The sequence below is a fragment of the Salvia hispanica genome, chromosome 2 (genome assembly GCF_029641045.1).
Source record: "Salvia hispanica isolate PSC_SH4W2 chromosome 2, Shi_PSC_v1, whole genome shotgun sequence".
NCBI lineage: Eukaryota > Viridiplantae > Streptophyta > Magnoliopsida > Lamiales > Lamiaceae > Salvia > Salvia hispanica.
In genome coordinates this window covers 34,478,777-34,762,300 of record NC_142693.1, presented here as the reverse complement: position 1 = coordinate 34,762,300, position 283,524 = coordinate 34,478,777, and the positions used below count along the sequence as shown (strand labels likewise).

Below are 283,524 nucleotides of genomic sequence, written 5' to 3'. Positions count from 1 at the left end.
TAATTTATTTTGATAGGATACTAAAAATAATATAGTGTTAATTAGTAAGGATATTGTTAATACATTCAAAGTAGCAACATAAAAGGACTAAAATTATGATGAATATTTATGTTACTTTATGAGATTGCCTCCATTCGAAGTGATCGACTGGGCATTTGTATAATCATTTAATATGTTTTAACATATTACCATTCATTTCTCTGATCGAATGTCTACGTGTCCTTTTCAAATGTTTTCTTTCCATTTTAATAATTTTCTTTGTTGTAAGTTGTAAAATTATTTTAATATTCTGTTGTACCATACGAAGTTGGGAGGAAGCAAATTCCGATTATTTAATACTATGTCGCATGTGCTTTCGGTATGGGGTTTAATGAATTAGTAATTAAGTGTGTTATGAATAAAATAAATAATGTAATGTGAGACTCAGTTTAGGTCAATTAAAATTTAAAATAGTTAATTGACCTAAATATTTTAATGAGTCGCTGATTAGTAATTTAAGTTTTAGTAAGTGTATTTTTAGTAAATAAAATTAGATTTGGACATGGCACTCATGTCATTTTTTGTTTTGTTTCTCTTTCTCAATTGTTGTGTGATTGATAAGATTCTAAACGCTATTAAGATTCAATTTTACTAATATCTAAAAATCATAATTAGATCTATTTAGATAGCATAATTTTATTTCATGATTAATTTAAAACTTTCAAGACAAACTAAATTGATGGTGGGGTTTGGTCAAATCAAATCAAAACTTGTGAACAATCTTTCCTGCAATGGACCACTTTTTAAAGAGTTTGAACTTACAAATCAAGCTTTATATGCTGCCCAAACAATTATGGCATGTTTGGTTGCACCTTACCTTGGGTTTAGGTAAATGGGGTATTATTATAAATTAAAGGTTGCTTCTTTTACCACATTTTTCGCTTTTTCTTCGCCTATTAAAGTAGACAATATTCATTAGACTCGGGGATTCTACAAATAAAAGTAACAAATATTGATTTTCTTTGTGACAATATTAGATTTTCAAGATCTATAATGTGAACAGCCGCACCAAGCCGGAAAACCAATCATAAATAGAATGTAATTTGATAAACTAATTGTAAATTGATAAGTGCTAATTAAAAGTTAACTATACATTAGTTGAATTGATCATTAAGTGCAAATTGCCGGAAAAAAAAAACCTTGAAATTGGTCAAAATCTAGTCCATCCTGCAGCTTTAAAAATCGGTCGAAAAAATTAAATATGAATATGTTATCAAGTATCCCACAATAAAAAAAAATCATAATTTATTCATCGGTTTTCCCTAATTGTAATTAGTGATTAATTAATCACTAGATTTTTTTTGGAGTTTAGACTGGCGAGTGTCTGGGCTCATATAGAAAGACCCACTTCAGCATATTGGACCAATCCATTGGGCTTTTCTCCATTTACAAGCCCATCTGTTTCTATCTCCATTTCTCCAATGTAACATTACTACATTAGCATCCTTACTCGAAATATTAACAATAATATACTAAGAATAATAATATTGTAATGAATTAGTAGTATGTTTTACCATAGCAATCAGCAACAGAAAAGGTTGGCCTAACAAAGCAAAGCTTAACCTAAAATCACAACTGCCATGATCTAAAGCAATCACTACAAGCCTACTCATGGCAATTCCAATAACTTAGCCAAATCACTATAACTGCACAAGAAATGCCAAAAACCACATAAAATCTAGCCAAGAATTCAATGATATGCACAGATGAGGGGTTCACAGAGGTTTGGAAGATGCTTCCTTTATGTAGGCGGAGGCTTCCTCTTCCGATAGCTGCTCCCCTTCAACGAGCCCTGTGATCAAGGTATTAGCGTACTCCTTGCATGGTGGATTGATCGGGAACTTGCCAGATATGAAATTGTCCACGTCAGAGAGACCGCAGCTGCACTCAGGCGAACAAGGCAAGATCAGAGTGCGCTATTATGAGCTCGTGATATAATACACGGATATGGGGATGTAAACTTACGTCATTGTGAGAACGGGAATATCTCCCTCGTTTCCTAAGTAAACAACGTTATGGTACCAACCCTTCTGCATTGAGCCAAAATGTAATCACTAATAAAAAATATATCACTCCAATTTTTTCATGCGCGGACAAAAAAATAGCATAGGTTAATGATGTTTAAGACATTGGTTTTGGTGTAGCTTACAATGTGACCAAAAAGTACCTGCACAAGCTCCACCGAGATGGATTTTTCAGTTTGAATAGTCTGTAAAGCGGCTGAATCAAACAAAGGATGACTCGTTTCCGGGTTTAAACCGTTCTCCTGAAACAGCACGTCATTGAATTGCTCCAGCCTAATGCAAAGGAATAGCATCAGGGAAACAACTTCGATAGAGATAGATGATGATTGGAAGATCTTAAAATCATGTGCCAATAGGAAAAGGCATACGTAATTTTGTAGAGGCACAAGTGAGTTTTCTCCTGCGCATTACTATTGGGGTGGAGGAAAGCAACACCTCCTGGACCCCAGGTGGCTGTACGCTCTCGTGCAAAGAACAAGCGATGAGGGAAAGTTTTCCAAATGATCCCTTTGGGCTTGCTTTTGTCCATTGAACCCACACATGCCCTTATCATTCCTTCTATCTGGAACACATGGATTACAAAAACGAGCATGTGAGTACATGAAACTACTAAGCTATACTCCCTCGATCATAAAGATTATATACCGTTTGACCGGCACACGTTTTAGGAAAATAGTTCGTGGATAAAGGGTATAACAAGGGTCCCAAAATCAAGAAACGATGTGGTTTTTGGTAAATAAGGAGCGTTCGTAAGGTTGGGATATAAAGTAGAGTAATAATTTGTTTCCTACAATTTCAATTTTTTGAACACAGGTGCAGACAATGTTGAAGTCAAGTCTTTACCTGTCCACCTTCAATATAGCAGCGAAACCTCGACATTTTCATGTTTGATCCATAGGTTGCATACCATACGTCAACTTTTGAAAGCTCTGATCTCCATGAAGGTTTCATATTCGCTTCCTGATCTACTGATAGGAGTAAAGGCAGTTCAACGCAAGATAAAGAGAACAAAGGGAAAACAAAAGACAAGAACTTAAATTTAAAACTTAAAAGAAGAACAATCCTCCAGAGAGGGTCAAGAAAGTCCTTCGAAGATGCCTAATAATCCTAAAAGAGGCCTACGGTTGATACCTTCCTAAAACACTTTCTTTTCAGAGATATCTAGCTCATATAAAGATGAGATATTTATAGGACTTCTACGAACTCTATTCTAGGAATGTAAATCAACATGCAAGTAAACAAGGAAACAAATCCTCAACATTTAAAGTAATTTTCAACAATCTCCATAATAATGAAAATAATCTCAAATTTATCTCAAGAGATAATGGAGATCACTAGCTTGATCTATATCATTTACATTTAGTCAACACTTCATTCAGCCCAACTACATCATGATCTATGAAACGCCACACAACTTTTTTTATTTGTAAGAATATAATGTTCTTGTTACCTTGACTATCTAAGTCGATTTTCAGGTTAGATAAAGGTTGTATGACATCCTCAATAGTCGGGACTTTTTCTGGTACGGCGAGAACAATGTCTTCAGTCTCGTCTTCAGAATCAGAGCTCAAGATCTGGAATTTGAGAGTTTATCAGGACAGTGTACTGTCTATGCATCATGTCACCACCAAAAGAAGTAGACGATTTAGAAATACATGAGGATAATAAATTCTTACCGCAATTTGAGTTGTTTTACTTATCTTCTTTTCAGGTAATTCTCCACCAAGTACTGACCAATATGTGCTTAATTCTCGGCGTACCTAACCAGAGAGAAACCGAGTTACTGACAAATCATATCATGAAGTCACATTAAGTACGTTAATTCAACTAGTTGAAAGCTTTGGTATGTAAGTGTTACCTCTTGTATCACACGCCATGTAGAAGCAAAAGGGTAAGCCTCTGACACAACATTAGGTGCCTTGCCGTGAAGCAATACATCAACACATGCCCGGGCCGAAGTTGCTATTGAGTTCAGATTATATCCTCCTTCGAGTGCCATAACAATCTTTCCCCCAGCAAACTCCATCAACTACATCAAGCATCATATGCAATAAAGTATTTAGATAAAAATGATACTAATATCTGAATAGATGGCTAGGCACGATGAAGAGATAAGAGATACTGAGCACACCTATGTAATAACAGAAAAGAAATGAGACAGCAGAAAATTATTAACTGTTTCAAGTACTAACCTTGTCTAGCATAATTGAGTATCCATGTGGAGTAATACGACAGCCCCCCAGTGGATCCCCTATGGCTGTTCAAATTCACCACAAAAACTAATTCATAAATAAGCCTTTATTTAATAAATGGGGTAAACATGAAAATTCACAAAACTACACAACATCGATGCATAAACAAAGAATTGAAGTACAGATACTCAAAACGATGAATTATAAAAGACAAGAAGCATATTAAGATATGCATAAGGATCAGCTACTATGTTCACTAGATAATCAGCTAACCTGCATCAAACCCGGCAGAGACAATTATCATGTCAGGATTGAATTCCTTGGCAACAGGAATCAATATGTTGTCCCAGACAGCAAGGTAGTCCGCATCTCCACACCGGCCATGCTCCCAGGGAACATTAATGTTGTGACCTGCGCCTGAATCTTCCCCAGTCATGATATATGAGCCATCATGACCAGATGGATAGAATGTCCCAGAATCGTATCTAATAGAGGCAATAAAAAATCAATAAAATCCTCCATCATGGGAAGAAACAATATCACAAATAGTATTAAAAGCCAATATCACACTTATTGATTTGGAAATTGGAAGACTTTCTTTAATCAGGTTCCTGTTATAGAGAAATAAATACTATAAGAGGCAAACTCCATAACTTGGTTAGATTGGGGCAATATATAACCCAAAAAGGCAAAAAGTCCACATTCTAAGAGTATATTTTGATTATTATCATTTATAAATGACGACTTAATCAAGGTAAGAAGATATAAGAAACAAGCACTTATACAAATCTATTTTTAAGTGCAGTCAACAGAACAATACAGGTAGAACAACACCAGATTATGGCTGGGGAATCTTTACTGAATGGAATGTTTTGAAAAGCTCAACAGCGCTTGAACCATTGCAACATTATATGTTTATTGTTTTTCAAACTTCTGATTTATGTTCCCATCAAGAATATATTTTTAAACATATAAAGACTTCCAGACACAATGATATTCTAGAAACATCAATAATATACAAACCACTCCTACTTTATGAGAAAACGCCTTGCTTGTTTGTCTTACAATCGCTGCACACATTCTTCTCTAGAAAAAAAATATTAAAACTTGAGCTGAAAACTTTCATGTACCTATGCACTGAGAAGAAAAGTACTCGAGGGTCTTTGTAGAACATCTTTTGAGTACCATTTCCATGATGGACATCCCAGTCAACTATAAGGATTTTGTTGATCCCCAAATCTCTCTACAGTACGAAAATAGTCAAAGTTCAATAACAAGCATGGCAAACGTACAATGCTATGAACAAGCTTAATTAAGACTTGAAACTGATACTTACTCTTTCGTTCAATAGATAACTTGTGGCAATAGCAACATTGTTATATAGGCAAAAGCCCATTGGTTCACCTTCCTCTGCATGATGACCAGGAGGCCTCACAATAGCGAAGGCTGAATCAAGTTCCCCTTTAGCAACCTTTTCTGCAGCCTACAGTAGAAAATGAGAGAGTATTGGAATGAAAATTTTCAAAAGTTATGATAAAATTATGCTTCATAAGTATAGATTACACTGCTAATAAGTCATAACTATTAACTCATAAGTAACAACATATTTCCTTCATAGGAGAATCTCAAGGGTAATGTCAACTTGTCAAGTTTTCTTGCAAAGAAGTAAATGTGAGGCAGAGGGAGTATTATCAGCGAGAGAGACTTATGGAGATTTCCAGGGAAATCAAGCTTTTATAAAACTTCAAAACCACCTGATTATAACATCTGTCTTGTTACTTCCAGAATCATCCTGTTTAAATAACCTAGAACTGTCAATGCTGAATGTTTATTCAGAAAATACCCTTTTTCCAAAACCAACTGATTGTTACATTTTCAACATGTGTTTCACAGAAAATTACATAGAGCATTAGCGTGTGTCGGCCTCAAAAATCTCAAGGGCCATACCTCTATGACAGAGCCAGCAGCAAGAGAGGCAGCCTCAGTTGAGCCTTCACTGAAATATATGGAATTAAACCTAGCAGCAAGTCTTGACCTCTTTGACTCGGGGTTTACAGAACTAATACTCTTGATCAAACTGATATGTTTTTTCGTGTGAACCAACGCTAAATGATTATCCTCCACATCCTTGGCCTTCAAAATAATGCATCTGCAAAAGGTACAATTAATACAATTCTGATCATTTCTTCAAGTTAAAACAACCATCTTTCTAGAGACCATAATCAGAAACTCCAAGAACAACAAAACAACAAAGTTTAAGTAGCAAAAAACAATCTGACAAACTACTATGTTAGTAACGAACGAGCATCAAAGTCAAACAAGAAAATTTTGATACATAATTACATGATTAGTACGAATTCCACAACAAGTAAACACAAATTAGAAAAAGACAGCAACCAACTGAAAATAGAGACCAAGCACAAGTAAAAAAGTAGAGTATTGATTTTGGGGTAAAAAGAAGGGACCTTTTGGCGAGGCCAGAGGAATTGAGGAGGCTCCAGATGGCAAGAATCCGATCAGGGCATTCAGGGTGATCCTCTTCAGCAGGAGCGTAGTGTTTGCACATTCGCTCATCAAAAATCAAACCCACCCGCCGATCTTCACCGCCGCTGCTGCTTCTGCTCAATGAGCTCTCAATTTCACCATTTGACTCCATCTCTCCACCTCAACCTTTATTTTCTTTCTTTGTTTCTCAGTTGTGATGAGAAATATAGCTCTGCCAAGTTTGAATTTTGAGCGAGTGAGAGAGAAGAGAGAAGAGAGAAGAAGAATCCTCTTTCCCCAGAAAAAAGTGAATGATTCTTGTAACTGAAACGATTTGTAATCTTTCCCCCTATTCAATTCCAATTAAATCAACCAATCCAATCAACCAATCCAATCGTTCCCCTATTTCTTTGTTGGCGTAATTTTATTAGATTTTTATTTTATTGAATTAAAAAGCCTAAAATTTTATTCAAATCACAGTTTTAAATCAATATCGTGAAATCAACTAGTAATTTATTTTGTTACTGTAACTAAACAAATCAATTTGCAAGAAAGTTGCAAGATTCCATCTTAACCTACATTTTTTGTAATGATCATCTTAACCATTGTAAAATTAGTCTGTCTATGAATTCACTGCTAAGCCTAAGGCCATTTGCATCTCTATCTTTTATTCATTTCTTAACCATCTCATTCCTTAACTATTTATAGGCTCATTGTACTTTTCAGCCCATCTCTTAACTAAGACACAACACATGCATCCTTTCATCTCTTAACCATCTTATCTCTTAACTATTCATTCAATTTTATTTTTTATATTTAATTCCAACAAATTCAATTAATAAAAACACACTTCATTAAATAAAATAAAAATTACAATTTAAAGGCATAAAAAAATTAAAAAAAAATAGTACATAATTAAAATCCTAAAAATATTATAAATACATAATTTAAATACTCTAAATTAAATTATAAAAGCTACTCCGCCGACGAATCATCCCCCGAAGTCGACGGTGCACCCAAGTTAGATCGAGACCAAATACCAAGTTGAGCTTTCATATGCTCAATTCCGTCCATATGGGCTTCAAATTGGGGATGACTCATTTTTGAAGCGGCAGTCATCGTGGCGACCAGGTACATGGACATTAGGGTGTTCGAGCCCGAGCCCGCCTGGCTTGATTCGCCGCGGCCCCTCCCCCTCCCTCTCCCCCTCGCTCTAGCCGCCTTCGCCGCCTTGATCCCTTGCGGCCGACGTCGTGAACCGGAAGAAGACCCCCATGCATCATCAGTTGGCGTGCCCTCACGTGAGGTGTTGCCTTCGCCGCCATCACTAGACGAGTAGTGGCCACGCGTCATGTGCTTCGTGCGTTTCGGGCCCGCGCCCGATTGGACACCGCAAGCCCACCTTTCAAGGTGTTGGACTTGCGACCAAACATTGACATGCTTGAAATCTTTACCGACGTCGTCTTTAAAGACCCGCAACGCCGCTCTCAGAATGTCGGCTCCACTGGCTCCGGTTTGGTAATTCGCCTCTTCTGCCCTGTATATCGCGCAAAATTTTTTGACATCTTTGTCGCATCGATCCCAATGACCGCGGAGCATCTTCACGTTGTGGGCAAAGGTCTTCTTCGGCCTTCGTGCGTTGTAAACTTCGGTGACTTTTTTCCAGAAACACAAGTGGGTTTGTTGATTCCCGACGACAGGATCGTACGAGACGGTGATCCAAGCGTCGTACAGAGCCAACGTCTCCTTTTGGCTGTATGGATGACGGTCGCCGTCCCCCACAACCTCGTGGTCGTCCTCTTCCTCCTCTTCCTCCTCGGCATTGTCGTCGATCCTGGCGGAGCCTCCACCTATCGGCTGGTATTCCAAAGTGCGTTCATCCGGAAAATTCTCCGGAATTTGGGACAATCCCGGCGATTGCCCGTACCTCTGGGGGGAGGGACGATAGTATGCATCCACATCAAATGTGGGGTTTGGTATACCGGCGGAGTCGTCGAGCCTTGGGTGCCCAGAGACGAACCGGGAGTACCCAAAACGTTGTACATCTTCGCCCAATAACCAAACGAGTTCAAGTCGAACCCGGAGCCGCGGCCGCCGCCGCCAGAGTTTCCATCGCTGGGCATTTTTTCAAAAATTGGAGAGAAAAGAGATAAGATATTTGAGAGAAGAATAGATGAGTGTAGTGTTTGTGTGTAGAATGGAGAATGGAAGAGGAAGGGAGTATTTATAGAATATTAAAAAAGAAAATTGAAAATTCGACGGTTTGAAAAAAAAAATTCGAAATTTCGAATTTTTAAAAAAATATGACGTCATAATTACGACGCCCACTTGCGGGCCGGCGAGTGGGCGTCACGCATAGCGCCAGCGCGGCGAGACAGCTCGAGGTCGGCCCCTTCCGCGCGCGGCGGGTTGTCCCGTCTCGTCGGGACGAGATGCTCTTCGCAACGCGGTCTCGCCGCCGTCCCGTCTCGCCGGGATGAGACCGAGCCGGTGGCGAGCCGCGCTGCGGATGCTCTAAGGTTTGATTGTTGCAATTGCATTTTAAGGATCTTTACAAGGTAGGTCAGGGTCTGGCTGGCCGAAAGGTACCCGAAGTATTTGTGCTGGTGAATATTCACTTTTTAGTTCAACTTTTTGGTCAACTTGATTGAGACGAAACATCAGAATTCAGTGAAATGAAAATCAAACTAAATTATTCGAAAATCGGACTATCAAACGATGTCTGAACCGAAGAAATTGCATTCACTACAACAAATCATTAATGACATTTTTTAATGCAATTAAGAACACTAATTTATATTTCTAAGTATACAACCAATGCATCAAAAAGCTTCCTTGTTTGTTAGTGTCATAACTAAAACTAGAGGGCGTAAATGGAAGCGTCCCAAAATATAAAAGTTTAATTTAATTTGTCCTTAATTATGGAACGCTTTCTTTTGTGTCATGAGTTATTGTTAATTTTTAAAATTTTCCAACACAAGTGATTGCGTCTCGATTTTTGCATCCTTAAATATACTGTTAGTGATAAATATATCCAAAAAATCAAACTCGAAAACCGAAATTGCAGTATGTCAAAAAACAAAAAATCCAAAAATTATTTTATATAATACTCCCTCCATCTCCCAAATATTGTCCCAGTTTGATCCGACACGGGTTTTAAGAAATGTAATAAAAAGTGAGTTGAATATGGGTCCTACTTTTATATACTCCCCCCGTCAAATAAACATGAAATGTTTGCTTTTCGACACGGGATTTTATGTAGTGTTGTTTTGTGAGTTAAAGAAGATAGAGTAAAGTAAGAGAGAGGGAAAAGTAGAGATAAAGTTATTTCTATTTTAAGAAACGTTTCATTTTTAGTGGGACGGCCCAAAAAGGAAAACGTTTCATTTCTAGTGGGACAGAGGGAGTATTAGTTTTATAATTAAATGTGAGTAGGAACGAGTTAGAGGAATATGAGTTACACTACTAAAAATAGTAAAAAGTGAAATGAGACAAATTTTATGAGACGGACAGAAATGGAAAAAAGAAACAAACTTTCAGCGACGGAGGGAGTAAGTAACATATTCAAACAATTCCATGAAATCTAAATATTATTACATTTATTAATATAAATCAACACAAATAGTGTTTTTTAGGCATAGTAGATAAAATATTAAAAATAAATATGGCTTTTCGGTTTTCATACATCCACACTAAACCGCACCGATAAACCAAATTTTGCCACAAAAATTTAACCGAACTGAAAATCAAAAAAACCAACCCAAATTTAAATTTCGGTTTGATTATAATCAGATTTATGATATTTGGATATAATATGAGAAATCTAGCAGATTTGTTTAATGGCTGATTGCTTATTTACCCTTCCCCTTTTATGCCCAGAGGTTTTTAAGAGCGCGATAACTTCTTCGGCACTTATGCATTTAGTCTTCCTTGATTCATTTGATGACTTTCTACTCTGTGCGCCTAGCTTACCACTTTTGCGAACTTGCGATGAGGATGCCTCCGAGCATTCTATACATATCCAGTTGCCGACATGCTCCTCAAGAACAACTTTCATGCAATACCTGATATCAGGATAAAACAGTCCACTTAAGCGAAAACTACTTATAGAACTCGAATTCTCACAAAACAAAAATTCATAAACCGAGAACTTGTTAGATTTGAGTTTTTCCTTCCATTTCACTTTCAGAAAAATAGGACACAACATGAGAATGTTTATAAACAAGAGGAGTCACAAATTTAGTGAGCAACCGAGAGAGAGGTCGTACATATGCTCGGTATTTCTTTTACATGAACCGCAAGTTATTAATGTAGCGGCAACACCAATATCACCACAGATATCACAACACACCTGAAATTCCAACAGACACATTATATGCCTTGTAAGTTATAAATATGTCTTTCTTCATCATTCTATCAAAACATATTTGTAATCATCTATAGAAAATGGAGTTTCATCATTGTTTTTGCCAAACATGTGAAAATCAAAGCTATTAATATAATCAAATTTAGATTCTCCTACATATGTAGATAGTTTATTAAAACAAAAAAGAGATAATGAAATGTCTATGCCATCAAACAAGGGCATTTAAACTTTTCTGGAATCTTGATGTGATTATTATAATTCAATAAGGTATGTTCGGTTTGCAAGATTATATCTCATGATTAAATATGAATTGGTTCATGATATTAAATTTCACAATTTAATTCTAGATGGATAATCATATGAAAATTAGTCATAGTCATCCTCTTCCAAACTTAAATAATCTCATAACTTAATCATGAATAGATAATCATATGATAATTACTCATAGTAACCAAACGACACGTAAAGGAGTTTTAGCCATTGCTGAATAGTTGAATTCAGATGCAACAACATTAGGATTTGAAGCTATGTGTGTGTACAGTGTAGCTTGTGAAGTACAAGCAAATGTTATTAAAATTTAATCCATTTAGAAAAAAATATAGAAAAAATAAAGCCTAAGATGGTCTGTTTACATGGCCCCATATTCAAGCACCAAAGACACCACTAACAAAGATCATTACGAAATCAGGCAATTCTTTTTGACAAAAAATAACTTATAAAATCTCCATTAAACCATATTACTTATAGCTTAATTTGCAGCTAAAGCATACACCCACACGTTTATAGACATAAGCATTATCCTTACTCCTACAGTATAGGCAAATTTCACATTTAATTCAAGAAAATAGTAGCAACTGCAATGTTAAAAATTCAAGAAAAGTAGCAGCAAATACAACTGTAAAATAGTACTCCCCCCATTCAATAGTAATAGAGGCGTTTCTTTTCGGCACACGGAGATTAAGAAAAATTGTGTTAGGTGGAGTTAAGTAAAGGGAGAATAAAGTGGAAAATGAAAAAGGTAGAGAGATGAAGAGAGAAAAAAGTAAGAGAGAGTAAAGTAGGTATAGAAAAATGTGTTGACTTTTACTAAAAAAGGGAAATGACTCTATTACTATGGAACGTACCAAAATGACAAAATGACTCTATTACTATAAAACGGAGGGAGTACTCCAATGCATAAAGTAGGACTCAAGTAAAATTATATAGACAGTAAAAATTGAAGAAAGTACGATAAAGGTGGAGTTTTCTCACCATGTTGGAAAGCAAGTTAAAAATAAGTTGTGAGAGTGACTAACTCTTATTTAATGTATTCCTTAGCAAAATTTTCCAGATGAAATGTAGTACAATACTCTACATGTGTAGTGGGTGTTTAAATATAGGGAGAGAGAGAATTAGCTACCAATATGACGCTGCCAATCCAACTTATAGAAATTACTATAAAATTCACATTCAATTGAAAGATACTATACATTTAAATCCAACTTATAGAAATTACTAGAAAATTCACATTCAATTGAAAGATACTATACATTTAAATTGTTGTGTGGCACCAACTTTTACTCTTTTTGGATGAAAACCGTGTAATGGAATAAAAAAAATAGTGTAACATTATTTTTAAAAAAAATTGTAAAGTACACTTCGCTAATATTTATCAAATTACATTTTCTATTAATCTGACGCTACCAAATCAACTTATGTAAATTATTAGAAAATTGACATATTACAAGAACTTATACAATTAAATGGTTGTATGTGGGAGACTTTCGCGAGATGAAATCATTAAATGAACTAAAAATTAGTGTAATGAAAGTAAAAAAAGCACTTTCAATTTGCTTAATTGTTCTATGAATATGACGCTACCAAATCAACTTGCATATATTATTAGAAAATTCACATCTAATTTATTATCCGTATAGAGAATGCGACTTCGAAGATATTACATAAACTAGGCTTTTCGAAAATGAGTCGCTATAATATGACATAAATTTGAGAACCCGATAAAGACATTTAAAATGACATTTTAATATGACATAAATTTGAGAACCCGATAAAGACATTTAAAATGACATTTTAAGAAAAGCAAGTTTTATCATGACAGGAGGTTGTCAAAACTTATGGTAATTATATGGAATATTTATTTTCCAGATTTGTTGATTTTAATTTTTTTTATTAATAGAATAAGCTTCATTATAAAATTAAGACCAGACAAAAATGCTCAACCCTCGGTAAAAAAAGTAATATCCCAGATTCTTTTGAAAGAATTTGTTAAATTTTCAAGTGATCATTGAGGCCAATTTTCCATGAATTATGTTCATCGTCTTTGAAGCCAATTATTATATCAGTGATCAATATATTGTTTGATAAGACAATTTAAAATTTGTTAGAAAAACTTCTAAAAGATTCTGTGCAGAATCAATATATAAACTGAGAAGACAATTCGAAAAGAGAAAAGATCACTACCCATTTGAAAATTTGTTAGAGAACATTGTAAAACATTCTTTCGTATAAAAAAACACGGTTCGTTTTTATAAACCGTAATGAATGAATGAGAATTACTAAAAAAAATTAATATCATTTGATTCGGTTTGAATATTCAATTTTCGAGTATTTTTCTCGCCCTTAATCTTAATGAGCCGCATTCTCGAATGATTAATTACTTGTTTCTTATATGTAATACTAAAGCAGTCTCAATTAGAGAGGTGCACTACATTAATACATGAAAAACTACACATCATAACACCATAGATACTTTAATACCACAAAAGAGAACCAATCCTTTTATTTTCGACCTACATAGTCGAAAATAGATAGGAATTTGTACATAGGTCCCATATAAATACATACTATGCACTACAAAAAAAAGTTAGGACAAAGACGCTTTTTCATTCATTTAAGGACGCTATATTTTGTTGCTAAATATATCACCTATGCTTTAAAAAACGTCTTTATCTGTTGTGTGCGGTGTCGGTGAATTAATTTTAAGATGCTTTTTAAAAAGCGTCCCTATTAATCTTGAGATGTTTTTAAAAATGCGTCCCCATTAATCTTGAGAGACACTATTGAAAAGCGTGTCGAAGTGCAATTTAGAGACACGGTTAAAATGTCACAAAGTATATTTTGAGACACAATTAAAAAAACCGTCTCTATGTTGCATTTAGAGACATAATTAAAAAGTTTCCTAAAGTACAACTTTGTGACACAATTAAAAAATGTCTATATGTTGCACTTAGAGACGCTATTATAAACTGTCTTAATTTTCAAACATTGCATATCATATTAAAGCACATGTAAATTCCGAGGTTATTAAAACACAATTTGACTAAAATTGAGTCTTGAACTTCTTGGTTTATTGTTCTTACAATAGTGTTGCTGTAAGAAATATTTACAGTTCAACTCATTTTCAAGTTACTTGAAACTATTGCAGGGGATGGGGTTCATGTTGGGAAACTTTCTCTATACACGACCTTTGTGGAGTTCGTCCCTCAGCTGTAAGGATATCAATTCTATCCCATTTTTCTTTCTCATAACAATGTCATTTTATTCTTCTAATGTCTCCATACTTCCTATCATCCTTCCCGTCATCAAAATCTTCTACTCCCTCTTCCGACTAAGATGACACATTTCTTAGCCGACACGGGATTTTAAGAGTTACTCCCTCCGTCCCGCTTTAGCAGTCCCATTGACTTTTCTACACTCGCCCCACTCTTACTATTTATTATCATTTTTACAAAACGAGTGCAGAAAAGTCAATGGGACTGCTAAAGCGGGACGGAGGGAGTATTACTTAATGTATTTAATTAGAGAGAGAAAATGTGGTCGTAATTAAAATAGAAAGAGAAAGAAAGATACATATTTAAATAGGAGTGAAAAAAAGTGGGTTGATGTATTAATTGGAGAGAGAAAGTTACCGAAAAAGAAAATGTGTCATCTTACTTTGGACAAACATAAAAAGGAAAATGTGTCGTGAGATATTTACAACCTCTGTTCAACAAAAACAAAATGTCAAAAATATATTATAATGTACAATTATTCCTTATGTATAACATATTGCTTATCCATGAACATGTTCCTCCATTAATGCCTGCTAATAGTGAAGTGATGTTATTCACTTGGGCTTGCATGGAGACAATGGAGACATTTGAACTTGATGATTAAGTTCCATTGCCTTCATTTGAATCACCTTTCATGTTTGAATTTTTCTTGAAAATGTGACTCCATTTTTTCCCTCTCACTATTTATGATTTCCTCCACGCGAGCCTGCACAAGTTGTTCCATATTTGCATCTTTAGTCATCCCTGCATAATTTTTGGCTCCATGTACCATCCTTGCACTAACTCAAGTTCATTGCCAACTACACGACCATATCGATCTGGAGGAACGAGTTCATTTATACTTCTCTACTTCACTTTCATCAAGAGTCACAATCATTGGCAGTTAGCATTTTTCTACCTGAACAAAAACAATAAAACATGACATTGATTAATAACTAAAACATTCCTCATCTAAAACTCTCTCATTCCTCTTGCAAATCCCAATAGCTTTACCATTTGAGATTTATCTATAGTATAACATAAGCAACATTTATGCGAATTATATGGAATATTTAGTTTTCCAAATTTGTTGATTTTAATTCTTTTATTAATAGAATGAGATAAAAGTAAGACTGGACTAAAAATGCTCGACCCTCAATTAAAAAATAATATCCCATATTTTTCTTTTCAAAGAATTTATTAAATTTTCAAATGATTGTCGAGGCCAATTCTCCATGAATTACGTTCATTGTCTTTGAAGTCAATTATCATATCAGTGGTGGAATCAATATATTGTTTGATAAGACAATTTATAATTTGTTAGAGAAACTTCTAAAAGATTCCAGGTAGAATCAATATAAAAATTGAGAAGACAGTTTGAAAATTTGATAGAGAACATTATAAAGCATTATTTCGTATAAAAAAACATGGTTCGTTTTTATAAACCGTAATGAATGAATGAGAATTACTGAAAAACAAAAAAAAAAAATTAATATAATTTGATTCGGTTTTAATATTTGATTTTTGAGTATTTTTCTCACTCTTAATATTAATGAGTCACATTCTCGAATGATTAATTACTTGTTTCTTATATCTAAATACTAAAGCAATCTCAATTAGAAAGGTACGCTACATTAATACATGAAAAATTACAACATCATAACACCAAAGATACTTTAATACCACAAAAGAGAACCAATCTTTTATTTTCGACATACATAGTCGAAAATAGGCAGGAATTTGTACATAGGTCCCATATAATATATACTATTGCATTACCCTAGCAAAATAAAAATAAATAGTCAGGGTAGTTTAAAAGTCATCCTCGGAAAGCTTATCAATCCCATTAAAATCAGAAGATAATTAAAATCAAGAGCAAGTACAAGAGGATGCATTTAGGAACTAAAATTGTTCCACCGTTTAAGTTATTGTTGAAACCTGGTGTTCCTAGACCATTATTACCCCCTCCCGTTGTAGGGGTTGTTACGAGAGGCGAACCGCCGTTTGCCGTTGTGACTGTGGGTATGGCGGTACCTGGTGTTTTAGGAGTTGTAGTCGGAATGACGCTGCTACTGAAAAAAATAGAGAAATTATGTATAATCTTCTTCTGGTTTTATTAAAAATACAATATCTAGCGTATTGTACTTTAATAGAGACGGGCAAATTAAATTCTTTAGTAAAATGTGAAAAAATAGTCAACTATGTACTCATAAATAATTTCTTTTGGTTTTATGAATTTTAGTTATTGAAATTTACACACATACGACTAAGCAAGCATAAAATTGAAGCAAGCCTTTAATCACAGTGGATACCAATGTTGGAATTTTTACCGTCAGTTTTTACCTCATGATCAACTAATTTTAAATATACTTATTAATAAATTACATAAAAACGTCAATAATACAAACAAAGCCGCAAATTTCTGACCACCTTTTAATGATGAAGATGGCTTGAACAGGGAAAAAAACTAAAGTTAAAGTTCATAAAAGTGGTACTGATGTGCCCTTCCAAAGATGGTATTCATCGATCAGTCAATCCAAATGGCAATTAATGTACATAAATAAATACTAATAAGATTAATTCCTTTATTTAGATGATTAATGTCTCATTTTACCACTTATCCTAAATAAATACGAACAGATACATATGTACTTTAATAGTATAAAAAATATAGGGAATAAAAGTTAATTTATATTCATAAAACCAAAGAAATAGTAAAGCATGTTGAAAATGTGTATTACCTTGAAGTGGAAGGAAAAGCACAACCACCCGTACCTGAAAAATCAATTGAATCTCACTTTTATATATTAATTTTAAAATAAAATATAAGTGAAACGAGTTAATTGAGAGTGAAACCTACTTTTATAGTAAAAATAAAATGAGTCAAGTAATAGCAAATGAAACAGATGGCAAAATGAAACGTGCTCGATCGCGCAGATCTTTAATTACATGCACAACTATGTTATATGCTTAGTCAGAAGTGGTCCAGCGTCGGGTTGTACACTGAGCATGATTTTTATGCGAATAAAAATAAAAAAAGGAGTGAGAAAACTGACTAGGGTCAGAATTGACGACGACAGCAGTGCCAGAGAAATCACAAGAGAGCGGCGCCTGACGGTTCCTCTGGAAGTAGCTGTTGACGGCGTAGTTGCAATGTGCCCTAACAGTGTTTGGGCTAAAACATGGGCCGCTTTGGCGGGTCGGGTTGCAGTCCGCCCCGGATCCACACGCGTAATCCAGTGTTTTCTGCAACACCGCGTCACTCACGCCCTGTTTGCACACGCACCACGTTGCACCTGCCAAAGTATTAAAACTTGTTAGTGCTTTTTTTTTAGGTATAATCTCAATGGCTGAATGTGAGCTTACTGGAGCGTGCAGCAATCGCGAGAAGCACTAGCATAAGCAGAAGCAGAGAAGAAGCAGCCATGAGAGAGAAGGAATTTTGGTAGAGTGTGGAATGGAGTGGAGTGTTTGTTGCTTTTTTTTATTTGGGGAGAAGAAAAAGTAGGGGAAACTAGTGCCAATTCAAATAAAAGTTGGGATTCTTAAATTTGATTTATTGATTGTTTGCAAAAAGAATAATGCAAAAGTTAAAGTAGAAAATCATTGCAAGTAGAATGATGATATGCATACATTTGAATTTGTTTGCAAGAATGTTGTTGACAGCCATGCTTTTGAATACTGATTTTTAAGGTACATGTCTCGATGCCTTGTTATTTATTGACTTGTAAACTTGCAAATGAGCAGATCATTTTTGAAATTGCACGTATAAAATTGGTCTGATAATATATGAAAGTTTAACCTAATTAGGAACAATAACTTCATTTGAGACGATGGCACATTATTACAGGGATGTAAATAGACAAGTGTGAGATAATTTATTCATTCCAACATATGTGTTTTGAGGGACTGAGCCAGAATTTAGAGTATAAGAGAAAAAATATACATGAAGAAATGTTAAAAATTGATAAATGGGCAATTAATTGAAGATTAATCAAAACTACAGTGAGTTACATGTATATGTGTAGTGAAATATGAGCAGGGGGCATTTTCCCTTCTAGCTTAATGCTAGATCTGTCCATGTGTGTTTCATGAGACTCATTCAACACATAAGCATTAAGTGATGTGGGTAACTTGAACTTCAAACTTGTTTGCGGAGAAGAAATATCTTACCGACGGGCTTGTATTAATTTCATTCTCATAGTTATGTATTTCAAAAATTACAATGCAATGGTATCTATATCTATCTATACATATATAAAAGAATATTTATAAGTTTTGTCCACGTTCTAGAATATTTATAAATTTTTCTTATATTTAGCCATGAATTGTAACAGCCACATAAGTTTTAATTCATTATCATGTATATTTATTTCCATTACAATATTAATTACCATTACCGTTATCATTATTATTATGAATAATGAAATCAAATAAACGCTAATTCTGTTATCACATTAATTTTCTCCTTACTCTAAAATCAATGTTCATTACTCAGTTAAATCTCTATAAATACTCTTCACAAAATAATTCTTCAATCAAAATTCCTCTGACCAACGCATGCGGTGGTGCGGCTGGTGCCATTTCAATGGGAGGAAAAGTCGGGTACGCCTAAATCAGTGATGAATGCCAGAGATGATGCTCTCGATTTTGCATTTGATGTCAGTCGTGATAGTTAGGAAACGCGTCTCCCTCTGCGGAGGTGCTCTTCAAAGGCGGTGTGATCACTGCGGATCCTTAACGCGGTGAGGAGGCAGCTGAGGATGATAATCCAAGCTAGGCTGAGGAAAGAGAAAGAGAAAGAGGTGCAACACTGTGATTCTGTGAAGGCCGCTGAGCCTCCGATGAGAGATGGTCTCTATGGGAAGAAGAGATTGACGTCTGTTACTGGCTAACTAATTGATAGATGAAATCGGGGGTAGGGCTGGGGAAAAATACCGAAATACCGAAATATCGGCCTTATCGTATCGAAAAAATACCGAAAATACCGAAAATTCGGTATACCGTGACTTTCGGTACGGTATGATACCTTACTGAAAGATTCTGGTAAGGTAACAGTATGAATTTTCAAATACCGCGGTATACCGTTGCATACCGAAATTCAATATATACCGTAAATTAAGGTATATACCGTAAACTAAGGTATATACCACAAAAATATAAACACAATTATATATAAAATATATCTTATACATATTTAAATTATAAAATCTATTATAAAATATAAATATAAATATGAATAATTTATATTAAATTCATTTTCAAAATTATAAAATATAAACAATATTCTAAATGCTCTAAATTTCTATTTTAGTTGATGTTGAAAGTCAGGTATACCGCAAAAGTAAGGTATACCGAACTTCGGTACGGTATACCGAAAGTGAGGTATGGTATCGGTATGGAAATTCGTCATACCGAAAATAAGGTATACCAAAGTTCGGTATACCGAAAACTTTGATAAGGTAAAGGTATGACTTGTTCGCATACCGTATTTACGGTAAGGTATACGATATGGTGGTTTTGGTAAGGTATACCTTACCTACCCACCCCTAATCGGGGGTTGGGCGAGAGATAAAATGAGGCGGACTATTATTATGTTGGCCAATTGTTTTTAACCTAATGAATTTTAAATTCTTGGTCTACATTTTGTTGGTTTAATTATTTTAGTGAATAGTTTAGACTATTAAATGCTATTAATTCACCAATCCCATAAATTAAGAATGACTTGCCAATTTGATATACCCATTAGTCTCGTCAATTGTCAATCAATTAATAATTTAACCATTAATTGGTCTCATTTTTCTAAATGACCATTAATCTCATCAGCCTCATAAAATAAAAAATGAATTTGGCAATTTGAGTCCATTGATCTCATTAATTGCCGATCAATCAATAATTCACTAATTAAAATCATGTTACATTTTTATTTTAAGTTTTCATTCGTCAATAATTTAGAAACTTTGTATTCCAATTTCAACAATCTTGACAAAGCCTTTCAAGTCACATTTTAGTACTCTACATACGAAGTTAGATTTAAATGAAACAAGGTAGGCAAAAAAGTGAGGTTAGAGGATGGGGTTGGAATTTTATAATTTCAATTTTATTAATTTAGTAAATAGGGTTTTAATCAATTGGTAGCGATAAATGTACACAAATTTGTATAGGGTAGTGATAAAATGCAAATTCATATATTGTACAAACTCCAAACTATGATCTGGACCGTTAAAAAATATCAACAGATGACAAAATAGTAGCAATAGAAAATGTCAATACAATATCAACACAACATCAACCGTTGATATTGTGTTGACATTTTCTGTTGCTACTATTTTATCATCTGTTGATATTTTCTAACGGTCCTGATCATAGTTTGGAGTTTATACAATATTTAGAATTTGCATTTGATCACATTCCAATTTGTATATACTAAAGTTGCTTTATTTATATTTTTGGGATTGTACATTTGAATTATTTTAAATATTTAGTAATTTTTATTCTTAAATAATGTAATTGTATCTGATTTCAAGTAATTGATTCAAAATGTAAATTTATTGTGATGAAATTAAATCAAGTCGTGCATTGCACGGGTGTGGATACTAGTTATAGTTACTACTATAATATCTATCTTATACAACAAATTTTATTAAATAATTTATAAATTATCATTGCAATGCAAGAATTCAAATCACAAATTATTACCTGCGTATCACACGGCCATAATACGGAACATAGGTAAACTTAAATAAAAGCACAATTTAGGCTTTGTAGACATGGTGGGCCAATCTGGGCTTGGGATGCACTATCAAGGGCTCGGCCCGTTGCAAAGTCAGCCCATAAGCTTCCTCCATATTCAGTTTATGGGGCAAAAGCCCATTAGCCAAGTCAAAATCAAACGCATGGATCATAGTTGCAGTAAGTAGTTGGACCATCCTTATTCCCAAGCTCATACCCGCGCAAATTCTACGGCCCGCCCCAAACGGTATCAGCTCGAAATCATTGCCCTTAACATCGACATTAGGCTTTTCGCCACCCGGCAGGAACCGGTCAGGCCGAAACTCGAGTGGATCGGCCCATTGCTCCGGATCGCGAGAGATGGCCCAAACATTGACCAAAAGTGTAGACCCCTTAGGTATGTGGTATCCATTTATCTCGCAACTATTCTCCGCGATTCTCGGAAGAGAGAGAGGCGTGGACGGGTGGAGCCGAAAGTTCTCCTTGATCACAGCTTGAAGATAGACGAGTTGAGGCAGGTCTGACTCGGTCACAAACCGGTTCTTACCCACAACTGAGTCAAGCTCGTGCTGAGCTCGGCTCAGAATATCAGGATGACGTATGAGTTCAGCAATAGCCCACTCAACCGTGCTCGATGTTGTGTCTGTCCCAGCAGTAAAGAAATTCTACAAGAAAATTACTATAATCAATATTAATGCAATAAACTCAAAATTAATGGGGTAAGAAAATGGAATGGTATGATTGAATAAAGTTGAATATTAAAATGCCACTAGAGCACGTGTAAAAAAACATTAGTAGTAAAGAATACTATTAAAAGGAAAAAAACAAATCAAACTAGTATCTTGGATCAATTAAAAAATATACGATTCAACTATAGTGAAACAGATAGAACAACATTAGTGACATACCAAAAGTAATGCTTTAATCTCCGTGTGGGTGAGACTATCCTCGCCATCCTTGAGCGATATCAACGTGCTCAACAAGTCCACGTGTCCTTTATTCTGGTCGTCGATCTTGTGGTCGTCAACGATCGCGGTAAGGAAGTTGTCGAAGCGCGTGTGCAGCTTCTTCATCTTCGCCACGACGCCTTGAAGATCGAATCTCTCCAGCGCCGGGATAAAGTCGCCGATGTTGAAGACGCCGCCGAGCACCATGAGCTCCACCACCATGGCCTTGAACTCCTCCGCCTTCTCGTCTCCGCCGCCGACGTGGTGACCGACCACCCGCTTCCCCATCATCACGCGTGATATCGCGTTCGTGGCGCACACGTTCAGCATCTGCCCCAGGCGCACCGGCGTTTGCCCTGCACCCGCTAGGGCGCGGCAGAGAATCCTCACTTCCTCCTGAAAAAATGACAATAGAGCACATTATTGTCGGTAGAGCTTATTTTTATTCCTTCATTATTCAAAATAATTGTGAAGTAGTAGTATTTAATAATGTGATCACAAAATTAGCAGAAAAAGTTAGTATTGGAAAGGAGTGCGCGAACAAAAATGAGTGTCCCCATTAGCAGTCACATTTTTCCATTTCAGTCTGTCCCCAATTAAGAATCACACTTCATTTTTACCATAAATGGTAGTAGGTCCCACATTCCACTAACTCACTTCACTCACATTTTATTATAAAACCAATATAAAAAAATGGATCCCACATTCCAATAACTTTTTCAACCAACTTTTCTTTATATTTCTTAAAACCCGTGCCCGGTCAAACTGTGACTGCTAATGGGGGACGGAGGGAGTACTTGATATACTTAATTTAGTTAATCATTTTTAAATCTAATTAATACTCCATTACTTTCAAACTAAGATTACTAAATATTACTACTTCCCGCTCGACTTGGATGTGAGAGACATAATACGAGTAGTTTATATGGAGTATACCACAATCTCATTTTATTTAATAATCGAAATTAAATGATACAGTTGGATGAGACGATTGTTGTAAATGTGTAATCAATTATCAAACCTTTGTAGCTACCCAAAATATACTATTATCATCATTCTATTTAGAGAGGACAAGAGTTCATACCAATTAAAAGCGTGAATCTTATTCAAAAAAGAAAAAAAGAAAAAAAATGAGAAAATTTTAGATTCTCAGTTTTAGATTTATTTCAATTGGATTTTAGAGCTACTGTGTAAATACATATACAGTATTTAGTTAAGACACCAACTCCAATCTAATAATATAGAGAATAAATTATCAAATAAGTAAATTATAAAAAATGATTACATTATAGTTAGTCTCTCGAGCAATGAAACGTGCACTCCGATTTAAATACGTCACCCACCACTAAAAAAATTGCCATTTCACCTAACTTTTTAAATCATATACCAAGAATTTGACCATTCATCGTGATTTATTCAGCAATTTACCCCACTAAAAATAAATGACCATTTTTATCTAACTTTTTTTAAAGCCTACACCAATTTCCTAATGGATTAATCTATGAAAACAATTAGTATATCATCACCTAACAAATTGTTAGTACTCATATTTTCCACCTCTATTAATTCACAACACTAAATGCTGCCTAATTTTTTTTAAAAAAAGTCAATATAATTGATTCTCTCTAACATTCACCTGTCTAACATGGCGGAAGTCGTCGAGGGCCTTGGCGGAGAAGAGGTGGAGCGCCGAGATCTTCCTAAACAGCCTCCACCGCGGCCCATACGGCGCGAACACCATGTCCTGGTAATTGTAAGCAACGTGCTTGGCGCCGGCGTTGGGCGGGCGGCTCGCGAAGTTGGCGTCGTGCGCCTTGAGGAACTGCTGCGCCACGGCGGCGGAGGCCGCCACCACCACGTGGGCGAACCCCATCTTCAGGTGCAGGAGGGGGCCGTGGACCCGCGCCAGCTCCGCCATCAACTGGTGCGGCTTCGGCCCCAGCTGCGGGAGGTTACCCACGACCGGCCACGGCCTCGGCCCGGGCGGCAGCGGCCGAGAATTCGCCCCCCGCCGCCGTGAGAGGATGGTGTGGATGAGAAATCCTAGCGCCGCAGTGCATAGTATAAGGGATAGGGAGCTCATGAATTGCATGTCCACGTGTGCTTTTGTTTTGTGGAGAGAGAATCAATTGGCTAAGTGTGTTTATATTAGTGTGTTTGTATTCATTAGGGGAGAGTGAGTTTAACATAAAATTGGAAGTAGTTGGCTCACATGAAATCTATTAGATATTTCGTTTCCAAATTTGTGAGATGACATATATAGACTGGTCTCCTAGATTTTTAGCCCGAACATGAAAGTTAGGCTAAATTTAAGTGCTCTAAGTTCCATATGTATGTATACATTTGAATCCTAGTATTGTTAGATTCCGATCTCGAAGTAGCATTGAATTGTGCAATTTATAACGATTACAAAATTTTGATAATCAGAAAAATTCCAGTCTTTAGTTTTTATCTCGTTCATTGTATCTTACTCCTAGAAAAGTTATTTCATTTATATTTACTAAATAAAATAAAATTTATATACTACTATCATGCATCATAAAGAATACGATCTGTATGTTCTATTTTTGAATTCATCATCTCCAATAACTAACTTTTATTTAATAAGAAGATAATACGGTCTAAAAGTTAATTCTACTAGTTTGGTGCAATAAACTTTTGTTAACAAGTAGTTCAAAATTTAATTAAAACATACGAATAAAAAACACACAGAGAACCATAACGGTGGTATGCATGTCCTCTTTACATTTCAATGTTAATTCTCTAATAATTAGAAAGATCGGTGTGTATTTGAAACAAAATCTGAATGGTAGTATCATTAATTATTGGGGTATACATGGTATTTTTAGATGATAATAAAAGAATTAGGTGTGAGCTATCAATCAACTGCAATAAGCATAGGAATAGGATTCACATTTTAGTACTCCAATTTCATATATATATATAGTAGAATCGATTTAGTACTAAACTAGATAAGATGTTTCTCCACTTGCAATTTAATAATGAATTAATGTCTCCAATTTCAAACTCTAGTAGTGTAGGTAGGATAAACGGGTCATATGTCATAGCGTGGCAAGTTTGTTACCAGTTACGGTATTTTGGTAAGATCACTTGTTTTTATGTACAGTATTTGGGAAAATTAATCTTTTCTTTTAAATTTAGTTACAACATATGTTGACATGCCCATTAACATACATTATCACGTGTCAATAATATAATTAATTGATGGATCTTAAATTCTTAATCAAGTACTTCCTTTAATTAATTATCAAAAAGACCAGCTTAATTAAGAGTTAAGTAAGATCCAACTGTATCGTAATCCTGTGAGATAAACTTCACTTGCCGATTACCGTAATTATAACTTTATTACTCCCTCCGTCTCATTGAAGATGACTCACTTTCCTTTTAGGTTTGTCTCAACTAAGATGGTCCATTACTTAAAATGGAAACACATTTATTTTTATTTTATTCCCTCTCTCTTACTTTACTCTCTCCTCTCAACACACAAAATAAATTTACATAAAATCTCGTGCAACCCAAGAAATGAGTCATCTTCCTTGAAATGAAGGGAGTATTTTATTAGATAATTACAGAAGAATGTTCCTCCAATTACCTACAATTTTCGTTTTCAAGAAGTGTCAATCAATTTGGCAGAAAATGGTATGAGTTGTTTCTAGATTGGTCCGAACATCTATCTACCTAAGTAGGAGTAGTACCTACTTACACATCTCCAATAATTTATATTAGACTCAAACTCATTTTAATATAATTATCACGTCAAATATAATTGTTTATTAACCATTTATACTAAATTCAAAATTAAAAGTATTCTCTATATTATGTCTTTTTAACTCACAAAATTTTAAAAAAATTTAAGTTTGAGTTTAGTGTAAATCTAAAAATAGATATTTTTATTATAAAAAGATCAAAAATGAGATTGGTTTTGGAGTACTATTGGAACTAATATTTATCTCATTTTAGATTTTAGTGTACCATTGAAGATGGTCTTACTTCGCAAAAGTAGCAAGCTTATTGTGGGACTAAATCCAAGAACTATATTTTCTATCACAATTTTGAATTCTTGGTGTAGAATCTATAGATTTGATCCATGGGGTAGTAAACTTTCGAATTAAAACATATTTTTTTAATTTTATATTTTGGATAAATAATATTACTACTTCATTTCTTTATTCAGAGTTTAAACTTTTGTATAAAAAAAGACTAAATCTAAGCGTAATACTCCCTCTATCCCACTAGAAATGAAACGTTTTCCTTTTTGAGTTGTCCCATGAAAAATGAAACGTTTCTTAAAATAAAAATAACTTTATCTCTATTTTTCTCTCTCTCTTTCTTACTTTACTCTCTCTTCTTTAACTCACAGAATAACACTACACAAAATCTTGTGCCGAAAAGCAAACGTTTCATATTTATTGGGACGGAGGGAGTATTTATCATTCATTATAAATAGATATGGAATCTAGAGAGTCGTAAAAGGAAAAATATTCTTTTCACATTATAAACTTACAACAATAAAGAATGCAAAAGCTCAAAGTCAATCCAAACCTTCTAATTATGGACTGCTTACACAATCAAATTTTGTTGCCTTTGCTTAACGATTAAAAACTCTCATAGAATTGACACTTAGGCCTTGCTGAGATGGAATGGAATGAAGAACATAACGAAATGTCAATTTCTTTGCATTTCTTGTGAATTTTCATCTATTTCCTCACTCATTCAATTATACTCCCTTCGTCTATAAAAAGTATATTTACCATATTTGATCGTCCACAAAAAATAGATCACAATCATTTATGGAAAGATTCTCTCTTACTTTTTCCCCTTCTCTCTTACTTTTTTCTCTTTCTCTCTTAGAGCATTAGCAATGGAAGGACCCTCCCATAGGGCCTTCCCATTTCCAATTCATTTCCACATCATCATTTATTTTGTTTTAATTTTATAGCACTTGCATCTTTATTATGTTGTCAAATTAAATAATTTTAAATGCAAAAAAATATTAATACGCAAATCGTCGTTGTATTGCAAGATTGGAAAATAGAATACAACGAGATTAAAATAGAATACGCAAATCGTCGTTGTATTGAAAGTGATGGAAAGTGGCCAAAGTGTTGGAAAGTGGAGGAATGGTGTGAAAGTGATGGGAAATGGAGATATATATAGAAAAAAAAATCGAAAAAAAAAATAGGTGAGAGGACCGATCGGATCCTCAACGGCTAGGGCCGATACATCGGCCATATGGGGGAGAGAGGGAGGGGGCGCTCGGTGGCCCATTTTCCACTATGGGGGGCCGATGGAGGCCGATGGGGAAGGCCCTCCCATCGGCCCTCCATTGCTAATGCTTTTACCCACTTCCACTAATACTATTTCTCTCTTACTTTTTCTCTTACTTTTTTCCCCTTCTCTCTTACTTTACCAATTCTACATTAAAACCCGTGCTATACACAAAGTGATCTATTATTTGTGGACGGAGGGAGTAATAATTAAACAAATTAATAGAATGGAAAATGGAATCACTATTTCATCATACCAAGCATTGACCTTAATGGTTTGTATGATGATATGAACAAGATATGCTCGGATAGGATAACGATCTAAATAAACGTCACATAACAAGAGAATAAAGAGAGCAACCAGCTCCTACATTCTTCCATAAAACCTGCGCTAGTTGGCAGGCAACAGAAATCAAATTTGTCATCTAGCAGATGTTTCAAGAAAGTCGACATGCATCTCCCCTCCAAATATCTCCTCAATCTTGTATACCAACTATAACCCCGTGAAATGAGAGGAATCAATCACAGAACAGTTGTTGCTTCCATCTATGGCGAACTCACTGACATTTTTATTCTTGATAATACAGATATCACCAAATTTATTGAAAAAAACTAGTAAATTAAAACATCATGGATAGAGGATGTGTTAACAATGTAATCACAAACTTAAATAACAAGAATATAATTGTAACTATTCATTTTAGCATCATGGAGATTGGAGACAACTAATAACATATGTAGAGATCATGATAAGAGAACTAATGTTCCAGAAACTGGAAATCAAGCAATTAGAAGAGTACGAGACGGTTGTAATTTTGATTTAACCTGCATTTGTCTATGTTCGCCTCTGCGAGCCAGGTCGTTATGTAAATCTGTATAGCATAGACACATAACTAGATAAGAATAAGGTGCCGCACGTTTGGATCAGCGTGGATATATCCAAGACCTATACACGCTTACATGTACACTTCGATATTCACATTGCCGTATTGAAGTGAACCCAATACCAACTGTAAGTGTAAACCATAGCTATATTGCTGCTGTTTTGTTCGCATGCTTGAAGTAGATGAGTTGCAATTTCTAAGTGATGGAGGATTTGGTTGATGAGTTTCTGCAGAGTCAAAGTTCAATGTAGCCAAATCATCAAATTCTCCCTCATGGAGTTCATCAGACCATTGCAATCCCGTGGCTTCTGCAACTTTTTCATCGTGGATGGACATGAATTCTACTACAAGCAACCGCTGCAGCAGGGAGTTTCAGATGATAATGAAGAAAGAGGTAAGTAAGACCAAAGAAATTCAATCTTACGAAGTGATATACCAGAATTCAGTTTACCTTCAAATTCAACTCAGATATTAACATTCGGCAAACTCCAATGCTAACTCTTCTGTGACCATTTCAGATAATTTGGTTTACGACATTAATAAGAAATATAATCAGACCAAGAGCATAAATAAGAGTTCAACGTTTCGAGATGATTTTTTTTTTCAGTGTGGAACTAGAATGCAAGAAAGAGCTAAACAAAAGAATGCAGTAAGACAGATTCAGGATATAGACAGAACAATAGTTGGAAAGGAAACTATGGCTGGATAGAATATTTTTGTATGCCCCAAATAACTCAATCTATTTAAATAAAAAAAAGTTGCTGCATGATTTTATTAATCAACAACAGACAAGAACAATGATTTCTTGACGAAATTTCTAGCAGAAATAGTTGACAAGAGTGCAAATACCAAAAGAAGCAACTGAACAAAATGTAAAAACAGGGATTCCACCGCAGTCGCCGCTGTCACTGCCATCTTCAGAAGAGAAAGAAAACTGAGCCAATGGACTATTGCTTGCCCCTCTAAAATAACACCTCATAGCTTTACATGTCCTAATCATATTTAGTCAAAATTCCAACCTGGAGATCAGTTTTCAGATATTAATTTTATTCTATGCATTCTACAAGAATAAGGTAAGTTATCATACATTCCAGAAACATATGAACTAGCAACTTTTTGCAATATTATGGATGAGTGACTCCTTTTGGTACCATCTGCCTCAAAACTCACAAGACTCTAAATAGATAATACAGTGATACAAGGGCTTCCTATACAGGTCATATGTGTTTTTCCAGGAAAAAGGATGTGTACCATGTTTTCAATAGTTTTCCCCTGTCAGGCTCCTAAAGCAAAAAAAAAAAAAGCATCTCATAAATTACACATAGACATTGTGGAGAAAGGCGCAGAGGAAATATATCATTTGGTTGTATACTAAAATCACTCCCTTGTGAACACTGTTAAATTACTGCAAGAGGAGGCAAAATTTACTGTTTAAGGTGTATTAACCAAGTAAAGCACTTTTCTGATATTCAAATTGGCATGTTAAATACAACTATTTCTTTATTATAAAGAACCTTAAAGCCAGGGAAATTCAATTCATATGAATGCATTAAAATGGCATGGTGTCAAAAATCTCAAAATGACTCTTAAGTCGAAATTGAATCTTGGATTAAGCACAGCAGACCAAAGAAATGGGAATACAACCTGCTTCCGGAACAACTTATAAGAAGCTTTCTTTCAAATATTAGGCATGTCACTCAACACACCAAACTCCCCGTCGTCCATATACCTGCGAATACTTGAAAAATCAATCTCTTCGACTAAAGAGGAAATCATGCATACCGCAAATGGTCGAAAGGACTTCTATCATTAACAACTTAGATGGTGAATAAAATTTCTAGAAATGGAATTCAGGCCCCAAGGATGAGTATCAATTAATCAAGTCGTATGATATTACCAGAACAAATGAATTGTAATGATGAGTAAGCATAGACATTAGACAATCATTGAATAAATATGCACACAACTCATACAAATGCAATCTTCAACGTCCATTGCAAAAATATAAACACCAAAAATGAGTATATAAATATTAGTACTATAATAAACACAGAGCGCCAATCATGGCGGAGAGAATTAAGCTTCGCGCCGCCAATGAGGTTTTGATTGGGAGGAGTCTGAGCCTCCATTCATGTACTGATTGCAGCGAAATGCCATCACTTTATATTCACCCTCAAATTCCTAATTAATTCAAATTATATTCTGAAAAAACCCTAATTACTTATAAACCCCAAATCCCCACCTTTTATGCTTTTCCACTCTCTCTCCCTGCAACTTTACTCCTCGCTCGAACCACATAACGCATCTGAATCACAAGGTAAATATTTCTGATCATAATTATTCATGTTTATGCATATATCTGACGTATTGATTAGTGGGCCGTGGACCCGCGCCAGCTCCGCCATCAACTGGTGCGGCTTCGGCCCCAGCTGCGGGAGGTTACCCACGACCGGCCACGGCCTCGGCCCGGGCGGCAGCGGCCGAGAATTCGCCCCCCGCCGCCGTGAGAGGATGGTGTGGATGAGAAACCCTAGAGCCGCAGTGCATAGTATTAGGGATAGGGAGCTCATGAGTTGCATGTACACATCTGCTTTTGTTTTGTGTTTATATAAGCGTGTTTTGTACTCCCTCTTTCCTTCAATAATTGTTACTCTTATTATAGGCACGAGTTTTAAAAAAGATAAATAAAAGTTGGTTGGAAAAGTTAGTGGAATGTGATACCCATTTTTTTTATATTGGTTTTATAATAAAATGTGAGTGAAGTGAGTTAGCGGAATGCGAGACCTATTTGCTATTTTGGTAAAAATGAAGTATGACAATTATTGTGGGACGGACTAAAATGAAAAAAAGTGACAATTATTTGGGATGGAGGAAGTATTTGGTACGTTTGGAAGCGTGAGTTAGACATAAAATTGGTAGTAGTTAGCTCACATGAAATTTATTGGATACTTCATTTCCTAATTTGGGAGATGACATAGGCTTGATCTCCTAGAATTTTAGCCCGAATGGCTTAGTCGGCCAGACGCGAAGGGCTCATTTGGTGAACTTTAACCCTCCATTGGGTGGGCTTTTTAGGCCCAGCTGCGCCCAGTCTTGAGCATGAAAGTTAGGCTGAATTTAAGAGCACTAAGATGTATAGGTATGTATATATATGAATCCTAATATTACCCTTGCAGTACTATTCTTAGATTCCATTCTAATCTCGAGCTAGCATTGAATTGTGCAAACTCTAAAAAAGTTGATAATCTGAAAATTTTCAGTCTTTGGTTTTGTATCTTATCTTATTCGAGTTGTTATCATGCATCAAAAATAATAACTCTAATTTTGAATTTATCATCTCCAATAACTAGCTTTCATCTAATAAAATGACAATACGCGCGGTCTAAAAAATAATTATATTCTCTAGTTTGGCGCAAATAAACTTTGTTAACAAGTTCAAAATTTAATTAAAACATACAAATAAAAAGAACACAATAACCAAGAATCATATCGGGTGGAATCTATCTTAAAATGGTGTGTATTTGAAACAAAATCTGAATGGTAGTATCATTAATTATTGGGGTATTGGTAATTATTGAGCTACGTACCAAATCAACTGCAAGGATTCACATTTTAGTAACTGTCTATTTCATAGAATCGATTTACTAGATACCCTCTACTTGCAATTTAATTAATAATGAATGTCTCAAATTTCAAACTCTACTAGAGGTAGGTAGGATAAACGGATCATATGTCGTGGCTTGGCAATTTTAATTTAGTAGGATTACTTGTTTTATGTTTTTGGGAAATTAAATCTTTTCTTTCAAATATCACTGTCTGATATATATTGACATGGCCATTGACATACATTGTCACGTGTCAATAAATAGAATAGAATACTTATAACTGAGGGATCTTAGTCAAGTAACTACTTTCTTTAAGACCAGCTTAAGAGTTAGTAATAAGATCCAACTTTATGTTAATGCTGTGAGATAAACTTCACTTGCCAATTACCGTAACTATAAGTGTTCCTCCAATTAAAAAAGAATGTTCCTCCAATTACCTACAATTTTCTTTTTAAGAAGTGTCAATCAATTTGGCAAAAAATGGAACAAGTTCTTTCTAGATTGGTCGGAACATCTAACCACTAATCTACCTAAGTAGGGAGTACTATCTAGAGATTTGGTCCATGGGTTAGTACATTTTCGAATTAAACAGATTATTTTATGTTTTGGATAAATAACCCTCCATTAAAAAATAGTCTCAATTCTAAAAATGAAAAAGATATTGAAAAATAGTTTCATTTTGTCATTTTGGAATATCCATAAAAATTAGTCTGAATTCTAAAAATGAAAATTTTCTTTCATATTTTTATTTTACTTTATCAATTTCTCATTAAAATGTGCTCCGTCCAGAAATAAGACTAGTATTCCCTCCGTCCCACTAGAAATGAAACGTTTTCATTTTTGGGTTGTCCCACTAAAAATGAAACGTTTCTTAAAATAGAAAAAGCATCATCTCTACTTTTTCCCTCTCTTACTTTATTCTCTCCATACTCAACTCACAAACCAACACTACATAAAATCTCGTGCCGAAAAACAAACGTTTCATATTTATTGGGACGGAGGGAGTATTTTTTATGATGGAAGGAGTAGTAGCACTTCATTTCTTTATTATTCTGAGTTTAAAGTTTAAACTTTTTATAAATATAAATATATATATATATATATATATATATATATATATATATATATAGAGGGTTGTGTTAAAATGACAACACCATTTAATATAACACCATACCACCATTAGGAGCCCTAGGATCTGAAAATCGGACGATTGCAAAGCTGCCATGTGGCGGCTCATTTTATTTTTCTTTAATCAAATTAAAGGCTGAAGGGCATAATAGGAATTCTCTCTTCTAATTCTTCTTCACACAATTCACGCTAATTTCCTTATCATTCTCAACCCAAACTCACGCTAGATGCTGCAAATCACCCTACCAATCTCGATTTTGATTATGGATTCTGCAATATCTAGATCCAAATTACACGGCGACATATTCAATCCAGTTTGAATTCATCTCAATTCGAGCTATCAATCAAACAATCGATTCAATTTGATTCTTCCATAATTGCAAGCGATTTCTCTGCAATCACACCACCTGTGCAATCGCTTTTTGTGCTCTCTGCAATTCACTCCACAAATTCGTTCGAATATGGGTGAATCGATTATCAACTTTGATTTGGATGATTTTCCAGAATGTGAGCTTTGTCAGATTATCAATTCTCCATCAATATTTTCTGTGTTGTTGCGATATGGATTATTTAGATTCAATGATGGATTGTTTGCCGATTTTGTCAGATTGAAGAGTAGGTTGTGATTTTGATTTTGATTGACGAGAAGTTTTTGATTGAGTATTGTTCTGTTTTTTATTCCGTTTAGTAGTTTGTACGAATTGCTGTTTTAAGTATTACATCTTGCTGTTTATGTAATTATATATTGCAGTCAGTACTATCTGAACTAATTCGGCTTATGTTTTGTCATATGGTTGCGTAGTGTTCTATTTCATAAGGCTTAATGCAGAATATTGACCTATGATTTTATGGCAGTGCTTTGTTTCTGTATTTCATATTTTGTATGCAATAATTGCTGATTTATGTATTACATGTTGTTGTTCTACTTATTATTGTATATTGCAGGTAATTGTATCTGAACTAATTCAGCTCATGTTTTCTCAGTGATTCAGTTGTATTTGTATGTGTTTCAGCATGCCCCAGTGAACTCTGGCCATATGTTGGTAAGAAAGTCCTTACATTAGATGAGGGCTTTGGCTTTTATAAAGGTTAGCCGATGTTGTTCGTGGACCAGCTTGAAGTTTGAGAGAAACTGAAATTCCATTAGATCCAAAGCAGGACTCAAAGAATAAAGCTGCTGACATTTTTTTTCAGTTACATGAAAAAATTTGATGGTGATAGTGCGATCATTGATTTTTTTTTCAGCTGGAATTGATGAGCTTGGGAAGAGTCTTTTGACAAGAATCCCTGAACTATCTTCAGCAGATAAGGGTAACACAGTTGAAGATTTCTATTTTATTGAAAAGCTAGCTGTGGTTGATGTACAACCACCATCAGTTGTGTCGACCAAAGGTTCGGCAAGAGATTCTAAAAGCCGTTTGGTGTCCACGAAGGAGAAGGTTATAAAGTTGAACAACAAACCACTGCGTCGGTATAAAAAATGTGGACAATTAGGTCACCATGACTCAAGGAACTGAGGCTGACAAAAGAGAAAATAAAATTGTTAGTTCATTTTTTCATTACCAGATTGCAGTCTTATACATTGTATATTGCAATATTAGTATCACCATATTGCAGTCTTATACATTGTACATTGCAGTATTAGTATCGTCATATTGCAGTCAAAATTACGATTGCAGACCACCCTATTTGCTTCAATCTATTATTTCTAGAAGGATTAATTATTAATTTTATACTATTGTTTCCAGGTTGTCTTCCATTTCAGCAATAAGTGTAACTTCAATCCTTTTAAATTACAAATTTTTACATTATTATATTGTTGTGTTGTCCAATGAATGTTGCAGTTTTGTTTAATGAATGTTGCAGTATATGACTATATGAGTTGGAGTGCACCTAATAAAAATATTCTGTATAATGTAGAGACACATTATTAACCTATATTTAATCTCAAGCATGCAAGCATTTTATAATTAACTGAAATCAAAACGACTGTTGAAAAAAATTCAATCAAATTAAGTCACCCACATTGTCTACACCAAAACAAAACTACAAAACTACATGTTTCAGTACAGTTCATTCACACAACCAAGATTTCATTCATGTTCAAAAAAGCCAAGAGTTCATTCATTGTTTATGGTTTCATGTACTCCACAACCATCTTCTCCACATCTATCGGTCCTCTCTTTTTTGCCTCCTCGAACTGATGTGAGACAGTACTTAACACACAATCAAAGGCCATGTTTTCGTTGTTATACATCATTGCTTTACAATATTTGGCACGAGAAGCTGCAAAGACTTTCGTTCCCATATGACGCATTGTATAAAAGCCACAATCTGTTGTGTCATCTTTTGTACTCCATTTCAGCTCTAGAACATTCACTTTTGCTTTTCGGGCGATTTGTCTGTAGCTAGAACATTTACCAAAACTACAAAAAAAGAGAGTATTTCCATCATGATAACCAACGCTGCAATATTGCAAATGATGCACTGCAATCTATAATCAACAATACTGCAATATTGTAAATGATGCACTGCAATATTTGGTGATAAACAATACTGCAATATTGTGAATGATGCACTGCAATATATAATCAGCAGTATTGCAATATCTAACAATCAATAATTCAATATATAATATGGAAATCTGCAAGATGTATCGCAATACCTAAACCTCATTGTACAGATTGTGTTTCAACTTCATTCATGTTATTGCTGCTTTCTTCAATCTCTTATTCATTCATATTCCGTTCACTATTACTTGTTTCAACCTCATCCTCATCTGATTCAGTTCTTGTTCTCATTCTTGTCATTATAATTCTTCTATCACAACATTAAACCAAGAACATCAATCAAATATCATCCATCATACAAATAATATCCAAAAACATTCAGTGTCTACATTTTAACAACTAATCAACAACCAAATCATCCACAAATCGAGATTAATTGAGTAAAAATCGATGGCACATCAACCAAAATCGATGGTTACAGTTGCTCACTATCTAGGGTTTCCTAACCGAGCAACACCTCACAAATCGTGATTAATTATGTAAAAATCTATGGCACATCAACCAAAATTGATGGTTACAGTACATCAACCAAAATTTCAAAACATCAAATTAAAATTTCGCTGATCTAAGGTTTCCAAAACATCAACCTGAATTTTGCAAAAACCTCAGATCCAAACATTAAACAAGGCATAAATTGAATGAATAATACTTAAATCTCACAGCAACATCAAGGAAACATGAACAAAAATCAATAAACACATACATAAATTTGCATACACAAACGGAGTAACATTCTCGAAACCTATTCCGATCAACACCAAACGGAATCAATTTAACATACCTTGTGAACTGATTTCACCATTTAGCTGTTGTAGGCGTTCGAAATTCCAGAAGTTAGTCGTAAATCACGCGATTCACGGTGTAGTTGTGGCTGAAAATCGAAGTTTCACGGTGTAGAGGCGGAGGCGGCGGGATTTAGTGGATCAGGGTTTCGATTTGTGAATATGGATGCGGCGGAATGGGAGCAATCGCTGTATGGTAGAGAGAGAGTCGGATTTGGAGAGTGACGCTGTTTTTGGGGGATATCCCCAATTTGATTCTGTTTGGAATGACTAAAATGCCCCTGACAGCAATTTCGTATACACTAGACAGCGATCTCAATTCTGTTCGCTAAATTCAATCTTGAGCGTTGGATTTCCAGATCTAAGGGTGTATATTGGTGGTATGGTGTCACTATAACTATGGTGGCACCCTAGTGTATATATCTATATATATAAACTAAATCTAAGAGCTATACTTGTCTACCACAACTCACAATATTTTATTCCTACTATATAAGAGTGAAAAGGAGGATTAAGATATGGAGTTCTTTCTACATAGATATGGAAAATAGAGAGACGTAAAAGAAAAATTTTCTTTTCAGGATTTACAACGATAAAGAATGCAACCGCAGAGTTCAAATCATGCAAAAGACACAAATATGACCCGAGCTCAACAATAATGCAGAATGAAGAGAGAGAAAAAGAAGCAAGATGATATGGAGTAGTATTAAAAAAACAGGGCATATATGAAAACTAAGTCGATTGTTACAGAGCACGGTATTTTATTCATCAAGATGATATATTCAAAATAGTAGCACTAAATCTTATTCAATTTTAAAGTCACACATATTATTCTAAAATGGCCAGGTTACGAAACATAAAATTATATTGTTTTTGTTAGCAGTGGTGCGTCTCATAACATCAAATAGAGTAACAATTATATTGGTCACTCAAGTGAGGTGTAGGTGAGCCGGATCACAGGGGATTAAAACCATCTATTGGGTGTGAGTATATAAACTCACACACTTGTGTGTGCAGAATAGAATTTTACGCAAAATACATTTGAGAGTTCACTGTGGAAGGAGCTAAGAGTGTGTCTCAGTCAAGAAGAAGATTGGGAAGGGGATCTTGGTGATCGGTTGATAGCTCGATCAGTGAATTGTTTCTCGCATTGGTTAGTAAACTCATCTACTGCGTTTTAGTTGAGTTTAGCTTAGATTCTTGTGGGAATTGTATGTGTAGATTCTGCTCTTGTGCGCCTCTGTAAATCTCGTCTCATCATCAATAAATTTGCTTGAGTTTTCCCGTGGATGTAGGCCACATTGGCCGAACCACGTAATTGGTGTGTTGTTGATTCTTGATTTCAATTCTTGCTTAGTATAATTGTCGATTGCGGTATTTGTTGTTCACAAATTGGCGCCGTCTGTGGGAAGCGAAGTGTGCAATTGATGATGGCAGCTGGTCGATTTGATTTCGAGAAATTCACGGGTAAAAATGATTTTGGTTTATGGAAAGTGAAGATGAAAGCCATGCTTGTGCAGCAAGGGTTATGGGAGGCGATGAAATATGAGGAGCCGGATAAATCTGCGAATCTTGAGGATAAAACAGTGATCAAGAAAATCGATATGATGGACAGAGCGCACAGTGCGATAATGCTCAGCCTTGGTGATCGAGTATTGAGGGAAGTGTGCAAGGAGAAAACACCATCTGCGGTTTGGAAGAAACTTGAATCGATATATATGACGAAGTCTCTTGCGAATAGATTGTTCTTGAAGCAAAGGCTATACTCGATCAAGTTTCTTGAGGGAAAAGGAATCATGGAACAATTGGATGATTTTGTGAAAGCAGTGGATGATCTGGAATGTGTAGATGGAGAAATAAAAGATGAAGATAAGGCAATCATGCTACTAAATGCACTCCCAAAGAGTTTTGATCAACTCAAGGATGCTATCTTGTATGGAAGGGATAGCTCACTCACATATGAAGAGGTTGTTACTGCTCTAAAAGCAAAGGATTTCCAGAAAGGTTCTGTGACCAAACCTATTGATCAAGCAAGTGAGGCTCTCAATGTTAAGAGCACAGATAAAAAGGGCACTAAGAAAAAATGGCAGAAGCAGAAGGGCAAGGCTGAGAAAAAGGATGAAAAAGAAACAAGGTCTTGCCATTATTGTAAGAAGCCTGGACATCTAAAAAAGAATTGCTACTCATGGAAAAGAAAGAAGGAAGAAGAGTCAGAAGGGCAGAATACAGCTGATATCACTCAGGTTTTGGAAACAGCTCATGCTCTGAATGTGGGAGAATTTGATATCAGTGAGCAATGGATTATGGATAGTGCCTGCAGCTTTCATATGTGCCCCAAATTAGAATGGTTTCACAATATGCAACACTCCACAGGTTCTGTGCTACTTGGCAACAATCAGATATGTAGTGTCAAGGGAATGGGAAATATAAGGCTCAGAATGAAAGATGGATCAGCAAAGATCCTCACTGAAGTGAGATATATTCCTGAAATAAAGAGGAATTTAATCTCTTTAGGGGCTCTTGACAGCAAGGGTTATTCTTTTCTTTCCTCAGATGGTTTGATGAAGGTTATGAAAGGATCTGAGGTTGTCATGATAGCCAAAAGATGGAATAGCTTGTATTATTTGGAAGCTGAGGTTATTTCTGATGAGCTAAATATGATAAAGAAAGTAGATGGAGACATATGGCATCTCAGACTTGGGCATGTTTCAATGGATGGAGTCAATCAGCTCATTAAAGGTGGAATTATAGAAGCAGACAGTAAAATGGTCTCCAGAGAATGTGAAGTGTGTGTGCTGGGGAAAAGTAAGAAGCAAGTCTACCCTGCTGGAAAACACACTTCACAATCAGTGCTTGATTATGCACATAGTGACATTTGGGGGCCGGCTCAAACCAACTCAGTGGGTGGATGTAGATATTTCCTTTCAATAGTGGATGACTACTCTAGAAAAATATGGTTGTACATTATGAAGGAAAAATCTGATGCATTCAGCAAATTTAGAGAATGGTGCACAGAAGTTGAAGTTGAGAAGGGATCTAGTCTGAAATGCCTCAGGACAGATAACGGGCTGGAGTTTCTTTCCCATCAGTTTGATGATTTCTGTAAATTGAAAGGGATAAAGAGACATAGAACAGTCCCCAACAACCCTCAACAAAATGGAGTAGCCGAAAGAGCAAATAGAACTATTCTAGAGAGGGTTAGGTGCATGCTAATATCTTCAGGAATGTCTCACAAGTTCTGGGGAGAAGCAGCATCTACTGCAGCTACTTTGATGAACAAATGTCCTGTTGCATCTATAAACAATGAGACTCCAGATTTTAGATGGTATGAGCACCATGGGAACTATACAATGTTGAGGCCTTTTGGATGTAGAGCATACTCACATATCAGGCAAGGGAAGCTTCAACCAAGAGCTCTCAAGTGTGTATTGTTGGGATACCAGAAAGGAGTGAAAGGTTATAGGCTGTGGTCAATGGAGCCAGGTAACCAGAGAGTGGTGATTAGTCGAGATGTTGTTTTCAGAGAAAAAGAAATGCCCTATAAGGAAGTTGAAGGAAGCAAGAGCTCAATAAACTCAGATGCTCAAGTTGAGGTGGAGCTTCTGGAAGGTCATGGCCATCAGGAATTGGCTGATGAGGAAGAAATCTCAGAAGCTGAAGAGCAGGTTTATGAAGTAAGTGATGATGAAGGTGGAGCTGCAGGGGAAACTAATCTTCAAAGTTATAAGCTAGCCAGGGACAGAGAAAGAAGAAAAAATGTCAAAAGGCCAGCTAGGTACAGCAATGCAAGCTTGGTGTACTATGCGTTTTGTGCAGCTGAAGAGGTGGAGTCTACTGAACCAAGCACTTACAAGGAGGCAGTAGGTTCAAGAGACAAAGATAAATGGGTCAAGGCTATGCAAGATGAAATAGACTCATTGTTGAAGAATAAAACCTGGATTCTAGTTACCAAAAAATTGATGTAGAAGATAATTGGCTGTAAATGGATATTTAAGAAAAAGGTGGAGGCATTAGATGGTGATAGAATCAGGTATAAAGCCAGATTAGTGGCAAAAGGATACAATCAGAGAGAGGGGATTGACTACAACGAGATATTTTCCCCAGTGGTTAAGCACAGTTCCATCAGACTTCTTATGGCATTGGTTGCAAGGAATGATTGGGAATTACACCAGTTAGATGTGAAAACAGCATTTTTACATGGTGAGCTCGAGGAAAGCATATTCATGGAGCAGCCAGAGGGATTTATCAAGCCAGGAGATGAGGGAAAAGTTTGCTTATTGAAGAGAAGTATCTATGGCCTTAAACAATCTAGCAGGCAGTGGAATCTGCAATTTGATCACCATATGAGGAATATTGGCTTTGAAAGTTCCAAGTATGACAGCTGTGTGTATATGAAGAAGAAAGATGGGAAATCAGTAGCTTTCTTGCTTTTATACGTGGATGGTATGTTAGTTACTGGATCAGATATCAATGAGATTGAGAGAGTGAAGTATGATCTCAAATGCAGGTTTGAAATGAAGGATTTGGGAGAAACAAAGAGGATTCTGGGTATTGACATCATTAGAGACAGAAAAAGAAGGACTCTATGGCTAAATCAGCAACATTACATTGAAAAGCTGCTGAGAAAGTTCCAAATGAATGAGTCCAGGACTGTTTCCACACCATTAGGGCAGCAGTTTCAGCTGTCTGCAAGTCAGAGTCCCAAATCTGCAGAGGAACATGAACTGATGAAAAAGATACCTTATGCTAATATCATTGGAAGTGTAATGTATGTGATGATTTGCACAAGGCCGGACCTTGCTCAAGCAGTTAGTCTCACCAGCAGGTACATGAGCAATCCAGGAAAGGTCCATTGGCAAGCTCTAAAGTGGTTGTTGAGGTATCTCAGAGGAAGCTCAGAATATGGAATCATGTACAAAGGAAGTGAAGATCAGACCAGAGATTGCCTTGAAGGATTCTGTGACTCAGACTATGCTTCAAACAAGGATAACAGGAAGTCTCAGACTGGGTATATTTTCACTATGTATGGGTCAGCAGTCACTTGGAAATCAAACCTACAATCTGTGGTGGCATTGTCTACGACCGAGGCAGAATATATAGCCTTAACTGATGCTGTAAAAGAAAGTTTTTGGCTGAAGGGGATCATGGAAGATCTTGGGGTAATGCAGAAAAAGGTGGTGGTGAATTGTGATAGTAACAGTGCCATCTGCTTGTCTAAACACCAGACATTTCATGATAGAAGCAAGCACATCGATGTGCATCTGCATTTCATTAGAGATGAGATTGGAAAAGGAACGATAGAGGTGAGAAAGATAGCTACTGAGCACAATCCGGCAGATGCTCTTACCAAAGTGATACCAGCTTCAAAGTTTGTCTATTGTATGGAGCTGGTGAATGTTCTCAGGAAGTGATGGAACAGGGACTTGGAAAATCAGGACAACAAGACATTGATGTTTGATACGAGGTGGAGATTTGTTAGCAGTGGTGCGTCTCATAACATCAAATAGAGTAACAATTATATTGGTCACTCAAGTGAGGTGTAGGTGAGCCGGATCACAGGGGATTAAAACCATCTATTGGGTGTGAGTATATAAACTCACACACTTGTGTGTGCAGAATAGAATTTTACGCAAAATACATTTGAGAGTTCACTGTGGAAGGAGCTAAGAGTGTGTCTCAGTCAAGAAGAAGATTGGGAAGGGGATCTTGGTGATCGGTTGATAGCTCGATCAGTGAATTGTTTCTCGCATTGGTTAGTAAACTCATCTACTGCGTTTTAGTTGAGTTTAGCTTAGATTCTTGTGGGAATTGTATGTGTAGATTCTGCTCTTGTGCGCCTCTGTAAATCTCGTCTCATCATCAATAAATTTGCTCGAGTTTTCCCGTGGATGTAGGCCACATTGGCCGAACCACGTAATTGGTGTGTTGTTGATTCTTGATTTCAATTCTTGCTTAGTATAATTGTCGATTGCGGTATTTGTTGTTCACAGTTTTTTTTAAAAATAAAATAAAATTAGAGGATCAAAATCATATTATCATGTTAATTGATTAGAATAATGTCCTTTCAAATTTCAACTATATACCTTCTAGTTTGGAGAATTAGAAGATCCAAAATAATAAACCCCATCCGTTCTGCGGCGGTTGAGTCATTTCATTTTCTGCACTCGTTTTAAAAAAGTAATAGTCACTTTGTCCCTGAAAAGTACAGTATTAACCATTTCATTTTTAGTCCGTTCCTAAAAGTATGAACTTTCTATTTTTGGAAACTTATTTCTCTCTACTAAGGTAGGACGTATTCTCCCCTAACAATACTTTAAATACTTTTTCTTTCTATCTCTCTTACTTTTCCATTTATGCATTAAAACACATGTCAAATCAAATGTTCATACTCTTTGGTGACAGAGGGCGTAAAAGTACTAAATACTTAAAGTGGAGAGAAAGTAAAATAAGAGAAAAAATAATATAGAGAATGTCTAATCTACATTATTTTCTCTTTTATTTTACTCTTTCTCCATTTTAATTATTTATTCATTTTTCCAAAATGAGTGCATGAAATAAAATACTCCCTCCGTCCCAGTTTAGGAGTGAGAATTAGTTATGGCACGGATTTTAAGAAATTGGTGGAGTGTGTAATAAATGAAGTGAGTTGGTCAAAAGAGATAGTTTGACTTTTTGGATAATGATATTTTTTTGGTTTATTTTTACGTAGATAATGATATTTGGGTGTAATTTTGATGAATAATGAGGTAAAATTTTATGTCCAAATATGGAAGATTCTAAATATGACTCTTAAACTGGAACAGACTTAAATGCAATATGTTACTCTTAAACTGGGATGAAGGGAGTAACTCAATTACGGTGAAACATAGGGATACATAGTGTTAATTTTTATTTTTTTTTGTATTTTATCGTATGATCTTTATTTTATTACTATGATATCAAAATATAAATAGCACTTTAAGTAGCTCAAACTCAATCCATACCTTCTAATTATGAACTGTTTACACAATCAATTTTGTTGCCCGTTGCTTAACGATTAACAACTCTCGTTAATTTGACACTTAAGTTATAGTTGGTATGATGGAATGAAATTAGGAGAAACGGAGGAATGGAATGAAAATAGGATAACGATCTAGATAAACGTCACATAACAAGAGAATAAAGAGAGCAACCAGCTCCTACATTCTTCCATAAAACCTGCGCTAGTTGGCAGGCAACAGAAATCAAATTTGTCATCTAGCAGATGTTTCAAGAAAGTCGACATGCATCTCCCCTCCAAATATCTCCTCAATCTTGTATACCAACTATAACCCCGTGAAATGAGAGGAATCAATCACAGAACAGTTGTTGCTTCCATCTATGGCGAACTCACTGACATTTTTATTCTTGATAACAGAGATATCACCAAATTCATTGAAAAAGCACTAAATTAAAACATCATGGATAGAGGATGTGTAACTATATATGTATCATAAACTTAAATAACAAGAATATAATTGTAACTATTCATTCTAGCATCATGGAGATTGGAGACAATTAATAACATATGTAGAGATCATGATGCGGGAACTAATGTTCCAGAAACTGGAAATCAAGCATTTAAATGAGTACGAGACGGTTGTAAGGTTGATTTTACCTGTATTTTTCTATGTTCACCTCTGCAAGATAGGTCGTTATGTAAATCTGTATAGCATAGACACATGCACGTTTGGATCAGCGTGGATATATCCGACACCTATACACGCAGTACACTTCGATATTTGTAGGAATCTATGCCGGTCAATGGACTTTGACCAATTATAATTTCAACAATACATTTAATATTGTGAAATTAAATGATATAGCGTCGATCTACGTTCGGAATAGATGACCGTGGTATATTCATTTTCTCAAATCCGATTCCCGGTGAGTGAGAAATAATAGTTTAAAGATGTGCAAAATTGCAAACTAAATGAGCTATGAGAGAAGCTTAGGGAATAATTAAGAGAGTTAATTATCCCATATTGAAAGTTACAACCTTATTAATCAAGTATTTAATAAGAAGGATTATTACATGTAATAATTATAGTGGACTAAGATAGGCTGTAGAGCCCACACGCGCGCACTCGCGCGCCCTGCCGCGAGCCTCAGCCTCAGCCCGTGCCCATGCCCATGCCCTTGGCAATTGGTCTTTGGGCTGTTCTTTGGGCCTGGTCCTAGGTTCGACCCATTAGTGGGTCTAGTTCTTTTTAGACCATCATCGTTTCCACGTCAGCGCGCCAAGCGGGATGACACCTCGTCAGTATGACGTGGTAAAGCCAACGTGGCTGACACGTGATAGTCCACGTCGTGAATGAACCTAGACGCATCTAGATTCATCCTCTCAGCTCCAGCTCTCGTAACGCCTTGTAACGGTCGGCGATTACGATCTTGCAATGATGACAACCATCATGGCTGTTGACTAAGCATTCTAGCATTCTACACACCAGAAATTAGAATTCACTAAGCATTTGCATCATACGCACTCTCCTCTCTCTGCATTGCCTTTCTGTCGAAGCTCTGCTCTCTCCTCCATCCAGTTCACCGGAGCTCTGTTGATAGCGGTGCTGCTTCACCAGAGACGTAGCCGTTTTATCTTTGGGGACGAAACGTCAATCTGAAGTGCACTACCGAGGCATATCTCGTCTTGCGGAAAAAGGATTCCTCGACTCGGCTTACAACTTTTTACGGTTTATTGTTTTGATTTTACATTGTAATTTGTTTCAATTATCACTTCTGTATTCCTTCTTTTGGGTTGTATTACGTCCGGTTTTATATCTTGTAAATCCAGAATCCAACAATCGCAAGACGAGATAAAACTTGTCTTTGAAGGGATTTGGACCTTAAACTGAAACTAAAACTTTCGAAACCCTAATACCTTTGCTGGAAATGTCAACTGAATCCAACACTGCTGCTGCCACCACTCCGGCCACCACCGCCGCCGCCATCTCCTCCACCATGGTGAACACTGGACTGATCTCGACGACGATCCCAACCCCTGGGTTCACCTTTTCATCAACTCTCTCATGGGGGTTTTCGAACCCCTTTGGGCTCACTGTTGGATCCTCTTCTAGTGGGTCGGTTGGTTCTACTTTTAGTGGTTCCTTCGGATCCTTTAATGGATCGAGTGTTGGGGCCTTCGGGTCCAACACGGGTGCCGGTTCCTTCGGGTCCGGTACGACCATGGCGAGCTCTATGCCCAACATGAATGGTGGGGGCTCTATGACCAACCATGTTGTTGGCTCCTTCGGGGGCAACGTGAATGGTTCCTTCCAAGGACCAAGTGCGACACATTTGGCACCAAGATTAATGCCACCCGCCGAGAAGTCACCAAAATTTGGAGGATCTGACTTCAAAAGGTGGTACCAAAAGATGTTGTTCTACTTGACAACATTGGGCGTCGCTAACTTCCTCACGGAGAACGAGCCGCCCGCGCCAAGTGATCAAGAGACGAGGCTCGAGATCTTGGCGGACTATGATGCATGGCGCAAAGGAGATTATCTTTGTAAAAATTTCATTCTAAGTGCTTTAGATGATAGTTTGTACAATGTATACTCCATTTTAACCACATCCAAAGAGGTGTGGGAAAGCCTAAAGAAAAAGTACAGTATCGATAATGCTGCAGGTACTGAACATGTAGTATCCAAATTTACGGACTACAAAATGGTCGACTCTAAACCAGTCATGGAACAAGTTCAAGAGTTCCAGATGATCATCCACGGACTCATGGCTGAAGGGATGATTTTGCCCGACAACTTTATACGGTGCATACTCGTCGAGAAGCTTCCTTCTAGTTGGAAGGACTTCATGTTAGGTTTGGTATACTGAAAAGCATGTTTCGAGCAAGTTTCGCGCGAATAGAATCTTGCTTGTATACGTAAAACTCTACAATCCACTTTTAACCCGAATCAGTATCACTATTATTATTACATTGTGTTTGCTTGTGTATTTATAAGATGTTTTACAAACATTTAAATGCATAAGAAGTAAACAAAGTCTAAGTCTTTTGCTTAGTAGACCGGTTGTGGGGTCGTCCACTTTAAGGTAACACGGTCAGATCTATGCAATGTTTTGCAAAAGAAAAAGAAGAATTTCACAACCTAGATAGGCTTAGACTACATATCGTGAAAGGTTGCAATGTCAGCCCGCATATTTCTAAGCCTTACTAAAATAAGATGACATAGGTGTGGTATAGCACTGAACGGATCTAATTGCAAGACGTGTCTTTATGCTATCTACTGAAAGACTAGGTCTTGATAAATTACTACTCCCTCTGTCCCATTAGAAATGCAATGTTTTCCTTTTTGGTCTGTCCCATTAAAAATGAAACGTTTCTAAAAATGGAAATAATACTCTCTCTACTTTTTCTTCTCTCTTACTTTACTCTCTCTTCATCAACTCACAAAACAACACTGCATAAAATCTCGTGCCAAAAAGCAAATGTTGCACATTTAATGGGACGGAGGGAGTATTTCTTAATCTACATATGTTAGCATTGAGCATACGGTATTGATTATGCACTACTTTGACTTATCAAATGGTGCGGGTTTTTCGCAACCCAATAATCCTGATATATTGGGTAGTGGTGATTAGTATCTAGCGGTGCTAGGATTGCTATTATGTTGAATCGTGCGCGAGGTGAGTCTCGTTTGATAATGTCCTCAAGAGGAGCTCGAACAAGGTTTTATTATTCGGAAAACTGGCCAGTTGGAGTTTTATTACTCTATGAATAATAAATAAATGTTTCATGCTAAGTCCACTCTTGGAATTAATAAGATATTAATTAATTAAGTCCATAGCAGACATTAATTAATTAATGGACATTTATATCTTAAGCGAGGGAAATAAATAATAAACAAAGTGGAAACCCGGATTACTTGTAATTTCGGATTTGGATGGGGAGAGTTCAATATTACTTCTGTAGTGGCTGCTCGTAATATTCCAATATAAGCTTGTATTAAATTGTGGGTTCAATTTAATTAGTAAAAAGCTAATTGGGGGAGCCCATGTCCAAAACCTTCCATAGATCCCTGTCTGGGCCCAAAAGGAACTTAATATAAATAGGAGAATAAAAGAGACAGAATTATCACAATTTTTATTCTCAATTTTTTTCGAAAATTTCGAACTCTCCAGCTGTGGAGGATTTCGAATTCTTCACCTATTCTCAAAAGGATTTCTTCGGTCTTCTTTATTGGAGTCCTAGTATTTTGATAAGATCAGCCCACCCTGATATTGAGATACAGTTCGGGAACCAGAGAGAAGATCTGTGGTCTAGTATTGAAGATCATCGTGGAGAAGGTGCGAGCAATCGACGATTCTTTGGAGAATCAAATCGGTAACTCTAAAAGAAATCATGTTTAAGATTTACTTTCTATGAGCATGAATTATTTGCGTTCTAGCATGCAATTATCTATTTAACATGTGAATTGATTAATCGCATAATCGGTCAAATAGATCCGTGTCTGATTTATTTGTTTTGTACAAGTCTTTCGCTGTGCAAGGGGCACCAAACCCCATCAATTGGTATCAGAGCCAATTTTTGGCTCTGATTATGTGGATTAATTTTCATGTTACGTGAATTGCTTGAATGCATGTTGTTCTTCGTTACTTGTTTTATTTTCATAATAGTACGAATGAACAAATCCTCGACGCCGAGGGAAAGGGCTGCGTGGAGCATTAATTGTCGCCTCGTATGTAATCAATTCCTACGTGAAAGTTGAGATACTTGTTCTATTTGCTTTCTTAATGTTGGTCATGATTACATACATGAAATCTCATTGAGTAATGATTACATTCCATGGTGATACTTTCAATTCGTACATAGTACGTGAATTTGAATTAAACATCACCGCTCAATTTGTCGCTTCGAGTGGGAGCCCTGCGTGGGCAGTTTCTCGGACTCGAGATGGACAAACATTGAGGGAAACGAAGGCGCAGCAGCCGCTGCGAAGCCGCGGTCGCAGCAGCGACGACGACGCAGCAGCAGCGCTGGAGGCGAGAGCTGGGCTGTTCCGTGCAGCAGCACCGGAGGCATTGCGGAGGTGACGAGCACGACGCTGCAGCAACTGCAGCGACGTCGTCACGCAGGCTGGAGTCCGGCGAGGCTCGGGCAGCGATGGCATCTCGCAGTGCAGCGCCGGAGCTGCGATATCGACGCAGCATCGTCGGAGATGTCCAGCAGCAGCCGCTTTGCGTGGAGTTCCGGGCAGCAGCAGCTGTGCTCAACGGGCGGTGAGCGCACAGCAGCGCGAAGCCTATGGAGGACGAGCATCAACGGCTGTGATTCGAGTGGGAGTCCTTCGCGGGCAGGTTCCCGGATTCGAGTTCTATGTCGCTTGGCCTCGTTCCGTGACTTCGCTTTCCAAATTTGATTAGGGTTTCCTAACCCTTGCAATTAATTTTGGAAAGTATTCAAGATTAATTTGGAAATAAAATTTAAATATATCTTTTGTGGATTTTATATATTATATAAGATTTGATTTTGTATCAAATCATGGATTAATTATAGATTTTATCCTTATTTTATGGATTTGTAGGGATTTAATTCCTAGACGAAAATCCTAGTTAAATTTGGATAATGATAATCTAATATTTATCTATATCCTATGGATTAATGTGGATTTATCCCTAGACGAATCATAGTTGGATTTAGATAATGATAATATTATTTTATTCTTATCCTATGAGTTTATATGAATTTATTCATAGATAAATTCTAGATGGATTTGGATAGTGATAATATAATATTTTATTCTTATTTTATAGATTTATATGGATTTGTTCCTAGGTAAATCTTAGATAGATTTGAATAATTCTAATATAATATTATCTTATTCTATGAATTTATATAGATTTATTCCAAGATAAATCCTAGATGAATTAGGATAAATATTTATATTAATTTATTTTATCCTAGGGATTTGAATAGATTTAATTCTATTAAGACAAATCTTAGATGAATTAAAATAAGTATTAATCCAAGTTATCCTTATCTTTTGGATTTATGTCCTAGATAGATTAGGATGTTAATGATATATAAGAAATCCTTATTTAATTGGATTTAGATATATTTATTTATCTAAAAAATCCTAAGTAACGTGTGATATATTGTAGATGTCTATTTTAAATAGAATTAAGATTTGTACAAATCTTTATTGATTGGATTTTATTTTTATCTTATGGATTATGATGGAAGTGTTTCTATCTAGTAATATCCTAGTACGATCTAAATAATGATAATCCTAGATCAACGTTATCTTGAATTGTAGGATTTGATTTTATGGAAATAAAATCTAGAATAATCCTAAGTGGATTTAGATAGTTGACTCTATCTTGATAAATCCTAAATGAATTTTGGATAAACACAAATCCGAGATAAAACTTAATTATTTAATTGATTCTCCCTTGACTAGATTAAATAATTGTCGTTAATTATCATGTGTGTTTAAATGCCATGCATTAAATGGATTTATCTGTTTATTTGGTGTTTATCTATTTTAAGTGGATTATCTGCTTTATCTGCTTTATCTGCTTATGTGATAATTATGCAAAAACCATGTAAAAATATCTAAGTGATTATTACAACAAGTGCGTTGTATACGGTCTCCATCGATCGGACTGCCAAATTTTGTGAAGCTGATTTTCTAATATTATAGCCACCTACAAAGTAGGGACAATAATCCTACGAAAACAACAAGTTCATAAGGGCAGACTTCTCACATAATAAATAGAATGAACTAGAAAGTGGTTCCCAATATTATTGCCACCTGCAAAGTGGGGACAACAATCCTAAGGAACTGCGAGTTTCAGGGTTCAATCAGAATTTATGAGATAGCTTGGTTTTGTTATCAGCACATGAACATTGTTATGGGAGTGTGTTGTAGAAATAAAATTCTGTAATGCTAAATCTGATGGTCGTGCTTAGGCAGCATTAGGCGTGTTGACCTCCAAAGGAGGAAGATATTGATGCGTCGGTGTTGTGACCAGTAAAATTGTCAAAGTTTTAATGCGTATTAACCTCCAAAGGAGGATACAATTTATTAATTTTGTTGTTGTAAGATACATAATTGTTTTGTGGTTATTTGTGATTATGTATTGAGCATGAGAATGTGATAATAAGTTTATTTGCCAAATCTTCATTATGTCATTTAATATTTGTCTGCGATCCTTAAAGAAAGAAAACTCGAATGCCTAAATTATGTAGACCGGAAACGAAAATGGATAAGTTTCTCATCGCTGAAAACTTTGAGTTTATACTCAATGATTCATGTCCTCCATTTCCTCGACATAATTCCACGAAACGAAGAATGTTCGAGAATGCATTATGCATGTACTTGACAAGCTCTTTGAGGAATAAGGTCAAGCTATTTTCCTTTAAGTAGCTCGACAAGTCTTGGTTAATGACGATGAAAGATGGATATCAATAGAATCTGTCAAGATGATTCGATTGGAATATCCTAGAGTGACATAATGTTTTGAGAATCTTTTGATCACTCAAATAGTTTCTGACACAAGTCATCGCCTAAAGTAACAAGAAATGACTATAAAAAGGTTTAACTGAAAAGTAGAAAATCTTCAGAATAATAGTCGTTATGTTATTGTTAGAGGAAAGTAACATGATAGATGACGAATTCATAAAGGCTGCATTTTTTCTTAAGTCCTAGTTTATTTGAACAAAAGACTAGATATGAAAATGGAAGAGCCTGGGTTGTCATCGAAGTTTGTTTAAAGCGAGAAAAGATGCTTTGTTGAGTTGGATTGAACTATTTTATAGAAGGACAATGACTTACATGACAATGCAACTTCCAAGGAAGAGATCTTGATCCAGTTAGGTTTTCGTTGCAGTGGGAGCTATTAAGGCTCAGCTATTGTTTTATGGTTGATGCTTAAGGCATCATAGTATTAAAATAATATAAGTGCGACAAGGTTGAGTATCCAACAACACATCAACTTCTTAATCATTGGATGATAAAGTATTTATGGCTCTTAGCCTTAAGGCTAAGAAAATACTTAGAGATTGTTCGAACTGATCTAGACTATCAAGATTTTAACATATCGTTAAATAGCTTGAGAGTTGAGAAAGTCTAGTTGATGCACTATGAGTTAGAATCATTTGATTTTTCAAGAGATTCAGAATACTTATAGAAGTGCAACATAGAAAGACTAGCAAGTCTCAATGGTTTACACCATAAGGAGACGAGCAAAGGGTTATGATCAATAGTGGGAGTCTAATCTCCATTAACGAATCCAAGCACTCATCTAATGAATGGGATAGTTATGTAAGAAGGAATCGAAGTCTTTCTAAGACAAGTTTGATTATGTGATGAGTTGTACTCATTAAAATCTTATCATTGATGGGATAAACATTAAAGAAACTACCAACATCAGTACCTTCTACAAAACATGAGTTGTGGACTAGAGCGTCTCTAGTCTAGCACATCTCAAGGTGTAATGTTGTTCCAACACGTGTTGGAAAAGTGTACAAGAAATTGGAGATGAGTACTGATGCATGTTTTAAGGTTTTTCCCAAATGATGTAAGGTTATAAGTTCTGTAATCTTCAAAGATAAAATTCTTGTATGAAGATTAAGAGATGAACTACAAGCCTAACATCGTGATAACTCTCAAAATAAAGAGAGAGATATCGGATTTTCCACATTACCAAGAAGTCATACCATTAGAAACTATTGCACTAATAAAATCAACTTCAGTACCTAAGATTGTAAGAACCATATCGTAGTGGGAGCGTTCCACTGGAACACAACAAGTTCATGGGTCTAAGAGTGTCGCAAGACTCAGTCTTAGATCAACTTGAACATAATCCCTTTAACTACAATGTAGTATTGGTTCGATTGGATATTCATCCTTGAAAAGGTGATAGATTTCAAACTACAATCTAAGATAGACAACATGTTTTACAAGACTTGCAAAACTACCTATAGGCTGTCTCAGTCAGTGGGAGCTAGTATATTTGCAAGTGTAAATATGGATCTCAAAAGGCTAGACAATGACAATGGGTCATCCCCAAAGAGAATTATCTTCTCGCTATCGTTGTGCCTGAATTTATTCGATCCTATTGTCTATTAGAACTTACATAAATTAGAATATATGTATTATGATTGTCAAGACAGCCTTCTATAAATAGAAGTCTTGAGGAAATCATCTACTAGAACATTCTAATAGATATGTAATTAAGGGCAAGAAACGCATGATTGGAAGCTCATATAGACCTTCGTGGTCTTAGGCAAGCATCTAAATCATAGTATATGCGTTTTATCAAAATGGTCAAATATTTGGAATTTGACTTGTGTCCTTAACAGTGCTGTAAGCACAAGGAAGTTGAAAGTGCATTACATATGGTATTATTGGTACTCTATGATGATGAAATTTACAAAAGTTGCAAACAACTAAGATTGGCATCTGGCGTAGGAAACTGGTTGTCTACCCAGTTTAAGATAAATGATTTAAGAGAAACTAATTACATTCTTAGCATCTAAGTCCTTTTAAGATTGCTAGAAAGAATGTTGAGATTCTCTTAGGAATCCTATATCTACACATTGCTTGGAACATTTAAGCATTAGAAATTCCATGAAAAGGTTTATACCTCTCAAGATGGAATTGTCTTGTCTCTAGTCAAGTGTCGTTTGACGCTTAGTGAGATTAAGAATTATGAGACTAGTTTCGGAGATAGTTGTCTCATGTATGCTATAATGTGTACTAAGTTTGATATTAGTTGTGCTTATGCATAGCAAGTATATATCATATTAACCATGGCAAAGGATTTTGATTGAGGTAATAAATATACCCTAGTGCTTGAGAAAGACTAGTAACTGTATTCTAGTTTACCAGTCATTCATGTAATGTCCTTGGGGTTACACAATCTTAGTTTTATGAATAATCAGTGATCGAGTAAGTCATCCTCTGAATATGTGTTTACCTTAGGAATATCTTCCTAATAGCTTTAATCGTAAGTTTGAGTATGCCTATGAGTATTATTTTTTTACTATTCTAGTGAAGGCTAACTCAAGGGACACACGAGTTTATTAAGCTAAGCAATCACATATGGGGATGAAATTAATTAAAGATCAAGTGCGCAGCAAAGACATTATGGTAAAAAAGATATTATCAGAGAACAACCAAGCAGATTTTTCTTTCACTTAGTGAAATGAATGGTAGTTCGATATATCTAGTACAAAGACCTACTTTGAGTATAAGTGGGAGAGTTTTTGGCAGTGGGTATACTCGAAAGCATGTTTTGAGTATAAGTGGGAGATTGTTAGGTTTGGTATACTGAAAATCATGTTTCGAGCAAGTTTCGCGCGAATAGAATCTTGCTTGTATATGTTAAACTCTACAATCCACTTTTAACCCGATTCAGTATCACTATTATGATTACATTGTGTTTGCTTGTGCATTTATAAGATGTTTTACAAACATTTAAATGCATAAGAAGTAAACAAAGTCTAAGTCTTTTGCTTAGTAGACCGGTTGTGGGCGTCGTCCACTTTAAGGTAACACGGTCAGATCTATGCAATGCTGTGCAAAAGAAAAAAGAAGAATTTCACAACCTAGATAGGCTTAGACTACCTATCGTGAAAGGTTGCAATGTCAGTCCGCATATTTCTAAGTCTTACTGAAATAAGATGACATTGGTGTGGTATAGCACTGAACGGATCTAACAGCAAGACGTGTCTTTATGTTATCTACTGAAAGACTAGGTCTTCATAAATTACTATTTCTTAATCTACATATGTTAGCATTGAGCATACGGTATTGATTATGCACTACTTTGACTTATCAAATGGTGCGGGTTTTTCGCAACCCAATAATCCTGATATATTGGGTAGTGGTGATTAGTATCTAGGGTGCTAGGATTGCTATTATGTTGAATCGTGCGCGAGGTGAGTCTCGTTTGATAATGTCCTCAAGAGGAGCTCAAACAAGGTTTTATTATTCAGAAAACTGGCCAGTTGGAGTTTTATTACTCTATGAATAATAAACAAATGTTTCTTGCTAAGTCCACTCTAAGATATTAATTAATTAAGTCCATAGCAGACATTAATTAATTAATGGACATTTATATCTTAAGCGCGGGAAATAAATAATAAACAAAGTGGAAACCCGGATTACTTGTAATTTCGGATTCGGATGGGGAGAGTTCAATATTACTTATGTAGTGGCTGCTCGTAATATTCCAATATAAGCTTGTATTAAATTGTGGGTTCAATTTAATTAGTAAAAAGCTAATTGGGGGATCCCATATCCAAAACCTTCCATAGATCCCTGTCTGGGCCCAAAAGGAACTTAATATAAATAGGAGAATAAAGGAGACAGAATTATCACAATTTTTATTCTCAATTTTTTTCGAAAATTTCGAACTCTCCAGCTGTGGAGGATTTCGAATTCTTCACCTATTCTCAAAAGGATTTCTTCTGTCTTCTTTATTCGAGTCCTAGTATTTTGATAAGATCAGCCCACCCTGATATCGAGATACAGTTCGGGAACCAGAGAGAAGATCCGTGGTCTAGTATTGAAGATCATCGTGGAGAAGGCGCGAGCAATCGACGATTCTTTGGAGAATCAAATCGGTAACTCTAAACCGTAGAAATCATGTTTAGGATTTACTTTCTATGAGCATGAATTATTTGCATTCTAGCATGCAATTATCTATTTAACATGTGAATTGATTAATCGCATAATCGGTCAAATAGATCCGTATCTGATTTATTTGTTTTGTACAAGTCTTCCGCTGTGCAAGGGGCACCAAAGCCCATCACTTCAAACACTATCTCAATCACAAGCGAAAGAAGATGAGCCTTGAAGATTTGATCGTGAAACTACGCATGGAGGCCGATGTGTGCAAAATCGATCAAAAGGCTAAAGGTCCATTTGAGGCCAAAGCCAACTTGTTGGAGCGGGGCGGTCCCTCCAACAAACGCCCCCGCCCAAATTAGAAAGACAAAGGGAAGGGGAAGCAGACTGCAAAGAAATTTGAAGGCGAGTGCTACAAATGTGGCAAAATTGGCCACTTTGCCAAAGACTGCCGGCAGGTCACTTCGTTTAGAAGGAGTTCATGGACAGGGATGAGATGACCTCGTTGCCGTGGTCACTGAAGAAGTCAACATTTTTGAGAACAAGGGCGGCTGGTACATCGACACCGGCGCTACTGCTCATATCTGCTCAGATAGGAGCAAGTTTGCCTCCTACACTGCTGTTGAAGGGAAGAAGATCAACATGAGGAATCAAGCATCCTCCGAAGTCTTTGGCATCAGAAATGTGATCCTCATGATGACGTCTAGCGTCACGATTACTGAAGCTCGCCTTTTTCTGTTTTAGCTAAGTACTGTGTGCTCAGAAAGATCTGCTTGGCATCAGAAATGTGCTCCTAGGTCCAACGAATCCACTAGATCACAAGGTCTAGGAACTCACGGATCGTTGAATGATCTCGGTCGTCGGACACACAAGATATTGCTTCAAAAACCCTCAACCACTTATACTAAAATTAGCATAGGGAAGTAGGGATCGATCCCACAAAGATGAATGTGTGATTAAACGTGCTCAAGGATTTGGGACTATTTTTGGGTTGGCTGCTGCCACGCATTTTTGGGTTGAGGAAATTAAACTAAACTTGGAATTGAAAGTTTGCTAGGCTAACAGCTAGATCTAGGTAGAACAGAAACCATGCATGTAAACTGGAAATCAAGCAATACAACCACTAGATCTAAGAAACTGTTTTCTAAATTACCTACACTTGGTAAATAAACTGACGGTGGGGACCATTTGCTGAAAAGGTAGAGTACGGACGAAAAGCTGGAAAACAACTAACTAAAGTACTAACTAACAACGACATCATCTTCTCCAATCGATTTGCATAAAAATTCAATAAAAATAGAGATGAACGTGAATCGGAAACGAAGCAGACTGGATCTAAAGCAATTTAACGAAAAACAATTAAAATCTAAGCAGATCTATGGCTACTAGACGGAGTAAATTGAAAAGAGAGCAAAGAGTTTGAAATCCATGCACAACTTGATTCCCCTGTTCAGATCCAACCTCGGATGCTAAATCCACTCCGGATCCAAGCATCCGACACAAATTCCGACCAAAAGTAGATCCATAGCTTCAGATTCGACTAACAACGACCGATCAACAACAACAATTCAGATCCACAACCTCTTCCCCAGATCAAGCACAGAATTATCCAAAACAGAGATTAACATTCAACTGCCGAAATAAAATTTCAAACAAAAACCCAGAATCATAAATCAACACAAGATAACACCAACATGACAAAAACAAACTAAATGCATGGATAATCGCTAACAACCACAACCAAATCGACTTCCAAAACAATGAAGTTCGACGGAATAAAAGTGCGAAAAGCTGAATAAAAGGTAGATTGTTTCTTCGCCCTCCGAGAGGACGGTGTTACACTGACTTTCCCGAAGATGAATCCCTTAGAAAGCCTAAGCTATCCCAGAATTCCCATTTAGCAAGTTTGTGTGTGAGTGTGTGAGCTAAGAGCAAAAATCGTATATATCGTGTGATGCATGCTCCTTTATTTATAGGCGTTGAAGTGGGCCCAGCGAGGTATAAATAGTCTTTGTTGCCCTCAGCTATTGACTTCCTTCTTCTAGCCATTCTTTTCCCTTCAGTTCTGCTCACTTTCCTTCAATTTCCTCTGCTAGTCCATTGTCTCCAGCTTTCCCTGGATCTAGCGTCTCCTTCACACACCTGGCTTAAAAATTGCGTTAGACCCCAGCAAAATAAAGTGTTTTCTCACCACATAACCGATGCATGAAATTAGCCTTATCAAACTGCTCACACTTAAACCATACTTGTCCTCAAGTATAAAGACAAGAAAAAGAATAAGGTGAATTTCAAAGCACGGTTATCCCCTGACCGACTCCTTAGACTCTAAACAAACTCCTAGACCTAGACACAACTAATGCACAGTTAAAAAACACTTAAAAATAAAAACTCATAGACACATATGCATGAACAAGCTTCAAGTTTTAGGCAACCGTCCCCACAAGATTAAGGTCAATTCAACAGGCTGCACTTCTCCAAATTGGCCCCTTCCCTTCTTCTACCTAATCAATCTGTCAGTTCGTCAAGATAGCCCTTTACTTCCCCAATTGTTGGATTCACTCGATCGCTCATTCCTCACCAGGGATGTTAGGATCGATTCTCTCATAAGTTATTGCCATACGACTGAAGCGTCAGGTTATGTGAGTTTTCTCCTTTTATACTTTTTTCTTTCTCCCCCTTTTTTTTACTGGGTCAGGTTACTATTGCTTCCTGCCCTTAGAAATATTCCCTCTGGACTTCGTCCAGCTTATATCTCCTTTTTATTTTTCCTTTTTTCAGCATTTTTTTTTTCTCTGGACTTTGTCCAGCTTATTCCTCCATTTCCCTCTTCTCTCCTCTGGACTTCGTCTAGCTTATAACTTCATTTACCTGGACTTCGTCCAGCTTATACCTTCATAACCCAATTCCCCTATTTTTCTCCTTCATGACTCTTCTTCCTAAGCATTCAGTGGCGGCCCCTTTACATGTGTTAGCTCAAAGTTATTTAAGGCTTATAACTCACTCTTATAGTGGGGCTTCACAACTAAGTAAGCTAAGGCATCCTCTATCGTTCTCACTTCGTCCAGATTGACTTGGCTTATTAAAGGAAAAGGCTTCTAAGTTGAAATACATCCTATCTTCAATTACTTTCACTAAGGAGATCATGCCATTTTATATTCACTAGCTCATGCGACGCAAACAAAACCTACACTTAACGACTCATAACATACTGACAACTACACGCATTAACTCCCCTCCCCCTCCCACTTCACTCAAGCGTGTCCCCAAGCCATCGCCGTGAAGGGGGGAAAGGGTAGTCAATTCAACACACAATAAATAATATATACAAGTAGAAAACTTCTCACACTTAGACCGAGCATCGGGCTAAGTGGGAGAAGACACAAATAAAACAAAACAGATAAACTTTGCACACGTAGACCGAGCAACGGGCTAAGTGGGAGAAGACACAACAAAACAAAAAATATAAACTTCTCACACTTAGACCAAGCATTGGGCTAAGTGGGAGAAGACAGATACTTATAGTAAATAACAAACAAAACATAGACAGACACAAAGATAAACAAAATAACTGAAAGCAGAATGTAAAAGTTACTTGGTCATGGGGGTGATTCACTTCTGGGTCTGGCTCCCTCGAGAGCCAGATTGGGGTGGGATCCCGGGTCGGGTCATCTTCACTTTCTTTCTTGCTGGTTCCTCTTCCTCCTTCTCTGGTTGATCAGACACTGGTTTCCTAATTGTCAGGGACTTTAATTTCGTTGGGATTGACACTGGCTTAGACACGGGAGAGGTAACAATTTGCTTGAGCGGGTGCAGTGGTCGTTGGACGGAGGGACTGCTCTGGCCTGGTTGCTTGACCTCGCTGCTGGACCCAGGAGTTGCCTTCTCCAACCATTTCAACATCTTCATTAAAAGCTCCACAGCCTCTGTCATCCGCTCGTTCTATTTGGCGGACTTCACTGCCAAGTCCGCAATATTGCCCCGCAGGGTCTTCACTTCTTCGCGGCTCCCGTTCAATTCTTTCCTTATCCCCCCAAGTTCTTTCACTGTTTCTTTCCTCATCACCTGCATTTCTCTTCTCACATCCTGGACATCCTTTCTCAGCTCCTCGACCTCTTCACTCGGCATAGCCTCCGCAGCCTCCTCAGCCTTCGCCTTCACCTTGTCTCCTACTGTGTAGAAGAAGGTTTGTTTGCCGTGAGCTTGGAGTAACCCCTTGTTGAAAAAGTACTCAACGCTGAAAACTTCCAGGGGTTCGCACATTACGACCAAAGGAACGGTTTTGGCTATCTTCATTTCAATGTTCCGCTGGAGGTAGGCGCCTAGGAGATGGCAGGTATACATATGTCGAGCAGGGTTGCTGGTCATTTGATGACATGCTTGAGCCAGCCAATAGCCTAGATGCACTTTAACGCCCTTTGCCATGCACCAAGTGAAATAAAGGTCGGTTGTCGTCAGAGCTGAATTTGCAGTTCCCATTAAGTTGTAGCTGATAAACGTCTGAGCAAAACGGAGGATTCTATCCTCGATGTGAAAAGCGTTGGAGTAGCTTGACTTGAATGCCCCTGCCTTTGAGTGAGTGATTAGTTCCCATGCCGCTTGTACCTTGAAACCTGGCGTATTCTTCGGCATGCCGATCATCCTCTCGTTCTACATTCCTTCATCATCCTCAGCCTGGGTAAACAACCCCATCTTCAAGGACCATTCCCGGATGCTCATCTCGTGTTCTTCATTGAAAAGCCTGAATGTTATGGAGTCCGCGTCGAGGTCAGAGGTGTTCTTTAATCGGAATGTTGAGAAAAACTCCCGTGCTAGGTCCACCGACACCTTCTCCTGGTTGTGCTTTAGCAACCACTCGAAACCGATTGAATAGATACATGCGCGGAATTCCCCATCGCATGCAATCATCCGAAGCTCCTTGGGACTGTACTGCTTGCCAGACTTAGCCATTTTTCCTGCACTGCATCTCTCTTTGTACGCCGTGGCTCGTTTCTGATCGTCGAATCGCCTCATCGACTCCAGCAATTCCTTAGTCAGCCACACCTCCGGGCGTCCCTAGATAAACTCCTCTTCAGATTCTCCCAGCTCGGAATCGGACCCAGGAGTAGGCTTGTCGTGTTCCTCGGCAGAGGGATCTTCGGTCACTAGGGAAAGGGTCTCCTCAACCTCCTTGACGGAGGGATCTTTCCTCGACCGTGTTGACCCGGTCGCAGCTGCTTTTCCTTTTCTCGCCCTTTCCTTGACCAGGCGACTCTCCTCTGCCACTTCCGCTTCCGTCCCTCGGGCAGGGAACTCCTCCTTCTCGGAATAGACCAAGTCATCTACTTCGTCAAGCAGACTCCGCCTGGCCCTTCTCCTCTCTGCTCGTTCGTCCACCCGGGGTGCCTCTTCTTCCCGGTCGTCCACCAGGTCCACAATCAGATTTAGCCCTTCCTCAACGGGCTCCGGTACTTTAGTAGTGTATAGATCTGTCCCTTCCACAAGTTTTCCCGGGGTTTCCCCCACATCATCCACCATCGGGGTCGCCCCCTCAATATACACAGGGGTTTCCCCCCTAACATCACTTGGGGTCGCCCCCTCCTCCATGGGTTCAAGGGTCGCACCCTTGAAATCCTTTGGGGTTTCATCCCCAGCCTCCATAGGGGTTTCCCCCTCATTCATCAACTCTCGAACATTGGGTTTCCCCCTCAACAACTTCTACCAAAACATGGGTTTCCCCCTCCACAATCTCTTCTCAAACAGGGGTTTCCCCCTCAGCAACCTTCTCGTGAACAGGGGTTTCCCCCTCAACAACTTTCTCATGAACAGGGTTTCCCCTTCAACAACTTTCTCACCCTCAGAATTAGGGTTTCTATCACCTTGTCTTTCGATCTCCACCTCCGTTTCGCCGTCGTTCTGCCCACCATCAGCCGGCAGTTCATTAATCGCCTCTTCTTTATCCGCCTCTAGTGAAGCGGTTTCCGCTTGTTGAGAACCAGAGTCCGGTACCCTGGTTGAATCTTGAGGCCTTTCTACTTGGGGAACTGCAGGTTGCGCCGCCGAATCCTCTGGGATCGTCGGTGATGGTACGGCCGCCGCGGATGCCATCAGACTGGTGGAGAACAGAGCGTAGAATTCTTTCGCCTCCTCGACGCTCCCTAATTTTTGTGTCAATTCTGCCAACAGAACCGCGTCGTACACCGTCGGCTGCGAACTGCTGGTGGCCTGAGTTGGATCCATTACTGTAAATCTGAAAATAAAAGAGAAACTTGGTCGAAATTGGTTAGGGTTTGTGTTCTTGAGAGAGAAACAAAGTAGAGAGAAGGAAGAGGAAATGTAGTTTTCGTCGATTGGGATTATTGGAGAGAGAAATGCCGGTTAGGCTTTTCTGGTGAAAAGATGGTGCGGTTGCAGGCGTGATGTAAGCAACCGTACACCTCCCATAAATATCGGCAATTTTGAAATTCAAATTATCTCCATCCCTCCTTGACTTCTTCCTCCAGGCTCTCCTTCCCTAGCTGACTTCCCTGACCATGACCCTATACTTAAAAAATTGAAGACGCCAGACTCCTAGGTCGAGGTTAGAAAATAAGGCATCGGTTTTCCTTCGGAGTCTGGTGCTTCGAAAATATTTCGGAAGATTAAAATCGTATATACATTTTTTTGGATTTTCCTTTGTTTTTTAAATAAACACTTAAATTATTTACAAACTTTTTTTGAGTATTCCCGAGATTCCCTGGTCCAGTGTATATATTCAAAAATGTCAACCAATTTACCTGGCCCAGGACTTCATCGAGAATACCTCCTCGTCTGTCTAGGTGATAATAGAAAGCGCGCGCAGTGACACTTCCTCCACTGCACACAACTCAGAATTATCCCTATAGACTTTCACTCTATGACCATTAACAAGAAAATGGACAGAGTTAGATGCACTTCCCTGGATCTCCACTGCTCCATTTGCACGGAGGCCGACAATGGTATATGGACCGATCCACTTAGACTTCAACTTCCCTGGCATCAGCTTGAGCCGGGATTGAAAAAGGAGCACCTTCTGTCCCACATGGAGTTCCTTGACCCGAAGATTCTTGTCGTGCCATAATTTTGTCCTTTCCTTATACCACATGGCAGACTCATAAGACTCTAGCCTCAGTTCCTCCAGTTCTTGTAACTGTAACTTCATTTCTTCCTCACAAGCCGAAGGCTTCATATTCATCTCCTTTACTGCCCAGTACGCCTTGTGCTCGATACCCACGGGCAAGTGGCACATTTTGCCAAACACAAGCCTATAAGGCGACATTCCGATAGGCGTCTTGAAAGCAGTTCTGTAGGCCCATAATGCATCGCCGAGCCTCTTACTCCAGTCTTTCCTTGACGGATTAACTGTCTTCTCCAATATTGCCTTGATCTCGCGATTAGAAATTTCCGCTTGGCCATTAGACTGAGGGTGGTATGGGGTAGATACCCTATGGTGAACACCATATTTCTTCATCAGAGCCTTGATGGTGCGATTACAGAAATGTGTTCCTTGATCTGAGACAATGGCTCGAGGAACTCCGTATCTGTTGAAGATATTGGCCTTCAGAAATTTTGCCACCTTCTTCGATTCACATGTCGTAGCGGCCTTAGCTTCTATCCATTTAGACACATAGTCTACTGCAACCAATATATATGTGTTCCCACAGGATGATGGAAATGGTCCCATGAAGTCCATTCCCCACACGTCAAAAATTTCGCAAACAATCACCGGGACCTGAGGCATCTCGTCCCTCTTTGAAATTCCCCCTGTCTGTTGGCATCTCTCGCAACATTGACAAAACTCAAAGGCATCTTTGTTAAGCGTTGGCCAGTAGAAACCGCTGTCCAATACCTTCCTTGTTGTCTTCCTTGGTCCAAAGTGACCTCCACACGCCAAGGTGTGGCAATGAATTAGCACATCTCGTTGTTCCCATTCGGGAATGCAGCGTCTAATCACTTGATCCGAACACATCTTCCATAAGTAAGGGTCGTCCCAAAAGTAATATTTGTCTTCGTTTTTAATTTTCATCCTTTGGGCCCGGGAAACTTCGTCTGTACTTGGCACTTCTCCCGTGACCAAGTAGTTTGCTAAGTCAGCGAACCATGGTTCTGTGTTCAGTGTTCGCTTTCCCTTGTCGGATTCTCCTAGACCGGTTAATGCCAAAACTGCTTCCCAGCTGATCCGTCCAGGAAAATCCCCTAGATAATACAAATGCTCTTCAGGAAAAGCATCTAGTATGGCCTCTTCCGTTTCCCCTTGATGAATTCTGCTCAAGTGATCGGCTACTCGATTCTCCGTTCCCCTTTTGTCTCTTACTTCCCAATCAAACTCCTGCAAAAGCAACACCCAACGGATTAACCTCGGCTTAGACTCTTTCTTAGCCAGTAAGTACTTTATTGCTGCGTAATCTGTGAAGACTATAACCCTCGACCCAAAAAGATAAGGTCGGAATTTTTCGTACGAGTAAACGACAGCCAACATTTCCTTCTCCGTGGTATCATAGTTCTTCTGAGCTTGATTTAGAGTCTTGGATGCATAGAAGATCACATAACTCTTTCCTTCAATCTTCTGCCCTAGGACAGCTCCCATAGCGAAATCACTCGCGTCGCACATTATCTCAAAAGGGTGATTCCAGTCTGGCGCCCTGATTATTGGTGCTGACACGAGTCTGTCTTTGAGCAACTGAAAATCCTTCTTGCATCCTTCGTCAACGACGAAATCCACATCGTTGTGTAACAAATGAGTGAGTGGTTACGCGATTTTTGCGAAATCCTTGATAAACCTCCTATAAAATCCTGCGTGACCCAGGAAACCTCTAACTTCTTTTTGGTTCGTGGGGTAAGGCAACTTTGATATCACTTTTACCTTTGCCTTGTCCACCTGTATTCCTCTTTCAGAAACAACATGACCCAGGACAATACCTTCAGTCACCATGAAGTGGCATTTTTCGAAATTCAAAACTAGGTGCTTCTCCTGGCATCTTTTTAACACTAGGTCAAGGCTGGCCAAACAAGTGTCGAACGAATTCCCATATACGGTAAAATCATCCATGAATATCTCAATGCATACTTCAAGCAAATCCGAAAAAATACTCATCATACACCGCTGCAACGGCCCTGGTGCGTTACACAATCCAAACGGCATTCTTCGGTATGCATACGTACCGAAAGGGCATGTGAACGTGGTTTTCCCTTGGTCCTCTGGGTTAACGTAGATCTGGAAATAACCACTGTATCCATCGAGGAAGCAAAAATACTGTTTGCCAGCCAATCTTTCTAACATCTGATCAATGAAAGGTAGGGGGAAGTGATCCTTCTTTGTGGCCTCATTCAGCTTCCTGTAGTCGATGCACATCCTCTACCCCGTCACCAGCCTAGTGGGCACCAATTCATTCTTATCACTCTTGACAACCTGTATTCCAGACTTTTTGGGCACCATATGGACAGGACTGACCCACTCACTGTCCGGAATAGAGTAGATGATCCCTAGAGAGAGCAATTTCAACACCTCTTTCAGAACTTCTCCTCGCATGTTCGGATTCAGTTTCCGTTGTGCGTCTCGGTGAGCCTTCACACCTTCTTCCAGACGGATGTGGTGCATGCAGAGATCAGGACTGATTCCTACTAAATCAGAGAGTGTCCATCCTATTGCTTTCTTGTTCCGCCGGATCACTTCCAACTGATCCTTCTCCTGCTCCTCAGTCAAGTTACTGTTGACTATTATTGGGAATGCCTCATCCTCCTCCAAATAAGCATACTTGAGGCCCGGTGGGAGTGTCTTCAGTTCCTTCTTTGTGTCATTCGTTTTCTGGGGCAAGGGATTTTTTTCTGCAATTTCAGGTAATGTTTCCTTCCCAGACCCAGGAGAATTCTCCAGACTGGCCACGTGAGCTGATCCCCTAGATCTAGCTGACTCGGGATTTCTACAAAACTCCATGATGGCCTCTGTGAGTTCCTCGTCTGTCAATTCCGTTGTGTTCATTGCTGCACACCACCCTACAACTTCTCTGTCGATTAAATGGCTCAACTCCGAGTTGTCAATCTGTTCCTGTATCAATTTCGTCTCAAGATATTCTTGGACCAAGGGGTTAATAACATCTATAGCATACAAATTCTCAACATCCAATGGTCTTTTCATTCCCTCATCTATGCTAAATGTATATTTTTTCCCATTATAATCCAAGCAAATTGTTCCATCGAAGACATCGATAATGGTCTTAGCAGTGCGCAAGAATGGTCTCCCTAAAAGCACGCCACTAGACTCATCAGACTCATTATCATTCATTTTGATGACATAGAAATCAGCAGGGTATAGAAAATCATGCACCTTGACTATGACATTTTCTAACACACCTTCAGGACAGATGCAAGTTCTATCTGCTAACTAGATTACCACCTTAGTGGCGACCATCCTAACCCCTGTCAGTTTCTTGTAGATTGAAAGCGGTAAAACATTTATAGACGCCCCTAGATCACACATAGCATGCTCAACCCTGATATCCCATAGAGAAATGGGTAGTGTGAACATACCTGGGTCTTTGCATTTCGAAGGCATCCTTCTCTTTTGTATCACAGCAGACACGTTCTCCCGGATCACAATCTTCCCGTCCGACTTGGTCTTTCCTGCAATGAATTCCTTGATGAACTTGCTAAAGGCGGGCATCTTCAGGGCTTGCAAGAAGGGCAGGTTGATTTCCAGCTTGCTAAAAATCTCAATAAGGTCCTCTGTATCATCCTTCTTCTTCTTTGCTTCCCCTCGGTATGGAAATGACTTCGCCCGCTTAACCGCATTTGTGGAACTCCCAGCTGGGTGTTCACCAGCTTCCCTACTTCCTTCTTTACTTACTAACTCAGGCACTGGATCCAGGAAAAATGGATCAACTGCTCGAGGTAAAGATCCCCCTAAATCTCTCTTCTGGAGGTCATCCTGAACAGGAACTTCTCTGGGTCTAGGGCTATCTTCTTGAAACACCTGACTCTCCTTCCCGTTACTTGCTTGTGCGGGTACTTCCTCGTCGATCTCCAATGTCAGCCCTTCATAACCCCTTCCGGATCTCAAAGTGATGTGACTAATGTTTGCTCGGTCAGGTGTCTTGACCGTGGTAGGAAGTTTTCCTTCATTTCCCCGCATCTCGTTCAAAGAAACCGCGATCTGGGACAGCTGTTTTGCCATCATGTCCATGGCAGCTTTGTGTTCCGACTGAGCGTCTTGCAACTTTTGCACCACGTCGTTATTGGAATGCAAGTTATTCTGCATGAACTGCTGTTAATTCACTAGGTCGTGGACCATGTCATCCAGACTCCTTTGTGGCCTGGAGTTGAATTGATTAGAGTTTGATCCTTGACCTTGGTGTTGTCCTTGGGGTTGTCGATAGTTCCCCTGATTTCCTTGGTGGGTATTGTACTAGTTGCTAGACCCTTGATTCCCTTGGTGATTTGGTTGAGAATTCTTATAGTTCCCTTGGTTATTCCTCTGGTGAGGTGGCACATAGGAGTTCCCTGGATTGTTATGATTCCTATTTCCCCAATTAGTATGATTCGGATTCCTATATCCCAGTTGCAATTGCCCTTCTTGATTTTTCCCTGACCAGTTGGACTGCCTCTTTGGAGGGTGTGCATAATTTGTGAGCTGGAAATCAAGCAATACAACCACTAGATCTAAGAAACTGTTTTCTAAATTACCTACACCTGGGAAATAAACTGACGGTGGGGACTATTTGCTGAAAAGGTAGAGTACGGACGAAAAGCTGGAAAACAACTAACTAAAGTACTAACTAACAACGACATCATCTTCTCCAATCGATTTGCATAAAAATTCAGTAAAAACAGAGATGAACGTGAATCGAAAACGAAGCAGACTGGATCTAAAGCAATTTAACGAAGAACAATTAAAATCTAAGCAGATCTACGGCTACTAGACGGAGTAAATTGAAAAGAGAGCAAAGAGTTTGAAATCCATGCACAACTAGATTCCCCTGTTCAGATCCAACCTCGGATGCTAAATCCACTCCGGATCCAAGCATCCGACACAAACTCCGACCAAAAGTAGATCCATAGCTTCAGATTCGACTAACAACGACCGATCAACAACAACAATTCAGATCCACAACCTCTTCCCCAGATCAAGCACAGAATTATCCAAAACAGAGATTAACATTCAACTGCCGAAATAAAATTTCAAACAAAAATCCAGAATCATAAATCAACACAAGATAACACCAACATGACAAAAACAAACTAAATGCATAGATAATCGGTAACAGCAACAACCAAATCGATTTCCAAAACAATGAAGTTCGACGGAATAAAAGTGCGAAAAGCTGAATAAAAGGTAGATTGTTTCTTCGCCCTCCGAGAGGACGGTGTTACACTGACTTTCCCGAAGATGAATCCCTTAGAAACCCTAAGCTATCCTAGAATTCTCATTTACCAAGTGTGTGTGTGAGTGTGTGAGCTAAGAGCAAAAATCGTATATATCGTGTGATGCATGCTCCTTTATTTATAGGCGTTGAAGTGGGCCCAGCGAGGTATAAATAGTCTTTGTTGCCCTCAGCTATTGACTTCCTTCTTCTAGCCATTCTTTTCCCTTCAGTTCTACTCACTTTCCTTCAATTTCCTCTGCTAGTCCATTGTCTCCAGCTTTCCCTGGATCTAGCGTCTCCTTCACACACCTGGCTTAAAAATTGCGTTAGACCCAGCAAAATAAAGTGTTTTCTCACCACATAACCGATGCATGAAATCAGCCTTATCAATTATGCTGAAGGATGTGCTGCATGTCCCGGACATCCGCAAGAACCTAGTGTCAGGATCAATACTAGTTAATAAGGGGTTTAAACTTGTATTTGAGTCCGATAGGTTTGTTTTGTATAAGTTTTGGAAGTCCCTCGAAAAATTTTATGTAACCGATGGACTTTTCAAGCTTAGTGTGGCAACTCGAAGTGTCACGAAGCCATTGGCTAATAATAATAAAGCATATACTTCCTCTTATTTGACCGAGTCTTCAAATTTGTGCCATTGTAGATTGTGACATGTAAATTCAAAAGCCGTGAAAAGATTAGTAAATTTAGATTTACTAAAGGCAATTGAAGTGGATACCCAAGACAAATGTGAAATATGTCTTGAGGCGAAAATGACTAAGTTACCGTTTCACTCAGTTGAACGGAAAACGAAACCCCTTGAATTAATTCACACGGATGTATGTGATTTAAGGATGGTGCAAACTAGAGGTGGTAAAAAATACTTTATCACTTTTATAGATAATTGCACAAGATGTTGCTACATTTATCTTTTAAGAAGTAAAGATGAAACAATTGAAGCGTTCAAAAATTGTAAGAACGAGGGTGAGAATCAACTTGGTTGTAAAATCAAATCGATTCGAAGTGATAGAGGAGGCAGGTATGTAGCCCCGTTTGAGGAGTTATGCAACGCAAGTGGTATAATTCATCAAACAACTGCTCCATATTCACCACAATCTAATGGTGTAGCAGAATGCAAAAATCGTACTCTAAAAGAGATGATGAATACGTTGCTACTAAGTTCAGGATTACCACATAACATGTGGGGGGAGGCTATTTTGACTGCCAACTATATCCTACATAAAATCTCACTCAAAGGAAAAGACATCACTCCTTATGAGTTGTGGAAAGGAAGGAAACCATCTTACAAATACCTCAAAGTGTGGGGGTGTTTGGCGAAGGTGATGGTTCCCCTGCTCAAAGAAGTTACAATTGGCCCTAAAACAGTTGATTGTATCTTCATTGGATATGCACTTAATAGTAGTGCATATAGATTTGTTGTTCACAAGTCTGAAATATCGACTATTACAGTAGGAACAACAATCGAGTCAAGGAATGCCGTATTTCTCGAAAATACATTTCCTTGCAAGGACAAAGAAGAAGTCTCAATCAATTCTGAGAAAAGAATTGAAGACGAGGCCACTAGTTCTAAAACAGTGGATGAAGCCACTAGTTCTAAATTAATGGATGAAGAGCCCGAATCGCTTAAGCGTGCAAGGCCTGATCCAAGTGATGCAGTAGTAAGACGTGGTAGTAGGGTCAGAACACCAAAAACATTTGGTCATGACTACATTGCTTTTATGTTGGATGAAGAGTCAACGTCAATAAAAGTAGCCTTCGATGGCCCAGACGGGTTACATTAGAGAGAAGCTGTTCAAAGCGAAATTGACTCAATTTTGCTAAACCACACTTGGGTGTTGGTTGATTTGCTCGAAGGTGCGAAACCTTTAGGGTGCAAATGGGTGTTTAAAAGAAAATTTAAGACCAATGGAACAGTGGATAAGTTTAAAGCCTGACTGGTTGTAAAGAGTTTTAAACAAAAGGAAGGACATGACTTCTTCGATACCTATTCACCTGTAACGAGGATTACTTCTATCCGAGTGCTTATCGCGATTGCTGCATTGCACAATCTTGAGATTCATCAAATAGATGTTAAGACTGCGTTTCTAAATGGTGAACTAGAGGATGAAATCTATATGGAACAACCCGAAGGGTTTGTAGTACCGGGACAAGAGAAAAATGTATGCAAACTGGTTAAGTCCCTCTATGGATTGAAACAAACGCCGTTGCAATGGCACTTGAAGTTTGATAATGTGATGTTATCAAATGGGTTTAAAATCAACGAGTGTGACAAATGTGTCTATATAAAGAACACTAATAACGGATACGTTATAGTGTGTCTTTACGTTGATGACATGTTAATCATTGGTAGTAACACTCAAGTGATTAACGAGACAAAGACAATGTTAAAGAGACACTTTGACATGAAAGATATGGGTCTAGCCGATGTAATTCTTGGAATGAAAATTCTAAGAACACCCGATAGAATCATCTTAACCCAATCTCATTATGTTGAGAAGATATTGAAGAAATTCAATGCCTATGATGGCGCGCCGATTAAGACTCCAATTGAACTCGATTTTCACTTGAGCAAAAACAAGGGCGAACCCGTTGCGCAAGAATAATATGCACGGGTCATTGGGTGCATTATGTACTTGACTAATTGCACTCGGCCGGACATTGCTTGTGCCGTGAACAAGTTGAGTCGTTACACGAGTAATACAAGCAAAGAGCATTGGAGAACTCTTGTAAGGGTTTTGAGATATCTAAAGTATACTCAAAATCATGGGCTACATTTTTCGAGATACCCCCCTGTACTTGAAGGGTACTGTGATGCGAATTGGATATCCGACAATAAAGACTCACTTTCAACAAGTGGATACGTCTATACTATTGGGGATGGTGTTGTCTCGTGGAAATCCACGAAACAGACATGTATAGCCCGTTCAACCATGAAATCCGAGTTCATAGCTTTAGATAAAGTTGGGGAAGAAGCCGAATGGCTTAAGAACTTCCTTGAGGATATTCCAGGTTGGTGTAAGTCAGTGCCTCCAGTGTTGATTCACTGTGATAGCCAAGCTGCTATCGAGAGGGCAAATAATGGCTTTCTATAACGGTAAGTCTCGACATATTCGTCGACGACATAATACCGTGAGACATTTGATCACAACAGGCGTGATTACATTTGACTATGTGAAGTCAATAGATAATCTAGCGGATCCGCTAACCAAAAGGTTAAATCGTGATCAAATGAATAAGTTGGTAGAGGAAATGGGTTTGAAATCCACAAACTAAAGAATTGTCATAGTGGTAACCCAACCATGATGACTGGAGATCCCAAGAACTTGGTTCAATGGGAAAACTAAGTTATGAGAGTTCGTGTGAAACACTCATCTACGTCTATTCCCTAGAGAGCAATAGAGTGTTGAAAGCTTGTCTTGTGGTGAGGCTAAGTCTATGACTTTTAATGACTCCTAAGGATATCAAAGAGACCGAGTAGGGCAAGATACTCGGAGTAGGAATCACCTATGTAAGTGTGAAGTATGGCCGCTTCAAATTACACACTTACAAATCCAAAGTGGTGTCCAAGGCCGCAAAGGAAACAAAACGTGAGAACGGATGAGGTTGAGGTGTTTAAGTGTTAACACCATTGTCTCGGTGCGCGCTGTGGGGGACTAGTTCAAAGCATCGCGCTACTAGGCCGCTTGTGTATCCGATGGCGTTGATTATGGAAGGTTCAAAATCCTTATGCTTATATACCTCTCGAGGATTGAGCTTGTGTCTGCATGCATATGCATTGGACTATTTCCACTCATGTGGGGGATTGTTGGAATCTATATCGGTCAATGGACTTTGACCAATTATAATTTCAACAAGACATTTAATTTTGTGAAATTAAATGATATAGCGTCGATCTACGTTTGGAGTATATGGCCGTGATATATTCATTTTCTCAAATCCGATTTCCGGTGAGTGAGAAATAATGGATTAAAGTTGTACAAAATTGCAAACTAAATGAGCTATGAGAGAAGCTTAGGGAATAATTAAGAGAGTTAATTATCCCACATTGGAAGTTACAACCTTATTAATCAAGTACTCCCTCCGTCCCACATTTGTAGTAACATTTAGTTATGGCACGGGTTTTAAGGAATTGGTGGAGTGTGTAATTAATGAAGTGAGAGGTGGAGTGTGTAATAAATGAAATGAGATGTGGAGTGAGATGATGGAGTGTGTAATAAATGAAGTGAGATGATGGAGTGTGTAATAAATGAAGTGAGTTGGTTGAAGGTGGGTCCCTCTTTGACTTTTTGATTTTTTTTATTTTTATTTTGATTTATTTTAATATAGATAATGGCATTTGGGTGTAATTTTAGTGAATAATGGGGTAAAATTTTATGTACAAAATATGGTAAATTCTAAATGTTACTCCAAATGTGGGACGGACTTTTATGGCAAAATGTTACTACAAATCTGGGACGGAGGGAGTATTTAATAAGAAGGATTATTACATGTAATAATTATACTGGACTAAGATGGGCTGTAGAGCCCACGCGCGCGCGCGCGCGCCGCCGCCGCCCGTCCCACCGCGAGCCTCAGTCCGCGCCCATGCCATTGTCCTTGGACTTGACTATTGGTCTTTGGGTTGTTCTTTGGGCCTGGTCCTGGGCTCGACCCAAGGCTAGTGGGTCTAGTTCTTTTTAGACCACCACCGTTTCCACATCAGTGAGCCAAGCGGGATGACACCTCGCCAGTATGACCAGCTGACACGTGATAGTCCATGTCGTGAATGAACCTAGACGCATCTAGATTTATCCTCTCAGCTCCAGCTCTCGTTCTACACACCAGAAACTAGATTTTACTAAGCATTTGCATCATACGCTCTCTCCTCTCTCTGCATTGTCTTTCTGTCGAAGCTCTGCTCTCTCCTCCATCCAGTTCGCCGGAGCTCTGTTGATAGCGGTGCAGCTTCACCAGAGACGTAACCGTTTTATCTTTGGGGACGAAAAGTCAATCCGAATAGCACTACCGGGGCGTATCTCGTCTTGCGGAAAGAGGACTACTCGACTCGGCTTACAACTTTTTACGGTTTATTATTTCGATTCTTCATTGTAATTTGTTTCAGTTATCACTTCTGTATTCCTTCTTTTGGGTTGTACTACGCCCGATTTTATATCTTGTAAATCCAGAATCCAACAATATTCACATTGCTGTATTGAAGTGAACCCAATACTAACTGTAAACCGTAGCTATATTACTGCTGTTTAAATAGTTGAGTTGCAATTTCTAAGTGATGGAGGATTTGGTTGATGAGTTTCTGCAATGTCAAATCCTTAAATTCTCCCTCATAGAGTTCTTCAGACCACTGCAACTTTTTCATCGTGGATGGACAGGAATTTTACTATCACTGCCATCTTCAGAAGCGAAAGAAAACTGAGCCAGTGATATTAATTTCAACCTGGAGATCAGTTTTCAGATATTAATTTTATTCTATGCATTCTACAAGATTAAGGTAAGTTAGAAGAAAGAACTGGTCATACACTCCAGAAGAAATAAATTTATGAGAAAAATATGAATTGGCAACTTTTTGCAATATTATGGATGAGTGACTCCCTTTGGCTCCACTGGCGGACGCACGTTCAACTGGGGGAGGGCTTAAGCCCCTACCCAAAATATTTTTTTGGATTTTTTCTACTTCGAAATTTTTTAAAAGTTCTAAATTTTATCTCCAGCCCTCACCAGATTAACGTTATTGAAGACCAAATTATCAAAAGTTGAAATGTAAGAGGGGCTGAAATGAATCAAGAAGTTAAAATTTACAGAAAATAAAACGTAAAACAATGGCTTCCAAGATGTATTCGAGGAAGAAGATGACTTGGTAATAATTAATATTATAAACTTCCTTGTTAAATGTGTCAAGATGGGTGTTTTCCTAAAAGAGGCCGCTTCATTTATTAGCTGTATTAAATTAAAATAAACGTATAACAACTTTTTAAAGTCTTGGTTTGAAGGAAATATTCAGTTTCTTTAAAAATATGTTTAGTAACTTATAGTTAAATTTTCTTTGGATTTAGGGAGTGTAAACTAAATTTCAATTTAATAATTTAGTTTTCAATTAATGAATTCTAAATTGTTTCTCCTATATAACTCTTTCCAAATAATCGATGCATACTCAATTTTTATTTTCTTAGTGACTTTAATTTATAAATTAAATTTTTAGACGTTTTTCTTTCCAACTAATTATGTAAAAACTTCTTATATTTGTACTATATATATTAATATTAAAAAATATTACTCCCTCCATCCACTAATAAACATTATGTTTTCTCATTTTCGTCCATCCATCAATAAAAATTCCATTTATTTTTAACAATTTATGGTAATGGACCTTACCTTCAATTAACCTTTTTTCATTCACTTTTTACTACTCTCTCCGTCCCCTATTAATTGTCCACTTTTGTTTTTTTCATCCACCCCGCATTTCACTTTTTACCATAAATGGTAAGTAGGTCACACATTCCACTAACTCATAAAACTAATATACAAAAGTGAGATACTCCATATCCCACTAATTTTTTCAACCCACTTTTATTTACATTAAAACTCGTGGCGGGATCAAAGTGGACAATTAATGGGGAACGAAGGGAGTATATTTTTTAAACTCATGCCATGTCACATGTGAACTTATAATCATGAACGAAGGGAGTACATCCGTTTACAACAAAAAGTCTAATTTTTTTATTTTGGCATATTCTCCAAAATTAATATTGTTTCTATTTATAGAAATATTTCCACCATTTTTTCTCCCCTCTTATTGTACTATATCACTGTTTTTCTTTATCTTTTCCAATAACAATAAGCATTAAAACCTGTTTCGTTCGTAGTACTCTTTTTCGTAGATAATGAGAGTATATATAGTGAAGCCCCTACTGACCAAAATTTCTGCGTCCACCACTGTTTGGCTCCATCTGCAGTGATAAAAGGCTTCCTATACAGATCAAATGTTTTGGTCCATGTGAGCTTACTGGAGCATGCAGCAATCGCGAGAAGCACTAGTAAAAGCAGAAGCAGAGAAGAAGCAGCCATGAGAGAGAAGGAATTTTGGTGGAGTGTGAAATGGAGTGGAGTGTTCGTTGCTTTTTTTTTTATTTGGGGAGAAGAAAAAGTAGGGGCAAATAGTGCCAATTCAAATAAAAGTTGGGATTCTTAAATTTGATTTATTGATTGTCTGCGAAAAGAATAATGCAAAAGTTAAAGTAGAAAAAGCAGAATGATGATATGCATACATTTGAATTTGTTTGCAAGATTGTTGTTGATAGCCATGCTTTTGAATACTGATTTTTAAGGTACATGTCTCGATGCCTTGTTATTTATTGACTTGTAAAGTTGCAAAATAAAATTGGGCTGATAATATATGAAAGTTTAATATAATTAGGAACAATAACTTCATTTAAGACGATGGCACATAATTACACGGATGTAAGATAATTTTAACTCAGATTCATTCATTCCAATATATCTGTTTTCAGGGATGGAGTCAGAAATTCAGAGTATAGAGAAAAAATATACATGAAGAAATGTTAAAAATTGATAAATGGGCAATTAATGGAAGATTGTTAAAAACTATAGTGAGTTATACATGTATATGTGTAGTGAAATATGAGCAGGGGGCATTTGCCCTTCTAGCTTAATGCTATATCTGTCCCTGTGTGTTTCATGAGACTCACTCAACACATAAGCATTAAGTCATGTGGGTAACTTGAACCTCAAACTTGTTCGTGGAGAAGAAATATCTTACTGACGGGCTCGTATTAATTTCATTCTCATAATTATGCATTTCAAAACTTACAATGCAATTGGTATTATAGTTAATCTACTACTATAGTATCAATCTTATACAACAAATTTTATATTTTATTAAATAATTTATAAATTATCATTGCAATGCAAGAATTCAAATCACAAATTATTACCAGCGTATCACACGGCCATAATACGGAACATAGGTAAACTTAAATAAAAGCACAAATTAGGCTTTGTAGACATGGTGGGCCAATCTGGGCTTGGGATGCACTATCAAGGGCTCGGCCCGTTGCAAAGTCAGCCCATAAGCTTCCTCCATATTCAGTTTATGGGGCAAAAGCCCATTAGCCAAGTCAAAATCAAACGCATGGATCATAGTTGCAGTAAGTAGTTGGACCATCCTTATTCCCAAGCTCATACCCGCGCAAATTCTACGGCCCGCCCCAAAGGGTATCAGCTCGAAATCATTGCCCTTAACATCGACATTGGGCTTTTCCCCACCCGGCAGGAACCGGTCGGGCCGAAACTCAAGTGGATCGGCCCATTGCTCCGGATCGCGAGAGATGGCCCAAACATTGACCAAAAGTGTAGACCCCTTGGGGATGTGGTATCCATTTATCACGCAACTATTCTCCGCGATTCTCGGAAGAGAGAGAGGGGTGGATGGGTGGAGCCGAAAGTTCTCCTTGATCACGGCTTGGAGATAGACGAGTTGAGGTAGGTCTGACTCGGTCACAAACCGGTTCTTACCCACAACTGAGTCGAGCTCGTGCTGAGCTCGGCCCAGAATATCAGGATGACGTATGAGTTCGGCAATAGCCCACTCAACCGTGCTCGATGTTGTGTCTGTCCCAGCAGTAAAGAAATTCTACAAGAAAATTACTATAATCAATATTAATGCAATAAACTCAAAATTAATGGGGTAAGAAAATGGAATGGTATGATTAATAAAGTTGAATATTAAAATGCCACTAGAGCACGTGTAAAAAAACATTAGTAGTAAAGAATACTATTAAAAGGAAAAAAAAAATCAAACTAGTATCTTGGATCAATTAAAAAATATACGATTCAACTATAGTGATACAGAGAGAACAACATTAGTGACATACCAAAAGTAATGCTTTAATCTCCGTGTCGGTGAGACTGTCCTCGCCATCCTTGAGCGATATCAACGTGCTCAACAAGTCCACGTGTCCTTTTTTCTGGTCATTGATCTTGTGGTCATTGACGATCGCGGTAAGGAAGTTGTCGAAGCGCGTGTGCAGCTTCTTCAACTTCGCCACGACGCCTTGAAGATCGAATCTCTCCAGCGCCGGGATGAAGTCGCCGATGTTGAAGACACCGCCGAGCACCATGAGCTCCACCACCATGGCCTTGAACTCCTCCGCCTTCTCGTCTCCACCGCCGACGTGGTGACCGACCACCCGCTTCCCCATCATCACGCGCGATATCGCGTTCGTGGCGCACACGTTCAGCATCTGTCCCAGGCGCACCGGCGTTTGCCCTGCACCCGCTAGGGCGCGGCAGAGAATCCCCACTTCCTCCTGAATAATTGAAGATAGCAATAATAGAGCACATTATCGTCGGTAGAGCTTATTTTATTTCTTTATTATTCAAAATAATTGTGAAGTAGTCCCTCTATATATTTAAATCTAATTACTACTTTAGTTAATCATGTTTAAATCTAATTAATACTCCATTACTTTCAAACTAAGATTACTAAATATTACTACTTCCCGCTCGACTTGGATGTGAGAGACATAATACGAGTAGTTTATATGGAGTATACCACAATCTCATTTTATTTAATAATCGAAATTAAATGATACAGTTGGATGAGACGATTGGTGTAAATGTGTAATCAATTATCAAACCTTTGTAGCTACCCAAAATATACTATTATCATCATTCTATTTAGAGAGGACAAGAGTTCATACCAAAAGCGTGAATCTTATTCAAAAAAGAAAAAAAGAAAAAAAATGAGAAAATTTTAGATTCTCAGTTTTAGATTTATTTCAATTGGATTTTAGAGCTACTGTGTAAATACATATACAGTATTTAGTTAAGACACCAACTCCAATCTAATAATATAGAGAATAAATTATCAAATAAGTAAATTATAAAAAATGATTACATTATAGTTAGTCTCTCGAGCAATGAAACGTGCACTCCGATTTAAATACGTCACCCACCACTAAAAAAATTGCCATTTCACCTAACTTTTTAAATCATATACCAAGAATTTGACCATTCATCGTGATTTATTCAGCAATTTACCCCACTAAAAATAAATGACCATTTTTATCTAACTTTTTTTAAAGCCTACACCAATTTCCTAATGGATTAATCTATGAAAACAATTAGTATATCATCACCTAACAAATTGTTAGTACTCATATTTTCCACCTCTATTAATTCACAACACTAAATGCTGCCTAATTTTTTTTAAAAAAAGTCAATATAATTGATTCTCTCTAACATTCACCTGTCTAACATGGCGGAAGTCGTCGAGGGCCTTGGCGGAGAAGAGGTGGAGCGCCGAGATCTTCCTAAACAGCCTCCACCGCGGCCCATACGGCGCGAACACCATGTCCTGGTAATTGTAAGCAACGTGCTTGGCGCCGGCGTTGGGCGGGCGGCTCGCGAAGTTGGCGTCGTGCGCCTTGAGGAACTGCTGCGCCACGGCGGCGGAGGCCGCCACCACCACGTGGGCGAACCCCATCTTCAGGTGCAGGAGGGGGCCGTGGACCCGCGCCAGCTCCGCCATCAACTGGTGCGGCTTCGGCCCCAGCTGCGGGAGGTTACCCACGACCGGCCACGGCCTCGGCCCGGGCGGCAGCGGCCGAGAATTCGCCCCCCGCCGCCGTGAGAGGATGGTGTGGATGAGAAATCCTAGCGCCGCAGTGCATAGTATAAGGGATAGGGAGCTCATGAATTGCATGTCCACGTGTGCTTTTGTTTTGTGGAGAGAGAATCAATTGGCTAAGTGTGTTTATATTAGTGTGTTTGTATTCATTAGGGGAGAGTGAGTTTAACATAAAATTGGAAGTAGTTGGCTCACATGAAATCTATTAGATATTTCGTTTCCAAATTTGTGAGATGACATATATAGACTGGTCTCCTAGATTTTTAGCCCGAACATGAAAGTTAGGCTAAATTTAAGTGCTCTAAGTTCCATATGTATGTATACATTTGAATCCTAGTATTGTTAGATTCCGATCTCGAAGTAGCATTGAATTGTGCAATTTATAACGATTACAAAATTTTGATAATCAGAAAAATTCCAGTCTTTAGTTTTTATCTCGTTCATTGTATCTTACTCCTAGAAAAGTTATTTCATTTATATTTACTAAATAAAATAAAATTTATATACTACTATCATGCATCATAAAGAATACGATCTGTATGTTCTATTTTTGAATTCATCATCTCCAATAACTAACTTTTATTTAATAAGAAGATAATACGGTCTAAAAGTTAATTCTACTAGTTTGGTGCAATAAACTTTTGTTAACAAGTAGTTCAAAATTTAATTAAAACATACGAATAAAAAACACACAGAGAACCATAACGGTGGTATGCATGTCCTCTTTACATTTCAATGTTAATTCTCTAATAATTAGAAAGATCGGTGTGTATTTGAAACAAAATCTGAATGGTAGTATCATTAATTATTGGGGTATACATGGTATTTTTAGATGATAATAAAAGAATTAGGTGTGAGCTATCAATCAACTGCAATAAGCATAGGAATAGGATTCACATTTTAGTACTCCAATTTCATATATATATATAGTAGAATCGATTTAGTACTAAACTAGATAAGATGTTTCTCCACTTGCAATTTAATAATGAATTAATGTCTCCAATTTCAAACTCTAGTAGTGTAGGTAGGATAAACGGGTCATATGTCATAGCGTGGCAAGTTTGTTACCAGTTACGGTATTTTGGTAAGATCACTTGTTTTTATGTACAGTATTTGGGAAAATTAATCTTTTCTTTTAAATTTAGTTACAACATATGTTGACATGCCCATTAACATACATTATCACGTGTCAATAATATAATTAATTGATGGATCTTAAATTCTTAATCAAGTACTTCCTTTAATTAATTATCAAAAAGACCAGCTTAATTAAGAGTTAAGTAAGATCCAACTGTATCGTAATCCTGTGAGATAAACTTCACTTGCCGATTACCGTAATTATAACTTTATTACTCCCTCCGTCTCATTGAAGATGACTCACTTTCCTTTTAGGTTTGTCTCAACTAAGATGGTCCATTACTTAAAATGGAAACACATTTATTTTTATTTTATTCCCTCTCTCTTACTTTACTCTCTCCTCTCAACACACAAAATAAATTTACATAAAATCTCGTGCAACCCAAGAAATGAGTCATCTTCCTTGAAATGAAGGGAGTATTTTATTAGATAATTACAGAAGAATGTTCCTCCAATTACCTACAATTTTCGTTTTCAAGAAGTGTCAATCAATTTGGCAGAAAATGGTATGAGTTGTTTCTAGATTGGTCCGAACATCTATCTACCTAAGTAGGAGTAGTACCTACTTACACATCTCCAATAATTTATATTAGACTCAAACTCATTTTAATATAATTATCACGTCAAATATAATTGTTTATTAACCATTTATACTAAATTCAAAATTAAAAGTATTCTCTATATTATGTCTTTTTAACTCACAAAATTTTAAAAAAATTTAAGTTTGAGTTTAGTGTAAATCTAAAAATAGATATTTTTATTATAAAAAGATCAAAAATGAGATTGGTTTTGGAGTACTATTGGAACTAATATTTATCTCATTTTAGATTTTAGTGTACCATTGAAGATGGTCTTACTTCGCAAAAGTAGCAAGCTTATTGTGGGACTAAATCCAAGAACTATATTTTCTATCACAATTTTGAATTCTTGGTGTAGAATCTATAGATTTGATCCATGGGGTAGTAAACTTTCGAATTAAAACATATTTTTTTAATTTTATATTTTGGATAAATAATATTACTACTTCATTTCTTTATTCAGAGTTTAAACTTTTGTATAAAAAAAGACTAAATCTAAGCGTAATACTCCCTCTATCCCACTAGAAATGAAACGTTTTCCTTTTTGAGTTGTCCCATGAAAAATGAAACGTTTCTTAAAATAAAAATAACTTTATCTCTATTTTTCTCTCTCTCTTTCTTACTTTACTCTCTCTTCTTTAACTCACAGAATAACACTACACAAAATCTTGTGCCGAAAAGCAAACGTTTCATATTTATTGGGACGGAGGGAGTATTTATCATTCATTATAAATAGATATGGAATCTAGAGAGTCGTAAAAGGAAAAATATTCTTTTCACATTATAAACTTACAACAATAAAGAATGCAAAAGCTCAAAGTCAATCCAAACCTTCTAATTATGGACTGCTTACACAATCAAATTTTGTTGCCTTTGCTTAACGATTAAAAACTCTCATAGAATTGACACTTAGGCCTTGCTGAGATGGAATGGAATGAAGAACATAACGAAATGTCAATTTCTTTGCATTTCTTGTGAATTTTCATCTATTTCCTCACTCATTCAATTATACTCCCTTCGTCTATAAAAAGTATATTTACCATATTTGATCGTCCACAAAAAATAGATCACAATCATTTATGGAAAGATTCTCTCTTACTTTTTCCCCTTCTCTCTTACTTTTTTCTCTTTCTCTCTTAGAGCATTAGCAATGGAAGGACCCTCCCATAGGGCCTTCCCATTTCCAATTCATTTCCACATCATCATTTATTTTGTTTTAATTTTATAGCACTTGCATCTTTATTATGTTGTCAAATTAAATAATTTTAAATGCAAAAAAATATTAATACGCAAATCGTCGTTGTATTGCAAGATTGGAAAATAGAATACAACGAGATTAAAATAGAATACGCAAATCGTCGTTGTATTGAAAGTGATGGAAAGTGGCCAAAGTGTTGGAAAGTGGAGGAATGGTGTGAAAGTGATGGGAAATGGAGATATATATAGAAAAAAAAATCGAAAAAAAAAATAGGTGAGAGGACCGATCGGATCCTCAACGGCTAGGGCCGATACATCGGCCATATGGGGGAGAGAGGGAGGGGGCGCTCGGTGGCCCATTTTCCACTATGGGGGGCCGATGGAGGCCGATGGGGAAGGCCCTCCCATCGGCCCTCCATTGCTAATGCTTTTACCCACTTCCACTAATACTATTTCTCTCTTACTTTTTCTCTTACTTTTTTCCCCTTCTCTCTTACTTTACCAATTCTACATTAAAACCCGTGCTATACACAAAGTGATCTATTATTTGTGGACGGAGGGAGTAATAATTAAACAAATTAATAGAATGGAAAATGGAATCACTATTTCATCATACCAAGCATTGACCTTAATGGTTTGTATGATGATATGAACAAGATATGCTCGGATAGGATAACGATCTAAATAAACGTCACATAACAAGAGAATAAAGAGAGCAACCAGCTCCTACATTCTTCCATAAAACCTGCGCTAGTTGGCAGGCAACAGAAATCAAATTTGTCATCTAGCAGATGTTTCAAGAAAGTCGACATGCATCTCCCCTCCAAATATCTCCTCAATCTTGTATACCAACTATAACCCCGTGAAATGAGAGGAATCAATCACAGAACAGTTGTTGCTTCCATCTATGGCGAACTCACTGACATTTTTATTCTTGATAATACAGATATCACCAAATTTATTGAAAAAAACTAGTAAATTAAAACATCATGGATAGAGGATGTGTTAACAATGTAATCACAAACTTAAATAACAAGAATATAATTGTAACTATTCATTTTAGCATCATGGAGATTGGAGACAACTAATAACATATGTAGAGATCATGATAAGAGAACTAATGTTCCAGAAACTGGAAATCAAGCAATTAGAAGAGTACGAGACGGTTGTAATTTTGATTTAACCTGCATTTGTCTATGTTCGCCTCTGCGAGCCAGGTCGTTATGTAAATCTGTATAGCATAGACACATAACTAGATAAGAATAAGGTGCCGCACGTTTGGATCAGCGTGGATATATCCAAGACCTATACACGCTTACATGTACACTTCGATATTCACATTGCCGTATTGAAGTGAACCCAATACCAACTGTAAGTGTAAACCATAGCTATATTGCTGCTGTTTTGTTCGCATGCTTGAAGTAGATGAGTTGCAATTTCTAAGTGATGGAGGATTTGGTTGATGAGTTTCTGCAGAGTCAAAGTTCAATGTAGCCAAATCATCAAATTCTCCCTCATGGAGTTCATCAGACCATTGCAATCCCGTGGCTTCTGCAACTTTTTCATCGTGGATGGACATGAATTCTACTACAAGCAACCGCTGCAGCAGGGAGTTTCAGATGATAATGAAGAAAGAGGTAAGTAAGACCAAAGAAATTCAATCTTACGAAGTGATATACCAGAATTCAGTTTACCTTCAAATTCAACTCAGATATTAACATTCGGCAAACTCCAATGCTAACTCTTCTGTGACCATTTCAGATAATTTGGTTTACGACATTAATAAGAAATATAATCAGACCAAGAGCATAAATAAGAGTTCAACGTTTCGAGATGATTTTTTTTTTCAGTGTGGAACTAGAATGCAAGAAAGAGCTAAACAAAAGAATGCAGTAAGACAGATTCAGGATATAGACAGAACAATAGTTGGAAAGGAAACTATGGCTGGATAGAATATTTTTGTATGCCCCAAATAACTCAATCTATTTAAATAAAAAAAAGTTGCAGCATGATTTTATTAATCAACAACAGACAAGAACAATGATTTCTTGACGAAATTTCTAGCAGAAATAGTTGACAAGAGTGCAAATACCAAAAGAAGCAACTGAACAAAATGTAAAAACAGGGATTCCACCGCAGTCGCCGCTGTCACTGCCATCTTCAGAAGAGAAAGAAAACTGAGCCAATGGACTATTGCTTGCCCCTCTAAAATAACACCTCATAGCTTTACATGTCCTAATCATATTTAGTCAAAATTCCAACCTGGAGATCAGTTTTCAGATATTAATTTTATTCTATGCATTCTACAAGAATAAGGTAAGTTATCATACATTCCAGAAACATATGAACTAGCAACTTTTTGCAATATTATGGATGAGTGACTCCTTTTGGTACCATCTGCCTCAAAACTCACAAGACTCTAAATAGATAATACAGTGATACAAGGGCTTCCTATACAGGTCATATGTGTTTTTCCAGGAAAAAGGATGTGTACCATGTTTTCAATAGTTTTCCCCTGTCAGGCTCCTAAAGCAAAAAAAAAAAAAGCATCTCATAAATTACACATAGACATTGTGGAGAAAGGCGCAGAGGAAATATATCATTTGGTTGTATACTAAAATCACTCCCTTGTGAACACTGTTAAATTACTGCAAGAGGAGGCAAAATTTACTGTTTAAGGTGTATTAACCAAGTAAAGCACTTTTCTGATATTCAAATTGGCATGTTAAATACAACTATTTCTTTATTATAAAGAACCTTAAAGCCAGGGAAATTCAATTCATATGAATGCATTAAAATGGCATGGTGTCAAAAATCTCAAAATGACTCTTAAGTCGAAATTGAATCTTGGATTAAGCACAGCAGACCAAAGAAATGGGAATACAACCTGCTTCCGGAACAACTTATAAGAAGCTTTCTTTCAAATATTAGGCATGTCACTCAACACACCAAACTCCCCGTCGTCCATATACCTGCGAATACTTGAAAAATCAATCTCTTCGACTAAAGAGGAAATCATGCATACCGCAAATGGTCGAAAGGACTTCTATCATTAACAACTTAGATGGTGAATAAAATTTCTAGAAATGGAATTCAGGCCCCAAGGATGAGTATCAATTAATCAAGTCGTATGATATTACCAGAACAAATGAATTGTAATGATGAGTAAGCATAGACATTAGACAATCATTGAATAAATATGCACACAACTCATACAAATGCAATCTTCAACGTCCATTGCAAAAATATAAACACCAAAAATGAGTATATAAATATTAGTACTATAATAAACACAGAGCGCCAATCATGGCGGAGAGAATTAAGCTTCGCGCCGCCAATGAGGTTTTGATTGGGAGGAGTCTGAGCCTCCATTCATGTACTGATTGCAGCGAAATGCCATCACTTTATATTCACCCTCAAATTCCTAATTAATTCAAATTATATTCTGAAAAAACCCTAATTACTTATAAACCCCAAATCCCCACCTTTTATGCTTTTCCACTCTCTCTCCCTGCAACTTTACTCCTCGCTCGAACCACATAACGCATCTGAATCACAAGGTAAATATTTCTGATCATAATTATTCATGTTTATGCATATATCTGACGTATTGATTAGTGGGCCGTGGACCCGCGCCAGCTCCGCCATCAACTGGTGCGGCTTCGGCCCCAGCTGCGGGAGGTTACCCACGACCGGCCACGGCCTCGGCCCGGGCGGCAGCGGCCGAGAATTCGCCCCCCGCCGCCGTGAGAGGATGGTGTGGATGAGAAACCCTAGAGCCGCAGTGCATAGTATTAGGGATAGGGAGCTCATGAGTTGCATGTACACATCTGCTTTTGTTTTGTGTTTATATAAGCGTGTTTTGTACTCCCTCTTTCCTTCAATAATTGTTACTCTTATTATAGGCACGAGTTTTAAAAAAGATAAATAAAAGTTGGTTGGAAAAGTTAGTGGAATGTGATACCCATTTTTTTTATATTGGTTTTATAATAAAATGTGAGTGAAGTGAGTTAGCGGAATGCGAGACCTATTTGCTATTTTGGTAAAAATGAAGTATGACAATTATTGTGGGACGGACTAAAATGAAAAAAAGTGACAATTATTTGGGATGGAGGAAGTATTTGGTACGTTTGGAAGCGTGAGTTAGACATAAAATTGGTAGTAGTTAGCTCACATGAAATTTATTGGATACTTCATTTCCTAATTTGGGAGATGACATAGGCTTGATCTCCTAGAATTTTAGCCCGAATGGCTTAGTCGGCCAGACGCGAAGGGCTCATTTGGTGAACTTTAACCCTCCATTGGGTGGGCTTTTTAGGCCCAGCTGCGCCCAGTCTTGAGCATGAAAGTTAGGCTGAATTTAAGAGCACTAAGATGTATAGGTATGTATATATATGAATCCTAATATTACCCTTGCAGTACTATTCTTAGATTCCATTCTAATCTCGAGCTAGCATTGAATTGTGCAAACTCTAAAAAAGTTGATAATCTGAAAATTTTCAGTCTTTGGTTTTGTATCTTATCTTATTCGAGTTGTTATCATGCATCAAAAATAATAACTCTAATTTTGAATTTATCATCTCCAATAACTAGCTTTCATCTAATAAAATGACAATACGCGCGGTCTAAAAAATAATTATATTCTCTAGTTTGGCGCAAATAAACTTTGTTAACAAGTTCAAAATTTAATTAAAACATACAAATAAAAAGAACACAATAACCAAGAATCATATCGGGTGGAATCTATCTTAAAATGGTGTGTATTTGAAACAAAATCTGAATGGTAGTATCATTAATTATTGGGGTATTGGTAATTATTGAGCTACGTACCAAATCAACTGCAAGGATTCACATTTTAGTAACTGTCTATTTCATAGAATCGATTTACTAGATACCCTCTACTTGCAATTTAATTAATAATGAATGTCTCAAATTTCAAACTCTACTAGAGGTAGGTAGGATAAACGGATCATATGTCGTGGCTTGGCAATTTTAATTTAGTAGGATTACTTGTTTTATGTTTTTGGGAAATTAAATCTTTTCTTTCAAATATCACTGTCTGATATATATTGACATGGCCATTGACATACATTGTCACGTGTCAATAAATAGAATAGAATACTTATAACTGAGGGATCTTAGTCAAGTAACTACTTTCTTTAAGACCAGCTTAAGAGTTAGTAATAAGATCCAACTTTATGTTAATGCTGTGAGATAAACTTCACTTGCCAATTACCGTAACTATAAGTGTTCCTCCAATTAAAAAAGAATGTTCCTCCAATTACCTACAATTTTCTTTTTAAGAAGTGTCAATCAATTTGGCAAAAAATGGAACAAGTTCTTTCTAGATTGGTCGGAACATCTAACCACTAATCTACCTAAGTAGGGAGTACTATCTAGAGATTTGGTCCATGGGTTAGTACATTTTCGAATTAAACAGATTATTTTATGTTTTGGATAAATAACCCTCCATTAAAAAATAGTCTCAATTCTAAAAATGAAAAAGATATTGAAAAATAGTTTCATTTTGTCATTTTGGAATATCCATAAAAATTAGTCTGAATTCTAAAAATGAAAATTTTCTTTCATATTTTTATTTTACTTTATCAATTTCTCATTAAAATGTGCTCCGTCCAGAAATAAGACTAGTATTCCCTCCGTCCCACTAGAAATGAAACGTTTTCATTTTTGGGTTGTCCCACTAAAAATGAAACGTTTCTTAAAATAGAAAAAGCATCATCTCTACTTTTTCCCTCTCTTACTTTATTCTCTCCATACTCAACTCACAAACCAACACTACATAAAATCTCGTGCCGAAAAACAAACGTTTCATATTTATTGGGACGGAGGGAGTATTTTTTATGATGGAAGGAGTAGTAGCACTTCATTTCTTTATTATTCTGAGTTTAAAGTTTAAACTTTTTATAAATATATATATATATATATATATATATATATATATATATATATATATATATAGAGGGTTGTGTTAAAATGACAACACCATTTAATATAACACCATACCACCATTAGGAGCCCTAGGATCTGAAAATCGGACGATTGCAAAGCTGCCATGTGGCGGCTCATTTTATTTTTCTTTAATCAAATTAAAGGCTGAAGGGCATAATAGGAATTCTCTCTTCTAATTCTTCTTCACACAATTCACGCTAATTTCCTTATCATTCTCAACCCAAACTCACGCTAGATGCTGCAAATCACCCTACCAATCTCGATTTTGATTATGGATTCTGCAATATCTAGATCCAAATTACACGGCGACATATTCAATCCAGTTTGAATTCATCTCAATTCGAGCTATCAATCAAACAATCGATTCAATTTGATTCTTCCATAATTGCAAGCGATTTCTCTGCAATCACACCACCTGTGCAATCGCTTTTTGTGCTCTCTGCAATTCACTCCACAAATTCGTTCGAATATGGGTGAATCGATTATCAACTTTGATTTGGATGATTTTCCAGAATGTGAGCTTTGTCAGATTATCAATTCTCCATCAATATTTTCTGTGTTGTTGCGATATGGATTATTTAGATTCAATGATGGATTGTTTGCCGATTTTGTCAGATTGAAGAGTAGGTTGTGATTTTGATTTTGATTGACGAGAAGTTTTTGATTGAGTATTGTTCTGTTTTTTATTCCGTTTAGTAGTTTGTACGAATTGCTGTTTTAAGTATTACATCTTGCTGTTTATGTAATTATATATTGCAGTCAGTACTATCTGAACTAATTCGGCTTATGTTTTGTCATATGGTTGCGTAGTGTTCTATTTCATAAGGCTTAATGCAGAATATTGACCTATGATTTTATGGCAGTGCTTTGTTTCTGTATTTCATATTTTGTATGCAATAATTGCTGATTTATGTATTACATGTTGTTGTTCTACTTATTATTGTATATTGCAGGTAATTGTATCTGAACTAATTCAGCTCATGTTTTCTCAGTGATTCAGTTGTATTTGTATGTGTTTCAGCATGCCCCAGTGAACTCTGGCCATATGTTGGTAAGAAAGTCCTTACATTAGATGAGGGCTTTGGCTTTTATAAAGGTTAGCCGATGTTGTTCGTGGACCAGCTTGAAGTTTGAGAGAAACTGAAATTCCATTAGATCCAAAGCAGGACTCAAAGAATAAAGCTGCTGACATTTTTTTTCAGTTACATGAAAAAATTTGATGGTGATAGTGCGATCATTGATTTTTTTTTCAGCTGGAATTGATGAGCTTGGGAAGAGTCTTTTGACAAGAATCCCTGAACTATCTTCAGCAGATAAGGGTAACACAGTTGAAGATTTCTATTTTATTGAAAAGCTAGCTGTGGTTGATGTACAACCACCATCAGTTGTGTCGACCAAAGGTTCGGCAAGAGATTCTAAAAGCCGTTTGGTGTCCACGAAGGAGAAGGTTATAAAGTTGAACAACAAACCACTGCGTCGGTATAAAAAATGTGGACAATTAGGTCACCATGACTCAAGGAACTGAGGCTGACAAAAGAGAAAATAAAATTGTTAGTTCATTTTTTCATTACCAGATTGCAGTCTTATACATTGTATATTGCAATATTAGTATCACCATATTGCAGTCTTATACATTGTACATTGCAGTATTAGTATCGTCATATTGCAGTCAAAATTACGATTGCAGACCACCCTATTTGCTTCAATCTATTATTTCTAGAAGGATTAATTATTAATTTTATACTATTGTTTCCAGGTTGTCTTCCATTTCAGCAATAAGTGTAACTTCAATCCTTTTAAATTACAAATTTTTACATTATTATATTGTTGTGTTGTCCAATGAATGTTGCAGTTTTGTTTAATGAATGTTGCAGTATATGACTATATGAGTTGGAGTGCACCTAATAAAAATATTCTGTATAATGTAGAGACACATTATTAACCTATATTTAATCTCAAGCATGCAAGCATTTTATAATTAACTGAAATCAAAACGACTGTTGAAAAAAATTCAATCAAATTAAGTCACCCACATTGTCTACACCAAAACAAAACTACAAAACTACATGTTTCAGTACAGTTCATTCACACAACCAAGATTTCATTCATGTTCAAAAAAGCCAAGAGTTCATTCATTGTTTATGGTTTCATGTACTCCACAACCATCTTCTCCACATCTATCGGTCCTCTCTTTTTTGCCTCCTCGAACTGATGTGAGACAGTACTTAACACACAATCAAAGGCCATGTTTTCGTTGTTATACATCATTGCTTTACAATATTTGGCACGAGAAGCTGCAAAGACTTTCGTTCCCATATGACGCATTGTATAAAAGCCACAATCTGTTGTGTCATCTTTTGTACTCCATTTCAGCTCTAGAACATTCACTTTTGCTTTTCGGGCGATTTGTCTGTAGCTAGAACATTTACCAAAACTACAAAAAAAGAGAGTATTTCCATCATGATAACCAACGCTGCAATATTGCAAATGATGCACTGCAATCTATAATCAACAATACTGCAATATTGTAAATGATGCACTGCAATATTTGGTGATAAACAATACTGCAATATTGTGAATGATGCACTGCAATATATAATCAGCAGTATTGCAATATCTAACAATCAATAATTCAATATATAATATGGAAATCTGCAAGATGTATCGCAATACCTAAACCTCATTGTACAGATTGTGTTTCAACTTCATTCATGTTATTGCTGCTTTCTTCAATCTCTTATTCATTCATATTCCGTTCACTATTACTTGTTTCAACCTCATCCTCATCTGATTCAGTTCTTGTTCTCATTCTTGTCATTATAATTCTTCTATCACAACATTAAACCAAGAACATCAATCAAATATCATCCATCATACAAATAATATCCAAAAACATTCAGTGTCTACATTTTAACAACTAATCAACAACCAAATCATCCACAAATCGAGATTAATTGAGTAAAAATCGATGGCACATCAACCAAAATCGATGGTTACAGTTGCTCACTATCTAGGGTTTCCTAACCGAGCAACACCTCACAAATCGTGATTAATTATGTAAAAATCTATGGCACATCAACCAAAATTGATGGTTACAGTACATCAACCAAAATTTCAAAACATCAAATTAAAATTTCGCTGATCTAAGGTTTCCAAAACATCAACCTGAATTTTGCAAAAACCTCAGATCCAAACATTAAACAAGGCATAAATTGAATGAATAATACTTAAATCTCACAGCAACATCAAGGAAACATGAACAAAAATCAATAAACACATACATAAATTTGCATACACAAACGGAGTAACATTCTCGAAACCTATTCCGATCAACACCAAACGGAATCAATTTAACATACCTTGTGAACTGATTTCACCATTTAGCTGTTGTAGGCGTTCGAAATTCCAGAAGTTAGTCGTAAATCACGCGATTCACGGTGTAGTTGTGGCTGAAAATCGAAGTTTCACGGTGTAGAGGCGGAGGCGGCGGGATTTAGTGGATCAGGGTTTCGATTTGTGAATATGGATGCGGCGGAATGGGAGCAATCGCTGTATGGTAGAGAGAGAGTCGGATTTGGAGAGTGACGCTGTTTTTGGGGGATATCCCCAATTTGATTCTGTTTGGAATGACTAAAATGCCCCTGACAGCAATTTCGTATACACTAGACAGCGATCTCAATTCTGTTCGCTAAATTCAATCTTGAGCGTTGGATTTCCAGATCTAAGGGTGTATATTGGTGGTATGGTGTCACTATAACTATGGTGGCACCCTAGTGTATATATCTATATATATAAACTAAATCTAAGAGCTATACTTGTCTACCACAACTCACAATATTTTATTCCTACTATATAAGAGTGAAAAGGAGGATTAAGATATGGAGTTCTTTCTACATAGATATGGAAAATAGAGAGACGTAAAAGAAAAATTTTCTTTTCAGGATTTACAACGATAAAGAATGCAACCGCAGAGTTCAAATCATGCAAAAGACACAAATATGACCCGAGCTCAACAATAATGCAGAATGAAGAGAGAGAAAAAGAAGCAAGATGATATGGAGTAGTATTAAAAAAACAGGGCATATATGAAAACTAAGTCGATTGTTACAGAGCACGGTATTTTATTCATCAAGATGATATATTCAAAATAGTAGCACTAAATCTTATTCAATTTTAAAGTCACACATATTATTCTAAAATGGCCAGGTTACGAAACATAAAATTATATTGTTTTTGTTAGCAGTGGTGCGTCTCATAACATCAAATAGAGTAACAATTATATTGGTCACTCAAGTGAGGTGTAGGTGAGCCGGATCACAGGGGATTAAAACCATCTATTGGGTGTGAGTATATAAACTCACACACTTGTGTGTGCAGAATAGAATTTTACGCAAAATACATTTGAGAGTTCACTGTGGAAGGAGCTAAGAGTGTGTCTCAGTCAAGAAGAAGATTGGGAAGGGGATCTTGGTGATCGGTTGATAGCTCGATCAGTGAATTGTTTCTCGCATTGGTTAGTAAACTCATCTACTGCGTTTTAGTTGAGTTTAGCTTAGATTCTTGTGGGAATTGTATGTGTAGATTCTGCTCTTGTGCGCCTCTGTAAATCTCGTCTCATCATCAATAAATTTGCTTAAGTTTTCCCGTGGATGTAGGCCACATTGGCCGAACCACGTAATTGGTGTGTTGTTGATTCTTGATTTCAATTCTTGCTTAGTATAATTGTCGATTGCGGTATTTGTTGTTCACAAATTGGCGCCGTCTGTGGGAAGCGAAGTGTGCAATTGATGATGGCAGCTGGTCGATTTGATTTCGAGAAATTCACGGGTAAAAATGATTTTGGTTTATGGAAAGTGAAGATGAAAGCCATGCTTGTGCAGCAAGGGTTATGGGAGGCGATGAAATATGAGGAGCCGGATAAATCTGCGAATCTTGAGGATAAAACAGTGATCAAGAAAATCGATATGATGGACAGAGCGCACAGTGCGATAATGCTCAGCCTTGGTGATCGAGTATTGAGGGAAGTGTGCAAGGAGAAAACACCATCTGCGGTTTGGAAGAAACTTGAATCGATATATATGACGAAGTCTCTTGCGAATAGATTGTTCTTGAAGCAAAGGCTATACTCGATCAAGTTTCTTGAGGGAAAAGGAATCATGGAACAATTGGATGATTTTGTGAAAGCAGTGGATGATCTGGAATGTGTAGATGGAGAAATAAAAGATGAAGATAAGGCAATCATGCTACTAAATGCACTCCCAAAGAGTTTTGATCAACTCAAGGATGCTATCTTGTATGGAAGGGATAGCTCACTCACATATGAAGAGGTTGTTACTGCTCTAAAAGCAAAGGATTTCCAGAAAGGTTCTGTGACCAAACCTATTGATCAAGCAAGTGAGGCTCTCAATGTTAAGAGCACAGATAAAAAGGGCACTAAGAAAAAATGGCAGAAGCAGAAGGGCAAGGCTGAGAAAAAGGATGAAAAAGAAACAAGGTCTTGCCATTATTGTAAGAAGCCTGGACATCTAAAAAAGAATTGCTACTCATGGAAAAGAAAGAAGGAAGAAGAGTCAGAAGGGCAGAATACAGCTGATATCACTCAGGTTTTGGAAACAGCTCATGCTCTGAATGTGGGAGAATTTGATATCAGTGAGCAATGGATTATGGATAGTGCCTGCAGCTTTCATATGTGCCCCAAATTAGAATGGTTTCACAATATGCAACACTCCACAGGTTCTGTGCTACTTGGCAACAATCAGATATGTAGTGTCAAGGGAATGGGAAATATAAGGCTCAGAATGAAAGATGGATCAGCAAAGATCCTCACTGAAGTGAGATATATTCCTGAAATAAAGAGGAATTTAATCTCTTTAGGGGCTCTTGACAGCAAGGGTTATTCTTTTCTTTCCTCAGATGGTTTGATGAAGGTTATGAAAGGATCTGAGGTTGTCATGATAGCCAAAAGATGGAATAGCTTGTATTATTTGGAAGCTGAGGTTATTTCTGATGAGCTAAATATGATAAAGAAAGTAGATGGAGACATATGGCATCTCAGACTTGGGCATGTTTCAATGGATGGAGTCAATCAGCTCATTAAAGGTGGAATTATAGAAGCAGACAGTAAAATGGTCTCCAGAGAATGTGAAGTGTGTGTGCTGGGGAAAAGTAAGAAGCAAGTCTACCCTGCTGGAAAACACACTTCACAATCAGTGCTTGATTATGCACATAGTGACATTTGGGGGCCGGCTCAAACCAACTCAGTGGGTGGATGTAGATATTTCCTTTCAATAGTGGATGACTACTCTAGAAAAATATGGTTGTACATTATGAAGGAAAAATCTGATGCATTCAGCAAATTTAGAGAATGGTGCACAGAAGTTGAAGTTGAGAAGGGATCTAGTCTGAAATGCCTCAGGACAGATAACGGGCTGGAGTTTCTTTCCCATCAGTTTGATGATTTCTGTAAATTGAAAGGGATAAAGAGACATAGAACAGTCCCCAACAACCCTCAACAAAATGGAGTAGCCGAAAGAGCAAATAGAACTATTCTAGAGAGGGTTAGGTGCATGCTAATATCTTCAGGAATGTCTCACAAGTTCTGGGGAGAAGCAGCATCTACTGCAGCTACTTTGATGAACAAATGTCCTGTTGCATCTATAAACAATGAGACTCCAGATTTTAGATGGTATGAGCACCATGGGAACTATACAATGTTGAGGCCTTTTGGATGTAGAGCATACTCACATATCAGGCAAGGGAAGCTTCAACCAAGAGCTCTCAAGTGTGTATTGTTGGGATACCAGAAAGGAGTGAAAGGTTATAGGCTGTGGTCAATGGAGCCAGGTAACCAGAGAGTGGTGATTAGTCGAGATGTTGTTTTCAGAGAAAAAGAAATGCCCTATAAGGAAGTTGAAGGAAGCAAGAGCTCAATAAACTCAGATGCTCAAGTTGAGGTGGAGCTTCTGGAAGGTCATGGCCATCAGGAATTGGCTGATGAGGAAGAAATCTCAGAAGCTGAAGAGCAGGTTTATGAAGTAAGTGATGATGAAGGTGGAGCTGCAGGGGAAACTAATCTTCAAAGTTATAAGCTAGCCAGGGACAGAGAAAGAAGAAAAAATGTCAAAAGGCCAGCTAGGTACAGCAATGCAAGCTTGGTGTACTATGCGTTTTGTGCAGCTGAAGAGGTGGAGTCTACTGAACCAAGCACTTACAAGGAGGCAGTAGGTTCAAGAGACAAAGATAAATGGGTCAAGGCTATGCAAGATGAAATAGACTCATTGTTGAAGAATAAAACCTGGATTCTAGTTACCAAAAAATTGATGTAGAAGATAATTGGCTGTAAATGGATATTTAAGAAAAAGGTGGAGGCATTAGATGGTGATAGAATCAGGTATAAAGCCAGATTAGTGGCAAAAGGATACAATCAGAGAGAGGGGATTGACTACAACGAGATATTTTCCCCAGTGGTTAAGCATAGTTCCATCAGACTTCTTATGGCATTGGTTGCAAGGAATGATTGGGAATTACACCAGTTAGATGTGAAAACAGCATTTTTACATGGTGAGCTCGAGGAAAGCATATTCATGGAGCAGCCAGAGGGATTTATCAAGCCAGGAGATGAGGGAAAAGTTTGCTTATTGAAGAGAAGTATCTATGGCCTTAAACAATCTAGCAGGCAGTGGAATCTGCAATTTGATCACCATATGAGGAATATTGGCTTTGAAAGTTCCAAGTATGACAGCTGTGTGTATATGAAGAAGAAAGATGGGAAATCAGTAGCTTTCTTGCTTTTATACGTGGATGGTATGTTAGTTACTGGATCAGATATCAATGAGATTGAGAGAGTGAAGTATGATCTCAAATGCAGGTTTGAAATGAAGGATTTGGGAGAAACAAAGAGGATTCTGGGTATTGACATCATTAGAGACAGAAAAAGAAGGACTCTATGGCTAAATCAGCAACATTACATTGAAAAGCTGCTGAGAAAGTTCCAAATGAATGAGTCCAGGACTGTTTCCACACCATTAGGGCAGCAGTTTCAGCTGTCTGCAAGTCAGAGTCCCAAATCTGCAGAGGAACATGAACTGATGAAAAAGATACCTTATGCTAATATCATTGGAAGTGTAATGTATGTGATGATTTGCACAAGGCCGGACCTTGCTCAAGCAGTTAGTCTCACCAGCAGGTACATGAGCAATCCAGGAAAGGTCCATTGGCAAGCTCTAAAGTGGTTGTTGAGGTATCTCAGAGGAAGCTCAGAATATGGAATCATGTACAAAGGAAGTGAAGATCAGACCAGAGATTGCCTTGAAGGATTCTGTGACTCAGACTATGCTTCAAACAAGGATAACAGGAAGTCTCAGACTGGGTATATTTTCACTATGTATGGGTCAGCAGTCACTTGGAAATCAAACCTACAATCTGTGGTGGCATTGTCTACGACCGAGGCAGAATATATAGCCTTAACTGATGCTGTAAAAGAAAGTTTTTGGCTGAAGGGGATCATGGAAGATCTTGGGGTAATGCAGAAAAAGGTGGTGGTGAATTGTGATAGTAACAGTGCCATCTGCTTGTCTAAACACCAGACATTTCATGATAGAAGCAAGCACATCGATGTGCATCTGCATTTCATTAGAGATGAGATTGGAAAAGGAACGATAGAGGTGAGAAAGATAGCTACTGAGCACAATCCGGCAGATGCTCTTACCAAAGTGATACCAGCTTCAAAGTTTGTCTATTGTATGGAGCTGGTGAATGTTCTCAGGAAGTGATGGAACAGGGACTTGGAAAATCAGGACAACAAGACATTGATGTTTGATACGAGGTGGAGATTTGTTAGCAGTGGTGCGTCTCATAACATCAAATAGAGTAACAATTATATTGGTCACTCAAGTGAGGTGTAGGTGAGCCGGATCACAGGGGATTAAAACCATCTATTGGGTGTGAGTATATAAACTCACACACTTGTGTGTGCAGAATAGAATTTTACGCAAAATACATTTGAGAGTTCACTGTGGAAGGAGCTAAGAGTGTGTCTCAGTCAAGAAGAAGATTGGGAAGGGGATCTTGGTGATCGGTTGATAGCTCGATCAGTGAATTGTTTCTCGCATTGGTTAGTAAACTCATCTACTGCGTTTTAGTTGAGTTTAGCTTAGATTCTTGTGGGAATTGTATGTGTAGATTCTGCTCTTGTGCGCCTCTGTAAATCTCGTCTCATCATCAATAAATTTGCTCGAGTTTTCCCGTGGATGTAGGCCACATTGGCCGAACCACGTAATTGGTGTGTTGTTGATTCTTGATTTCAATTCTTGCTTAGTATAATTGTCGATTGCGGTATTTGTTGTTCACAGTTTTTTTTAAAAATAAAATAAAATTAGAGGATCAAAATCATATTATCATGTTAATTGATTAGAATAATGTCCTTTCAAATTTCAACTATATACCTTCTAGTTTGGAGAATTAGAAGATCCAAAATAATAAACCCCATCCGTTCTGCGGCGGTTGAGTCATTTCATTTTCTGCACTCGTTTTAAAAAAGTAATAGTCACTTTGTCCCTGAAAAGTACAGTATTAACCATTTCATTTTTAGTCCGTTCCTAAAAGTATGAACTTTCTATTTTTGGAAACTTATTTCTCTCTACTAAGGTAGGACGTATTCTCCCCTAACAATACTTTAAATACTTTTTCTTTCTATCTCTCTTACTTTTCCATTTATGCATTAAAACACATGTCAAATCAAATGTTCATACTCTTTGGTGACAGAGGGCGTAAAAGTACTAAATACTTAAAGTGGAGAGAAAGTAAAATAAGAGAAAAAATAATATAGAGAATGTCTAATCTACATTATTTTCTCTTTTATTTTACTCTTTCTCCATTTTAATTATTTATTCATTTTTCCAAAATGAGTGCATGAAATAAAATACTCCCTCCGTCCCAGTTTAGGAGTGAGAATTAGTTATGGCACGGATTTTAAGAAATTGGTGGAGTGTGTAATAAATGAAGTGTGATGGTGGAGTGTGTAATAAATGAAGTGAGTTGGTCAAAAGAGATAGTTTGACTTTTTGGATAATGATATTTTTTTGGTTTATTTTTACGTAGATAATGATATTTGGGTGTAATTTTGATGAATAATGAGGTAAAATTTTATGTCCAAATATGGAAGATTCTAAATATGACTCTTAAACTGGAACAGACTTAAATGCAATATGTTACTCTTAAACTGGGATGAAGGGAGTAACTCAATTACGGTGAAACATAGGGATACATAGTGTTAATTTTTATTTTTTTTTGTATTTTATCGTATGATCTTTATTTTATTACTATGATATCAAAATATAAATAGCACTTTAAGTAGCTCAAACTCAATCCATACCTTCTAATTATGAACTGTTTACACAATCAATTTTGTTGCCCGTTGCTTAACGATTAACAACTCTCGTTAATTTGACACTTAAGTTATAGTTGGTATGATGGAATGAAATTAGGAGAAACGGAGGAATGGAATGAAAATAGGATAACGATCTAGATAAACGTCACATAACAAGAGAATAAAGAGAGCAACCAGCTCCTACATTCTTCCATAAAACCTGCGCTAGTTGGCAGGCAACAGAAATCAAATTTGTCATCTAGCAGATGTTTCAAGAAAGTCGACATGCATCTCCCCTCCAAATATCTCCTCAATCTTGTATACCAACTATAACCCCGTGAAATGAGAGGAATCAATCACAGAACAGTTGTTGCTTCCATCTATGGCGAACTCACTGACATTTTTATTCTTGATAACAGAGATATCACCAAATTCATTGAAAAAGCACTAAATTAAAACATCATGGATAGAGGATGTGTAACTATATATGTATCATAAACTTAAATAACAAGAATATAATTGTAACTATTCATTCTAGCATCATGGAGATTGGAGACAATTAATAACATATGTAGAGATCATGATGCGGGAACTAATGTTCCAGAAACTGGAAATCAAGCATTTAAATGAGTACGAGACGGTTGTAAGGTTGATTTTACCTGTATTTTTCTATGTTCACCTCTGCAAGATAGGTCGTTATGTAAATCTGTATAGCATAGACACATGCACGTTTGGATCAGCGTGGATATATCCGACACCTATACACGCAGTACACTTCGATATTTGTAGGAATCTATGCCGGTCAATGGACTTTGACCAATTATAATTTCAACAATACATTTAATATTGTGAAATTAAATGATATAGCGTCGATCTACGTTCGGAATAGATGACCGTGGTATATTCATTTTCTCAAATCCGATTCCCGGTGAGTGAGAAATAATAGTTTAAAGATGTGCAAAATTGCAAACTAAATGAGCTATGAGAGAAGCTTAGGGAATAATTAAGAGAGTTAATTATCCCATATTGAAAGTTACAACCTTATTAATCAAGTATTTAATAAGAAGGATTATTACATGTAATAATTATAGTGGACTAAGATAGGCTGTAGAGCCCACACGCGCGCACTCGCGCGCCCTGCCGCGAGCCTCAGCCTCAGCCCGTGCCCATGCCCATGCCCTTGGCAATTGGTCTTTGGGCTGTTCTTTGGGCCTGGTCCTAGGTTCGACCCATTAGTGGGTCTAGTTCTTTTTAGACCATCATCGTTTCCACGTCAGCGCGCCAAGCGGGATGACACCTCGTCAGTATGACGTGGTAAAGCCAACGTGGCTGACACGTGATAGTCCACGTCGTGAATGAACCTAGACGCATCTAGATTCATCCTCTCAGCTCCAGCTCTCGTAACGCCTTGTAACGGTCGGCGATTACGATCTTGCAATGATGACAACCATCATGGCTGTTGACTAAGCATTCTAGCATTCTACACACCAGAAATTAGAATTCACTAAGCATTTGCATCATACGCACTCTCCTCTCTCTGCATTGCCTTTCTGTCGAAGCTCTGCTCTCTCCTCCATCCAGTTCACCGGAGCTCTGTTGATAGCGGTGCTGCTTCACCAGAGACGTAGCCGTTTTATCTTTGGGGACGAAACGTCAATCTGAAGTGCACTACCGAGGCATATCTCGTCTTGCGGAAAAAGGATTCCTCGACTCGGCTTACAACTTTTTACGGTTTATTGTTTTGATTTTACATTGTAATTTGTTTCAATTATCACTTCTGTATTCCTTCTTTTGGGTTGTATTACGTCCGGTTTTATATCTTGTAAATCCAGAATCCAACAATCGCAAGACGAGATAAAACTTGTCTTTGAAGGGATTTGGACCTTAAACTGAAACTAAAACTTTCGAAACCCTAATACCTTTGCTGGAAATGTCAACTGAATCCAACACTGCTGCTGCCACCACTCCGGCCACCACCGCCGCCGCCATCTCCTCCACCATGGTGAACACTGGACTGATCTCGACGACGATCCCAACCCCTGGGTTCACCTTTTCATCAACTCTCTCATGGGGGTTTTCGAACCCCTTTGGGCTCACTGTTGGATCCTCTTCTAGTGGGTCGGTTGGTTCTACTTTTAGTGGTTCCTTCGGATCCTTTAATGGATCGAGTGTTGGGGCCTTCGGGTCCAACACGGGTGCCGGTTCCTTCGGGTCCGGTACGACCATGGCGAGCTCTATGCCCAACATGAATGGTGGGGGCTCTATGACCAACCATGTTGTTGGCTCCTTCGGGGGCAACGTGAATGGTTCCTTCCAAGGACCAAGTGCGACACATTTGGCACCAAGATTAATGCCACCCGCCGAGAAGTCACCAAAATTTGGAGGATCTGACTTCAAAAGGTGGTACCAAAAGATGTTGTTCTACTTGACAACATTGGGCGTCGCTAACTTCCTCACGGAGAACGAGCCGCCCGCGCCAAGTGATCAAGAGACGAGGCTCGAGATCTTGGCGGACTATGATGCATGGCGCAAAGGAGATTATCTTTGTAAAAATTTCATTCTAAGTGCTTTAGATGATAGTTTGTACAATGTATACTCCATTTTAACCACATCCAAAGAGGTGTGGGAAAGCCTAAAGAAAAAGTACAGTATCGATAATGCTGCAGGTACTGAACATGTAGTATCCAAATTTACGGACTACAAAATGGTCGACTCTAAACCAGTCATGGAACAAGTTCAAGAGTTCCAGATGATCATCCACGGACTCATGGCTGAAGGGATGATTTTGCCCGACAACTTTATACGGTGCATACTCGTCGAGAAGCTTCCTTCTAGTTGGAAGGACTTCATGTTAGGTTTGGTATACTGAAAAGCATGTTTCGAGCAAGTTTCGCGCGAATAGAATCTTGCTTGTATACGTAAAACTCTACAATCCACTTTTAACCCGAATCAGTATCACTATTATTATTACATTGTGTTTGCTTGTGTATTTATAAGATGTTTTACAAACATTTAAATGCATAAGAAGTAAACAAAGTCTAAGTCTTTTGCTTAGTAGACCGGTTGTGGGGTCGTCCACTTTAAGGTAACACGGTCAGATCTATGCAATGTTTTGCAAAAGAAAAAGAAGAATTTCACAACCTAGATAGGCTTAGACTACATATCGTGAAAGGTTGCAATGTCAGCCCGCATATTTCTAAGCCTTACTAAAATAAGATGACATAGGTGTGGTATAGCACTGAACGGATCTAATTGCAAGACGTGTCTTTATGCTATCTACTGAAAGACTAGGTCTTGATAAATTACTACTCCCTCTGTCCCATTAGAAATGCAATGTTTTCCTTTTTGGTCTGTCCCATTAAAAATGAAACGTTTCTAAAAATGGAAATAATACTCTCTCTACTTTTTCTTCTCTCTTACTTTACTCTCTCTTCATCAACTCACAAAACAACACTGCATAAAATCTCGTGCCAAAAAGCAAATGTTGCACATTTAATGGGACGGAGGGAGTATTTCTTAATCTACATATGTTAGCATTGAGCATACGGTATTGATTATGCACTACTTTGACTTATCAAATGGTGCGGGTTTTTCGCAACCCAATAATCCTGATATATTGGGTAGTGGTGATTAGTATCTAGCGGTGCTAGGATTGCTATTATGTTGAATCGTGCGCGAGGTGAGTCTCGTTTGATAATGTCCTCAAGAGGAGCTCGAACAAGGTTTTATTATTCGGAAAACTGGCCAGTTGGAGTTTTATTACTCTATGAATAATAAATAAATGTTTCATGCTAAGTCCACTCTTGGAATTAATAAGATATTAATTAATTAAGTCCATAGCAGACATTAATTAATTAATGGACATTTATATCTTAAGCGAGGGAAATAAATAATAAACAAAGTGGAAACCCGGATTACTTGTAATTTCGGATTTGGATGGGGAGAGTTCAATATTACTTCTGTAGTGGCTGCTCGTAATATTCCAATATAAGCTTGTATTAAATTGTGGGTTCAATTTAATTAGTAAAAAGCTAATTGGGGGAGCCCATGTCCAAAACCTTCCATAGATCCCTGTCTGGGCCCAAAAGGAACTTAATATAAATAGGAGAATAAAAGAGACAGAATTATCACAATTTTTATTCTCAATTTTTTTCGAAAATTTCGAACTCTCCAGCTGTGGAGGATTTCGAATTCTTCACCTATTCTCAAAAGGATTTCTTCGGTCTTCTTTATTGGAGTCCTAGTATTTTGATAAGATCAGCCCACCCTGATATTGAGATACAGTTCGGGAACCAGAGAGAAGATCTGTGGTCTAGTATTGAAGATCATCGTGGAGAAGGTGCGAGCAATCGACGATTCTTTGGAGAATCAAATCGGTAACTCTAAAAGAAATCATGTTTAAGATTTACTTTCTATGAGCATGAATTATTTGCGTTCTAGCATGCAATTATCTATTTAACATGTGAATTGATTAATCGCATAATCGGTCAAATAGATCCGTGTCTGATTTATTTGTTTTGTACAAGTCTTTCGCTGTGCAAGGGGCACCAAACCCCATCAATTGGTATCAGAGCCAATTTTTGGCTCTGATTATGTGGATTAATTTTCATGTTACGTGAATTGCTTGAATGCATGTTGTTCTTCGTTACTTGTTTTATTTTCATAATAGTACGAATGAACAAATCCTCGACGCCGAGGGAAAGGGCTGCGTGGAGCATTAATTGTCGCCTCGTATGTAATCAATTCCTACGTGAAAGTTGAGATACTTGTTCTATTTGCTTTCTTAATGTTGGTCATGATTACATACATGAAATCTCATTGAGTAATGATTACATTCCATGGTGATACTTTCAATTCGTACATAGTACGTGAATTTGAATTAAACATCACCGCTCAATTTGTCGCTTCGAGTGGGAGCCCTGCGTGGGCAGTTTCTCGGACTCGAGATGGACAAACATTGAGGGAAACGAAGGCGCAGCAGCCGCTGCGAAGCCGCGGTCGCAGCAGCGACGACGACGCAGCAGCAGCGCTGGAGGCGAGAGCTGGGCTGTTCCGTGCAGCAGCACCGGAGGCATTGCGGAGGTGACGAGCACGACGCTGCAGCAACTGCAGCGACGTCGTCACGCAGGCTGGAGTCCGGCGAGGCTCGGGCAGCGATGGCATCTCGCAGTGCAGCGCCGGAGCTGCGATATCGACGCAGCATCGTCGGAGATGTCCAGCAGCAGCCGCTTTGCGTGGAGTTCCGGGCAGCAGCAGCTGTGCTCAACGGGCGGTGAGCGCACAGCAGCGCGAAGCCTATGGAGGACGAGCATCAACGGCTGTGATTCGAGTGGGAGTCCTTCGCGGGCAGGTTCCCGGATTCGAGTTCTATGTCGCTTGGCCTCGTTCCGTGACTTCGCTTTCCAAATTTGATTAGGGTTTCCTAACCCTTGCAATTAATTTTGGAAAGTATTCAAGATTAATTTGGAAATAAAATTTAAATATATCTTTTGTGGATTTTATATATTATATAAGATTTGATTTTGTATCAAATCATGGATTAATTATAGATTTTATCCTTATTTTATGGATTTGTAGGGATTTAATTCCTAGACGAAAATCCTAGTTAAATTTGGATAATGATAATCTAATATTTATCTATATCCTATGGATTAATGTGGATTTATCCCTAGACGAATCATAGTTGGATTTAGATAATGATAATATTATTTTATTCTTATCCTATGAGTTTATATGAATTTATTCATAGATAAATTCTAGATGGATTTGGATAGTGATAATATAATATTTTATTCTTATTTTATAGATTTATATGGATTTGTTCCTAGGTAAATCTTAGATAGATTTGAATAATTCTAATATAATATTATCTTATTCTATGAATTTATATAGATTTATTCCAAGATAAATCCTAGATGAATTAGGATAAATATTTATATTAATTTATTTTATCCTAGGGATTTGAATAGATTTAATTCTATTAAGACAAATCTTAGATGAATTAAAATAAGTATTAATCCAAGTTATCCTTATCTTTTGGATTTATGTCCTAGATAGATTAGGATGTTAATGATATATAAGAAATCCTTATTTAATTGGATTTAGATATATTTATTTATCTAAAAAATCCTAAGTAACGTGTGATATATTGTAGATGTCTATTTTAAATAGAATTAAGATTTGTACAAATCTTTATTGATTGGATTTTATTTTTATCTTATGGATTATGATGGAAGTGTTTCTATCTAGTAATATCCTAGTACGATCTAAATAATGATAATCCTAGATCAACGTTATCTTGAATTGTAGGATTTGATTTTATGGAAATAAAATCTAGAATAATCCTAAGTGGATTTAGATAGTTGACTCTATCTTGATAAATCCTAAATGAATTTTGGATAAACACAAATCCGAGATAAAACTTAATTATTTAATTGATTCTCCCTTGACTAGATTAAATAATTGTCGTTAATTATCATGTGTGTTTAAATGCCATGCATTAAATGGATTTATCTGTTTATTTGGTGTTTATCTATTTTAAGTGGATTATCTGCTTTATCTGCTTTATCTGCTTATGTGATAATTATGCAAAAACCATGTAAAAATATCTAAGTGATTATTACAACAAGTGCGTTGTATACGGTCTCCATCGATCGGACTGCCAAATTTTGTGAAGCTGATTTTCTAATATTATAGCCACCTACAAAGTAGGGACAATAATCCTACGAAAACAACAAGTTCATAAGGGCAGACTTCTCACATAATAAATAGAATGAACTAGAAAGTGGTTCCCAATATTATTGCCACCTGCAAAGTGGGGACAACAATCCTAAGGAACTGCGAGTTTCAGGGTTCAATCAGAATTTATGAGATAGCTTGGTTTTGTTATCAGCACATGAACATTGTTATGGGAGTGTGTTGTAGAAATAAAATTCTGTAATGCTAAATCTGATGGTCGTGCTTAGGCAGCATTAGGCGTGTTGACCTCCAAAGGAGGAAGATATTGATGCGTCGGTGTTGTGACCAGTAAAATTGTCAAAGTTTTAATGCGTATTAACCTCCAAAGGAGGATACAATTTATTAATTTTGTTGTTGTAAGATACATAATTGTTTTGTGGTTATTTGTGATTATGTATTGAGCATGAGAATGTGATAATAAGTTTATTTGCCAAATCTTCATTATGTCATTTAATATTTGTCTGCGATCCTTAAAGAAAGAAAACTCGAATGCCTAAATTATGTAGACCGGAAACGAAAATGGATAAGTTTCTCATCGCTGAAAACTTTGAGTTTATACTCAATGATTCATGTCCTCCATTTCCTCGACATAATTCCACGAAACGAAGAATGTTCGAGAATGCATTATGCATGTACTTGACAAGCTCTTTGAGGAATAAGGTCAAGCTATTTTCCTTTAAGTAGCTCGACAAGTCTTGGTTAATGACGATGAAAGATGGATATCAATAGAATCTGTCAAGATGATTCGATTGGAATATCCTAGAGTGACATAATGTTTTGAGAATCTTTTGATCACTCAAATAGTTTCTGACACAAGTCATCGCCTAAAGTAACAAGAAATGACTATAAAAAGGTTTAACTGAAAAGTAGAAAATCTTCAGAATAATAGTCGTTATGTTATTGTTAGAGGAAAGTAACATGATAGATGACGAATTCATAAAGGCTGCATTTTTTCTTAAGTCCTAGTTTATTTGAACAAAAGACTAGATATGAAAATGGAAGAGCCTGGGTTGTCATCGAAGTTTGTTTAAAGCGAGAAAAGATGCTTTGTTGAGTTGGATTGAACTATTTTATAGAAGGACAATGACTTACATGACAATGCAACTTCCAAGGAAGAGATCTTGATCCAGTTAGGTTTTTGTTGCAGTGGGAGCTATTAAGGCTCAGCTATTGTTTTATGGTTGATGCTTAAGGCATCATAGTATTAAAATAATATAAGTGCGACAAGGTTGAGTATCCAACAACACATCAACTTCTTAATCATTGGATGATAAAGTATTTATGGCTCTTAGCCTTAAGGCTAAGAAAATACTTAGAGATTGTTCGAACTGATCTAGACTATCAAGATTTTAACATATCGTTAAATAGCTTGAGAGTTGAGAAAGTCTAGTTGATGCACTATGAGTTAGAATCATTTGATTTTTCAAGAGATTCAGAATACTTATAGAAGTGCAACATAGAAAGACTAGCAAGTCTCAATGGTTTACACCATAAGGAGACGAGCAAAGGGTTATGATCAATAGTGGGAGTCTAATCTCCATTAACGAATCCAAGCACTCATCTAATGAATGGGATAGTTATGTAAGAAGGAATCGAAGTCTTTCTAAGACAAGTTTGATTATGTGATGAGTTGTACTCATTAAAATCTTATCATTGATGGGATAAACATTAAAGAAACTACCAACATCAGTACCTTCTACAAAACATGAGTTGTGGACTAGAGCGTCTCTAGTCTAGCACATCTCAAGGTGTAATGTTGTTCCAACACGTGTTGGAAAAGTGTACAAGAAATTGGAGATGAGTACTGATGCATGTTTTAAGGTTTTTCCCAAATGATGTAAGGTTATAAGTTCTGTAATCTTCAAAGATAAAATTCTTGTATGAAGATTAAGAGATGAACTACAAGCCTAACATCGTGATAACTCTCAAAATAAAGAGAGAGATATCGGATTTTCCACATTACCAAGAAGTCATACCATTAGAAACTATTGCACTAATAAAATCAACTTCAGTACCTAAGATTGTAAGAACCATATCGTAGTGGGAGCGTTCCACTGGAACACAACAAGTTCATGGGTCTAAGAGTGTCGCAAGACTCAGTCTTAGATCAACTTGAACATAATCCCTTTAACTACAATGTAGTATTGGTTCGATTGGATATTCATCCTTGAAAAGGTGATAGATTTCAAACTACAATCTAAGATAGACAACATGTTTTACAAGACTTGCAAAACTACCTATAGGCTGTCTCAGTCAGTGGGAGCTAGTATATTTGCAAGTGTAAATATGGATCTCAAAAGGCTAGACAATGACAATGGGTCATCCCCAAAGAGAATTATCTTCTCGCTATCGTTGTGCCTGAATTTATTCGATCCTATTGTCTATTAGAACTTACATAAATTAGAATATATGTATTATGATTGTCAAGACAGCCTTCTATAAATAGAAGTCTTGAGGAAATCATCTACTAGAACATTCTAATAGATATGTAATTAAGGGCAAGAAACGCATGATTGGAAGCTCATATAGACCTTCGTGGTCTTAGGCAAGCATCTAAATCATAGTATATGCGTTTTATCAAAATGGTCAAATATTTGGAATTTGACTTGTGTCCTTAACAGTGCTGTAAGCACAAGGAAGTTGAAAGTGCATTACATATGGTATTATTGGTACTCTATGATGATGAAATTTACAAAAGTTGCAAACAACTAAGATTGGCATCTGGCGTAGGAAACTGGTTGTCTACCCAGTTTAAGATAAATGATTTAAGAGAAACTAATTACATTCTTAGCATCTAAGTCCTTTTAAGATTGCTAGAAAGAATGTTGAGATTCTCTTAGGAATCCTATATCTACACATTGCTTGGAACATTTAAGCATTAGAAATTCCATGAAAAGGTTTATACCTCTCAAGATGGAATTGTCTTGTCTCTAGTCAAGTGTCGTTTGACGCTTAGTGAGATTAAGAATTATGAGACTAGTTTCGGAGATAGTTGTCTCATGTATGCTATAATGTGTACTAAGTTTGATATTAGTTGTGCTTATGCATAGCAAGTATATATCATATTAACCATGGCAAAGGATTTTGATTGAGGTAATAAATATACCCTAGTGCTTGAGAAAGACTAGTAACTGTATTCTAGTTTACCAGTCATTCATGTAATGTCCTTGGGGTTACACAATCTTAGTTTTATGAATAATCAGTGATCGAGTAAGTCATCCTCTGAATATGTGTTTACCTTAGGAATATCTTCCTAATAGCTTTAATCGTAAGTTTGAGTATGCCTATGAGTATTATTTTTTTACTATTCTAGTGAAGGCTAACTCAAGGGACACACGAGTTTATTAAGCTAAGCAATCACATATGGGGATGAAATTAATTAAAGATCAAGTGCGCAGCAAAGACATTATGGTAAAAAAGATATTATCAGAGAACAACCAAGCAGATTTTTCTTTCACTTAGTGAAATGAATGGTAGTTCGATATATCTAGTACAAAGACCTACTTTGAGTATAAGTGGGAGAGTTTTTGGCAGTGGGTATACTCGAAAGCATGTTTTGAGTATAAGTGGGAGATTGTTAGGTTTGGTATACTGAAAATCATGTTTCGAGCAAGTTTCGCGCGAATAGAATCTTGCTTGTATATGTTAAACTCTACAATCCACTTTTAACCCGATTCAGTATCACTATTATGATTACATTGTGTTTGCTTGTGCATTTATAAGATGTTTTACAAACATTTAAATGCATAAGAAGTAAACAAAGTCTAAGTCTTTTGCTTAGTAGACCGGTTGTGGGCGTCGTCCACTTTAAGGTAACACGGTCAGATCTATGCAATGCTGTGCAAAAGAAAAAAGAAGAATTTCACAACCTAGATAGGCTTAGACTACCTATCGTGAAAGGTTGCAATGTCAGTCCGCATATTTCTAAGTCTTACTGAAATAAGATGACATTGGTGTGGTATAGCACTGAACGGATCTAACAGCAAGACGTGTCTTTATGTTATCTACTGAAAGACTAGGTCTTCATAAATTACTATTTCTTAATCTACATATGTTAGCATTGAGCATACGGTATTGATTATGCACTACTTTGACTTATCAAATGGTGCGGGTTTTTCGCAACCCAATAATCCTGATATATTGGGTAGTGGTGATTAGTATCTAGGGTGCTAGGATTGCTATTATGTTGAATCGTGCGCGAGGTGAGTCTCGTTTGATAATGTCCTCAAGAGGAGCTCAAACAAGGTTTTATTATTCAGAAAACTGGCCAGTTGGAGTTTTATTACTCTATGAATAATAAACAAATGTTTCTTGCTAAGTCCACTCTAAGATATTAATTAATTAAGTCCATAGCAGACATTAATTAATTAATGGACATTTATATCTTAAGCGCGGGAAATAAATAATAAACAAAGTGGAAACCCGGATTACTTGTAATTTCGGATTCGGATGGGGAGAGTTCAATATTACTTATGTAGTGGCTGCTCGTAATATTCCAATATAAGCTTGTATTAAATTGTGGGTTCAATTTAATTAGTAAAAAGCTAATTGGGGGATCCCATATCCAAAACCTTCCATAGATCCCTGTCTGGGCCCAAAAGGAACTTAATATAAATAGGAGAATAAAGGAGACAGAATTATCACAATTTTTATTCTCAATTTTTTTCGAAAATTTCGAACTCTCCAGCTGTGGAGGATTTCGAATTCTTCACCTATTCTCAAAAGGATTTCTTCTGTCTTCTTTATTCGAGTCCTAGTATTTTGATAAGATCAGCCCACCCTGATATCGAGATACAGTTCGGGAACCAGAGAGAAGATCCGTGGTCTAGTATTGAAGATCATCGTGGAGAAGGCGCGAGCAATCGACGATTCTTTGGAGAATCAAATCGGTAACTCTAAACCGTAGAAATCATGTTTAGGATTTACTTTCTATGAGCATGAATTATTTGCATTCTAGCATGCAATTATCTATTTAACATGTGAATTGATTAATCGCATAATCGGTCAAATAGATCCGTATCTGATTTATTTGTTTTGTACAAGTCTTCCGCTGTGCAAGGGGCACCAAAGCCCATCACTTCAAACACTATCTCAATCACAAGCGAAAGAAGATGAGCCTTGAAGATTTGATCGTGAAACTACGCATGGAGGCCGATGTGTGCAAAATCGATCAAAAGGCTAAAGGTCCATTTGAGGCCAAAGCCAACTTGTTGGAGCGGGGCGGTCCCTCCAACAAACGCCCCCGCCCAAATTAGAAAGACAAAGGGAAGGGGAAGCAGACTGCAAAGAAATTTGAAGGCGAGTGCTACAAATGTGGCAAAATTGGCCACTTTGCCAAAGACTGCCGGCAGGTCACTTCGTTTAGAAGGAGTTCATGGACAGGGATGAGATGACCTCGTTGCCGTGGTCACTGAAGAAGTCAACATTTTTGAGAACAAGGGCGGCTGGTACATCGACACCGGCGCTACTGCTCATATCTGCTCAGATAGGAGCAAGTTTGCCTCCTACACTGCTGTTGAAGGGAAGAAGATCAACATGAGGAATCAAGCATCCTCCGAAGTCTTTGGCATCAGAAATGTGATCCTCATGATGACGTCTAGCGTCACGATTACTGAAGCTCGCCTTTTTCTGTTTTAGCTAAGTACTGTGTGCTCAGAAAGATCTGCTTGGCATCAGAAATGTGCTCCTAGGTCCAACGAATCCACTAGATCACAAGGTCTAGGAACTCACGGATCGTTGAATGATCTCGGTCGTCGGACACACAAGATATTGCTTCAAAAACCCTCAACCACTTATACTAAAATTAGCATAGGGAAGTAGGGATCGATCCCACAAAGATGAATGTGTGATTAAACGTGCTCAAGGATTTGGGACTATTTTTGGGTTGGCTGCTGCCACGCATTTTTGGGTTGAGGAAATTAAACTAAACTTGGAATTGAAAGTTTGCTAGGCTAACAGCTAGATCTAGGTAGAACAGAAACCATGCATGTAAACTGGAAATCAAGCAATACAACCACTAGATCTAAGAAACTGTTTTCTAAATTACCTACACTTGGTAAATAAACTGACGGTGGGGACCATTTGCTGAAAAGGTAGAGTACGGACGAAAAGCTGGAAAACAACTAACTAAAGTACTAACTAACAACGACATCATCTTCTCCAATCGATTTGCATAAAAATTCAATAAAAATAGAGATGAACGTGAATCGGAAACGAAGCAGACTGGATCTAAAGCAATTTAACGAAAAACAATTAAAATCTAAGCAGATCTATGGCTACTAGACGGAGTAAATTGAAAAGAGAGCAAAGAGTTCGAAATCCATGCACAACTTGATTCCCCTGTTCAGATCCAACCTCGGATGCTAAATCCACTCCGGATCCAAGCATCCGACACAAATTCCGACCAAAAGTAGATCCATAGCTTCAGATTCAACTAACAACGACCGATCAACAACAACAATTCAGATCCACAACCTCTTCCCCAGATCAAGCACAGAATTATCCAAAACAGAGATTAACATTCAACTGCCGAAATAAAATTTCAAACAAAAACCCAGAATCATAAATCAACACAAGATAACACCAACATGACAAAAACAAACTAAATGCATGGATAATCGCTAACAACCACAACCAAATCGACTTCCAAAACAATGAAGTTCGACGGAATAAAAGTGCGAAAAGCTGAATAAAAGGTAGATTGTTTCTTCGCCCTCCGAGAGGACGGTGTTACACTGACTTTCCCGAAGATGAATCCCTTAGAAAGCCTAAGCTATCCCAGAATTCCCATTTAGCAAGTTTGTGTGTGAGTGTGTGAGCTAAGAGCAAAAATCGTATATATCGTGTGATGCATGCTCCTTTATTTATAGGCGTTGAAGTGGGCCCAGCGAGGTATAAATAGTCTTTGTTGCCCTCAGCTATTGACTTCCTTCTTCTAGCCATTCTTTTCCCTTCAGTTCTGCTCACTTTCCTTCAATTTCCTCTGCTAGTCCATTGTCTCCAGCTTTCCCTGGATCTAGCGTCTCCTTCACACACCTGGCTTAAAAATTGCGTTAGACCCCAGCAAAATAAAGTGTTTTCTCACCACATAACCGATGCATGAAATTAGCCTTATCAAACTGCTCACACTTAAACCATACTTGTCCTCAAGTATAAAGACAAGAAAAAGAATAAGGTGAATTTCAAAGCACGGTTATCCCCTGACCGACTCCTTAGACTCTAAACAAACTCCTAGACCTAGACACAACTAATGCACAGTTAAAAAACACTTAAAAATAAAAACTCATAGACACATATGCATGAACAAGCTTCAAGTTTTAGGCAACCGTCCCCACAAGATTAAGGTCAATTCAACAGGCTGCACTTCTCCAAATTGGCCCCTTCCCTTCTTCTACCTAATCAATCTGTCAGTTCGTCAAGATAGCCCTTTACTTCCCCAATTGTTGGATTCACTCGATCGCTCATTCCTCACCAGGGATGTTAGGATCGATTCTCTCATAAGTTATTGCCATACGACTGAAGCGTCAGGTTATGTGAGTTTTCTCCTTTTATACTTTTTTCTTTCTCCCCCTTTTTTTTACTGGGTCAGGTTACTATTGCTTCCTGCCCTTAGAAATATTCCCTCTGGACTTCGTCCAGCTTATATCTCCTTTTTATTTTTCCTTTTTTCAGCATTTTTTTTTTCTCTGGACTTTGTCCAGCTTATTCCTCCATTTCCCTCTTCTCTCCTCTGGACTTCGTCTAGCTTATAACTTCATTTACCTGGACTTCGTCCAGCTTATACCTTCATAACCCAATTCCCCTATTTTTCTCCTTCATGACTCTTCTTCCTAAGCATTCAGTGGCGGCCCCTTTACATGTGTTAGCTCAAAGTTATTTAAGGCTTATAACTCACTCTTATAGTGGGGCTTCACAACTAAGTAAGCTAAGGCATCCTCTATCGTTCTCACTTCGTCCAGATTGACTTGGCTTATTAAAGGAAAAGGCTTCTAAGTTGAAATACATCCTATCTTCAATTACTTTCACTAAGGAGATCATGCCATTTTATATTCACTAGCTCATGCGACGCAAACAAAACCTACACTTAACGACTCATAACATACTGACAACTACACGCATTAACTCCCCTCCCCCTCCCACTTCACTCAAGCGTGTCCCCAAGCCATCGCCGTGAAGGGGGGAAAGGGTAGTCAATTCAACACACAATAAATAATATATACAAGTAGAAAACTTCTCACACTTAGACCGAGCATCGGGCTAAGTGGGAGAAGACACAAATAAAACAAAACAGATAAACTTTGCACACGTAGACCGAGCAACGGGCTAAGTGGGAGAAGACACAACAAAACAAAAAATATAAACTTCTCACACTTAGACCAAGCATTGGGCTAAGTGGGAGAAGACAGATACTTATAGTAAATAACAAACAAAACATAGACAGACACAAAGATAAACAAAATAACTGAAAGCAGAATGTAAAAGTTACTTGGTCATGGGGGTGATTCACTTCTGGGTCTGGCTCCCTCGAGAGCCAGATTGGGGTGGGATCCCGGGTCGGGTCATCTTCACTTTCTTTCTTGCTGGTTCCTCTTCCTCCTTCTCTGGTTGATCAGACACTGGTTTCCTAATTGTCAGGGACTTTAATTTCGTTGGGATTGACACTGGCTTAGACACGGGAGAGGTAACAATTTGCTTGAGCGGGTGCAGTGGTCGTTGGACGGAGGGACTGCTCTGGCCTGGTTGCTTGACCTCGCTGCTGGACCCAGGAGTTGCCTTCTCCAACCATTTCAACATCTTCATTAAAAGCTCCACAGCCTCTGTCATCCGCTCGTTCTATTTGGCGGACTTCACTGCCAAGTCCGCAATATTGCCCCGCAGGGTCTTCACTTCTTCGCGGCTCCCGTTCAATTCTTTCCTTATCCCCCCAAGTTCTTTCACTGTTTCTTTCCTCATCACCTGCATTTCTCTTCTCACATCCTGGACATCCTTTCTCAGCTCCTCGACCTCTTCACTCGGCATAGCCTCCGCAGCCTCCTCAGCCTTCGCCTTCACCTTGTCTCCTACTGTGTAGAAGAAGGTTTGTTTGCCGTGAGCTTGGAGTAACCCCTTGTTGAAAAAGTACTCAACGCTGAAAACTTCCAGGGGTTCGCACATTACGACCAAAGGAACGGTTTTGGCTATCTTCATTTCAATGTTCCGCTGGAGGTAGGCGCCTAGGAGATGGCAGGTATACATATGTCGAGCAGGGTTGCTGGTCATTTGATGACATGCTTGAGCCAGCCAATAGCCTAGATGCACTTTAACGCCCTTTGCCATGCACCAAGTGAAATAAAGGTCGGTTGTCGTCAGAGCTGAATTTGCAGTTCCCATTAAGTTGTAGCTGATAAACGTCTGAGCAAAACGGAGGATTCTATCCTCGATGTGAAAAGCGTTGGAGTAGCTTGACTTGAATGCCCCTGCCTTTGAGTGAGTGATTAGTTCCCATGCCGCTTGTACCTTGAAACCTGGCGTATTCTTCGGCATGCCGATCATCCTCTCGTTCTACATTCCTTCATCATCCTCAGCCTGGGTAAACAACCCCATCTTCAAGGACCATTCCCGGATGCTCATCTCGTGTTCTTCATTGAAAAGCCTGAATGTTATGGAGTCCGCGTCGAGGTCAGAGGTGTTCTTTAATCGGAATGTTGAGAAAAACTCCCGTGCTAGGTCCACCGACACCTTCTCCTGGTTGTGCTTTAGCAACCACTCGAAACCGATTGAATAGATACATGCGCGGAATTCCCCATCGCATGCAATCATCCGAAGCTCCTTGGGACTGTACTGCTTGCCAGACTTAGCCATTTTTCCTGCACTGCATCTCTCTTTGTACGCCGTGGCTCGTTTCTGATCGTCGAATCGCCTCATCGACTCCAGCAATTCCTTAGTCAGCCACACCTCCGGGCGTCCCTAGATAAACTCCTCTTCAGATTCTCCCAGCTCGGAATCGGACCCAGGAGTAGGCTTGTCGTGTTCCTCGGCAGAGGGATCTTCGGTCACTAGGGAAAGGGTCTCCTCAACCTCCTTGACGGAGGGATCTTTCCTCGACCGTGTTGACCCGGTCGCAGCTGCTTTTCCTTTTCTCGCCCTTTCCTTGACCAGGCGACTCTCCTCTGCCACTTCCGCTTCCGTCCCTCGGGCAGGGAACTCCTCCTTCTCGGAATAGACCAAGTCATCTACTTCGTCAAGCAGACTCCGCCTGGCCCTTCTCCTCTCTGCTCGTTCGTCCACCCGGGGTGCCTCTTCTTCCCGGTCGTCCACCAGGTCCACAATCAGATTTAGCCCTTCCTCAACGGGCTCCGGTACTTTAGTAGTGTATAGATCTGTCCCTTCCACAAGTTTTCCCGGGGTTTCCCCCACATCATCCACCATCGGGGTCGCCCCCTCAATATACACAGGGGTTTCCCCCCTAACATCACTTGGGGTCGCCCCCTCCTCCATGGGTTCAAGGGTCGCACCCTTGAAATCCTTTGGGGTTTCATCCCCAGCCTCCATAGGGGTTTCCCCCTCATTCATCAACTCTCGAACATTGGGTTTCCCCCTCAACAACTTCTACCAAAACATGGGTTTCCCCCTCCACAATCTCTTCTCAAACAGGGGTTTCCCCCTCAGCAACCTTCTCGTGAACAGGGGTTTCCCCCTCAACAACTTTCTCATGAACAGGGTTTCCCCTTCAACAACTTTCTCACCCTCAGAATTAGGGTTTCTATCACCTTGTCTTTCGATCTCCACCTCCGTTTCGCCGTCGTTCTGCCCACCATCAGCCGGCAGTTCATTAATCGCCTCTTCTTTATCCGCCTCTAGTGAAGCGGTTTCCGCTTGTTGAGAACCAGAGTCCGGTACCCTGGTTGAATCTTGAGGCCTTTCTACTTGGGGAACTGCAGGTTGCGCCGCCGAATCCTCTGGGATCGTCGGTGATGGTACGGCCGCCGCGGATGCCATCAGACTGGTGGAGAACAGAGCGTAGAATTCTTTCGCCTCCTCGACGCTCCCTAATTTTTGTGTCAATTCTGCCAACAGAACCGCGTCGTACACCGTCGGCTGCGAACTGCTGGTGGCCTGAGTTGGATCCATTACTGTAAATCTGAAAATAAAAGAGAAACTTGGTCGAAATTGGTTAGGGTTTGTGTTCTTGAGAGAGAAACAAAGTAGAGAGAAGGAAGAGGAAATGTAGTTTTCGTCGATTGGGATTATTGGAGAGAGAAATGCCGGTTAGGCTTTTCTGGTGAAAAGATGGTGCGGTTGCAGGCGTGATGTAAGCAACCGTACACCTCCCATAAATATCGGCAATTTTGAAATTCAAATTATCTCCATCCCTCCTTGACTTCTTCCTCCAGGCTCTCCTTCCCTAGCTGACTTCCCTGACCATGACCCTATACTTAAAAAATTGAAGACGCCAGACTCCTAGGTCGAGGTTAGAAAATAAGGCATCGGTTTTCCTTCGGAGTCTGGTGCTTCGAAAATATTTCGGAAGATTAAAATCGTATATACATTTTTTTGGATTTTCCTTTGTTTTTTAAATAAACACTTAAATTATTTACAAACTTTTTTTGAGTATTCCCGAGATTCCCTGGTCCAGTGTATATATTCAAAAATGTCAACCAATTTACCTGGCCCAGGACTTCATCGAGAATACCTCCTCGTCTGTCTAGGTGATAATAGAAAGCGCGCGCAGTGACACTTCCTCCACTGCACACAACTCAGAATTATCCCTATAGACTTTCACTCTATGACCATTAACAAGAAAATGGACAGAGTTAGATGCACTTCCCTGGATCTCCACTGCTCCATTTGCACGGAGGCCGACAATGGTATATGGACCGATCCACTTAGACTTCAACTTCCCTGGCATCAGCTTGAGCCGGGATTGAAAAAGGAGCACCTTCTGTCCCACATGGAGTTCCTTGACCCGAAGATTCTTGTCGTGCCATAATTTTGTCCTTTCCTTATACCACATGGCAGACTCATAAGACTCTAGCCTCAGTTCCTCCAGTTCTTGTAACTGTAACTTCATTTCTTCCTCACAAGCCGAAGGCTTCATATTCATCTCCTTTACTGCCCAGTACGCCTTGTGCTCGATACCCACGGGCAAGTGGCACATTTTGCCAAACACAAGCCTATAAGGCGACATTCCGATAGGCGTCTTGAAAGCAGTTCTGTAGGCCCATAATGCATCGCCGAGCCTCTTACTCCAGTCTTTCCTTGACGGATTAACTGTCTTCTCCAATATTGCCTTGATCTCGCGATTAGAAATTTCCGCTTGGCCATTAGACTGAGGGTGGTATGGGGTAGATACCCTATGGTGAACACCATATTTCTTCATCAGAGCCTTGATGGTGCGATTACAGAAATGTGTTCCTTGATCTGAGACAATGGCTCGAGGAACTCCGTATCTGTTGAAGATATTGGCCTTCAGAAATTTTGCCACCTTCTTCGATTCACATGTCGTAGCGGCCTTAGCTTCTATCCATTTAGACACATAGTCTACTGCAACCAATATATATGTGTTCCCACAGGATGATGGAAATGGTCCCATGAAGTCCATTCCCCACACGTCAAAAATTTCGCAAACAATCACCGGGACCTGAGGCATCTCGTCCCTCTTTGAAATTCCCCCTGTCTGTTGGCATCTCTCGCAACATTGACAAAACTCAAAGGCATCTTTGTTAAGCGTTGGCCAGTAGAAACCGCTGTCCAATACCTTCCTTGTTGTCTTCCTTGGTCCAAAGTGACCTCCACACGCCAAGGTGTGGCAATGAATTAGCACATCTCGTTGTTCCCATTCGGGAATGCAGCGTCTAATCACTTGATCCGAACACATCTTCCATAAGTAAGGGTCGTCCCAAAAGTAATATTTGTCTTCGTTTTTAATTTTCATCCTTTGGGCCCGGGAAACTTCGTCTGTACTTGGCACTTCTCCCGTGACCAAGTAGTTTGCTAAGTCAGCGAACCATGGTTCTGTGTTCAGTGTTCGCTTTCCCTTGTCGGATTCTCCTAGACCGGTTAATGCCAAAACTGCTTCCCAGCTGATCCGTCCAGGAAAATCCCCTAGATAATACAAATGCTCTTCAGGAAAAGCATCTAGTATGGCCTCTTCCGTTTCCCCTTGATGAATTCTGCTCAAGTGATCGGCTACTCGATTCTCCGTTCCCCTTTTGTCTCTTACTTCCCAATCAAACTCCTGCAAAAGCAACACCCAACGGATTAACCTCGGCTTAGACTCTTTCTTAGCCAGTAAGTACTTTATTGCTGCGTAATCTGTGAAGACTATAACCCTCGACCCAAAAAGATAAGGTCGGAATTTTTCGTACGAGTAAACGACAGCCAACATTTCCTTCTCCGTGGTATCATAGTTCTTCTGAGCTTGATTTAGAGTCTTGGATGCATAGAAGATCACATAACTCTTTCCTTCAATCTTCTGCCCTAGGACAGCTCCCATAGCGAAATCACTCGCGTCGCACATTATCTCAAAAGGGTGATTCCAGTCTGGCGCCCTGATTATTGGTGCTGACACGAGTCTGTCTTTGAGCAACTGAAAATCCTTCTTGCATCCTTCGTCAACGACGAAATCCACATCGTTGTGTAACAAATGAGTGAGTGGTTACGCGATTTTTGCGAAATCCTTGATAAACCTCCTATAAAATCCTGCGTGACCCAGGAAACCTCTAACTTCTTTTTGGTTCGTGGGGTAAGGCAACTTTGATATCACTTTTACCTTTGCCTTGTCCACCTGTATTCCTCTTTCAGAAACAACATGACCCAGGACAATACCTTCAGTCACCATGAAGTGGCATTTTTCGAAATTCAAAACTAGGTGCTTCTCCTGGCATCTTTTTAACACTAGGTCAAGGCTGGCCAAACAAGTGTCGAACGAATTCCCATATACGGTAAAATCATCCATGAATATCTCAATGCATACTTCAAGCAAATCCGAAAAAATACTCATCATACACCGCTGCAACGGCCCTGGTGCGTTACACAATCCAAACGGCATTCTTCGGTATGCATACGTACCGAAAGGGCATGTGAACGTGGTTTTCCCTTGGTCCTCTGGGTTAACGTAGATCTGGAAATAACCACTGTATCCATCGAGGAAGCAAAAATACTGTTTGCCAGCCAATCTTTCTAACATCTGATCAATGAAAGGTAGGGGGAAGTGATCCTTCTTTGTGGCCTCATTCAGCTTCCTGTAGTCGATGCACATCCTCTACCCCGTCACCAGCCTAGTGGGCACCAATTCATTCTTATCACTCTTGACAACCTGTATTCCAGACTTTTTGGGCACCATATGGACAGGACTGACCCACTCACTGTCCGGAATAGAGTAGATGATCCCTAGAGAGAGCAATTTCAACACCTCTTTCAGAACTTCTCCTCGCATGTTCGGATTCAGTTTCCGTTGTGCGTCTCGGTGAGCCTTCACACCTTCTTCCAGACGGATGTGGTGCATGCAGAGATCAGGACTGATTCCTACTAAATCAGAGAGTGTCCATCCTATTGCTTTCTTGTTCCGCCGGATCACTTCCAACTGATCCTTCTCCTGCTCCTCAGTCAAGTTACTGTTGACTATTATTGGGAATGCCTCATCCTCCTCCAAATAAGCATACTTGAGGCCCGGTGGGAGTGTCTTCAGTTCCTTCTTTGTGTCATTCGTTTTCTGGGGCAAGGGATTTTTTTCTGCAATTTCAGGTAATGTTTCCTTCCCAGACCCAGGAGAATTCTCCAGACTGGCCACGTGAGCTGATCCCCTAGATCTAGCTGACTCGGGATTTCTACAAAACTCCATGATGGCCTCTGTGAGTTCCTCGTCTGTCAATTCCGTTGTGTTCATTGCTGCACACCACCCTACAACTTCTCTGTCGATTAAATGGCTCAACTCCGAGTTGTCAATCTGTTCCTGTATCAATTTCGTCTCAAGATATTCTTGGACCAAGGGGTTAATAACATCTATAGCATACAAATTCTCAACATCCAATGGTCTTTTCATTCCCTCATCTATGCTAAATGTATATTTTTTCCCATTATAATCCAAGCAAATTGTTCCATCGAAGACATCGATAATGGTCTTAGCAGTGCGCAAGAATGGTCTCCCTAAAAGCACGCCACTAGACTCATCAGACTCATTATCATTCATTTTGATGACATAGAAATCAGCAGGGTATAGAAAATCATGCACCTTGACTATGACATTTTCTAACACACCTTCAGGACAGATGCAAGTTCTATCTGCTAACTAGATTACCACCTTAGTGGCGACCATCCTAACCCCTGTCAGTTTCTTGTAGATTGAAAGCGGTAAAACATTTATAGACGCCCCTAGATCACACATAGCATGCTCAACCCTGATATCCCATAGAGAAATGGGTAGTGTGAACATACCTGGGTCTTTGCATTTCGAAGGCATCCTTCTCTTTTGTATCACAGCAGACACGTTCTCCCGGATCACAATCTTCCCGTCCGACTTGGTCTTTCCTGCAATGAATTCCTTGATGAACTTGCTAAAGGCGGGCATCTTCAGGGCTTGCAAGAAGGGCAGGTTGATTTCCAGCTTGCTAAAAATCTCAATAAGGTCCTCTGTATCATCCTTCTTCTTCTTTGCTTCCCCTCGGTATGGAAATGACTTCGCCCGCTTAACCGCATTTGTGGAACTCCCAGCTGGGTGTTCACCAGCTTCCCTACTTCCTTCTTTACTTACTAACTCAGGCACTGGATCCAGGAAAAATGGATCAACTGCTCGAGGTAAAGATCCCCCTAAATCTCTCTTCTGGAGGTCATCCTGAACAGGAACTTCTCTGGGTCTAGGGCTATCTTCTTGAAACACCTGACTCTCCTTCCCGTTACTTGCTTGTGCGGGTACTTCCTCGTCGATCTCCAATGTCAGCCCTTCATAACCCCTTCCGGATCTCAAAGTGATGTGACTAATGTTTGCTCGGTCAGGTGTCTTGACCGTGGTAGGAAGTTTTCCTTCATTTCCCCGCATCTCGTTCAAAGAAACCGCGATCTGGGACAGCTGTTTTGCCATCATGTCCATGGCAGCTTTGTGTTCCGACTGAGCGTCTTGCAACTTTTGCACCACGTCGTTATTGGAATGCAAGTTATTCTGCATGAACTGCTGTTAATTCACTAGGTCGTGGACCATGTCATCCAGACTCCTTTGTGGCCTGGAGTTGAATTGATTAGAGTTTGATCCTTGACCTTGGTGTTGTCCTTGGGGTTGTCGATAGTTCCCCTGATTTCCTTGGTGGGTATTGTACTAGTTGCTAGACCCTTGATTCCCTTGGTGATTTGGTTGAGAATTCTTATAGTTCCCTTGGTTATTCCTCTGGTGAGGTGGCACATAGGAGTTCCCTGGATTGTTATGATTCCTATTTCCCCAATTAGTATGATTCGGATTCCTATATCCCAGTTGCAATTGCCCTTCTTGATTTTTCCCTGACCAGTTGGACTGCCTCTTTGGAGGGTGTGCATAATTTGTGAGCTGGAAATCAAGCAATACAACCACTAGATCTAAGAAACTGTTTTCTAAATTACCTACACCTGGGAAATAAACTGACGGTGGGGACTATTTGCTGAAAAGGTAGAGTACGGACGAAAAGCTGGAAAACAACTAACTAAAGTACTAACTAACAGCGACATCATCTTCTCCAATCGATTTGCATAAAAATTCAGTAAAAACAGAGATGAACGTGAATCGAAAACGAAGCAGACTGGATCTAAAGCAATTTAACGAAGAACAATTAAAATCTAAGCAGATCTACGGCTACTAGACGGAGTAAATTGAAAAGAGAGCAAAGAGTTTGAAATCCATGCACAACTAGATTCCCCTGTTCAGATCCAACCTCGGATGCTAAATCCACTCCGGATCCAAGCATCCGACACAAACTCCGACCAAAAGTAGATCCATAGCTTCAGATTCGACTAACAACGACCGATCAACAACAACAATTCAGATCCACAACCTCTTCCCCAGATCAAGCACAGAATTATCCAAAACAGAGATTAACATTCAACTGCCGAAATAAAATTTCAAACAAAAATCCAGAATCATAAATCAACACAAGATAACACCAACATGACAAAAACAAACTAAATGCATAGATAATCGGTAACAGCAACAACCAAATCGATTTCCAAAACAATGAAGTTCGACGGAATAAAAGTGCGAAAAGCTGAATAAAAGGTAGATTGTTTCTTCGCCCTCCGAGAGGACGGTGTTACACTGACTTTCCCGAAGATGAATCCCTTAGAAACCCTAAGCTATCCTAGAATTCTCATTTACCAAGTGTGTGTGTGAGTGTGTGAGCTAAGAGCAAAAATCGTATATATCGTGTGATGCATGCTCCTTTATTTATAGGCGTTGAAGTGGGCCCAGCGAGGTATAAATAGTCTTTGTTGCCCTCAGCTATTGACTTCCTTCTTCTAGCCATTCTTTTCCCTTCAGTTCTACTCACTTTCCTTCAATTTCCTCTGCTAGTCCATTGTCTCCAGCTTTCCCTGGATCTAGCGTCTCCTTCACACACCTGGCTTAAAAATTGCGTTAGACCCAGCAAAATAAAGTGTTTTCTCACCACATAACCGATGCATGAAATCAGCCTTATCAATTATGCTGAAGGATGTGCTGCATGTCCCGGACATCCGCAAGAACCTAGTGTCAGGATCAATACTAGTTAATAAGGGGTTTAAACTTGTATTTGAGTCCGATAGGTTTGTTTTGTATAAGTTTTGGAAGTCCCTCGAAAAATTTTATGTAACCGATGGACTTTTCAAGCTTAGTGTGGCAACTCGAAGTGTCACGAAGCCATTGGCTAATAATAATAAAGCATATACTTCCTCTTATTTGACCGAGTCTTCAAATTTGTGCCATTGTAGATTGTGACATGTAAATTCAAAAGCCGTGAAAAGATTAGTAAATTTAGATTTACTAAAGGCAATTGAAGTGGATACCCAAGACAAATGTGAAATATGTCTTGAGGCGAAAATGACTAAGTTACCGTTTCACTCAGTTGAACGGAAAACGAAACCCCTTGAATTAATTCACACGGATGTATGTGATTTAAGGATGGTGCAAACTAGAGGTGGTAAAAAATACTTTATCACTTTTATAGATAATTGCACAAGATGTTGCTACATTTATCTTTTAAGAAGTAAAGATGAAACAATTGAAGCGTTCAAAAATTGTAAGAACGAGGGTGAGAATCAACTTGGTTGTAAAATCAAATCGATTCGAAGTGATAGAGGAGGCAGGTATGTAGCCCCGTTTGAGGAGTTATGCAACGCAAGTGGTATAATTCATCAAACAACTGCTCCATATTCACCACAATCTAATGGTGTAGCAGAATGCAAAAATCGTACTCTAAAAGAGATGATGAATACGTTGCTACTAAGTTCAGGATTACCACATAACATGTGGGGGGAGGCTATTTTGACTGCCAACTATATCCTACATAAAATCTCACTCAAAGGAAAAGACATCACTCCTTATGAGTTGTGGAAAGGAAGGAAACCATCTTACAAATACCTCAAAGTGTGGGGGTGTTTGGCGAAGGTGATGGTTCCCCTGCTCAAAGAAGTTACAATTGGCCCTAAAACAGTTGATTGTATCTTCATTGGATATGCACTTAATAGTAGTGCATATAGATTTGTTGTTCACAAGTCTGAAATATCGACTATTACAGTAGGAACAACAATCGAGTCAAGGAATGCCGTATTTCTCGAAAATACATTTCCTTGCAAGGACAAAGAAGAAGTCTCAATCAATTCTGAGAAAAGAATTGAAGACGAGGCCACTAGTTCTAAAACAGTGGATGAAGCCACTAGTTCTAAATTAATGGATGAAGAGCCCGAATCGCTTAAGCGTGCAAGGCCTGATCCAAGTGATGCAGTAGTAAGACGTGGTAGTAGGGTCAGAACACCAAAAACATTTGGTCATGACTACATTGCTTTTATGTTGGATGAAGAGTCAACGTCAATAAAAGTAGCCTTCGATGGCCCAGACGGGTTACATTAGAGAGAAGCTGTTCAAAGCGAAATTGACTCAATTTTGCTAAACCACACTTGGGTGTTGGTTGATTTGCTCGAAGGTGCGAAACCTTTAGGGTGCAAATGGGTGTTTAAAAGAAAATTTAAGACCAATGGAACAGTGGATAAGTTTAAAGCCTGACTGGTTGTAAAGAGTTTTAAACAAAAGGAAGGACATGACTTCTTCGATACCTATTCACCTGTAACGAGGATTACTTCTATCCGAGTGCTTATCGCGATTGCTGCATTGCACAATCTTGAGATTCATCAAATAGATGTTAAGACTGCGTTTCTAAATGGTGAACTAGAGGATGAAATCTATATGGAACAACCCGAAGGGTTTGTAGTACCGGGACAAGAGAAAAATGTATGCAAACTGGTTAAGTCCCTCTATGGATTGAAACAAACGCCGTTGCAATGGCACTTGAAGTTTGATAATGTGATGTTATCAAATGGGTTTAAAATCAACGAGTGTGACAAATGTGTCTATATAAAGAACACTAATAACGGATACGTTATAGTGTGTCTTTACGTTGATGACATGTTAATCATTGGTAGTAACACTCAAGTGATTAACGAGACAAAGACAATGTTAAAGAGACACTTTGACATGAAAGATATGGGTCTAGCCGATGTAATTCTTGGAATGAAAATTCTAAGAACACCCGATAGAATCATCTTAACCCAATCTCATTATGTTGAGAAGATATTGAAGAAATTCAATGCCTATGATGGCGCGCCGATTAAGACTCCAATTGAACTCGATTTTCACTTGAGCAAAAACAAGGGCGAACCCGTTGCGCAAGAATAATATGCACGGGTCATTGGGTGCATTATGTACTTGACTAATTGCACTCGGCCGGACATTGCTTGTGCCGTGAACAAGTTGAGTCGTTACACGAGTAATACAAGCAAAGAGCATTGGAGAACTCTTGTAAGGGTTTTGAGATATCTAAAGTATACTCAAAATCATGGGCTACATTTTTCGAGATACCCCCCTGTACTTGAAGGGTACTGTGATGCGAATTGGATATCCGACAATAAAGACTCACTTTCAACAAGTGGATACGTCTATACTATTGGGGATGGTGTTGTCTCGTGGAAATCCACGAAACAGACATGTATAGCCCGTTCAACCATGAAATCCGAGTTCATAGCTTTAGATAAAGTTGGGGAAGAAGCCGAATGGCTTAAGAACTTCCTTGAGGATATTCCAGGTTGGTGTAAGTCAGTGCCTCCAGTGTTGATTCACTGTGATAGCCAAGCTGCTATCGAGAGGGCAAATAATGGCTTTCTATAACGGTAAGTCTCGACATATTCGTCGACGACATAATACCGTGAGACATTTGATCACAACAGGCGTGATTACATTTGACTATGTGAAGTCAATAGATAATCTAGCGGATCCGCTAACCAAAAGGTTAAATCGTGATCAAATGAATAAGTTGGTAGAGGAAATGGGTTTGAAATCCACAAACTAAAGAATTGTCATAGTGGTAACCCAACCATGATGACTGGAGATCCCAAGAACTTGGTTCAATGGGAAAACTAAGTTATGAGAGTTCGTGTGAAACACTCATCTACGTCTATTCCCTAGAGAGCAATAGAGTGTTGAAAGCTTGTCTTGTGGTGAGGCTAAGTCTATGACTTTTAATGACTCCTAAGGATATCAAAGAGACCGAGTAGGGCAAGATACTCGGAGTAGGAATCACCTATGTAAGTGTGAAGTATGGCCGCTTCAAATTACACACTTACAAATCCAAAGTGGTGTCCAAGGCCGCAAAGGAAACAAAACGTGAGAACGGATGAGGTTGAGGTGTTTAAGTGTTAACACCATTGTCTCGGTGCGCGCTGTGGGGGACTAGTTCAAAGCATCGCGCTACTAGGCCGCTTGTGTATCCGATGGCGTTGATTATGGAAGGTTCAAAATCCTTATGCTTATATACCTCTCGAGGATTGAGCTTGTGTCTGCATGCATATGCATTGGACTATTTCCACTCATGTGGGGGATTGTTGGAATCTATATCGGTCAATGGACTTTGACCAATTATAATTTCAACAAGACATTTAATTTTGTGAAATTAAATGATATAGCGTCGATCTACGTTTGGAGTATATGGCCGTGATATATTCATTTTCTCAAATCCGATTTCCGGTGAGTGAGAAATAATGGATTAAAGTTGTACAAAATTGCAAACTAAATGAGCTATGAGAGAAGCTTAGGGAATAATTAAGAGAGTTAATTATCCCACATTGGAAGTTACAACCTTATTAATCAAGTACTCCCTCCGTCCCACATTTGTAGTAACATTTAGTTATGGCACGGGTTTTAAGGAATTGGTGGAGTGTGTAATTAATGAAGTGAGAGGTGGAGTGTGTAATAAATGAAATGAGATGTGGAGTGAGATGATGGAGTGTGTAATAAATGAAGTGAGATGATGGAGTGTGTAATAAATGAAGTGAGTTGGTTGAAGGTGGGTCCCTCTTTGACTTTTTGATTTTTTTTATTTTTATTTTGATTTATTTTAATATAGATAATGGCATTTGGGTGTAATTTTAGTGAATAATGGGGTAAAATTTTATGTACAAAATATGGTAAATTCTAAATGTTACTCCAAATGTGGGACGGACTTTTATGGCAAAATGTTACTACAAATCTGGGACGGAGGGAGTATTTAATAAGAAGGATTATTACATGTAATAATTATACTGGACTAAGATGGGCTGTAGAGCCCACGCGCGCGCGCGCGCGCCGCCGCCGCCCGTCCCACCGCGAGCCTCAGTCCGCGCCCATGCCATTGTCCTTGGACTTGACTATTGGTCTTTGGGTTGTTCTTTGGGCCTGGTCCTGGGCTCGACCCAAGGCTAGTGGGTCTAGTTCTTTTTAGACCACCACCGTTTCCACATCAGTGAGCCAAGCGGGATGACACCTCGCCAGTATGACCAGCTGACACGTGATAGTCCATGTCGTGAATGAACCTAGACGCATCTAGATTTATCCTCTCAGCTCCAGCTCTCGTTCTACACACCAGAAACTAGATTTTACTAAGCATTTGCATCATACGCTCTCTCCTCTCTCTGCATTGTCTTTCTGTCGAAGCTCTGCTCTCTCCTCCATCCAGTTCGCCGGAGCTCTGTTGATAGCGGTGCAGCTTCACCAGAGACGTAACCGTTTTATCTTTGGGGACGAAAAGTCAATCCGAATAGCACTACCGGGGCGTATCTCGTCTTGCGGAAAGAGGACTACTCGACTCGGCTTACAACTTTTTACGGTTTATTATTTCGATTCTTCATTGTAATTTGTTTCAGTTATCACTTCTGTATTCCTTCTTTTGGGTTGTACTACGCCCGATTTTATATCTTGTAAATCCAGAATCCAACAATATTCACATTGCTGTATTGAAGTGAACCCAATACTAACTGTAAACCGTAGCTATATTACTGCTGTTTAAATAGTTGAGTTGCAATTTCTAAGTGATGGAGGATTTGGTTGATGAGTTTCTGCAATGTCAAATCCTTAAATTCTCCCTCATAGAGTTCTTCAGACCACTGCAACTTTTTCATCGTGGATGGACAGGAATTTTACTATCACTGCCATCTTCAGAAGCGAAAGAAAACTGAGCCAGTGATATTAATTTCAACCTGGAGATCAGTTTTCAGATATTAATTTTATTCTATGCATTCTACAAGATTAAGGTAAGTTAGAAGAAAGAACTGGTCATACACTCCAGAAGAAATAAATTTATGAGAAAAATATGAATTGGCAACTTTTTGCAATATTATGGATGAGTGACTCCCTTTGGCTCCACTGGCGGACGCACGTTCAACTGGGGGAGGGCTTAAGCCCCTACCCAAAATATTTTTTTGGATTTTTTCTACTTCGAAATTTTTTAAAAGTTCTAAATTTTATCTCCAGCCCTCACCAGATTAACGTTATTGAAGACCAAATTATCAAAAGTTGAAATGTAAGAGGGGCTGAAATGAATCAAGAAGTTAAAATTTACAGAAAATAAAACGTAAAACAATGGCTTCCAAGATGTATTCGAGGAAGAAGATGACTTGGTAATAATTAATATTATAAACTTCCTTGTTAAATGTGTCAAGATGGGTGTTTTCCTAAAAGAGGCCGCTTCATTTATTAGCTGTATTAAATTAAAATAAACGTATAACAACTTTTTAAAGTCTTGGTTTGAAGGAAATATTCAGTTTCTTTAAAAATATGTTTAGTAACTTATAGTTAAATTTTCTTTGGATTTAGGGAGTGTAAACTAAATTTCAATTTAATAATTTAGTTTTCAATTAATGAATTCTAAATTGTTTCTCCTATATAACTCTTTCCAAATAATCGATGCATACTCAATTTTTATTTTCTTAGTGACTTTAATTTATAAATTAAATTTTTAGACGTTTTTCTTTCCAACTAATTATGTAAAAACTTCTTATATTTGTACTATATATATTAATATTAAAAAATATTACTCCCTCCATCCACTAATAAACATTATGTTTTCTCATTTTCGTCCATCCATCAATAAAAATTCCATTTATTTTTAACAATTTATGGTAATGGACCTTACCTTCAATTAACCTTTTTTCATTCACTTTTTACTACTCTCTCCGTCCCCTATTAATTGTCCACTTTTGTTTTTTTCATCCACCCCGCATTTCACTTTTTACCATAAATGGTAAGTAGGTCACACATTCCACTAACTCATAAAACTAATATACAAAAGTGAGATACTCCATATCCCACTAATTTTTTCAACCCACTTTTATTTACATTAAAACTCGTGGCGGGATCAAAGTGGACAATTAATGGGGAACGAAGGGAGTATATTTTTTAAACTCATGCCATGTCACATGTGAACTTATAATCATGAACGAAGGGAGTACATCCGTTTACAACAAAAAGTCTAATTTTTTTATTTTGGCATATTCTCCAAAATTAATATTGTTTCTATTTATAGAAATATTTCCACCATTTTTTCTCCCCTCTTATTGTACTATATCACTGTTTTTCTTTATCTTTTCCAATAACAATAAGCATTAAAACCTGTTTCGTTCGTAGTACTCTTTTTCGTAGATAATGAGAGTATATATAGTGAAGCCCCTACTGACCAAAATTTCTGCGTCCACCACTGTTTGGCTCCATCTGCAGTGATAAAAGGCTTCCTATACAGATCAAATGTTTTGGTCCATGTGAGCTTACTGGAGCATGCAGCAATCGCGAGAAGCACTAGTAAAAGCAGAAGCAGAGAAGAAGCAGCCATGAGAGAGAAGGAATTTTGGTGGAGTGTGAAATGGAGTGGAGTGTTCGTTGCTTTTTTTTTTATTTGGGGAGAAGAAAAAGTAGGGGCAAATAGTGCCAATTCAAATAAAAGTTGGGATTCTTAAATTTGATTTATTGATTGTCTGCGAAAAGAATAATGCAAAAGTTAAAGTAGAAAAAGCAGAATGATGATATGCATACATTTGAATTTGTTTGCAAGATTGTTGTTGATAGCCATGCTTTTGAATACTGATTTTTAAGGTACATGTCTCGATGCCTTGTTATTTATTGACTTGTAAAGTTGCAAAATAAAATTGGGCTGATAATATATGAAAGTTTAATATAATTAGGAACAATAACTTCATTTAAGACGATGGCACATAATTACACGGATGTAAGATAATTTTAACTCAGATTCATTCATTCCAATATATCTGTTTTCAGGGATGGAGTCAGAAATTCAGAGTATAGAGAAAAAATATACATGAAGAAATGTTAAAAATTGATAAATGGGCAATTAATGGAAGATTGTTAAAAACTATAGTGAGTTATACATGTATATGTGTAGTGAAATATGAGCAGGGGGCATTTGCCCTTCTAGCTTAATGCTATATCTGTCCCTGTGTGTTTCATGAGACTCACTCAACACATAAGCATTAAGTCATGTGGGTAACTTGAACCTCAAACTTGTTCGTGGAGAAGAAATATCTTACTGACGGGCTCGTATTAATTTCATTCTCATAATTATGCATTTCAAAACTTACAATGCAATTGGTATTATAGTTAATCTACTACTATAGTATCAATCTTATACAACAAATTTTATATTTTATTAAATAATTTATAAATTATCATTGCAATGCAAGAATTCAAATCACAAATTATTACCAGCGTATCACACGGCCATAATACGGAACATAGGTAAACTTAAATAAAAGCACAAATTAGGCTTTGTAGACATGGTGGGCCAATCTGGGCTTGGGATGCACTATCAAGGGCTCGGCCCGTTGCAAAGTCAGCCCATAAGCTTCCTCCATATTCAGTTTATGGGGCAAAAGCCCATTAGCCAAGTCAAAATCAAACGCATGGATCATAGTTGCAGTAAGTAGTTGGACCATCCTTATTCCCAAGCTCATACCCGCGCAAATTCTACGGCCCGCCCCAAAGGGTATCAGCTCGAAATCATTGCCCTTAACATCGACATTGGGCTTTTCCCCACCCGGCAGGAACCGGTCGGGCCGAAACTCAAGTGGATCGGCCCATTGCTCCGGATCGCGAGAGATGGCCCAAACATTGACCAAAAGTGTAGACCCCTTGGGGATGTGGTATCCATTTATCACGCAACTATTCTCCGCGATTCTCGGAAGAGAGAGAGGGGTGGATGGGTGGAGCCGAAAGTTCTCCTTGATCACGGCTTGGAGATAGACGAGTTGAGGTAGGTCTGACTCGGTCACAAACCGGTTCTTACCCACAACTGAGTCGAGCTCGTGCTGAGCTCGGCCCAGAATATCAGGATGACGTATGAGTTCGGCAATAGCCCACTCAACCGTGCTCGATGTTGTGTCTGTCCCAGCAGTAAAGAAATTCTACAAGAAAATTACTATAATCAATATTAATGCAATAAACTCAAAATTAATGGGGTAAGAAAATGGAATGGTATGATTAATAAAGTTGAATATTAAAATGCCACTAGAGCACGTGTAAAAAAACATTAGTAGTAAAGAATACTATTAAAAGGAAAAAAAAAATCAAACTAGTATCTTGGATCAATTAAAAAATATACGATTCAACTATAGTGATACAGAGAGAACAACATTAGTGACATACCAAAAGTAATGCTTTAATCTCCGTGTCGGTGAGACTGTCCTCGCCATCCTTGAGCGATATCAACGTGCTCAACAAGTCCACGTGTCCTTTTTTCTGGTCATTGATCTTGTGGTCATTGACGATCGCGGTAAGGAAGTTGTCGAAGCGCGTGTGCAGCTTCTTCAACTTCGCCACGACGCCTTGAAGATCGAATCTCTCCAGCGCCGGGATGAAGTCGCCGATGTTGAAGACACCGCCGAGCACCATGAGCTCCACCACCATGGCCTTGAACTCCTCCGCCTTCTCGTCTCCACCGCCGACGTGGTGACCGACCACCCGCTTCCCCATCATCACGCGCGATATCGCGTTCGTGGCGCACACGTTCAGCATCTGTCCCAGGCGCACCGGCGTTTGCCCTGCACCCGCTAGGGCGCGGCAGAGAATCCCCACTTCCTCCTGAATAATTGAAGATAGCAATAATAGAGCACATTATCGTCGGTAGAGCTTATTTTATTTCTTTATTATTCAAAATAATTGTGAAGTAGTCCCTCTATATATTTAAATCTAATTACTACTTTAGTTAATCATGTTTAAATCTAATTAATACTCCATTACTTTCAAACTAAGATTACTAAATATTACTACTTCCCGCTCGACTTGGATGTGAGAGACATAATACGAGTAGTTTATATGGAGTATACCACAATCTCATTTTATTTAATAATCGAAATTAAATGATACAGTTGGATGAGACGATTGGTGTAAATGTGTAATCAATTATCAAACCTTTGTAGCTACCCAAAATATACTATTATCATCATTCTATTTAGAGAGGACAAGAGTTCATACCAAAAGCGTGAATCTTATTCAAAAAAGAAAAAAAGAAAAAAAATGAGAAAATTTTAGATTCTCAGTTTTAGATTTATTTCAATTGGATTTTAGAGCTACTGTGTAAATACATATACAGTATTTAGTTAAGACACCAACTCCAATCTAATAATATAGAGAATAAATTATCAAATAAGTAAATTATAAAAAATGATTACATTATAGTTAGTCTCTCGAGCAATGAAACGTGCACTCCGATTTAAATACGTCACCCACCACTAAAAAAATTGCCATTTCACCTAACTTTTTAAATCATATACCAAGAATTTGACCATTCATCGTGATTTATTCAGCAATTTACCCCACTAAAAATAAATGACCATTTTTATCTAACTTTTTTTAAAGCCTACACCAATTTCCTAATGGATTAATCTATGAAAACAATTAGTATATCATCACCTAACAAATTGTTAGTACTCATATTTTCCACCTCTATTAATTCACAACACTAAATGCTGCCTAATTTTTTTTAAAAAAAGTCAATATAATTGATTCTCTCTAACATTCACCTGTCTAACATGGCGGAAGTCGTCGAGGGCCTTGGCGGAGAAGAGGTGGAGCGCCGAGATCTTCCTAAACAGCCTCCACCGCGGCCCATACGGCGCGAACACCATGTCCTGGTAATTGTAAGCAACGTGCTTGGCGCCGGCGTTGGGCGGGCGGCTCGCGAAGTTGGCGTCGTGCGCCTTGAGGAACTGCTGCGCCACGGCGGCGGAGGCCGCCACCACCACGTGGGCGAACCCCATCTTCAGGTGCAGGAGGGGGCCGTGGACCCGCGCCAGCTCCGCCATCAACTGGTGCGGCTTCGGCCCCAGCTGCGGGAGGTTACCCACGACCGGCCACGGCCTCGGCCCGGGCGGCAGCGGCCGAGAATTCGCCCCCCGCCGCCGTGAGAGGATGGTGTGGATGAGAAATCCTAGCGCCGCAGTGCATAGTATAAGGGATAGGGAGCTCATGAATTGCATGTCCACGTGTGCTTTTGTTTTGTGGAGAGAGAATCAATTGGCTAAGTGTGTTTATATTAGTGTGTTTGTATTCATTAGGGGAGAGTGAGTTTAACATAAAATTGGAAGTAGTTGGCTCACATGAAATCTATTAGATATTTCGTTTCCAAATTTGTGAGATGACATATATAGACTGGTCTCCTAGATTTTTAGCCCGAACATGAAAGTTAGGCTAAATTTAAGTGCTCTAAGTTCCATATGTATGTATACATTTGAATCCTAGTATTGTTAGATTCCGATCTCGAAGTAGCATTGAATTGTGCAATTTATAACGATTACAAAATTTTGATAATCAGAAAAATTCCAGTCTTTAGTTTTTATCTCGTTCATTGTATCTTACTCCTAGAAAAGTTATTTCATTTATATTTACTAAATAAAATAAAATTTATATACTACTATCATGCATCATAAAGAATACGATCTGTATGTTCTATTTTTGAATTCATCATCTCCAATAACTAACTTTTATTTAATAAGAAGATAATACGGTCTAAAAGTTAATTCTACTAGTTTGGTGCAATAAACTTTTGTTAACAAGTAGTTCAAAATTTAATTAAAACATACGAATAAAAAACACACAGAGAACCATAACGGTGGTATGCATGTCCTCTTTACATTTCAATGTTAATTCTCTAATAATTAGAAAGATCGGTGTGTATTTGAAACAAAATCTGAATGGTAGTATCATTAATTATTGGGGTATACATGGTATTTTTAGATGATAATAAAAGAATTAGGTGTGAGCTATCAATCAACTGCAATAAGCATAGGAATAGGATTCACATTTTAGTACTCCAATTTCATATATATATATAGTAGAATCGATTTAGTACTAAACTAGATAAGATGTTTCTCCACTTGCAATTTAATAATGAATTAATGTCTCCAATTTCAAACTCTAGTAGTGTAGGTAGGATAAACGGGTCATATGTCATAGCGTGGCAAGTTTGTTACCAGTTACGGTATTTTGGTAAGATCACTTGTTTTTATGTACAGTATTTGGGAAAATTAATCTTTTCTTTTAAATTTAGTTACAACATATGTTGACATGCCCATTAACATACATTATCACGTGTCAATAATATAATTAATTGATGGATCTTAAATTCTTAATCAAGTACTTCCTTTAATTAATTATCAAAAAGACCAGCTTAATTAAGAGTTAAGTAAGATCCAACTGTATCGTAATCCTGTGAGATAAACTTCACTTGCCGATTACCGTAATTATAACTTTATTACTCCCTCCGTCTCATTGAAGATGACTCACTTTCCTTTTAGGTTTGTCTCAACTAAGATGGTCCATTACTTAAAATGGAAACACATTTATTTTTATTTTATTCCCTCTCTCTTACTTTACTCTCTCCTCTCAACACACAAAATAAATTTACATAAAATCTCGTGCAACCCAAGAAATGAGTCATCTTCCTTGAAATGAAGGGAGTATTTTATTAGATAATTACAGAAGAATGTTCCTCCAATTACCTACAATTTTCGTTTTCAAGAAGTGTCAATCAATTTGGCAGAAAATGGTATGAGTTGTTTCTAGATTGGTCCGAACATCTATCTACCTAAGTAGGAGTAGTACCTACTTACACATCTCCAATAATTTATATTAGACTCAAACTCATTTTAATATAATTATCACGTCAAATATAATTGTTTATTAACCATTTATACTAAATTCAAAATTAAAAGTATTCTCTATATTATGTCTTTTTAACTCACAAAATTTTAAAAAAATTTAAGTTTGAGTTTAGTGTAAATCTAAAAATAGATATTTTTATTATAAAAAGATCAAAAATGAGATTGGTTTTGGAGTACTATTGGAACTAATATTTATCTCATTTTAGATTTTAGTGTACCATTGAAGATGGTCTTACTTCGCAAAAGTAGCAAGCTTATTGTGGGACTAAATCCAAGAACTATATTTTCTATCACAATTTTGAATTCTTGGTGTAGAATCTATAGATTTGATCCATGGGGTAGTAAACTTTCGAATTAAAACATATTTTTTTAATTTTATATTTTGGATAAATAATATTACTACTTCATTTCTTTATTCAGAGTTTAAACTTTTGTATAAAAAAAGACTAAATCTAAGCGTAATACTCCCTCTATCCCACTAGAAATGAAACGTTTTCCTTTTTGAGTTGTCCCATGAAAAATGAAACGTTTCTTAAAATAAAAATAACTTTATCTCTATTTTTCTCTCTCTCTTTCTTACTTTACTCTCTCTTCTTTAACTCACAGAATAACACTACACAAAATCTTGTGCCGAAAAGCAAACGTTTCATATTTATTGGGACGGAGGGAGTATTTATCATTCATTATAAATAGATATGGAATCTAGAGAGTCGTAAAAGGAAAAATATTCTTTTCACATTATAAACTTACAACAATAAAGAATGCAAAAGCTCAAAGTCAATCCAAACCTTCTAATTATGGACTGCTTACACAATCAAATTTTGTTGCCTTTGCTTAACGATTAAAAACTCTCATAGAATTGACACTTAGGCCTTGCTGAGATGGAATGGAATGAAGAACATAACGAAATGTCAATTTCTTTGCATTTCTTGTGAATTTTCATCTATTTCCTCACTCATTCAATTATACTCCCTTCGTCTATAAAAAGTATATTTACCATATTTGATCGTCCACAAAAAATAGATCACAATCATTTATGGAAAGATTCTCTCTTACTTTTTCCCCTTCTCTCTTACTTTTTTCTCTTTCTCTCTTAGAGCATTAGCAATGGAAGGACCCTCCCATAGGGCCTTCCCATTTCCAATTCATTTCCACATCATCATTTATTTTGTTTTAATTTTATAGCACTTGCATCTTTATTATGTTGTCAAATTAAATAATTTTAAATGCAAAAAAATATTAATACGCAAATCGTCGTTGTATTGCAAGATTGGAAAATAGAATACAACGAGATTAAAATAGAATACGCAAATCGTCGTTGTATTGAAAGTGATGGAAAGTGGCCAAAGTGTTGGAAAGTGGAGGAATGGTGTGAAAGTGATGGGAAATGGAGATATATATAGAAAAAAAAATCGAAAAAAAAAATAGGTGAGAGGACCGATCGGATCCTCAACGGCTAGGGCCGATACATCGGCCATATGGGGGAGAGAGGGAGGGGGCGCTCGGTGGCCCATTTTCCACTATGGGGGGCCGATGGAGGCCGATGGGGAAGGCCCTCCCATCGGCCCTCCATTGCTAATGCTTTTACCCACTTCCACTAATACTATTTCTCTCTTACTTTTTCTCTTACTTTTTTCCCCTTCTCTCTTACTTTACCAATTCTACATTAAAACCCGTGCTATACACAAAGTGATCTATTATTTGTGGACGGAGGGAGTAATAATTAAACAAATTAATAGAATGGAAAATGGAATCACTATTTCATCATACCAAGCATTGACCTTAATGGTTTGTATGATGATATGAACAAGATATGCTCGGATAGGATAACGATCTAAATAAACGTCACATAACAAGAGAATAAAGAGAGCAACCAGCTCCTACATTCTTCCATAAAACCTGCGCTAGTTGGCAGGCAACAGAAATCAAATTTGTCATCTAGCAGATGTTTCAAGAAAGTCGACATGCATCTCCCCTCCAAATATCTCCTCAATCTTGTATACCAACTATAACCCCGTGAAATGAGAGGAATCAATCACAGAACAGTTGTTGCTTCCATCTATGGCGAACTCACTGACATTTTTATTCTTGATAATACAGATATCACCAAATTTATTGAAAAAAACTAGTAAATTAAAACATCATGGATAGAGGATGTGTTAACAATGTAATCACAAACTTAAATAACAAGAATATAATTGTAACTATTCATTTTAGCATCATGGAGATTGGAGACAACTAATAACATATGTAGAGATCATGATAAGAGAACTAATGTTCCAGAAACTGGAAATCAAGCAATTAGAAGAGTACGAGACGGTTGTAATTTTGATTTAACCTGCATTTGTCTATGTTCGCCTCTGCGAGCCAGGTCGTTATGTAAATCTGTATAGCATAGACACATAACTAGATAAGAATAAGGTGCCGCACGTTTGGATCAGCGTGGATATATCCAAGACCTATACACGCTTACATGTACACTTCGATATTCACATTGCCGTATTGAAGTGAACCCAATACCAACTGTAAGTGTAAACCATAGCTATATTGCTGCTGTTTTGTTCGCATGCTTGAAGTAGATGAGTTGCAATTTCTAAGTGATGGAGGATTTGGTTGATGAGTTTCTGCAGAGTCAAAGTTCAATGTAGCCAAATCATCAAATTCTCCCTCATGGAGTTCATCAGACCATTGCAATCCCGTGGCTTCTGCAACTTTTTCATCGTGGATGGACATGAATTCTACTACAAGCAACCGCTGCAGCAGGGAGTTTCAGATGATAATGAAGAAAGAGGTAAGTAAGACCAAAGAAATTCAATCTTACGAAGTGATATACCAGAATTCAGTTTACCTTCAAATTCAACTCAGATATTAACATTCGGCAAACTCCAATGCTAACTCTTCTGTGACCATTTCAGATAATTTGGTTTACGACATTAATAAGAAATATAATCAGACCAAGAGCATAAATAAGAGTTCAACGTTTCGAGATGATTTTTTTTTTCAGTGTGGAACTAGAATGCAAGAAAGAGCTAAACAAAAGAATGCAGTAAGACAGATTCAGGATATAGACAGAACAATAGTTGGAAAGGAAACTATGGCTGGATAGAATATTTTTGTATGCCCCAAATAACTCAATCTATTTAAATAAAAAAAAGTTGCAGCATGATTTTATTAATCAACAACAGACAAGAACAATGATTTCTTGACGAAATTTCTAGCAGAAATAGTTGACAAGAGTGCAAATACCAAAAGAAGCAACTGAACAAAATGTAAAAACAGGGATTCCACCGCAGTCGCCGCTGTCACTGCCATCTTCAGAAGAGAAAGAAAACTGAGCCAATGGACTATTGCTTGCCCCTCTAAAATAACACCTCATAGCTTTACATGTCCTAATCATATTTAGTCAAAATTCCAACCTGGAGATCAGTTTTCAGATATTAATTTTATTCTATGCATTCTACAAGAATAAGGTAAGTTATCATACATTCCAGAAACATATGAACTAGCAACTTTTTGCAATATTATGGATGAGTGACTCCTTTTGGTACCATCTGCCTCAAAACTCACAAGACTCTAAATAGATAATACAGTGATACAAGGGCTTCCTATACAGGTCATATGTGTTTTTCCAGGAAAAAGGATGTGTACCATGTTTTCAATAGTTTTCCCCTGTCAGGCTCCTAAAGCAAAAAAAAAAAAAGCATCTCATAAATTACACATAGACATTGTGGAGAAAGGCGCAGAGGAAATATATCATTTGGTTGTATACTAAAATCACTCCCTTGTGAACACTGTTAAATTACTGCAAGAGGAGGCAAAATTTACTGTTTAAGGTGTATTAACCAAGTAAAGCACTTTTCTGATATTCAAATTGGCATGTTAAATACAACTATTTCTTTATTATAAAGAACCTTAAAGCCAGGGAAATTCAATTCATATGAATGCATTAAAATGGCATGGTGTCAAAAATCTCAAAATGACTCTTAAGTCGAAATTGAATCTTGGATTAAGCACAGCAGACCAAAGAAATGGGAATACAACCTGCTTCCGGAACAACTTATAAGAAGCTTTCTTTCAAATATTAGGCATGTCACTCAACACACCAAACTCCCCGTCGTCCATATACCTGCGAATACTTGAAAAATCAATCTCTTCGACTAAAGAGGAAATCATGCATACCGCAAATGGTCGAAAGGACTTCTATCATTAACAACTTAGATGGTGAATAAAATTTCTAGAAATGGAATTCAGGCCCCAAGGATGAGTATCAATTAATCAAGTCGTATGATATTACCAGAACAAATGAATTGTAATGATGAGTAAGCATAGACATTAGACAATCATTGAATAAATATGCACACAACTCATACAAATGCAATCTTCAACGTCCATTGCAAAAATATAAACACCAAAAATGAGTATATAAATATTAGTACTATAATAAACACAGAGCGCCAATCATGGCGGAGAGAATTAAGCTTCGCGCCGCCAATGAGGTTTTGATTGGGAGGAGTCTGAGCCTCCATTCATGTACTGATTGCAGCGAAATGCCATCACTTTATATTCACCCTCAAATTCCTAATTAATTCAAATTATATTCTGAAAAAACCCTAATTACTTATAAACCCCAAATCCCCACCTTTTATGCTTTTCCACTCTCTCTCCCTGCAACTTTACTCCTCGCTCGAACCACATAACGCATCTGAATCACAAGGTAAATATTTCTGATCATAATTATTCATGTTTATGCATATATCTGACGTATTGATTAGTGTGCTCTGTTTTGCCTTTTCCTTTTTAGTTGATGAGCAGCCGATGCATTGCTTCGACTTGAAATGTTTGGTAATAGTTTGTGATTGATTGAGATGGTTTCTTCACGGCAATTGAATTTTAATTGATGAGTAGTGTAATGGTATAATCTAATCCGTTGATGATGGTATTTTGTTTGTTCCCACATTGATGTATTCAGCAGCAGTTGGATTCCAAGTATTTGCTTGTTTGGTTCCTTCCATATGATTTGAATTTGTCATTTTAGCTCACTCTCTTTGCCTTGTGGTATTAATTTGAGATGTTGATATAATGTAACTGAACTTTTCCTTTATTCCCTCCTTCACCTGATATGTTGTCTTCCTTTTCGATAGCAGTAATTGGATCAAGAAATGGTGGTTAGTATCCCTTGATTATCCCCGTTCCTGTTGTTTGCTATATTTGCTCTAATGGAAGCTCAAATATTGCATCCTGCCCTTCTGAGGTTCCATCAATTATTCGATTGCCAGTATCATTAGAAGCAAGTATTGCTTCTTGGTCTTTTGCATACTGCCCTTTTAAGGTTCGGTTCCATCATTTATGCAAACCACATCGGTCACTATCATTAGTTTAAGTATAGACATTCCTTCAGCAATGCCAATTGAGTAGCTGTGAGTGTTGTAGTTTGTGGTTTTGGACTTTGTATATGATACGATGAGCAGAGTATAATTAATTTTCAGACATCAACGGTAGTAACTTTTGAGAGGGCGGTTTGTGGAATTACGGTAGTAATGTGACTTTCATCCTTTCTTTCTAACTTCTGATAGCAAAAAAGTCCTCCATTTGAACATGTGTGAGGACTCTTATTGAGTTTACCATCTCTCAAAAGTCCTTCCCTGCTCATACATCTTTGAGGGAAAAAGCAATTGCAGTAGCAGGGAGAGTCACTGTAGTGAAGGATAGAGAAAGCTCAAAGGTTTCATGTCCGGCATTTTTGGATGTGATGAAGGCATCAGACAGAGTCGATCTAAGTATGATGCTGGCGTTACACATGAGTCTATGGTGTTGGTGTGGCTGTCGGATTTCGAGCTGTTTCAGCCAAAAACCGGACCCAAAAAGTGCATATTAAAGTAGGAAGGTAATCTTTTGAATGAAGTTTATATAGTGAAGCTTGAAATCAACTTAAATGATTCAGTGCTGAGATTTGGTGTTCTTAGAAATCACTGGAATCATGAAATCAACTGCGGGTGGTTTTTTTAAACTTGGCAGGCACATATACTCAATTATATCTCCTTATAACAAACATACCCCACATTTTATTTATTTGATAGTACATGATTAGAAACCACCCAAATGAAGTTTATTGATAAAACAATATGATAAGTTAATCAATATACTTCATTTGTTTGGCAAGAAAGTCTATGTTATTAGAAGAAGGGTTGCCACTGAGCAGATTCTCCCTCCCCATAACCATAAACCTCTCCGCATTCTCCTTCACAACCCTATCCTCCATCACCTCCTCCACCCTCTGCCGTATCTCCTCCCTCCTCACAATCCCGTCCCCATCCGCCTCCAGCCTCAGCCCCACCTTCCACCCCTCACAAGCACACCTCTGCGTATACATCTGATCCCCGAAATACGGCCAGCACACCACCGGCACACCGTTCATCAAACTCTCCGTGAACGAGTTCCACCCACAGTGCGTCACAAAACATGCCGTCGCGGGATGCCCCAGCACGGCCTCCTGCGGCGCCCACTCCACCATCCTCCCGCGGCCCGCCACCCGCGCCACAAACCGGTCCCCGTACACGGCCTCGCCCCCCTCCGTCAATCCCGGCCACGCCACCCACAGGAAGCGGTGCCTGGTGGCCTCCAGAGCCGCCTCCAGCTCGTCGATCTGGAGGCGGCTGAACCGCGCCGTGCTGCCAAAGGCCACGTAGACGACGGACCGCGGCGGCTGGGCGTCGAGCCAGGTGAGACAGGTGGTGTCCTCGTCGTGGAGGGTGGAGGAGGCGGCGGAGCCGAGGAGAGGGCCGATGGGGAGGACGGTTGGGGTGATAGTGGTGGCGGCGGGGTCGAGGGTGTGGAACCAGTTGCCGAGGATCCAATCGGCTTCTGCCATGTGGTGGAGGATGCCTTTGATGGCGTGGAACATGGACTTCTGCATCTCCTTATCGGAGGGGAAGTACCACAACAGGTCGCTCCCTCCCATCTCCGGCATGTCTGGTAGTAGTTTTATGGTTTCCTCCTTCAATGGAGTTCCTGTGCCGAACTCATTAAAATTACGAATTGGGTCAAAATCTGTGTAAAAGACGGACTCTTTTGGTGATATTCAAAACGACGTAGTTTCAAAAAATAATGTACTGCCTCTGTTTGGGATTAAATGTCCCATTTCTGACTGGTTTAGGGTTTAAGAAGTTAGTGGATTGTGTATGTGAATTCTACTTTTATACTATATTATTATTTTTTTAATAAAATATTAGTAGAATGAATTAGTGGGATGTGAGGGTCATGGCCAAAAATAGTACTACCTCCGTCCCCCAAAATTTGTCTCACTTTGACACGGCACGAGTTTTAAGAGATGTATGGAAAGTGAATTGAAAAAGTTAGTGGAATGTGAGTCCTACTTTTATATAGTTTTATAGTAAAATGTGAGTAGGAATGAGTTAGTGGATTATGGGTCCACTACCAAAAATGGTAAAAAGTGAAAAGAGACAAATTTTGGAGGACGGAGGAAATGCAAAAATGGGACATATTTTTAGGGACTGAGGTAGTATTAAAAAGTAGGAAAACTGATACATTTAATGGCAGAGTGTTGTTTTTGCTTGAGAATCACCAAAAGATGTCCTTTTTGCATGAAGATGATACTATTGGGAATAGTTAAAAATTGTGATTTATGGGACGGACTAAAATTAGACCAAATTTTGTGATTTAAATAACTTGTATCCCTTTTGAATAACTAAAGCTTACCATCTTGATCGATGAATTCGGACTGCAAAAGGTACGGGATCTTAAACCCTAGTGCCAAGCATCCGGCGTTGGAGCACCAAAATACGGCGGTCTTGAGGTTGAGCCCCATCTTCTTAGGTATTCCGAGCATCCACGACCATGCTGAGTCAACAATGAGGCCGCTTATCTCGGTTTTGGTGAGGAGTTCCTTCATGTAAGAGGGTACAACTCTGTGGATTCTCTCCTGCAGCTTCCTCTGATCTTCCCAGCTGTTTCGATTTCCCAGCCCGAGGCCGGTGGGAAGTGAGATAATGCGCAACCCTTGCTTCCATTCGGGTGCTTCTGCGTTCGCCTCTGCCAGACCCATTGTGAGGAAGGTCACCTTCATGCCTAGTTTGGTCATTTTGCGTGACAGTTTTAGGAGGGGTGATGCATGCCCTTGCATAGCGGATGAAACAACAAGAATGTGCCCTACTTCCTTGCCCCTATTTTCCATATTTTGATTCATTTTCTTTGTTTGTCTATGTTGATATTAAAGGAGTGCATGTATATTTATTATGTTTGAGATCACGCATTTGGTTGATCCAGTTTTTAATCCTCTTATGTTTGTCATGCGTTCTAGATTAAGCCTAACAAACTCATTATTTTCAGGGTAGTTTAGTTCCCCTTTCTTTTATGTGGAGTATTTTGTCATGCTTTCTTGTCAATCCTTGAAAATCCATTATTTTGGGGGCAGCATCTTTCCCTTCTTCTGCCAAACATATGTGATATCCAAACTCGTAACTTTGCAATGTAATGTTCATTTCGTGATCACATGGTATGCCTACTTTAGTTTTACATGCAGACAACTTTCGGAATACTGAATAATACTACTACTACCTTTGTGCCTTAAAAATAGAAACTACTTCTAATTTGATCCATCCCTTAAAATTAGAAATTTTCTATTTTATGAATCTTTTTTTCTCTCTAATGTGGGGAGACATATTCTTCCCTAACAATATTTCCATTATTTTTTCTTTCTATCATTTTCATATTTTACCAATTATGCATTAAAATTTGTATTGTTTCAAAAGTTTTTTTTTTTATAAGATGTATGGAGTATGTAGTACAATAATACCCCCCCTACAATGCCTTGTTTGACTTATTATTTAGTTTATTAAGACGAGAATTGAATACGAATTCAATGGAACTGTGGTGTTTTCAACCAATCATAATCGCAGAAATCATTTTTCTCCTTTTTTTTGTTCTCTCTCTCTTTATGCAATTGTATATGGTTGGACACATTATGTGATAATATGTTCAAATTCAGATAGTGTTGAGCAATTTATTCAAAGAACTTTGAGCGAATTTTGGAAAATTTTATAAACTTGGAATGCAGTTTTATTAACATATATGATGAATTCAAGGATATTGTCATTTTCTTTCCGGCAGCTTAACTATACATGTGTGGTTGATGATGCAATCTACACATACGACATTTTACGGATTGTTTAATTAATTGAAATTATATGTGCAAAACGATATTCATATACGTCACGCTTCTGTAGCTTGAATTCACACCTTATATTAGCAAACATGAAAAGTTATTAATTGGGTTTAATATACGATAATACGAAAGTTGAAGTGGCTATATAAATTGGAGCTAATTGAAATTTGATGACTTGATATATAGAGCAAAATGTAATTGTTTGGGGCCAGGGACAGAAATTATATATATCTTTGTTTATAAACTTATACGGTGGGGTAACTCAATTGTGATTAAAGGTTATAATTAATCTTATTTCTTATTTGATTGCATTTCTCTCAAAAGCTCAACATGTGGTCTACTTCCATAATGTCAAGATTAGATTGTAGTACATCTCATTAATAACAAGCTCACATTCACATTCACCCCTTCGACCACTGGGTTCCATTTTCTGAATCCGTCATAGTCTATAACTAATTTAATCTTAGACATATTTTATTGTGATATATCCCATATTATATCTTACTATTATCTTATCGAAGAACCGAACGGAACCTACAACTATTGCAAACTAGAAAAACAATGACTAAACAACAAGTAAAGTAGGCTTTAGGGCAGTTTAGTGAGTGGATATAATTCGAAGGATAAATATTGGATGTTGAGTTAGGGTTTTGCATTAAGTTTGGTCTTAAAGTAGAACGTGGGACTGATTTAAGTAAAATTAGTATGTGACGAAGTAATTAATGAAACATGCAGGCTTGCTTGGATTCCATTTGCACCTTGCATAGTTGCAGATATCTTTGTCTCACACAAACACATAATAAAAATAATGTATGCAGTCCATTCGATGAAATTCATGAATAGAGTAGAGAATAGAAGCAATATATACCTTTGGAATTGATGTGCTGTCCAAACAAAATATGCTAAAACGAGAGATCCCTTTTTATTTTGGGCACACCTTAGGGGAATCTTACGACCAAATCTAATTTCATTTTTCTACCAATTATAATAGAACTATATTTCAAACTAAGCTAGTTAAGTTTCAGGTAAGCAAATCAATCCAAAATCGAATCGAACCAACTTGAAATTTAAAAATTCAATTTGGATTGGTTTACTTTAAAATTCTGGCTAATTTTTGCTTATCGGTTCGATTTAGATGAAAAACCGATAAACCAAAAAAATGAATTTCTTTTTTATATTATATAAATAATAGCATATTATTATTATTATTATTATTATTATTATTATTATTATTATTATTATTATTATTATTATTATTATTATTATCATCATCATCAAATACTCACTCCGTCCCACTTTAGGAGTCCCGGCTTATCATTTTTGGGTATCCCACTTTAAGAGTTCGGTTGGAATATTTCATAAATGATAATAGGTGCTACATTCCACTAACTTTTTTCCGCTCACATTTTATTATAAAACTAATATATAAAATTAGGATTCACATTCCACTATCTTTTTTCACCAACTTTCCATTACATTTCTTAAAATCAATGCCAAACTCAAATGGAACTCCTATAGTAGGACGGAGGCACAATTTTAGAAATTTAATTTTAGGATTTTTGGCTTTTTCAGTTTTTTAGATATATTGTGCAATTTTGGTTCTTCGGGTTCGGTTTTTGTATTTGTATTATATTTTTTTGATATATTTATGAATTTTGGTTTTATAGTTCGGATATCAGTTTTTTGGATAACTCGGTTTGGTTTTTGGTTTTCAATTTTTCACAAAATTTTGGTTCTGTTCACAGTTCGATTTAGCAAAAAAAATCAAACTGAAAACCGAATATTCAACCCTACGCTCAAACACCCTGTATATATACTAGTAGTATATAATGTGATGGAAGAAGGGCTTTGAAATTAGGAGGAAAAATGGGGAAGAGAGGCCATGTATTAGCAATCCCATTCCCAGCACAAGGCCACGTCACGCCCCTTCTCAAACTCTCCCGCCTCATCGCCTCTCACGGCCATTTCAAGGTCACATTCGTCAACACACATTTCATTCACAACAAATTAGCAGCATCCACTGATCCACTCGACGACGTCGTTCTCGCTTCCATCTCCGACGGCCTGCCCGACGACAGCGATCGGACCGACGCTTTCGAGCTGTGGGAGAGCCTCAACAGCACCATGTCCGCCCACCTGACCGAGCTGATCGAGAGCATCAATGCCTCAAATTGCGATGAGAAGATTAGCTGCATCATCGCTGACGTCACGCTCGGATGGGTTTTGGAGATTGCTCCTCGTTTTGGAGCGGAGTCCGTTGGTTTTAATCCTACCTCTGCTGCTTCATTTGCTATAATTCTTCAAATCCCCAATCTCATTCACCAAGGGAAGCTTGATTGCGATGGTATGCATGCAACAACATTTTCTCTTTTTTGGCTTTGAAGATTGTTTTTTATAAATAAAGAGAGATTGATTTTTTTAATTATAAATTTTAGAAAAATTTTGGTATTTCTCACTAGTAGTCTTTAAAATTACAAACTTTAATATTTGTCAATTTCCCTCATCATGTCATCTTTCAAATCTAATATACTTCCTTCGTCCCACAAAGATTGTTTCACTTTGACCGGGCACGGGGTTTAAGAAATGTAATGAAAAGTGAGTTGAAAAAGTTAGTGGAATGTGGGTTCTACTTTTATATATTAGTTTTATAATAAAATGCATGTGAGTAGAAATGAGTTAGTAGAATATGAATCCACTACAAAAAAATGATAAAAAGTGAAATTAGACAAATTTTGTGAGACAGACAGAAATAGGAGAATCTTTATGAGACAGAGGAAGTATCTAGAAAGCATATTTTATCCTACTACGCACGTGCTCAGCTCCCTTCATCCCCTAAAATAGTCTCATTTCATAAGTCAGTCAATTTTCTAATTTAGAAAACATTTTGACCATATGTTAACTACAGTAAGGTGAGTGTCACTATTTTACATCCATTACTTCAATATATTTTTTTCTTTTTCTCTCTGTACTTTATTAATTTCAAATTCAAATTCAAATTGTCGTTAAAGCCGCTATTTTTAGGAGACGAAGTGAATAGTATTCAACGTTTAATTAAATAAGAATTAGGGCGTCGAAATGAAATAGTTTTATCACTTTTATGTTTGATTCAGACTAAACCATATTATTGATTTCACGGAAAGCCACATTAGATCAAAAAATTTCGATTTGGATCTAGTTGGAGAAATTGCACAAATTCAAAACTTTGTGATTTTAAACCACTTTCAAAGTCAAAGTAGAGAAAAAACAGAATTTGTCCAAAATTTATGGTAATTCCCTAAAATAATTTTTTTTAAGATATAAGTATTTTCCCATTTTAATCTGTAGGAAATCTGAAAGGGAGCGAGAATTATGTGAGGCTGGCAGATGAAATACCAGCGTGGAGAAAAGATGAATTTGGTTGGAGCTTTCCTCTTGACTTGAAAACACAGAAACTCTTGTTAGAGTGCTGTCTTTCTGGGGAGAAAGCAGCCAGATCTCGTTCTAATTGGCTGCTATGCAATACATTCTACGAGCTCGAGCCCTCGGCTTGCGATTTGAACCCTAAACTATTGCCTATAGGGCCATTGCTCGCCTCGAAAACTAGGGCAAGTTGTAGCAGTTTATGTGTTGAGGATATGTCTTGTATAAGATGGTTAGATGAGAGAGCAATCGCCTCGGTGATCTATGTTTCTTTCGGAAGCTTGGCCGTTTTATCCGGCCGCCAGCTTCAGGAGCTGGCGTTAGGGCTTGAGCTATCCGGCCAGCCCTTTTTGTGGGTCGTGAGGTCGAATTTTACCATTGACGGGTCCAAAGTTGAGTATCCAGAGGGTTTCTTGGAGAGGGTATGTGGTGGCCGCGGGCTAGGGAAAGTAGTCGAATGGGCGCCTCAGGAGAGGGTTTTGTCTCATCCTAGTGTGGGGTGCTTTCTGTCGCACTGTGGGTGGAACTCGACTCTTGAGGGGCTGGCTGAGGCCGTGCCCTTCTTGTGCTGGCCGTATTTTGCGGACCAGTACCACAATCAGAGCTATATTTGTGACAAGTGGAAGGTTGGATTGAGAATTGAACAAGATGGAGATGGGATTAGGAGTAGGGATGAGGTCAAGAAGAAAATTGAGATATTGGTGGGTGATGATGGGATGAGAGTTAATGCATTGAGATTGAAGGAGATTGCTAAAAAGAGTGTTGGTCAAGAGGGATCTTCTTTTGTGAATTTTCATAGATTCATTGATCATCTCATGGTGTATAAGGGATGAATTCAAACTACCTACCAACATATGTATATGTGGATGGTGAAATAATATTTCATTGGATTTTAGTAACATTATGTAAAATAAAAATTGTGTGTTTATACTCATTGCGTTAATATATTCATATTTCTATTTTGGAACGTTGCATGAAAATAGGTCATTTTCACATTTGGAATAAATTAACATATTTTCTTTCTACAACTTTATTCTCTCATCAATTATCTATTTAATCTTCGCGACTAAATAAAATATATCTATTATCTTGGAACTAGGGGCGAGCAATGGTTTTCGGTTTCAATTTTCGCTAAACCGAAATTGAGTGAAAATGAAAATCGAAGCGAATCGAATTATTTAAAAACCGAACCCAAAAAAAAAACGAAATCTAAACTATGAAATCAATTTGAACAAAATAAATAAAAAATTCATAAATATATTAAAAAAAATGAAATCCAAACTACCAAAACCAAACCAAAAAAATAAAATTGCACAATAAATTAATTTAATAATTAACATACAAATTATATCGTTATCAACTAATTAACATATCCAAACAATTACTGCAATCTTTGCAAAATCTAAACATTATTATTAAATATATTTATACTAAAAAGATATTTAGTTTTCAATTTTTTTTATCCAAACCGAAAAATCTAAAAAAATGCAAATCGAAATTTATATTTCAGTTTGATTCGGATCAGATATTCGATTTTCTGTTGTTTTTGCTCACCGCTACTTGGAACGGAGGGAGTATAATTTATCATACTCACAATTAGATACTAATTCGAGGCAAAATGATTCCATCGATTCAAACCATCCCTCCAAAGCCGTAAATTTATGGAATAGTGACTGACAAAAATAAATCTCGAAAATGTGCAAATGTAAACAAAACATTATTTATTGATTTATTCATTGTGTCTACAAGTATATTTTTCTAATTCTGCAGTACATCATTAGCTACCATAGTAGTAGAACCATCCTTATGAAGGCACACACACAGTCTCCCAAGTCCACTTGGTAAATCTTGACAAAATGATCCAGTTAACCTATCTCCGTAGGCTTGTTGGCATATACCTTTACATTCAGCTTCATCGCAATGTATATCGACTGTCACACATTCTCCAAATGCTGAACCATACACAAAAATCACCATCAATATTGCAGCCATTTTCAAAGAAAAACTCTCCATTGAAAACGAGATCGTGAATTTGCAGTGGAGAAATGGACTTTCAGTCTGATGATTTGTGTGTGATGAAGATAGATGTCTTTTGTTTCGAGCAAAACGTTCCCTATTTATATTAAAAAATTTGGAGACCAATGACCAATATTTTTCTCTTTTTTACACTACTAATTTATTACATGTAACATTGTTAATTAATTAGAAAATTATACTAAAGGCAGATGTACATTTTACAATAAGGTAGGGTCAAAAGGTTTTTGTAGATAAAAAGTCATTTTCACAAAAGATGATTTTATTTTAATCTGTCAATCTAACACTCTGTAATTCAAACTAATAAAAATTTTGGAGAATTAAGATTTTTTTCTTGATTGAAATATTGGAATCAAGTAGAACAAGGACTGAAACTGGTCCTAAACATATAACGATTTTACGATTTTGGTCATGAATATTATCTTATGAATTATTACACTATGAACAAATAAATTAGTCTGAATTTGGTCCATTTTGGACAGAGCTGTCAAAATTAATTTTATGTTTTATGTCAACATAATATATAGATTTGGTCCTAAGGACCCGTTTGGTTCAAGAAATGAGATATCACGAGATAGAGTTTTCGGGCCGGAGTAAAGATAACGTAAGATAGTGTAAAAAGTTGGATATTTATTGTAACGCCCCATTTTTTTCAAACCCTAATTTTCGGGTTATAAAATTTTTGCATTAAATGCCTTAAATGCTATGATATGTGGATTAATTGATGAGTGATTAATTACATGATGTCTTTGTGACCTAATTGCGTATGAGAGTTCAGATTGAGTTGAATAGTCAACTTGTTGAAAATATGACGTGGCGTTGAAAAGTCAAAGATGTGGAAAACATGACATGGCCGTGGAATGGTCAAAGTCGTTGGAAAATGTGAAGTGGAAGTGAAATTCGAATATGTGAATATTTGATGCGGAGTAATATAATTGTGGTGAATTATTTTCCTAAGGGATGAGTGAGAATTAAATAGGAGCATTATTTAATCATGTGGAATTATTCGATCCCTCCTATTATTATTTGGAGAAGAAATCCTATTTTTCTTGGATTTAATTATTTGTTTGGGATGATTATCCAAATTAAATCCAAAGTCCGATTATACTTTAATTCCACCTTGGAATTTTTGAAAACTCCACTTTGATTTTCCATGAGATTTTCGAAAATCTCATATATTATGGGAGAAGGGATTATTTATATTATTTGATCTCTTATTTATTCTATTCCATGAATAAATAAAAATATGCTAGAATATCTTACCATATTTTGCCATATCTAAGAAGATATTGCCATATCCTAATTAAATTAGGATTTGAAATTAAATCCCTTGTGAGATAGGCATAAAAATCGCCTACTACTATTATTTGGAGAGGGTTTAATTATTTATTCTACTCCGTGAAATATTTGAATTTAATTATAGGCTAATTAAATAGCCTATAATTTTCAAAATTCCCCTTTCTTCTCAACCAAAATAACGCCAACTACTATCAAATCTTTCCATATCTTCTCAAATCTTTAATTTATTTAATTAAAGATATTATTTTGGCACTCTATAAATACATGGGAGATCCTAAACCCTAGCAACATAAATCACGCCTCCCACTCCCCCATATTTTCGAAAATCTCTCCCCCACACTCTCCAAAAATTTCTTCTACATTCTTCAAGATTTCTTCATCAATTGAGAAGAATCCAAGTTGAAATTCAAGAGTTTATTGAAGAATCAAGGCTATAACTTGTTTCTACCGTTCGTTCTTTTGGAAAAGGTACTTTAATTTTGATCTCCTCTTCTTCTACCGATTAATCGGTGTTCTTGAGTCCACATGCATTTAGATTGAGTGAAGGGGAATTAAATTGATGATTTTGGGATACATGTGTGAGTGTGTGTGTGCGTGACCGTGTGTGTGTGTGCACGCCTCGGTCGGCGTGCACATGTGTGGTGTCCGTGTGCGTGTGTTGTGTGTGTAGAGCACTCATGCGTGACACGATTTAATGGTGAATTTGGAGTTGTTTTTCGAATAAAAATGATATGCTAATCATACCTTGATTTTGGATGATGATATTAAAGATTTATCAATGGGAAAAAGGGAAACATGGGAACATGCATGATTTGAAATCAATGATTGAAACTGATTTGTGATACGCCTAAATTAAAGGTGATACTTCGCGCTCTCAGCGTGATAAACGAGGAGAAGAGAATACTATCGAGCTAAGCCGACGAGGTGGGCTTTCTTTTAAAATAAGGACATTGTCCTAAACTGGTATTGATGAGAATGAGATATGTGTTATCATGCCTTGATTTGTTTTGTTGTGCCTATCCCTCGTGGCTATGCCACTATTGATTTAATCGAATTCGGATCCTTGTAGAGCCGCAAACTCTACTTGGGTTAGTGTACACCAATGTTAGACCGAGTGCTGGCGTACGGGTCGGCCGGTCTAGTGACCTGGATTGCGGCCGCATTCCTTGTCATGTAGAATGAGGATATGGTAAACGTCGATGTGAAAAATGGTTGCGCGACCGTGATATTTGATAAAGAATATATTGTGGTGCCTCGGGCCTTTCTAAAGATAAAACCCCGATGGACACTTGAAAATGGCATGATAACTATTTTTTTGTGATAAAACTGTTTTCGGCAATGAGTCCACTGAGTATGATTATAGTACTCAGCCCTGTATGTGTTTTCTCTATGTGCAGGTTGAGCAGTGACGAGCGGGCGGCGGTGTTGAGTAGGAAATAATAACATGATCTGTTGGAACTTTAAATGTCGTTGTGTCTCCATACATAGCTTCACTTCTCTCTTGGTCGCTTCCGCTATATTATGAAAACTTGTGATCTTTTGGTTGGGTTGAATACTTTTATTTCGTGGGAATATTTTGGATATGGAACAGTTAAGAATATTTTGGAAACGTTGATAAGCATTTATTGCGATAGCCTTTTGTTGGATTTCATTGCTAGCATTATTCTTCTCCCATTTAATTGTTCATTAAATGCTCTGGTAAATTACCTTTAAATGAGACCCTAGCCTATGATCTTTGTTGCATTTAAGTCTTCCTAGATAGCGATCGCCATTATTATTGTACCCTAGAATGGCGGGTCGTTACAGTTGGTATCAGAGCCTCAGTTCTTTCCGCTCTGGACCCAAGAGTCTTGTTGAATTAAAAATCTGAAATTTGTGTAAATTGATTAATTGATAATCATCGAAGGCTCAACACCGCAACTCGTCTCCGCTCAACCACGATGAATGATGTTGATGTTACATTTGATTCTATTATTATGTTGTTTACTAAAACTTTTTCAGTAATTAAAGTATTTTTGAATTTTGCTATTTGATTTAAAGTACTTTAATCTATTTTTTCAAATTAAATATTGATTTATTCCAATAATTTGTTGTTGGTGCTTATACTTTGATGAGACTGATCGTCTACTGTTTGTTAGAACCCAGAAGAAAAAATTACGTGCTAAAATGTATAGTGGTTTGGCGGAGGCTGTATTGCGAGGTGAGACAGATGGTTCATTGCATAGTAAACAAATCATTCTATCTTCCAGTTCTGTTGGTGGTGCAAGATATATGATCCAGAATTACCAAGATGCGATGACTATTTATAGATCGATTGGTTATCCAAATTTGTTTATTACATTTATGTGTAATCCGAAGTCAACAAAAAGAAACACAAAAATTAAAACTATATACACCAAATCTCTAAACATATATATAAAAAAAAACTACGCCATCCATCCCCGGCAACGGCGCCATTTGAAGCGTGCAGTGTGTTTTGTGATTGCTTTGTCTCTTCCTAGTGCTTGTAAAATTATCAAGCCTCCTAGATCCAGCGAATCGACTAGATCGCAGGGTCTAGGAACTCGCGGAACTGGAGAATCTCGGTCGTTGGATACACAGAACACTCCTTCAAAACCCTCAACCACGAATACTAAAATTTAGCACAGGGAAGTAGGGATCGATCCCACAGAGATGGATGCGTAATGAATATGCATAGAGATCTGGAAACTATTTTTGGTTTGGCTGCTGCCACGCATTTTTTTGGATTGAGGAAATTAAACTAGGTTTGGAAATGAACTCTGCTATGCTAACAGCTAGATCTAGGCAGAAATGAATATTGCATGAAAACTACGACTAGACAATCACTAGATCTAAAGACTCGTAACTAATTTACCTAGACCAGGGAATTTAAAATGCAAGTGGGACCCAAAGCTGAAAAGGTAGATACGGACGAAAAGAAAAGCTGCAGAATAACTAACTAAAGCATCAACTGAAAAATGACTTCATCTTCTCCGACGGACTCGCAAGAACACTCGGTAAACTTAATAGGACGCGATTCAGAAGCAAACAATCAGATTTAAAACAAGTAGGTGACATACGAAAAGATAACAGAAAAATCTACGCTACTAGACGAAGCCAAACAGAAACAGAACATAACACTTGAAATTCATGCACAAATCTATCTCCCCTGCTCAGATCCAAAACTCGGATGCTAAATCCACTCCGGATCCAAGCACCCGACACAAAACTCCAACCAAAAACAGCTCCATAACAACAGATTTGGATTCTCCACAGATCAACAACAATTACAGATCAACAACCAAACTCCCAGATCAAACACCATGTCGACAGAGAAAATAGCTCAACATAAATCAACTCCAAAACAGAGGAAATGAAACCAACAGAAATGCATAGGAAATTAAGCAACATCAACAGCAGATTCGACTCCCGAAAGTGAAGTTCGAAACAAGAAACAACAAACTGGAACTAAAACGATTGTATCTTCGCCCTCACGCGGACGGTGTTACGTCGGAACTACTGAACTCAAAAACGACCCCCTTAACCAACCCGAATTTCCATTTCCAAGTGTGTGTGTGTGAGCTAAGAGCGAGAAAAAAGTTCTTTTTTTTCATGCTGCATACTCCTCCATTTATAGGCGTTGAGGTGGGGCCCAGCGAGGTATAGATAGACCTTGTTGCCCTCAGCTATTAACTCCCTTCCTCTAGCCTTCTTTTCCTTCAGTTTTGATCAATTTCTGCTCTGTTCCTCGCTAGACTGTTTCCTCCAGTATCTCCTGGATCTAGCGCTTTATCACACACCTGGCTTAATCAAACATGTTAGACCCAGCAGAAATGTGATGTTTTTCACTATATAACCAATGCATGAAATTAGCCTTATCAATGACCTTAATTTTTTTTTTTTTTTGTCTATCTATTGTAAAAACCCGGCGTAGGGTGAATATTTTGTACCCATTCCATCACGGCCATCGGGTGGGCCGTAGAAGGTTGCACGAGCGAGACCCCATCCGCTCCCTACTAAGCTGGCTTCGTCACTACTATTGCCATCAACAACACCCAAAGCTACTGCACAAATAACTACTAAACCAATCAACATCACTCCATGAAAACCCATCTTAACTCAAATCTCTATTTATATATCAGCTATAATTAGTACTTCAATCGAACTAGAAAGTTAATTCTATGTTTCTTGTTAAGTTGATGTACTCTATTTATAATCGTCATCAAAGGTTGTTGTGCAGATAATCATGTTGACTACTCACTTAATTGTGTTACCAAAATAAATCTGATACCGAATATATATATTAATTACTTGATCTTATTATTCCACAAATTTTAGATTATAATAAATTATGAGGCATGCTATACCATATTGTATCGCTATTGAAAATGAAATTTTACATACTGTCAGGTTTAAAAGGGCAACTGCATAAGTGCATAGTGAGTCTTTATAAGTTTAAGAAAAGTATCTGTATACTAAGTAAAATGTTGACAAAATAGCTATAGACGCTTCAACTATAATTTCTACTTTAGTTAATATTAGTAATGTAATTAAATATGTAGGAACAATCTTTGCCATTAAACATAAATAACTCAAAGCTAAAGTTAGCTAGCTTCTCTATACATAAATCATAAATTATAATCATATGTGTAGGCTTGATGACTTTCACATTTTACTTAACTGAATTGTTTGGTGGCCCAACACTAAAATTTTTTTATTCACATAAGTCCAATAGTTCAATCGCTTAAGGAGTCGTTTGGTTAATAGGTTTTCTCGAGTTAAAAACAAATTATATTGCTTAAACGGTGTAATACTGATGTTTGGTTGGCAAAATAAGAAAAAGTGAGGCCCTTGTTAATTTTTGTCGGCCCGTCTCGAACCACGATATTTTCACTGTATAGCCTAGTTATTAATCTCTGCCTCCCCCTCCGATAAAGCAAGTTAAGCTGAATTAAAATTTCACTCTCCATTATATCCTCCTCTCTCTCTTCCACTTCTCTCTCATCCTCAATTTGGTGTGCCCTTCTCTCCCTCTCTCAAGTGTTTGCCTTCCATTCTCCTCTCTCCCCTCCCAACTTCACCGGACTTTCCCTCTCTACTTTGTCAACCCTCTCATCTCGCAACATATTTTTCCGATGCTGCCATCGACTGATGACAATAGTCATTTTCTCCGTCGTGCAGCGGCAGTGGATGCCGCTGGTGGTAGTGGCTCCATGGCTGCCATAGGCTAATTCGATTGTTGGATATTCTGATTCGAGTGGGTGTTGGTTGTGGGCCGTGACGATTCCCAATGAATCTGAGCCAAAGTTTTTCCTATGTTCTTGTGTAATTGTTCTTGACTTTTTGGATTGGGGTAATTTTGTGAGGTTTTAATTAGGATCAATGTAGAATAGGCCTTAATTTTGTATAAATTGCAATAATGAAAGATAACTGAATTTTATATGAGCCTCCTTCTTTCATCACCATTCTTCAATTCATATGTTTTTTTGAGAAAAAAAAAATGTTCTTTGTGTTTCAGTGTTCGATTAATTTGTTAGACTTTTGCTCTATCAATTTCTTGTTTAATTTGTTTGAGCTAATATCCGTTGAGTTCTTGAGCTTGCATTTTTTTCAAGACAAATATCATAGTTTTTAATGAATGAACTAAGCTAAATTAACGAAAACATTTAAATCGTGTATTAACGTAGCTAATTAAAATATATAAATAGAATTGTATATTAACCAGTACTGCTAAATTACTAATCTGGCACTAATGATGAATTTTAATAAATCAATCTTAAATTTACAAAAATTAAGTAAAGCATTGGTAATGAAATGAATTAAAACATAAATTAATAATGATAATAATATTAATGTGTAAGGGTAATTTTGTCTTTTCAACTTTTATCTAGACACAAAACCAAAAATGTTTTGTAAACCAAACAACCCTATAAATGTAACGACCCGCCATTCTAGGGTACAATAATAATGGCGATCGCTATCTAGGAAGACTTAAATGCAACAAAGATCATAGGCTAGGGTCTCATTTAAAGGTAATGGGAGAAGAATAATACCTTAGCAATGAAATCCAACAAAAGGCTATCGCAATAAATGCTTATCAACGTTTCCAAAATATTCTTAACTGTTCCATATCCAAAATATTCCCACGAAATAAAAGTATTCAACCCAACCAAAAGATCACAAGTTTTCATAATATAGCGGAAGCGACCAAGAGAGAAGTGAAGCTATGTATGGAGACACAACGACACTTAAAGTTCCAACAGATCATGTTATTATTTCCTACTCAACACCGCCGCCCGCTCGTCACCGCTCAACCTGCACATAGGGAAAACACATGCAGGGCTGAGTACTATAATCATACTCAGTGGACTCATTGCCGAAAACAGTTTTATCACAAAAAAATAGTTATCATGCCATTTTCAAGTGTCCATCGGAGTTTTATCTTTAGAAAGGCCCGAGGCACCACAATATATTCTTTATCAAATATCACGGTCACGCAACCATTTTTCACATCGACGTTTACCATATCCTCATTCTACATGACAAGGAATGCAGCCGCAATCCAGGTCACTAGACCGGCCGACCCGTACGCCAGCACTCGGTCTAACATTGGTGTACACTAACCCAAGTAGAGTTTGCGGCTCTACAAGGATCCGAATTCGATTAAATCAATAGTGGCATAGCCACGAGGGATAGGCACGACAAAACAAATCAAGGCATGATAACACATATCTCATTCTCATCAATATCAGTTTAGGACAATGTCCTTATTTTAAAAGAAAGCCCACCTCGTCGGCTTAGCTCGATAGTATTCTCTTCTCCTCGTTTATCACGCTGAGAGCGCGAAGTATCACTTTTAATTTAGGCGTATCACAAATCAGTTTCAATCATTGATTTCAAATCATGCATGTTCCCATGTTTTCCTTTTTCCCATTGATAAATCTTTAATATCATCATCCAAAATCAAGGTATGATTAACATATCATTTTTATTCGAAAAACAACTCCAAATTCACCATTAAATCGTGTCACGCATGATTGCTCTACACACACAATACACGCACACGAACACCACACATGTGCACGCCGACCGAGGCGTGCACACACACACACACAGTCACGCACACACATACTCACACATGTATCCCAAAATCATCAATTTAATTCTCCTTCACTCAATCTAAATGCATGTGGACTCAAGAACACCGATTAATCGGTAGAAGAAGAGGAGATCAAAATTAAAGTACCTTTTCCAAAAGAACGAACGGTAGAAACAAGTTATAGCCTTGATTCTTCAATAAACTCTTGAATTTCAACTTGGATTCTTCTCAATTGATGAAGAAATCTTGAAGAATGTAGAAGAAATTTTTGGAGAGAGTGGGGGAGAGATTTTCGAAAATATGGGGGAGTGGGAGGCGTGATTGATGTTGCTAGGGTTTAGGATCTCCCATGTATTTATAGAGTGCCAAAATAATATCTTTAATTATTTAATTTATGAAGATATGGAGAGATTTGATAGTAGTTGGCGTTATTTTGGTTGAGAAGAAAGGGGAATTTCGAAAATTATAGGCTATTTAATTAGCCTATAATTAAATTCAAATATTTCACGGAGTAGAATAAATAATTAAATCCTCTCCAAATAATAGTAGTGATGGGGTTTGGAGCCCCTTGCACAGTGGAAGACTTGTACAAAACAAATAAATCAGACATGGATCTATTTGACCGATTATGCGATTAATCAATTCACATGTTAAACAGATAATTGCATGCTAGAACGCAAATAATTCATGCTTAGAAAATATAAATCCTAAACATGATTTCTATGGTTTAGAGTTACCGATTTGATTCTCCAAAGAATCGTCGATTGCTCGCGCCTTCTCCACGATGATCTTCAACACTAGACCACAGATCTTCTTACTGGTTCCCGAACTGTATCTCGATATCAGGGTGGGCTGATCTTATCAAAATACTAGGACTTAAATAAAGAAGACAGAATAAATCCTTTTGGGAAAAGGAGTGGAATTCGAAAATTCCTACAGCTGGGGAAGCTGAAATTTTCGAAAATTACAAATAATGAAATTGTGATCATTCTGTCTCCTTTATTCTCCTATTTATATTTAGTTCCTTTTGGGCCCAGACAGGGATCTATGGAAGGTTTTGGATATGGGCTCGCCCAATTAGCTTTTTACTAATTAAATTGAACCCACAATTTAATACAAGCTTATATTGGAATATTACGAGCAGCCACTACAGAAGTAATTTTGCACTCCCCATCCAAATCCGAAATTACAAGTAATCCGGGTTTCCATTATTTATATTATTTATTTCTCGCGCTTAAGATATAAATGTCCATTAATTAATTAATGTCTGCTATGAACTTAATTAATTAACATCTTATTAATTCCAAGAGTGGACTTAGCAAGAAACACTTATTTATTATTCATAGAGTAATAAAACTCCAACTGGCCAGTTTCCAAATAATAAAACCTTGTTCAAGCTCCTCTTGAGGACATTATCAAACGAGACTCACCTCGTGCACGATTCAACATAATAGCAATCGTAGCACCGCTAGATATTAATCACCACTACCCAATATATCAGGATTATTGGGTTGCGAAAATCCCGCACCATTTGATAAGTTAAAGTAGTGCATAATCAATACCGTATGCTCAATGCTAACGTATGTAGATTAAGAAATAGTAGTATTTTATCAAGACCTAGTCTTTCAGTAGATAGCATAAAGACACGTCTTGCTGTTAGATCCATTCAGTGCTATACCACACCAACGTCATCTTATTTCAGAAAGGCTTAGAAATAATCGGACTGACATTGCAACCTTTCACGATAGGTAGTCTAAGCCTATCTGGGTTGTGAAATTCTTCTTTTTCTTTTGCAAAGCATTGCATAGAACCGACTGTGTTACCTTAAAGTGGACGACGCCCACAACCAGTCTACTAAGCAAAAGACTTAGACTTTGTTTGCTTCTTATACATTTAAATCTTTATAAAACATCTTATAAATGCACAAGCAAACACAATGTAATAATATACTGATTCTATTCGTGCGAAACTGCTCGAATAATACTGAATCGGGTTAAAAGTGGATTATAGAGTTTTACGTATACAAGCAAGATTCTATTCGAGCAAAACTTGCTCGAAATATGCTTTTCAGTATACCAAACCTAACAAGTAGTAGGCGATTTTTATGCCTATCTCACAAGGGATTTTATTTCAAATCCTAATTTAATTAGGATATGGCAATATCTTCTTAGATATGGCAAGATATGGTAAGATATTCTAGCATATTTTTATTTATTCATGGAATAGAATAAATAAGAGATCAAATAATATAAATAATCCCTTCTCCCATAATATATGAGATTTTCGAAAATCTCATGGAAAATCAAAGTGGAGTTTTCGAAAATTCCAAGGTGGAATTAAAGTATAATCGGACTTTGGATTTAATTTGGATAATCATCCCAAACAAATAATTAAATCCAAGAAAAATAGGATTTCTTCTCCAAATAATAATAGGAGGGATCGAATAATTCCACATGACTAAATAATGCTTCTATTTAATTCTCACTCATCCCTTAGGAAAATAATTCACCACAATTATATTACTCCGCATCAAATATTCACATATTCGAATTTCACTTCCACTTCACATTTTCCAACGACTTTGACCATTCCACGGCCATGTCATGTTTTCCACATCTTTGACTTTTCAACGCCACGTCATATTTTCAACAAGTTGACTATTCAACGCAATCTCAACTCTCATACGCAATTAGGTCACAAAGACATCATGTAATTAATCACTCATCAATTAATCCACATATCATAGCATTTAAGGCATTTAATGCAAAAACTTTATAACCCGAAAATTAGGGTTTGAAAAAAGTGGGGCGTTACATTCCACCACCCTTAAAAGAAATTTCATCCTGAAATTTGGTACCTCATGGAAAAAGTTCCGGGTACAGTTCCATCATCTTTTCTTCAAGCTCCCACGTGGCTTCTTCATATCCATGGTTCCTCCATAACACTTTCACGCTAGCAATGGATTTATTTCTCAAATTCTGAACCTTTCGGTCCAAGATCATTTGGGGTCTCTCTTCGTAGCTCAAGTCGGAATTCAACGCGACTTCTTCGTAGTGAATCACGTGCTTCGGATCGAACACATATTTTCGCAACTGCGATACGTGAAAGACGTTGTGCACGTTTCCAAGACTTGGCGGTAGTGCCAATCGATAGGCTACGGGTCCTATTTCTTCTAGAATTTCGTAAGGCCCGATAAAACGCGGTTTCAATTTTCCTTTAACACTAAAACGTGTTATCCCTTTTGACGGGGACACTTTCAAAAAAACCTTATCACCGGCTTGAAATTGTAAGTCGATTCGTCGGACGTCAGCATATGACTTTTGTTTGTCCTGGGCTTCCTTTATTCTCACACGAATTTGTCGAACGACTTCAACCATCTCTTCGACCGCATCGGGTCCTAGCACCCGTCGCTCTCCAACTTCATCCCAGTAGAGCGGCGATCTACATTTTCTTACGTATAACGCTTCATATGGCGCCATGTTGATTGTTGCTTGGAAGCTATTGTTGTAAGCAAATTCAATTAGCGGTAGTACGGTCTCCCAACTTCCACCGCGGTCGAGTATCACGGCTCTCAACATATCCTCGAGGGTTTGGATCGTCCTCTCGGATTGCCCATCGGATTGCGGGTGAAACGCCGTGCTAAAATTCAATCGTGTTCCAAGCTCGCGCTGTAGACTAATCCAAAACTTCGATGTGAACTTCGGGTCACGATCGGACGTAATTGTCACTGGGACTCCGTGCAATCGCACGATCTCCTTTATGTAGATCCGAGCCAGCTTGCTCGATCCATGGGTTACCGGAATCGGTATGAAATGCGCACTCTTGGTAAGTCGATCTATAATCACCCAGATTGCGGTGTTCCCGTTTAGGGTCTTCGGCAAGGCCGTCACAAAATCCATGGCCATGTGCTCCCATTTCCACTCGGGTATCTCCAATGGTTGTAATTTTCCATGTGGTCGTTGATGTAATGCCTTCACCTGTTGGCAGGCTAAGCAACGTTCCACAAATGCAGCGATATCCCTCTTCATGCCATTCCACCAAAAGGACTTTTTCAAGTCTTGGTACATCTTCGTGCTTCCCGGGTGGGCAGTGTATGGAGTTTCATGAGCTTCGCCCATGATCTCGTTCTTAAGTTCCTCGTTGTTTGGCACGCACAACCTTCCTTCAAAGGTGAGAGCATTGTCGGACTCCTCACTAAATTTTCCGGATTCACCGGTTCTTACTTCAATTCGGACTTCCTCTAGTGGATAAGATAGATGATTTTTGTTTCGTGAAAAACGTTCCCCTATTTATATTAAAAAATTTGGAGATCAATGACCAAGATTTTCCTCTTTCACTATTTATAACAAGTGACGTTATTAATTAAATTGAAAATTATACTAAAGGCATATATACATTTTACAATTTGGTACTTCCTCCGTCCCATAGTAGTGAAGTCGTTTTATCATTTTGATAACGTTCCACATATTAGTAGTAGAGTCATTTTCCTTTTTATTAAAAGTCCATATATTATTTCTCACTTACTTTACTCCCCCTTACTTTATTCTCTCTTCATTTCTCAACCTTTTTCATTTCCTACTCACTTAACATAATTTTTCTTAAATCGCGTGCCAAAAGAAATGCCTCCCCTACTATGGAACGTAAGGAGAATAGTCTAAGTTTTTATAGACAAAAAGTCATTTTCGCAAAAGATTATTTTAATTTAATATGTCCATCTAACACTCTTTAAAATCGAAAATTCAAACTAATAAAAATATAAGAAAATTAAGATTTTTCTTTCTTGATTGAAATATTGGAATTAAAGTACTGTAATAGTAGTTTAGACTGAAGCGCGAATTATTTTAGAATTTGTTTTTGTTTTTGAATTATTATAGTAGGAATTATTAAAGTTTTTTTTGTTACTTTATAAATCAGAAGTCACGATTTTGAAGTTACTAGTGTTTGGACAAAAGAAATTTAAAAAATAAATACAGAATAAAATGAAAAAATAAAAAAATATGTTTAAATAAAGACCAAAAAGTAAAATCAGATAATTTGAAAATCCTACATACAATATCTGAACGATCATCAGATTTTAGTCCCTTAACCCCAAGAAATCTACTCTCCGTATTCAAAAAATATAAACATTTAAAACGGCACGGATTTTAATGCATAATTGGTAAAGTAAGTGGGAAAAACTGGTAAAGTAAGAGAGAAGAAAAAGAAAATTGAGAAAGTAAAAAAGAGAAAGAGAAAAGTAGTGAAAGTAGAGTTAGTGGATAGTAAGGCTCATGTCCTAAAATAGAAAGATTCTAAAGTTTCATTTTTAAGGAACGACCCAAAATGAAAATAGTTGTTATTTTTAAAAAACGGAGGGAGTAACAATCTCTGGCCACTTCGGATTACACATAAATGTAATAAACAAATTTGGATAACCAATCGATCTATAAATAGTCATCGCATCTTGGTAATTCTGGATCATATATCTTGCACCACCAACAGAACTGGAAGATAGAATGATTCGTTTACTATGCAATAAACCATCTGTCTCACCTCGCAATACAGCCTCCGCCAAACCACTATACATTTTAGCACGTAATTTTTTCTTCTGGGTTCTAACAAACAGTAGACGATCAGTCTCATCAAAGTATAAGCACCAACAACAAATTATTGGAATAAATCAATATTTAATTTGAAAAAATAGATTAAAGTACTTTAAATCAAATAGCAAAATTCAAAAATACTTTAATTACTGAAAAAGTTTTAGTAAACAACATAATAATAGAATCAAATGTAACATCAACATCATCACTATAGAATATACTCCCTCCGTCCCATAGTAAATATCATACTTTTCTTTTTAGTTTGTTCCACAAAAGATGTCACATTTCCTCTTTTAGAAAAAGTTCTATCTCACATTAATTATAAAATTATATTCTCTTTCACCACTTAACACACAAAATAACATCTCCAAAAATCTCACATCTCCCAAATGTGACATCTACTATGGGACGGATGGAGCATAATTTTGTCTCTTGAAAATACAACATACATTTGCCCATGATTAAAAACATGCCTTTTAGAAATAGACCAAGAATACTAAAATAACTAATTTTCACAATTAATATACTTACTTTAGTATAATTTAAGTTAAGTACTCCAGATAATAAATGGTAACTATGGGTATATATTTTGAATAAAATATAATAACTAATTTAATTATTATATTAATTATATCTACAAATATTTAATATAATAATTTAGTTATACCACAATAAATTTAATTTACCAATCAATAAAATACAAACTCTTAAAATTAAATTTGTGCTAAGTATTTATTATAATGACTCAACGACTTTGGCATAACCCGAATGGAAAAAAAAACTGTTGATTAGTTTGGTTTGGTTGGTTTATTAATAAATTATATAAGTATATTAGAAAGATTGATGAAAGCATAATCAAATATAACTTTAAAAACATAAATCATAAATATTTATTATAATAATTTTTTAACAAACTAATTTTCTTCTGTTAATCTAATATTTTATAAATTAATAAATTATATAAGTATATTAGAAAGATTGATGAAAGTATAATCAAATATACCTTTAAAAATATAAATATAAGCATTTATTATAATAATTTTTTAACACACTAATTTTTTTCAGTTAAGATTAACCGGAGTACTATAATTATTTTATAATTAAATATAATTAGTGTCATAGACCTTACTATAAAATAGTTCTCGAATAATTGGAAATTAACTACATATATGCATTGAAATAAATATTCAAAATTTACAATTTACAATAATTCAAAACGTATTACTTTTGAAATTTTAGGTTTGGTATTTGTATATATTTAGAGTTGTAACTTCTCTAACAAAATATAATTAGTAATATAAAACTTACTATAATTAACTTCTAAAATCAAATGGGAACTAACTCCATGTATCACTATCACTATAATTATAAACCGATCACTTTTTAAATTTTAGGTTTGGTATTTTGTTTTTGTCAATATTAATATATTATTCTTTATTTACTTATAATCAGTTAAGTTTTTTTTATATATATAATTACAGTTTTACAAAAATGTATTAGTAATAAATTAGAATAAATTCTTAAATATCAACAACCTTTAAATCTTATTCTAAAAAATTATTATTTTATAGTTATATTTAATTTTTGTTACGATTCATAATTTTTCATAATTAATTTATGTACTTTAGTTTAATATTACATTTTATATCACAAAAATAATATTAATGTGTGATATTAATTGAGAAATTGACTAAGTTTATTACTCCCTCCGTCCCCGAATAAGAGTTACTAATTTCCATTTTGGTCCGTCCCCAATTAAGAATAGCACTTCATTTTTACCATAAATAGTAAGTAGGTCTTATATTCCATAACTCATTTCACACACATTTTATCATAAAACTAATTTAAAAAAGTTGATCTCACCTTCCACTAACTTTTTCAACCAACTTTTCTTTATATTTCTTAAAACTCGTACTCGGTCAAAGTATTACTTCTAATAGAGGACGGAGAGAGTATTATTCAATACTCCGTACAAAACAAATTATATTATTTTATTAACAATTATTTTTGGCAATGGAACTTGACAGATGTACAATAAATTAATAGTCCCAAGTCCCAACATCCAAATTAAATCTCCTTTACTAAAAAAGAGATCATTAATTAGTCCAAATTAACTTCATTTAATTCTGTAATTTATTCTATAAACTTAATAGTATTATTTAATTAATTGGAGACATTAATTTGATTGTGATCTTCATCATCAATATTATGTAAATACATGATAATATATATACATATTCCGATATTTTGAGAGCCTAAAAGAATGAGTAAAAGTCTTAATCAACAATATATTACCTAATAGAATAAATCAAAGTTAATTCAATTCTAACTATGTATATATAAATTTAATTAGTTAATAAGAGATAATTTAATTTTAAAAATATACATTATACAAAACCTAATACCCCAAATAAGAAATTCAAAATTAAAACCTAGCTTAGGATATAATAATAGAGCCCAGCGAATAAAAAAATAAAAAAAAATTACAATTAAGCGGACATGAGCAAACAATAAAAAAATCAATTATAGAATTATGTAGTATTATTAAAAGCCCATATTCCAAAATTTAATACACTAAGCCCAAACTAATACCTATACATACAAATATACAATGCAATTTTCGTCTACACCTAATACACTAACCCTAAAGTAGCGCCTCCACATCTCTACTCACTCACCTCGCCTGCCCAACGCCAACGCCTTCCTCCATTCCTCATTTAATTTCCTTCACTCTCCCCTCCAATCGTGGAACCCGCTTAACACCAGCTTTTCGCCGCCGCCGGGCACCTCCTCTTGTCCGCCGGCCACTGAACACCAATCTCCACGCCGCCGCAAGCCACAGTACCTCCAGCTTGTGCCCCTTCAACACCCACATGCTCGCTGTCGTGCTGAACACACCAGCTTCTTGCCGCCTCACCCGCCAACCCCCTCATATCCCGACTTCGGCTCTTTCCCTCTCCTTTGAATGAATCCGCTGCCGCCCTACTTCTCTCTCTGTCCTCTTCTTTTTCGTCTTCTCAACTTTCCTCCCTATCTCCTTCGCTCCGGATCCCTCATTTTCTCTCAGCCAGCCGCCGCCTTGCCACCACAGCCTCGTCTCCAGCAGCCTTGCCGCCCTCTCATCGGAGCTGTCGCTGGATTTCAAGCACCCTGTATGCTGCAATCAAAAATCAAAGTATCAGAAAATCAGTCCAAAAAATATGCAGATTCAATTAATTGTGTTTCTATATAAGTATCTTAAACTTCTTGGAGAAGCTATTTTTTCTGTATTTGATTGGACTAATTTTTAACCAATGATATTTGCTTTTTATTTGCCCAGTAGATAGTTTTTCTGCCCTGCCAAAAAAATGCCACATGGCACTTCATATACACATCTCATTTTCCCTCCAAAAAGAATATAATAGTAATTTCAACAAACTGTCACTTTTAAGTAGTATAGATGTTAAGACGTGGAACTGTATATTAATTAATTCTATCAGATTATAATAACTTAATAGTATCTGTATATATAGAGAGAGAGAGAGTTTTAGAATTAATTAACTATGAATGAGCAGTTTAAAAAATCAAAGAATTTTTCATGTATATAAATTTTTAATTTTTATACATATAAAAATTTAAATTTAAAATTACCAAATTTACTCCACTTTATTATCTATCTATTTAACACTCTAATTGCTCGTTTGGTAGCTATGTCATGTTTCGACTAGACATGATACCATAATGTGATAGTAATTATAGTTTCGATTAGTTAATTTACATATATTGGGTGTTTGGTAGATTAAGATAATTGTGAGTTATCTTATTGTAGTGTTTGGTATAATAAGTCACAAGCAAGGATTGAAATTATGATTGCCAAAATTATCCTCATTAATTTAAGTTAATTACTAAACTATCCTCATTTTGCCTTAATAATTCCTATAAAATCGTATATTTTTGTTTAAAATTAGCATCTTTTCAAGCCAAACTCCTTACAAAAATTAGCATCTTTTCATAAGCTCCTTACAAAAATTAGCATATTTTCAAGCTAAACTCCTTATCAAAAAATGTATATTTATTTTGGTATTCTATTTTTGTGAGCATTGATAATTTTGGACAAATTTTTTGAATAATCACTAATTATTTTGGACAAATTCTATATGTAAATATTTTATCAAAGTGCCAAATTTTATACGTTCAAATTTTTTGAAGTTTAAAGTGTTTGTGGATTGAACAAAATCGTATATTTTTGTTTAAAAAAAAAGCAATTGCCTTCAAGTATTACGTAATTATAAGTATAATATAATATAATAAAAATAAAGTGAGAACAATAAATTGACATCAACAAAAATCATATTATGATTTAATAGGACAATGGCGTCTTTCAACACAACAACTAAGTAAAATTGATTGGTTAGAAGTTTTGATGGGTAAAATTATATTTTGCTAAATTAACTAGGCTTCCATGATAAATAACATGGGATTTTGGATAGTTACAAATATGGTTAAAACATAAGATTTTCAGTGGGCTTTGTGCGGGCCGGATACAAAACACGGGCTACTATGTTTGGTAACATAACTATCAAACACACAAATAAACCCATATTAATCTCTTATTTAGGCGAAACATAGCTATCAAACGGCCCCTAAACATTCTTTTCTTGGATTCTGTGCGGAATGGTTTTGTCTTAGCAATGAGGGAACTAAAGGAGTATTAAATTATAACTTAAGTTAATTAGATTATAATTAAGTTATTAAATTAGTCAACTACTTTAACTGTTAATTTTAATAGAAAATTTATTTTAGACCAAAACAATATATTTGGGACTAAAAATACCAAAATAATATATTATGGATCATAAGATCAAATTTAATGTATAAGATCAAAAAGAATTTTAGGACCAATGCAGTTGTATAGTATAACGTAACAAATTAAATTTGTGTTTTATGTTTAAATGATACTCAGTGTAGATTGGGCTTATGAAGTAAGTAATTAAAATGCGTAGGTGATTGAACTATTGGTCTTATGTGAATAAACAACTTTTTTTGAGTGTTGGGCCACCAAACAATTCATTTTAAGTAAAATGTGAAAGTCATCAAGCCTACAAATATGATTATAATGTACGGAGTATGATTTATTATACAGAAGCTAACTAACTTTAGTTTTGACTTATTTATACTAGTATTAACCCACGTGCATCACAGAATATTTTTTTGTCATACTTTTTAAAATTGTTAATTGATTAATTAAAATATAAAAATATACTATATAAAATTTAAAAATAGAAAAATATATTATATAATAACAATTCAATAAATATATGCTCCTCAATTCATTTTACACTTAAAAACATAAAAAAAAACATATTTGAAATGGAATCAAGACAAATCCAATTATTTGGACAACGATGAAGAGACTATATCAATTGCTGACACTTTTAAAAAATATGTTTAAAACAATTCTTCATATGTCTCTACTAAAAATATGTAAATCATACTTTTAACAAACTAATAAATCGATAAATCATAATATTCAAAACGTCAAAATTATGACAAAACAAAATTCAAATGATAAACTACACAAAAAACATTTCATTAATTGGTTGAATTAACACTATTATATTAATGAACAATGATAGTTCTTTGAATGTTGGAACGTTTATCTTTATTTATTGCACTTTTAAACATGGCTTGTTGGAACATGAAACATCTATACTATTTTATGCTACTTTACAATTCTCAATACTGCAAATTTTCTTTTTGTAAAATATATCTAATATAATATATTTTACTCAGTATGATCACCTATAGATAAGTTAATTAGATATTCTTTATAAAATCAGTTGTATCGCAGACAATTAAGTGCTAAATCCTAATTTCAACAATAGTATTATTAATAAACCAAAATTTGGTAGCAGACTATTTTATTTTGTTTGAACAACCAGTTGTTTGATCAACTTGATTATACATATTATATAGAGGGAACATCTTTTTTAGTCCACGAACTTTGCCAAAGTATCATTTTAGGTCCGTAAACTTTGAAAATATCATTTCAGGTCCATCAACTTTGGATTAATATCATTTGAAATACTTTTTTACTATGTCTAAGTTTTTCTGGACGAAAATACCATCGATACCTTAAAGGATATATATTTTTAATAAACTTATCATATACTCATATTTTTTATAAATATTTTTACAATATATTTTTGACGAATTTTCTAAATATAATTTGACCTTCAATATTATCACTTAATTATGTGACATGCAAGTAAAATTGCTTCTTCAATTTTTATATTAAAGAATTTTAAAATTGAATAAAGAACTTTTCTTTAATAATAAAAATTTTAATAAGGATCTTTTCTTGCATGTCACTTAATTACAAAATTAAGTGATAATATTGAAGGTCAAATTATATTTTAAAAATTCATCAAAAATATATATTAAAGATATTTATAAAAAATATGAGTATAGGATAAATTTATTAAAAATATATACCCTTTAAGGTATCAAGGGTATTTTTGTCTAAAAAACTTGGAAATAGTTAAAAAGTACTCCAAATGATATTAACCCATAGTTGATGGACCTGAAATGATATTTTCAAAGTTCACGGACCTAAAATGATACTTTGGCAAAGTTCGTGGACCAAAAAAGATGTTCCCTCTATATATAACCACTTATTAATTCATCATAAGTGACAGAATATTATTTTTTGTGTCACCACTTAATATAATTATAGCGCAAGTGACAATATAAATATAAAAAAATAATAAATTGTGTAAGATGAAGATAAATATATATTATACATGTTTCGAGTTAAAGATGTTACAGTTCTTCTATCTCTAAGAATTGTAAAAAAGGTTTAGGATAAAATTCTCGAACCATATACACGCGGTATTCTAACTATTGTAATCAAAGAAAAAAATAACAATAAATGAAATGGAAATTATAATGAAAATTATAAAATAAACCGAACGATAAGTCTAGTTGAAAAAAACTCTCTTTCCGCAAGACAAATTACATCACGATTAGTGCTCTCAAATTGACGTATTATCCTCAAAGATGAAATGACTTCCTCCGAACGTATATAACATCTCAAACTCGCTAGGGACCGATGAACTTGATGGAGTTCCAAAAATTGAGCAATATAATGTTCCTAAAATATCAATAAAATGTTGGGAGCTTGAGAGAGAATGGAGAATGCTTTTGTTGGTGTGTAATTCATTTACAACTCTGCCTTTCATAGGTACAAAATTAGGATATGAGAGATCATGGAATTAAAACATCAGTATATTATAAAATTAAGAGAATATAGGTTGCAAAATTTTTTAAATGCTCCCAAAGTGCTCATTAAATATTTAAATAAATATTCATAAGAAAATTAAGAGAATATAGGTTACGAATTTTTTAAATGCTTCCAAAGTGCGCATTAATATTTAAATAAATATTCACGAGAGTTATATTTTATGGAGTAATCTAATGCACATTCTCACAACATAACACAATTGTAACATACAATTTTAAACTTTATTAGTTGTCACAATTGTAACATCCACATTAAGATAATTTATAAACATAAAGGGACAAAATTATAACTATAACGGCCACATACAAATTCCACATTATAACTATAATTACATATTTTATAAATATTCAAATTTAACCTATCACTTTTTAATATATCAAAACACGACCACACCTCGCCTTTTATATATCTATAAATTTAGAAATTTAGGTATTAATGGCAAAGATTTTTTCCTACATATTTAATTCCATTAATAGTATTAACTAAGTAGAAAGTTATAGTTGAAGCATATATGGATATTTTGTCAACATACATATTACTTAGCATACAGATGCTTTTCTTAAACTTATAAAGACTCACTATGCAGTTGCCCTTTTAAACATGACAGCATATAAAATTTCATTTTCAATAGCGATACACTATGGTATAGCATGCCTCAAATTTATTAAAATCTAAAATTTGTGGAATAATAAGATCAAGTAATTAATATATATATTCGTTACCAGATTTATTTTGGTAACACAATTAAGTGAGTAGTCAACATGATAATCTGCACAACAAACCTTTGATGATGATTATAAATAGAGTACATCAACTTGTCAAGAAACATAGAATTAACCTTTATAGCTGAAATATATATTGAGATTTGAGTTGAGATGGGTTTTCATGGAGTTATGTTGATTGGTTTAGTAGGTATTTGTGCAGTAGCTTTGGGTGTTGTTGATGGCAACAGTAGTGACGAAGCCAGTTTAGTAGGGCACGGATGGAGTCTAGCCCGTGCAACCTTCTACGGCCCTCGGGATGGCCGTGATGGAATGGGTATGCATATTCACCCTAGGCCGGGTTTTTACAATAAATAGACAAAAAAATTTAAAGGTTATGGAATAGTAGATTAGAACCTAAGACCTTTGGCCTCAAGCACAATAGCGAATCTAGCATAGGAGTAGTTTGATGGGTCAAGTGCCACTCCTCCAATTTCCCCACATATATTTTAACTTTTGATAAATTGACCCTTCTAATATTTTCAAATTTTGCTTATATATATTTGCTCCCCTGTATAGATAAATTTGGCTCCGTCCCTGCTAGACATTCATCCATTTATCACTAGGCCAAAGCACAGTCTCCATCCTTTTTTTCTTTATAGTATAATGTACTGAAATTTAAAGATTGCATCTCGGTGGACTTCAACCCAAGACATGTGGCCACTTCATATGCATATTATAAATTTTGTCATAGTATTTGAAATATAACAAGTGGTTGCTATTGAAATGTTCACATAAAAAAAAATGTGAAGATTTCCTTCTCTTCACGTATCAGATACACTTTAGCGAATAGTATTTGATAAGTACTAACAATTTCATAGGAGCGGCATGTGGATACACAAACGTATACAACCAGGGTTACGGGCAGGCGACGACGGCCCTAAGCACCGCCCTCTTCAACCACGGTGCGGCCTGCGGCACGTGCTACGAGATCATATGCGTCAACGCCCCACAAGCGTGCAAGCCCGGCAAAATCCGCGTGACGGCCACCAACTTCTGCCCGCCCAACTACACCAAAACCACGGACATATGGTGCAATCCCCCTCAAAAGCATTTCGACCTGGCCATGCCCATGTATCTCAAGATCGCCGAGTACAAGGCCGGAGTCGTCCCGATCGTCTACCGGCGCGTCAAGTGCGGGAAGACCGACGGAGTCAAGTTCCTGATGGGCGGGAACAAGTACTGGACGCTCGTCCTCGTCTACAACGTCGGAGGGGCCGGGGATGTCAAATCCGTTCGGATCAGAAGCTCGGGCGCCTCCAGGTGGACTCAGATGACTCGTAACTGGGGCCAGAATTGGCTGCTCGTTGGCCGAATCCTGCTCGGGAAGGCACTCTCTTTTGAGGTAACAACTAGTGATGGCTCTGTTGTCCAGGCGATTAATGTCGTTCCTAGCAACTGGAATTTTGGCATGACTTTTGAGGCCAAAAAAATTTTTCATTAGTATCATTTTCCACTCCTTTTTTCCCAATAAAAATTAGGTTTTTATTCTTGTTACACTTTATAATTCTTGCATTTTCGAGAAATGAATTTTTGTTATTGTTTCTTGGTGATTACTACATACTAGTACTGAGAGATGTTAAAGCCATATTTGGATATAAATGACTTGATTCTTGTAGAATAGTACTTACATGCACATTACTACTACTACAAGATTTAAATAGAATTACACAGAGTACTGTAAATGAAAGGTGGAACCAATTTCATTTAATTTACTGTATTTACTTTTTATTGTTATTCGAATGCCACATCATCTCTTATTTTACCAAAAAATACATGAGTGAGATAATTGCAAAATACACATCCTAGTGTCCTCTTAACTTATTTCCTAACCCTATTTCCAAACTTATCGAAAGCACAAAATTATTAATTTGACATAACCCAAAATTAAAATTAATTTTAAGATTAAGAAGATTCAAAGAAAATTTTGAAAGTCCAAAGTAAATTTAAAACTACTGCAGCAAAAAGATGATACTCACACTTTAGTTGACCATAAAAAAATGTGATGGATGCAAAAATACGTAATTATTGTGAAGTTTATAAATTAGCACCAGAATTTCTAAACAGCGTTACAGTAAAACAACATTGTCCTAATTTCACTGTAGTTTTCAAGAAGGCAAATAAATCTCACACTTCAGAGCTTTAATGGTTGTTCTTCATTAGAGATGAACCTGGTTCCTCATGGCTCAATTATAAATAAAGGCTGCAAAGGAAAAAAAATAATGAGAAAGAGATAGAGCAGATCCTTGGAATATGATGTTTGAGGATCACATATCTGACTTTTATCAGTAACTACTAAGTTGTGCATCATTCTATCATACGCAGCAGAAATATGATCAGGTTCGAGATCAAAGCTTCTTTAGCTTTGAACAAATAGCTTCCCACACAACCACATGCTAGAACTCTGATACGAATTTCAAAAATGGAGTTTTGAGTAAGAGTGGAGAAAGAAAATGATTTACCGTATCCAAGCTGACGGGTTTCCCATCATCTACAAGAATGTCAACCACAGTGCCAGACTGATCAGCCTGAAAAATAAACGAATAAATAGATAAAGGTACCCGAATGGCGTATAGAAAACGGAGATGAGCATATTTTCAGTGTTAAGTACTTAAATAGGCAACATGGAATCAACAATCTCAAGGAGTTTAACCGTGAGCTTTCAGAAAATCCCTCACGCTGAATCACCCAATTCAAATTTCAAATTACTTATCTAGACATGTATCCACCAATAAACAAGAATATAGAAACATGAATAAATGTTTTTCAAGAGATTGAAGCTCACCTCAATATCATTCATCAGTTTCATAGCCTCAATAATGCATAATACCTGTCCCTTTTGCACCTTATCCCCAACCTAAAATTCAGGACAAAGAAAATCAAATATACAATCATGTTGTAGTAGTTAACAACCAAGTTTCATGCATTAGATAAAAATAAAATGGCATGTGCTGTTGTTTCCTTTGCAAACCTAGATTAAAATATAGTTATATAGTTTTAAGCATAAAACTATTGGGTGTATATTGTGTGTAGCACCTCTGCAAGAGGAGATAGCTTTAGTTAGATATAAAAAATGAGAAAGTCCTCCCAGACACATACATTGAGCTCACACCAAAGTCTCTGCCTATATATATAGATGAAGAATAGACATTATTAAATGTGTACACATCTACTGTATGTAATCATATATAGATATCTTCATGTATAGATTCGTGTGTTTTATGCAAACCTTCACAAAAGGTGGTTCACCAGGAGCTGGAGAGCGATAGAAGTTTCCAGCCATAGGGCATTTAAATGGGGGATGCGATGACTTTGGTTTTGTTGGTGCAGGTGCTGAAGTGGGAGATGAAGGTGTAGAGGCCGCAGATGCTGGAGCAGGAGTGCTTGGTGGTAGTGCAGACTGGTATGTAGGAGGTGGTGTATAATAAACAGGAGCTGGAATTGATGGCTGTGGCAGTGCTTCCTTTTTCCGAATAAGGATTTCACAATCCAATTGTTTAAGTTGCAACTCCACAATATCTTTGGAATCGACAAGCCTGGCCATGTGATAAAATGGAGAAGTTATAATATAAAGAGTGAATGAGAAAATAACCAGATTCTAATGCAATTTGGTTTACATACTTGACGAGATCCGACACTTGGTTCATAAAAGTTGAAACAGAGGATGCATCTGGAGCTTCCTCTTGCTTTTCAGATTCTAGGATAGGCAGCGTCTCTAGAGCTGGAGTACCATTTGAAGCTTTTTCGACCACAGCCTAGTTGAAATGGGAAATAATCTAAGTATTGAAGAATTGGAAAGTAACGAATGACAACAGAAACTGTTTATACAAACATCATTTTTTCGTCTTACCTGACTAAGCTGAGCACAGACCTTAAAGGCATCTGATTGGGTGCGGCTACATCCCTGCAGAAAAGGAATAACTTAGAGCTTGTCGGTTATCTACAAATTAAACATCACTGTTTCTATCTTAAGTAAACCGCATTATACAATATTCCCACCAGATCTAAACTTGTTAAAAGACATGAAATACTCGGAGCAGCCCAAGTTTTTCCATCTCCAGCATAGATTTATCAATGAAATTGAACATCTAATCACTGGGGCATTAATGCATCCTATATTCAACCGCTAACTGTTTCAGTTCCAAAGCAACGGTCAGTTATTAAACTCATGTACAATATCCACGATACTCATCACCACTAAACCAAGAATTGAACTTTTCATACAAAATGTGTTCTCTGAACGAATGCTCTCAGATTTCCAACATCTTTTGAGTTTGCATACAGTCTCGAATCTTGATACATAACTTCATAAAAAGGTGTGTAAATATAGTCACCATGTAAATTTTTTCACCGGAACTAGTGGAATATCGGGAATATGCTAATCGTGGGGTGTAATAATCACTCAACGGAGCCTACTACATGAATTTACTTTGAGAATGTCTATCAATCCTGCTTCAAGAGGAACATATTGACTTGAATGCTGATGGAGACTTGTTTTCGTGTTCTCCTATTCACACGAGATCGATACATACTATTTTCATATCACATATTCAGTTCTTATAAACTTAACTGTATGCTAAAATACATCTTCTCTCAACGCAATTACACAGCAACGCTTTCTAATGTCGAAATTTCTTCGCAGATAACTATTATACACACGATAAAGCAATAACAGCGCATGATTTAAATTTCCATATGTATAACTTGCAATCAACCGCAGCGGAATCAAAAAGTTCAAATTGATAGTAATAGTTTAGCATCTCAACCAAACTAGAGCATTATTCAATCCAATCTAGAAAACTGCGTTCATGCATGATACTTGCATAAATTCACTAAACAGCTAGAGACAGCCAATTTACCTGAAACTGAGCTGTTGTGGTCAATGCAGGAGTTGATCTGGAATCAGATCGAGGAAACGAAGCAATGCAGTTCGGTCTCTGAGCCGGCTGAGATGAAGCGGCCAGCAGAGGCGAAACCTTCGGGCACGGGACGCTGAAAGACGCCATTGATGATTGTTGCTTCACCACAAAAGCAAAGGACAAATCAGAGAATTGCAATTGTAGACGTGAATGCAATGGGAAATATCGAAGAAGTAGCAAGGAGAAGAGGGCGATGAGAATGAAGTGAGACTAAATAAGAAACTACGGAGTTAATGAGAGAAGAAATGGAGGCGTTGCGCTCGAGGGTATCGGTAGAGTGAACGGCGTCGTTTTGCTTTGGCTCATTGTGGTGGTTTAACCAACGTTTTACCATCAATATTTTCGGCCCAATTAATAATCGGTGGGGACATTTATAACTTCAACAAGTTTTCTGCCTATTTCAAATTTTATATGTCACGGCTTTATTTTTTAATTTTGAATATAGTAGTCAAAATATTTAGCGTGTAAGTATTTATGACATTTTGCTCTTTTATTTTATATATTTATGATATGACAAAGATGTTATGAATATATTACAAAAAGAATACACATTCCACTAACTTCTTTTATTCATATTCATTCACATTTTCTAAAATCTTACCAACTCAAAATAGCTTTTTGCTATAATTTTATTTATATACTATTAAGTTTGATTATTATACATTAAAAACTGTAATTAAAATTATTAATTTTATGAATCATTTAAACATCAAAGTTCGAAATCAATATAGTTAAAATGAATGAATAAAATAATAAAATAAACTTTTACTTTTAGATAATTTATTAAATGATTTTATTAATATTTTTAAATGTATTAAAATCAAACTGGTATATAAAACGAAAAAAGTACCTATAGATTGGTACTCACGTAAGATATCATTTCTCAGTAAAATGTGTGTATTTCTTATAAAATCTCATAAGTACATTCTACATTTGTTTAACATTTAACACTCATTTAAATAAATAAATAAAATAAAAGTCCCGTGCGTCGCACAAGGTAATATATTGTCGAAATAATTTACAGTTTTAGACAACATTACAGTGTATGGCTTCCTTGCTTCTAGCTATTTTATCTTCTTAGCTGTGTTCATGGCCTCATTTGCTTCTCTTCAATCGTAGCAGCTGAGTATTACCAATTTAGAGCATGGAGGTGCTGCATGTGTTGTTTTGCCTATACATGATCAGAGAGGGAGAGATAAGTTATGTTAATAAAATTATGATAAATGCAACCGAAAAGTGTATTAAACTTTACCTCCTTAATTTGGTTTCATGCAGAAAATTGGCCTCATAACAACCATCAAAGGATCACTGCAGACAGTTCCGGAAGAATCGAACTCCCTGTTCCCAACATTATTGTGATCAAATATAGAGCTTGAGGAGATATAACTCACACAAACGCATGAATATAGGCATAATCGAGTACCTGCAGTGCAAAAACAATATCTGCTCCGTCAACCTTTAATGTCACTCTTCTTAGCTTATCATCTCGTGATTGTCCAAGTTTCAGAATTCCCTGCAATTTCAAATGTTTTTTTCCCATGGAATAAGAACGTGTGTAATATTCCGACAGTCATGTAGAATGTTGTGTTTGCGTGGTCGTGAATAGTATGCCTTACCTGGTCGTCCAGTACCCCGCACATACTTGAAAGCTCCAAAATGCCAACTGGAGGAATCGAAGTCGATTTACAAACATCCACATAATATTTGTTCAACTGCAGCAATATAATGAATGGAACTTAATCTCCACATTTTGAAGGCTAATATTGGTACTGAGAACTAGCGGAAAGCATACCTCTCCGAGAGTTGTGTCTTTCTTCTTCCCACCTCGAAAAAGCTTCACAGCTGAGCAGAGTATGATCTGGAGATATAGCTTCCATTAAAAAAGCAAATGGAGATTTAAAGAAAAGTGTAAATTGTTCATTACTCATAAAACTGATGATTAGTTTGAATCAAAAGCTTGGAAGAGAATTGAATTTGGTATCAAATTATTTAACTACATGATGTATGCCCTCATAAAAAACCCCACAATGTTGCAAATTTATCCTACCTGCTGATGTTGGGGCAGTGAAATAATTGTGTCTACTACTGGCGATTTATACACCTTTGACAATGCAGCAGCAACATGATCTATTCTTACCTGAAAAAGTTCCCAATCTTTAAAAAGACATAGTTGAAATCTTCAAAGTGCATATTGGAATGAAGAGAGTTTTTTCGCTACAGATTTCAAAGAACATTTTGGGCAGAATGATAAAACTAAGTAGATAATAATGTTTCTTGTGTTACTTACTTGATTGGACATCGAAACATTTTCTGCAGGTTTGTGTTGATCTTCAGTCCCATCTAATGATGATAGCATAGAGTCACCTATTAGAATTTCAATCGCACTCCTGAAAAAACACATCAAAAAGTTCTTGTTATTCAGGTTCAATGTGGACTTAAGCAACACATCGTCTTAAAAGTCAATAGTAACTTGATCCATTTTCCTAAGAACCTAATTGTGGCATCTCAGGAAACTGCTCTGGTTTGGAGTCAGTTGGACCTAACATAAAAGATGCGTATGAAAAAACATTAACCTGCACACTGCAAGAGCCTTTCTCATATCTCCAGATGCTGCGGCAACTTTCTGCAGAAATAGAAGAACACCATTCAGAATATTTTTAAGATATGTCAAACTGGCCCTTATTTACCAGTAAAGGTGCAAGAAATATGAGGAGAGAAAGAAAACCAAGTGGTCCAGAGGAAAAGAAATTGAGCTCACCCTGGCACAGAGTTCCAGTGCTTGTGGCTGGAAAACAGTGTAGGGAACTGCCTGTCAAAATTGCAGTTATGTTAGGCTGACATGATATTTATCCAAGCAAAACATAATACTATAAACTATGTGATCTCAGAGAATACTTCTATAGATGCATTGCTGATGAGATAAAGCTAAAACGTTCTTTATGTTTTTCGTATTCTTTAACCTTTCATTTCTTTCTATGTTATCCTAATTTATTTTTAGATATACTTTAAAGTTAGTAATGCAAAAAACTGATTAGTGGAATAAGGTAAACAAGAGCTTTCAATCAATTTGATCCAAGTAAGTCAACTAATGTTATAGATTTTCCTTCAGCATTCAATAGTATGTTACTCCTGTATTTATGACATCCAGTGAGGTCTTGGTAAAAGCTGGGAAATTAAAGGCTTACCCTTAGTCTTTCTTGAAGAATATTGATGATCTGATCCTTGGAGTAGGCACAAAAGGTTATGACCATAGGTTTACCTAAATTGAAAATATAATAAATCAACCAAAAGCTAGGATATTTATGACAACTTTATAGAAAGTACATATAAAAGACAGGTGAAACTGTGCTAAGAAGCATGACATAGAATACTAATGAAGAGCTCATCCAAGGATGCACATGTAAACTAAATCTGAGATGAAGTATATCCTAGGAGAATGAGGTTCTAAGAACTGAGTATGTGAGAGACCAGTTAACTGGATACACTAAATATTGCGAAAAACCCTTTACATTGCATTGACATGAAAATCCATTCGAGTACTGGGTGGATTTCGAGTAAATAACAAATTCATTTCAAATCCTTGAATTTCAAACTCCTCAAGCTTGATACAACTTTAGGATGAAAGCAAGCAACTATGAGTGTTTCAAGAATAGTTCTACAGATCAGAAAAAGGTACTCAAGCACAAGGAGAACACTTTCATCTTGTAATCTGATCAAAAAAAACATCAGTAGATCCTCATAATTACATGATGTAGGACCAGTACCTCAAAATGAGGAGTAAATTATTCCTCAGGAAAAAAAAAAAGAGATGCAGTGAAAAAGATGTAATAAGCAGATACTAGAAATGAGCTGATTCAAAACAAGTACTCACAATTTAAAGAACGTAGCTTTGGGATAAACCTGTCGGCCAAGTCAATAGCATTAGCAACCCCTGCGTACACAAGTTAAAGAGATTAAAACCAACTCTCAGGGTGAATGACCTTGAATCTTCAACCTTGTAAGGTCTTTTAACATACCTAGCAAAATACACTTGGAGAAAGGCAGTGTTGTTAGCATGAAAAGATCATGAAGCACAGCTCGATCTCTGGTAATCAAATAATCCAGCTCATCAGCTATAACCAATCTGTAACCATAATTGAAGTATTCAGTGAGTTGAGAAACAATAGAATTCATAGAACTTGAATGCATCTCCTACATAATGGCAACTAAAGATTTACTTAACCAAGAAATAAGCTGTATAAAATGGGAACTATCATGTCTTAAGCTTAAGGAACAGAAAAAGGCACATGACACTCACATCATCTTCATGCCAGGGGTCTGTTGAGAATACAAGTTCTGAAGCTGCTGCAAAGATGATGTATAACGACTACGTTTCTTCCCAGAATGGTTTTGCTCAAAAATCTATAACAGCAAGGTATCAGTACTCTGAGGTCTTGGTTTGAAATCACTCATACATAGCATCAACATACCTTGCTGAAAATATCATTCATGTTTGCAAGAGAAGTGCAATTGATGGGCAAGACATCTGGATACTGTATACATTCCTGTTCCCCACAGCAAAGAAAATGCATATAGATGATATCACTGGATTGTAGGAAAAGCATGTTGTTTATCACAAACGGAACATTTCATCTACTTAAGCTAAAATTCGGTCCTTAATCAAGATCAAAGGAAAATTTTGATTGGGGCTCCTAATTCATGAAAAAAACAATTTTAATTGGAAAGTCACATTCCATTTCAGTACTAAACATTTTACTACTTGGGAACCCAAAATTTCACATAGACATAGACATAATAGCATTAGTGAATATCATGCTATTCAAATTTTCTGTACCTGAGCAAAAAATAATTTTAGATGCAGCAGGAATGAGTACCTCATTTGCCCAATCGGCAAGCATGACTTTTACTTTTTCCATCGACAGTGTCTTCCCAGTTCCAGGGCACCCACATACATACAGACTTCCAGCCTTCTCTTCCTTGATGCATTTCTTGCAGAAATCCAGGATCCGGTTCTGCTCATTTTCGCGGCAGACAACGTTCGTCTGGGCAGTTGATACATGTAATGCCTCATTAACAGCTCTTCGTTGCGTCTCATCTACTAGCGAATAATTAACCGTGTAAGAACTAACCCATCCGAAACAAATCAGGCATAATCCCACCTGAGTCACCTCGATATATACTTATAACACATCATCTCCTAATAATTAACACTAACCTCTTGGATTCCAGTTCTGTCTCTCAACAAAATCCTCAGATAATTGCTTCTTCTGAGGTGATCCACTCAAATTCAAGGATGTTTTCAGGCATTTTCGTATCTGTCGTAATTGATGAGAATCCAAAGCAAAATTTAAGACTAACTAAACATATTAAACCTCGACAACAAGATATCACACCTCACATCGCATCAAATTACGGAATCCGGATAACTGATAAATAAATAGAGGTTTACAGGGCGAGAGAGCTCACACTAGCTGTCGGGGAGCTATGAGGGGTGCCTTCTTTGCCCAGTCGAGGAGATTTTCGCAGCGGCGATCCGATTGCAGCATCCGAATCGGATCTAAGGCGAGTTTTCCGAGGTGTAACGGCAACGATGGTCTCTGAGGTCGGATCCGATGATGGAAATTGACGGAGAGCTGCGAAGGCCGGCATATCTGTATCAGGATTGGTAGCGGAAGCTGTGTGGATGGAAAAGGGTTGAAGAAATTGAGAGAGCAGCTGTTGGGATTGAGAGTGAGGGCCAATAGTTTATATGGTGGTGTACAAATGCTTCATACGGCGGGAAGTGGGTGCAGTGGCGGGAAATAGTTGCGGGGCGGGTCTCGGGATCCGACCCGGGTTGGCTTGCTGGTATATTAGTAATTAGTTTAGTTAGATGTTATTAAATTTTGACTCATTAAGTCATTAAGATCAACCAATTTTTTTGAAACGCTAAAATTTAAGTATGTTGAATATTACCTCGAAAATTAAATAAATTCATAGTTCCTATCAAATTTATTTGCTCACTTAAATGCTTCTTCGAGAATTTAATTAATTTCCTACTTTCTAAGTATTCATTTGATCACTAAAAATGTAGTCCCTTTTCTTTCAGGGGAAATAGACTATTGGTAATGAGTTTGGGGGGATGTAACACCGCTCAGAGCCTAGCAGCACGATGCGACTCCGTTGCAAGGGTGCAGGGGAAGGGGTGTCAGGATAGCTGGTGGTGCGAGACAAAGCACGTCGATCAACATTGAAGGTAGGGATGGAGAGATAGATTGGTTGTTTTAGTTGCATGTGGTGCTTTTTTTCCCTTATTAATTACTCCTAGTTTGCATTATTAAGTTGTATTTTTTGCAATGCAATCGGTTAGCTTATGAAGCAATTTCGTACTACTATTAAATAGATGCTGGAAGTCTGCATATATTCAGTGGCAGAATATTGTTTGAGATACCCAAACAATCACAAATTAAAATATAAGTAAATGCAATGTTTAAATCTAAGCCACCTACAACCATTGTCTCGGCTTGAATAATTTGTCGACATCATAGACATCATGTATGGCGAAAATAGAAAGAAAAAAAGAAAGAAAAAGAAGAAGATGAGAACTAAGCACAAACTGCATACATACTTTTGAAAGTAGAAAAAATAGAAAATATAAATATAAAAATAAATAAAAAGAAACATCAATCAAACTATTTATTGAAAAGATTAATTTATTTAACATTTCATATCGGATAGTAGTTTGTAGTAACGAGAATGAACAAAAATTGTTCTTATAAATTTGGGAGTATTTTAGTTCTAAATTCTATTTAAAAAGTGCAAAAATTTAGAAACCTTAATTTTTTAATTGCAAAGAATTAAATATTGAGTTTAAAATAAAATATGTAACGCGACCACTAGCACTAGGCTACAAAAGGCAGTCAAAGGCAGGGCGCCCATGACATGACCGACCATCCCAGCCCCCACGCAGCTCATACTTAACGCATTTATTTCACGCCCCGTGTCTTCTCTCTCCCTCTCGATTCTACAGTATCTCCAAAAAAGAAGAATGATTTGAATTTCAACCAAAAAAAAAAAATTCATACGCAAAAACATTTGATGATATAGATTTCATGTAATTTTGCAGAAACAACAATTTTCGCACGTTCATTCCGCACAGAATCACGAGCTAAGGAACAATAAATATCGCATTTATTCATTTTCTCTGTCGCGTGATTGATTCCATTGTTTGCGGGATAAACATTGCCTCGCTCTACGCTTTCGCCGGTGTTGATCTCTTCGTCAGTTTCCCTTTCTAGATTCACATTTATCATTTTCCTGAGATTTTGACATTTTTGTTGATTTTGTCTTTGTTGGTTGCTTAACGTTGAAGAAAAGTACGTGGAATTTTTTACTTTATTTTGTCGTTAGAGATTGAGTATTGAAACTATGCGCAAATTTACCCTGGTGTTTGGGATAGAATGAGGTTGATTTGGTTTTCATAAGTTTGCCAGGTATGACTGTTTGTTTCGGATAATGAGTTGATAAGGTGATTTATTCATTAGAATTAGCAGAACGATATTTTTCTAAGAATTAGTGGTAAACTACATTATATTATGGCCTAAATGAACATTTTAATATTTAAGAATATAAAGGTGTTTTCCACCACCTGATCTTGCTTTCCTGTACATTCCATGTATTTTGTATTACACGGGTGTGTTCAATTATGTGTTTAGGTGTAGTGTAGCATTTCATCTTGTATGGTTTTAACTTTTGAAGTTATTTATTTCATTATCACAGCTAAGGAGCTTCGCAAGAAGAGGTTGATGATTGACCGATGCAGTAACATAGTTGAGGCATTTTCAGGAAAATGAGGTTCAGATAAGCTGAAACTTTCTGAAAGGGTGCAGTTTAATCATTACATAGTTTCACAAAGCTGATAGTATCAATTGAATATACAATCAATTTGGGATGTAAAATCTGGTGTCTGTAACCTCAATGGGTGCTGAAGCTGACAACCTGGATACAGATGAGCTAGTTTTCTCGATTATGTGTAAGCAGACAGTTGGAGACTTATTCTAGACATGGATGACTTCATGGACTTTAATGCTCTTCTTCCCAGCTGGAAAAATCCAGCTGAAATGGCAGAATCTCATCTGTTTATTGTATCTTGCTTCATTGCTGGTTTGGTGGGCGTATTAACTATTTTTTACACAGCTTTCCAGTGGAGAAGAAACATTAATTTAACTTGGATGAGAGCCATAGCCAGGTCAAAGAAAAACCCCAAAACAAGGCACATGGTTGCCATGGCTCCTCATACTTGGGTTTTGGAATCTGTAGCTCGAGGGAAAAGCTTTAAGTGCTGTGTTTGTTTAAAGTCTGTGCAACCTTCCCAAACCCGCAGTCAAATGGTACCTTCTGATGGTTTTACTCACTGTTGTAGCATATGTGGTGCAGCGTCCCACTTGGGTTGCTCCTCTAATGCTCACAGAGACTGTAAGTGTGTGTCGATGTTTGGCTATGAACACATGATGCATCAATGGGCAGTGCGGTGGACCAAGGTAACAGATCAACCCGGTGAATCCTCATTCTGTTGCTACTGTGAAGAGTCATGCAGTGGTACTTTTCTTAGGGAATCCCCAATATGGTGTTGCTTATGGTGTCAGCGCTTGGTGCATGTTGACTGCCATGGTAATTTGTTTAATGACACAGGGGATGCTTGTGATTTGGGACCTTATAGAAGGCTTATACTATCACCTCTATATGTGAAACAATTTGTTAGGACTTCTTCTGGTGGATTTCTGTGTTCCATCACCCAAGGAGCCAATGGGATTGCATCTTCTGTGCGTGCTAGCATAAGATGTCAGAGTATGAATTATAAGCATGGAATTCAGATCTCAAATGATATTGGTGATAGTAGTGATATGAGTGGCACCTCCATGGAGATTACGAAGGAGACCAGTCAGATGGTGAATGGTTCTCATAGAACTGAAGAAAACCAAAACGGTCAAACAAATACTGAGGAGGTGGACCAACAAGGAGAAGCAAAAACGGGTCCTAGTTTGAAAAGAAGCTTAACTATTAATCAAAAGGAGGGGACGCAGTTAGAAGGCCTGAGACAAAAGTATGATATAAATGATCTGCCACCTGAGGCAAGGCCCTTACTCGTGTTCATCAACAAAAAGAGTGGAGCTCAACGAGGAAATTCACTCAAACAGAGACTGAATATTCTACTGAATCCTGTACAGGTCAGAGTTGTTTAGGCAGTATCATTTAATCTTGGCATTAATTTGTACCAAATATTCATTAGAACAGGTTTGAAGTGTCTGAACATTAACTTGTATCTGTATATCTTGAAAAACACTAATGTAATGATGATAGTTGCATCCCACCAGTTAGGATAGTTAGAGCTTAAGAATTAAAGATAAGTCATATTTGTCCATGGCAAATACCAACTTTTCCTGGGTTAAAAGTTTTTTATATTGATTTTTCGTCCCCTCCAAATAGTTTAATGAAACTTCTATGGAAGAAGAGATTGGAAATCTAAGAGCTGCATAGAAAGTAGTAGCTGCATCATCTATGCTTATGAATATGCTATTCATTCATCAATTAATGGTTTTCATTGCTCACCAGTTTTCTGGTGGCTAGTATGAGGTTGAATTGAAGGAATCATATGTACGTAGAAACAATTATCAAGACCAGATATATGAAGTTGTGCATCTATGTAGATACCTGTCTCGATTGTTGTTTTGACTCCATGTATTATATCTTGTTGTGTGTGTGTGTGGGGTTGCTCCTGCTTGTCCTCGCGGATTAATCTTACTATCCTTACTTTATTGAATGTATTTCAATAATCCTAAAGGAATTGTTATGCTGTTTGGTACATTAATTAGTTCGTTCACTATAGGTTTTTGAATTAAGCTCAACACAAGGACCGGAAGCTGGACTCTACTTATTTAGAAAGATTCCTCATTTCCGAATTCTTGTTTGTGGAGGAGATGGTACTGTTGGCTGGGTTCTGAATGAAATAGACAAACAAAACTTTGTTTCACCTCCACCAGTGGCCATTCTTCCTGCTGGGACTGGAAATGATATGTCTCGAGTACTTTCTTGGGGGGCTGGCCTAGGTTCAGTTGAGAGGCAAGGAGGTCTGTATACATTATTAGATCACATAGAACATGCTGCAGTTACCATGCTTGATAGATGGCAGGTATCATTCTCGAGCCAGCACAGGAAACCACTCCATTCTCCTAAATTCATGAACAACTATCTTGGTACATTTCGTATTGAACTTCCTGCCATATTTAGTTTATTTATCTGTAACTTCTCTTGACAACCTTGCACCAATTTTTACACTGATAATTTTGTATACAAAATGCGTGTCCTCATTAACAATTTCTGCTTTTGTAGGGGTTGGATGTGATGCAAAAGTTGCTTTGGAAATCCATAATATGAGAGAAGAGAACCCTGATAAGTTCTACAACCAGGTAGATGCTGTTAGTTTGTATCATAGAGAATGGTCACAGCTTCTGGAAATAAAGGCATTGCACTCGTTAATTATTTGTAAATACATTGGATGATGGTATTTTCTAAGCGAATAGAACGCTTGAAGTTTTCATTTTTTCTAAAACATTGTAATGTGTCAATGGAAGTAAAATTTCAATTTTTCCGGAAATTACTGACGAATGACTGAGTGGGTGTCTTATTATTCATATTACATTCTTGCTTGATGGTGCATGGGAAATTCTATGTTACTTGTTCTTGGGTAATTTCGTTGAAGGGAAGCTGTAGGTTTCTTAATTTTCAAGACTCGCATTTACAAATTCAGTCACAAAATGACATGGATATGCCCCTAAGTTTCTGTTCAGTCTCTAGGATTTTTTGATCATTCGCTTTGGTCTGTTCACCTACAACGAAATAGGGCTTAGAGCACTTTGTAGACATTTGAATGTGGGGGCGGTTCTTATTTTACCTGGAGGTTGGAATTAGATCCTTCCGATCACATTTCTCCCGAAATGAAAGAAAAGATATTTGTCTTTTCAAAGCTACCGCCCTAATAAAAATTGTATTCTTGTAATATAATGAAATCACCTCTTCTATTTTTCCCCGACCCCACTAGAAAGAAAGAGCTTCTCTATAGTAAGAAAGAGCTTCTCTATATTCTAAGGTGCAGCTAATAACAAATAGTTGAAGTTATTTCTTCCATTGTTGTTTTACATATTCTATGATTTGCTTATGTTCATGCTGTGGATTCTTTTCTTCTTTGGTATGTTTTGTTTTATTTAAAGACATTAGTTGTCTTTGACTTGAAATTTCTTTATGCTAAGTCATGTTTGGATTTGAAATCAGATTATGTACTAGATTTGTTTGTCGAACTCACGTCAATGCTTGAGTAGTATTTGGCTGTATTTTAAAAAGTTCATAATATTTAACAATTGATAATACCTTTTATTCTCAAGGTGCTAATGCAATTAGCAAACATCACTCTGAATGAGAGTCGTTAAGTGTTTTTTGTGTGCTGCACTTGTGTTTTTTTTATAACTGGTCAAGGCCCTATTATTAGCTAAAGTCCTTTATTCACGAAATAGGTTACTTTAGTCATCTCGCTCAAATAAAGTGTTTCTTGCAGTTCATGAATAAGGTTCTTTATGCAAGAGAAGGTGCTAGGAGCATAATGGATAAGACTTTTGCCCACTTCCCCTGGCAAGTTCGGGTGGATGTGGATGGTGTCGAGGTTGAGGTTCCTGAGGTCAGTGCATCGTTTTTAAAATCTAAATTTTACTATTTCTTTCTGCTAAATCTATGTAAAAAAATTTGTATAGCAAACAATCTAGTGCAGCGTTCTTATTGGAAGTGTTATGTTGCTTCATCATTTTAGGATGCAGAGGGTATCCTTGTAGCTAATATTGGGAGTTATATGGGTGGTGTTGACCTATGGCAGAATGAAGAGGAGAACTATGATAATTTTGATCCTCAATCTATGCATGACAAAGTGCTTGAGGTAGTAAGCATTTCAGGGACATGGCATCTTGGAAAGCTGCAGGCATGTCAAACTCCTTTTTTCCTACGAGATAATTATTACACTGTGAAGCTCTTTTGTTGCAGGAGTTTTTCGTTCTAACTCAGCCATTTATTTGGTGATTAGATTGAACTAGATGGTTAAATCTCTTTCTGAATAGATCTGAAACAACATTTAAAGAATTTATGGTGTCAATATCACTGTTTTCATCCCAGAGCAAAGAATTTCTTGCACTAAATTTGATAATTAGTACTTTATAAGCTTTGTAATAAACTATAGCTACATAAATCGTTCCCCAAATAGAAAATGTTTTCAGTCCAAAATGCCACGTTAAGGTTTAATCTATAAAAATTAGTGTTATGCAGGAAAGCATATCCTCTTTCTTGAGAGAAGGTGAAGTATTTGCAACTTCAATTGTGACTGACCACTAATCTGTTGTAATGTATTATCATTGGTATCTTGGACAGGTTGGGCTATCTCGGGCTCGCAGGCTTGCACAGGGGCAGTCTATTAAGATTCAGATTTTTGCTGGCTTGCCGGTACAAATAGATGGAGAGCCATGGTTCCAACCGCCTTGTTCATTAACCATCACACATCACGGACAGGTCTGGCTTCGCCTCCTCCTTCCTCCACCAGAATCACTTCTATTCATAGGATGAAAGTTAAGCCATGCTTAAACTAGTGGTTTGTTGTTAAGCTAGTCATAAAAACCAAGTGTTGTCTTTTACCTCAATTATCTCTATTAAAAGAAAAATCGGGGCAAGTCTCTTACGAATTATTCAGAATGATCATTATGGTGTTTGTCCCTTTTACAAATCAAGAGATGTTAGCTTTTAGTCTTTTTATCATAGGGTTCTAATGTTTAATCTGTGGCAATTTCTAACTGACAGGCCTTTATGTTGAAGAGAGCCGCAGAAGAACCTCTTGACCATGCAGCTGCAATTATTGCTGATGTCCTTGAGAATGCTGAAACAAATCATGTCATCGATGCATCACAAAAAAGGGCATTGCTTCAAGAAATGGCTCTGAGGCTCTCTTAGGTTATCTTTTACGTTTAGCTATGACCACGTCTGTTCGTGTACAAAAATGATCAGTTTGTCTCACTTCCTTTTTACGGGTGATCTATATTTTGTATGTAGTATTTACTAGAAAGAGAAGAATGCTGTTAGTGACCTTATTGTATACAAACATTCTTCCTCAATGTGCAGCAATGTTTTTAGCAGCAATGCTTATACAGGATATTGCATTTTCCTCTTTGTTTCAAACATGAACTAGGTATGATGGTTTATTTGAAGTGTTCTTAGATCTAAACCGGCAACAGCTTCAAGTTGAGAGCGTGGCCAGAGATCGGATCGAACTGGAAGATTTATACCAGTGGATAGACTGAGAGAAAAGCTAGAGCTTATCGTCAACTTGAAAGGTAATTTTGCTTTCATGAGTCGGTTGCATTACAATGTATATGATCTGAAACAAGGACATTCTTGCATAGTGATTCTAGTTGTTTTTAAGAAAAGCATATGCATCTGAAATTTACACCTTTAGCTTTGGGGCCTATGCTCTCTCACTAAGCTGCACTTGACCTTGTTCCAGAGCCTCAGAACGAATCCCCGTGTTCCTTTTGCTTCAGTTCTACATCGACTCGTCCTGCCACTTTTATCTGTGCTAGATAGCTTCTTTGATGTCTTGGAATTCTCCTTGTATATCTGGTCTAAGCGATGCAGGTAGAAAGGGGATTTGAGGTGAAACGAACGGGGTGTTGAGCTGCCGTTTGAGGCACGGATAGCACGGTTGAGCTGTCTGGTGATCGCTTGGAGTTCGTAGGAGTCGAGAAGGTTGCTGCCGGGTTGCTTTGGGCTGAGCTTCCAGACAGGACTCGGGCGACGTCGTGGATGGTTTGGTGAGTTTAATCCCATCTGGAGCCAGTGTTGTGTGCAACTGTTTCTTCTGCTTTCCTATTTGCTGTGTTCTTGTATTTCTTCTTAATATGATTAAAATTTAAGACATGCTTTGTAGATATCGTGTCTTTATTTTAAAAATTCCTGTTGGTGTTATTAACTAGGATCACATTGTTCCTGACGAGTTTCATTAGGTAATTTAGATGAATGCAGTTACGAAAATCTGTATACAAAAAAGTTTAATTATTTTGAGAAACAAATTAATAATGATCTTATATACTCCATCCGTCCCATAAAAGATGTCACACTTTCCTTTTTAGTTTGTCCCATAAAATATGTCACATTTCCTTTTTTGGAAAAAGTTCTTTCTCACATCAATTATAAAATTATATTTTCTCTGATCACTTAAAACATAAAATAACATCTCCTAAAATCTTGTGTTATTTCTCAAGTGTGACATCTTATTTGGGACGGAAGGAGTAATTGATTGTGGTGATTCAAACCTATTACTACTCTACTACTATAATTTAATGGATAGGGAAACGTCATCTCTACTCAGTTGCTTTCATCGTCGGACAAATACATATTTACTTAGTGGGCCTGGTCAAGCGGGCCTACCGGGTCAAAATTGAAACTTTAGGCTGGGCTGGGCCACTCTGAAAAATGTCATGTTACTCGATCAGATATTTTGGTATATTTATTAAATGGCATGAAAACTAAAATTTGTGCGAAGTGTAGTACAAGTACCTCAATGTGCAATAAAAAGAAATAAAATAGTCGTGTGTATATCAGTATATTACATAAAAATTCACATACTGTTACAGTGGAGTACAATTCACCTTGAATATTTGCTGATTTGAGGCCATTATTTTAGGCACCAACACGTTCTCTCTCTTCACATCAAGTTTCATAGCATGATATATATACGTGATTTTTGTATGTGTGTATGAGGATAGATATACTAAGTATAAGTAGGGTATGATCAATTGCTAATTTTCTTAAGTTGATAACTTACTAACTCGTCAATGCAGTGTATTAAAAATGTCAACACATAATATTAATACATTATATTGAAGTTCAACAAAATTAGTCATCATATTATATTGACATTTTTAATACATTGTATTAATGAGTTAGCAACTTAAGAAAGTTAGCAATTGATCCTAAATACGATATGTTTACCTTCGTACCAATTTTTATAATAAGAATATAAAAGTACATTTAAATACTGGTACTAGTATTTTTTTTTGGGTTGTAATAATTTGCCTTTGAGCTCACTCAACTGCCTGTCCGAGCCAACCAATCACGTTTTGTTTCTCAATTCTCAAGCTTCAAGGCTTTAAACAACTCTGGAAATCGTGATTTGCAAATCATCAACAATTTTTAATTAATTCTTTATTGGCGCCACGCTATTTTCACATGAAAATGCAACGACTTTCCCAATGATTACTTCTTTTATCTGCCTAAAATGAGTGCTTCTGGATCATATTTATAACCGTGACACACTATCACGAGGGTAGTTATTTCATGTAACTTCCCTAAAAAGATTAGATAAATATAACAAATTCCCATTAATTTTTCCTCTTTTACCATATAGAATCACAAGAGTACTTTTAAAAATAATTGTATTAAATGAAATAAATAAAAAATTAAATAAAGAGAGAATAAAGCAGAAGAGATAAGTAAGAATAAAGTGCAAATAAAGTAGATAAAATGATTAAAAAAAAAAGTAAAAGATAAGATAAGAGAGAATAAAGTGTAAATGAATAAAGTAAAAGAAACTCCCTTCATTTTATAAAAATGTGTACAATTTCTATTTTCGTTCATTCATAAAAATATAATCATTTCTATTTATGAAAAGTTGTCATCAATTAATTACTCATATACATCAATTTATTTACAACTTATATCATTATGATCTATCATAACAATTCATACAACACTAATAATAATATGAGTTTCACTATCTACTAAAACTATTTCAACTGTCATTCTATTTATCTCTCTTATTTTACCAATTTACGCCTTCCGTCCCAACCCAAGATAGCTGGGGCATTTCTTTCAGGCACAAGATTTAGGATATTGATTTATTAAAGGTTAAAATGGAGAGAGGGAACAAAGTAAGAAAGAGTAAAATAAGAGAGATTAAAATTTTATTAATAAAAGAAAATGACTCAACTACTCTGAGATAAATTAAAAAAGGAATACAACTCAACTATCTTGAAGGCATCTAGAAAGAATATGACTGAACTAAGATAAAACTTAAAAACACATAACCATCTTGTATATAAGGTAGTACTTGGCTATTAATCATGTGATTTTTATTTATTTAAGAAAGTATCTCATTAATCTTTTCTGACTGTTGAGATTGGAAATAGGTATTTAACACTATTAAATGTGCAATAAAAGTAAACTTAGGCAAGAAAAGCTGTTTAAAACTGCCTTATTTGTTACTGAAAGGAACAACTCCGTAAACGTGTCGAACTCTCGTTAATATACATTTTATTCTACAAATTGCAATAAATCTTGCTCATGTCACTTTGCTTAGTTTGACAGTGTTGTTTGCAGATCTTCTCCTACTCCCATCACTATATATGCTTCTTTCATTTCACAATCTTCAAAGCCTCACCTCTGCTTTCTCTCTCCCATTCGAGGTCAGTTCTCTGCTTTCAATCCCTTAATCTTCTTTGCTAAATAAATGAATGCTTTATTGCTCTTTTTTCTAGCAAGATTTTTAAGCTTTGTAGAATTAGTTTAATTATCTCGTGATCTTCTTATTTGTTGTGACATTTTTTCATTTTCTCTGAATTCCTTGGTTGATTTCTTTGATTTGCCCTTGAAAATAGGTGCTTAAGTTCAATTTTTAATCATCCTTTATTTAGATAATTTACTTGGGTTAACATTCTTTGCAAATTAAAGCAATTAAATTTTGAAAAAATCAGGATTTGTAAGGATTCTTCAGTTCTCTACTCTGCTCTCTGTTAGGTAAATAGTGATAAAAGAAAAAGTGAAAGTAGATTGTTTTGATTGAAAATTTGGATGTTACAATCATCAATCATGTACTACATTGAATGTGATTTTATTTTCTCTTAATGATGCTTGAAGCTATAGAGTCTATAGAGATATTAGATGTTGTGTTGATGGAATATGAAAATTAATGATTGATAATGAAGCAAAAATGTGTATGTTTCAGTTTGTACATTGTTGTGAAAGATGGTGAAGATCTGCTGCATCGGTGCCGGCTACGTCGGCGGGCCAACGATGGCGGTGATCGCGGTGAAGTGCCCGTCGATTGAGGTTGCGGTGGTGGACATCTCGGTTAGCCGGATCCAAGCTTGGAACAGTGACGTGCTGCCCATCTACGAGCCAGGGCTGGATGAGGTGGTGAAGCAGTGCAGGGGAAAGAACCTTTTCTTCAGCACCGACGTCGAGAGGCACGTGGCCGAGGCCGACATTGTGTTTGTCTCCGTCAACACCCCCACCAAGACGCGCGGCCTTGGGGCCGGCAAGGCGGCCGATCTCACCTACTGGGAGAGCGCGGCCCGGATGATCGCCGACGTCTCGAAATCGGACAAGATTGTGGTTGAGAAGTCCACTGTCCCTGTTAAGACTGCTGAGGCTATTGAGAGGATTCTCACTCACAATAGTAAGGGGATTAAGTATCAGATTCTGTCTAACCCGGAGTTTTTGGCCGAGGGCACGGCCATTCAGGATCTTTTTAATCCCGACCGCGTCCTCATCGGAGGTCGGGAGACCTCCGATGGGCGAAAGGCGGTCGAGACGTTGAAGTCCGTGTACGCACATTGGGTCCCGGAGGATAAGATCCTCTGCACCAACCTGTGGTCGGCTGAGCTGTCGAAGCTGGCCGCCAACGCGTTCCTGGCGCAGAGGATCTCCTCAGTGAATGCCATGTCGGCTCTCTGTGAGGCCACAGGAGCCGACGTGGCGCAGGTGGCCCATGCCATTGGGACGGACTCGAGGATTGGGCCCAAGTTCCTGAAGGCGAGCGTGGGGTTCGGCGGGTCCTGCTTCCAGAAGGACATCCTCAACCTCGTCTACATCTGCGAGTGCAACGGCCTGGCCGAGGTGGCTGGATACTGGAGGCAAGTGATCAAGGTGAACGACTACCAAAAGAGCCGGTTCGTGAACCGGGTGGTGTCGTCCATGTTCAACACGGTCACGGGGAAGAAGGTCGCGATCCTAGGGTTCGCGTTCAAGAAGGACACGGGTGACACAAGGGAGACCGCGGCAATTGACGTGTGCAAGGGGCTTATAGGGGATAAGGCTCACCTGAGGATCTACGATCCTCAGGTGAGCGAGGACCAGATCCAGAGGGATCTGGCCCTGAACAAGTTTGAGTGGGACCACCCGGCCCACCTGCAGCCGGCCGCGGGGGAGGCTGCCAAGCAGGTGAGCGTGATGGGGGACGCATATGAGGCGAGCAAGGGGGCGCACGCGGTGTGTGTGATGACGGAGTGGGAGGAGTTCAAAGGGCTCGACTACGGGCGGATCTACGAGGGGATGCAGAAGCCGGCGTTCGTGTTTGACGGGAGGAATGTGGTGGATGTGGAGAAGCTGAGGGAGATAGGGTTCATAGTGTATTCCATTGGGAAGCCACTGGATCCATGGCTCAAGGATATGCCTGCTGTGGCTTAGTGCAACACTCAAATTCCTTCACATTGTTGCAATTTTTGGTTTAAGTTGTTATGTTTCTTATTTTGTTTCATTTCTAAATGTTGCATTTTCAGCTTCATGAATAAGAATTAATAAAACTTTGCACTCTTATTTTATAAATTATGGTTTAACATTTGTCCTAGATATTGTTTGCTGTTATATTTAATAATTAAGTAAAAAAATTTCAATGAATCTATTTTTTATGATGCTCAAACGACACCGTATAATAACTAAATAAGACTAATGACAGTAGACTAAGGTAGTACTGTATATTTTTTATTTTGCTTCATTTTTTTTCCTTTCCTATTATAATGAAACGTATTTATTTTGAGCTATAACTAAAGATATTGTCTTATACATACATATAACAATTGGGAAAATTTAAAAATTTAATATATTCACTAGCAAATCCTATTAATTAACCATAATTTGACTACATTTCATACTTCATAGTGTAAATGACTATCATCCCAAGTTCAAATAATTAATGTGACAAAGTATTTTTCGTTTCGATAATTTAAAGTAGTATTCTATCTGCAATAATATTTTTTTAATCTCTCTCAACAATTTTCATTTAAATTTCATAATATTTTCAATCTCATCTCTATCTGCAATAATATTCTGCTTTATCTCGCACACACTTTTCAAATAGACTTTTCAAACACTTTTCAAATAGTCAACTCACACACACCTCCCAAACACTTTAACTATACTTTTTCATGTCATTAATCAAAAATAGAAAGAGGAAATTACAATTAATGCATAAAAAAGAATTGATTAGGGGTCATCTACTTCTAAACAAGCCATATATCTAACTTTTTATAAATACTATCTCCACTATTTTAGCACTCATTTTAAGAAAATGATAATAATTAATTATAGTGAAAAGAGAACTAAATAAGTGGAGAATAATGTAGATAAGACTTACTTTTTTAAAATAAATGAAAATTAACTTCATAGTTGTCGATGATGATTGTCTTAATTGAGGTTGAAGCTAAAAATCGATCGAGAATGTTATTAAATCAACATTTGTTTTGTCAACTATACAACAATATATATGGATGTAATTAAATGCAAATTCTAAATATTGTACAAATTCCAAATTATGATCTGGATTGTTAAAAAATGTCAATAGACGATAAAATTTTAGCAACAAAAAATGTCAACACAGTGTCAACGATTGATACTGTGCTGACATTTCTGTTACTATAATTTTGTCATTTGTTGACATTTTCTGACAGTCCAGATCATAATTTGGAGTTTATACAATATTTGAAGTTTGCATTTTATCACTAACCTCAGCATATATAACATGTACTATATCTTAAATCCAACACACAAATCAAACCTATTTCCTAAAAAGAAAATCCAAAATAAAAATCATCTTTGTTTTATTTATGATGATGATGATTGTCTTAATTAAGGGTTCACTTAATATAGGGGTGAAACTCTAGATGAATGTTGTGCTCGGTGCAATACAGATTGCAATGGATCTATAGGATGCTTCCAGGAATAATGTATATTATCCCGTGAATGTTTCGGCGATGATGCCGTCGGAAAATCTTGGCCGCCGCCGATCAGCATGTTCCCAATCCACTACAATAGACGCAAGGATCACATATGTATATGTATTCAACATACTTCTTCTCAATGAATGTTTGACGAAATTGTTATTTGTTTGAGAAATAATTGTTTTCTTCTTTTAGAGATGAAATGTTGGATCTTTGAATAATTATTTTCATACTACATAAAAAAAAGTCCATTTACCAATTAATTAATATTCGAGTTTAATAAGAAAATCAGGATAATGAATCAAGAGTAATGGCCAAAATTGGTCATTAGCATATGCTCATTTTATGATATTGGTCCTAAACTTTATCATTTGAATTTTTCGGTCATGTACATTTCAAATCGGATCACAATTGGTCATCCGTTAATATTTAACGGTCAACGATTTTAATCACAATTTTGACCAATCAAAGCTGTTAATTATGATTACTTACACCCTAATTATATCCTTAATTATTTTAATAAATTTTCATTTAAAATATACAACAAATATTAGTAAAAAACAAAAAATGAAATATACGGCCCAATTTAATAAATCAATCATCTCCTAATTAATCCTGGTAATGCTCACCAACATTGATCCCTCCGCCGCACCGGAGCCCCCTTTCTCCTACTTCCACACCGCCGCCGCCACCAAACGCAAGCACCGCCCCACCGGAACCCGGATCGGTACGTGTGCGAGAGATCTGCAACCAAGGGTTCCGACCAGAAAACAGGCGTCGCATTCGCCGGCGTCGCCGCCGCGGGCTTAGTATCTTCTTTCTTATCCTCGCCGACGCTCACGAGCTCCGCGTGGCCCACGCCCTTCCTTAGTTGCCGCGTGACCTCAACTGCGTCGATGCTCTCTCCTACCACCACCACTTGATCCTTCTCCGCCCCCGACAACGCCGCCGATTCCACTCCCCATATCCCCACACAGATTTTTAGGGCTTTTGAGCGGGATTTCTCGTCGCTTGCGTTTGGTGGCGGCGGCGATGTGGCAGTAGGAGAAAGGGGGCTCCGACGTGCGGAGGGATCAATGTTGGTGAGCATTACCAGGATTAATTAAGGAGATGATTGATTAATTGAGTTGGGCTGTATATTTCATTTTTGTTTTTTTATGATATTTGTTATATATTTTAAATGAAAATTTATTAAAATAATTAAGGATATAATTAGGATGTAAAATCATAATTAACAGCTTTGATTGGTCAAAATTGTGATTAAAATCGTTGACCGTTAAATATTAACGGAATTATTAATGGATGACCAATTGTGATCCGATTTGAAATGTACAGGACCAAAAAATTCGAAAGATAAAGTGTATGACCAAAATCATAAAATGAGTATATGTTCAGGACCAATTTTGGCCTTTAGATTCATTTTGAAAGTTATTCACATCTTTTTTATTATGATATAAATTTAGTTAAATCAATAACAAAATTTTCAATTTATAGTATATAATTCGTGTATTTATATGGCACAATATATTATAGTATTCGTCAAAAGGGAATGAATGTTCAAATTAATGAGACACGCGCGTATTCAATTTTTGTTTGGTATGTGTTGACATTTGAAATTAAAATTAAACTTACATCAATTAGACGTCACAGCTGTTCTAATGCGTCCTTAATTTAAGACGTTTTTCTTTTGCATTATTAATTTTGATGATTTTTAAAAATTCTCCACACATGTAATTGCGTCTTTAAATTTGTGTCTTTATAGATGAGACTTGTTACAGTGACGTGTGAATGCAGGCAAGCAAGTATTGAGTTGGTTTAGTGAAAATAAAGAGCACATTATCATTAAAACAAACAAAAGTTAGAAATTATAGTTTTGCAAACTAATTGCATGTATTTTTTATAAGAAAAAAGAAATATTTTTTTTTATTTGAACATTGGCAATTTTGAGTGTTCATTTAGCATATAATGCTGAGTAGAGGAATCCATTAACTCTATTTAGTCTATCATCATAATATGATGAATTATGTGTATACATGTTTGCTGTGTTCTCTTTTATACAAGAGGCTTCTTGGTAACGATGGAATGAAAGGTGGAACGGAATGTGATTCCTAATTTCATTCTATTTATTTGCTTGATGTGATAAAATGAACGAGTGAATGGATAAAAATGCAAAGGAAATCCAAGGAAATTGACATCTCATTCCTATCTTTATTTCATTTCAAACTCCATTCCATTCCACCCTCATTCCATTCCATCATGCAATTTAATTGATAAAACATTTTATTTACTTGATAAGTCTGAAGATTCAAATCACTATGGCTGTAAAGATCTACGTGAAAACTGGAAAATGTACTTCATAAATATAAGAGAAAAAAGACATGACTTACTATTCTTTAATGTAAATAGTAATTGAGTACATCATATAATTAAAAATCAATATGCACCATTATTTATTTATGATTTCTTATTAGGATCGTCTTCAAATGACAATCCCTCTTAAAGTGACACCGTGACACCACTTATACAACAATATTATAAACATTATACAACAATATTATAAACGCTACACAACAATCTATAGATTGTTGTATAGCATGTTGGATATTGCTGGCCAAGAAAAATTGTTGTATAGTATATACAACATATTGCTGGCCGTCTTTTTCAGTTTTTTTTTTTTTTTGCCACGTGACAGTTTATTATTCGTCCACGTCTACAAATGATTGCTTATGAATGATGGTATAGTGTTATTTTAAAAGGTTGTGGCACCCTAACACTCCCTTTTTTATTATCTTAAAAATATTATTCTAAGCAGTACGCACTCTACAAAATTAGAGTGGCGTGTCTTTTTATATTACAAACACATTTATTTAGTTTTGTTTACATAATATATTTAACGCCATCATACTACTTAATAGAGACGTACGTACATAACTAAAGTATTAATTACAACTTAATTTCTAATTAATGGTGTGGATTAGATGAAGAAATACGACTCATTTGATAATACTTTTCCTCTCCAATCAGTAGATTAAAAATTGGGAAGATTGTCAATAGGGATTAACGTAATTGGTTTTGGAGGGGCAAATTTGTATGAATGGTCAAGGATCAAATCTCACTACTGTTGTGTTAGACCCTCCTCCTTAGCGGGTCACTGTGAACCCTGATTTAACACCTCTCACAATATTGTGGGACAGAGATGTGGGGCCTTTATTGCTGGGGTTTCAATTTTATTTTATGAAAAATTGGGAAGATTGTAGGAGCGGTTTATATTATTTTTAAATGAATGCAGTATATAGTTGTGGACCATAATTAAGTTCATAAAATGATAAAGGTTACTGGGCTTTTACACATGTACGTTAATTCAAGACGAGAACACACAAATCTTATTTACAAATTAAAAATTCAGGAGAAAAAAGGTTTAATAATTGGATCATCTAACAAAAATCTAACCATTACATTAGTAGTAACATAGTAATCCAACTTTAGTAGTGATGTTAGGATTAAGTCTTAATTGTTTTCAAATGGGGGGAGATCGTTTAAGCAACAAAGCACGTACGGAGTATCTTACTAATAAATTTATGGTTCACAATATTTGTTTTAAACTAAGTTTTGTAGCCTAATATTCCCACTATATACATTTCAATTTTCTACACAAAATAATTAACCAATACAGATGTATAAACAAAAAAAATCACATGATCAAAATTGTTTATAGCTTATTTACGATGCTCTATCATTACTCTATCTTTATTACTTACAATTATTTTAGGGGTAATTTAGGAAAATCTCATAGGATGCATTATATATTAAAGTGTTGGGTCAAAAATGCCAATAAATGTATGTTTATAGGTCAATAATATTGAGATGGTGCTGTTAGTTATTGTATGAAAAGACAATTTGCCCCTACGTGGTAACATTTTCCTTTTTCTCACTGTCACAAGACATTTTGCGGTTACATTGATAACCTATAATGTTGTGGTCCACAAAGTTGGGTGAATGTTGCAACTGAATTTGGTGACTTGATAGTAAATAAATTACACTATTGTCACACTATATATGCTGCTACTATTTCTAGCCCACTCCTCTAAAATAGTGTCTCCATTAATTTAATTCAATATCTCGAAAGATTAAGAAGAAGAAATGTAGAAAACACTGGGCTATTTCATCCTAAAATGGATTACTCATCTACTTTCTTGAACACCAACAAATATGTATGATTCGAGTATTTTGTACTTCTTTCTTCTGCGATTAGAAGTCGGAATATATGTTGGAAAACATTGGGCTATTTCATCGTAAAATGGCTTACTCATCTACTACCTTCTTGAGCACCAAATATATATGGTTTATATTTTGTACTTCTTTGGTTTGTGATTAGAACTTCCGGTTCGCTATTACTATAAATAATAAGTAGATCTTATATTTTTTTAACTAATTTGACTCATATTTTACTATTCCATAAAACCAGTATGTAAAAATGGAATATACTTCATCCGTCTCATGTTACTTGAGTCATTTTTTTTTTGCACTCGTTTTGAAAAAATGAGGAGTAATAAATAGTTAAAGTGGAAAGAGAAAAAAATAAGAGAGAGAATAATGCAGAGGAGAGTCTTCTTGTTCATATTCTCTCTCTCCACTTTAACTATTTATTGGAGTATAATTTTTTAAAAACGAGTGCAAAAAAAGAAGTGACTCAAATAATGTGGGACAGAGGTAATATCTTTTTGCCATCCATTTTCCTTTATACGGAGTATTTCTTAAAAGCCGTTTTGAACTCAATAGTGATTATTAAGTATAAGAGCATCTCCAATGGTACTTCGGCCAGAAATCGGCCAGCAGTTTCTCCCCCTGCCACGTCAGCAGCACTAACAATCCACCTGCCACATCAGATTTAGGCCAGCCGCAATAAAAATAATTCAAAACATACTACATTTACGGAATTAAAATTACGATTAAATTACGGAATTAAATTTACGAGACATATACGGGAAAATTCATTAATTGCATTTAAAAAAGGTACATAGATAAAAAAAATTACATTTAAAAAGGTACATAATAAAGAAAAAAAACTATCGGCGTGCAGTCCTCCGTGCCCACAACTCTTCAATTATATCCTTTTGGAGTTGAATATGAGCATCCACTTGGCGCATGTCGGCAAATTCCTTGAGGCGGCCGGCTTCATCGAGAGGTACCCCACGTCGTACACTAGGGGTGGCCGTTTCGTGGCTTGGACCGGCTTCATCATCATTGGCCCAACTAGTCAGTTGTACGCCTTCGTCTTCGACGATCATGTTATGCAGGATAATGCAGGCATACATTATCTGGGAAACGCATCCGACATCCCACAAACGCGTTGGACCCTTAATTGCCGCCCATCGGGACTGGAGCACACCAAATGCGCGCTCCACGTCCTTGCGCGCCGACTCCTGTCGTTCCGCAAAGTAGGCCTTCTTTTCATCACTTGTTTGCCTGATCGTCTTCACAAAGACCGGCCACCGAGGGTATATCCCATCCGCCAAGTAGTAGCCCATATCATGCCGGTTGTCGTTGGCCACAAATGAGACGGCTGGACCGACGCCCTGGCACTTCTCGTTGAAGAGGGGAGACGAGTTCAGGACGTTGAGGTCGTTGTTCGACCCGGCTACCCCAAAATACGCATGCCAGATCCACAGCCGGTAATCAGCTGCGGCCTCGAGGATTATCGTGGGATTCTTTGACTTGTAGCCGGTCGTGTAGGCCCCCTTCCAGCCAGTCGGACAGTTCTTCCACTCCCAATGCATACACTCTATGCTGCCTAACATCCCGGGGAACCCATGCTTCTCCCCGTGCATCTGCATCAAATTCTGACAATCTTCGGGAGTAGGGTTTCGAAGGTACTGCTCACCGAAAACGCTTATCACGCCCCCACAGAAATCCTTCAGACATTCCAGGGCCGTCGACTCACCGATGTGGAGGTACTTATCCCACATGTCTGCCGCGCCTCCGTAGGCCAACTGCCTGATTGCCGCCGTGCACTTTTGAATAGGGGTGTGGCCGGGTCTGCCAGCCGCATCGTGCCTAAAGCGGAAACACAGATATCGACGCTCTAATGCGCCAACGATGCGCATAAACAACTCCCTGCGCATTCTAAAACGCTGCCGGAACAAGTTGGCAGGAAACCGCGGGTTCTCTGAAAAGTAGTCGTCGTACAGCCGCTGATGTGCAGCGGCGTGATCCCGATCAATCACTGCTCGGCGGTGGATAACCCGTGGAGGGCGAGGTATCGCCTGCTGTTCCACCATACGCATGTACCGCTCCATCTCGCGGTTCATGTAGGCATTCATAGCCTCGTTCATCCTCCGTTCGTACTCCTCAGCATCCTCACCACTACCACCACTACCACCACCGCTACCACCCGCGTTACTCATCGCTCGATGATGCTCTTGTACAGAAAGTTAGAGAGAGAGAAAACTCGTTAAAACAAGTGGTGCAAATGAAAATGAAACGAAAATCGCGTTTGTATATAGGGTTTTTTTTTAAAAAAAAAACAAAAATCGGTGCTGGCCGATCGGGCCGCCACAATGGCGGCTAGCCGATCGGCCAGCGCATCGGCCAGCCCACGCCGGTTCGCTCGCCGATTTCGCGCTAGCCGCCTCCAATGGTTCGGCTAGCCGATCGGCCAGCGCGAAAAATCGGCTAGCCGGTCGCTAGCCGACCATTGAAGATGCTCTAATAGTACTTAAGTTTATATTTCAGGAAGTTGAATAATAAAAGATCAAACTAAAAAAGGAAAGCTTCAGACTCAAAATTATACTGCTCCCTCCATTTTACGCTATTCGCACTTTTTCTTTACGGATCATCTAAAGCTACTTGCACTATTTCTATTTTAAGTAAAAATTAAGCTATTTAAATAAGATATAGAGTTAATTAAGTATTTTTTTATTACACTTAAAAATACTAATAAAATTACTTATTGTTTAAATAATATGTACTAAAGAAAAGTGCGAATAGTATGAACCATAAAGCAATTGACGGGAAAATAAGATTCCATAAACCAATCACAAGAAAGCAATTGTTGGGAAAAGAAGCTGTAATGCATGAACACTCACCACATACAATGTGCTTGCACATGGTTCTTGCTCAAACAAATCAACCAAAAATGTTTGGGAAAATAATCAATTATTTAGGGGTGTTTCCTAGCTAGTAATCACACTCAATAATTCCATCTTCAGACCTCCTTAATTCAGTATACATATAAAGAAACAAAAGATTGGCAGCATATAGACAAAGTACAGCTTAATCTTGGAATAAAATGTTGGCTAAAGATGAGGATATCATAAATTTTAATTAAATGATTTTTGCAATAAGATAATAGTAGTAAACTATAGCATGCCGTAAAAGGCCGGCATTAATGCAGCAACGGAAGACCAATCACATTAGTAGCAAATTTCCAACTATTATTTGTTTTTTACTTCTATTATTAATTATTCTTACTAAACTTGAAATTGATCCTACTAAGTAAAAAATTCGATATCGATATTACATCGTCTTGTCTCATGCTTTTTTAGAATTTGAGCACTTGACTCATTTATATATATTAAATTATTTATTTTTGATGAGAGAAGAAAAAAGCAATGTCCTTATTTCCTAAAATTAGAAACTTCTTCATTTTTGTTTCATTTCCTAAATACTATAAAAAATTTCTATTTTAGAAAATAGACCGCACAATCCACTAACATTAATTTTACTATTTTTTTCTCTTTCTCTCTCCTATTTTAGCCATTTTATTTCTTTATTTATTTCACTTTACTAATTTTGCATTAAAATTTATGTCGTTTCCAAAGTTTCTATTTTTAGGAAATAGAGAGAATATTCTTTAGTTTATTTTAGAATATTTTTAATTTTTATTTCATTTCATTGTCCAAATAAGAATGAAAATACGAGGAACCGCATTATTATTTATAATGGTTCATCATCTGCCCAATAATGACTTAAACTTTCGACCTATTAGATAGAACAAAAATCGTTTTACCAGCTAACTTCCATAAATTAGATGAAAAATGGCATTAATTAGAAATGAACACAAACTCTCAATTGACTCAATTTCTCATTATTATTACACAAAAGCATTACCCTTCACCAAAGTAAGGCAATGTGAGTCAATCAACATTCAACACACAACTACATGGTTAAGCTTTAAATCCAAACCAAAATGATTTGTCAAACAAAAGTAAGTGAAGTGGCAAGCTTTGTTGGCAACTAAAATCTGGGCCCACCCCTACATTGTGCAAACTGCAACAAAGCACATATAGTAAAAGTCCAACAGAATAACTTCCAAAGACAAACACTTGAATTTCCCATCTCTCATTTCCCTTTTCCTTATAACCAAGACAAAGAAAAGAATACTTTTTAAAATTATCATCTATCAATTTTTTATAACATTAATGTCGAAAAGAATTAGTAATAATTAATCCCATTTGAAAAAAGTTGTCTTGTTTAATTGTAGTAGTGGCTTGCTGATCGCCATCATTAGCAACAAAGGTAACCGACCCTTCACTTCATATTTTGATATTTTTCTTCACCTCTCAACTACCCTATTTCTACTTCTACTTCTAGTTAGAGCAACCAAGCAAAGAAAGAGAGAGAGTAGCTCACTTTCTTCAACACTTTTCTTGCTCTGCCTCATCTTTTCATGGCAACTTAGTCATAATTCATTCATTCAATAGCTATGGAAGAAGTTGATCATAAATCAAAGCACAAGTGCAAATTCTGCAGGAAAATGTTCCCCTGCGGCCGGTCCCTGGGAGGCCACATGAGGTCTCACTTGATCAACATCTCATCAACGCCCAAGAAGCCCCGGAAAAGATTCTCTGACGATGATGATGATGACGATGACAGGGAGGAGGTGGCCTTGAGCCTTATACTCCTCTCCATGGATTGCATCACTTTCGAGGAGAGCGAATCTAGGAAGAAGAAGAAATCCAAGGCCAATCAGAATCTTGATCTTGATCCATCGTCCGAGCTGGTTAACTCTCTCAGCCAATCAGATTGCTCCAAGTTTAGGTGCATGATCTGTAATAAGGGATTCCCGTCTTACCAAGCATTGGGTGGCCACAGAGCCAGTCACAAGAAGTTCAAAGGCTGTTGCGCTCCAACAATTCCAACAGAAATACCAAAGCCAGATCACGAGTGTCCGATTTGCCTGAAGGTGTTCCCATCAGGCCAGGCTTTGGGTGGTCACAAGAGATCACATTTGATCACTGATCATCAGCCCAAGAGCACCCGCCGCGATTTTCTTGACCTCAACCTGCCAGCCCCGGTTGAGGAGGAGTTGAAGCCGTGGTGGATTCGCGCCACACGCGAGCCACTTCTATCAACCTCATGATCATTGCCAATGTTGCTTGCACTTTCTTCTATGAAGTGTATAGATTTATTCATTTTTGTTTTTCAAGATTCAATCATCACCAAAGCATTGTTACTAGTACTAAAGTGTTGGTTTTGCTTTTTGCATAAGCAAACTTGCTTTTACTTACTATACCACATTGTTGTTCGGTCTAACTTTTTGTGTCGTGTTAGAGTCATGTACTGATGAAATGAAATACGAAGAGATGGGAAAGAAATCGGGTTGGGATTGTGTAATGGGGGAAAAGGGAAAGAGGAAAGGGAAGGGAGAGTTTACAAGTGAAGTAAAGGTAGTTGTTAAGTCACCTAACGTGTAACATGACTGCCCATCTCATCTCACTTTCAGCTCTTAATTAATCTCAATTATGGATTAGTGGTGCAGTTTTATGTGCACTTCATTGACCATACACATACATTTAAATCTCATTAATAGTATAACACCACTTGTCTAAATTTCTAATGTGTAATGTCGTCATTTTCTTCACTATAGTATAGTTGGATCAAGTCGGTATATATGTTAATAAAAAAACCATTTAAAGATACAATTTGGCAAGATATGAAAAAAGGTTTATTATAAGTAACCGTTCTGCCTATGCTTATATGACTATTGTCGAGATCTGTAATTAGTTGAAAAATGAGACTTTAGTTTTTCAGTTTTTTTGTTAACAGCTGAATAAGACCTTTCTGTTTGATTTATATAATCTATTCACACTACATGGAATTTAATATTTTTGCGCTGTGTCTAAGTTGGAAATTCACAGTCGGAAATTTTACACGATGACACATGTGAATTTATTTGAAAGTCCATGAACAATTTTGTAGATGTTATATTTATCCATTGATTAAAATACTACTAGTACTAGATTATAGAGTCACTGGGCTTGTAATTTGATGTTTGATTTCTTTGATGGGGTTTAGGCCCAGAATTCATTGAACTATAAACCCATAAAAATACTATTGATTCTATAAAAGCCCACAAGCGGTATCATTAAATTTACATATAATTGAATCGGATTTCCTCCGGTGAAGTCATTTTGTCTTTTTGGTACATTTCATAGTAGTGGAGTCAACATATTTTTTCTCACTTATTTTACTCTTTCTTACTTTATTTTCTCTTCATCTCTTCACCTTTTTCATTTTCTACTTTATTTTACCTTTACTTAACTCACAACACACTTTTCTTAATCTTCATGCCGGAAAGAAATATCTCCACTACCATGGAATAGAGGGAGTAATGTTTAAACACGTTGTTTAGGCATTTACTTAAACTCTATTCGTCTTTCCTATATTACTTGAAATTTTTATAAATAAAGTGTAAAAGACATAACAAATTTCATTAAAATTTTATTTATATGGACAATTGAGAAATAAACAAAAATTGTAATTTAATTAATTACTGTATTTTTTTTAATAGGTTATGGGATCCAGAAATCAATAATTTAAATAGTAATATTTCCATAATAACACCATCTCATCATCAACATTATCCAACATTAGTGATTAAACTGTAATATAGCTTGTAAAATTTCTCCATTAACCAAGAAATTATAAGTTCAAGTGGCCATGACTACAAACTTACTCAATTACCATCTCTGTCCACCAAATTTAGGTACTCAAATTATAAGATTAGCAAACGACAAGTAAGAATTGCTGCAGCATAGTCCTATTAAAAGCCAAAATCACAGGAATAAACACACGATTTCCACCAGAAATTAGGTTATACTACATGTCACCAACGTATGCGTCACAAAACTAAATTCGAATAAAAGAAAGCATGATCTCGAGATTTTGGCAGCATGCTATAGGAGGCGATTTTCCTTCAATTCCTTGAAAAAGGGAAAGATAAATCCAAAATTCCCCTTACCGCAGTCGACACCGAAAAAGCCAGAGTAGCACAAGTAGTAGTTGAGCAGCAACGACAACACCACAACAGCAAAAGCCAAGCAACAGCTGCAGTAGCAGCATCCGCGGCCTAGCCCTCCCCCACTCCGCCGCCTCCGACGACGCATCTCTGGCCCCGCCATCACCACCGCAGATCTAAAATTGAGAGAGACGACTGAATTGAGACTTTAGATTGAGATGAGTTGTTGAATCGCCTTTAAAGATGTTGACGTGTGTCCATAAAAATAGGTGAAAATTAACTCTCCATTTTCCTTGCATTCCCCTAATTAATGGGGTTTTAATTACTAGTACTGCTACTATTTCCTCGTTCTAATTTGGTCTGAGTAAAGTTCAAAAGTGATCCTCTATGTCCCATTAGAAATGCAATGTTTTTCTTTTTGAGTTGTCCCACTAAAAATGAAACGTTTCCTAAAATGGAAACATCACTCTCTCTACTTTTTCTTCTCTCATACTTTACTCTCTCTTCATCAACTCATAAAATAACACTGCATAAAATCCCGTGCCAGAAACTAAATGTTTCATATTTATTGGGACGGAGGGAGTATATGGTTATTTTAAGTGTTTTTTTTTTAAACATTATTTTTTAAATTTTTTGGTCCTGAACATATAGAAATTTAACCATTTTATTCCTAGATTAACTATTCCGTTAAAAACTTAACGGTCAACAGGTTTAATTCCGATTTTTACCAAATTAGACTGCTAATTATGATTTTTACTCCCTAATTATTTCCTTAATTTTTTTAAAATAATTATGACCAAATCGAAACTCTTGTCATCTCATTACACTAATTAATCATAACAAAACCATGAATCAAGATCCATTAGCTAATTAATCAAATTTAGCGATGGCAAGCCGAATTCGAGAAACCATTGGGGAGTGCATGAGAGAAGCTCAATCCTCCGGCGCTGCCGACGAGGACCGGTGCCAGGCGCTGCAAACCCTGGCCACCATCACCAACATCGATCGGCCCTCAAAATCGGAACCTGGTGGCTCAGATCGACGGCGCAGTCACTTCACTTATCGGCCTCTCGAAATCCGCCACTTTTTTTTTTCTCCCATCTTTTCGCGCAGAATGATATTCTGCCTCTGTCTCTCGTGATTTATGTTCAAAATAGAGACGCATGTCCCTTATGCGTCTTAGGGAAAGACGCATGAGGGTCATGTGTCTTTTAATAAAAATATTTAAAAATTCAAAAACGCATAACCCTTATGCATTTTTTAGTAAAACGCATGATACTCATGTGTTTCATTAACGGAAGACGCATCATCCTCATGCGTCTTTCCCAAACTGGGAAGCTAAGGGTGCCTCCAGTGGCGCCCTTCCCACTAAGACTTCCACTAGGACTTCCCACACAAAATTCATGCCACATCATCACTAGGACTTCCCATTTCACTAGGACTTCTCATTGCACTAGGACTTCCTGCAATAAAATTAATAAATTCATAATTAAAATTAAAATTTACGGAATTAATATTTCGACACGAGCCGTATTTATAATTTTTTTTTTTTTTTAAAAAAACAAATTAATTTTCGGTGGGACGTCCGAGTGGGACGTCCTACCCACGCCACAGTGGTGGACGTTAAGTAGGACGTCGGGTAGGACGTCGGCGACGTCCTACCGGGACGTCCGCCATTGGAGACACCCTAAAAAAAGTGCAGTATTAAGATGGAATGACTAATGTATCCTAGAACCAAAAAAGAATTAACCCAATTTTGTGGCCGATGATAACTATTTAAGTTTGTAATTTTATATGTCGAGTTCAAAGTTTATAGAAGAATGAAATATTTTTAAAATTTTTTTGATATTAGTCATCAATATTGTTTAATCTTTTGTTGTAAAAAAATTGAAATTAAATATTCCCTTCATTTTTCCTCTTTTAGTTTTCGTCATTTCATTAATTTTTTGAAGTATCGGTAAGTGATATGAGCCCAAAACAAAATGGGTTTGGGAAAATGAGGGTGGCCCAAGACGCTTATTTATTTAGAAATAGAATTAGAATAAATGCGAATTAATTTCTTGCAAATTTATTCTCTTATGGCTGTAATTATAAATTCAATAAATTTCATATACAAATTTCAATTTTTCAAATTATAGCTCGACAATCATCGCATCCGGCAAGTCCTTACTGTCAAGCCAACATCAGCAAATTCTTCGAAGAAAAAAGTCAAAAACGACGGAAAACAAAACAACCAATTCACAATTTCATCTGTCGAAGCTCGTAAATTGATATCTGAATCCCTAGTGCAAGTAATTCATTTGAAGAACAATTCCTTTTTTTTTTCTGAGCTTTTTTTGTTTCTGGAATTTTATTGTGTTCGGGTTACTATTTTTTTACCCCTGTTTTATGCAATGTTTTCGTTTTTGTTATTTCCATCTTTCATTTGTCCCTTTTGGAGGGTTGATAGCATGAGTGCTTTTGTCGTGTATCTGTTTGATGAAAGACTATGTTTTTTCTGTCAATTTTATATATTACCCTTAATTAGCTGCATTTGAAACAATAGTTTGTAATAATTTGCATTATTGATTCCAAGAACTGATAATTATGAGGGTTTGTGGTTGTTTTTTATGCATTTCATTTTGCTATTTCCTGATAATCATGGTATTACTTGATGGGTTTTCCCCTAACTGCAAATGAATGCATTGGAAAAGTGAAGATGATGCTTATAGCGTATTAACCATTTGCAGATGTCTGGTGGCTTAAGTGGGGGTAGTGATGGCTCTTTTGATGCTGATGACTTGTCGGAGATCCGTGAACGATTTAAGGAGGTAAATCTCGGGTCACAGCTCAACTTGATGTCTTTATGTGATATATGCATTTTTTTCCCTTGCTTAATTATGCTGCTAAGCTTCTTATCTATGAGTAGCTTTCGCCGAAGTCTTGAAATTTGTTTCCTTGTGTCTTGTATTTCTAAAACGAGAATTGGCATTAATAGGCGAAACAAAGTGAAATTGGTTCTTTGAGTCCCACGCTTATGAGGAGTGTAAGGCAAGGGAAACCTATTTACTCCCTATTAATTGGATCAGTTTCTGATTACAATTCTTGGTAAAAGTCTAATTTGATTGAGGCCACATTTAGCATGCTAACCTACGATGATAGTCATACTTATACGTTGTTTTTTGTCTGGTAACAGCTTACGAAGGAAAAGGAGATGCTGAGAGATTCCAAGTCCCAGGGGTTTGATCTACTCAGGGTTATTATTCTAACTCTTAGTTATATTCTAATTTATAAATTATTTCAAATCCTCTAATAACTTTTTTTTCCTCAATCATTTTGTTAGACCATGTCCTTTCTTGTTATAGAAACAATATGTCTTGCTGACATGGTCTTCTCACAAATGAGTTAACGATGCAACCAAAAATGGTTCTAATAATGTGCTCATGGAATTTTACTTAATATTGGATTGGACCAAAACTTGCGCATATATGGTAGATGGATAAACTTTTTAAATATTGGATTCCTTGCTTTAGGTAATTTCAAAATACATGTTACTATGCTGACATAACTGTGTTTACTATTCATGTTTAAGGGCTTTTGGATAAAGGATTTCAGTCTTTTTATGCCTACTATAATTTAAAGCTTTTTTCAATGCAGAGATTGGAATTCCATGTTAAAACATTGTCTGAATCCCGCGAAGGTGACAAGAAGCGCATAGCAGATTTAGAAAGAGAACTCAGCAACTGCATCCAAGAAATAGGTGGTCGCATCCACTTTGAGATACATTAAATACATATATACACAGGAATGTGCACATAGGCACACACACCCACACCATGTTATTGTGTTTTTGGTTCAGACGAAATGTAACTGACCATTTTGTCATATTTATGTAATTGCGTACATGGATAAAAGTGAGCTACTGCCAGAAGATAATTTGAGTTTTTCCCTTTACAAGCATATATATGTGTCATAAGTCCTTTTAATTTGTTCACCTCCAATTTTTAAATTATATTTCTTCTTCTTGACATCTTCAATCAAATGTAAACTTTCTCATAGATTACTTGCAGGATCAACTAGGCTTGAGGAACTCAAGCCTTAACTATCCTGGCGAGCAAGCATGTAGCTGTGGCTTTAAACTTGCAGAGATGGAAAATTTAGAAGCGGAGGTAGGTAGGTTAAAGGAACAGACAAAGATGTCCGAGTTCGAAAAGTCATTGTTGATGCAAGAATTAGAGGATAAGGAGGAGGAAATAAGATGTTCAGCATCGCGCATTGAAAACCTGGAGGAATCTATTTCATCTATGGCATTAGAATATCAGTGTGAAATAGAGAGCATAAAGCTGGACGCAAGTACATTGGAGCATAATCTTTTTGAAACAAAAAAGTTGCTGGAAGAAAAAACTCAAGAGAATTCAACATTGAATGGGTTGATTGAAGACCTTGAAACTAGACATCAGGACACATGCCAGGTCATCGAGAGATTATGGAAGGAAAATAATGATTTGACAGAAAAATTGCACATTTCTGATTTGAGTGTCAGAGCATTCGTCAAGGATGTGGAAGAGCAATTACATGGCTGGCTGTCAGAAAATGAGGGCCAGCCTTCGAGTAAACTAAAGAAATATACAAGGTATGCTTATTCAGTATGCACACGTGTGCTTCTGCTAGCTACACTTCCGTTAGAACCCTTTCAAGAGTGCACGTCTGAATGGAATTTTCAGTTTCCAACTATATACTTTGTGTCCATTATGCACTTGCTATAATTGTTCTCTGCATTTATAACATTTTGGGTTTAAAACTAATTTTGCAGCACATATGGCAATGTCTTGGGCCCGCTCTTTTATAAACTCGTTATTTTGAGAGCAAGAGATGGAGATTTGAGAAACAAGATTGACGATATGTTGCGACAGATAGATGACCAAGAATGTCTTGCAAGAAATCTCAAGGTACATCTGCAAATAACCCAATGTGGTGGGCTGGCAAACCAACTAATTATATCAAGTTAGAGTGGCGAGTTTGCTTTTTGGTTCTTACAAATGTGAATCTTTACCAGGAGCAACTGAGAGACGAAAGGGTAAAAGCAAAAGAAGAAGCCGAGGATTTGGCTCAGGAAATGGCTGAGCTAAGGTATCAGCTGACACTCAAGCTTGATGAAGAGTGTAAACGCCGTGCCAGCATTGAGCATCTGTCTGTACAGAGAATATCTGAATTGGAGGCTCAGGTAGTACACTCGATATTTCTCTTTCCAAATGAATACAAGTCTCAAAATTACTGAATATCCTTTTCCATGTGTTGTGAAGATTGCAGAAGAACGAAAGAAATCCACCAGCTCCCTAGATATTGTACCCCACAAACAGTGATACGCAGCAAGGCCTCAAAGTTAGAATCGATCAAAATCCAAGTTTTTTGCGTCTTTAAAAGTGTTCTATGCATCTCCTTTCAAGATTGCTGCAATGACATTTGCAGAAATAGTCAGCTGCGTTGGCTCTGCTCTTGATCCCCTCACTGCACGTTGCAGCCGAAATATTATCAGCTGAGTTTGTTGCTAGAGGCGTCCCTCCGCTGTCATTTTATCTCTTCCAGAAAGTATTCATGTTGATTAGGGTGCCAAGTGAAATCTTAGTTGTTGGTGTTCTTCGTATTTGCAAGAGTTCTAGTTTGCAAATGAGAAGAGATTACTGATTGTTGCATACACATTTTCTTGAAACCTTGTGTATTAGCCATTGTGTGCAAAATAAATTCGTTTTATACATCTAGTGTGGCTAGTGCCAGAAAGATGAACAAAACATGGGGTGACTACATTATTCTGCAAAATGTTTCACCAATAACGTAGATTATTTCTACGTTGATGCAAAAATATTCATGTTTTTCATAGTAAATATGTAATGTTTCACTCGATCTCAATGTGATACTCCCTTCGTCTACTAAAAATAGAACACAATTATCATTTTTGGTCGTCCACAAAATATAGAACACATTTATTTATGGAAAGTTTTTAACAAATAATAACTTACACATCATTCCACTAACACTACTTCTCACTTACTTTTTCTCTTTCTCTCTTACTTTACCAATTCTACATTAAAACTCGTGTCATACAAATTACTCTATTTTTTGTGAATGGAGGGAGTACTGTATTTTATTACTGGGTATTTGATTCGTAAAATTTTGCGTAAATAGTTTCCCTAAAATAGCAATATTATGGTTAAACATCATCTGATTCCTCTAACCCTTAATTGACCTAGACATAAAAATTAATCGTTCTTTCGCCATTTAAGCCGATGACTCAGATGTCATAGGAAAAAATTGACGTTGACAAACACCTATGAAGAAATGTACCACAATGAGATGGAGTGAAACAAATGAAGTTGAATTTTGTCGTACCAAACATGAAATAACGATGAATTTGGTATACTTGTTAGAACAGCTTATACCATTGGAATTCGGTGAGCATGGAGCATGCACCGTGTTGTACTACTCTACATAATCGTTGCAAGTAACGGTCAGATTCTCAAAAAGGCGTTTGATTGGATTGGATGACGTCAGCTTCACGCTCCATCCAATTAGATCCGTCTATATTTTTGAAAAAGTTGATTAATAAACAATTATCACTAAACTCCATTTTTTAACAAAAAATTCCACTATTATTCCCGTTTTGTTTGTAATGAACCCAACCCACTTCAAAATCTCCTTCACTTACTCTCTGCATTTTCTCTGTCTAGATTTGTTGAATTTAGTTTTGGAAAGGGGCGTTACTCTCGGAGCGCTCCACCAATAACAACATCACTCTAATCTTTCTTCAAATTCAGGTTCCCCTCCGAGATTCCCTCTCAATCTATGCAATCTGATTCCAATTGTTAGTTTATCTGAAGAATTGTTGCTACACCTCTCTACTTCCTTTTTTCAATTTTCTTTTCTTAGGTCTTGTGCTAGAATCTTTTTTGTTAAAGATGAAATTAGATTTCTAGGTGTATGCGCAGTTAATTAGTTACAGAGCGTAGGTGTTGATGTATAGTGGTCAGTTTTCCGCTCGGGAGGATTTAGTTGCGTAGATTGTTTAATCGATATTGTTGATTATATCATATAAATTGATATGTATTTGGCAAGTTTTGGTACCTTTTTGGCCTATTTTCCACGTTTCTTCCAAATGTTCAAATGGAATCAAGATGACTTTGGGCTTCCTTTCTGAATCTTTTGTCTCAGAAAAGGGATGTATTGGTGTTGAATATGGCAGAGTTCATATCTTCGTTTCTACAATGTTGAAGTTAAACATGAACAAGAACTTTCAATTTCTTGATGTTGAGGTTCATTTATTAGCGAATAGCCCAGAAAGGTTCTTTTCCCCAAATTTCTTGGCCACTCTTGTTGTGTTGGTTGTGCGTGTGTGTTGTCTAATTTTACATTAAAATTTTTGTTATGTCCAACTAACATTTATGAATTCAATTTCCTAATTATTGCTCAAAGTCATAGCCATAGTAAGCATTTGATTCCGGCATGATCTTATATTTTTCGACAAAAAAATTACATGTCTGGTATATGTTGGATTCTGTAAGTTTCTTCTTTTTGTCTCTGTTGCTTCTGTTTGTCCTTGCATCCACGGGTTGGTTATATATAGTGTGCATACTCTTATTTTTCGAATTACTTGTTTTCTGCAGTTTTCAGGTTATTCAGTAAGTTTCTTCTACTGATCAGTGCCTAACCTTTACAAGCTAAAGACGACCATAATATCAGCCTATTTGTATTTTACTTGAGCAAAATGCATAGTGTAAAGAAATCCCCCTTGCCCGGTGTGTCTAAAAACACCTCAGGCGATACCAGACGCCCTGTCTATAATCCTTCTAGTAATCCTTTTGATTCTGATGATGAAATGGAAAACAAGCAAACCTCAAAGATATCTGGAAGAACAACTTCTGAACCTTCTCCCTTTGCATCAAATTTAAGCACAAATCACAGTGTAAAGAAATATCCCCTGCACGGTTTGTCTAAACACACCTCAGGCAATACCCAACGCCCCGTCAATAAGCCTTCTAGTAATCCTTTCGATTCGGATGATGAATTGGAAAACAAGCAAACCCCCAAGATATCTGGAAGAACATCTTCTGAACCTTCTTCTCTCTCCACATCAAATTTAAGCACGAACCATAGTGTAAAGAAATCTCCCTTGCACGGTTTGTCTAAACACACCTCAGGTGCTTCCAGCAATCCTTTTGATTCTGATAATGAATTGGCAAACAAGAAAATCCCAAAGACACCTGGAAGAACATCTTCTGAGCCTCCTCTGTTTGCATCAAATTTAAGCACGAATCATTTTGATGATGAAGAGAGAAACAGTAGGTCCTCATCTCAAAGAAGATACAAGAATGGTTTCAGCGACTCTGGCGGGCTAGAGAACCAGTCCATTCAGGAACTAGAGAATTATGCAGCATATAGAGCTGAAGAGACTACGAAGGCTGTGTACAATTGTCTCAAGATTGCAGGTGACATTAGAGAAACTGCTTCGGAAACTTTGGTAACTCTGCATCAGCAGGGAGAGCAAATTACAAAAACTCATATGGTTGCAGCTGAAATAGACCATGATCTCAGTATGGTATGTCTTATACTATAGTAACATAAGCCCAATTAATGTGTTAGACACTTACAAGCCACTCTCTTAAGGTCTCAAGTTATTTCCGACTGTTTTTAGGGTGAGAGGCTTTTGGGAAGTCTAGGGGGCATGTTCTCCAAGACATGGAAGCCTAAGAAGATGCGCTCAATAACAGGCCCTGTAATAACCCGAGGTGCAGCATTTTAGTTTAGTCATTCCCATGACATGGCACATGTCTACAAGAGGAATCTCTTTGGCTTATGCAGTGTGGTCATAGGGTTTTAATCTAGCATTTGTTCTTGACTTGTGTTTTAAACTCTGATGGTTGTGTAGATGATCCCGTTCAAAGAAATAGTAATCACTTGGAGCAGAGGGAAAAACTGGGATTGACTTCTGCCGCAAAGGAATGTACAAGAACACGTATGCCAACCTCTGAACCTGCAAGTGCTATGCAGAAAGTAGAGGTATGCTGATGACATCTCTTATCTAATCATAAGTTTGCATCAGTAACTAAAAAACCATAAATATACCTGAATTGTGTTTACTATTATTTCCCTACTGTTAATCTTAAGCTGTAAAAGTCACCAGTCCAGTAGTCCCTACTGTTAACCTTAACTATCTCAAATCACGTTAAAATCTGTCTTAATGATTTGAGCTTCATCATAATGTGTAACAGGTGGAGAAGGCGAAGCAAGATGATGCCTTCTCGGATTTAAGTAACATTTTGGGTGATCTAAAGGAAATGGCTATTGGCATGGGATCTGAAATAGACAGGTTAGTCACTATATTGTAATACATATCTTGTCTGGTCGAAAATGACTAAATTGTTATTGGATATTTATTGACATGCTTTACAATTGCAGGCAGAACAAAGCTATGGACCATTTTCAGGATGACGTGGAGGAGCTAAGTTTCCGAGTGAAAGGTGCCAATCAGCGCACACGTCACTTGCTTAGAAAATAGGGGATTGTCTCAGTAATGCTTCAACATCTACTTGGACCGTGTTAACATTCATCTCGTAACATGTAAATTGCATGCTACGATGCAGTCAATTCACTATCGGCTATGAAATTCTACCAAAACAGATATTTCGCTGTTCATTGCACCAAGCTAATAGCAATTCGGTTCTTTTATTCTCTACCAAATGTGTGATGATATTGCATATTTATTTCTCTGTCTCTCCTTGCTTTCTTTGTTTGAATGCTGCACACGAACACGAGTGGCCAAGTTTACACATGCGTAGATTTGAAAGGAAATCTGTTTGGTGATCTTGGGTGATGTTCATTGCTCTCATGGCGAGCCCATCAGACCAAATGGAGGATTCATTTTGGCCCGAACCTAAAATTGGTTGGTTCTGCCCTTTCGGGTCTTAGCTTTCAATTCAATTCCGAGCTATCCCTTATAAAAAGAGGGAAAAATAATTTAAAAAAAAGGCAACTTTAAACATGAAATCTGCCATGACCAAGTACAGCATTGTCTGAAAATTACAGCATCTGCCATAAACCTCAATAAAGAAAAGAAACTTTAGCCTCTTTGTGGTGCTGCAAAATGCTACTACCTCATTGATTAGAGCATTAATGGCGCCTAGTACATGCTTCATGGATCACTTGTTTCACTTTTAAATACTCCTTTGTTTCACTTCCCTCTTTACTACTCTTCTTCTCACCTCAATCTCACTATCATGAAGAACTCATCATCCTCTTCCTCCACCAGCCGATGGCTGTCGACCACCGCCATAATCCTCCTCATGGCGGCAGCAAGCACCAAGTCTTCAAGAATATTAACCTTACAACCAGCCTCAGCCACTCCATCCAATTTCGTCCACCATCAACGTCCACGGCTCAGCAACTCGTTTCCTCCTCCGCTTGGTGGAGACGGGGACGAGATAGACCCCAGATACGGCATTGAGAAGCGGCTCGTCCCCAGCGGACCTAATCCTCTGCACAATTGATATCCAGCTAGAGATGCTAACTAGTAATTTTACTTATATTTTTGGTTTCTTGATTTTCTTGATTTGTGACAGTAGCATGCATGCTGAGGTCTCTTGTTTGTTTGGAGGTATGATGATGATTATGATGATGAAGAAGAAAGGTTCATTTTGTGAAATCTTTTTCTGATTTTCTCCCTTGTAAGTTGTAATAGTATATGATATTTAAATTTGATAATGTGTTGTGATGACATGTAGATGAGTAACAGTAGATTCGGAATTGACTTGTGTGGGCAATAAATAATGAGAGAGTAATTGGTGCAGTTGCATTGGGCAGACAAGTTATAACAGAATTTATTCATGCCTGCATTTCTGCATGTAGAGGTTTTTGCAGTTTCTTCACCATGTCATCATTAACTAATCACGTCCTTGGTATGCCATAAAGATACAAGTGCATTTATGCTCCAATTCCAATATTAAAGTTGCTCTTTTGCCCCCAAGACTAACTTGTTTCAATCCTAATTTTTTTTTTCAAAGAGGTACTGAAACTACTGCAACCACGAGCTTAACTAGAGGCTTGAGCAGATGCAATAACGCAAACAACAAACGTAGCAACCTTTTAAGAAATTTTAAAAGAAAACCAAAGATGATAGCTGCAACAACATCAAAGAGCTCTAATTACGTCCAGAAAGATTGCTCGTGAGAAAGATGCAGCAAAACAGTGAAGAGATATAAGAAGCAGCTTCACATTATTCCTGTTTGAGGCTAATATTTTTGAATAGATATTCATGGGTATATCAAGACATAAGTAACCCATCCATATATCATTCTCTAATACTCTCTGTATTTAAAAGCTAGTAGTAACCAAACTGTCGTTTTTGTCTGAATGCATCTCCACATTCTTGATTTCCTTCATTGAGTCCTGAGACATCGATAGAATTGGAAAATGAGTAAACTTCAAATAGACCTTCTTCAGTAGTTATGCATAAACTCGAAAACTAATACTCCATGTATGCAGCAGAAAAGATGTATAATTCAGACCAAGCATCGCTGAGTGAGCATAAAATATTATTTCATGCTAAGCTGCTGAACATAGGTCTTTTTTTAAGTGATCAATAACGGTGCTCATTTACCCTCGTGATGATTCGAACCCTCGAAGGTAAACGTCTTACCAATTAACTTGTGCGTCATCGCCAAGCTGTTGAATATGTCTGACAACATTATTTATATCAAACCGATAGAGTAGCACAGCAGGCCACATGACAGTTTACTTGTTAGTAAAGCATTAATAAGATTTATAATCAGTTATCCACAGTTCTGGCATCAAACATTTTCAGTCAAAACTGAGCAAAATTCTGACAGAAAGATTACAACTTGACATAGCAATATGGGACACAGGTGAAGAAAAATGACAAAAAACACATATTCAAAACTTAGTGTTGCTAGTAATAGTTTTTCATTTGACAATAAATCAGAGAACATGTTAAAAGTCACTGCAGCTATTGTAAAGAACCACAACTAATATTACGCCAATGCTTGTTAGACATTCGCCGTTAAGATCAAATCTAATGCCATGTTAGATCTATTAGTAACTTTCCGCACACACAAATATCTCTAGCTGCACAATTTGCCCTCACTATGGCACTCTCCTCTTTTATGTACTTATAATAAATTTCACACAGCCACGCTTCACACAGCTAGCCTAAGAAATTGAAATTAATAGATTCATACAGAATGCTAAGCCTACACCAACCATACCAAATTACATTCAAGCACTTTCAGATCCTCTATACTTTCAAGATCAGGAATGTTATTATTTACATGAAACTCCAGGATTATTATTATATTCATTCATGACTAACAGATACCACTATTTATTCCAACCTACCCCAAACAAACACCCACATAGAATATTCAACACCTCTGAGACTATCCTAATCCATATTGGTGGCAGATAATCAAGCTTCAACGTGAAAGGTGACGCCAACTTAGGTTGAACCAGTGGAATCATATACACTGTGCATCATTTGAATCACGGTGATGCAATGTCCTATGTTTGGTCAACTTCATTAGGTTCAAAGAAAGATTTAACAATTTCTTCGACCAAGTCAGTTTTATAAGTCAAGATCCAATTTGTGGAACTAAGATGATCAATTCCAAATTCAAATACTTTGTATTACTAAAATTGAAGTTTTTTTCAACCCCCAAATTCCATGATACAAAATGGATCCCAATATCTTTTAAATCAGTCATGTCAGCAACTCATTCATCACCACGGTAACCAGAATATGCCTCACCAAAAATAATATCTTCAGAACACAAACATCTCTGCTAAGTTAGCTTTCATTCAGAAGTAGATTGAAGTAACAGTAAAAAAAAGTGGTTTTGGACTTTGGTTAGGATTTACATATTCAAGGTATGCCACTCTTCAAATGAACCACACACAAACGACAGGGAAACTATGCATCTACAGAGAAAAAGGATTAATCTGAAACAAAAGTAGATATCTGTTCCTTGCACTGACAGTTGTTTAATGATTACTGAAGCAGTGAAAAGAGGAAAAAAAACTGAATTAGATAAAAACATAAACGAAGAAACAGATTCAATTCTTCAAAACAACAAGTATAGCAAGCAACTCCAGATAAACCGAAAAAAATTGAGGGAAAAATTGGCATAAACCCTAGCAGTGGAAATAGACCTGATAAATAGCAACGAAATCAGGCGAGCTGCATCACATCTCCATAACGCTCTTGATTGAGGGCGCATAGAGCGAGTAGACGACGGCCTGGCGCTTGGCCACGCCTAGCTGCGACTTTCCGTCGGCGAAGGCGGCGGCAACCTCCGCAGGGTCGGACAGCTTGCGGTTGTGGCGGAACGCGTCGACGGTACGGCGCTTGGTGTACTCCCTGATGTTGTAGTCGGTGAACTCACGCGCCGTCCGCATCAGCGATCGAAAGAGCGAGAGCACTTCGCGGCGCGTGGGTGCAGTCGCCATCTCTTCTTCTTCTTCTCCCCTCTCTTTGGAAAATTCTCTTTTTTATAGTTTCTCTTCGCAATTATTTCCATTTATACTGTTTCTATTAATCAAATTAAATTATAATAAAAAATTGATCTTTACTAAGACTGAATTAAGGAATCAATGTAACTAAATCGAATAACTATTTTTCAGCGATATGAGAGCCTCCGGCAACCGCCTCGGTGCTCACACGCGCCGCCTCCTCCGCTACGCAGTCGCCTCTAGGTTTCTCGTGGTGGCCCTAATTATACTCTGGCGATCTCTTCTCAGCCCCTACGACACATCGGCTTCAATTAATCCGCCATGCCTCTCTGCCGCAAATTCATCGAGTCCGCCGCCGCCGGTTCTCCTGCCGCGAGTGGGATCGGCGATTGAGCGCAGCATCGTGTGGGATGGCGTCTACTTCACGCGCATTGCGGAGTGCGGATACGAATACGAGCAGACATACGCCTTCTTGCCTTTGCTTCCCCTCTGCGTCACTATTTTCTCAAAATCAGGTTTTTGAAAGCTGTTAATTTTGCTGCGCAACTTAATTTAGAGTTGTTTAGTTCAACTTTTTACTAGTGATTTATTTGAAGATAGTGGAAATAGAGCAGATCAAATACTCTACAGCTCTGTGTGTAGCTTCATGTAGAACAAGTTTAATCCTTTTTGTTTGATTTACATGTTTTCCAAAAAATTAAGCATCAAGATGCTTTTTTTTTTGCCCAACTGTTGGGAGAATATATGATTTTTATTTTTAGTGTGCAGTTTTTGCTCCATTGGTACCTCTAATTGGATACAGGGCTGTGCTTGGATTATCCGGCTATGTGATTAACAACATCGCCTTTGTTTTTGCTGCATTTTATTTATATAGGTGAGGTTTATTAGCTGCAGCGGCTTCGTCTTTGTTTTAATTGTTTATGCTTCATCCATGTAATCAAATCAGCTGAACTTAGTTATCAAATTATACAAAGTCTGGATTTTGAGCTTGGTTTGGACAGTCTACTACTGATTCAATACTGTGTAAACTGCTTACATTGCTATTATTGAGCTAGTTCAGATCCTGATGTACAAATCCTCGAACGTGATTATTTTCCTCTTGTGTTAACTTTTTAAAATCATATATTATGCAGGCTATCTGTTATTGTTATGAAAGATGAGGAGGTTGCACTGAGAGCAGCAATTTTGTTTTGCTTTAATCCAGCTTCAGTCTTCTACTCATCAGTGTACCCTCTGGATCCTTTTTCTCATATATAGAAGAATAGCGTGGATTTGAGTGATGACACTCTTCATTTCCTGCAGGTACTCTGAGAGTCTTTTTGCTGTATTGTCAATCGGAGGGTTGTATCATTTCATGAATGGGAAATATAATTATGCTACTCTTTGGTTTGCACTGTCAGGCTGTGCACGGTCAAATGGAGTGCTTAACGCGGGCTACATTTGTTACCATGCAATGAAACAATTAAATGAAGCTTTCTCTTCCAGAAAGCGCTCTTATGTGAGTACTTATCTGCATTGTGTCCCATTATGAATATATAAAAATGGAACCTCTTTCAACTAGAAATAGCTACATGTACACTCCACCAATAGCAGGACTTGTGATACTATCTGAAAAGGTGTGTGAGGTCATTTTTATTGAAATTGTTGAGGATTTTTTATCACATCATATCTATATATTTCCAGTACCATTGGCAAGTTTTTCAATTTGCATGTTTATGTTCTTCATAATTATTGACTTTGGAATCATGTCTGTTGTATTTTATTTAATGTACAATCTTTATGTGTGCCAGCTGCTAATAGCGAAGATTCTTCTTGCTGGAGCATTACGATCTATATTTATCTTTGGTCCCTTCATTTCCTTTCAAGCATATGGATACTTGAATATGTGCATGGGTCGTTCTGTTGCTGAAATGAGGCCTTGGTGCAAGGCACGACTTCCTTTGCTCTACAATTACATTCAAAGCCGCTATTGGTATGTTACACATATTATCCATTCGACCACCCTTTGCCTTTTCTGCTTGCACTGGTATTGCTGCTGTATTATCTGTAGAGCGAAGTAGGGATGCTTCCTCTTTGGTGTTAAAACAAAGAGTCCGGTTTCATTATAGTGATTAGTGAGAACTATGTTGCAGACACTAACTAGATGGTTATGATATCCCTCTTTCTGAATTACTAAGATCTGTGTGGAAGAGTTGTCAAAACTTGTCCCTCATATCAATGGTCTGACTGTGCTTCACATTTAGCCACTCGGACTAGGTTCATGTATAGTTTACTGAAGTCAGGATTTATTAGCTAGTGATATATGGAAGATCGGGTTGGTGCCTAGTTGAGTTCACTTTGTGCCAGTATGTGATCCTCTATATATTACTAGAAGATATTTTTTTGTTTCAATCTCTTACGCTGTTTTTTTGGTTTTATGCCAGGGGAGTGGGCTTCTTAAGATATTTTCAAGTTAAACAGTTGCCAAATTTTCTTCTTGCATCACCTATATTGTCTCTGGCACTTTGCTCTATTGTCTACTACATAAAGCTTTGGCCTAAGGTTTTCCTTTCTCTTGGTCTCCGAGTTTCTCAAAAAGAAAGCAAAATGGTTGGTTCCTCATTATCTACCGGACCAGAGGGACAAGCTAGCACTGCTGGGATTTCAGAGTACAGTGCTACTAACTTATCGCAAGGTGTGCATTTTACTATAAGCTATAATCTGTTTTCTTTACTTCATTATATGAATATGACACTAAGATTAACAGAACATGACAATTTTGAAAATAAGGCCACATATCACTTTCTGAGGCCTAATGGCTTTAGTAATCTAGTATATCACTCTGTCTTTTACATCTGCATCATCCTCGGATGATCTAGGGTCTGAAAAGTGAGCCTGTTCCATGCGGATGTGGTGCACTTGTTTTACTAGAATGTCTGTGATTTTAATTCTAAAAAGAGAATTTTGCATTTATTGCATAACACAGATAGCGGGGATCTTAAACTGAGAAAAAAAACAGTCAGAAGAGAAAAAATGGTTATAGAGCCATCAAAAGATGAAGCACCAGATCGCCTGCAATGTGATCCTGTCGTTATTCTTCCTTTTGCTCTACACTTAAGCTTCATGGTCGCCACAGCATTTTTCGTCATGCACGTTCAGGTCAGCTCCAAAAGCTTGTTTTAGCCTCTCTTCTTGAATATTAAATTCAATTATTTCTTGAAGTAGCTGATGTAACCATGTTTCCAAAGATCAAGTCCTACAATGTTTTGTGCATATCCTCCCTAGGGCTCAGCATGAATTATATGTCTAAACCGTGATGAGATGAACGTGAATGGATTCTCTTCCTTCTTCTTGACATGCAGATGGTCGCCTTTCTCTGCTTATCTGGCTCATGTATTCTTGTTTCGTGTGACAGGTTTCGACTCGTTTCTTATCTGCCAGCCCCCTTATTTACTGGTACGCATCCCACATAATGGGATCTGGGAGCATTGGAAAGAGATGGGGTCATTTTATATGGGCTTATTGTGCTGCTTACATTTTTATTGGCACTTTGCTTTTCTCAAATTTCTATCCTTTCACCTGAAGAAGGAGACTCTTAGACAGAACAACAAAGCTTCAAGTTTACATTTTTATTGACACTTTACTCACACCATATTCTTGTAAATTATTCCAACATTTTTAGATATAGTTTTGTGTTTTTTATGCAATTTACAAATGTTAGGTAATCTTCTTTCATAGATATGCAGAAAGATGAAGAAATGAATGTTAAAAAGCCTTCGCTTGTAATGTAGTAGTACTACTTTGAATGAGACAGAATGAGTAAAAAATTTAATTGAATATATTTCATTCATTATTGTTTTCATTAAATTACATTTCCCAAAGAATATACCAAAGAAATACAAAGCATAACTCCTACCAAAATACAAGACTCCATAATCACTCTTCAAAAACTCATGTACAAATACAAGAAAGATGTGAAGCAAACCTTCAAACTGTTAGACAAACTTCACTTGCATCCAGGAGCATTGAAGTTGGGATACACCACAAACGCCACCGAAAGCGGAGCAACTCTAAGAGGGGCGTTCGTGCCGACAAGGGCAGGGACGAGGTCCGGCACACCTCCCGTTGTTTCAGTCAGATGCAGCGGCTGTCCGTTCAACAGCATTGTTGTGCTCCGAAGATCACCATTCTCGGGAGTCAACCGGTACTCCTCTCTCGACAGTTTCTCATCCGAGGCTCTCTTGCCGATCCATGAGACCGACTTCTTAATCCCACGCACGACGGAACTTGTCTTGGTGACTTGCACTAGTGCACTGTCACTCGATTCGACTTCAATGTCGAACGTGGTCTGGTTGCTCAGATTGATCAGAAGAACGACCACACCAGCCTGAGACGGGGACTTGTTCAGAGACAAACGCATTTCATATTAACAGAATGTCGGAATGGTAAAACGGCGCTTACTCTTTCTTTTGCACAGTGAGCATAAATGCGCAAAAATGGCGAATCGTGGCTGTGAACGGAGAGTACTCCCTCTCCCATGAGCCGATCCCAGAGCAGTGCACTGTTTTGCCACAGGATATTAGCATGAGATGACGAAACACAAACAGTGATTTGCAAAGAAGAAACGGCGATGCTGAGCCTAACCTATAATAGTCGGGGGATGGGATGAACGTAGTTTTGTTAAGGAGACCGTAGAAGCCGCCTATCAAAGTCTGCCGGCAATAAACTCTGGTGTTATACTTAGCTGCCATTCCAAGTTGATCCAGATACCTGCATACATGATTTCAAGCTCTTGTCAGAACCAGCAAATCCCTCCCGATTTTCCATCGAAGATTTAGTCGATTCTGAGGTTACCAGAAGGTGTTGACGAACGCATTAGATATTCCCTTAGCACCATTGTTGAAGGCCCCTCCTGATTCACCAACCCAAGCTGCAGCCCAAGGACCATTTGCTTGAATCGTGGCACTAAGATTGCCAAATGTTAACGATGCCCTGTCCAGGTGGCTCGGGTTTAGAATCTTTTTCATTATGTTCGGGTCGTTTCCTGCAACAATGTGCCAGAGGTTAGTCTCACTTAGGATTTACCAATCCGAATCAGAGTTTATACGTACCTTTAAAACTAATATTGAGATTCAAAACACAGTAATAAATTCGAATGCAATTTAAGTAGAACCAACCTGCACCCAAAGTGTACATGTGATGCGACAGAACATTTACTGCGTTAGGACCCGAGACTTGAAGCAGCGTATCGAACCAAGACTTATCATAGAACCCTCCTGGTGCCAAGATAGTCGGTTTGGGCGTAGCATTACTTGCATACAGTTCATCGACCATAGTATTGAGACGGACCAAATCTTTTCCATACTGTTGCGCACTAACACTAGCACCAACCCCCTTGCCGCTCAACTCATTACCTAACAAAAGTAACGAGAGAATGAACTGAACGGTCGGTTTGAGATCACAATCAGAGGATATCTTTCATCGACTACAAAAGAGGTAGTTCAAGATTTTGTACCAAATTCCCAAGAGTCGACATTGTATCCCTTTGAAATAGTGTATCTGATGAAATCATGAGCATTGCTAGGATCCCAATCTCCTCCCCAAACTCCTTTCCGCAATTGGTACCTCCCGTAAAGAGCATTAAGGCCAAAAGTGAGAACAACTCTGCAGCGACAAAGTGAAACAAAGACCATTGGAAATTCTCGGATTGAAACACAGCTACCAATCATCATACATATACGACAGTAATGGCATGGATTAAAGCACTTGGAAAACAGTCTAAGAACTAAAAAACATCAGGAAAGGGCACTTGGAGAACAAGTGAAAAATCTTTGATAGCTATGCATAGAGACACATGTTCATAAAGGCGCAGAAATATTAGTTCATCTTACCCTGTCTTCTTGAAGAATTGATTTAGCTCATCCCACCTCCGCACAGATAAGCAGCCCTTTGAAAATCCAAATAATCCACCCTTTTGCTTCGTAAATGGTTGACAAGAAGATGACAAATTTCCCACCTCGTAAACTACTTGATCTTGCAAAGAACCGCCAACTCTGATTCTCAAACTCTTGAAAGCTGTTGTGCAACAAGACAGGATGAGACGCTCATATAAGGTATGGTGCAATCAGGATATCAGAAACGGTCAAGTTACAGAAAAGGAAATACGAACCTTGAATAGCATTGATTAGAGAAGGATGAGACAGATTCTACAAAAGAAACGAGTATTAATCACTGAATGAAACATAAAAGTTCATAGCTAGGCAACAAAAGGCGCCATCTCTTATGAGTAAATCGACACCACTTACGAGATTTATCACAGAGGACGACCCCCATGGGCATCTATTGTATTCACACTTATCTTTTGGCCACCAGTCAATGGTGGCACAAATATAATTAGCATCCGTGTTGGCAACGGTTGAGTTAGTGTCGATGATAATTCTGACATCTTCAGATTCCTGCGCCAAAATTGCCGAGCAAAAGGCCAGAAAGACCAAGAACAGGGCCTGAAATCCCATTGGCAGATCAACCAGTAGAACTTCAAGGCCACCCAGCCAAATCAACTAGACTACAAAGAGTGATCAAACAAGAGAAATAGACAAAATCAAGCAGAAGGTTATCAAACTCATCACAGGATGTCTAAGAAGCATAACCACAACATTTAATTACTTTTTCAAATCATGAAATAACGAACAACATAGCTCTTCCAACAGAATATCCCAGAATTAACACTCTCTCCCCCTTTCTCTCCTCTCTCAAACACACACACACACACACACACACACACACACACAAGATATTAAAATGATAGTAACACAAACTGTATATGCTCAATAGATAGACGCAATTTCTTTGCTTCTTTGGTGCATTACCAGTCGTACAAGCAAAGTTATATACCAATTTCAAGAAACAAGAAAATACAAAGCTGATGAAAATTGACATGTAAGAACTATCTTGCAATTGTATAAAGCTAGAAACAACAGATAGATCGGAAGCAATTAATTTGGTGAACAAAAAATACAAAATATACCGTAGAAATTATTCATTCTCCGTGAAGAAGCAAATGCACACGGAATATTGCTGAAAAATGAATCTTTACTAATGTTTCTTGAAAAATCTTTTCCGGGAATCAGATACTGACCCAACTCATTAACAACCGAGAAATCATTGCGTTGGCCATGATTTCTTGGAATTTTAATGGGATTTGAGATAGTCAATTGGAGAGAAGTGTTGGTGGAAGAAAAATGGAAATAAAAATTCAAAATTTTGTCGGCTTGACAGAGGTCCAATTGGATGCTTTTAAAATTCTTTAAACAACCTTGCACTGAAAGTTGAATAATTTTCACCTAATAATGAAAATTACACAATTTTATCTCTCTATTAAATTTTGTATCTGGATAGGTCTGCGTAAGATCATTGTGTGATAAGGACAGGTTTCTTTTATTCCTTTTAAATCTGATTTAGATAGTTGACTGAAACTGAGTTCACTCAAAATCAGCCACCAACCTTGGATGTATCTTGGTCCATAGGTAATTTGCCGATGGGGTCCACTAGTGTTTCCTATTCATTGCCAATACGTTGGTAGAAAGCTACGAGTATTTCCGGAGATACCTTGTTGAAGTTTTTGTGACACTAATTTGAGAAGGTCGGTTGTTTACAATGCTTAATCCTTGATGAATACGTGACCTCAACAAAGAGGATATTGTTCGCTCAAAGACAGGAGCTGTCTAGGATGGAGGTGGATCGGGCCTTCATGTACTATATGCACGTATTATATTGCATAAGATGATAGAAGATGAATGAAATAATTTAATATTGAATGAAGAAGTTGGTTCTAGCTTGGGAATTCAAGTCAACCCCAAAATTAAGGTGCATCGCCTCAATTTTGAGATGCAGGCTCATAATTGTCTTCAACAAAATCTTATTGAAGAAGTTTGGTCACGTACTAACAAATTTCAGCAATGAATTTTATTTAATCTTTAATAAATTTAGATAATATAATCATTGGTATTTAATAAATGTAAATTTTTATACTTAAATAATGTATATTTGAGTAGGGGTGGGCATTCGGATTTTTGTTCAAACCATCCGATCCGAAAATTTGAAATATTATGATTAATGAATCTGATTTAATCCAAAAAACCAAATCCAAAATTTGAAATTCGAACTATGAAATCTGATCAAAAAATCTGAAATTGCATAAAGAGTATAAAATCCGAAAATCCAATAGAAAATCATAAATTTGAAATATCTAATACCGAAATCTGAAAATCTAATACTATGAAAACACCAATATAATTATTAACACAAAGGTTTTATGTAGTACAGTATTTGTTTGGGTTTATACTTAAAGTGGTACTCCGTATAATATATACATTTTTTTTCGTTTTGGTTTGTCACTAAAAATAGTCAACTTCTATTTTTTATATTTCTTTCTTTTCTGATGAGGTGAGCCTCATTCTACACTAACTTAGTCTAAAAAATTTTCTTTCTCACTCTCATACTTTACTAATTATGCATTAAAACTCATGTCGTCCCAAAGTTTCTATCTTTACTAGACGGAGGGAGTATATAAATATATTTCGGATTGCATCGAATTTAAAAATATCTGATCTGATCCAATCGAAACATCTACTTTTTAAAAAAAATATTCGAACCAAATCGAAAATCCGACGGAAATACAAGTTGTTGCTATTCAAAAGATGTATAAATATTAAAGCAAATGCTCGAATAATTGCATTTTACTTTCGGTGAGTATCACCTATAATGTCTCCCATACTACATCTCCTAATTCATCAATAAAAAATTGACATATGAATACTTTTTAAGAAAAGAAAATAAACACTACAAACTTTAATTATGATAAAAATCTTCTAATATATCAATAAGAAATTGGCACATAGACACTCTCTTTATAAAGAAAAATAGACTAAAACCTCTTTATAAAAGGAATAGGAGATGTAATAGGAGATGCATTAGGGTTACTAAAGTTTTAATCTTTATTTTATTTTCTTAAAGAGCATCCATATGTAAATTTTTTATTGATGTATCAGGCGATGTAGCAGAAGATACTACATTAGGTGATCCTTACAAATTGCTCTAACTACAAACTATTATGCATCATGCACACACAAGGATATAAGAATACTGCAACAAAAGGAATCAGAATATGATTATCACAAGCATCAATTCAACCAAAACTTTGTAAAAGCTAACTTTTTAATTAATTTGAGTTATCTGTAAAGAGGAAAGATGGCTTCCACATTTACAACGTCGGAGAGTCGAAGACAACTCCAAGATTGTAAGAAAAGAAACAAGAATTCTTTGCTTTTTCACCACTTTTTCTGCTCAAACATACATATATAAGTGTGTGTGCTTGTCTTATGATTTCATCTCCCACTGTTCATAACAACGTAAACAAATTTAATCAAAATCGAAACCAATGATGCGACGCAATTATGAAGCCGACGACTCTGATTTTGCTTCCGCAGTTGCTGCTTCTGCTCATGCCATACATTCTCTTGGTGAAATCAATCCAAATCCTAAAACTGCAAGAGCAAATACCAGAAAACAAGAGCTGCAACAACGAGGTACTAACAATTCTCTCGAATCTCTTTTAATTATTTTAATTACTACTTTATAGCATGTTACACTCTTTTTACTTTTCTGGGGTGCATGAAAGATTCAATGAGAAAGGCATCTATGAAAGAGACCAGGGGTTCACCTTCACCCTCTGTTACGCCTGCAATTTCTTTTACTCGTGATAGAAGGCATACACAGCCACTTCGACAATCAGATTCTAAAGCAGATGCTTGGGAAAAGGCTCAGATAGCCAAGATTCGTAAACGGTGAGATTAGATTCCTTTCTATGGTGACAGAGACAGGATCTTTAGTTTCAAGCATAGATTTTGAGTTTTCAGTACTATTATTTATAGGTATGAGAATCTGCACAACGACATTAAGGCTTGGGAAAATGAGAAGAAATTGGGAGAGAAACATCGGCTTGAAAGGAAGAAGGTTTGCTTCTTGACTTTTAAAAGGTAGGCAAGTAAACTTTATAGTGGCTTGAAGTGTGTGTTGTTATCGCAGGGAGATTTGGAACTCAAAAAATCAAGAAACATGAAGCATTACTACAACAAGATAGCCAGGATTGATCATGTAGCTCAGGGAACAAGAGCACGGGTCGAGGAGAAACGAAAACATGAAGAATCCATCGTGAAAGACAAAGCTAGGGAAATGAGAGCTACAGGAAAAGCTCCTGTTAGCTGCTTCTGCTTCTAACTAGACAAATTATTTATGTACATACAGTTTCTCAAGAAAATTCAAATAGAACGAGACATTTGTTTACCTGCAATGCTAGCTGTTACTGAAACTTCATCTTGAAGTCTGATTTGATTTGTACATGGACATGAAAATTTAACTTTGTTTCCTGTGTATATCATATTCCTAGCCCTTTGACGTATTGAACATTGATAGATCGAATATAGGATCAGCTCTTCAAGAAGCCTCTTGCAACGAAGACTCTTTCTTGTCTATTGATATACTAGTTGATTTGTGATGATCTCTAAGAAATTCTACGGCCATGAAGGTGAGAGCTGATGCAGGTATATACCATGCAATTCTGGGGACACCACCTCTGAACATCCCTTTAACTCCTTCAGCATGCCATACCTTATAAACAGCATCCAACCATCCCGTATACCTGGAGAAGTACTTCTATGTCAAGGATAGTACAAAAGTTTTTTTAACTGTGAACTGGAATATAAAAACATGCTATCACATTCAGGGAGACTAAAAGAATATAAAGGTCAAGGAATATAAACATTGAAGCCTAGTTCTCAAGTAGCAATTTGTGTCTCAAAAGCCCAACAAAGCAGCACAATCTATTGGTGAAAATAAAAAGTACTACTACTATTTTAGAATAAATTGCTGCTTTTCTTCCTGAAAAGTATAACATATAACTTTGCGGTCATTTAGACTTGTCATTTGAAAGTAGAGTCAGAACTTCGCTATTACCTAATGGTGGACCCTTGTACTTGCAATCTGGTTTTGATAACATCCAGCGGTGTAGTGAGATATGCACTCAAACCTGAACGGTAAAGATAATATCTTAAGCCTGTAAATTCTTAGAACGGTAAACCCAGTTGTCCGGTTTATATGAGGGATGCGATGGTGATTAGAGGAGAGAAAGAGAAAGAGAGATGCTATGGAATTTAAACAGCATACATACCGCCAGCTAGTCCTCCTAATACAAGACCCTCGAAAGTACTATTAGTGTTGAAATCTGAATTGGGGAAAATTCTATGTCTCCCATATTGTGACATGGTCTTAAAAGCTTCATAGAAGGTAACCTGCAATATGAAGACATTAATCTAGTGAGCATCATATGATGTAATGAAAGTGGATATATAAAACAACATATAAAGTGTCTAAGTTTAAATATTCATAGACACAATAAGCATAGACAACAAGAAAGATAGAGGTGGCTGCATTTTTTTGTACAGAGAGGTAGAATAGGCTAGACAAGGTTATAGATTCATAATGGTGTGAAAAAAAGATAAGGATGTCTCTGTAAGTCTTAATATGATTTTCATCTCCGCAAGAGCATATGCAGATATTTAAAAAGCAGGAAGAAGGTAACAAGCACAGTTCTTGAACTCCTTTTGCCAAACAGAAGCACTGGCACATAATAATGTCTTCAAACTTTCAGGCTTTCAGCAGAGTTTTGCATTTCTTTTAATGGAAAAGGTTGATGGGAAATACCTGGGAAAGAGTTTTAGGACATTAAAACTGTAAAATCCCATGAACAAATAAACTTCTTAGCATCTCACACTATCACACATCAACATTAAGTTTTCCTTAAATTTCACAATTTTCTGCAAAAACAATCCATTCCAGGCATTAAAATTCCATTAGATAGTGATCCATGCTATATTGGCATTCTAATTGATTCTCAAGTTCTCATATTTTAAAAAATGAACATGGCAAGGCCTAGGCCCAGCTGGAGATAAACAAATAGTGCAGCTGATGTATACGATGATTATTGAAGCCAATCATTTAATACCATAAGTCCAGCAAATGGAACATCTCGTGCAAGTGTGGACCAGTATCTGCAACAAAATAACAACATGTTATTCTTTAAGATATGAAATCAGCATTTTCTTCTATGCGAACACAATTGTGTGTAGATGCAACCTACACAGGTGCAAACAGCTAAAGTAAAAGCTACTAGTTATGAACTAATTTCATCAAACATCACCAATTACATGGTGCAGCTGAGACCTGAGTAACATCTTCTCAGGGGCTGTTCGGTTTGCAAGATTGTATCACGGGATTAAATATGTAGAGTGTTTGGTTCACGAGATTGAATCCCACAACTCAATCCTAGATGGATAATCATGTGATAATTAGTCATAGCCAACCCTCTCCAACTAAAATAATCTCACAACTTAATCCTAGATTGTATGTTGGTACTCCCTCCGTTTCGCCATAGTTGAGGCGAAACTTTTCGGCACGGAGTTTTAGAAATGAATATTGGGTGTGTTAAATAAATAGATAAAAAAGTAAGAGAGAGGAAAAGGTAGAGAAAATTTAGTATAAAGTGAATAAAGTAGAGAAAATAAAGTAAGAGAGAGTAAAGGAAGAAAGAGAAAAAGGTTACCATATATAGAAATGACTCAACTATGAAGAAACGGAGGGAGTACTATTTTATCTAGGAAATCAAACACCACCTTAGAATACTATTTTTGATTTGTCAGATAGTATGGTGCAGAATAGAATCCTAACATCATGCAAGTATCATCAGCTTTGTCTGTTCTATTGTCTTCAATTTATGTTATGCTAGTTTCTTACTCAATGTGCAACTAAGAATATTCCAACAGAACATGTCATAAATGCAAAAAGTTTAAAGAAAACTAACTCAGGAATAAGATAGTAGATACCCTGCATATAATCCCCTTAGCCCTTGTTCCTTCCATATTGAACGTCCAGCTTGAAACATTCCAGGATAGTAGCCATATGTGGGCATACCAAGTTTTGCCTGAGAACCTTCTTTAACTAAAACAGAAGCCCAGTATTTCTTAGAGCCCTGAACCTGCATGCGTTGCTTCATCACTTCACAAGGAACGTATATAATAGAGCCAAGTGTATCCCCTGAAAGCACAAAGAAACAGAGGACACTCATCATAAGTCACTCACCGCAATGCCACTTTTATAGAATTGGGAATGGAAAAAAAAATCCCAGAAAATGATCAAACTCCGCCACAAACTACATAGGGGCTATGGCAGAGACAATGTTAAAAATAAAAACCTATTGCTCCAGCTAGAAAATGTGCCCAGTGACCACCAACACCAGGATATGTTTCGTCCATCCAATTCTTTGTGGACTCGATTACTCCAAAGTAAGTAGCTCCAGTAGCAAGAGATCCCATCACTCCAGGTGCAATTCCTCTGTACAAGCCTATCCAACAATTACAATCTTAACTTAAGTACACAAATAAGATGACACATTTCAAATCCAGAAATTTATCAAATACACAACTCCTTCACGAGACGCAATGCTTCTATTTTAAGAAACACAAATGGAGCAGAGAAGATGAAAATTTTGTTTACCAGCCAAACCATCCGTAGCCCAAACAGCACGAACCATTTGCATTGCACTATTTTGATTCTGAGAATAAGCAATATCACGTATCAGAAAACATAGACTCGCATTAATTCCAAATTCAGAAGAATCACCTTGCTTCCGCTGAAAATAGCTTGGCTTTGCATGCGTGTCTTAATTGTGTCAACAGGATGCATCATCCCTTCCCCAAAAGCGCCCGCAATCGCCCCCCATAAAAACTCCCTCCACACTGCAAAAGTTCAATGTTGACAATTTATCAAACACCTCTAGTGATATATCAAATTAATGTAATTCGTTCGTGAAACAATCAATTCAGCTGGAAAATAGCTCTACCAAAGAATTGGCTGTGGTTGTTTCGGCTGAGCGTGAGTGGTTTCCCGTTTTCGCAAATGGTGGAGTGGTCAATCGCCATTGATGATTTAGGTGGAAGCTAGCTAGGGTTTATGGGTTTCTGGTTTGTTGAGTGATTTTTGAAGAAGGCGGGTTTTTATTGTGGACCTATTAATCTGGCACGAGCTCCCACCTCCCACGGTCCCATCAGTTGAAAATTTCAAATTTATAGAATTTTAATTTTAATATCAGTGATAATTTAATGAATTGCTAAAAAAATTACTACTTCCTCAATCCACCAGTAAGTTTAATTAAAAACAAAAACCATTGAACAAATTATAGTCCAACAAAATGCTAGCTCCTTAGAGAAGTTTAGGATGGGAATACGAGTATCCGTGGATATCCGACCGGAAAAAACCGGGTACTCAAATCCGAAAATCATCTAAATATCTATCCAAAACCCGATATATTTTTGAGTACTCCAATACCCGCCCCGATTATCCATACCCAACGTATCCGGTACACAAATACCCGACTTTTTACATGTGTTAATAACTAAAAAAAAATTCAAATTTTATACATTAATATAATATATTTAAATATTTAAATTACTAATATCTTTAATGTTGCATTTATTTAAATATTTAAATATTTAAATTGACTAATATCTTTAATGTTGCATTTATTTTGAGTATAAAACTATAAAAAAAAGATGGGTCACTTTTAATTTAAAATATATGATTATATTTATGGGGATTGGTTATGCAATATATAAGTAAAATAATAAAAGTTACACATTTAATTAAACTGTAGAAGAGACCAATAATATAATTCAAAAGTTATAATAATTAACTAAAATATAAAAATCACATGAGTTGGTTATGCAATACGTAAAACTTGAGAGTTTGTAGAAGTCGTGACCTAAAGTAAGACAGATTGACTTATTTATATAAGTTTAGAGAAAGTTAACCTAGTAAGTTGTAATTAATAAATTGGATATTCGGGTAATATCCAATACCCATCCGGGTTACCCAATATCCGATTTATCTTAAATTTCAATACTCAATCTCATATCCAATCCCATAAAATTGGATATTGGGTATCCAATACCCGGCGGATATCGGGTCGGGTATGGGTAAACCCAATACCCGATATCCGTATTTCCACCCCTAGTTTTAAGCACTTATCAATAGATAGCATAATTAATTGATCCACACAATTTATGTGAACAATTTATAGTCCAATAAATAGATAGCATATTATTAATTGATCCACACAATTTATGTGATCTAATTTCAACTTAGCTATGTAATGTCCTTATCCTGCGTTCATTTTTATTTCATCTGTTCATCTTTTAATACTTTTTTTTTGTTATTTTGTTATTAAAATTGTTTCTCATCTTTTATCTTTTTCAATTAATTTTGTTATTATAGTTGTAAATCTCATGTTAATGAGGAAACTGTAAATTAATTAATAGTTGTTTTTTCAGCAAATTGCATAAATTTGATGTCTAAGTTCCATAATAAACTAAGAATACCTTGATTATGTCCAGAATCCGACGACCATGGCAACCACTTCGGCGAACTTGAAAACATGAAATATAATAAAAAGAAAGATACCTAACGGGGGGTAAGGGCGACTGGCGTGAAGGAAGACGACATGGGTGGTGCGTACATAACAAAGGATGACAACGGCAAGTCTAGCCGCCGCGGTGCATGAAACCGAGAGAGAGAGAGAGGCGAGATGAAGAAAAAAGAGAGGAAAGAGAAACAGAAGCTGTTGAAAAAGAGTTGAGAAAATGAGAGGATAACGGTGGCATCGTTCGCCAGCGACGCGGCTGTGCAGGAGGGGCGACAATGGCTCCATAGTAGAATGAAGGAGGTCTATAATTAAAGATTTGGAATGAGGAAGAAGATGAACTTATAAGTACATATACTTGGACTTTTCAATTGCTTTTAGACTCCTTTTATTTAAATGGGTGTGGGCTGTTGGAAATAATTATCTAGAGCCCAATTATGCGGCCACCCAATATATATACATCGAGTTTGTATAAAACACTTTCATCAAAACCACTGATATCGAAAAACGATCTTAGAATAATTTGAAATTCGCACAGTGTTTGCAATATTGTTATAAGCATCAATATGCTCAATCGGTATATATCGAATTTGTATAAAACATTTTCGACAAAAACACCGAAATCGGAAAACGATCTCCAAATGACTTGAAATTTGCACGGTGATTGCAATATTGGGCTACCACTGCCTCCTTGTTGGCAACGTTGTTTGGAGATGAGATCGTTACAACAATTGGCTCAGAACAACATGTCATTCTTGGCCGGAAGAGTAACCCCTAATCCCTAATACGAAAAAGTTGTTTCTAATGGTAGCCGCACTCTTTACTTATTGGACTAGCAAGGTCGACTAACAAAAACCTTTGTTTTCTGATGGTTACCCTTGTCATCGGTTGGGCTATCGCCCTTTCCTTATTGGCGACACTGTTTGAAATTGAGATCATTATAACTTTACTCATTTCGGTAATTGGCTTAGAACAATATGCACCTACTTGGCAAGAAGAACTTTGGTGTTACACTTTTTTTGGGTTACCAAAGAACTTTGGTTGTAAATATCAAACAAACACTATGACCATTACGATCATCCGATTGGAAAAACAATATCAACAACCAAAGAAATTTTATCTTAAACTAAATGTACATAATTACAAGAAATTCATGAGCGAGATTCCAAACACGTCAGGGCAAACCAAATGTACATAATTATAACTACTATCATTTTGTTTCTCCATTAAGAAAAAGGAGTATATTTTACTATAACACTTCTCTCTCTCTAACATTTTTTGTAATAAACTAAATGCTAGCTATCTCTCTAAGAGATTTTTCCTTACTCTCTTCACTTCCAAACACAAACTTCTGCTCGATTTTCTCTTCTTTCCCATGACCGGAGCTAACATGGAGCTGAAATAACTCAGATGTGGTGTTGCCTGCCATCAAAAATTCAAAATCTTAGAATAGAACCAACATCAAAATAAATTTTACATACTAAATTCATTACCTCGAGAACCCATTGCAATGCAATTTCTTAGGAACTTTGAATCCATCACCACTTATTATATGCTTTTTCCACATTTCATGTTAGAGTTTGTATACTAGAAATCACGTTTCGAGTGATTGAATACTGTAAAACTCTTATTTTATTTTCCAATGAATAAAACAGATTATTTTTGTCATAATGTTGTTATGTTTTATATTTAATGGATGTTAATGCATGTTTAAATGTATAAGTTAACTTAACAAAGTCTAAGTCTTTGTTTTAGTAGACCGGTTGTGGGCGGCGTCCACTTTAAGGTAACACGGTCAGTTCTAAACAAAGAAAAAGATGAATTTCACAACCTAGTTGGAATTTGACTATCCATCGAGAAAGGTTGCAATGTCAGTCCGCATATTTCTAAGCCTTACCGAAATAAGATGACATTGGTGTGGTATAGCACTGAACGGATCTAACAGCAAGACTTGTCCTTATGCTATCTACTGAAAGACGAGGTCTTGATAAATATTTGTTTCTTAATTAATGTCGGTTAGCATTGAGCATACAGTATTGATTATGCATTACTTTGACTTATCAAATGGTGCGGGTTTTTCGTAACCCAATAATCCTGATATATTGGGTAGTGGTGATCAATATCTAGCGGTGCTAGGATTGCTATTATATTGAATCGTGCACGAGTTGAGTCTCGTTTGATAATGTCCTCAAGAGGAGCGCGAAATAAGGTTTTATTATTCGGAACCTAGCTAGTTGGAGTTTGATTACTCTATGAATAATAAATAAGCGTTTCATGCTAAGTCCACTCTTGGAATTAATAAGAAGTTAATTAATTAAGTCCATAGCAGATATTAATTAATTAATGGACATTTTTATCTTAAGTGCGGGAAATGAAAGTTAAACGGAAACCCGAATTACTTATAATTTCGGATTTGGATGGGGAGAGTTCAATATTACTTCTGTAGTGGCTGCTCGTAATATTCCAATTATAACTTATATTAAATTGTGGGTTCAATTTAATTAGTAAAAAGTAAATTGGATGAGCCCATATCCAAAACCTTCCATAGATCCATGTCTGGGCCCAAAAGGAACTTAATACAAATATGAGAATAAAGTAGACAGAATCATCACAATTTTATACTTGAAATTTTCGAAAATTTCGACTCCCTCTAGCTGAAGAGGAATTCAAATTCTACTTCTATTCCTAAAAGGATTTCTTCTGTCTTCTTTATTTAAGTCCTAGTATTCTGGTGAGATCAGCCCACACTGATATCGGAGTACAGTTCGGGAACCAGAGAGAAGATTTGTGGTCTAGTATTCAAAGCGTCACATGGAGAAGCGGCTAGCCATCTTCAATTTTTTGGAGAATTAATAAGGTATTTTTCTACTCCGTAGAAAATTATGTTTTAGGTTTCAATATTCTTAAAGCATGATTAATTCAAGTTATGAGCATGATACATGTAAGAATTACGCGAATAGATTTTGTCTAAATAATCTGCTAAATAGATCTGATTATTATGTGATTTATTGATGTGATTAATTATTGTTAAATTATGTTAATCCATGTAACACCGCTTCCGCTGCCAGTTCCTTCATTTCCACATCAGGAAACCAGGATAGATTGAGATAATATGACTCCGGATACCAAAATTTAGCAAATGCCCATTTTAAGAATGACAGGGGGGTTTTAGGGTTTAGGGTTTATTAGGGTTTAGGAAATGCCCATTTATGAAATTTAGCAAATGCCCATTTACGACTCTGAATTTTATTAAGATAATAATTTCAAAAATGTTAGCTCGCCACGCGCGTTGGCTACGTGGCAAGCTCCCATTCGTCCGTGACGTCCACTCGCCGGCCCGCGAGTGGGCGTCGTTTATCCGTTGAAAATATATTTTTTTTTAAATTCTGAAAAATTGAAAATTAATAATAATAAAAAAATCCGAATTTTTTTTTTGTAATATTAGGGTTTCAAATATGTATTTTTTGTATTTTCGGATGTTGTAATTTTTGGTAGACGCACATGATCGTCACTGGAGAACTCCTTCTTCTGCTTCTTTGCCTCAATTTTTATGATTTGAGTTTTCAGATTTTGAATTTAAGTGTGCAATTTTTAATTTCTAGTATTTTAAATTATGTCTTTTTTATTTTTTTTAAAGATTTTAATTATGTATTTTTTTTTGTTTTTTTAGGATTTTAAATTGTAATTTTCTTTTATTTAATAAAGTGTGTTTTTATTAATTGAATTTGTTGGAAATAAAAATAAAAAATGAACTTGAATGAATAGTTAAGGAATGAGATGGTTAAGAGATGGAGGGATGCAGATGATTTCTCTTAGTTAAGAGATGGGGTGAAAAGTATAGTGGGGCTCATGAATAGTGAATGGATGAGACGGTTAAAAGACAGTGATGCGGATGGCCTTACAACTACCGTCTTTTTGTTTCTCCATTAAGAGAAGGAGTACTTTACTCTAATACATTTCTCTCTCTATACCTTGCCTCTCTTTTCTTCGCATAGGTGATTGGTTCTCCTCCATAACACTCATTATTTTTCAAAAAGCTAAGGGTGAGCAAAAAAAACCGAATATCCCAACCAAAATTTTGAAATTCGGTTAAGTTTTTTTGGTTCAGTTCGGTTTTAAAAATATAATTTTTTTTGTTTTTTGGTTCGGGTTTAGATTTTTGAAATTTCATATAATTTCCATTTTTTTGGTTTTGTTCGGTTTTTTCTGTCAAGGTTTTAATTTTTCGGTTTTTTCTGACACGGTTTTAATTTTGAACTAGATTCAAATTTCCGAGTTTGGTTTGGGCAGATCGAACGGAAACCCGAATGCTCACCCCTAAACAAAACGGTAACAATGAATGAAGACTATGAAGGTGTTATGCTATGGATTAATATTTAGAACATTGGACATTCCTGAACCATGAAAGACAATCCAAACAAAGACTACTTTCACCAACACAACAACTGAAATGGTTATACTAAACTAGTAATATAAGAACTAGTAAAATATACCTCAATATTGAATTTAGTTTGCCAAAAGAACAATACAACCACATGTGGATTTGATCATTTGAACATAGACCCAAAAATGAGTTTGAAATATTTTCGAAAGTTTAAAATCTGGTTGTGAATAAACCCTAGATGACTATTTTTACTAGAAAGGAAAAAAAGTGTAAAATAGTTAAAAAGAGAAAAAAGGTCGGCTCAATTCGCGCTCCTGTGAAAGTTAGCGAGTTGCTTGGTTCGCTGTGACCGAACTCAGCGACCCGCGGGGGGACTCTTTGGACTACATCACACTTTTTAGCGAGTTGTTGGGTTCAACATGGTGTCAAAATCGGGGACCCGTTGGAAACTCTCTAGATTGGAATTTGGCATTGTGATTTTCAGCGAGTCGTTGGGTTAGACATGGGGCTTAACTCAGCGAGTCGCCGGAAGGCCTCTGGACTCCCTGCGATAGTCAATGGGTTGTTGGGTTCGACATAGTGTTGAACTCGACGACTCACCGAATGACTGCTCCTTCCCCGTGTTCCGATTGCTTGTCGTTTCTCTCCACTTGACTTTAAGCACTTTGGCTTTTGGGACTCCAACACTTGAGCTCTTCAATGTTTATGCGTCAGATGTGTTGCATTTCCCAAATCATAGCTCGTGTGCGTCCAATGTAGATCTTTGATTGGACTTGCCACATGATGCATACCAACAAAATTCGCATCATATGTTAAAGAAAAAGATTAACATCATCTATTTACTCTTTTTTATGCTTAACACATACTCCCTTCGTCCCGAATAATTCGGGTCACTTTGACCGGACACGGGTTTTAAGAATTGTAATGAAAAGTGGGTTGAAAAAGTTAGTTGAATGTGAGTCCTACCTTTATATATTAGTTTTATAATAAAATGTGAGTAGGAATGAGTTAGTAGAATATGGGGTCCACTGCCAAAAATGATAAAAGTGAAATGGGACAAATTATTGGGACGGACCGAAATGGAAAACTGGAATGAATTATCTGGGACGGAGGGAGTACGTTCATAGCGGACCGATATGGACATTATGTCATGTCTGATTTGTTTATGGAAACCATGTTCACTTGAGGAAGATAACTTGGTATAAAATAATTTGAGTAGAAATATTTATTAGTGTGATACAGTGGAATATCTAGAAATTTTTGTTTGAGGGTACGACAATTACATTGATTTAGAGCAATTTTCGTTTTTCGTCGTTAGTAGTCTCATTCTTTGGCGGCACGAGTTTTAAGATTTATTAAGAAAAATGGGTCGAAAAAAGTTAGTGGAATATAAGTCTCATTATATATATTAGTTTTAAATGAAATGCGAGTGGAATGTGAGACCCTATTATCATTTATAGAAAAAATGAACCGGGAGTCCTATTCGCGGACGGACTAAAATGAAAAAAAAAACGGGAGTCCTATTCGCGGACGGAGGAAGTATTATATTATAATAATAATTACACAATAAATAAAATACCTTGAAAGTAAATCTTTTTAACAAAGCTTCGATTATTTAAAAAAATCACTAAAAGAAAAAAATATTCTCCAAAGTAATAACTAAACAATTGAAAAAATATCTATAAATCTTATATACAATGAAAAAAAATTCAGTTATTTCTAAAATTAAAAAATATAATAACTATAAATAAAATACTTGAAAGTTTAATATACAAATAATAAATTACGAAATAAATTAAAATATAATTACTATAAAAATAGAAAGAAGAATAAAAAAAATGCAAAGTCATGAAGAATACAACTAATAGAATGAAGACTAAATAGAATACGGTAAGAGCATCTCCAAGGGAAAGGATAAATGGAAAAGTAAAGAGAAATAACTATCATATTTACCTCTTTTTCATAAAATTTCATGTTACAATAGAAAGGATATTTGAGGAGGTATTATACTTCTTTCATTCTGAGAAGGTATCTTTACCTCTTCTTGATAGAAAAGGTAAAAACTTAGTTATTTTTGTTTATATTTTAATTTACCTTCTTTCTTTGGAGAAGGTATAATAACCTTTTTGAGAAGGTAATTGAGAAATATAACTTCTCAATATACTTTTCCTCCCTGGGACGCTCTAAACTTTAAAGACTCATGTCTTTGACACTACTAAAAGGCTTGTTACCGCTGGACCAATGTTACTTTTATGAAGTACATATAATAAGGGGAGTGATCAATTGCTAACTAATTAGCAATCCCAAACTAAGACTAAATCTTAGCCACTAGATTAGAAGATATAGTGGTTGAAATAATGCCACATGGATTATATTTTTAATTAAAAAAATTAATAAATAAAATAAGAAGTATTAATGTCAATTCCATCTCATTAAAATCATCTTAAAACTTTAAATTTACGTAACTCTCTCGATTTAAATTATTTTTTCGCAAAAAATATATCAAATTAAAGATAATTTTATAAGGATTCCAACGAGATCTCAATTACATATGTTCCGACGACATTTGAATGATGAAATTTGATATTTTTTATTTTAGTTTTCGTAAATGTTGATAACCAGATTTTTATCAACAAGTACATTAAAAAATCTCAATAAAACCATGTAAAAATCTCAATAAATATGTGTTGATATTTTCTTGTACTAGTGTTGATATTCTTATGTCATATTGTTGATATTTGTAATACACTATGTTATACACTATGTTGATATAAAAAAACATTCACGAAAATTATCATATGATAACATAATGACGATATTACCCTTTTGTTGATATTTTGTCTGCTATTTATTGAGATTTGTAATATTTGATCTCATCCACTCATTTTAAAATCTTAGGGTGGAGATTTGGTCTTGATTTTGGATTAGGATGCTATAAGCATTAGAATATGACTCCATATAATAATACTCTTTTATGGAGTATATAATACGTAAAATTTTAGGAGCATAAATATACCCCTTCGTTCTATGGGGAGTGTTATATTGTTAACTTATAACTTAATTGCTAACTACAACTAAATAATAGCCATTAGATATTCAAATTAAGGGCTCAGATCATTAATCCTTAAATGTCAATACGATCAACGAAAAACGTCAATAAGGCCATATGATTAATTCCAAAAAATATCAATAGGGGTATTAATGTCAATTAACTACATATTTAGTTATAATTAACTTTTAAAAGAAATCCCAAAACTTTAAATTCATATAACATATACCAAATTAAAGATAATTTCATAAGGATTCCAACGATATTCTACATGCATATGTTCTACATGCATATGTTCCGACGTCAAAATTTGAAAAAAAATTTGGAAATTTTTAATTTTTTTCGTACAAGTAGAAATGTCAACATACTATACAAAATATATCAATATAATACATATAGAATGTCAATATAAGCGATGAGTTAACATTCTTAAAGCATTGTGTTGACATTCTCAAAGCATTGTGTTGATATTTTCGAAACACTATATTGACATTTTCATCCAAAACTCTAATTTTGAGTTTTTTTTTTTTTGTTTTTTTTATCTTTTTTGATTTTATTAATAAAAACGAAAATTCCACGTGACAAATTGTAGACCACACGTTTTCTAAAATCCTATGGCCTTAAATTAGTTGTAGTTAGCAATTAAATGATGAGTTAGCAATTGATCACTCCCCTTCATTCTATTTTGGATACATCCTAAAAATGAGATTGAGTTTGGTATAAATAATATGGAGATGGAGTATTTAAATTAGGGCGTGTTCACCCTTGGAGATTTCAAAATCTCATAGATCCAATATTTGATTGATGGAACAGAATTGGATGACTATGGCCCACATATTCAGATAACGTAACCCTTGTTTAGTCTATCAGATTTCAGTTGAAATATGGGCCGCACAGTTGCTTTTATTTTTTTTTTTAAATTATGTTTCCAAGTTCAATGACATATTTCTCCCTTTCCAAATTTCACCGGAATTAATAGCGGGAAATTGAAATAAATTGGGCGCCCAAATTTTCGCCAAAAACGATGCGGGAGTAGACTCTAGGTACATTTTCTATATTTTTCTTCCATTTGTTCGGCATTGGACTTCATAACACTACCGTGAATCTCTCTCAACCGATTTTGTGTGCAGGTATGCTTTCTCTTCCCCCACTTCTTCAATTTTAATTGATGATTCATCAACAAATAGAGCTGCCAACATAATCATGGTGTTGTACATTGCAATATACAATTTTATTTTATTATCCTCTGTGTATTTTCAATTATTTGGGCAGGACAATATGTTAGAGTGATGTTGCTTGGTTCATGTATAGTATTATGTATCTGCATTTAAACCAACAATGTGTCAAACTTTCGATGTCCGGTGATTGTGTTCTCCTTATGAGGTTGTGTTGTGTGATGTGTTTACTGGTTTGTTTTTTTAATCTGATGTAGGCATCATGTCTCAATCGATTCGCGGTGGGGGATCTAGAACTAGTGGTTTCTCTATACAGGGTGAGTTTATTGCTTTTATAAAGCCTACATAAGCATGGTTATTAGTGATTTGGTTGTGTTTACAAATTTACTACCCCATTTGTATCATATTTTCATCAACCACTAGGGAGCACTGACGGGGCTAGGCGGAAGTACCGAAAAGGGGACCGCACTCGTCGTATTTGGTCAGCAAGGGAAGAAGAGATCTTGGCATCCTCTTTGTTGGAGTTGGTTGCGACAGGCTGGAAATCCGACAACGGATATCGTTGTGGCTATCTGTCGCGGATTGAAGACAATCTGCGGAAGGTATTCCCAAACACTGACCTTAAGGGGCAGCCTCATATTGTCTCTAGGATGACTGCCTGGAAGAAGAACTACAACAGTCTCCGAAAAATACTAGCGAGGACTGGAGTTGGATTTAGTTCTGACGGGGCTCACAAGATTGACTGCTCCGACGAGCAGTGGGAACAGATTGTCGCGGTAAATGTTTTACAAATTGCTTTACCTCCACCCACACTCCATTACAACATATGCATTTTGGTTAAAAACTCGGAACTGATAGAGGTGTGTGTGCCTATTGCTTTAATCCATTCTTCCATGTTTACAGGTTGATTGCGAAGCCAAATTTATGCGCAATAAATCCTGGCCTTTATGGGAAACATGGACCATAATCTTTGGTCAAGACCGTGCAAGTGGTGGCACTGCCGAGGACATTGCTGATGGCGCGAGAGAACTTCACCAGCACAACATGGCCCACAATGATGACCCTTCAAATGACTATCATGTCAGCCTCGAGGATTTGTTCGATGAACCGATCAACCCCACAGTGACTATCCCTAATGCTCAGCAAGATGAAAGCACTGGCCAAAGTCAGCAGCCTGTTGCCACCCAAAAGCAGCGTCCGAAAAAACGTAAAGCTGATTCCAGTGATGCTGCTCTGCTGGAGTTTCTCGCTAATTTGCATGATGAAACAAACAAACGTCTTGAAGTGATATCGACCAGAATTGGCTATGAATTTGATATGGGCCAAGCAAGACAGGATGTTTATGAGAAGGTTCGATGCGTCGAAGGACTGACAGTTGTCCAACGGTATCAGTTGTGTAACATACTTGCCGATAAGCCACAGCGTCTGGAAGTTTTCATGGGAATGGCAGCGGACGCCAAGCCGGGGTACGTTCTATGGCTACTCGGGCAGGATCCTTCGACAACCTGAAGTGTGTGGCCATAGGGGACTTGCTTTCTGAATATGTTTTGACTATGTAAGCTAATATAGACTACTAAGTATTTTTGTCGAACCTCTATGGTATGTGTTAAGTTTGTCCCCATGGTGTGTAACTTCCTATTTCATTATGCTTCTAGTGGTGCATTCACTTGCATCTGGACTGGTTGACTCTATAATTACTACTTTATGGAATTAGTGTTATGGTGTGAATTATGGGGTATGCTTTTGATGTCAATTATTTCCTTCAAAACTCCTGCATTGTTTGTATGAATTTGGTCGATCATGGCTCTCGGACAACTCAAAGGGAGTGCCACTGCCTTGAATTCTCACAACCAATTTGCCTGCTAAAGAAGGGGAAATAGTATCTATGAACAACCATTTTAAAGAACAATACTCATAGATGCTTACATAAAACAACTGATCAAGTGCTACATAATCTTAGTGATACATCACTTACAACTACACAAAACACAATGCACTAAGTAGGCGCGGCCAAAAAAAAAAACGAGGTCCTTTTTCGCGAGGTCTTAAGTAAGCAAATGGTAATTTTTTTACTAGTTTTTGGACCGCATGCGCCTCTTAATGCAAACTAGTACATCACACGGGCGAACGGCGCACCCTTCCAACAGGTGAAGACGACGCAACTGAGCTTCCAAGTGGGCTACCCCATGGGGGGTTTCCATTAGGCAAAAGAGGAGCCATTTTTAGGGGGGGAGCCATACGGCCCGAACTGGACAGCCTGTCTGATACTCCCTCATGGTCGACAAAGAGCTTGCGACGGACTTTAGTCTCTGGATGAAAAATTGGCGAATTGACTTCCTCATCATCTTCCTCGAACGACAGCTTCTCCGTTGTATCTGAAATGACTATTACTTCCTTCGACGTCTCAATTTTCACATCATCCATTCCGAACAAAGTTGCGAGCTCATTGACGATTGGCTCGTCGTGATAGTAGTAGGCTGCCGCCAGTGGGAGTGTCTACTCAAACAAAAAAAAAACCAAATGACTATTGTTAATATGATGCACAAAACGTAACATTAGAATATGTTGATATATAGCTACCTTCATGATCTTTGTCCAAACCTCGTCGCTCGCCACAACTACTTTGAATGGCATCTCCCAGTGTGTTCCATTATCAGCCGTCACCTTCTTAAAAGTTTTGTATCGATCCTTCAAGAATTCCACTCGTTTTTTCATTTCTGCCTCAGTGAAATCAGCACCCGTCTTCGCCTTGATTTCTTTCCTGGCAGTGAGTAAGAAGTAGATAGGGAACTCGTCAAGAGTCCACATTGTCTCTTGCTTCAGACGTATGAGAGTGGCTACCAAGATTGAGTCGTTCTCCGGAGACCACAACCCTTTGTACAAGAACACAGACTGGAGCGGTATATTCATGGCCATAATATGAAGAAATGCTATTCGATTGAGGTTCATGCAATATGGTGTGATATCACATGGTGCTCATTATATACATGTGTTTACGATTAATTGTGATGGACAGTTAACAACCCATAGTTAAGGCCATCCATTCCATTCCTCCTCAACCACCTAGCAATAAATTTCTTTGGCCGCCTAAATCTGAAGATATCAGCAAAAGTTGACAATTGAGGATGATGGCAGCATTAAATTGTGATGTGGTTGGTTGAGATTATTAATTAGCAATAAGAAAAAAGACATATAAGCATAGTGTATATAGAGGAGTACAATGCCATCCTTAGCTGCAGCAAACTCATTGAGCATGGCTGCGAATCCACCACACAGCGGCGATGGGTAAGTGGTTGCATTCAACTTTTTTGCAATAGCATTATGTGGCTACATGAATTTATCAAAAGCTATATAGCTGACCTATCTTTTACTTTCTAGGGCGGACAACCACGACCGACGTCGAAACCCTCGTTTCTTCAAGCAATTCTATGCGGTTCAAAGTGCAAACAATCTGGTATAGTATATACTTCATACTATCAAACAAGCAAATATATTGAATAAAGCAGTGTGTGCAATTTCTGTCAGCGTCTCCCGCCGGAATGGGTAACACGATATGCTGAGTTGCTCCCCGAACAGTGTACACTGGAGATGCCGAACGGGGTGCGTTGGCCTGTACAAATTAAGAAGAAATATTCTGGTTTGTACTTTGGGAATGGTTGGTCCGACTTTGTTTATCGGATTCATCTTTCCAATGGGGACTTTATGAATATCATCTACGTCGGCGACGGTGTGTTTCACTTTGACCGGTACAACTTCGTGTCTGGATGCATCCCCATGGGAGACTTTGAACGTGAGTCAGTATATGTTGCTGATTTATTTTTAGTCATTTTTTTTTTCATATTGTCATTTCAACAATGTCACAGGTAGAGATTCATTTGTAAAATCCGATCCCGAAGTAGACATTGCCTTAGCTGATGAGCAATGGTTCTTATCCGATCAGGGAGATGTCTCTGTCGACGGTTCGGACCCAGAAATTGAATTAAGCACTGGCATTCCTCTTCCATCTTTCAGTCTCACAATCACGAGGACACTTCTTGAGCACTACCTTGTGAGTCTAGCTATTGCATTACCAAAAAGTATATTATAATATATACTATATTCATCCAATATAATGTCCCACACAGGTAATACCGAATGAATTTTGGTCAGCCCATATAGCCAAGGATGGAAAACAATTCAGTGCGGCTTTCACTGTACACTGCCGCACATGGGACATGGTTATAACAAAGCAAAACGAGAAGTACTTTGCGCACGGTGGATGGTTCCGTTTTCTCCGAGACAATGATATCGAAGTTGGTGTCCGTTGTGTGTTCCACCTAGTGGATTCTGTGAAGCTCCATTTCCGTGTTAGTTTCTAACATTTTATTGCGCTGGTTTCGAGTATAAGAGACAAAACTAGTTTTACTTTGTGTTAGCTCTTATGTTGCGTAGGTAATAGTTTGTCATCGTAGCTATTTTGCATAAGTTCGAAGCCTTCGTCAAAGTTTTTAGCAACTTTGTCTCATTGCAGGATTGGTTAAGTGAAATGAAGTAATGTATGACTATGTCCCAAGACTTTTGTGGAGTAATCATATGCTATTAGAAATAATATTCTTATTTCGATTTTGTTTCATATGTTAATTTATGTGTGTTTATATATAGGTTTAGGGATTGATTGATAATGTTAATTAATTTTTCTCTATCCAAAAGATTTTAAGGATACATTAGGTAAAAAATAAAATATAATTATAGAAAATAAATTGAAATTTATAATAGTATTGAAATTTAAATGCAAGATATACCGGAAGGGATCATCTCATGCATTGTATACTACATTACATAATACATCATTAAAAAATTGACAAGTGTGTCTTATTTTATGGAAAGAAAAGCTATTTCCAATATAATCTCTCCACTTAAGTAAAGAAATTAAACTACACTAAATATCAAAAATGTATTTATTGAAATCAATTTAAGTTGATTTGGCTCAATTTTAATAAAAAAAAATTAACTTCTATCAATTTTATTATCTTGATATTATGTTTTATCTAGAACTCAAATATGTTCGTTTGATACAAGCATATTATATGCAGAAGCTATGTTTATAATAAATAAATTATGAACCTTTAAAATTTTGTATATTAAATATATTCTTACTTTTTAGTACTACTACTACTATTATTTTCTTTCTTGTTACTTGAAGTTTTTCTAATATTTTTTTCTTTTTATGATATTTTGATTTTTATATTCCTGCCATCTATTTTTTTACTTATTTCATGGTACAAAAATTACTGATATATAGACTAATGTTGCTAATACTAATTAATTGCGATGTTTTCTTGGTATAAAATACATAAAAATTAATAGACATACATATATATTATTGATATAGCAGCTAACAAAATTATGAGGAGATAACTTTTGAAAAGAAACAAGATTAGTTATTAAAATATGTTGAGAATATATGTGAAACTAAAAGATGTGTAGAAACGAAGTGCAATAAAAAATTATTTGAAATAACTTTTCTTTCCCTTCCGATATATAAATGGTATATATGTAACCGCCGAATTGAAAACTAAACTTCAAGCCCAAGAATATTAAATATTCAGGTCAAGGCCAAAAACATCAAAGCATCATATACATATACTTAACACACCTAAAGACCGACAAAAATCACCCAAATCATCCACATAAACCACACATAATCCCAAATATCCACCATACCTAATATAATTACATAACCTTCCCAATTAGAAAGCCAAGTAGGACCAATACAGTGGTCATGAAAGCTAACATCACCAGGGACGTGAAGTCGGAATGGTTCTTGTTCAGACCGCATACAATGCAACATCTATCCTTATTTGCATCAACACGTGATTCTCCTGAGTGAGGAACCGGGCCAGAGGATGCGGTTGACTGATTCTGGTCCCTATATTTCCGAGAGCCAGTATGGCTACTATGCTCATCACACCAAATGAAATGACCCGGATGATTTCCACCCAACGGACACTTATAGTATAACCTTCCGGGATTCATTGCAGACACCCCGGCGCGGCGAAGGTCCATCTTCCCATGGCCACAGGAGCAGTCAGGGATCCCATCCATCGTCTCAGTTCTCTGATATTTGAAACTGAAAGCAGCAACAAACTAAGAAAGATCCTAATAAATCAACAAAATAATACTGAACACAAGGCAAAAATGATGTTCGAATGCAGTAAAATACTAAATTCAGTTAGTCACACAACCACACAACTTAGTCAACTTTGAAATCAGGGAAAATAAACTAGACAAAGGTCATCGGTTAAGCCACATATGTTGCGCGAGGTTTTCACGTATTTGACTCCATTCTGTTGAAGGCTCCACAGTCTCGACAAATTCCACAACACCATTGTCATCATCATGATTCACTTCATGATAGATACAATCCAATTCAACTTCAACTGGATCTATTGCCATCTCACGACGGATAAAATTATGTAGTAAAAAACAGGCCATTATCAGACGGATCTGTGTTTTGATTGGATAAAATGACGCACTTCGAAGAATCCCCCACCGCATCTTAAGGACTGCGAACGCTCTCTCAATGACATTCCTTGCTTTAGTGTGGCGCATGTTGAATAGCTCGATGGCATTTTGTGGTGACTCAGCGCCCGGACCCCATTCTTTTAGATGGTATCGTACTCCTCTGAAGGGTGTCAAAAATCCATCACTATTTGCGTATCCGTTGTCACACAAATAATAGTACCCTGCAAAGTGAAGAGAATAATTAATTGCATTGTATAAAATAGAGCATTGATCGAATCTGAACACAGTGATTCAAAAAATAACCTTTTGGGACCTTCAAGCCGTTCACACGTGACACGGCATCCCGCAAAACTCGAGAGTCGCCCGCTGATCCCTCCCATCCAGGTAAGGCATAGACAAATTGCATGTTCCGATCACAGACAGCAAGAGTGTTTGTTGATATTTGCCCCTTCCTAGAACGAAATCGCGGTTTATCTGTGTTACTAACTAAGACATTAATGTGCGTACCGTCCAAAGCACCAAGGCAACCCTGCATCAATTTGGAAAGTTAAGTGAAGAACATGCTGGTTATATTTGATATATTTCGATATATGAACCGCATACACTATTATGTAGACTGAAATATTACCTTAAACCATTTCCATCGACTATCGTTGCAGTCATCAGTGACTGGAGTCGGTTTGACTAGCAAAACATCATGCAAGTTCAGAACAGCACCTAACACTTTGTGCATGTACAGAGAGATGGTGGCTCCAGACCTCCAAAATTCATAACCTACACACCGATTCTTCTTGTGGTGTGCAAGAACACCAACGAATATAGCAACTTGTTCTTCCACCCCGACAAATTGACCCACACGCAACCCACCCCGCTCTTTTAAAAGGTGGCACAAGCGCCCAAAAGTGTTACGATCCATTCTCATAGTTGAAATGCAATAAGCATCTGTGAAATGAAGTAGACGATCCAAATGACTCTGTTGTGATGGTGCCCTATTGAGCAAACTATAGTTTCTCGCCAAAGCAAGAAATCTACGCCTCAACCGTCGTCTACGAGTGTTAAGACACCTACGAATAAGAATGGTTGCCTCTGTACGATAATTGTCGAGTACGTCTTCTAGTAACTGACATATCGTAGCATAATTACAAGTAGGGTTCATCATCTGATTTGTAGAAAACAGTCAACAAAATTTCTATTGGAGAATCAAGATTTAACCAATATTTTTGGTCCACATTTCAGACAAACAACGACTAATTTTCATAATGGAGTTTGAGCAATATTTCACTCGCAAATTAGTTTGAGCAGACACTCAAAATAGCTAGGAATCAGCACAGTTGCAACGATTTTTCAAGAAATTAGACATATACAACACAGTGTGATGAAGGAAATTGGTGGACTGACCTTGTGAAAATACTACAGAAAGATCCGCTCTCCGAGCTACAGGTCGTCAGCTTCTTCGAATCAACGGATGTAATGAGGTACACCTGTGGCTTAGAATCTGTCAGATTCATATATGAATCGAAAAATTAGAACAAAACGGCACCGACAGCCGGCGCCCGAATATGAACGATGAGTAGCACAACAAAGTTCACCGTGGCTTAGAGAACTCACGCCAGTGCGTTTGCAGCCGAAATTTGTGAATTACTACTCCCAGCTCGTTGTTGAAAGTGAAATAGGGTTCGTCGACAGCACTCAATGGTTGGAGTGAATTCCACAGATCCCTAATTTCGTTGAACGAATTGTGCAAGAAGAGGAGATGCATTTTGAAAAGTGAAGGGCAAAAGTGGAATTTTAGCATCATTTCTTGGTGGTACTTTCGATGCAGATAGAAAATCTTCCAAGACCACAAAGAATTGAAATCTCATTTATTTAGTGTGAACAGTGCTAAATCATGGACTTTGGAGATTTAGCACAAACACACCGAACAGTCATAATTCATGAGATTTAACCCACTATCTGACCATTTTGAATAGGGTGAACGCGCCCTTACAGTGGTAACTACAAATCTATGATAGATTTGAAAAGGTAAAACCAATTGGTTTGGAATGTTAACCTTGCATTAAAAAACGTAACTTGAAATGCAGTCATTAAAAACTAATTTCTTTAGCAATGACATCGTATTTTATTTCCGTATTTTATTTATAAATTATTTATAAATAATTTTATTTATAAATTATTTCCGTATTTACCCTCTGATACGACGACGTCGTATAGGTGGAAAATGACAGTATAAAGGCGCTGATTGATGAAGCTGCATGCATTTGCCTGCCTTCATCCCCCGATTAGTTGAAGAAATCTAAGATTAATTCGATCCTTCAAAATCCAAAATGGCTATGGTTGCATCGAGATGCCAAGGGAGGCGAATCGCCGCCTCCTTCTTCTCACCTATCACCATTCGACACTCTCTCGCTTCTTCCGAGTAAGCCCCTCTCACCCATCCTCATTGATTTTGTCTGATCTGATATTTTTTCCCTCTTTCCGTTCAAATTCTTCTTAATCGTGTTTGAATTGTGTTGTATTTGCGATCTGTGGTCTATTTTCAGACTTTGATTGTGTTTTCATCGGCATAATTTAGAGCATGATATAGTGTCGTTTTAATGCTATACATTTATTTGAAATGTTTCGTTCCTTTTTGCCCTTCTATTACTGAGATCATGTTTATGGAATGAAAATTCTAGACTTATCTATGAATGGGATCAAATATCCAGAAATAAAGATCTGGTAATAAATGGACTGAAAAATATCGAATCATGCAAACCGAGGTATCATGCATAATTAGGTAAAATTTCTCGTGTAAATGACCAAAATGATATACACCGATGCGCTCACACATTGTCTTGGAAGAAACAAGTTTTCTATAGAAGTTATGGGAAAAGGAGGAGTATTAGGTAGTGTAAGAGAAGTTTGCCTTGTAGCAGTTAAATGAAATATTTGACAGACAAATTATGTTTGGATAATCAGGATCATCCTGACTCAAAAGAATTACTCATCTGAATTCTGATTGGAAAATTACATTAATCAGAAAATGAAGAAATTTATGCAGAATGCGGATTTTTCCTGCTTTCCTCACCATCTTCGTTGCTTTACTTTGTATCTTCTACCCAAACAGATTAGTTGTGGAAAATTTGCTTTGCCAAGATATGATAGTACTGTCTTTCATTGAATTACTTTTCTGCATCTAACTCGTCATATGTCAACAGGGAGTCTGCATTTTCGGGAGTTCGTTCTATTTCAACTCAAATTGGTAGGATTCATTCAATAACTTCTGTTCCTTCTTTGTTGGCCATATACCCTAAATTCTAACTTATCCAATAGTGTTCCTACTTTTTCTGATACTTATGGAAATCAATGAATATGCAGTTCGCAACCGTATGAAGAGTGTTAAGAATATTCAGAAAATCACAAAAGCAATGAAGATGGTTGCAGCTTCAAAGCTGCGAGCCATCCAAACTAAAGCTGAAAATTCTCGTGGACTATGGCAGCCATTCACCGCTCTTCTTGGAGATCTTCCAAGTAGGAATTTTGTTATAATTTCACAATCTCGAAGTATTTTTAGTTATCTTTGTTTTGTACTGTGAATCCTTCTTCTGACCTTCATTCTGATTTGTTTGATTGTACGGAATATCAGTAGTACATTATAATCGGGACTTATTTCTTGTCATCAATCATTTTGTCTGCTTAAAAGCATGAATTATCACAGGATAATTTCCTTTATGTAACACACTCTCAATTAGTCAGAATCGCGATTATTTCATCTATATTTCTCAGGCCCAATAGATTTAATGTCTAGTTTGCACTCTTTGCTTTCTTACTTCATCCATTTATGTTGATGCATAAGGTATCGAGGTGAAGAAGACCGTGGTCGTCACAATATCTTCTGACAAAGGTCTTTGCGGTGGTATAAATTCTACAGCAGTCAAGATCAGCAGGGGCCTTCATAAGTTGAACTTTGGTGGTACACCACCCTCATGTCTTTAGCTCTCTGCAATTTGGGCAAATAGAGAGTAACATTTGTTAATGTGTTACACAGGTCCTGAAGCAGAGTGTAAATATGTCATTTTGGGGGAGAAAGCCAAAGCCCAGCTCATACGTGACTCAAAGAAAGACATCGAGTTATCGATCACAGAGTTGCAGAAAAATCCTCTCAACTACAGTCAGGTCATCTATCTATATCCACAACTGTGAACCTAACCAAATTTACTTCACTTGTATCAATATTTGGTCCTAAAATGGAAAATGGAGCTACTTTTGGTTTGCAGGTAGCTATGCTTGCAGATGACATCTTGAAGAATGTGGAGTATGATGCACTAAGGATCGTATACAGCAAGTTCCAGTCAGTCGTATCGTTTATACCATCAGTCTCAACCGTACTGTCTCCCGAGGTGAATGAAGGGCTGAAGCTACCCCCATTTTTTAGCCATATAAACTACTCCATAGTGAATGATCTGATGGTGATGTAGATTGTTGAGAGAGAAGCTGAGGCCGGGGGAAAGCTCGCGGAACTTGATTTGTATGAAATTGAAGGTGGCGAGGCTAAGTCCGAGGTGCTTCAAAACCTCACCGAGTTCCAGTTTTCCTGCGTATGTCGCTCTTCACCTCGGTCTCCTCTTTTGCATAATCGGAGCTTGTTCTAATAAGGAAGTGGTCTTGACTTTTGATGGATGTGTGCAGGTGATGTTCAATGCAGTGTTGGAAAATGCTTGCAGCGAGCAGGGTGCGAGAATGTCGGCCATGGATAGCTCAAGCAGGAATGCAGGAGAGATGCTTGATCGACTAACGCTCACTTATAACCGGTTTGTTTGTTTCTTTATTACCTTTTGCAATTTGAGAAGAGAGAGTGATGAGAATTGTTGATGTTTTGTGTTTGGGTTTGCAGAACTCGTCAAGCATCCATCACTACTGAATTGATAGAGATCATATCTGGAGCATCGGCGTTGGAGGGTTAATAAAAAATGATAGCTTGATCGATGGATAATAAGCTGATTCAAGCAGAGATAAATAACAGCAGCTTACTTTCTCCTTCTGCAGAGAATGTTGGCTTATATGATATAGACATGATGTCGGATTCCTTTTTTATTTGATAAAATAATAAAGTGGATATTTTTAAAGTTTAGCCTGATTGGTGGGACCTTTTTTCCGAATTTTACCTAAAATCGAATTTTGCCTGAATATCCATCCATATACGAAGTTTGATGATTGGCCTTATGAATTTCACCATAATTCATGGATTGGTAGGTGTAAATTTGTAAAATTTCAAATACTAATAAAGAATAAAAGAAAAAATGAAGTTAAAAACTAACTGCAACCACAACTAGTTAGACTAGAGCGGCGGCGATGATGATGATATCAATGGAGTCCGCCGTCGTCAAACTCCCCCCTTCTCTCCGCACCATCAAACTCAACCCTAACCGCAAAAACCGCATTCTCCGCTTCGCTTCCTCCGCCTCCGCTCCCGCTCCCGCTCCTCTTTCAACCGACCCGCAGCTCGGCCCCGGATCCCTCGGGCACCTCACCCGGCCCGATTTCCCCATCCTCCACCAGGCACACCTCTATTTCCTGTCTCTCTAAACCCCTTCCCCCTAATTTGTCTATACGTCGTTTTGATTTTTGTGTTGGAATCTCTTTGATTGTGCAGGAGGTGAATGGGAAGAGGCTGGTGTATTTGGATAACGCCGCCACGTCTCAGAAGCCGGCGGCGGTGGTGGACGCCCTGCGGAATTATTACGAGTTGTATAATTCGAACGTTCACCGCGGAATTCATTATCTGAGGTAATTTTCTAGAGGAAACTCTGTCGGTGTGGATTGTCCGCTGATTTATTTTTGGTGCTGTGGTGTAGTGCAAAGGCGACGGATGAATATGAGCTGGCGAGGCAGAAGGTGTCGAATTTTATAAACGCATCGGAGAGTAGAGAGATTGTGTTTACGAGAAATGCTACTGAGGCAATCAATTTGGTGGCTTATAGTTGGGGTCTCTCGAATCTAAAGGAGGGAGATGAGGTACACAATTTTCCTTCTGCGACTGTTTCCTTTTCCAGTTCGCTTCTTTGCTCATTTGAGTTGATGTAGATTCGGCTTGACAGAATGTTTTCCTGTATTATTGTGATATTCGATAGGAACCGACTACCATATTGCTACATGGCCAAAATTTGTTGAGTTGATGTGGATACTGCTTAACATGTTTTCCTTTTTGCTCGTATTCTATTTTTCTTCCTTAAATCCAAACCTTTTAATGTGTTTGCTATGAGTTAGAGTTAGCTAATAAGTACTGATTCACAATTTTCAGGTTATACTTACCATCGCTGAACATCACAGTGCTATTGTTCCTTGGCAATTTGTAGCTCAAAAGACTGGTGCAGTGTTGAAGTTTGTTAATTTAGGAGAGGATGAAGTTCCAGATGTACAAAAGCTAAGAGAAATGATCTCGAAGCGGGCAAAACTTGTCGTTGTTCATCATGTCTCCAATGTGCTGGGTTAGTCTATTTCTATCATGTGAAGAGGAATAATTGTAGATTGTGACATGAAGTTTATTTAACTAAAATACATAGAGAAGAAGCTTATGCGAGTTGTTTTGGAAAAAGCATCTTTTTCTGGCCATTTATTCATTACTAAAAATATGATATAAGGTTTACTATGACAAGAAGCTATTTGTTCATGACCAGTTCTGATTCTCCTCTCTTCCATCTTTCCCGCAGCTTCTGTTCTTCCAATTGATCAAGTGGTAAGCTGGGCTCATGATGTTGGAGCCAAAGTGCTCGTTGATGCTTGTCAAAGTGTTCCTCATATGGTGGTTGATGTGAGGAGCCTTGATACTGATTTTCTGGTTGCTTCTTCCCATAAGGTGAAGTCTTTTCCATCTGCATTAGAATTTAAGTCCATATCTATGTATTAGCTCTCAAGTTTTATAAGTCAGTGTTTGAAGTGAAGAATTAATCATGCTTCAGATGTGTGGGCCTACAGGCATTGGATTCTTATATGGTAAAAGTGAGCTCTTGTCCTCCATGCCTCCTTTCTTAGGTGAGTTATCCTTAACCCTCTAGCCATGTTTGTTTTCTCTCACATTAAAATGTGATATAGTTTTGTACACGATTACTGAATCGTGAAATTCTGTTTTAGTGTTTTATGAGCTTGTCTTTTTAAAATCTCTATGACATTATCTCAGGTGGTGGTGAGATGATAGCAGATGTGTATTTGGATCACTCAACCTTTGCTGAACTTCCTTCTAAGTGAGTGTCTCACGTGCCACTAAATCAAATATTTGTTGTAGGAATTGGGCAACAAATGAACAATTATTTTTGGCATTGATTTTAGTATAGGGGTGAAGTCACACTTGGTTAATACCAAAATGAAGTAATATCATTAAATTTCTGATTTGCACACAAAAGAAAATGCATTGATATTCAAGTTATCCTAGCACATAACATAATGCTATGAAATAGTTTTAAAATAATTGCTACCAATAAACAACACCGTTTCATTTTTGCACATGCATTATAAACCAAATTTCCATGTTAAGGCTTTATATTCCACAATGAGTTGGATATAAACTCAAATCATGTCTATTTTAATCATGTTAATTTATGAATAAATATCAAGATGTTCGTCTTTGTTCGGGTCAACATTGATAGCATAATGGCATGCTTATTCATCGTTTCTGATTGTGATAGATTTGAAGCTGGAACTCCTGCTATTGGGGAAGCCATTGGATTGGGGACAGCAATTGATTATTTGTCAGCCATTGGGATGCAAAAGATTCATGAATATGAGGTAAAAATATGCACTATTTTCCTCGCCACCTTACCGAAGAATACTTCTATTCTTCATGCAAGTGGAAGCTACTAGTACTGGAATAATACTTTCTCCTCTGATCAAACTCGTTGAAGCCTTACTTATTTTCACATCCACTCTATCAAGGTCATAAGACTCACTAGTAATAGTCGACGTGATGAGTGCTTAAGCTTGCCTATTAGCTATTCTTGTGAGCCTACACATCAACTCCAAGTTTTTTTCTAGTTTTTAGGATTAGAGTATTATATTTCCATTTTAAGTTGATCATATCTTCAAAATACAGGAGCCAGCAGCATCATCAACAAAGTTTCCCTTTTCCCTTTGCAGGTAGAGCTAGCGAATTATCTGTATGATCGACTGAGCTCGGTACCCAGTGTCCGTGTCTACGGCCCAAAACCATCTAGAAGCGTGACCAGAGCAGCACTATGCTCTTTCAATGTGGAAGATGTTCATCCAACTGATATTGCAACTTTTCTTGACCAACAGGTACATACACTGTAAATTGTCGTGTTTCGTCTCTTCAACATATAGTGTCAATCTGTGACCTTGTCTTTTTTTCTTTCCTCAGCATGGCGTCGCGATAAGATCAGGTCACCACTGTGCACAGCCCCTTCATCGGTACTTGGGGGTGAACTCGAGTGCTCGCGCCAGCCTTCATTTCTACAATACAAAAGAGGATGTGGATGACTTCATCAGTTCCCTATCCGACACCATCAACTTTTTTACATCTTTCAAGTAGAAAAGACTGGTGTAGAATGTACGTATTTCTGAATAAGGAATATTCAACAATAACAATTTTATGTATCGAAATACCATAGTATTTTGTTGGATGGAATCATGAAAAGCGGAATTTTGGCTCAAGGGTCATTGTGAATTTGTGAACATCGGTTTATTCCAGTGTTATTTTCAAGCATATAACTATATAATAAGTGTTCAGTACTAGCAAATTAAGCTACAATTTCAAACGCATTATCAATCTAAAAGAAGTCAAACATAAAGATGACATTTTTAATGATAAAATCAGAATTTTGCACTTATTTATTGCAACGGAGAATCTCTAGACGGACTTGAAGCAACTCGATCTGTTCCTCTCAACTCAAGAATGGGGGGTTTGGGGCTCGATCCTTGAAATCTGGTAAAATTTCGTGAAATAGACGCTTCATAACTCTTCACTCACCCCCGAATTCCAAAACTCGATCCAAAATGGAGCAAAATCCCAGACCCAAAACAATCCTCGAAACATGCGGCGAAGAAATCATCAGAATCGTAACCCCAGTTTCGATATGTATGCTACTGGTCGTTATTCTGGTATCTGTCCTCAACAGAGGCTCCTCCTTGGACGACGGCATCTCATTCGCATCCATGGCCACCATGGCCTACTCCGAGAGCAGCTCAGACTCCATCTGGGACAAGCTCAAAGGCGCCCTCTTGAACTCCCTCGTCTTCGTTGCTGTTGTCACGGTTGCCACTTTCCTAATGGTGCTCCTCTTCTACCTCAAATGCACTAAATTCTTGAAATACTACATGGGTTTCTCTTCCCTCCTCGTTTTGGGATTCATGGGTGGTGAGATTGCCATTTTCTTGATCAAAGCTTCAAGCTTTCCCATTGATTGCTTTACATTTGCTGTCGCCTTGTATAATTTCACGGTTGTTGGTGTTATGGCTGTGTTCATGTCAAGAATGGCTATTTTTGTCACTCAAGCTTACTTGGTTGTGATTGGGGTGCTGGTTGCTTATTGGTTTACCCTGTTGCCCGAGTGGACGACGTGGGGGCTCTTGGTTGCTATGTCGCTGTATGATCTAGCTGCGGTGTTGTTGCCTGGGGGTCCATTGAGGCTCTTAGTGGAGCTTGCCATGGATAGAGATGAAGATATCCCTGCTCTTGTTTATGAGGCACGGCCGGTTATTAGTGATGCTGGTTTGGGTGATGGTGTGGCGAGGAGAAGGGTTTGGAGAGAGGGCAGGGGTGATTTTGATGAAGATCAAAGGCTTAGGTCTGATCGTCTTCCGGATTCTAGTCTGGGGAGTTACTTATATGGTGAGAGCCAGAGTGCGAGGAATATTGTTGATGCTGAAGATGGAAGAGCATTAGGAGGAGCTTCTGAGCTTGCTGCTCCTCTCATGCAACATATTAATATTCGAATGAATTCTTTGGAGAACGCTGCTTCAAGTGACAATATGGCGCTTGAGGGAATTGGCTTGGGCTCCTCTGGTGCGATCAAGCTTGGACTTGGCGATTTTATCTTTTACAGTGTTTTAGTTGGAAGAGCTGCTATGTACGACTTCATGACGGTGTATGCGTGTTACCTTGCTGTCATAGCTGGTCTTGGTATAACTCTGATGCTCCTTGCATTTTATCGAAAAGCTTTGCCTGCTCTACCTTTCTCTGTCCTGCTAGGCGTGTTGTTTTATTTATTGACTAGGTTGTTGCTCGAAACTTTTGTTGTACAATGTTCTATGAACCTATTGATGTTTTAGATTTATAAGACATTTTCTATGATTTCTGATTGTATTCACTTTTAAACATTTTCTTGTGGAATCCTTTTATTGCACATAAGCTGAAGTGAAGTCGCCTTGGTTGGGTGTTAGGTGGCCAGACTTCTCAGTATGAGTTTACCTAGATACATCATCTTATATGTTATTGCAAACAAGCTGAAATTCCATCGTAAAATACTAAACTTAGTGGCAGGCTGTCTCATCATTTCTCCCCCTTTGTTGACATTGTTATGATATCTATCACTAGAAGTGTAGCTAGGGAAGCCCTATTGGTGGTTCATTGGAGAATGTCGGTGTCATGACCTAGAATAATCGATTGTAATGGCGATGCCTAAGCGGATGTGCTATTCAAATAAACTAGTCACAGATACATTACATAGACGTATGTGTGGTAGATGCAATCTAACATAATCCTTAAAGTCTAGTCAGGAATTGATGGTGTTCCTGGCAACGCTAACTGGTTGAATCTTTTTTTTTTTGTTTGTGAAATCATATTTTTCCTTCATCTAGTTTGATCGTTGTTTATTTGAATATTTGAAGAAAAAAACCTGCTTTCAATCACATTTTCTAAGACTATCCTACTTTTGAACATCTACCACCAGACTTCTGATGCTATAGTTAAGATTTATTACAGAACTGAAATAAAGAGAAGAATTAGTGTTAATAACAGAAATACCAAGTTAGCTTGTCAACTCTTTTGTCAAAAATTTGCTACTCATTTATCCTACCACATTTACATTTGCTGTTTTGGAGCTAATGGGATCATTTTGAAATGATGTATGAAATTGAATCATGGATTACCACCAATCCAGGAACTAGCAGAAAAATCCAAATCTGTGTTTTCTTCTTCCCTCTCTCGAGAACTCATTTGCATTTTACTCAAGAGTATCTCTATCTCATAGACATCAGCTGTTACAAGATAACCATATTGTTAGTTGAAGGTTGAACAATGTGAAGTTCGAAGAATGTGAAATTCCTCTTTTGTAAAACTCTAATTAAGCCCTGTTTGAATTTTCTTTACCTTTACACAACTATATGTTGGGCCTGAGACTGGATCAAAGTGATCTTGGTAGATGCCAAGCCCCTATACCAAGCATCATTGGGATCTCAATATTCCGAAAGTGACCATGTGTATAAATATATGTAAGGCCACATATGATGACACTAAGAGGCCCTTATCTTGATTGTCCAGTAAATGTTTCTATTGCTTCTCAGTTTCAATCCTAATCCTTCTTTTGCACGAGTACATCATTTTATTAGCTGTTTTGAACTGCTTTGATAACTGCATCACTGTATCCAAGTATTTTTAGCAGCAGAGTATGCATACTTTACCACTTGTGACTTTATTGCATTAAATGCCATGGCTTGCACTTTCATAATCATGTGGTTGGGGAACTTCTAGCACCAACAACCCTTTACAAAATGTTATATATACCCTTTTTGCATTAAATGCTATAAATGTTGTGAAAAGTTCAATCTGGGTACTGAGGACCAGTAGGGTCATGGCGTCGTGCATAGTGTGTATAATTCGAGGCACGTTCTTCTGAAGGAGGACCATTTCTCTTGTTTGTATTGCTCATGTTTCAGTCAATGAAGTATATAAATGCTGTATGAAAATCTATTGTTTAAGCATACCATATGCTCAATTAGCATATGTAGCTCGGGTTTTTCTCATTATAAATGACCAGTTCCATTACCAGGGAGTTGAGATACAAGAAATTTTATGGTGATAATATCTTCCTGATGTGGATGGTCGTGAGTCCCTCTTGATATATCTTCCTTGACATTGAAATGTAACGGTCATTCTAGGACAGGGTTAACAGAATCACAAAGTGCTGGATCACTCTCATCCATGAATTAGTTTGACATACATTGAGAGTCTTTTGCATGTTTTCTGGTGATATTAATGTGCATTAAATATAGTACTGTAGTAGCTTTTTTTTTGTTTTTTTTTATTTATCATACTCAGACATGCTTCAAAAAGCAGGGCCGGTGAAATTGCTCTAGACACGGTACCACACTTTCTAAATTCTTTTTTGTTGAGGGATATTTCACAGCTGCTGCATACTCTTCGTTTCTTCCTAACGGCTCCTTTTTTATTGACTCCCATTATTGCAGAAGACTGACAATTGTGGCATGGCGATGCACAGACTTAAGTTACAGTATGGTACGGAACAATCCAATTTGAGAAAACTAGGAATGAAAACTTTGGAACTTTTGCTTGCTTTAAGAATGCCGTTAAGAGGTTAAACGACATGCTAATACATCTTACCTTCGACTGATAGCTTGATACTGCTAGTAAATGGTTAATGGATTTATATTTTCAGGCTTGTAAATTGGACAATGATGGTTTCTCCGCTATGTTGGAAGAGTGCGAAATTCTTCACCCGTTTCTATGTTTTTTTTTTTAATGAATTCTGTTTTCGAACACACGACAGATAAAATATTACATGTTGCAGACTTGATTGGGAACGGAGCACAACGATAGTCAGAGGGCCATCTCATTCAGAAGCCTATCAAGAGTAAGCTCAGGCCATCTCATTCAGAAGCCTATCAAGAGTAAGCTCATGATGGTAATTCTATGCTGTTATTTTTCTACAAATCTTTTGTCGATAGAATATGATTATGCTACATATGGGAGGGTGTTAACACGTATATTGTGCAGCTAACGTTACAAAGTTTGGAACGTTAGAAACTGAGAAGGCATACATACTACAGAACAACAAACAAAAGAATAGTAAAAACTAGGAAGAATGAAAGCATCCGAGATTCTGAAATCATCCGTGTCCCCTTTTCCAAGAATGGCTCAATGACTTCGATGAGCCTTCAAGAAGATCCATGATGTACACTCCCAGCTCCTGTTCGGTGTACTTGATGTGCTTTTCGCCAATAGAATTGCTGATCTTACTGACAAAGTTGCGATACGGTTGGATGACCGTCTTGGAAGCTAATATCCTCACATCTTCGCGGAGTTGAGGATCTGGGACAACCCATCTTGTCTGGCTCTTGTACAGATCCTCAAAAGCAGTGTTGAAATCTTGGCATCTCGCCTTTAGAGTTGCCTTCCCGACTTTCCCATCGTCATGGAGAAAGGTCAGTAGAGAACTCCACGTCGTTCTTTGGTAATACATTGCATGCTGCCGGAGCTTCACATAGTGTTTTCTGATCCACTCATCACCAAAGTAGGGGCTGATTTTGGAATTCTTGATCTTCTCAACTGCGTAGTGGATATTGTTCATCAAAAAGATATGCTTCAATGATGAATCTCTGTATAAACTCGACTTCTTGTCTAAGGTTGCTTCTAAAATTGATGTGAGTGACTGCAGGTACGTTCCCAAGGCACGAGCTGGATAGGGATCCGCCTCGGCATCCATGTTCTGCTCTTCGTCTCCAATCTCCCTGTTGTGTTCTTGATCTTGAAGAAATAAAGCAAGTGTATCCTCGTAATCAGCGAAGCACAAGATGTAGTTGGCGACGTACTTTGTTAGGGGATGAATCCCTCCATTTTGGAAAGGGGTTGTGGAAGTGCATGTTGCAATGCGGTCTCCGAGCTCTTTGAGGATGACTCTAACAGATTCTCCTAGCTGCGACAAAAGCTCGTGGAAGTCGATCCTGATCAACGACTCCGTCTCTTGTGAGAACAGAGTGTCCAAATCCGGGACGAGATCAGCTAGAACCTCATACATATCAAGCAAGCAGAAGAGCCATTCGGGCTCGTGGGGTCCAATCAGCACAGCTTGACCAAAATTCAAGAGACAGAAGAGAGGCCCCTTTGAAGCCTCGATCAGGCAACCTGTGCTGACCTGGTCGTATTCTCCAAGAACTTGGTCGAACAGCCGTTTCGCGCTGCCAAGATAGACGCCGATGATTCTCGTCATCGCCACACGCCATTTCCTGATCCTCGAGTTCAAGTGCTTCCACTCCATCCGCTTCACGTCTTCTATGCTAAGCTGCTCCACGTAGAGAATCATCGAGTACTCCGCTAATACATCCTTCCAGAACGCGGTGAAGGGCAGGCAGAACTCCTGAGCATAGCCCGAGGCAAACATTGTATCCGCGATGGACTTGATTTGAGGAACCACATCGGGATGGATCAGATCCATCACGCAATCCTCGGTCTCCGAGCTGCTACGGCCCCTGAGAGACGCGTCCTCGACCGAATCATCTTCGTTTGAGATGACAGACTCCTCATATATGGGATACACTTCGAAAGCCAGGTATTCATGCTCAAAGCACTGCTTGTTCTGCACAAGTATGTGGATCAGCTCATTTTGGAGCCTGTCCATAGCCATATGCAGAGTAGTTTTTGCTTGATCAAGAACCCCATTACTCATTCGACTCAACGGCATACCTTCAAGAGCCTCAATCGATCTCTGCACCTCGCCGACCGCTTCCAAGTATTCCAAGATTACCACGGGGCCGGAAGCCCAGATCTTCGAGTAGCTTGAGAGCAGAGTCGTGATGGTTTCGCGGGACGAGACGAACCTCTTCTCGAGCTCTCTGATGTTATCCGCATCCGGCTCATCCTCACTGTGCTTGATCACAGTAGACAAATGGAAGTCGAGCTCTTCCAGAATTCCCCTCACATCACTGCTCATGAGCTTGGTTGCTTGAAGGGCCTTCATCAGGTGATACGAAGCAGCAACGACATGGTGCTCTGCCTCGGTGATATCGGCCATCGGTGGTTCTTGAAGAAAGAAAGTAGGCTGTTTTGGGTTCTTGAATGGAGAGCAAAGATTCAATCGTTTATTGTAGAAATATCAAGAAATCAAGGCTTTTGAAGGCAACAGAATGATTAGAGAATCTAGAGGTTTTTGCAGTTGAATTTTGGGTTCTTGAATGGAGAGAGTAGGCTGTTTTGGGTTGTTGAATGGTGAGCAAAGATTCTATCTTTTTGGTTGTGGAAATATCAGTAAATCAAGGCTTTTGAGGCAACAGAAGAAGCAGACCACTCATGTTTTGAGAAAACAGAAGGGAAGATGGATAAAGGTGTAGATTGACTATATCTGAAGACTGACCAGTGCAGCCTCCCTTGTTTGAATACTGACTTCACAAAATCCAGAGACAGAAGAAAACTTTCCTCAAAATTCAAGAACGTGCAGAGAAATAAAGGTAAGGATTATTCTCTTGATCATTCTCATTTCACAGCACACACATCAATAACATAAATAATTGTGTAATCTTGAGCAAAATACTAAAAAAAGTCCATCAAAATTTTGCAGGTACAAATACATAGAAATGGGGCAGCTACAGATATTGTAGACTAAACTGAAGTGGTAAGAAAAGGGGAGGAGGAAGAAGAAGAAGAAGATGGTTGAAATTTCAGAAGAGAAGAGAAGCTTCTTTGAGATTGGTGCAATTTGTTTAATTTATTTGCAACGACTTTTCTCTGTAAATTAGTTAGTTAATTTGTTACCACAAGCAGCAATTGTCAAGTGTAACTTGGATTTCACTCTTTTTTTTTTCTTTTTTCTTTTTTTTTTTTTATCTTTTGTGTTTTTGACCAACCCTTTTAAATCTGATTTGTTATTGGACTCTTGACTTTGACCAGTGAATGGTTTTATATTCGGACGTGTCACTTTCTGTAGGGTCAAAGGTTGGACCCATGTTTATTGCCAATGGTTTAATATTTTATTTTTAAAAGATATTAAAGTGGCTAAAATTTGATAAAATGTTGCGATTTAAAGAATTACTCTTATTTATGTGTTGTTGCCTTGTTGGTGTTAGGCTAGGCTAGTTTTTCTCAAAATTAAAAGATATTTCTTGTCCTCATTTTATCATTCCACATTTCACTAACGATCTCCAATCACATCTTATTATAAAATTATTATAGGAGTATAAAAATAATATTCGTATTCCATTAACTTTTTATATTCTAGATCTACTCTCATTCAGTTACAAAGTCAAACAATTTCCATAAAAAATGAGACTTCTAATGAAGACTATTATGTAAAAGGGATAAGTTTATCTAATTAGAAGATTCTAGAGTGCCACCTAATTAAAGAGAGAAATTGCTGAATTTTTGTTACATGTATATGAGTATAAGTCAAATTGAATGTAAATTTCCTACCTTTCCTTTTGCATAGAAAATCAAACGTGGAAGATCGATGCTTCATTTTCCATTTACTATTTCATTAATTTCCGTCTATACCCCATTTTCCCCTAATTAGTACTACTATGATATGTTTGAAACAAAAAATACCCACTTACTCATTTCACGAGGCTACTAAATATGCTAGGCATCGTATATATAGGAAGATTTCATTCGTGAATATGCAAAAGAATTTAAGATCCCAAATTTAGATATGTGTGTAAAAAAAGCTAAATCAACGGTAGACCATAAAAAGAATGGTTCTAGTGATGGTGGTGTCATCGTTTTGTTTGTCGACAATTTAGTATATTGCTTTCTCTTCGTCGAACTACACGGTGGAAATAGGAATCTGCCTAATTTTTCTGGCCACTTTTTGCCTGTCGGACTTTGGCCGGAAACCAAGCTCTTTCTGATTCTTCATTTCCCTCCGCTCCATGCATGCATATTATGGTATGCTCTCATTCCTCTTCAATTCTCTCTTTTCTTAATCGACGGAGTAGAAAAGGAGAATTTCAAGATTATAGAAGAAAAGCATTTTGATGGTAACGGGCAATATAGAAATGACGACATTCATTGACTTTTAGCGAATTATAATATTTTCGACAAATTTTGAAAGTGGTCTTAAAAATCATAAAATTTTGAAAGTGTGCAATTTTCCCAACCTAACCAAGAAATTATTTTGACATATTTTTCTCCTAAGCAGTTAGTCGTAAAATCTATGTGGCTCGATTTGAATTATGCATGATACAATGTCGTTTCGACACCTTAAATTTTGAAATGATGTTGGATAATATGTGCATAATGTGATAAAAATATGTCACGTAAATTTGTTGGGTTTTGAAGAATGACCACGGTGAAAATTGGCCCCATCTCGAAATTTGTGATTTTTAAGACCACTTTCAACATGAACATTTCCTATGTTTTTTTGTGACAATTTCCTTCTTAAATTCTTGAAAGAATCTCCTCTAATTTTGTTTCAAAAACAGAGTGCATGTAGGAGAATCATTGATTAAAACAAAGGAATGAGTAAAGCGGAATCTAGTGAATCACCACCACCACCACCCAAAGCTGACCACCACGATGCCGGAGAAAAAGCACCACCAACTCCACCAAAAGTCGACCACCACGAAAAATCACCACCACCAGCACCTCCCGAAGACCTAAGCTCCTCCTCCTCCACCTCCGACGATGAGTCCTCCTCCGTCTCCTCTTCTCCTTCCTACAAATCCACTAAAAAACCCCCGAAGCCGGAGCCCACGCAGCCGCCCCCAAATCAGGAGATGGAGCGCAGCCCCTCCGCCTACCGGATCCCGCCCTCCGTCTTCGAGCGCAACAAGTCGTCCGCCGCCGGTGACTGGAGCGTCGCCTCCAACGACTCCCTCTTCAGCATCCACGTCGGCAACATGAGCTTCACCAACGATCAGTACATGTGGCGCTCCGAGGAGCTCACACCTCCGCCTCCGGCCGCCGGAGGCGACCACATGTTCACGTACCCCGCGCATTCGGCGAATGGAGGGGTCGCTGATATGAGGAGCCACGAGCTCGGGCTCGCGGAGGCTACCATGCTGGAGGTGATCAAGGAGAACGAGGGTCGGAGTCCTCCCCCGCGGGTGCCGGTGCCGGCAGAAGTGCGAAAAGCGCGGCGTTCCGCGGGGAGCAACCAGAGCAACATGTCGTTCGCCTTTTCCGTGTAAGTCATCTTTGTATATACGTATGTATTTTATTACTGTAAAACTGCAACTTAGGGTGTCCAGTGGCATCCCTCCCACTACGACCTCCATTAGTCCTTCCCACAAAAACTGTCTGGCACGTCACCACTAGCCCTTCCCATTTCACTAGGACTTCCCATTGCACTAGGACTTCCCGCAATAAAATTAATAAATTCACAATTAAAATTAAAATTTACGGAATTAAAATTTCGACACAAGCCGTATTTATAGAGTTTTTTTTTTTTTTATTTAAATTAATTTTCGGTGGGACGTCCTACCCACGCCACAGTGGCGGACGTCAGGTAGGGCGTCGATGCGAGGGACGAGCCCATCCGACGGGCACTCGGGACGGGCGTGGGCGCCCTTCCCGCTCCCTACGGCGGACGTCCGGTCGCCCGTCGGCGACGGGCGAACGGAAAGGGCGACGATGGAGACACCCTTAATTGATAAAACGTTCCATCAAACTCATCTCTAATCTGTGCACATATTGAGTCCTCTATTTTTTAACTATAAAAATGCAACATTGATTGATAAAACGTACGTTTAATATGTCATGTGCAAGTCATTTAACTCATTTCTTATTTGTGCACATATTCAATCCTCTATTTTATAACTATAAAGTGCAATTTAATTTGTAAATTTGTGTGACACATAGACTTCGTGTGAACAAGATAAATCATTGCAAAACATTAAAATCTACACACTGTCTTTTACGTTTCATTGAACATTCCACTTATGCTTAGTAGATTAAATGAACCTATATAATTTCAAACCTAAAACCAATTAGTGATAAACGTAGTAATTCATCTTAAGAGTTATATAATGGTTTCAATTTTTTTTACATCGACGTCGGATATTTATTTATTTTACTCACATTTTTTTACATCGATATTAGACATTTATTTATTTTATACTTATATCAATCGTCTAAATAAAATTGGATGTAATATGATCAGAGCGGGAGGAGACACAGAGAGGATACCTAGCTCGATAAAGTCGCCGGAGAAAACCCCAGTAGAGCCGCAGCAGCACGATCACGATGAACCAATAGAAAAAGAGGCTCAACCACCTCGATCGAAATGGTTATGTTGTTGCTCGTGTTGGCCATTTCGTTCGTGACACACAACATTAATTTATTAATAAACATATTTTCAACAACTAAGATGAAGCTTTGCATCTTCATCTGCTGTAATGCATTTTCTCTCATATGACCTAATGTATTCTCATCGGATATTCCTGTGATTATTTAGGCCTATGTTTCACTTTATAAATACATATATATCGTTGTGTTGTGTATATATTTGGGTGCTAGAATCTAGTAAATCAGAACATTTCTTCAATTTTTTTAATACAAAAATCAATACTCCATTATTCTATCTACGTGTTTTCATTTTTGGATGACTCGTACTACATGGCAACATCTCTCAGCTAAATCCCAAAAAGTTGTTTTCTACTACTATTTTACATTTGTATTTATCTAAAAACATGTGACTGAAAAATATTATGCTACCTTTGTAATTTCAAAATACTCTATCTGTCCATGAATAGGAGTCTCGTTTTTCTATTTTAGTCTGTCCGCGAATAGAAGTTCCGATTCACTTTTACCATAAATGGTAATATGGTTCGACCTTCCACTAACTCATTCCACTCACATTTCATTTAAATCTAATATATACAAGTAAGACACTTATTCCACTAACTTTTTTCCATTCACTTTTCTTAACATTTCTTAAAACCCGTACCGCCAAGAAATGAGACTCCTAATGCCGAACGGAGGGAGTAGCAATTATTTCCATTTTGAATTATTTCTTAAAATTATGCAATTTTAATTAAAAAAATTAAATAAAAATATTATTTCTACACACCATTTATGTACTAAGTACCACCTCTGTCCCAACTAAGTTGAGACATAACTTATGGGTATGAAGATTAAGAAATTGTGTTAAAAAGTAGGAGAGGGGAAAAAAGTAGGAAAAATAAAAAGAGAGAGTAAGTAGATAGTGAAATAAAGTAAGAGAGATTAGATGTTTTTTTTTTTTTTAAAAAAAAGAAAATAAGTTGAAACATTCCAAAAAGAAATACGACTCAACTTAGTTGAAGCAGATGAAGTACTATTTATATTAATAGAATTAACAGGTTAATATTTTGTGGACTTCATCCACAATCCACTAAATTATTTTCTTTTAATGAGAAAAAAACTACCCAAAATTTTTGGCTAGTATATCCGTCCTGGCCCTGGTGGACATTCCTGGGGAATTGACCCATTAAAGGCGCTTTTGCAGCTTATAATTGGGCCGGCCCATTAGGCGGCCATATATACAACAAACCCTAAGTCACGGACGGCTGCGAAACCAAATCACATTCGGCGCTCCTTTCTCCACCTCCAGCCATGGTAATCTCTCGCTTCATTTCTTCCTCTAGCTTTATCTCTGCTAGATTTATGGCTTCATCATGAGAGTAATTTATGGTCGTAAGATTTTAGATGGTTTATTATAGTATCGCTTCTTTTGAGCAGAAAAAACCCAATTGATTCAGCTCTAGAGAAATCTGTATGCTTCTAATTTGTGCTGATATGACATTGATTTCACACTCTCAAAATAAAGCTGTATTGGTTTTTATGTGGATGGGGAACTAAGGAAAATCTGGAGGTTGTTTGGAATTGGAATAGGAATTGGATAGATGTGAGCATATTGAGTTGATTGTGTTAGTTTTGTTGGCATCACAATTTGCACTCTGCTAGCATGTGTATCTAATTCGGCGTGGGGTGATTTTGTCTGTGGACTTATATTTGTGCTCTTGATAGTTACACTAGAAGGGTTTTATGATTTTGGTGCATATATTTCTCTCTGGTTATAATAACATTCCATAATCTGTCTGAAGAAATGAGTTAGGCTCTCCCCATCCATTTGTTGTAAATTATGGGTTGCCTGTTATCTGAAGTTTGAATAATTTTTGGTATGGGCTTCCAATATTTGGCTGTGGTCTATTACTATTGGAGTTGTACTATATTAAATTAGTATTGTTTGTTGTATATATGATCATGCTAGCTTATTTGATATTTTTGGTTTTAGGTGAACGTTCCAAAAACCAAGAAGACTTACTGCAAGTCGAAGGAATGCAAGAAGCACACCTTGCATAAGGTCACCCAGTACAAGAAGGGGAAGGATAGCTTAGCTGCTCAGGGTAAGCGTCGTTATGACCGGAAGCAGTCGGGTTATGGTGGTCAGACCAAGCCTGTCTTCCACAAGAAGGTATGAATTAATTTCCCGATTATTGTTGGTTTACTGAATGCACTGTAGCAATGAAATTGTACCTGTGGAGTTGAGATTGAGGCAGTTAAGCTAGAATTATTTTTGAATTTATACAAATAACTGAGAGCTTATCCTGTTCTGTTTAGGCTAAAACGACTAAGAAGATTGTGCTGAGGTTGCAATGCCAGGGTTGCAAACATGTTTCCCAGCACCCGATCAAGGTTCATTTTCTGATTCTTGCATTTTTCACTATGGCATCATCATTTTCATCTATCCTGGCATGAATTTGTTCTCCTTTTCTTTTGTAGAGATGCAAGCACTTTGAAATCGGTGGAGATAAGAAGGGCAAGGGAACATCGCTATTCTAATCTTATTGTTTTTACTGCCTTGTTTTATTGTGATATTGGTCTTGACAATTTGCTTACCTGCTCTAGCTAAAGTTTAGATTAAATATGAGACATGGTTCTCAGTTTCTTTTTCTACAAATGGATTACGTTTTTCACAATGCAACAAATGGATTAAGCAACTTTCACTACCCAGCTATACATTTTTCATTGGTTTGAGCAATTTTTTGTGAAATTGTTTGCTTGAGGAAATTTGAATTACAGTTTGTTTGCATATTAACTATCATCTACTTGATTAAAATTTTGGAATATTGGTCCCTAATGCCATGGAATTTTCAAAAAGTTTGTTTGCATATTAACTATCATCTATTTGATTAATTTTTTGGAATATTCTCCCCTAATGCCATGGAATTTACAAAAAGTTTGTTTTTTCCTTGAACTTTCAACTTGGCAAATAACATTATGAATTTTGTATGAATTTTGTATGTGGTTGTTAATTTCACAATATTTTACTTGATTAGTGAATGTTATGATTTATGGTTATGTTTTTTTGTTCTTATAACTCTTGTTTGTCCTACAAAAGATGTCACATTTTTCTTTTTAGTTTGTTCCACAAAAGATGTCACATTTTTATTTTTGGAAAAAGTTCTCTATCTCATGAATATACAAATTATATTCTCTCTCTCCATTTGACACACAAAATAAAATCTCGTAAAATCCCCTGCCGTCACAAGTGTGACATCTTTTATGGGACGGAGGGTGTATGTTCTAAGTAATTTGATCAATTTTAATCAAAGTTCTGATTTTTGTTTAAATTTGAATTTTGAGTTTTGGGTCAAAATTTATGTACTTTGAACTTTTAATCTATAACATTGGTCATTGAATCTGAAAAAAACACTCTATTGTGTATGTTGGGCTGCGTATGTTTTGAGTCTGATGCGTATGTTTTGAGTCTGATGCATATTAAGGAAATTTGAGAGTGATTCTTCGTTGACAATGTAGCAGTAAATAGACAACAAAGTAAACGTCAAACTAGTTCTTCATGTTCATAATCAACCCTGAATTGGCCCTGAACGTTTTGCCATCTATAATTATGTTAGGCTGTTTTTTTTACAAATTAAAATAAAAAAATGTATCTTTTAGAAAATATTTAGGTGACTAATAATCTCAGATTTTAAGTCTAATCTTGTCAAAATTTCACTAATTCACAGTTGACCGTCAGTTTTTGATTGAACCGTCAAAAAAGGAGTAATTTGACGATGATTTTGTATGTTTTTTTTTTCTTTCAAAAAGTGAATGTTTTGAACTTACTTTATATTCGACCATGTGTTTAAGATAAAAAGGGGACTTTAGTCTTAATTACGTAAGTATGAGAACTTTTCAAATCCTCAACCCGAAGACAAAAGGCGCAGACCTTTATCTTGTCGGAATATCCGACTTGTGGTGGCCGGAGATCAAAAGGTAAATAGGTAATGGAAATGGGATAAGTATTAGAGTGTCCACAATAGAGTGGAACAACCACGATTCTGCCAAGGCACAGCCACAAAAACTCTTCTGTCACATCATCACAAAATAAATCAAGAAAATTAAAAAAAAAAGGAAAAAAACCGGCACGGCGGACCGCCGCGGCTCCCTTCCGGCGTGCAATAGGTGCCGCGGCTCCACAACCACCTCCGCCCCCACCGCTTCCACGTCACAAATGCGGCTCTCTCCCGTCCAGCCCTCCCTGCCGCGGCTCACCCTTGTCCAACAATAGACCGCCGCGGCGTTGCTATTGTGGATGCCACACCTCAACCCTTATGACGTATGCACTTACTATAAATAAATTCAAAATTTAAAATAAATAATCCACACGTCAAGTAAATAAAACACACATATTATATAATTTCAAAAACCAACATTAAACAAGTATATATTTCAAAACATTCTGAAATTGTAGTGGGACCCTCTCACCACTCTATATACTATACATTTATCTACATGCAAAAATGATGAGGAGGAGAAGGTTGTCAAAATGCGTCAGCCGCCGATCCTGATAACACGTGGAGTTTGTATAACTCACATTAACTGAAACATCACTGGTATCTTATTGCTGAAAAATATTAATGGTTTATATGAGCCACAACTCAGTATATATAAACCTTACCTTTAATTTCACACACAAATATCAAACACATTCTTTCACCAACATATATCACCAGAAGTAATAAATATCATAAACAATTTAGTATTCATATGCATATGTCTCTCCGTTCTTTTTATTATTCTGTGACAGGTCAAGCCTAGCATCTGCCCAGGATTTCCATTGTATACGACCCGAAGGTCCTTTTAATTATTTGACCTTTCCACGAAGGCTCCTCTTTGCATTTTGACCTTTCCACGAAGGCCCCTCTTTGCACATTTTCTTTGACCCATAAGTCCATTATCATTGAATATGACCCGTAGAACCCAGGGCAAACCTGTCACAAATCCTCTTTAATCCAATGATGCAAATAATTTTAATGACATATAAAAATATATCAACTGCACCACTCAATATCCATTGCACCCATCAGATATCCATATCTTATTCCACTAAATAATTCCAACATAATATATAAAATATATCCATACTAATTTCACACCATATAATTCAATTACTCATTCATATTCAACATATAGTAATCAACCACATAATATATGTAAAATTAAAAGTATGATTTATACATACCTTAATATATGTAACACTAAAAATTAGATTCTGCTTTGCGATCTACAACTCTTATTTCTTTTCTTCTTCTCGTTTTTCTCTCGTCTTCCTTTACTAACTATTATCACTCTATTTTCCTCTCTCCTTTTTATTTTTCAGTCCACGGTGTACATACGTATAAAAAGCATGCTAAGTCGGTTAAGAAGAAATAATAATTTAAGGCTACTAATAAAATAATGTAACATGCATGCTATATATTTTATCTTTTTGACAGTTGTCCTATAATATCGGTGGCATTATCAACTACTAACCACGTATATACTACATATTTGTGTGTTCAATCTATGCTACTGCTATTTTATACTCTCTTCGTTCCATAGTAATGGAGGCAAAAAATTTCGCCATGGATATTAAGAAAAATTGTGTTAGGTGAGTTAAGTAAAGAGAGAATAAAGTGGAAAATGAAAAAGATAGAGAGATAAAGATAGAAAAAAGTAAGAAAGAGTAAAGTAAGTGTGGAAAATGTGTTGACTTTTACTAAAAAAGGAAATGACTCTATTACTATTAAACGAATGGAAATGGAAAAACGCCCCTATTACTATGGAACGGAGGGAGTATTATATTAGTTTAGGATCATTATCATTTCAATTGTAATATATATATATATAGGGATGTGATCATATCATAACCCATATTTATGGTGATAACCTAATAACCCTCATTTTATGGACGAAAAATATCATTTTATGGAACAGAATATCATTTTATGGAATAAAAGTATCATTTTATGCATGCTGAAAAAATATCATTTTATCGTGTATAAATATCATTTTTTGTAAAAATGATACTTTTGACCCATAAAATGATAGGGTTATTAGGTTATCAGATAAATATGAGTTATGATATGATCGCACCCCTATATATATATATATATCTATATATAGGGGAGCATTAAGGTCCTATTACCCCCTTAGTGTCTATTTCCTTCTTAATATCATCCATTAGATTGATGGAATGGACAGACTAGATTAATAGGAGAAATCTGATCTCGTGTTGCATTATTTGTCCTAATTTGTGCATTATGAGGGTATAAGAGTAAAAATATAATATCTTGTACACGTTTCAAAATGGAAATTCCTATAATTAAGCTAGATTTTCATAACCTTCCATCTTCTCATTCACTCTCTCACTCTATCCCATCAACCTACGATCAAAACTATTCTCCACCATTTCAAAACCGCCTAAACCCTAGCCGCCTCTCCAATCGAAGAGAAACCAACTCCACCGTCGATTCTCGCCACGAAATTCACCGTCGGTCGATGACTCACAAGCTTAAAGTATCGACTTTTAGTTTCGCGCGCGCCGATTGAGTTGCTGAAGTTTCGATTTTGGTTTCTGAAGTTCCGATTTTAGGTAAAAAACACTTGTAAGCGTCGATTTTGGACATTTTCTAGACCACATAGTCATTCGATTCACAGGTTTTACCGTCGATTGAGTTCGTTGTTCGAATAATGCACTATTTTTTTGGGTCAATTTTTCTAAAAGAAATGAAATTGTAATCTTTTGAACTAGGGTTTCGTCCATTAGTTAATTTTTTTAGTTTATTGTTGAGTTGTATTTGGTATATGTTCGATTATTGCGGGTGAAACCATACGGATTTTGTTTGGTTCCTGGAAATTGTCGATTTTGAGTTCAGTGTGTTGTCGATTCAGTCCATTATTGACTATTTGGTTGATTATTGAGTTATATCTCTGATTTTGGTCGATTTGGATGAAAGAATTATGAAACAATTATTTGTTGTCGATTCTGTCCATGTAATACACAGTCTGAAGGTTACATAATTGTTTTACCTGTTCTGATGCATTATTCGTTGGCTTTACTACATTATTGATCAGTAATCTTGCATTTGTACTCTGTATTCATGGATAAATTATGCATTATTTTCATTGTTGTATGTTTCATGAATTGGTTTGAATATGAAATGATTGGTTCACAATTAGATGAAGCATTATTTGTTGGCTGTGTAACATTATTAACTGTTGGCTGTGAGTTGATGTATGTGGTAATGTTCGTGTAATCTGAAGCGATTATTTCATTTGAATTGATGCATTATACGGTTGAAAATTAACATTATTTGTTCATTGTGTTTACGGATTAGTACATTGGTTAAATTTTTGAATTTTTGAATCTTTGGACAACAACGAAGTACCCTAAGTTGGATATTGAGGAAGCAGTTGATGATGTTATTTTTATTGCGATAGCGCAAAGGCCACGAGTTCCAATCATACCTCTAAGGTTTAGATATCATCTACGTTAGGGAGTAGTTTTAACTGATAAACATAACGTGAAAATATTTCAGTGTAATGGATTTTATTTACTCAGTAATGGACGATTTGTGTCCTGTAATGTATATGTTTATGAGACGTTTTTGTTGTGATTTTATGAGTAGTTTTTTAACTGATAAACATAATGTACAAATATTTCAGTGTAATGGATTTTATTTACTCAATAATGGACGATTTGTGTCATGTAGTAATGGACGATCTGTACATTATTAACTGATCCATGCACATTATTAGATACTATTGGTACATTATTTACTGTATCAAATCTTAAACGTATTAAAAAAATGAAATTTAACTCATGTGGTGGTGCTATAGCCTAGCCCCATTGGTTGATTGAAACTCTTTGCCCTTTGTGTTGGTTCCGTTTGTGAGTTGGTACTATAACTTAGCCCCATGGATTGCTAAACCCAAATGGCATGAATTCAATTTCCTTTCAACATTATTCTATTCAATCTGTACATTATTTACCGATCCGTGCACATTATTAGATACTATTGGTACATAATTTACTATACCAAATCTTAAACGCACTAAAAAAAAGAAATTTAATTCATGTGGTGGTGCTATAACCTAGCCCCATGGGTTGCTAAACCCAAAGGGAATGATTCAAACTCTCTGCCCTTGGTGACGTTTTCGTATTTCAGTTGGTACTATACCCTAGCCACATGGATTGGTAAACCCAAAGGGGAATGGATTTCACTTCTGTCACACATTAAACCTATTGTAATGTACATTATTCAAAGCTGGCGTATACATTATACAACCATAATCGTACATTAATACAATCTACATTATACACTTACTATAGTACATTACTCGTCGAAAATTTACAAGCTGTAACTTACGAAATGAAAGCACGAAAATCTGTAGGCAATGGATGATTTCATGAAATAAAACGACATTTGATGCAAAATAAAACTAAATACAAGAACGAACTAATCACAAACAAATACAGAAAACCATAGATGTCAATTACACGACTAATCCAATAACTTTCTACCAAAATTTAACAATAATAAAAAAAATAAACAGACGTCTTCCATTGAAAAAAGACGACGACAATTTCTTGAGAAGGTCTTCAATAGAGAAAAAACGACGTGGGAGAGAAGAAAAAACGATGAGGGAGAGAAGAAAGATTGTAGCGTCGACTCCGACGGCAACCTCGACGGCTTTCTTTGTTATGGAGGCGGCGGTGATATCAGAGAAATTATTGTGTAGTCATGAACACAAAAATAAATAATATTGAATTAAAGGAAAGAAGAAGAAAGAAATATTATGTGTGAGATTTGAGTTAGTAACTTGAGAAAAGAAAGAAAAATCATGCGTGATATTTGAGGGAGAAATTAAGGAAACTTCCATAACTGACTAAAGTGTGCCTTCCTAAAAGGTCCTTTTCGATTTTTTGAATATTTTATTTAATAACATGTGGCACTTAATTCAGCCATCAGATCTTGAAAATGGAGGGCTGAGATTGAGAAGAACTATAGAACAAAAGATGTAAAAAGGATATGAATACATCCATATATATATATATATGTAGGGGTGCGAACATATCATAACTCATATTTATGTGATAACCTAATAACCCTATCATTTTATGGGTCAAAAGTATCATTTTTACTAAAAATGATATTTACACACGATAAAATGATATTTTTTCAGCATTCATAAAATGATACTTTTATTCTATAAAATGATATTCTGTTCCATAAAATGATATTTTTCGTCCATAAAATGAGGGTTATTAGGTTACCACCATAAATATGGGTTATGATATGATCACATCCCTATATATATATATATATATATAGGGTTGTGTTTAGATGACAACACTTATTATAATGACACCATACCACAATTCTAGTCCCTTGGATCTGGAAATCCTAGGTTTATTAAGCTGCCACGTAGCAGCTTATTTTAATTATGTTGAATCCATTAAAAACTCTGAAGGGTAAAATAGGAATTCTCTATTCCTTAACAATTTCACGGCTGAATTAGAATCAATTCTCAATTGATCGCGACGATCAATTCTCAATTTATCGCTGGAAATTTTCAATTTCACGCTGAATTGATCGATGAATTCTCCATCCAGATTCTCAATTTCACTCAATATTCTATCCAGATTCTGTAAATCGAAATCATTTTTCAATCATAAATCCAATTTGATTTTGATCCATATTCAGCAATTCAATTTCTCCACAATTCGTTTTCTGCAATTGGATTCTGAATCTTCAATTTCAGTCCTAATTTGAGAACCGAGAAATCTCCAAATCGTTGTCTCTCTTCATAGGTTTCTGAAATTCATGAGAATATGGGCGACTCGATCATCAATTTTGATTTGGATGTTTTTCCTGAAGGTGAGTATCGACATGTTTAGCTGGAAAATAATTGCAATTATTGGATGATTGTGATGACGAATTTGTTTACTGTTTTGACGATTATTGATCTTTTGTTTGAAGAATTATGCTTCTATTTATGTTCAATACTAGTTGAAGAGTAGTTTTCGATGAATACTTGTTTAGTAGAGTATGTTTCTACTTCTGTTCAATATTGGTAGAGGAGTAATGTTCGATTTCATAAAGCGTAATGCAGAGTATTAACCTATGATTTCATGGAAATACTCTGTTTCTGCTGATTCTGATTCTGTTTAGTATAGTTTGTAGTAGTTGCTGGTTTATGTGTATCACATTGCTCTTCACCTAATTGTTTATTGCAGTCAATTGTATCTTAACTAATTTGCCTCATGTTTTATCTTTTTATCCAGTTGCATGTGTGCCAGCATGCCCCGACGAACTCCGTCCTTATGTTGGTAAGAAATTCCATTCATTAGATGAGGGTATTGCCTATGGGCGTGAAACTGGTTTCGATTTGCGTAAACGTGGAATCAAATCTACTAGAGATGTTGTTACGTGGCAATATCTTGTTTGTAACAGAGAGGGGTTGAAATGGATGAGATGCATGCACAAGAGGGTTTTATAACCAAACGTAGACGCACATCCAAAAGGTGTGAATGTAGGGCGCGAATATCACTCAAGTATGTATCTGAGGTTGGATTTGTTAGTTATGTTGTTCAAGAATTTGTGGAAGTTCATAATCATAGTATGATTGAACTTTCGTTTAGACGTTACATGCATATTAATCGTAGGTTGGGTGAAGTACACAGGCGATTCATATGGGACTGCACGAAAGTCAATATTGGACCCACCATGACATTCAAATTCTTGAATGAGTTCTTGGGCGGCTATGACACTGTGGGAATCAACGTGGCAAAACTTAGTAATTATGTCCAAGGTCTGAAAACTTATGTCGAAGGTTCTGATGCACAAATATTGTTAGATGAAATGGCGAGGAAAAAGAAGGCATGTCCTGATTTCACATATCACTATTAGCTTGGGAGTTAAAAAGAGTTAAAAGCGCTTTTCTGGTGCGATGCAATATCTAAGCGGAATTATCAACTGTATGGTGATGTTGTCTCCTTCGACTCCACATACAATACCAATAGGTAATGCCTTGTTCGTTTTTATATAAATTATGCATTCCATGTGTTAGGTTTCTGTTTGGATAACATTGTAGATTAGGACGCTAATATTTGTAGTCTATTGTGCATTATATTGCAGTTTTTGGACTCTAATATTGCAGTCTACCGTTTATATGTATGAAACAGGTATTGCATGATATTTTCACCCTTCACGGGCAAGGATAACCATGGAAAGCCAGTCACATTTGGAGTTGCACTCTTATCCAATGAGACCACAGAATCTTATTCATGGCTCTTCGAGCATTTTTTGGAATCCATGGGTCAAGCTCCTAAGATGATTGTTTACTGACCAAGATAGAGGTATGAGAGCTGCTATTCGTGATGTTTTGGTGGATACAAAGCATAGATGGTGCATGTGGCACATTATGCTTAAATTTACCGACAAAATTCCAAGGAGATCTCTAGAAAATGAAGAGTTGAAAAAAGAGATCAGTGCTTGTGTGTGGTCTGAGGTTATAGAGCCGGAAGAGTTTGAAGATTCATGGATGGGGATAATGGAGCGTTATGAGCTTCTTCATGTCGATTGGTTTGTAACAATGTTTGACGATAGAGAGATGTGGGTCCCTGCCTATTTTAGAGACTTTCCCATGGGGTCTCTTATTATGACGACATCTGTTTCCGAGTCTGAGAATAGCTTCTATAAAACATTCACAAGACCTTGCTCCAATCTAGTTGAGCTCATCATGAATTTTGATCATGCATTGGCTGCATAGAGAAATTCTAGCTCGAAGTTAGATTATATGGATTCAACTATTATACCACCGTTCTCCAGTCAGTTGGTATTAGAAAAACATGCTGCAACAAAGTACACTGATCACATGTTCAAGAGAGTGCAACGTGAGATAGTGGATGCATTGCACCATTGTAGCACTGATGGTTTGTTGAAAGATGATGTGTTAGAGATCTCCACAATAAAGGACAAGTATAGTAAATCTTGGGTTGTTACCTACACGACCAGTGAGGATTTGTATTCCTGTTCTTGCAAATTGTTTGGGGGAGAGGGAATTCTTTGTAGTCATATATTTTTGGTTTTCAAGAACAGGTTTTTGAAGGTTATACCTGATAAGTACTTCCATGTGAGGTGGTTGAAGACTGCCTTAGCTGATGCTATTCGTGGACCAGCTCGATGTTTGGGAGATCCTGAACTTTTATCAGATCCAAAACAACTGTCAAAGAATAAAGTTGCTGACATATTTTTCAGTTACATGAAAAAATTTGATGGTGATAGTGCCATCATTGATTTGTTTTCAGCTGGAATTGATGAGCTTGGGAAGAGTCTTATGACAAGAATCCATGAACCATCTTCAACTGACAAGGATAAGCCAGTTAAAGATTTCTATTTTGCTGAAAAGCCAGCTGTGGTTAGAGTACATCCACCATCAGTTGTGTCCACCAAAGGTTCGAAAAGTGATTCTAAAAGCCATTTGGTGTCCGCGAAGGAAAAGACTATAAAGTTGAACAGCAAACCATTGCGTCAGTGTAAAAAATGTGGCGAATTTGGTCACCATGACTTTAGGAACTGTGGTCGTCAAAAGGGAAAATAAAATTGTTAGTTCATTTTTACATTATCAGGTTGCAGTCTTATACAGAAGATATTGCAGTATTAGGATAGATATATTGCAGTCTAATGAAACGAGTGCAGACACACTATTTTCTTCTTTCTATTCCTTCATTACTATTAATTTTATACTATTGTTTCCAAGTTGCCTTTTATTTCAGTAAATAGTCTAACTTCAATCTTTTTTAATTACAAATTTCTACAGTACTATATTGCAGTCTTATTCAATGAATGTTGCTGTGTTACCACAACAATGTTGTAGTTTACATATTATTGTTACAATTTTTCTTTCTGATGTAGTTTAATAGAATGAAACTATAGCTAGGTGGTACACAACCTTAAAGTCAGTATTCTCTACAACCAAAGCATAATTAGCTTTCAAGTGCTAGGAAGATATGATGTTCTGGTAATCATCACTTGACTTTAAAGAAATGTTCACTCAAATTCCATTAATTTCATTAACCAGGAGATGCTTTTAAGTTTCTTTTATGCAAAGTCATGACATTTACACTGCAATAATTTCCCAATAGAACTCCCTGCTCTAACTGAATCTCAGAGTTCGAATCAAAATATGACCTAAAAACTCTGTTACACCCACAAACTAATAAATATAAAAAATCCAATCTTTTTTCATAAAATGCCCTAAATTTGGGGGAAACTGAACAGAGATGTGACCTGTAATTAATCTCAAGCATGCAAGCATATTATAAGTAACTGCCATCAAAACAATTATGGATAAAAAGTCAAATCAAATTAAGTCAGTTACATTTTCTACCCCAAAAATAAAACTATAAAACCAAATGTTTCAGCACAAGTTCATTCAAACATCCAAGATTTCATTGCAAACAACCTAGACTTCATTGCAGCAGTCATTCAAACATTCAAACACTCAAACATTCATTCATCATTACAGCAG

At 37.0% G+C, this 283,524-nt stretch overlaps 28 protein-coding genes, 7 long non-coding RNA genes and 2 pseudogenes across 47 annotated transcripts; 19 read left to right on the top strand and 18 right to left on the bottom strand.

Annotated features, from left to right (window-relative positions):
• Positions 1-1,497: 1,497 nt before the first annotated feature.
• On the bottom strand, positions 1,498-7,088 carry HDA05 (histone deacetylase 5). 2 transcript variants are annotated; one of them, XM_048101119.2, is made up of 14 exons: positions 6,721-7,088; positions 6,203-6,404; positions 5,592-5,738; positions 5,386-5,498; positions 4,529-4,740; positions 4,256-4,320; positions 3,922-4,092; positions 3,740-3,823; positions 3,514-3,637; positions 2,907-3,031; positions 2,432-2,625; positions 2,207-2,336; positions 2,005-2,069; positions 1,498-1,920 (listed from the first exon to the last, which is right to left on the bottom strand). In XM_048101119.2, the coding sequence occupies exons 1-14, from the start codon at positions 6,909-6,911 to the stop codon at positions 1,755-1,757; spliced, it is 1,989 nt and encodes a 662-aa protein (XP_047957076.1). In that variant the 5' UTR covers positions 6,912-7,088; the 3' UTR covers positions 1,498-1,754. The 2 variants fall into 2 exon arrangements, with proteins under 2 accessions (XP_047957076.1, XP_047957077.1); XM_048101120.2 differs by having other exon boundaries at positions 2,907-3,028.
• Positions 7,089-16,295: 9,207 nt separating this feature from the next.
• Positions 16,296-18,147, bottom strand: LOC125201921 (PLASMODESMATA CALLOSE-BINDING PROTEIN 1-like). Of its 2 annotated transcripts, none has more exons than XM_048100218.2 (4): positions 18,002-18,147; positions 17,692-17,931; positions 17,377-17,410; positions 16,296-16,707 (listed from the first exon to the last, which is right to left on the bottom strand). In XM_048100218.2, the coding sequence occupies exons 1-4, from the start codon at positions 18,060-18,062 to the stop codon at positions 16,488-16,490; spliced, it is 555 nt and encodes a 184-aa protein (XP_047956175.1). In that variant the 5' UTR covers positions 18,063-18,147; the 3' UTR covers positions 16,296-16,487. The 2 variants fall into 2 exon arrangements, with proteins under 2 accessions (XP_047956175.1, XP_088920499.1); XM_089064373.1 differs by having other exon boundaries at positions 16,296-16,704.
• A 3,018-nt stretch (positions 18,148-21,165) lies between these two features.
• On the bottom strand, positions 21,166-24,556 carry LOC148932263 (flavonoid 3'-monooxygenase-like). Its single transcript, XM_089065657.1, has 3 exons — positions 23,951-24,556; positions 22,276-22,710; positions 21,166-22,032 (listed from the first exon to the last, which is right to left on the bottom strand). The coding sequence occupies exons 1-3, from the start codon at positions 24,404-24,406 to the stop codon at positions 21,391-21,393; spliced, it is 1,533 nt and encodes a 510-aa protein (XP_088921783.1). The 5' UTR covers positions 24,407-24,556; the 3' UTR covers positions 21,166-21,390.
• A 3,739-nt stretch (positions 24,557-28,295) lies between these two features.
• Positions 28,296-31,044, bottom strand: LOC148932262 (uncharacterized). 2 transcript variants are annotated; one of them, XR_016135787.1, is made up of 4 exons: positions 30,131-31,044; positions 29,336-29,505; positions 28,938-28,989; positions 28,296-28,843 (listed from the first exon to the last, which is right to left on the bottom strand). It is a non-coding gene; the product is annotated as an uncharacterized LOC148932262 (long non-coding RNA). The 2 variants fall into 2 exon arrangements; XR_016135786.1 differs by lacking the exon at positions 30,131-31,044 and having other exon boundaries at positions 29,336-30,083.
• A 44,372-nt stretch (positions 31,045-75,416) lies between these two features.
• Positions 75,417-78,391, bottom strand: LOC148932261 (flavonoid 3'-monooxygenase-like). The gene is made up of 3 exons (XM_089065495.1): positions 77,812-78,391; positions 76,436-76,870; positions 75,417-76,194 (listed from the first exon to the last, which is right to left on the bottom strand). The coding sequence occupies exons 1-3, from the start codon at positions 78,265-78,267 to the stop codon at positions 75,553-75,555; spliced, it is 1,533 nt and encodes a 510-aa protein (XP_088921621.1). The 5' UTR covers positions 78,268-78,391; the 3' UTR covers positions 75,417-75,552.
• A 3,765-nt stretch (positions 78,392-82,156) lies between these two features.
• On the bottom strand, positions 82,157-84,905 carry LOC125211723 (uncharacterized). Its single transcript, XR_016135678.1, has 3 exons — positions 83,992-84,905; positions 82,799-83,366; positions 82,157-82,704 (listed from the first exon to the last, which is right to left on the bottom strand). It is a non-coding gene; the product is annotated as an uncharacterized LOC125211723 (long non-coding RNA).
• Positions 84,906-129,308: 44,403 nt separating this feature from the next.
• Positions 129,309-132,283, bottom strand: LOC125195331 (flavonoid 3'-monooxygenase). Its single transcript, XM_048093519.2, has 3 exons — positions 131,704-132,283; positions 130,328-130,762; positions 129,309-130,086 (listed from the first exon to the last, which is right to left on the bottom strand). The coding sequence occupies exons 1-3, from the start codon at positions 132,157-132,159 to the stop codon at positions 129,445-129,447; spliced, it is 1,533 nt and encodes a 510-aa protein (XP_047949476.1). The 5' UTR covers positions 132,160-132,283; the 3' UTR covers positions 129,309-129,444.
• Positions 132,284-136,048: 3,765 nt separating this feature from the next.
• Positions 136,049-138,255, bottom strand: LOC125202656 (uncharacterized). The gene is made up of 3 exons (XR_007173144.2): positions 137,884-138,255; positions 136,691-137,258; positions 136,049-136,596 (listed from the first exon to the last, which is right to left on the bottom strand). It is a non-coding gene; the product is annotated as an uncharacterized LOC125202656 (long non-coding RNA).
• A 41-nt stretch (positions 138,256-138,296) lies between these two features.
• LOC125202658 (uncharacterized) lies at positions 138,297-138,927 on the top strand. Its single transcript, XR_007173145.2, has 2 exons — positions 138,297-138,556; positions 138,644-138,927. It is a non-coding gene; the product is annotated as an uncharacterized LOC125202658 (long non-coding RNA).
• Positions 138,928-139,856: 929 nt separating this feature from the next.
• On the bottom strand, positions 139,857-142,082 carry LOC125202686 (UDP-glycosyltransferase 83A1-like). The gene is made up of 2 exons (XM_048101136.2): positions 141,559-142,082; positions 139,857-140,850 (listed from the first exon to the last, which is right to left on the bottom strand). The coding sequence occupies exons 1-2, from the start codon at positions 142,043-142,045 to the stop codon at positions 139,973-139,975; spliced, it is 1,365 nt and encodes a 454-aa protein (XP_047957093.1). The 5' UTR covers positions 142,046-142,082; the 3' UTR covers positions 139,857-139,972.
• A 2,807-nt stretch (positions 142,083-144,889) lies between these two features.
• On the top strand, positions 144,890-147,255 carry LOC125193525 (UDP-glycosyltransferase 83A1 pseudogene; annotated as a pseudogene).
• A 23,483-nt stretch (positions 147,256-170,738) lies between these two features.
• On the top strand, positions 170,739-172,030 carry LOC125193510 (expansin-A22-like). The gene is made up of 2 exons (XM_048091323.2): positions 170,739-170,756; positions 171,273-172,030. Exons 1-2 carry the CDS (start codon positions 170,739-170,741, stop codon positions 171,921-171,923), a joined length of 669 nt encoding a protein of 222 aa, XP_047947280.1. The 3' UTR covers positions 171,924-172,030.
• A 455-nt stretch (positions 172,031-172,485) lies between these two features.
• On the bottom strand, positions 172,486-175,657 carry LOC125207345 (biotin carboxyl carrier protein of acetyl-CoA carboxylase 2, chloroplastic-like). The gene is made up of 7 exons (XM_048106680.2): positions 175,339-175,657; positions 174,330-174,383; positions 174,101-174,234; positions 173,709-174,015; positions 173,265-173,336; positions 172,942-173,007; positions 172,486-172,682 (listed from the first exon to the last, which is right to left on the bottom strand). The coding sequence occupies exons 1-7, from the start codon at positions 175,483-175,485 to the stop codon at positions 172,659-172,661; spliced, it is 804 nt and encodes a 267-aa protein (XP_047962637.1). The 5' UTR covers positions 175,486-175,657; the 3' UTR covers positions 172,486-172,658.
• Positions 175,658-176,277: 620 nt separating this feature from the next.
• Positions 176,278-181,109, bottom strand: LOC125201834 (DNA replication factor CDC6B-like). Of its 2 annotated transcripts, none has more exons than XM_048100098.2 (17): positions 180,865-181,109; positions 180,614-180,713; positions 180,273-180,496; positions 179,868-179,942; positions 179,696-179,799; positions 179,415-179,521; positions 179,270-179,329; positions 178,584-178,657; positions 178,157-178,207; positions 177,972-178,021; positions 177,686-177,785; positions 177,446-177,535; positions 177,191-177,256; positions 177,015-177,110; positions 176,822-176,911; positions 176,651-176,736; positions 176,278-176,569 (listed from the first exon to the last, which is right to left on the bottom strand). In XM_048100098.2, exons 1-16 carry the CDS (start codon positions 181,045-181,047, stop codon positions 176,704-176,706), a joined length of 1,503 nt encoding a protein of 500 aa, XP_047956055.1. In that variant the 5' UTR covers positions 181,048-181,109; the 3' UTR covers positions 176,278-176,569; positions 176,651-176,703. The 2 variants fall into 2 exon arrangements, with proteins under 2 accessions (XP_047956055.1, XP_047956056.1); XM_048100099.2 differs by having other exon boundaries at positions 180,273-180,493.
• Positions 181,110-182,410: 1,301 nt separating this feature from the next.
• LOC125202219 (diacylglycerol kinase 1-like) lies at positions 182,411-188,609 on the top strand. 2 transcript variants are annotated; one of them, XM_048100583.2, is made up of 8 exons: positions 182,411-182,657; positions 183,157-184,604; positions 185,264-185,630; positions 185,767-185,843; positions 186,986-187,105; positions 187,235-187,399; positions 187,843-187,980; positions 188,266-188,609. In XM_048100583.2, exons 2-8 carry the CDS (start codon positions 183,441-183,443, stop codon positions 188,413-188,415), a joined length of 2,181 nt encoding a protein of 726 aa, XP_047956540.1. In that variant the 5' UTR covers positions 182,411-182,657; positions 183,157-183,440; the 3' UTR covers positions 188,416-188,609. The 2 variants fall into 2 exon arrangements, with proteins under 2 accessions (XP_047956540.1, XP_088920192.1); XM_089064066.1 differs by lacking the exon at positions 182,411-182,657 and adding an exon at positions 182,688-182,870.
• A 3,156-nt stretch (positions 188,610-191,765) lies between these two features.
• LOC125203244 (UDP-glucose 6-dehydrogenase 3-like) lies at positions 191,766-194,064 on the top strand. The gene is made up of 2 exons (XM_048101589.2): positions 191,766-191,924; positions 192,464-194,064. Exon 2 carries the CDS (start codon positions 192,484-192,486, stop codon positions 193,924-193,926), a length of 1,443 nt encoding a protein of 480 aa, XP_047957546.1. The 5' UTR covers positions 191,766-191,924; positions 192,464-192,483; the 3' UTR covers positions 193,927-194,064.
• Positions 194,065-196,080: 2,016 nt separating this feature from the next.
• Positions 196,081-196,545, bottom strand: LOC148932260 (heavy metal-associated isoprenylated plant protein 47-like). The gene has a single exon (XM_089065046.1). The coding sequence runs from the start codon at positions 196,543-196,545 to the stop codon at positions 196,081-196,083; it is 465 nt and encodes a 154-aa protein (XP_088921172.1).
• A 7,432-nt stretch (positions 196,546-203,977) lies between these two features.
• LOC125201996 (zinc finger protein ZAT1-like) lies at positions 203,978-204,989 on the top strand. Its single transcript, XM_048100306.2, has one exon. It carries the CDS (start codon positions 204,160-204,162, stop codon positions 204,814-204,816), a length of 657 nt encoding a protein of 218 aa, XP_047956263.1. The 5' UTR covers positions 203,978-204,159; the 3' UTR covers positions 204,817-204,989.
• Positions 204,990-208,814: 3,825 nt separating this feature from the next.
• LOC125204960 (myosin heavy chain-like protein) lies at positions 208,815-212,432 on the top strand. Of its 2 annotated transcripts, XM_089063831.1 has the most exons (9): positions 208,815-208,985; positions 209,424-209,504; positions 209,672-209,781; positions 209,870-209,929; positions 210,331-210,433; positions 210,733-211,306; positions 211,487-211,622; positions 211,730-211,897; positions 211,977-212,432. In XM_089063831.1, exons 4-9 carry the CDS (start codon positions 209,888-209,890, stop codon positions 212,034-212,036), a joined length of 1,083 nt encoding a protein of 360 aa, XP_088919957.1. In that variant the 5' UTR covers positions 208,815-208,985; positions 209,424-209,504; positions 209,672-209,781; positions 209,870-209,887; the 3' UTR covers positions 212,037-212,432. The 2 variants fall into 2 exon arrangements, with proteins under 2 accessions (XP_088919957.1, XP_047959701.2); XM_048103744.2 differs by lacking the exon at positions 209,672-209,781.
• Positions 212,433-213,327: 895 nt separating this feature from the next.
• Positions 213,328-216,405, top strand: LOC148932259 (SNAP25 homologous protein SNAP33-like). Its single transcript, XM_089063683.1, has 6 exons — positions 213,328-213,485; positions 214,332-215,263; positions 215,360-215,453; positions 215,594-215,724; positions 215,937-216,034; positions 216,124-216,405. The coding sequence occupies exons 2-6, from the start codon at positions 214,433-214,435 to the stop codon at positions 216,221-216,223; spliced, it is 1,254 nt and encodes a 417-aa protein (XP_088919809.1). The 5' UTR covers positions 213,328-213,485; positions 214,332-214,432; the 3' UTR covers positions 216,224-216,405.
• Positions 216,406-217,917: 1,512 nt separating this feature from the next.
• On the bottom strand, positions 217,918-220,236 carry LOC148932258 (LYR family of Fe/S cluster biogenesis protein). Its single transcript, XM_089063591.1, has 2 exons — positions 219,886-220,236; positions 217,918-218,109 (listed from the first exon to the last, which is right to left on the bottom strand). Exon 1 carries the CDS (start codon positions 220,180-220,182, stop codon positions 219,919-219,921), a length of 264 nt encoding a protein of 87 aa, XP_088919717.1. The 5' UTR covers positions 220,183-220,236; the 3' UTR covers positions 217,918-218,109; positions 219,886-219,918.
• A 105-nt stretch (positions 220,237-220,341) lies between these two features.
• On the top strand, positions 220,342-224,003 carry LOC148932257 (transferases, transferring hexosyl groups). 2 transcript variants are annotated; one of them, XM_089063589.1, is made up of 8 exons: positions 220,342-220,700; positions 220,954-221,059; positions 221,319-221,411; positions 221,488-221,683; positions 221,976-222,157; positions 222,609-222,859; positions 223,151-223,323; positions 223,580-224,003. In XM_089063589.1, exons 1-8 carry the CDS (start codon positions 220,361-220,363, stop codon positions 223,745-223,747), a joined length of 1,509 nt encoding a protein of 502 aa, XP_088919715.1. In that variant the 5' UTR covers positions 220,342-220,360; the 3' UTR covers positions 223,748-224,003. The 2 variants fall into 2 exon arrangements, with proteins under 2 accessions (XP_088919715.1, XP_088919716.1); XM_089063590.1 differs by having other exon boundaries at positions 220,461-220,700; positions 220,947-221,059.
• On the bottom strand, positions 223,981-227,514 carry LOC148932256 (heparanase-like protein 1). Of its 4 annotated transcripts, none has more exons than XM_089063584.1 (10): positions 227,192-227,514; positions 226,470-226,729; positions 226,334-226,370; positions 226,056-226,239; positions 225,680-225,828; positions 225,342-225,578; positions 225,019-225,208; positions 224,809-224,934; positions 224,626-224,725; positions 223,981-224,551 (listed from the first exon to the last, which is right to left on the bottom strand). In XM_089063584.1, exons 2-10 carry the CDS (start codon positions 226,677-226,679, stop codon positions 224,171-224,173), a joined length of 1,614 nt encoding a protein of 537 aa, XP_088919710.1. In that variant the 5' UTR covers positions 226,680-226,729; positions 227,192-227,514; the 3' UTR covers positions 223,981-224,170. The 4 variants fall into 4 exon arrangements, with proteins under 4 accessions (XP_088919710.1, XP_088919713.1, XP_088919712.1 ...); XM_089063587.1 differs by having other exon boundaries at positions 226,470-226,724; XM_089063586.1 differs by lacking the exon at positions 227,192-227,514 and adding an exon at positions 226,831-227,179.
• A 1,836-nt stretch (positions 227,515-229,350) lies between these two features.
• LOC148932254 (Mitochondrial substrate carrier family protein) lies at positions 229,351-234,297 on the bottom strand. Of its 2 annotated transcripts, XR_016135035.1 has the most exons (10): positions 234,119-234,297; positions 233,899-234,014; positions 233,773-233,830; positions 233,471-233,620; positions 233,103-233,313; positions 232,226-232,271; positions 231,392-231,512; positions 231,178-231,250; positions 230,510-230,863; positions 229,351-229,709 (listed from the first exon to the last, which is right to left on the bottom strand). XR_016135035.1 is itself a non-coding variant. In XM_089063696.1 (9 exons), the coding sequence occupies exons 1-9, from the start codon at positions 234,195-234,197 to the stop codon at positions 230,659-230,661; spliced, it is 1,059 nt and encodes a 352-aa protein (XP_088919822.1). In that variant the 5' UTR covers positions 234,198-234,297; the 3' UTR covers positions 230,391-230,658. The 2 variants fall into 2 exon arrangements, 1 of the variants encoding a protein (XP_088919822.1); XM_089063696.1 differs by lacking the exon at positions 229,351-229,709 and having other exon boundaries at positions 230,391-230,863.
• On the top strand, positions 229,604-230,597 carry LOC148932255 (Remorin family protein). Its single transcript, XM_089063697.1, has 4 exons — positions 229,604-229,751; positions 229,844-230,009; positions 230,097-230,178; positions 230,251-230,597. Exons 1-4 carry the CDS (start codon positions 229,604-229,606, stop codon positions 230,440-230,442), a joined length of 588 nt encoding a protein of 195 aa, XP_088919823.1. The 3' UTR covers positions 230,443-230,597.
• A 6,337-nt stretch (positions 234,298-240,634) lies between the features above and the next one.
• Positions 240,635-246,012, top strand: LOC148932253 (uncharacterized). Its single transcript, XM_089065045.1, has 4 exons — positions 240,635-240,832; positions 244,559-244,618; positions 244,685-245,077; positions 245,205-246,012. Exons 1-4 carry the CDS (start codon positions 240,635-240,637, stop codon positions 245,808-245,810), a joined length of 1,257 nt encoding a protein of 418 aa, XP_088921171.1. The 3' UTR covers positions 245,811-246,012.
• A 275-nt stretch (positions 246,013-246,287) lies between these two features.
• On the bottom strand, positions 246,288-247,224 carry LOC125221031 (uncharacterized). The gene is made up of 2 exons (XM_048123156.2): positions 246,882-247,224; positions 246,288-246,797 (listed from the first exon to the last, which is right to left on the bottom strand). The coding sequence occupies exons 1-2, from the start codon at positions 247,215-247,217 to the stop codon at positions 246,417-246,419; spliced, it is 717 nt and encodes a 238-aa protein (XP_047979113.2). The 5' UTR covers positions 247,218-247,224; the 3' UTR covers positions 246,288-246,416.
• Positions 247,225-247,525: 301 nt separating this feature from the next.
• Positions 247,526-248,078, top strand: LOC148932252 (uncharacterized). The gene is made up of 3 exons (XR_016135113.1): positions 247,526-247,586; positions 247,680-247,755; positions 247,827-248,078. It is a non-coding gene; the product is annotated as an uncharacterized LOC148932252 (long non-coding RNA).
• Positions 248,079-248,217: 139 nt separating this feature from the next.
• LOC148932251 (uncharacterized) lies at positions 248,218-248,906 on the top strand. The gene is made up of 2 exons (XR_016135059.1): positions 248,218-248,349; positions 248,426-248,906. It is a non-coding gene; the product is annotated as an uncharacterized LOC148932251 (long non-coding RNA).
• Positions 248,907-253,076: 4,170 nt separating this feature from the next.
• Positions 253,077-255,915, top strand: LOC125201785 (ATP synthase subunit gamma, mitochondrial-like). 2 transcript variants are annotated; one of them, XM_048100034.2, is made up of 9 exons: positions 253,077-253,221; positions 254,003-254,046; positions 254,163-254,315; positions 254,641-254,754; positions 254,833-254,960; positions 255,062-255,184; positions 255,263-255,382; positions 255,474-255,595; positions 255,679-255,915. In XM_048100034.2, the coding sequence occupies exons 1-9, from the start codon at positions 253,130-253,132 to the stop codon at positions 255,746-255,748; spliced, it is 966 nt and encodes a 321-aa protein (XP_047955991.2). In that variant the 5' UTR covers positions 253,077-253,129; the 3' UTR covers positions 255,749-255,915. The 2 variants fall into 2 exon arrangements, with proteins under 2 accessions (XP_047955991.2, XP_047955990.2); XM_048100033.2 differs by having other exon boundaries at positions 254,641-254,757.
• A 183-nt stretch (positions 255,916-256,098) lies between these two features.
• LOC125201784 (cysteine desulfurase 1, chloroplastic-like) lies at positions 256,099-259,469 on the top strand. The gene is made up of 10 exons (XM_048100032.2): positions 256,099-256,343; positions 256,438-256,571; positions 256,640-256,799; positions 257,086-257,272; positions 257,495-257,640; positions 257,744-257,816; positions 257,962-258,025; positions 258,467-258,566; positions 258,915-259,073; positions 259,156-259,469. The coding sequence occupies exons 1-10, from the start codon at positions 256,137-256,139 to the stop codon at positions 259,324-259,326; spliced, it is 1,401 nt and encodes a 466-aa protein (XP_047955989.2). The 5' UTR covers positions 256,099-256,136; the 3' UTR covers positions 259,327-259,469.
• A 149-nt stretch (positions 259,470-259,618) lies between these two features.
• Positions 259,619-261,097, top strand: PS2 (Presenilin-2). The gene has a single exon (XM_048110844.2). It carries the CDS (start codon positions 259,791-259,793, stop codon positions 261,063-261,065), a length of 1,275 nt encoding a protein of 424 aa, XP_047966801.2. The 5' UTR covers positions 259,619-259,790; the 3' UTR covers positions 261,066-261,097.
• Positions 261,098-263,520: 2,423 nt separating this feature from the next.
• LOC125203221 (exocyst complex component EXO70E2 pseudogene) lies at positions 263,521-266,434 on the bottom strand (annotated as a pseudogene).
• A 1,058-nt stretch (positions 266,435-267,492) lies between these two features.
• On the top strand, positions 267,493-270,181 carry LOC125204813 (uncharacterized). Its single transcript, XM_048103552.2, has 3 exons — positions 267,493-267,624; positions 268,161-268,864; positions 269,840-270,181. The coding sequence occupies exons 2-3, from the start codon at positions 268,197-268,199 to the stop codon at positions 270,000-270,002; spliced, it is 831 nt and encodes a 276-aa protein (XP_047959509.1). The 5' UTR covers positions 267,493-267,624; positions 268,161-268,196; the 3' UTR covers positions 270,003-270,181.
• Positions 270,182-271,130: 949 nt separating this feature from the next.
• On the top strand, positions 271,131-272,669 carry LOC125205808 (large ribosomal subunit protein eL42). The gene is made up of 4 exons (XM_048104952.2): positions 271,131-271,275; positions 271,955-272,134; positions 272,281-272,355; positions 272,443-272,669. The coding sequence occupies exons 1-4, from the start codon at positions 271,273-271,275 to the stop codon at positions 272,500-272,502; spliced, it is 318 nt and encodes a 105-aa protein (XP_047960909.1). The 5' UTR covers positions 271,131-271,272; the 3' UTR covers positions 272,503-272,669.
• A 1,669-nt stretch (positions 272,670-274,338) lies between these two features.
• On the bottom strand, positions 274,339-275,337 carry LOC125201840 (uncharacterized). Its single transcript, XR_007172990.2, has 2 exons — positions 275,189-275,337; positions 274,339-274,570 (listed from the first exon to the last, which is right to left on the bottom strand). It is a non-coding gene; the product is annotated as an uncharacterized LOC125201840 (long non-coding RNA).
• A 6,453-nt stretch (positions 275,338-281,790) lies between these two features.
• Positions 281,791-282,594, top strand: LOC125193496 (uncharacterized). Its single transcript, XM_048091300.2, has one exon. It carries the CDS (start codon positions 281,791-281,793, stop codon positions 282,592-282,594), a length of 804 nt encoding a protein of 267 aa, XP_047947257.2.
• The last annotated feature ends 930 nt before the right edge of the window (positions 282,595-283,524 follow it).

What these genes read in the sequence shown, in the direction of transcription:
- LOC125201834 (XM_048100098.2), bottom strand. Translation starts at nt 181,047, where the DNA reads ATGCCGGCCTTCGCAGCTCTCCGTCAATTTCCATCATCGGATCCGACC. An exon ending in ATAGCTCCCCGACAGCTAGT is followed by an intron (nt 180,714 to 180,864) that starts GTGAGCTCTCTC and finishes CAATTACGACAG; the next exon opens with ATACGAAAATGCCTGAAAAC. An exon ending in AAAGCTACGTTCTTTAAATT is followed by an intron (nt 178,658 to 179,269) that starts GTGAGTACTTGT and finishes TTTTCAATTTAG; the next exon opens with GTAAACCTATGGTCATAACC.
- HDA05 (XM_048101119.2), bottom strand. Translation starts at nt 6,911, where the DNA reads ATGGAGTCAAATGGTGAAATTGAGAGCTCATTGAGCAGAAGCAGCAGC. An exon ending in TCCTCTGGCCTCGCCAAAAG is followed by an intron (nt 6,405 to 6,720) that starts GTCCCTTCTTTT and finishes TACCTTTTGCAG; the next exon opens with ATGCATTATTTTGAAGGCCA. An exon ending in ACTCAATTATGCTAGACAAG is followed by an intron (nt 4,093 to 4,255) that starts GTTAGTACTTGA and finishes TGCTTGATGTAG; the next exon opens with TTGATGGAGTTTGCTGGGGG.
- LOC125195331 (XM_048093519.2), bottom strand. Translation starts at nt 132,159, where the DNA reads ATGCAATTCATGAGCTCCCTATCCCTTATACTATGCACTGCGGCGCTA. An exon ending in ACTTCCGCCATGTTAGACAG is followed by an intron (nt 130,763 to 131,703) that starts GTGAATGTTAGA and finishes TCAATTATTCAG; the next exon opens with GAGGAAGTGGGGATTCTCTG. An exon ending in AGATTAAAGCATTACTTTTG is followed by an intron (nt 130,087 to 130,327) that starts GTATGTCACTAA and finishes ATTTTCTTGTAG; the next exon opens with AATTTCTTTACTGCTGGGAC.
- LOC125201784 (XM_048100032.2), top strand. Translation starts at nt 256,137, where the DNA reads ATGATGATGATATCAATGGAGTCCGCCGTCGTCAAACTCCCCCCTTCT. An exon ending in ATTTCCCCATCCTCCACCAG is followed by an intron (nt 256,344 to 256,437) that starts GCACACCTCTAT and finishes TTGATTGTGCAG; the next exon opens with GAGGTGAATGGGAAGAGGCT. An exon ending in ATCTAAAGGAGGGAGATGAG is followed by an intron (nt 256,800 to 257,085) that starts GTACACAATTTT and finishes CACAATTTTCAG; the next exon opens with GTTATACTTACCATCGCTGA.
- LOC125202686 (XM_048101136.2), bottom strand. Translation starts at nt 142,045, where the DNA reads ATGAATCAAAATATGGAAAATAGGGGCAAGGAAGTAGGGCACATTCTT. An exon ending in CGAATTCATCGATCAAGATG is followed by an intron (nt 140,851 to 141,558) that starts GTAAGCTTTAGT and finishes AGTTCGGCACAG; the next exon opens with GAACTCCATTGAAGGAGGAA.
- LOC125205808 (XM_048104952.2), top strand. An exon ending in AGCCTGTCTTCCACAAGAAG is followed by an intron (nt 272,135 to 272,280) that starts GTATGAATTAAT and finishes TGTTCTGTTTAG; the next exon opens with GCTAAAACGACTAAGAAGAT. An exon ending in TTTCCCAGCACCCGATCAAG is followed by an intron (nt 272,356 to 272,442) that starts GTTCATTTTCTG and finishes TTTCTTTTGTAG; the next exon opens with AGATGCAAGCACTTTGAAAT.
- LOC125204960 (XM_048103744.2), top strand. Translation starts at nt 209,424, where the DNA reads ATGTCTGGTGGCTTAAGTGGGGGTAGTGATGGCTCTTTTGATGCTGAT. An exon ending in TCCGTGAACGATTTAAGGAG is followed by an intron (nt 209,505 to 209,869) that starts GTAAATCTCGGG and finishes GTCTGGTAACAG; the next exon opens with CTTACGAAGGAAAAGGAGAT. An exon ending in AGGGGTTTGATCTACTCAGG is followed by an intron (nt 209,930 to 210,330) that starts GTTATTATTCTA and finishes TTTTCAATGCAG; the next exon opens with AGATTGGAATTCCATGTTAA.
- LOC148932256 (XM_089063584.1), bottom strand. Translation starts at nt 226,679, where the DNA reads ATGGGATTTCAGGCCCTGTTCTTGGTCTTTCTGGCCTTTTGCTCGGCA. An exon ending in CAATTCTTCAAGAAGACAGG is followed by an intron (nt 225,829 to 226,055) that starts GTAAGATGAACT and finishes TTGTCGCTGCAG; the next exon opens with AGTTGTTCTCACTTTTGGCC. An exon ending in CTCACTGTGCAAAAGAAAGA is followed by an intron (nt 224,552 to 224,625) that starts GTAAGCGCCGTT and finishes TCCCCGTCTCAG; the next exon opens with GCTGGTGTGGTCGTTCTTCT.
- LOC148932260 (XM_089065046.1), bottom strand. Translation starts at nt 196,545, where the DNA reads ATGCTCACCAACATTGATCCCTCCGCACGTCGGAGCCCCCTTTCTCCT.
- LOC148932257 (XM_089063589.1), top strand. Translation starts at nt 220,361, where the DNA reads ATGAGAGCCTCCGGCAACCGCCTCGGTGCTCACACGCGCCGCCTCCTC. An exon ending in CACTATTTTCTCAAAATCAG is followed by an intron (nt 220,701 to 220,953) that starts GTTTTTGAAAGC and finishes TTTAGTGTGCAG; the next exon opens with TTTTTGCTCCATTGGTACCT. An exon ending in GCTGCATTTTATTTATATAG is followed by an intron (nt 221,060 to 221,318) that starts GTGAGGTTTATT and finishes TATATTATGCAG; the next exon opens with GCTATCTGTTATTGTTATGA.
- LOC148932253 (XM_089065045.1), top strand. Translation starts at nt 240,635, where the DNA reads ATGGGTTGTTGGGTTCGACATAGTGTTGAACTCGACGACTCACCGAAT. An exon ending in TAGTGGTTTCTCTATACAGG is followed by an intron (nt 244,619 to 244,684) that starts GTGAGTTTATTG and finishes TGTGTTTACAAA; the next exon opens with TTTACTACCCCATTTGTATC. An exon ending in AGTGGGAACAGATTGTCGCG is followed by an intron (nt 245,078 to 245,204) that starts GTAAATGTTTTA and finishes CCATGTTTACAG; the next exon opens with GTTGATTGCGAAGCCAAATT.
- LOC125207345 (XM_048106680.2), bottom strand. Translation starts at nt 175,485, where the DNA reads ATGGCGTCTTTCAGCGTCCCGTGCCCGAAGGTTTCGCCTCTGCTGGCC. An exon ending in GTGAACCACCTTTTGTGAAG is followed by an intron (nt 173,337 to 173,708) that starts GTTTGCATAAAA and finishes CCTGAATTTTAG; the next exon opens with GTTGGGGATAAGGTGCAAAA. An exon ending in AACCCGTCAGCTTGGATACG is followed by an intron (nt 172,683 to 172,941) that starts GTAAATCATTTT and finishes TTTCCTTTGCAG; the next exon opens with CCTTTATTTATAATTGAGCC.
- LOC148932254 (XM_089063696.1), bottom strand. Translation starts at nt 234,197, where the DNA reads ATGGCGATTGACCACTCCACCATTTGCGAAAACGGGAAACCACTCACG. An exon ending in CAACCACAGCCAATTCTTTG is followed by an intron (nt 234,015 to 234,118) that starts GTAGAGCTATTT and finishes GAACTTTTGCAG; the next exon opens with TGTGGAGGGAGTTTTTATGG. An exon ending in CTAAGGGGATTATATGCAGG is followed by an intron (nt 232,272 to 233,102) that starts GTATCTACTATC and finishes ATTTTGTTGCAG; the next exon opens with ATACTGGTCCACACTTGCAC.
- LOC148932261 (XM_089065495.1), bottom strand. Translation starts at nt 78,267, where the DNA reads ATGCAATTCATGAGCTCCCTATCCCTTATACTATGCACTGCGGCGCTA. An exon ending in ACTTCCGCCATGTTAGACAG is followed by an intron (nt 76,871 to 77,811) that starts GTGAATGTTAGA and finishes TCAATTATTCAG; the next exon opens with GAGGAAGTGGGGATTCTCTG. An exon ending in AGATTAAAGCATTACTTTTG is followed by an intron (nt 76,195 to 76,435) that starts GTATGTCACTAA and finishes ATTTTCTTGTAG; the next exon opens with AATTTCTTTACTGCTGGGAC.
- LOC125221031 (XM_048123156.2), bottom strand. Translation starts at nt 247,217, where the DNA reads ATGGCCATGAATATACCGCTCCAGTCTGTGTTCTTGTACAAAGGGTTG. An exon ending in TTTGGACAAAGATCATGAAG is followed by an intron (nt 246,798 to 246,881) that starts GTAGCTATATAT and finishes TTGTTTGAGTAG; the next exon opens with ACACTCCCACTGGCGGCAGC.
- LOC125204813 (XM_048103552.2), top strand. Translation starts at nt 268,197, where the DNA reads ATGAGTAAAGCGGAATCTAGTGAATCACCACCACCACCACCCAAAGCT. An exon ending in ATGTCGTTCGCCTTTTCCGT is followed by an intron (nt 268,865 to 269,839) that starts GTAAGTCATCTT and finishes TAATATGATCAG; the next exon opens with AGCGGGAGGAGACACAGAGA.
- LOC148932259 (XM_089063683.1), top strand. Translation starts at nt 214,433, where the DNA reads ATGCATAGTGTAAAGAAATCCCCCTTGCCCGGTGTGTCTAAAAACACC. An exon ending in TAGACCATGATCTCAGTATG is followed by an intron (nt 215,264 to 215,359) that starts GTATGTCTTATA and finishes GACTGTTTTTAG; the next exon opens with GGTGAGAGGCTTTTGGGAAG. An exon ending in AGGCCCTGTAATAACCCGAG is followed by an intron (nt 215,454 to 215,593) that starts GTGCAGCATTTT and finishes ATGGTTGTGTAG; the next exon opens with ATGATCCCGTTCAAAGAAAT.
- LOC148932263 (XM_089065657.1), bottom strand. Translation starts at nt 24,406, where the DNA reads ATGCAATTCATGAGCTCCCTATCCCTTATACTATGCACTGCGGCGCTA. An exon ending in ACTTCCGCCATGTTAGACAG is followed by an intron (nt 22,711 to 23,950) that starts GTGAATGTTAGA and finishes TCATTTTTTCAG; the next exon opens with GAGGAAGTGAGGATTCTCTG. An exon ending in AGATTAAAGCATTACTTTTG is followed by an intron (nt 22,033 to 22,275) that starts GTATGTCACTAA and finishes ATTTTCTTGTAG; the next exon opens with AATTTCTTTACTGCTGGGAC.
- LOC125201785 (XM_048100033.2), top strand. Translation starts at nt 253,130, where the DNA reads ATGGCTATGGTTGCATCGAGATGCCAAGGGAGGCGAATCGCCGCCTCC. An exon ending in TTCTATTTCAACTCAAATTG is followed by an intron (nt 254,047 to 254,162) that starts GTAGGATTCATT and finishes ATGAATATGCAG; the next exon opens with TTCGCAACCGTATGAAGAGT. An exon ending in CTAACGCTCACTTATAACCG is followed by an intron (nt 255,596 to 255,678) that starts GTTTGTTTGTTT and finishes TTGGGTTTGCAG; the next exon opens with AACTCGTCAAGCATCCATCA.
- LOC125193496 (XM_048091300.2), top strand. Translation starts at nt 281,791, where the DNA reads ATGGATTCAACTATTATACCACCGTTCTCCAGTCAGTTGGTATTAGAA.
- LOC125202219 (XM_048100583.2), top strand. Translation starts at nt 183,441, where the DNA reads ATGGATGACTTCATGGACTTTAATGCTCTTCTTCCCAGCTGGAAAAAT. An exon ending in CTGATAAGTTCTACAACCAG is followed by an intron (nt 185,844 to 186,985) that starts GTAGATGCTGTT and finishes TGTTTCTTGCAG; the next exon opens with TTCATGAATAAGGTTCTTTA. An exon ending in TCGAGGTTGAGGTTCCTGAG is followed by an intron (nt 187,106 to 187,234) that starts GTCAGTGCATCG and finishes TCATCATTTTAG; the next exon opens with GATGCAGAGGGTATCCTTGT.
- LOC125203244 (XM_048101589.2), top strand. Translation starts at nt 192,484, where the DNA reads ATGGTGAAGATCTGCTGCATCGGTGCCGGCTACGTCGGCGGGCCAACG.
- LOC148932255 (XM_089063697.1), top strand. Translation starts at nt 229,604, where the DNA reads ATGATGCGACGCAATTATGAAGCCGACGACTCTGATTTTGCTTCCGCA. An exon ending in ACAAGAGCTGCAACAACGAG is followed by an intron (nt 229,752 to 229,843) that starts GTACTAACAATT and finishes GGTGCATGAAAG; the next exon opens with ATTCAATGAGAAAGGCATCT. An exon ending in ATAGCCAAGATTCGTAAACG is followed by an intron (nt 230,010 to 230,096) that starts GTGAGATTAGAT and finishes TATTATTTATAG; the next exon opens with GTATGAGAATCTGCACAACG.
- LOC125201996 (XM_048100306.2), top strand. Translation starts at nt 204,160, where the DNA reads ATGGAAGAAGTTGATCATAAATCAAAGCACAAGTGCAAATTCTGCAGG.
- PS2 (XM_048110844.2), top strand. Translation starts at nt 259,791, where the DNA reads ATGGAGCAAAATCCCAGACCCAAAACAATCCTCGAAACATGCGGCGAA.
- LOC148932258 (XM_089063591.1), bottom strand. Translation starts at nt 220,182, where the DNA reads ATGGCGACTGCACCCACGCGCCGCGAAGTGCTCTCGCTCTTTCGATCG.
- LOC125201921 (XM_048100218.2), bottom strand. Translation starts at nt 18,062, where the DNA reads ATGGCTGCTTCTTCTCTGCTTCTGCTTATGCTAGTGCTTCTCGCGATT. An exon ending in CGCGATTGCTGCACGCTCCA is followed by an intron (nt 17,932 to 18,001) that starts GTAAGCTCACAT and finishes ATACTTTGGCAG; the next exon opens with GTGCAACGTGGTGCGTGTGC. An exon ending in GCTTTTCCTTCCACTTCAAG is followed by an intron (nt 16,708 to 17,376) that starts GTAATACACATT and finishes TATTTTTTTCAG; the next exon opens with TAGCAGCGTCATTCCGACTA.